The sequence below is a fragment of the Drosophila willistoni genome (genome assembly GCF_018902025.1).
Source record: "Drosophila willistoni isolate 14030-0811.24 chromosome XR unlocalized genomic scaffold, UCI_dwil_1.1 Seg41, whole genome shotgun sequence".
Lineage (NCBI taxonomy): Eukaryota > Metazoa > Arthropoda > Insecta > Diptera > Drosophilidae > Drosophila > Drosophila willistoni.
In genome coordinates, this window is record NW_025814058.1 from 450,843 (window position 1) to 731,306 (window position 280,464).

The 280,464-nt window shown below is 37.2% G+C and overlaps 26 protein-coding genes across 42 annotated transcripts; 10 read left to right on the forward strand and 16 right to left on the reverse strand.

Moving 5' to 3' along the window:
* The first annotated feature begins 5,552 nt into the window (after positions 1 to 5,552).
* LOC6643054 (protein trachealess) lies at positions 5,553 to 53,063 on the forward strand. 7 transcript variants are annotated; one of them, XM_047012261.1, is made up of 12 exons: positions 5,553 to 5,789; positions 33,449 to 33,481; positions 33,669 to 33,716; positions 45,694 to 45,929; positions 48,385 to 48,452; positions 48,612 to 48,930; positions 49,062 to 49,183; positions 49,555 to 49,632; positions 50,309 to 50,502; positions 50,668 to 50,774; positions 50,846 to 50,993; positions 51,056 to 53,063. In XM_047012261.1, the coding sequence occupies exons 3-12, from the start codon at positions 33,676 to 33,678 to the stop codon at positions 52,524 to 52,526; spliced, it is 2,784 nt and encodes a 927-aa protein (XP_046868217.1). In that variant the 5' UTR covers positions 5,553 to 5,789; positions 33,449 to 33,481; positions 33,669 to 33,675; the 3' UTR covers positions 52,527 to 53,063. The 7 variants fall into 7 exon arrangements, with proteins under 7 accessions (XP_046868217.1, XP_023031888.1, XP_023031889.1 ...); XM_023176120.2 differs by lacking the exon at positions 5,553 to 5,789 and adding an exon at positions 22,553 to 23,168 and having other exon boundaries at positions 48,612 to 48,912; XM_023176121.2 differs by lacking the exons at positions 5,553 to 5,789; positions 49,555 to 49,632 and adding an exon at positions 22,555 to 23,168.
* Positions 53,064 to 54,396: 1,333 nt separating this feature from the next.
* Positions 54,397 to 58,818, reverse strand: LOC6643086. The gene is made up of 5 exons (XM_002065715.4): positions 58,655 to 58,818; positions 58,022 to 58,571; positions 56,831 to 57,961; positions 55,293 to 56,722; positions 54,397 to 55,221 (listed from the first exon to the last, which is right to left on the reverse strand). Exons 1-5 carry the CDS (start codon positions 58,712 to 58,714, stop codon positions 54,898 to 54,900), a joined length of 3,495 nt encoding a protein of 1,164 aa, XP_002065751.2. The 5' UTR covers positions 58,715 to 58,818; the 3' UTR covers positions 54,397 to 54,897.
* Positions 58,819 to 59,636: 818 nt separating this feature from the next.
* LOC6643087 (nucleolar protein dao-5) lies at positions 59,637 to 63,291 on the forward strand. 4 transcript variants are annotated; one of them, XM_023176145.2, is made up of 5 exons: positions 59,638 to 59,833; positions 60,123 to 61,589; positions 61,773 to 61,940; positions 62,847 to 63,015; positions 63,061 to 63,291. In XM_023176145.2, exons 1-4 carry the CDS (start codon positions 59,735 to 59,737, stop codon positions 62,997 to 62,999), a joined length of 1,887 nt encoding a protein of 628 aa, XP_023031913.1. In that variant the 5' UTR covers positions 59,638 to 59,734; the 3' UTR covers positions 63,000 to 63,015; positions 63,061 to 63,291. The 4 variants fall into 4 exon arrangements, with proteins under 4 accessions (XP_002065752.1, XP_015033761.1, XP_023031913.1 ...); XM_002065716.4 differs by lacking the exon at positions 63,061 to 63,291 and having other exon boundaries at positions 59,637 to 59,833; positions 62,232 to 62,912; XM_015178274.3 differs by having other exon boundaries at positions 62,847 to 63,155.
* Positions 63,292 to 64,304: 1,013 nt separating this feature from the next.
* LOC6643090 (LHFPL tetraspan subfamily member 3 protein) lies at positions 64,305 to 83,289 on the forward strand. 3 transcript variants are annotated; one of them, XM_047012279.1, is made up of 6 exons: positions 64,305 to 64,319; positions 81,771 to 81,952; positions 82,097 to 82,230; positions 82,302 to 82,428; positions 82,509 to 82,751; positions 82,828 to 83,289. In XM_047012279.1, exons 2-6 carry the CDS (start codon positions 81,811 to 81,813, stop codon positions 82,977 to 82,979), a joined length of 798 nt encoding a protein of 265 aa, XP_046868235.1. In that variant the 5' UTR covers positions 64,305 to 64,319; positions 81,771 to 81,810; the 3' UTR covers positions 82,980 to 83,289. The 3 variants fall into 3 exon arrangements, with proteins under 3 accessions (XP_046868235.1, XP_023031936.1, XP_002065755.1); XM_023176168.2 differs by lacking the exon at positions 64,305 to 64,319 and adding an exon at positions 74,027 to 74,041; XM_002065719.4 differs by lacking the exon at positions 64,305 to 64,319 and adding an exon at positions 75,058 to 75,296.
* Positions 64,343 to 69,936, reverse strand: LOC6643088 (carbohydrate sulfotransferase 11). Of its 3 annotated transcripts, XM_002065717.4 has the most exons (8): positions 69,732 to 69,936; positions 66,256 to 66,426; positions 65,688 to 65,835; positions 65,551 to 65,617; positions 65,320 to 65,464; positions 65,099 to 65,254; positions 64,694 to 65,034; positions 64,343 to 64,621 (listed from the first exon to the last, which is right to left on the reverse strand). In XM_002065717.4, exons 1-8 carry the CDS (start codon positions 69,873 to 69,875, stop codon positions 64,534 to 64,536), a joined length of 1,260 nt encoding a protein of 419 aa, XP_002065753.1. In that variant the 5' UTR covers positions 69,876 to 69,936; the 3' UTR covers positions 64,343 to 64,533. The 3 variants fall into 3 exon arrangements, with proteins under 3 accessions (XP_002065753.1, XP_015033758.1, XP_023031935.1); XM_015178272.3 differs by lacking the exon at positions 66,256 to 66,426 and having other exon boundaries at positions 69,732 to 69,933; XM_023176167.2 differs by lacking the exons at positions 66,256 to 66,426; positions 69,732 to 69,936 and having other exon boundaries at positions 65,320 to 65,408; positions 65,688 to 65,755.
* On the reverse strand, positions 72,800 to 73,961 carry LOC6643089 (adenine phosphoribosyltransferase). The gene is made up of 3 exons (XM_002065718.4): positions 73,735 to 73,961; positions 73,332 to 73,569; positions 72,800 to 73,259 (listed from the first exon to the last, which is right to left on the reverse strand). The coding sequence occupies exons 1-3, from the start codon at positions 73,824 to 73,826 to the stop codon at positions 73,044 to 73,046; spliced, it is 546 nt and encodes a 181-aa protein (XP_002065754.1). The 5' UTR covers positions 73,827 to 73,961; the 3' UTR covers positions 72,800 to 73,043.
* Positions 83,290 to 86,962: 3,673 nt separating the features above from the next.
* On the reverse strand, positions 86,963 to 97,139 carry LOC6643091 (ubiquitin carboxyl-terminal hydrolase 32). 2 transcript variants are annotated; one of them, XM_002065720.3, is made up of 14 exons: positions 96,988 to 97,139; positions 94,737 to 94,971; positions 94,386 to 94,662; positions 94,091 to 94,319; positions 93,183 to 94,030; positions 91,972 to 93,118; positions 91,584 to 91,889; positions 91,285 to 91,529; positions 88,758 to 89,425; positions 88,528 to 88,694; positions 88,256 to 88,449; positions 87,987 to 88,172; positions 87,440 to 87,916; positions 86,963 to 87,382 (listed from the first exon to the last, which is right to left on the reverse strand). In XM_002065720.3, the coding sequence occupies exons 1-14, from the start codon at positions 97,043 to 97,045 to the stop codon at positions 87,104 to 87,106; spliced, it is 5,316 nt and encodes a 1,771-aa protein (XP_002065756.1). In that variant the 5' UTR covers positions 97,046 to 97,139; the 3' UTR covers positions 86,963 to 87,103. The 2 variants fall into 2 exon arrangements, with proteins under 2 accessions (XP_002065756.1, XP_023031962.1); XM_023176194.1 differs by having other exon boundaries at positions 91,228 to 91,529.
* Positions 97,140 to 97,903: 764 nt separating this feature from the next.
* LOC6643092 (ruvB-like helicase 2) lies at positions 97,904 to 99,591 on the forward strand. Its single transcript, XM_002065721.4, has one exon. The coding sequence runs from the start codon at positions 98,061 to 98,063 to the stop codon at positions 99,501 to 99,503; it is 1,443 nt and encodes a 480-aa protein (XP_002065757.1). The 5' UTR covers positions 97,904 to 98,060; the 3' UTR covers positions 99,504 to 99,591.
* Positions 99,592 to 99,645: 54 nt separating this feature from the next.
* LOC6643093 (lysophospholipid acyltransferase 5) lies at positions 99,646 to 102,792 on the reverse strand. Of its 2 annotated transcripts, none has more exons than XM_047012249.1 (4): positions 102,742 to 102,792; positions 101,744 to 101,868; positions 100,624 to 101,663; positions 99,646 to 100,564 (listed from the first exon to the last, which is right to left on the reverse strand). In XM_047012249.1, exons 2-4 carry the CDS (start codon positions 101,865 to 101,867, stop codon positions 100,184 to 100,186), a joined length of 1,545 nt encoding a protein of 514 aa, XP_046868205.1. In that variant the 5' UTR covers position 101,868; positions 102,742 to 102,792; the 3' UTR covers positions 99,646 to 100,183. The 2 variants fall into 2 exon arrangements, with proteins under 2 accessions (XP_046868205.1, XP_002065758.1); XM_002065722.4 differs by lacking the exon at positions 102,742 to 102,792 and adding an exon at positions 101,990 to 102,284.
* On the forward strand, positions 102,792 to 103,307 carry LOC6643094 (BET1 homolog). Its single transcript, XM_002065723.4, has 2 exons — positions 102,792 to 103,185; positions 103,252 to 103,307. The coding sequence occupies exon 1, from the start codon at positions 102,792 to 102,794 to the stop codon at positions 103,149 to 103,151; it is 360 nt and encodes a 119-aa protein (XP_002065759.1). The 3' UTR covers positions 103,152 to 103,185; positions 103,252 to 103,307.
* Positions 103,308 to 103,419: 112 nt separating this feature from the next.
* LOC6643095 (protein max) lies at positions 103,420 to 104,423 on the reverse strand. The gene is made up of 4 exons (XM_002065724.4): positions 104,232 to 104,423; positions 103,957 to 104,130; positions 103,778 to 103,901; positions 103,420 to 103,713 (listed from the first exon to the last, which is right to left on the reverse strand). The coding sequence occupies exons 1-4, from the start codon at positions 104,274 to 104,276 to the stop codon at positions 103,559 to 103,561; spliced, it is 498 nt and encodes a 165-aa protein (XP_002065760.1). The 5' UTR covers positions 104,277 to 104,423; the 3' UTR covers positions 103,420 to 103,558.
* Positions 104,424 to 104,937: 514 nt separating this feature from the next.
* LOC6643096 (SOSS complex subunit C homolog B) lies at positions 104,938 to 105,444 on the forward strand. The gene is made up of 2 exons (XM_002065725.4): positions 104,938 to 105,118; positions 105,193 to 105,444. Exons 1-2 carry the CDS (start codon positions 104,993 to 104,995, stop codon positions 105,442 to 105,444), a joined length of 378 nt encoding a protein of 125 aa, XP_002065761.1. The 5' UTR covers positions 104,938 to 104,992.
* Positions 105,445 to 105,446: 2 nt separating this feature from the next.
* LOC6643069 (rRNA N6-adenosine-methyltransferase Mettl5) lies at positions 105,447 to 106,430 on the forward strand. Of its 2 annotated transcripts, XM_023176097.2 has the most exons (3): positions 105,447 to 105,943; positions 106,015 to 106,182; positions 106,377 to 106,430. In XM_023176097.2, exons 1-2 carry the CDS (start codon positions 105,447 to 105,449, stop codon positions 106,172 to 106,174), a joined length of 657 nt encoding a protein of 218 aa, XP_023031865.1. In that variant the 3' UTR covers positions 106,175 to 106,182; positions 106,377 to 106,430. The 2 variants fall into 2 exon arrangements, with proteins under 2 accessions (XP_023031865.1, XP_002065762.1); XM_002065726.4 differs by lacking the exon at positions 106,377 to 106,430 and having other exon boundaries at positions 106,015 to 106,346.
* LOC6643070 (putative aldehyde dehydrogenase family 7 member A1 homolog) lies at positions 106,177 to 108,256 on the reverse strand. Its single transcript, XM_002065727.4, has 2 exons — positions 108,210 to 108,256; positions 106,177 to 108,019 (listed from the first exon to the last, which is right to left on the reverse strand). Exon 2 carries the CDS (start codon positions 108,003 to 108,005, stop codon positions 106,389 to 106,391), a length of 1,617 nt encoding a protein of 538 aa, XP_002065763.1. The 5' UTR covers positions 108,006 to 108,019; positions 108,210 to 108,256; the 3' UTR covers positions 106,177 to 106,388.
* An 871-nt stretch (positions 108,257 to 109,127) lies between these two features.
* LOC6643071 lies at positions 109,128 to 112,054 on the forward strand. Its single transcript, XM_002065728.1, has 6 exons — positions 109,128 to 109,202; positions 109,266 to 109,369; positions 109,433 to 109,514; positions 109,580 to 110,341; positions 110,404 to 110,818; positions 110,880 to 112,054. The coding sequence occupies exons 1-6, from the start codon at positions 109,128 to 109,130 to the stop codon at positions 112,052 to 112,054; spliced, it is 2,613 nt and encodes an 870-aa protein (XP_002065764.1).
* A 1,728-nt stretch (positions 112,055 to 113,782) lies between these two features.
* On the forward strand, positions 113,783 to 116,432 carry LOC6643073. Its single transcript, XM_023176223.2, has 5 exons — positions 113,783 to 113,912; positions 115,747 to 115,807; positions 115,879 to 115,962; positions 116,023 to 116,289; positions 116,348 to 116,432. Exons 1-5 carry the CDS (start codon positions 113,783 to 113,785, stop codon positions 116,430 to 116,432), a joined length of 627 nt encoding a protein of 208 aa, XP_023031991.2.
* Positions 116,433 to 116,592: 160 nt separating this feature from the next.
* On the reverse strand, positions 116,593 to 117,228 carry LOC6643072 (cuticle collagen 2C). Its single transcript, XM_002065729.2, has one exon. The coding sequence runs from the start codon at positions 117,226 to 117,228 to the stop codon at positions 116,593 to 116,595; it is 636 nt and encodes a 211-aa protein (XP_002065765.2).
* A 1,431-nt stretch (positions 117,229 to 118,659) lies between these two features.
* LOC6643074 (peroxiredoxin-2) lies at positions 118,660 to 119,399 on the reverse strand. Its single transcript, XM_002065731.3, has one exon. It carries the CDS (start codon positions 119,287 to 119,289, stop codon positions 118,699 to 118,701), a length of 591 nt encoding a protein of 196 aa, XP_002065767.1. The 5' UTR covers positions 119,290 to 119,399; the 3' UTR covers positions 118,660 to 118,698.
* Positions 119,400 to 121,291: 1,892 nt separating this feature from the next.
* LOC6643075 (glycogen-binding subunit 76A) lies at positions 121,292 to 126,423 on the reverse strand. The gene is made up of 3 exons (XM_002065732.4): positions 126,313 to 126,423; positions 123,742 to 123,953; positions 121,292 to 123,206 (listed from the first exon to the last, which is right to left on the reverse strand). Exons 2-3 carry the CDS (start codon positions 123,919 to 123,921, stop codon positions 121,461 to 121,463), a joined length of 1,926 nt encoding a protein of 641 aa, XP_002065768.1. The 5' UTR covers positions 123,922 to 123,953; positions 126,313 to 126,423; the 3' UTR covers positions 121,292 to 121,460.
* Positions 126,424 to 132,619: 6,196 nt separating this feature from the next.
* Positions 132,620 to 136,383, forward strand: LOC6643118 (deoxynucleoside triphosphate triphosphohydrolase SAMHD1 homolog). The gene is made up of 6 exons (XM_002065733.4): positions 132,620 to 132,805; positions 132,947 to 133,053; positions 135,021 to 135,184; positions 135,251 to 135,425; positions 135,485 to 136,191; positions 136,254 to 136,383. Exons 1-6 carry the CDS (start codon positions 132,796 to 132,798, stop codon positions 136,318 to 136,320), a joined length of 1,230 nt encoding a protein of 409 aa, XP_002065769.1. The 5' UTR covers positions 132,620 to 132,795; the 3' UTR covers positions 136,321 to 136,383.
* Positions 136,384 to 136,794: 411 nt separating this feature from the next.
* On the reverse strand, positions 136,795 to 177,021 carry LOC6643174 (heparan sulfate 2-O-sulfotransferase pipe). The gene is made up of 6 exons (XM_023176155.2): positions 176,832 to 177,021; positions 156,879 to 157,051; positions 151,414 to 151,472; positions 137,479 to 138,038; positions 137,257 to 137,411; positions 136,795 to 137,185 (listed from the first exon to the last, which is right to left on the reverse strand). The coding sequence occupies exons 1-6, from the start codon at positions 176,918 to 176,920 to the stop codon at positions 136,995 to 136,997; spliced, it is 1,227 nt and encodes a 408-aa protein (XP_023031923.1). The 5' UTR covers positions 176,921 to 177,021; the 3' UTR covers positions 136,795 to 136,994.
* On the reverse strand, positions 141,623 to 145,336 carry LOC6643122. Its single transcript, XM_047012285.1, has 7 exons — positions 145,033 to 145,336; positions 143,543 to 143,939; positions 143,304 to 143,458; positions 143,157 to 143,227; positions 142,184 to 142,746; positions 141,955 to 142,109; positions 141,623 to 141,851 (listed from the first exon to the last, which is right to left on the reverse strand). The coding sequence occupies exons 1-7, from the start codon at positions 145,334 to 145,336 to the stop codon at positions 141,661 to 141,663; spliced, it is 1,836 nt and encodes a 611-aa protein (XP_046868241.1). The 3' UTR covers positions 141,623 to 141,660.
* LOC124460743 (heparan sulfate 2-O-sulfotransferase pipe-like) lies at positions 145,558 to 146,028 on the reverse strand. Its single transcript, XM_047012264.1, has 2 exons — positions 145,830 to 146,028; positions 145,558 to 145,764 (listed from the first exon to the last, which is right to left on the reverse strand). Exons 1-2 carry the CDS (start codon positions 146,011 to 146,013, stop codon positions 145,589 to 145,591), a joined length of 360 nt encoding a protein of 119 aa, XP_046868220.1. The 5' UTR covers positions 146,014 to 146,028; the 3' UTR covers positions 145,558 to 145,588.
* Positions 146,889 to 148,398, reverse strand: LOC26529971 (heparan sulfate 2-O-sulfotransferase pipe; the record flags this gene model as incomplete). The annotated part of the gene is made up of 3 exons (XM_023176222.2): positions 146,889 to 147,127; positions 147,211 to 147,365; positions 147,440 to 148,398. Coding segments are annotated over 3 exons (1,350 nt in total), but the record flags the coding sequence as incomplete, so codon positions are not given.
* LOC124460748 (heparan sulfate 2-O-sulfotransferase pipe-like) lies at positions 148,608 to 150,321 on the reverse strand. Its single transcript, XM_047012286.1, has 2 exons — positions 149,684 to 150,321; positions 148,608 to 148,953 (listed from the first exon to the last, which is right to left on the reverse strand). The coding sequence occupies exons 1-2, from the start codon at positions 150,301 to 150,303 to the stop codon at positions 148,608 to 148,610; spliced, it is 966 nt and encodes a 321-aa protein (XP_046868242.1). The 5' UTR covers positions 150,304 to 150,321.
* Positions 177,022 to 184,359: 7,338 nt separating the features above from the next.
* Positions 184,360 to 238,416, reverse strand: LOC6643175. The gene is made up of 14 exons (XM_002065742.4): positions 238,391 to 238,416; positions 223,285 to 223,564; positions 223,034 to 223,170; positions 221,101 to 221,226; positions 215,884 to 215,988; positions 214,965 to 215,056; positions 213,313 to 213,549; positions 212,128 to 212,286; positions 206,491 to 206,669; positions 195,580 to 195,767; positions 190,254 to 190,919; positions 188,468 to 189,399; positions 186,466 to 186,851; positions 184,360 to 184,998 (listed from the first exon to the last, which is right to left on the reverse strand). Exons 2-14 carry the CDS (start codon positions 223,562 to 223,564, stop codon positions 184,670 to 184,672), a joined length of 3,816 nt encoding a protein of 1,271 aa, XP_002065778.3. The 5' UTR covers positions 238,391 to 238,416; the 3' UTR covers positions 184,360 to 184,669.
* Positions 238,417 to 280,464: the final 42,048 nt, after the last annotated feature.

Sequence of the window (280,464 nt, forward strand, 5' to 3'; positions counted from 1 at the left end):
ATATACTTTTGACTGTATCGATAAATCTATTTAAAATTGAACAAATTTTTAAATATTAACTCGTTTAAGTGATCTAGACTAGAGTTCATGATTTTTGAGTTGTTTATTTGTAATTCTCAACTAGTTTTAACATTGAAGTTTTTAATGTCATAAGTATACTGTTAATATAAAGATAAACTTATAATCTGCTAACATTTTTGAGCGTTTATCTTTAGCCTTTTTTTAAAGAAAGATTTGTTATTTAAATATTTGTAAGATTTTTTGGAGTTTTGTCGATCTTTTGGCATTTTATAAAACCTTTGATGTCTGCCCGTAGTTTGCGCCTTTGATTTGAAGCCTAATCAACCAAATTTCAATTGTTATGCAAATATAGCATGACATTTAAATCTTCAAATGAAATAAGGTTAATGATAGAGTCAAGACACTGTCTGCCTCTGGCATATATGCTTTAAATCTAAGACACTATGGGGAAAACTAAGCATATATTTTAACGCTGAAACTCCAAAAATGAGCATAGTCAGAGTTAAAAAAAAGCATCTTAGGCTCATTAGTCGCATGTGTCAACACTGCGAATGCGTGATTAAAGTTGCAACAATACTTAGATTTAGGGCAATAAATTAAAACTGTTTGAATTAAGTTGAAGCAACTTTTAGATGCAGTTCTGTTATTTTAAATTCTGTCCTTACCAATTGGCAGCGCTTAAATGCCAAGTGAGGAGAGTGAAGAATAAAGAGAACTTAAAAAACATCTGACACCTTAAGATGACCATAAAAAGGTCATGCGATTCGCTAATTAAACAGGAGTCAGAAAATCAAATGTTAAATGGTTTGCAACCAAAAAGGGTTTCTTCAACCCTTTATTTTTTTTTGTTTGGACTGAAAATTAGCATTAATTGGTCATTCCACAATGGCAAGTGGCAGCGGAGCCAGCAACTGTGCCCCTGGGAGATCTTCCAAGAGTTAAATAGCGCAGTAACTGCAAACCAAAAAAGAAATAGAAAACAGAGAAAACAAGAACATAGAGAAATGCTTTAAAGATGAGACACAAGTACAACATAATTTGACAAGTCATAATATTGAAACTAAGATTTATGGCCCACATCATGTGGCGGATATATTTTCCACTTTCTTTTTGAGCAAATGTGTCTTGGGTGGGTGGGTTGAGTGGGTTGGTTGGTTGAGTGGGGGAATGATTTCGAGTATTCGATTAGATGGGCTTGTAATCGAACAGATCGACAATGTTGGTCATAAATCTTTGTTGCTACATTTTTAAATCGAAATGGAAGATTTATTTCACAGCCACAACAAGTGTTCCATGTTGTGTGTGTGTGCGGGTGTGTGTGTTGGATGGTTGTCTAATGGGTGGAACCTTAACCCTTACCTAAAAACTCAAGTGGAACATATGTGTAAGCGGCTATGGTCGGAGGAAGGGAAGGGTTGCTTCATATTGGGCTGGATAGGGTTGGCTTGAGTTTTCCTCCATAGACCTTGTATTTTGCCACTTTCTTCTTTTAATATAACCTTTAGTTGAACTAATTTCACTCCTTTTTTTCGGGGTTTACTTTTTTTTTTTTTTTTTTTTTTTGCTCGTTGCCCGTTTACAGACGATAAATTTTATGCCATTTTTTAACCTTTAATTTCTTTCGTTTTTTTTTTACTTCTAAACTTTTGAAACGCCTTGGAATTTGTAGGAAAATGAAAAAAAAAAAGAGAAACGAATATGCAAATGTCCATGAAATTGTTGAGAAATTGGTAGAAAAAATGTTGAAAAAAAAAAAACCGAAACGGAACAGAACAGAAACGAAGAAAATTAACAAACATAAAATTAATGTTGGCACCCAACAAATTTTTCGCACCCCTCGCTGCCTCGCCGACTCACCGAGCTGGCCATGAGGGAGGAGAGGCCAGAAGGTCAGAGAGGAAGTTGTGTGTGTGTGTGTGTGTGTCCTGCACGTGTTTCCATTTTCGACTTTTCTTTTGTTGCTTGGCATTAGCTTGGAAATTGTTTTTCTTGAGCTTCGTGTTTTGTTTTCCTACTTCCTACTGCTGCTGCTTGGCTAAGAAGAAGGAAAAGTGTCAACGTCGATGGATTTTTGATAGAAATCGCTAGAACGACAACGGTGCAAAAAGTTGGAGACAGAGAGAGAAAAAAAAGTGCACATCAAAATGCAGAGATTGTTGCCAAAGTGCCAATAAGAGAGTCATCGAAATTGGAGAAAAGTGCAGATAAACTGAAAATGCACTAAAGAAAATCCTATAAGCAAGGGAATGAGTAATTTAGCAAACATTCTATACGAGGATTGTGATTGCGATTGTGATTGCCGATGAAATGTTTGATGACAACGATGTATTGAGGTATTTTGAAACAGAATGGGATCCGATACGATGTGATCCTACATATGATGGTCATTTATAGCGAATGAATGGAACAACTGAACTGGAAATGGAAATGATACACACTTCAATTAGAGGATTTCAGGGATTTTGTGGCAAACATTTTCACGCTACTCTGTTTCGTTGTTTTTTTTTTTTTTTTTTTGTGATTCTATAAACGTTTTCATTGTCATTTCATTTTCATTTCAAGCCAATCAATTTTCCCAACTGGTTAGGGTAATTGTAACCAATTCATAGGACAAACACACACGCACACACACACATGTGAATGAGACTCATTTAATCACACTCACACCACGCACAGATAATCACTGCAACCCTGCCGCCTCTTCCCCCAGACTGCCACGCCTACTACTATATATATGTATATGCGTGTGTGTGTGTGTGTGTGTGTGCATCATTTAAAAAGGCTTTTGTTGTGAAGACAATTTTCATGTATTATTCATTACACGGCCTCACGCATTTTTCCTCATTTTATGTTTTTACCGGGAAAAACGAAATTTCCTCGTCAGCAGCAGCAAGTGAAAATTTAATAAAGAGAAATTATCGTATTTTTCTCATGTGTAGGTTGTTGTTGTTGTTGTTGTTTCTGTTCTTACTGAAGCCAAGACTAACGAACTTCCTGCGATTTTGGCAATCATTTTCATTTGGCCGACGGCCCGGCCAAAGAACGGAAAGGGAAGGCAAAACTAGTTAAGCACTTTCCCGTTTATCCAAACCAATTAGTTTGTACACCTGCATGAAAAAGGGTCATAGACATAAATATACCTAAAGGCAAAAAAAAGTGTTTTCTTTTAATCATATATATTTAAGTTTTAGTCTGCTGATACTTGAGGTATTTTATTAGTCATTTAAAGTACTCTTAATCTGTATTTTGATGCCATTTTTTCCGTAAATCACTTATTCTTTAGTCTCAATTAAAGAAATTGAACTTTGAAAAAGTTCGACAGAGATACTTTTTAGATCTCCATATAGACCAAACAGAATAAAGTTTTATTTTCAGCTAATAACATGCAAATTGTTAGAGAAATTATTAAGTAAAGTTCCACTTCAATTTGATATTTCTATTTTGATCTTAAGCTAGGACAACAAAATTTCAGTCACACTTTTAATGAACAGATTTGTAGTGTATAGCAAATTGCATGTCCTTTATTCCGTTGTATCCTTAATTTGCCTCAATTAGCCACAGAGCAGGTTTCCGCTCATCAACTAAGCTTGTTCTGTTTACTCAAATTGATTGACACTGATGTTTCATCCACCTCCCGCCATCTCCCACTCATGCTCACTCCCACTGCTGGCACCTTCTCCCTTCGACACACACACACACATGCATACACACATCCACACTCCCACACTCAGTGTGACAGGAGCAAACTGACACCAGTCGAACTTCAGGCACATATCGGTCGTGCCCATGCTCTGGCCCTGTCATGTAATCTCCCTGCCACTTCTCTTGGCCATATGTGATGTAACATCAGGAGGACACGAGCGTGTGTGGAGGGGAGTGGAGGGGGCGTGGAGGACAGGACCATTCCTTATGCTTTATTAGTTTATACAGGGTTTTTGGGGGTTGGACGAAACGCGCACGCTAATATTAATTTATTGTCACTGTGGCTCCCCTGCCCCCTACTTCTCCTGGCCCTGACTGCTGATATGCATCGAAATGACAAAGGACAATTTAATTTCATTTACCGAGAAGTCAAAGAAGCAGGCATCAGGATGCCATTATTAACACTTGTGACCACAGAAATTCGGCCAAAAAAAAAGAGAAAAGTCAAGCAAAAAATACTCCAAAAACTTTGTGGTTTAACACACATGTGTGTGTTTAAGTGTGTGTGTGTGTGTAAAGCTGGCCTGACCAAAAAGCTGGCAGAGCAGATTGAAGTCTAATTATGAAATGATGAATCTTTCTACCCTCTGGGCTCCAAAACGCTTCTCTCTTCCACTTTAATAATTTATTTCTGAATATTTTTCCGCTTATCGCTGAGGGAAAGATTTATGGTCCTCAGGCCCACGTAACTCGATACCTGGCCTGAGTTTTAAGGTCTCCAGGCTCAACTCCTTATCCGTTTTTTCGGTGTAAAATGATTTAATGCTCACTTACAAGGACAAGTCGAAGCAGTGGCAGTGGCAGTGGCTCCGGTTCCGGCTCCTGGGCCAAAAAAGTGGAAGCTCTCCCAGTGGCGCCATTAAATCTCATTAAAAAGTTGACTCCTCCTTGCAAAGGAAGCCGAAAGCGAGATGCAAAAGGGGAAGGAATACATGACTGGCTGGTGGGGGTTATTGTACATGCAAATTATAAATGTGCCAACATTTCTTCCTGTCCGCATGGACCACAGAGTGCAACAAGGAAATACCCCAAAAAAATAACTAAATAAATGAAAAACGAAAAGAGAAACTATGTGAAAAGCTTAAAAAATGTGCAAAATTTAGTGTATAATAGTTGATTGAAGAGTTTTCTGTGTGTGTGTGTGTGTGTGTGTGTGTGTGTGTGTGTGTGTGTGTGTGTGTGTGTGTGTGTGTGTGGGAAGGGCCAGGGGGTTGAGTATGTGATTGAAATGTTGCTTCATTAGCTATGCATAGAATTGAAATGATGTGGAAAACGAAGGGGAATGAGAATGAGAGGCCAAAGGGAAGGCACTGCGATAGCCATCATTGATTTCAAGTGACGAATGTAAAGATATCAATTTACCCATAAGAATGTCAATTGAATCACAGTGGATATACGTCACTAAAGAACTCACGCAGTCATACCAACAATAACAGAATCAGATTTGAAAACTTTTTATCTAAAATTTGCATTAGATTTAAAAAACTGCCAACTTATTGTCAGCAAAATAAACCTGAATAAAAAAACATATGTATAATGCTATGTATCGATAATCGAATTAGTGTCCTTAACTACTATTGACGTTGGTCCTACTTCAGATTTTCCATTTACCGATTAAAGATTTCGAATTCTTAATCTAAGCTATCTATTTGGCAAACTTATCTAGATACTTAATTTGAAAATGGTGTCCACTGTGGGACTATGAGACATACTCATGGGTGTTTCTATATAAAATGCGTCATATCTGAGTCATGGCTTTAAGTTTTTTGCTGTGCTTTATTAATCATTAATGAATATATGACAGAAACAAAAAAAAAAATAAACTCAACATTATATATTTCTTTATTGTTTATTATGAAAAGCGACAACAAATAAAATCGGCATAATAAATCCACACATGACTCCTCTACCTTCTCCTATATACATACATACATAGAGGTTCCATGGCTTCATGTGGTGGGAGCCTTTGCCCATCTTCCTGTTGGGAACAGCGGAGGAAAAAAAAAAGAAAGAAAAAAAAAACATGGCCAAAAACTAAACATGGCTTATGGCTGAGAGTGAAAAAGGTAAGGCCAAAAACAAAATCCGATATATACATTCCTCCTATATATATGTACATATATGTATGCATGTATATATACAGACGGCAAACATTTTTCGGCATTAAAATTTCAGTCACATTTCAAAGCGAGGAAAAAGAAAAACGAGATATAGAAATAAACCAACAACATGGAAAACCAGACCAAAGTAAATACGAGTAAGTAAACAAGGAGCAGATACTAGATAAAGTGAGATAGACAAAAATAAAGAAGAAGAAAGAAGAAAAAAAAAATAGAGAGATAGAGATAGAATGCGAAGGGACTAGAGAGAGAGAGAGAGAGAGAGCTGTGAGTGCGGGAGAAGTTTTTGGTTTTACATAAGCAAATAAAATGAAAGAAAAGGACAGGAAAAAAAGGAACTCTCACATGGGGGGGGGCATCTGTCTCTTTCTCTATGTCTCTCCATCTCTCTATATACTTTTGGGATCGTATATGTACATATCTCTCTTATGTACATACACATATGTACATTTATATGTATGTATAAAGCTCAGTCACGTCCCGCCCATTCACTTGGAAAGTCGATGGTCGATGTGACTGATTACTGCGTCGGTAGCTGGAATTGTTTGTTGTTGTTGTTGTTGCTATTGCCGGGGGCTGTTGTTAATGACAAACAACGTCTGCCATTTTGGCCAAAAAGGAGATCGAAACAAAATGCTTTTCCCCAACTTTAACCAGGTATATACATACTTACTTATAAAGATGTATGTGAGGTCAGTTTGTGTAAGGGTCATGGGTTAAAGATTTGTTAAAAAGATACTTGAAATTGTTTAAGTGAATCAGTTAATAATGGTTGATGGCGAAATTGTTTGGAAAATTCTCTTTTGCAAATTTTCATATTATAAAAACAGGAAATTGATTGTAAACAATATATTTCTCTAATCCTGCAATTCATCTGCTTATCACTGCTGGCCCCCAAATTTTGTGTGTCATTGATTAGATAAGGTTTATTGCCTGCCCATTTTGGTCGTAAATACTAATAAGCTAAAACTATATTAAAAGAAGGCCAATACAGAAAAGAGACAGAAAAAAAAAAGATCTCACCAGCTTGTTATTTATTTAATTTCTAGACACTTTTTAGGAGTCCTGATTTTATTTACTTTATAAAGTCTCTTTTTTTTGCTAATTGATCTTATGTAAGGGTCGAGATTTATGGCGAAGTTTTTGAAATTTCACATAAAATTTAGAAAAATTAAATCTAAACTATTACTATGTCTTACATTGTGAAGCTCAAACTTTAATATTAAAACTAACTCAAATTGTACTCAATATTAGATAAGAAATGAAAAAGACTAAAATTGTAAATCTGTTTACATGAACTTTGATCTACAATTCAAGCAAGGATAATCTTTGGTCCTTTGCTTTTCGATGCGTCTTCAATTTGAATCCATATCTTATTTATTAACACTATACCTCAGAAATTTAGGATTACTAGATGCCTTTTGATCAAAAATGTATCCCATTTTAAGGGAAAACCAATTCTAGATGATGGTTATTGAATAATGCTTCAGCACACAATTTCTCATTTGTCAGTGCAATGAAATTTACATAAAACTTGCAATTTAATTAATACTTATGTATGTATGGATCATCATTATCATCATCATCTTGATGGTCATCATATTTATGCTCATGGCTTCTGCTCCTGCTGCTGCTGCTGCTCCACCTCGCTCTGGTGTCTTAGACTAGAGAAAAACTTTGACTCTACCGCCATGGCATTCCCATGCCGTAAATTTTCGAGCGAAAAGAGTCTTCTCTTCTATGCCGGAGACGAAACCGGAGATGGTGTCGGAGTCGGAGACGTAGACGGAGTTAGAGTTGGTGTTTGGAGCTTGGAGCTGGAGCTGGTGCTGGTGCTGGAGCTGGAGAATTGGAGTTGGAGTATGCATGCAGTAAGTACAAGAGTATGTTGTATGCCACTACTTCTTCGGTAGACTTTATGAAAAAATACGAAGTATTAAAATCATAAATCTAATTGGAAATGCGCGTCACGTGCGTGGAACGTTAGTCTCTGCCAAAGGAGCTGCCGCGCCGCCATCAGCGTCGTTGGTTGCCGATGACGACGATGACTACGATGATGATGATGATGATGACGATGATTATGATGTTGACTTCTCGCTCAGTTGCAGCAACTTTGAAATGCGTCTTATACTGTGAATATACCTATGTACATATGAGTGTGTACAACTCCCCTTCCACCTGCTGTTGCTACCACTTTAATTTCACTAAAGATTTTACTTCAAATTATTAACTTTTGCCTAGAAGAGAGATTGCCATTTCTTGGTTGTTTGTATGTCCTTTCGTTGGTCTCTCTGCCTGTCTGTCTGTCTTTTGTGGTGTTTTTATAGATTTCATTTGAAATATTCATGAATAATGTTGGTAGGCTTAAGCTCAAGCTAAAGCACTCTGACAATAAAACAATGAACTTGAAGTAGGCAAAAGGGCAATAAAAATATTTAATGCAAAAGAATTGTTTCCCGGATGACAATTGCTGCTCCGCTGTCGCTGCTCTATTCCGCTTCTATTTCTTGTGCCATACAGAAAAAAAGCAAATAAGTCTCCAAAGACATATGGGCGTTTGCCTGCCATAAATTCGTTGGCATCCTGGACTACTTGGCCGCCGCAGCCGCCGCCGCCGCGTTTTACCCACCTTGTGTACTCCTTGTGGTTGCTTTATGGATGCCACACAGCTCACACCCCGGGAAACTTCTTCAATTATGCAACGGAATGTTTTATGTTCAGGCTCTCCGCAACTTCATCCAACTTACAACTGCATAATTCCTTTTTGCCAAGGATGCGTGTCGCCGTCGCCGTTGCCATTGCCGTGCCAAGTTACTTTAGTTGATTAGTGTCGAGTGACTGACTGATGAATAAATAACCAACACATGAGTACATTTACAATTACAAGCTGCAATTTGGTTGGCTGCTCGCTCGTCTGCTCATCTCTATGCACACAACCCCCTCCCGTCCTCCGTCCTCCGTTTCTCCTTCCCCATCAATCATAGAATTTACATAAGAACCTTTAGCCGGTATTCGGCAATTGTTTGATCTGTAGACAAATTACCAAAGCACTGTAAATCGTAAGGGGGAAGCCCAAAATAATATAAACCTCAAATAGGTCCAACAAATAGCAAGAAGTATTCAAAAAAACACACGAAGTAGAATACACAAAACGACAACGTTTCGTCCATATTAAAAAGCTGGAAAAACACACATACCAAAACGAAAAGGGTTGAGGGTTTTCTCTCTATCTCTCTAAAGGGGTTCATTGGATTTACATGAACTTGGTATTTGAAGCCAACTAGACTTGAGATCTTGGCTAAGATCATTTGGCAATCAAATTTAGAACTGAAAGCCTGAAGCCTCTTTACATAGCCTTATATTAAATAAATATTAATATAATATATTCCATCTCAATTTGTTGTTTTGGGCATTTTAATTTATCAGCTGCATCTTATAGTCCTTAAACCAATCCAGTTTCTGGCATTTTTTAATCATAAACTATGATATTTACCAGAATAATAGCTCAATACTTAAATTCATATCCAATTCCAATTAATCAAATATCTACACAAGAATAATCGTGTCAAAGTAGACTTAATCCTTACTAAAATAGTGTAAAAGGAAAGCAATCTTTGAAATTAAAGAACTTAAAATATTACGAAACAATTTTTGGCCCACTTTTTGCCATATTTCATATCTAATCACTTTATTACAGATCGATAAAATCGATCTTATAATCACTTTATTACAGATTATAAGATCGATTTTATCGGAAATACTTAATCAAAAACGTCGATTGGGACTACGATCGGTTGGGTTACTGAACTGTTAAACATAGTGAGATTACTAGTTAGTTTAATTAAAGTATTCATTTACAAATTAACACTATAATCAAGTATAATTACATACATATGTATAAGAGACAGACCACAATGATTGTATGTACATAATTTATAAAGATAATTTATTTGAAATTTGCAATCCAATTAATATTGCCGTCTATAACAATTTAATAAACCAGCTACACACACACACACACACACACACACACACAGAGAATGAGGGGTTTATGGTTAAAAGGAGGGGGGGTAGAAGAGGGGACAGAGAGATGGCAATTTTAATTGAGTTATTAAAAGATTCTTTCAATTTTTCGTTAGCTTCGTTTCGGTTTTAATTCAATCAAAATAGACAGAGTGTCAGAGTGATTCTCAAACGGGTTTTGGTTTGTTGCTACAAAACAAAAGGGGTAGACAAAGGGGGCAGAACAGAAGAAGAAGGAGGAGTGGTGGGCGGGGAAATGGGGGGTAAGAAGTAGGCGCGGTGGTTTTGGTGGCTTGGGGTTTGATTTTGTGGGGGTTGGCGCCCGTGTGTTAATTAAAATGCAATCAACGTTACGAATACTAATGATACAAAATTTCTGTAGTTTCTCTCTATGTAGATGCGAATAACTCAATTTGTCATAAGTATGAAGAGAAAAAAAAAAACATTGACAGCCAAACAGCAAGTTGCTCTTGTAATAATATTATTAGTAAAGTCTGCTTTAACCACTCCAACCCCTGCTGCTGGCACCACCCAACCACCCAAAAAAATATTTATGCACTTCCACTTCATTAACTTTTGGCATACCTTGCCTTTGGGGCATAGGAAGCAAATTACCTCCACTTGTCCTGGATTGAACTGATGTTGCCAACACATATGAATACGGGACAGGTCAAGGGTCAATCAATTGGACTGGAAATCAAATCAAACTCTATAGATTTCGAGCCATAATCTCCGACAATGCCGCTAACTCTCTCTCTCTCTCTGTCCCTCTGGGAATAAGGAGCAAACCACCTGCCTGCCCCACCGTGTTACCTTCTAACTGTCACTCAGGAGTTGACTGAGTGAATGGAATGAACATTGTGAGTGCGCCTGAATTAGTGAGCGAGTGAGTGAGTGAGTGAGCGAGTTAGTCTTACCTCGTTATGCATTCATCAGGCGAAATCGAGGAAACAACTTCAAAGCGATCCGGGCTTGATTTGCTTGCTTTTGGGGGATTTTTGCAAACATATGCAAATTTTCATGTCTTAAATAATCTATAAAAAAGATTTCAAGTAAAATATTAGCTAAAAGTGGAAAACATACACAAAAATTTGTATGAAATATAAAGTTCCTTTCACACACACAATACAAATGCAAAGTACATATATCCAAAAAACCCAAGCAAGTTTTGAAGATTTTCTCTTAAAAGAATTCCCATGCCCATTGCCATCACGATTTCCATATTATGCGAACCATTTGGAAGAGGCTTTGGGAGGCCAATAAAACGTAATCTGCCATCTAAATGACCAATCTCCATGACATGGTTATGGTCGACTTGACTTCAGTTTGCTCACTATAGAAGGAAAACCGCAGAAACGGTAGCCACTGTAGCCATGACTCAACAATTGTACAATTATTATTTTTGCTTTTTTTTGGCAATTTGAATTCATTTCCTTTGCTCCAATGATTCCCCAAAAAAAAAAATTATCACACATACTCAGACAAAGTAGTTATTTATGCATACTTCATTGGTTTGGGGGTCTCCGACTCCCCGAATATATAATTTCATGGTCAATTCCTTTTTGGTTTTCCTCCCACACACACACACACACACACCCAAGGGGCATCTGAATTTCTTGGCATGACACGCATATCCTTGCGGTCCTTCCTGTTGACATTTTATGACGCTTGCAGAAGGACAAAAGAAAGTAAGTCGAAATGATTGTGGCTGTGTCTTTGTTTTGTGTTTGGTCCCTTTAGTGCTGAGTGTGCGCAAATTTCTAATTGAAAGGAAGGAACCATCATCACATGAGAACTTGCCATAATAAAACTTAGGAAAAGGTAAACAGAAAGTAGTTTACTTTCCATTAGACAAACAACTTGAAGTTCATGCATAGAGTTTAATGCATTTTTAATGGTTAATACTTATAATAGAAAATCCCAAAATTCTTTAAACTTTCAAAAAGCTGCAAAGAAAGAAAGAAATTTTATTACCATTTCATTTCCATTAGCCTAGCCTGGTTATAATATTAAAACTAATGTGACAAGACAAATCTACTCATATCCTTTTTTACTTTCTTTGTGAGTTTATAAGTTTTTTTAGGGTCTAAATGGTTTAAGCTTGATCTTGTTGTTGAGGTGAGAGATAGTTGAGATATTATTGTTAAAGCCAAGTTGAACGATTCTGTTTAATACCTACTAATACTTTCCTTCCCCTTGCCTACTTAACAGCAATAAGCCTCTAATGAAATGTAACCAAATTTATCATAAATTTTAAATTTACCCCCCACCACACCCCATCGATTCCAGCAAGTTGTCTCTGTCGTCCTTTGCCACTTGTCGTAACCCTTAGGGCTGATTTGCCCATCAATGACATATGCCTCGAACTATCTATCTATCTATATACATATATCTTTTTGAACAGAATATCTATCTATGTGTATGGAATCTTCATCCCCCAACCAAATGGTAATCCAACAGCCGTTGTGGGTTTCTAACAAGCCTAAAAAGACAAAAAAACAAAAAATAAAATAAAATCAAAAACCCTCGAGCGCTAAAAAAAAAATGGTGTGAAATATTATGCGAATTTTTGTTCCCTTTGTGTGTGTGTGTGTGTGTATGTTTCCTTTTGTTGGCCTATCTGTGATTTGGTTTTGTTTTCGTTTCCGTTGTACTTTTATTTTTTATGTTTTTGGAAAATTTTAAAATGTTTTCACGGTGGCTGCGGGCGTGTCAATAAACAACAACTGTCACCAAAAAAGAAAACCAGGAGAGAAAAGCGAAAAGCCAATGAACAAGAAGAGAGACAGACAGCAAGTGGCAGAGGAAAAACGCGAGTGTGCCAAATTGTTGCAGATTTATCAAGTTGCGAATTTCTTGGCAATTTCACGGCATATTATTCAAGTTTGCAATTTTACAGCGACAATTCATTTAAATAAAACTGCAATTTGTTCGCACCCCACCACCCTCTAAAAAAACTAAGTTAAAACAATCCCCCCACCTCCCCGCGCGCTCCACCATACAAACAAAAAAAGCAATGTTAATTTGATGTTGGCATTTGTGCCATTAGGTATATAAAAATTTATAGGTATATATCCTCGACTTGAGATAATTTCATGTCACATTTCGAAATGTGAGAAATCCATTTTGTAAGTATGTGTGTGTGACTTGGTAAGTACTTAAAAAATGTAATTATTTTGTTGTTGAAAATTACGTGAAATGTTGTTAAAAATATGTTTCGTTTTTTGTTTGTTTTTACTTTGCTCTTCGTTTACAGCAAAAGTTGTGCCATAAAAAATCTCAAAATGGATGGCAAAAGAGCTACGAAATCTCTGATTTGTAAAACAATAAAAACGCGGTAATGATTTCCCATTTGAGATAAGGTGCGCTCCATAACCTAGGTAGAAAAGTCCCCCCTTCTTCTTCTCACTCTCCATATCTCTCTGGACAACTGTGCTTCTGTATAGCACAACAACGACAACGGCAACAACAACAACAACAACGAAAAAAAGACCATAAAGACTGACAACGGACAACAACCAACAAAAAAACTGCTCTAATTTTGTTTAGATTTGGCCTGATTTTGTTACTTTGGTATGGAAAATTAACAAATTTTATAGCCCATTCAATGAGTAAAGCGGTGTTTATCGGGGGGGGGAAAGACATTTGGATTGAGTTGCTAGTTTTCAGTCGAGTTGAGGTTGACAAAAGATCATAAGATAGATTAGACTATGTAAGCTAGAAATTAAGAATCCAACATGTAGCTAATGCCAACTACTTAATATTCCAAATTGAACATTATTTTGGCCTAAGATGAAGAAATATTTCAAACTTCAAGTTTACTATTACAATTTAGTTTTATGCACATGTAAATATATGTGGGTTCAGTTGTAATTAGAATTCTAAAACTGTCTGTAGAAGTCTTGAGAACCTTATAAAATTTAAACTATTTAAAATATATAATAATATGTTTGTCTAGATTTCGACCTTATTGAAGTTAATCAAAACTGGGTTTCAGCTGGGCTTCAGGTCAATAAATCTTAATAATTTATAGGATTGAAAAGGTGAGCAGGTTTTTTGCTGTATAGCCACCAAGTTCTATCATCAGCAGACTTCGCTAAAGAATCCACAGTTGTAAAAGCCATACCATATCTTCAATGCTAAAATTAGTTGGGAATTCAAATTACATGAAGCGAGAAAAGAACGGTAAAGCTTGCAATTGCAGATTCCATATATATAATAATATAAAATCGAAGAATTTCAACTAATAGTAAAGTCCTTTGAAATAAGTAGATAAATTAAACTATCCTTATCCTTAATCTTGTTTAATATTTTTATATTTCTGTCTCTCTGCAGGTTATAAATTCGTTTGAATAATGAGTGGTAAGTGTTTTTTTGATCAATTTCTTGAAAATTATGTTAACAAAATCAAAAACATGTCTTTAGTTTACATAGTTTGTTTTTAGGTAGTTTTGAATTGGCAAGGAATGGAATGAGGGGGAAGGGGGTTAGAGGATGGAAAATTGTTCCATATGTCTCTTATGCAGTTGCAATCAACTGTTCTACTCAATAATTTCAACTCTTTTTTTGGTCTAACACACCAAAAACACAATCGACAGTTGATTAAGGGATGATGAGGATGATGATGATGAGCCCGCCGGCTAAAAAGTTATCTGCCAAGAAGTAAGAGGGTTTGTTTACTGTTATTGAGGGCACTGACAATTGCCTGTCCATACATACAAAGCGGTCTGTCTGTCTGTCGATATTGATGACCAACTGAAAGTGGACAACACAACACAACAAACAGCGACAACAGCAACAGCAAAAGTTCGAAATGTTCGAACTGGGAATTTCATCGATCATAAAAATAAAATGGAAATTGCTACTTCAATTTATTGTGCGGCATTGGCAGAAAACGAGTCAGCAGCCAAACCAAGAAAGAAAGAAAAATAAGAAAAAAAAAACAGAAAAACGCATAAAAATGTCATGAATTATTAACAGGTAATGAGAATGCGGTGTGTGTGTGGGTGTGGGTGAGTGGGTGGGTTGGTCCAAGATGGTTATGGTCAATGACCTAAACCGTTGAGATGTACTGCCAAAACAAAGCAAGCTGAGAAAATGCAATAACAAATATTTGTATTTGAAAATCTTATCCTAAATCCATCTTGACTTGACAATAGATGGCATTTTGATATCGATAAATAGTCGAAACGCCCCTATATAAATATACCTACATGAAACATGATTGTTCTCGCACACACACACACACAGACAATATTGTTGTGCAACATATTTGTGTTCAGGTGTTCCTTCTGACACTTTATGAAATTTATGACATTATTTGGGTCTATTGTTTTTCCCTAGAAAGTGAAATGAATTTTCGTCTAACTGTAAAAGACCTGCTTCAAGGACATGGCCAAGACAGGCCGGCCGGGCCAATGCCATTATCGATTATGTCTGCTGATAGGCGACACGACGACTTGTCCAAATATTTTTATCCTTCGAGTGATATATTTCTCTATTACAACCTTAGGGTTTGTTTTTTTTTTTCATTTTTCTGTAGCTATTTATAAACTTAAGATTTAGTTTTGAGTTCCCCCTCTCTCTCTCTCTCTCTCTCGGATCGCCGCAATCCTAATCTACAAGGCAAGAGTCTTTTTTTTCTGTTTTTGTTGGTCTTTAAGTCGCCGCCAAGATGTTAATCAACATAAAAAGCGCGCGCCCGGCTTTACGAGCATATGACAATCCTAAATCAAAAGCGCCGTCGGCAAACTTGACGACAGAAAGGAAACTCTGCTGAGACTCAGAAGTTGGCATAAATTATCAAGCGGCATGAATCTAAATTAAACAAAAACATTTGACATTGGCCAACAGCAGCAGGCAGCAGCAGCAGCAACAACTAACACCGGCAACATCAACAACAACAACAACAAGAGCGTCGTCAAATCCTTTTGAAAACACTCACACACACACACACACACAGACAATTTTCAATTTTGGCCGACGGTGTATTTGGCTCAAAAGATTTCCTTCTTACAAAATCTTACAAGGATTCGCCATTAAAAATGTTAATTAGTTCAGCAAACATTGCGATTGAGCCACAACTACATCTACTGCCTGCAAGAGCGCACTATGGGACAATACAAAGCTTTTGTTGCTCAAAAAATCACTTTTCCCATAGATGGATGCAGCAAAGATTTAAAGAGAATCGACACTAATAATGAGAATATTGTTTGCTTCTATTTATGACGCTAACTAAAATCCTGAATAGTTACAAAAACCTATAATGAAACTGTAAACCCAAAAAAGGATTTTGCCTTAATTTGATTACAATTTTACCATTTGCGACTAACTTTAAAGACCCTTTTACCCTTTATTGAAGCTTCTTAAGCTGATTGCCAAGTTCCTTAATGAATTTCAGTAAATTTTGAAAATAAAAAGATATGAACTTTACTTAATTCTAGAACTCTAACTTACAAGATTTTAAACCCAAAGTAAAGGCAATTTTCCAAAAAAAACTTTCGAATTCCGTTTATACATTAAAATTTCTTGAGGTAGTGTCAATTTTGTAATATATTGGGATACAAATGTGTTTAATTAAATGAATGTTAATGCATTTTCACTTATACATACAACAAATTATTCAACTATATTTGGAGTTATCTGTAGAGAGATTATCCCACAGTTCTCTGCATTGCAGAAGCCGAATGGAATGCAAGAACGTGGCTACCGAACATTTTGAGCATCGCGTGCATGCAAATCGAAGGCAGGCGGCCAGCAAAAGATTGAACGCCAATTAGGATGAATGTTTTTTTTTTTTTTTATATTTTTGGGGCGGCCTTCTTCGGATTGTGTGTGTGTTTTTTTTTAACACTGTTTCTTTTGGCGCATGCTGCTCCAAGTTAAAGTGGCAGACTGCATGACGCCGCGTGCCGCAGGAGACAACTGAGATGAAAAGAACGAGAGACAGAGAAAGACAGAGGAGAAAAACGCAGACAGACAAAGTCAGTGAGAGAGAGAGAAAGAGAGATAGAGATAGAGGAAGAACCAGCTTCCAGTTAATTGCTAAAAACTGTTCACACGTTCGTCCAGGTGCTACTTTTTGCATACAACAAACGTCTGAAGGAACTTTGAGTTTGAGTAAAAGGCTGACCACATCTCTTTACTTCTTTGCTTTTTGCTCATCTTGGCCACTTTCATATGCCAGTCACGTTTCCATCAGCGAGAGTGAGGGAGATGCAGCGCAACAGAGAGAGAGAGAGGGAGAAAGAGAGAAAGAGCTCGGAAAAATCAATATCATCAAAGTGAATCTTGGAGAACCTGCAATTTCCTTTACTTTTCGACTTCCGCCTCCCCCTTCCTCAACACACATTCAATTCTCAGCAGGCGAATTTCTTGATTCTTTGCGTTTCGATTCAATTTTTCGGGGGCGTCGAAAGTTTTTTTGATTTGTTCGTTGATTTTTTGGGAGAAATTAAAAATGTACAACTTGTAACCTTACAAAAAAACAAAAAAAGAGGAGACCTAGTTATGCAAATCTAAGAAATCACAACCCAAAGAAGACAAAACGACAATGAAAAAGTAAAAAAAAAAAAAGAAACAAAACTCATAAATATCGACAAATTCTACGAATTGGTAAAGTCAGAGAGTCAGAGTCAAAGTCTCAGGGTTGGTTGGTTAGGTTGGCAGGTGGACAGTCGCTTTAAATGCAAAACATCAACTACCAAAAACCAACATACAAAATTGTAGGCCCAACTGTAAGTAAGTAAGCAAAGTATGTGAATGTGAGTGTGTGAGTGAATATGGCCCAACCCTCGGAATCCAACAAAATGGACTGGCTGACTGACTGGCTGACTGACTGGAGAATGGTTGTGTATGATAGGCACGTCTTCCCCTGAACGGTTCGTTTGGATCGTTAAAGCCCTCCACCCCCCCGATACCCATACCGATACCGATACGGAGACCGAGACCAAGACCAAGACCGAATCCAAGTCCGAGTCTCGAACTTATTGCAAGTTATTTGTTTGTTTTGCGTTTTTCAATTTTAATTTCCATTCGACGACTTACAGTCGAATCAATCACCTTAGGAGAAGGTCCCGCTGCCTCAGTCTCTGCCTCTGCCTCTGCCGCTGCTACTGCTGCTGCTGTTGTTCACATTCTGATCCAAAGATAAAGCTGTCAAATGCCCACAATACCAGGTGCATAAATCAATCGGCGTATAACTACTTGCGAGTACATATATACATATTTATATATAGGTATATTCCAGATATATGTATTTAGTTTTGATGCCTTTTAAAGTTTTCGGTGGGACACAAATTACACGAAAAACTCTTAGGAAACGAAAAATTTCATTAAACTTAGCTAAAAGGGAAAATCAATAGTCATTGCATCTTTCCTCCTGGAAAATTGTAATCCTGACGTAAAGTTTTCCCACCCCCCACCCTCCGCATTCATGTATGCTTATCACGTACTACCAAAGACGTTGGCACTGTTGGCAGCAAATATTCTCCATCAAGTAGAAGTTTTGTGTACTTTTTAGCACATTTTTTTTTTTCTTCCTTTCTTTCTTTCTCCTCCACTAGCAGCAGCAGCAGGAAGATGAAGCTGAGGACGAACAGGAGGCAAAGTCATATCTTTTGCACTTGCATTTGATATGCCGGAGGGAAAAAGAGCGAGAGAGCATAAGCGTAGAGTCATCAGCCTAGACAGGCCAGTTGAGGGATCCTTTGTATTCCTTTGATAATATCATTTAGTATCTGAGAAATACACTTTTTGCTCTAGTTAATAGAAACTATTTGGACCATTTGTGTGACTGTCTAAGCTTTTATAGGTTCAACTAAGTAAACAATATGAATTTTAGTGTCGTAGATGTTGGCATATATATATTTTTTGTTTCCTTAAATAAGTTGATTAGTTATTGAAAAATGTATCTCATTTTTTTTTTTTTTTGATATTTTAATTATTTATCATTTCTGTCTCAATTTGGGAGAGAAAAAAAGGTAAATGACAATCATTTCTGATTATAAAATAAGATTCTTTAACTAAATATACTGAGAACCATAGTTTAAACTTTAAAGGGATCAATATAGATACATTTCTGTCGCCATTGATAGTCTCTAAAAAGGATTAGCATCGCTACGACCATGTGCTGGTTAATCGTGGATTCTAAAGGGTGTGGGGGTTATCATGAAGGTTCAGATCTAGTTATAAATTCAAAATTACTTACATGAAAAAAGAAAATAAATGAGGAACTCTACTTGAGTGAAATTGAGAAATGGTTGGGTTGGGTGTGAAGTAGAAATTTTCAATGCATATCAATGATCTGAAATATATAATCAATAAGTCCTGACTACATCTTATGCCATCGAAGTACCAGCTATGTCTATAGTGAGTAATCCTTTTTAGGATACCAAATCAAGCAAAAAATGCAAGCACCTTCCGTTCTCCTTCTCTTCATATATAGTTTAGATATCAATTTCATGCCAAATACTAAAAGGTCACCCAACTTGGGGGCAAGGCCTCAATTTTGTGCCATGAGGCATAAGCAGCACGCTCCAAGCACATTTGCCATGTTTAGAATTAAGACTTCAGCCAAAAGCAAAACCAAAACAGAATCATTCCAAGTAGCCTCAGGTCGTCGTCGACGACGATGACGACGGCAACAGCAACGGCAACGGCAACAACGAAGTCAACCAAAAGGCAACAACAGTCGACTTGAAGTCGAAGTCGCAGTCGAAGCCAACTCATGTTACTCACGTTCCAAACGAGCTTTTGTCAACTTGTCTAAATGATTTTTGCACACTGTAAACAAGCCAAGGCAGTGGGACAGGCACAGACAGACACAGAGACGGACAGACTGCCGGACTGAGGGACAGAGGGACAGAGGGACAAACAGGCGGACGACAGCATTCAGCAGTATTGACGTTGACCCTGCACGATTGCGACTGCGATTCAGAAGTTGCGAATCTTCGATGAGTGTATGTACTTCCCATACACTTTCTATGTGTATATGTGTGTCTGTGTGTGTGTGTGTGTGTGTGTGTGTGTAAGGATTCCTTTGGACCTCAACTGGAAGTTAAAGTCGTGTGCGAATAGCCCCCAAAGCAGTGGAGCTGCTGCTGCTGCCACCACCACCACCAACAAGATGAGACCGAGACTCTGGTTAAAGGCAGCAGCGGAGGTAGGTAAAGCGTTCCCCGTGGGAGTCTTTTGTTATTGTTGCGGTTGCTGATCTTCGATTTTTCGTTCGATATTGTGTCGTGTAATCACGAATTTATTTTTATTGAAAATCATTTGACAGGTGGCGCCTTATTTAACTAAGTTGTCAGCAAAAGAATTGGCTACGTCCACACGGCCACAGCCACAACCAAAGAAATTGTACAAAGAAAAATCTTGTGGGAACAATGTTCTTTTTGCAAATCCCAAACAAATTCTCTCTTCATAAAAGACAATATTCTTTTGCTTTATGGCAGAGTTAACTAAATGTCTTATATTAAAATATAAACAAAATACTTATTTGAAATACATTAGCATTCCAAAATTTATGATAGGATAAAATCTCTTAACAACTCACTTTAATGTAGATTGAAGCAAGGATCGAAATCGAATCGTTAAATGCTATTCGATCGGTTGGAATAGATCAATTTATTCTAAAAATGGCGGTACTGCTCTCTTTAATATACTCTGTCTTTGCCGTGTCTCTAGGTGCTCTATCTTCTTATAAGGTTAAGCTTTCGGAAATAGTAATGGCAAAAACCTACTTTGGGTTTTTTAAAGCATCGGAAATATCAATATATTGGAATATCGTTTCAATGATTAGGCCATTTATTGAAGCATATTGTCCTCCAATTGAGGAAGTTGACTACCAAATTCTCTTCATTAACTAATCTGTTAATGATATAGGCTCAAACTAGTTGGGAATTATATGTTTTCGTAGTTTTCTATACAAAGATATGCCAATTTTTGTGTAAATGAGAGGAGGTGTAAACACTCCAACAAATTTTGCCTAAAATAACCTGAAGCTGAGTGAGTTATGTATATATATTTTTCTAAAATTACTTTAGATCTTTAACAGTTTAAAATAGAAGTTTATAATTCTGCTATTAAAGCTTCTATCATATTGAACTATTTACCTATTGTCTCCTAAAACTTAAATTTGATCTTAAATTTATATGATCTCTAGTCATCTCTATAATGTTCATCTCAGAAATGATAATAAAAGTTGATATATAGATATATAATTTTAGCACTTATTTCAATGGAGCAATCTGTCAAAGGATGTTTATCATATAAATACGACATGTAACCGCAATAGGCAACAAATGGTATTGCCTCTGCCCCCAGTAGGTTTGCTTATCTTGCACCAAAAAAAAACAACAAAAAAAAAAACCAAACAAAACACACACAATTCAATGTTGAGAATTGAGAATTCTCTCGAGGATGTTCGGAAGAGGCATAATGTTGTTGTTGTTTTACCTGATGAGTGCCACTGCCGAAGAGCCGAAGAGACAAGCACAGGTGGTGCTACTGGCGGTGGTGGTGGTGGTGTTAGTGGTTGTGGTGGTGGAGACTTGAGAGACTGCAAATGTGTATGAGATGGCCATAAATGTGTGGCAAGTGTTGTTGTTTTTGTTGGTGCTATGGGGCTCGTTTCGTTTCGCCGCTTATTCGACTCTAGAGTGTGAGAGAGAGAGCGAGTGCCGATTTGTGCAACACTTTGGTCGATGGGCCAAAATCACACACACACACACACACTCAGAGACAGAGGCAGGCAAAAACAATAACTGGATGCTGTGCTTGTGTGTGGTGTGTGTGTATTTGTTGGATGTTGCTCTCGATTACTCTCCGAGGCTTCAGCTTTTGCCTCCGTTCAGTTGGAGGCCCCGAACTCACACACAACACAAAAACCTGCTCTACCACCATTTGCAGTTTGCACAGATGCAAGCCCCAGCCAGCGCAGCCAGCGCAACCGAGATGCGATGCGATGCCATGCGATGTGAGAGGAGTCGGAGTCGGAGCCAGAGCCACAACCAGAGCCAAAGCCAGAGACAGAGTCGGGGTCCGACACCAGGCAGCAGCCAGCAGCCAGCCAGCAGCCAACCAAGTCGGACCAACCGACCATGTTTCCTGATGCGAGGCGATAGTTTATCGCCAATTTTCGTGCCGTGCAGAGGTGAACGCGGACCAAAAACGTGCGAAAACCCCCATGAAAGAACGAAAAGAACGAAACAAGCCACAAAAACAAAAACAAAATAAGCACACACACAAAAATCGCCAAGCAAAGCAATCGCAATCGCAACCGTAAACCGTGAACGTAAACCTAAAAAAACCAAATCAACAAGGAAGCGAATAAGAAAAAAAAAAAAAATAGAAATAACAGAGAGCCACACAAACCAAACCAATCCGCCGAACCAACGAAAATTACGAAGACACAAAATCCATCCGTAGTGCTAAACACGGAACGTGTACGTTGGTTTCTGCGACTTGCTTCCTTCCTTCTTTTACGGAGTTTTCGTTCTTTTTGTTTTGTTTTTTTTTTTTGCCTGCTTTGGTGGTGTGGTGGTCTGTCCATTTGGTTCACAAAACACTTCATCGGTGGTGGTGTGCCGTGCCATCCGTCGGGGTACGAAGTACGTCCAAACTATATACATATAGTTCGCCGTCGGTGCCAACGCGCGAGCTCCTCTTCCTCCGTTGTTGTTGTTTTTTTTTTTGTTGGTTGGCTCCTTTGCTGTGGCCATGCGCGTTAACGGTAAATAATGGCCGCCATCTTGGATTGAATATGTGTGCGCCTGTGTGTGTGTGTTTGTGTGTGACATCAAATCAAAGATAAATAGCTAAGAGCTATAATATAGATATATATATATATAGATCGAGCGTTGGAGCAAAGCAAAAAAGTGTATGTGAGCAAGACAGCAAGATAGAGTGCCAAGTGTGAACAAGAAGAAGAAGAAGCAGCCGTCGAAGTCAAAGTCATCGGCGTCGTCGTCGTTAACATAAACAAAAATCCATTGCTTCATCCCAATCCCAATCCCATCAAATCATCATCAGCATGGAGCATCATGGCAGCGGGTTTGTTGCCTCACCCTGGGCTGCTGTCCTTGGTCATCATTCGATGGCTTCGGATGCCGGATTTGCTGCTGCTGCCGCTGCAGCGCATGTCCAGAATCATCCCATACATCCTATACACTCGCATCATCATCATCATCATCCACACCATTCCCATCATCATTCGCATCCACATCATTTGGCCGCTGCTGCCGCTGCCCAAGGTGGAATGCCCATGGATTTGCATGTACCGCAGGGATTTCCCTACTATAGGTAAATAACAAGGCAATGCCCAATAAAGGTGCATGCATTCGTCCTCGTCCTCCCTCTCTCACACACACACAATGTACATACAATATATGCATGTGTGTAGTATCTGTGTATATGCAAATGTGGTGGGCGTATCCAAAACCGAACTGAGAAAGTGTCATCGTTATGAACGTCCTGCCAATACGTACATACATACAGATATACTCATATACAAACTATACATAGGAAGTTATCTCTCACTTAACTCCAAACTCACCCGGTCTGAGTGTAAAGTGGTTTTCAAACAAATTGATGCACTATTAAGACCAAATATTTTATCATATAATGCCCAATGAGGCCCCCAATTAATGGGGCAGTACTCAACGACATAAATCTATATTTAATAATTTCTTAAGTACACTCTATTTAGCATTCATTTGAAGCTTCATTTATTATTATTTGTTGTCTGGACTACGCTAAGGATAGTATAATAAATGACTATTCATCATGATCAGTATCAATTACTCAAATTGGTAATACTTGTATTGATCACTAGAATTCATTGAAATTTGTTAGCAAAACTTAAACTTTTTATCCTAAATTTACAACAGCGATAGTTAGGGCAAATGCCCACGACGGAAATTTTTTAAGGGTTCTGAAATTCTCGAAATTTTGCAGTATTTTTTAAACCACCGAAAATGTAGATTACTTAGGGATTAGTGTCCTATCGTTCTGAAAAAAGTATTAAACTTTAACATTAATTTTATCAATAAAGTTAAACATAATTCGGAAAAGTTGAATTAAAATCGAATAACGAATAATTTCTGGTTACTGTTATAGTAGAACTTTATAAATCCATAAAAAGTATTTCTGATTCCAACGACAATCTTAGATGCAATCTTTTCCTGAGCACTATCAGAACTGCATTTTCAATGAATTAGTCCCTGTATACATATATCGGTATATATCGTTTCTTTGATCACGACAAACTCTTTTTCTTTAGTTTACTCGCTAGGTCGATGTCGCAAAGAAAAAGTTAGATAGCAATCAAAAAGGTCGCCAAAACAACCGTCTATATATTGTTTCTTTGATCATTTATATTTCACATTGTTAAATTCTTGATATACCATATTTACACTAAGTGGAATGAATTCTATAGAGAATGAGGGTCATAATTATACAACTTGTATAAAATATAAAAACACATACATATATAAATATAAGATCCGTTCTTTATCAAACAGATCGAGACTTCACCCTAAATTCCCCTAAAACGATTCGAATGATCTTCCCCTTAAAAAAGTCTTTTATACAGACCTTTTTTAGTATTCCAAAATTTATAATATTGGTAGAAATATTATTCGTACACTAAAATATTTTCATTGAATCAGAAAGTGTTGCATAGATTTTGTCGCCTTTAAGATACAGTTCGGATCAAAAAATGATAAAACTTAAGCTCATATGTTTTCCTATTGGGATATTTGGAAATATTTAAAAGAAAGCTGAGTTTAGGATAGATATGTAGCTGTGCCATAAATACTGCAATGATCGTTGCATGAATGAATAAAAAATATTTCAAAATGATGTCCCTCATTTTAAACAAATTGAAAGAATTTGCCATAAATATGATTGAGTTTATTGAACAAGTATTTTAGATCTGGACTATTTATTATGATTGTGATCACTTATTGGTTGGCATTTAATTCAATTGATTCTCTGTTTTTGGTCAATTCTATTGTGAATTATATTCAGCTTCCACTTTAGTTAGCCAATTTCAGCAAAAGGCAAGATTCGTGACTACAATTTACTACACCTTTTCCTCTTGAGACATGCCAAAAATGCCCCACCAACCTCCCCCCCCCGATTGCCACCCGCGCAATTATGTATCTATCCACATTGTTGCTTGGTGCAAAAAAGTAATTGCAAAATCTGCGATAAGCTTGCGCAATCCGATTTAATTTTAAAAACAAGAAGAGAAAAGCCAAAAAAAAAAAACAAAAAAAAGTATTACCAAAATAATATTTCTTTGTTGTTGTTGTTGCTGTTGTTGGCAGACTCTTAGCCAGAGGTGCCAACATCGATGAAACTCATAATTAAACTAATTGAATTTACGTGACAATAACACTTTCGACATGCCACACGAAACGAATGGAACGAATGAACGAACGAACGAACGGACGGACGGACGGACGGACAGATGGGCGGACAAACGGACGGACGGACGATGCGATGAACGCCTCACGGAGCTTCACCGATTGTCACGAGATAAGTTTTTCGAGTTGAGAAACTTTTCAACTTAAAGAACTTCTCTTCCCTTTTCTCTTTGCCACACTTCTTACCTTACGCTTATCATTTGGGCCATGTCTCCATTTATTCGCCTGATGAGTTGCACAGAGATTTTAGTTCACTTCAGTTTCAGTTTGGTTCGGTTCAGTTAAGTTGAATTTCATTCTCAGCCCTGGTATATAATGCATGGTTATTTTCAATATCGCAAAAATGAAATCGGCATCAAAGAACATTTTGCCGCATTAGCCATGATGTTGAAGACGACGACCAAGTCTTGTTTTCAAAATAAAAAAAAAGAAAACCAAAAACAATTCCCACAACAATATGGCGATGGCGTTGTAATTCATGAACTGTGATTGGTGATGGGCATCCCATCCAGCAACAGCCACAGCACCAGCCCATTAAGCTGAAGCTGCAGGATTGAGCCAAGTACATACAGCAGCCGGCAGTCAGTTAGAGTCACATCAATCTTTAGAGATGGCCAACCCATCCACAATCACGCACGACTCTAGATATATCTATTTTCAATCATACGATATGAATCTTTGGTTGAATTTTAGATAGATTATAACAAATAGATATCGGTTGACTTCTGTTGATTAGTTATTTCCTCATAAGAATTTCTAATAAGTAAAAATTAGGATTGTTATGACAGGAATACGTATCACCTCTAATATCGAAATCTCTTACGTTTTTTGTTTTTTTGACCATCAACTAGCTTGAACTGCCGACACCCAACAAAGTAATCCTTACCCCCTCTGACTCTGACTGTGACTCCGACTCCGACTTCGACTCTGACTGAGTCTGACTTTGATTCTCCTCAGAGTGCTCACACAATCAGCGTCTATCAGCATTTTTCAATTATATCGAAATAGCGTTATCCGTGGCTGGATCGCGTCAGAACGCATAATTACTATAATCACCTGAGTTATTACCTTGGCGAATATTGGCGAAGACATACGAATACATACACACACACATACATACATACAGCGCGGAGTGGAAGTAATATTAAAAGAGCAAGCAACCAAACAGAAAGACGAAGACGACGAAGTCGGAGAAGACGAAAGAAATCTAAACTGTGATTGTGTTGTGTTATGTTGGGGATATCCCCCTAACCCATACGCCTTTCCTCTTTGAATCTTCACTTGAATCTCCCCCAAAAACCCTACCATCACACACCATTTCAATGCCAGCTAGCCCCTCCCTTCTACCCCGTCACAATCTTTTGCCCCTTGATGATGTTGATGCATCAAGCACTTCTCCTCCTCATCTGCCTCCTGTGCCTCAATTTCATTTTGGTCTTTTTCCCATTATTTTCATTTTATTTTTATATAGCTACATTTTTTTTATTACTTTGTTGTTGGTTGTGTTGTTGTTTTTTTTTTGTTTTTTTTTTTGCCTCTGCCTCAATTCGTTAAAGTTGCATTTTGTCCATTACACTGAGAGAAATGGGTTTTTGACCTAACTGGAAAATTGTTGGGACGTTTGTTTTTCATTAAGTAGCCGACCCTAGAACCGCGCCAGAAGCACGATCAGCATTTTCATTCTACAAAGCGATCGACCACCACCACCGCCACCAGCACCACCGACACAACAGACAAATTTTCCATGGTCATAGACCACTCAACTCTTGCGGTTTTGATGACTTCAAACTTAGACTTGGACTTGGACTTGAAGTTGGACTCATCCTCCTCTGGACAACGGGAATACCGCAAAATGTGCAGTGAAAAAACCATCATTTCCACAATTTATATTTCGAACGTGATTGGTTGGAGTGTTGTTACTGCAAAAATCTGCACAAATGATGATGGTAGGGGAGGGGAGGGGCGGGGAGAGGAGGCCACACGGCCATTAAGAAATTGCAGTAAAGCATAAAGAGCAAAATGAAACTGAACTAAAGAAAGAAAGACAAAAAAAAAAAAAAACCGAAGACAGAAACATAACTTCAACGCGAGAAAATGAAATAAAATGCAGTAGATTATGATTACGATTATGCTGTGGATACGCTGTGAAGGGGCCCCCAAACACAAGGGAGGGGAAGGTCTGCACGGGATGGCATATAAAGTTGATGATCAAAATGTACATATACACAAACACACACACAAACACAAACATTTATACATGTATTTATGTATTCGCAAAAGTTTTCAAGCCAACAGAAAGTAGTCAAAGAAAATGGTCAAACAAAATGAATATTTGCTTCAATCTTTGTTAAAAATGGTTGCTAGGTCAGCAAATCGGTTGCAGAAAATATAGTCATCAATCGATATTTGCCATAATTAAAGAGATTTAAACCAAAAAAAGATGTTTCAACTATTAATTCGATATTTATATACTTTTATTTTTATATCCTCATTCAAAACACTAAAAGAAAACCAACTGAAATATTGAAGATCGCATAGAAATGCCACAAATTTAAAAACTGACAACCTTCGATAATGAACTAAGCTCTAATGCAAGGATGGCCACGTAGTGGCTCTTTTGGCTCCCGTGGCTCTTTACCGGCAGAGGCTGGGCAGAGAAAAAGGTCACTTTTGCGAGTCGACGCACACAAAAATTTGTGTGCCTCGAGTTTTATGACGGGTCATAAAACGACCTTTTTTGGGTCGAGCGAGCGATCGTCGTCGAACTTGTGGGCAGAGGGACGGACAAGTCCCGAATTTTACGGGGAGGGGGAAAAAGGTCGCGATCTCGAGCTCGCAACTTGTGGGCAGAGGGACGGACAAGTCCCGAATTTTACGGGGAGGGGGAAAAAGGAACGCGATCTCGAGCTCGCAACTTGTGGGCAGAAGGAGTGAGGGACAAGTAAAAATAAGGGTTGTTTTGATGAGTGCTCGAGATCGCGTTCCTTTTTCCCCCTCCCCGTAAAATTCGGGACTTGTCCGTCTCTCTGCCCACAAGTTGCGAGCTCGAGATCGCGACCTTTTTCCCCCTCCCCGTAAAATTCGGGACTTGTCCGTCCCTCTGCCCACAAGTTCGACGACGATCGCTCGCTCGACCCAAAAAAGGTCGTTTTATGACCCGTCATAAAACTCGAGGCACACAAATTTTTGTGTGCGTCGACTCGCAAAAGTGACCTTTTTCTCTGCCCAGCCTCTGCCGGTAAAGAGCCGGCTCCCAAGTTAAATTTCCGTGGCCACCCTTGCTCTAATGTGAAAGAGAATTTTTCAATTAAAATTGAAATGTTAAAGTTCTTGATTACAAAATCATAAAACTCTGCTAACTGAAATGTTCGGAGATATCCGTTACATATTTACCCATAAATTTTGTAAAGATTATGCCAAAAAAAAAAAAGCCAATTTGTTTATTCAATCTATGCTTAATCGATAGATATTTACATTTTCAATCTATAATCTTCAATATACTAAACTTCAACTTCCCACTTCCCACTCCCCACATTATTCCCGGTTGGCCGGCATCTTGTCTCAACCAATCCGTTCGATCGTTTGCCGCAAAAAGGTGTTACAAATGCCCCACCTCAAATGCATTACGAGCTACACTTGCACCCAGGGAAGAGGCGACCAAGGAGGCAAGGAGGTGCCCAACAGTCCGCATCTTTCGACCAGACCCAGCCACGTCACATTCAATTAAATTATGTAAATGAAGCGCAACACTCTGAGAAAACAGAAATGAAAAAAAAAAGACCAGGACGAAGAAAAAACACTGGAAATTGACTTTACCCACCCACTCCGCCAAGAGGCAAAAGAGTCTCCTCCAGTCTGAAGCTCAAGTTGCAGGTTGCAGGTTGTAGAGTAAATTACAACGTTGTTGTGGTTGGGATGGCTTGATGTTTTGCGGCTGCCGGTTTGGAGGAGCTCTTTTGATGAGCTTGATGTTCACACAGCCGCCAGGCATAAAGCTATTACAGCAGTAGAAGATGTGGATGTGGATGTAGATGTGTGGGATACATGTCCTTGCTGCCGGCAAATTCAAAGTGAGCCAACAATTTCATCAACGCCAAAGCGTTGAAGGGGCACTATCAGCAGCAGCACCACCACCACCAATCGGATGACTCCTGCCTGTTGTTGTTGTTGCTGCTGCTGCTCCTCTTTTTCCTTCCTCATTTTTCCTTCTCTTTTGCTGGTAGCGCGTAAAATTAATAATGAAATTCATGCCATGTTACAATAACAATGATTAAACGGCACACACATTGCAAGGGCCTGGCCCTAAGACTGAGACACTGTCCCCCCTTCCTGTCCCCTTTTCCACACACTTCTACCAATTGCACACATTTTTTTTTATTTTTTCTTACCTTTCCTTTACACCAAAGTGCAAAAGTACAAATCCCTGTTTGGAATAACAAAGAGTGGGAGTTCGTTTAACTAACTAATCGCTAGTTAGCTAGCTGTGATTCATAAATCTATCGGAATGGGTCAACAGTATATATTCTGTACATACATATATGTACATATGCGACAAACTTAACCAAGTAGAACCCACTTAGTTAGTTTGTCCTATATCGTTTATGGCGAGACGATCAAATAATTGAGATAAAAGTTGTGAGAGCCGAAAAGCCATCAACCGCAACTTATATTCTTAGTCTTTCGTCAAAACAAAACCAAAATATATATTGTATTCTATACTCTTAAACTAAATTCATAATTAAAACTCAACTGGCCGTCGTTTAAGTTTAGATTCTCTGGGTATTTGAGGGTCTATCAAGAGTCAAATTAGGATAGAAAATTTCAAAGTGTTTCGAATGCCTCAACATTCGTGTGTTACCCCATTCGGTAGAGCGTATATCAGGGAAAAAAAGTTGTAGGCAGAGCTTTACGCTTCTTTCTTTTTCGTTGTTCGCAAAACTTTGCCAAACTTATAAATATGTATGAGAAGTTTCAAAATTGTTGGAATCCCTGCCGACAACAACAACAAAGGCAGCAATACAAGGTCGGTAGGAAGACAGACAGTCAGACAGGGCGATCGATCGAGCGATCGATGATGATGATGATGATGATGATCAGTCCAAAAGAGTCCAAGTCGATCAGTTGAAGCAGCGGCAGTTCGTCAGTCAACGACTTGAACTTCAAAAAAAAAAACACACACACACAAACAGAACTGGACAGGACAGGCTAAAGGAGGAGAAGGAGGCAAAGACCCAAGGAAGCAGCCAAGATTCGCGGCATTCGATGTTGCAGGAAGAAGGCAAAAAGGCAATCATTGATCAGAGGAATTTAGAGCGAAAATTTGATATTAAGGCCAGCAGAAAGGCAGGGGGAGAGAGAGTGAGAGAGGGGAAGAAAGAAAAAAAATTGTTAAAAAATAAAATTTAAGCAGAAGTAAACGCCCCACAGCTGAGGCGACCCGGACCTAAACTTCAATAAGTTTGAACCCCCTCAAACCCTTCGTCATTCGACCACCAATTTATGATCCAGTCCCATTCGCTTCGTCCAATCATAGACCGCTTAATACAAATAATTGTTCAATAACCGAACGATCTTTTTTTAGGACCATAATCAGAGTAGCATGATAGACAAAGGTGCAGAGAGGCAACTGTCATTTAAAACGTGTGTGCGATCAATGTCCAATACCAATCACAAATCGCTTTGGGGCCTTTGACAGCATCATTCAAAAGCAGAAATCAAAAAATGCCATACCAAAACACCATGTTACAGTGGAACTTAATACGTTTCAGTCCATCAAAGTGGAAAAACTTTAAGATTTCAGTTTTGCCCAATTAAGCATAGGGAATGATGACAATTCAAGGCAGTGAAATAATTGAAATAATCTCAATAATTCAAACGTCGGGGTCACCCAATTCAAATTTACTGCTTTATGTAAAGAAAATGTTAACAAATTCAAAAGATTTTTAGAGAGAATGCTTTTTACTTCCACTTCATGTGGTGTCGGGGTCACCACAATACAGATTTTATATTGTTCTTTCAACTCTTGGGATTTTCCATCGATGTCAAACAATGTCATCATCTGCGATCTGGCTTTGCTTTCCTAGTTGGTATCGACACGTGTTCTCCCTCAACGATCAGTAGTAGTGAGCTGGTGCAGAGAAGGCGAATTACATCTCCTGTGGCTGCTATTTTTAAGTGTTGGCATAAAAGGTGGCCCCAGCTCCACTATAAAGGAGAAGGAGGACTCCTCTGAGTGCTGCAATGCTGCAGTAGCACAGCAACAGCAATGAGATGTCAACATTGCAACAACGAAAAACTCTTGATAATAACAGATAATTGTGTAGAACATAGCCCAACTATTTTGCCCACAAACTATGCTGCAAACCACAAATCAAAGCCCCAACAGAGTCGTCGATATAAAAGTTCAAGTGATCGAACAACGCTCAACTTGATCAAGCATCGGTGTTGTTTTTTTGTTTTTTGATTTTTTTTTTTTCTTTTTTTCTGGTGTGTTTTTGTCTCCCCCCTTGGCCGAAGTACCGCCAACATCCAGCATGGAGCAGCCAATACATCGTTTTGTTGTCGTCGTCGTCACTTTGATTGCGTTTCGTGCCCAATTAGTCTCAGAGCACTTGAGTGCGTAAAAACTTGTACCGCACCATAAATAAATTGGCATGAGGAAGACAGGAGTCGAAGCTCAGAGCTCAGCTCTCAGACCTCATCGTTGTCCAGACATTGCTGTCGCCAAGCCAAGAGACGACGACGACGACGGAGACGACGATGACGATGCCGCCACCACTTCTGTCAATATAAGGAGGTCTAGGGTTCGGTTATGTCCTGTGGTCTGGTATCTGGTCTTGAACGATGATGTGGGATTCGGATGGCGATGAAGATGATAGAGAGAAAGAATGGGAGAGTGAGAGAGAGCGGTGGAAGGCTGGGCAACAGTTAAAATTACATAAGGGCGAGACTCTTTGCCTTCTAAAAGTGGCCATAATTATGGAACATATTTCATAATAATAAGGTGTGTAATCTCCACATTTAACTAGGCCTACCCAATTAAGTGGAGGAGTTGGGTATGCAATTTTGTCCTCATATGGGATGCCAGCCGCCGGTCTAAGTCATTGTGGCAGTAAGGGCATTCTGTTGAAGTTGCTGGACAATGTGATTACTGTTTGTATATACTTAAAATGTGATTCGTAAAGTTGTCAGCGCATATGTATATGGTAGAATATTCTGCATATTGCAAGTGAAGATGAAGCGATGAATTAATCACAAATTGAAAATTTAGTTTCAGTTGGCATCTCTCTCCTTCTCTGTCTGACCTATGAGCTTAATGAACTCAATCAAAATGAAATAAATAAGAAAAAAGTGGATGATGTTGATGATGATGATGATGACGGAGGGTGAGGGGGAACGAAACTGAAAACGAAAAAGGAAAATGAAAACCTGATGAATATTACAATTTTGATAATTGCCATGAACAAGCCAAAAGAGGGAGACCAAGAGACAGCGAGAGAGAGAGAGAGAGAGGGAGAAGGAAAGACTGGGAATCATTTTCTACCCTTCGATTCGATCAGTTAGTGAACCTGAACGCTTTCGCTCAAGGATGACAAGGGCAAAGGAAAGGGAAGGGTCAGTGAGCAAAAATCGCGAGGGTCTTTGGCATACATTTTTGCTTCCTTTTTTTTTTTTCCTTCACTTCTTTGGTTTTTGGCCCAAATGATTTACGGTCTCGGTTTCTCAGAGAGTGTGTGTTTGATAAAAAAAAAAAGAAAGAAAGAAAAAAAAATTACCCTGGCGCTGTCTCAGGACTGAGAGACTAAGGTAGAGACTAAGAACGAAACTGAGACTGAGACGGGACAAATCAATAAATTTTGCTATATCGGTAGATGCACTTGATTATAAAGTTCTGGTTCAACCAAAAATGTTTTGCTTGCTATAATTTGTACAGCAGAAGATTATTGTTTATTAGATTTGATTTCAACTTCCTGTTGACCTTGCTCAAAAAAACATAAAACCACCAACTTTCAACACACATTAAGAGAAGGAGAACGACTGAGAAGAGAGAGGGAGACAGAGAGAGAGAGAGAGAGTGCGAGAGAAAGAGGAATGATAATGTAATCAATCGTATTGCTCATGTGTTTGACTTTTTCATCATTTCCATTGCAGATATCGGGAAGATGCACTTTGTTGGGGCGACAGGTGAGTTAAGAGCCGAGACATTTATCGGCTAATTTAATTTATTTAGAAAATGCCAACTTTTTTGTTGTGATTCCCCTTCCTAATCGAATTCAACAAGCCCGACTAAATGTGTTTTAACTTATTTATTTGAACTTTTTCTCTTCTCTTGCCTTTTCCTTCTCTCTTTCTCTCTTGCTGTGTCTTGCAGAAAGTCCATGGAGGAGATTGGAGCTGCTCAGTCATCGGTGAATGCGCGGTAAGTGTTAATGTTACCGTAAATGCTATGTGCTGCTGCTCCTTTGCCCCCTGTCCCCTCAAACCCCTCCCCATTCACCCCACTATCCTTCCCAATACCATTTCATCAGCGCCACTTGACAGCGACGCATTTGTTAGCATAAAATTATTGAATGCCAAGCTAAAGTCAAAGACGAAGTCCGAAGTCATCGCTGGCGACGACGTTTGAATCCCATCCAAGTCTGTTGTCATTGCCAATATTATTATTGTTGTTGTTGTTGTTGTTGTTGTCGCTGTCGTCATCGTCGGCGACAAGACGTCAAAGGCTCGCATGTTGCATCTATGAGATACTTGGTATCCCAGCATTCAGGCTTAGAGAGAAGAAACCGTTGTCAGACGGATTCTAAGTTAGCCCATCCAATTGAATTGGGTATATTTCCTATTGGTTTAAAGAAAACTAAAACAAATTCATAATTCTAATTATCCACATTATTTCATTTGGTATATTAATATTTGTTTGGGGCCTTCAATTAAACAGCTCCCCTTGGTAATACGTTAAGTTCTCTCTATTAATGATTTAGATTTAGATTCCAAAGTTCATATGAATCTTACTTGAGTTTTAAGACTTTTACTAATCGCTCAATATTAGTTAGTGTATGGCAAATATCGACTATCTATTAGAATTTATCTAAGGCGCTGGCTTCTTCTTCTGTTGGCCGCTGTTGTCTTGTTCTCGTTTTGTTATGACATTTTACATTTTTAATGAGAATTCTCACATAAAAAGTACAAATATCAGACTAATTGGATTTATCTCGAGGCTGTCGCGCGTTGTCACACTCTGTTTTCTTATGTTTTTTTGTTCTCCCTCTCTTTCTCTCTCTCTCTCTCTCTCTCTCGCTGTCTCTGTCCTTTGGTCTTGGTAAGTTGCCGGAAGATGCAAGCGAAAATCAAACGAACGAGAACACAATTCTTCTAGTCTATCTACTAGAGACAACGACAAGTTTTGCTAGAGTTTCTCAGAGTTTTGTCGGTTGTAGCAATTAGCCGGCTAAATACAACATAAAGGTAGTAGTAACCCAGCAGTCTCATTTCTCAGTCCCGAAACCCATTTCCAATGAATCGATCATCATGATCATCATTGTCATCATCATCATCGTCATCATCATTGTCATCAGCAACTTCACAAATAACAATGCAGCAATGAGGTAAAGTTGCATTGCTTAAATTGATTTCTGCAATTAATTGAACAACGCAAATGACAAACTGACAAAAACAACAACAAAAACAATATATATATAAAATAAAATGAACCAAAGGCAAAAAAGAAAATGAGAAAAAAACACAACCAAAACAAAAAAAAAAAAACCTCTAGAGCACATTCCCTCCAATCCAAGCCGAGTCCACTCATGTCCAGTCCAGCAACGTTAACCAACCTCAAGCCATGCGAGGAATGCATTTTGCTCCTGAACACGCTTCCAGCTCGCGATCTAAAGCCATGGTTTTTGCTCGATTTTCGATTCTTAAGAGGGTATATCAAAGGGTACAAAAAGGCTACCAAGCGAAGAAAGAATATGTCAATCTAAAGACAAAATTCTCCAGTAGAAGCTCGTATAAGTGGCCTATGATTAATTAAGGGATCACTTAACCCTAATAGCCTAGCTTAAAACAAGAACTGTGCATACACTAAGAGAGATTTTCCTTTTCCAAATCATTTCCAAATATGTACATAATTAAGATTTTAAACTCAACTCATTGGCATATTGATTATAATCAAGTTACTAAGTCTAAATGGCTAATTTCGATGATTTGCTGAGAATCTCTTTAGTCGATCATTATGTAATTTTGGGATGGTTTTGTTTTTGTCCTCATATTCCTCCTACTGTCCATGCCATTCCATGTGTTTTTTTTTTTCTCTTCTGTTTAGTTTGTTTTTGCTCGCCTTTTGCCAAGTTGTCACGGTCATGGCTGACTGCGGCGGACTGTGTTGACTGTTGGCGGCGGCGACCAACCAACCAAATAACCGCGCGCGCCTTCGATTCCACCTCGAACCAGGCTGACTGTGTGCACTAGTTTCTTGTATGTGTGTGTCTCTTCTCGACAATCTCGGCACAGTTTTGGGTAGGTGCAAGAATATTAATTAATAATTCCGATCACAACTGAACACTTTTGTGTTTGCCGCAGTTTAACGGCTACGGTTTGGCATGCGAATTCTGTTTTTTTTTTTTGTTTTCTTATTTTTTCATTCTGTTTCACTAAATACCAGAAAAGTGAACAAACAGCCGATCATAAGTGGCCACGGGTCACGGGTGAGGAGAGATGGGCAATTGTAATGATGAAGGAAGTGGGCAACAGACGGGGGGAAGGCAGAGAGATGAAGAAATCATTGATATTTGTCTAGTTGTCTATTGACAAGTTCAGGTTGTGTCTGAGTTTGAGATTTGTTATTTATGTATGTTGCAAATGTGCAATAACAAAAGCTAATTTATTGCTTTATAACGGTAAAAATGTCAACGATCGCTTTCAAATTGTTCAATCAATGGAATTGTAGACAAAATATATTGCATTATCTATCGTATACGATATCGTATCAATTGAAATTAAGCACTTAATATATCAAGTTGAACGAATTAACTGTGTGAAATACGAAAGTGTTAATTAAATTGGATTGACAACAAAAAAAGATGTTTATACTTTGTCTTAATAGAGGCAAATGTTTTAACAACAACATATATCCCTTTATTATTATTAAAGTTTATTTATGTATATTCTAAGGTAATATTAAGCTAAGCCTTCAATTGACTGTCTCCCAAATCTAAACCTCAAACCTATAGAAAATCGTTATAATCCAAACTATTTGTGGTTAACACTGAAGCCACTTTGTCCGCATTGTTGGCATCACCTGTTGGCGGTTTCATAAATATGTAGAAGCTGCAAGAAAAGAAGCATAATCATTTACCTTTAACTCATGTTTATTTCAGCAAAGAGTGTTGCAATTTTATTGCATTATTTGTCTTTAGTTTTCTTAGATTTCTGATTAGTATACTTTAAGTTAAATTGAACCAAATGAAAGAAGAATATATTCAACTTCCGCCTTGAGTAACTCTGAATGACAACTGAGGATAAAGATTAGATTAAGAAAATTATTAGTCAAAAATAAAATCCAACTCAATAGATTGATGGGCTAATTCTCTTTTCAAAATGGTCATTAAACCTAGTTAGATTTATTTTAAGCTAATTTCATTTAATAATTTTATAAGTTTAAAACTTGTAATGTTAACTCAATCTTTCAAACATTCAATATTTAAAGTTTAGTTATTTAAATTGTTATCCTTTTGTATAGAGGGTTAGATTGAATGCCAGTTAAGTTTGTGAGTTCCTAAAATATACTCATATATACAAATAGATATGTATACTTCTTTCCAAACCTCTCGAATCTCTCTCCATTATTTCTTACTAAAAAAACCAAAACGAAACTTCAACTTGGCTGCAGTTCATCATCATCTTGAGCCACATAAAATATTATGTTCCCCCATTGAGGGGACAGTTCTGCGCCACCTGGAGAGGTAGGGGGAAGACAAACAGAGAATCAAGAATCGAAATGATTGTCTTTTGTTTTTTGTTTTCAGCAGAAGCGCTCACGCACAATTACAGGCGATAAAGATCGTGCTCCCGAACTGCACTACTCCAATTTCATTGGCCTCATCCTCATACTTGTCCAGGTCTTCCATGGAGTGTTGTCACTCCTTTTGCTTTTTTATTGCTTAATTGTTTTGTGGTTTTTGAATTATGAACTTCTTTCGTGTGTGTGCGTGTGTGTGTGAGAGTGTTTTCGATTGTGTAACAGACAGAAAAACAGTTAAGTCCAAATCTTTCTCTGGTCATAAAAATCTCTCTCTCAGTTAAGATCTTACACCTTCGATAAGGTGAAATGCCTTTCTACCCAGCTACCACAGAAGATGAGAATAAGAATCAGAAAGTAGCAGAAGGAGAAAAAGAGAAATAATTTCGTTTTGTTATTTTATCACCTTGTCTGTCAGTTTTATTGCTTTCGCTTCTCTGGACCTCTTGGTAAGGGATCGTGACAGATCAGTGATCGTGGTTAGTTTATTGCTTCCTTTTTGTGGCCTGTGGAAAATACAATAAAATCGAGGATTGCCTCCTTCCTTGTTTTGCCTTAACGCGTTTATCAATTGATCGACCTTGCCGATCGATCGATCGATCGATCATATTCAAGTTGGCGCCTATAAAACTTGGCTGCCAAATCGGTTCTCTCTGCATTTTACATGTGTTTTTGTTTTTGTTCAAATTTATTTATTTGTTTTTTTTTTATATTTATTTAATTTTTCTGTATTTAGTTTTGTTGTTACTGTTGTTGTTGGCTTTATTTCATTTTTTTTTTTTTTGCAATCACGTCCCTATTTGAAATGGATGACTCGTGTGTCCGAGAAAACGTGATGGATAACTTGCTAAAGTTTTGTGTATTCTCTTGACCAATTGTTGGGGTTCCTCCTGATTCATAGTAGACGTGATATTCTCCGTATGAGTTGATTAGACCCAGAGAGTAAGAGTGTGTGTGTGTGAGACAATGGGATTGAGAGAGGTGGTGGCTCTCTGATGGGGGAGGTGGGAGCGATTGTGGGTCTCAGAAAAGGAACGTGCCGTCGCCCAGTAAGTCTTTGGATATTCTCATTCATAAAAGTCATGCAACAATTTCTGCTCCTGACTGGAATACAAGCAAATGATTTTGCTTTTTGAAAAACCAAAACCAAAAACAGCAAAACTAAAACTGAAACCGAAACCGAAAATGAAAATTCATGTCCAATGGGTTTTGTTGATTCCATCAACACCCGCAGCACGCACTCAAAAACCGGGAGACCCGGCGCACGCACCTTTATATGGCCATGGCATTGCCATTGGAGGCACCGCCACAGCCAGTGTCACCACCTCCCAACTCCTTTGCACGCATCGTTGCACGTCCATGGCCATTGTCCTCGAGGCATCAGCGTCATCGTCATCGTCATTGGCATCGGCATCGGCATCTCTTCAGCCCCAGAAACACATACAATCCGCACGCACATGCTCAATTTCCGACCTACAACCAACCATTGGATGGCTCCTCTCACACACACACTCACTCTCCCACTCTCTTTGTCTCTATCTCCCTTACCCAATTTCAATGCCTGGCGATGGCAATGACGATGATGATGATGATGATGTCTGCTCACTGTCTGGACGTGGACGTGGATGTGGGATGTATTTAGACGTGGTGGACGGCAATGCCAGCGGCGCAAACTGGAAACCGGAAACGCGCTCTCTCAGCGGCCGCGCCGCCACGTTCACGTTCGATTTTTATGGCGCGGCGTTGAATTTTAGTTCCTCATTCATTGTCTACACCTTCAGCTCACACACAGGCACAACAGCTCAGCTCAGCTCAACAGTGCCCACCCGCCTCCCCCCCTTCGCCTCCCTTCTAGCCAAGAGAGTTGTATGTGCTTTTTTTGTTGCCATTTCCACCTCCTGGCTGGCTGGCTGCTGGCTGCTTGCTGCTTGCTACTTACTCTGAGCTGGTCTGGTGTGGTCTGGTCTGGTCTGGTCCGGGTCCGGCACTTGGCACGTTTCCTTTTTAAAATTCACAATTGCCGCCGCGCGTAATTGTGGGAGAATTCGCTACGCCAACTTGTCTGTTGGTGGCGGTGGCTCAAGAAATCGATCACGTTTCAGTTTCTACACATGTTCCAGTTACGTTAACGTTTACGTAATTTCATGAGACTGTGTGAGATGTGAATGGATTGTGTGTGTGTGTGTGTGTGTGTGTATGTAGCGGGTGTGTGTGTGTGTGTGTGCGGTATTTACCGACAAAATTGCATGTGCAAAATCATGCCTGCTCTAGTTTTTGTGGGAAAATATTAAAGTAGCAACCGCGACCCCAAATCAGGTATTAGAAAATGAAAGTGAGCCTACATTTTCCTCTCTAGTTCAGGATTATAAATTTTAATCGATCGTAAGCCTAATATAAGATCTGAAATACGATCTACAGAGCTTTTAAAAGGCTTTGAAGTAAAATCCTTTCAAATGCCATCGTCCTAGCAAAGTCTTCTATTAACTTTTCAAAAACGAAAAGTTCAATTCAATTCATTCCAAATACATGTTTTTGTCATTTCTCAGGGCAAGGACTTGCTAGGATGTTTGCATAGATTATATAAGTGGCAATTTCGAAAACGATCAGTATGCTTAAAATATACAATTTTCATCATTTTGACTCTATCCATGGCCACAGAACTTTTTATGTTCGTCTTGATGGAAATTAAACAATTTCTCTTCCCGAAAATTGTTATAAACGCATAAAAAGGAAGCCAAGAGGAAGAAATAACAGCATAAAGGAGATAGAGTGTGAGAGAGAGACAGCTTCTGTCTGTGTATTCGTATACTCGTGTGGAATACTAAAACGCCCCCACTGTCCCCCACCCAACAAACACACTGCACATTTGCACCTTCCTTCAAATGATACACACATACAGAAAGCTACCTGACTGCCCGCCAAAGGCTAGTGCTCCCGCCCAGGTTCAGGATTCAGGAATTGCGCTCTATCAGTGCCTGACACCACCTCCACCAGCACCAGCACCAGCAGCACCACCATTTTGGTAGTATTTTGTCATTGGCATTTCGGTCACATACACAAACACACATAAAACAAAACCCAACACAACGGGCTAGAGCGAGAGCCAAAGATACAAGTCCCCACTCTTGGCTGAAAACAAATTCCCAAATGTGTGTGTGTGTGTGTGTGTAAAGAAGTAAACTAATTGCTGCGCGTGATGCAGCCCCAAACAAAGGCTCCATTTTATATAAATGAAAGAGATGGCATGTTGCGACTGCCAAGCAAGAGCGAATGAGATAAATGGCTGAGGGAGGGAAACCAGTTTGGTTCATAGCAATAGCTACATCTCAGTCGCACTTGCCCATTTTCACATTATATGCGATCTCTCTCTCTTTCTCTCTCGGCTCATTTGGTATGCGCACTATGTCGATTCCGATTCGACAGCACGTCACGTCCCGCCCATTTGCACGCACACACACACACACATGCATGCATACATATAAACGGGAGAGAGCGACAACAACGACGACGACGACGACGGCGAATTGGAGCGTGAGGCTGCTTAAAATGCTACTGGTGCAGCCAGTACATGACCAAGCGGCGTGTCAGGTGCGCTCACCCGCTGCTCTTAGGGCTGGCGCCGTGCGTTCTTCTCGTTCGTTGTGGCTTTCGTTTGGCTAAGGCTTCAGCTTTAGCGTTCGTGTCCGTGTCGAGTCAAAGATGTCACCCCCAAAATATCTTCGGTTTTGCCGTTGTTATTATTGTTGTTGTCGTTGTCGTTGTCGTTGCTTTTGCTGTTGTTCTCTAGTGTGCGTGACTGTCTCTTTGCTCACAATTGTGGGGGGCGATTTTTCGGGCAGCGAAAACTCTGCCGCTGCTCCGTTTGCTTCTGCTGCTGCTGCTGGCACTGCTGCTGCTGCCTTTTTTGTGCCTTACTTTGGTTTTGTTCGGTGACGTGAACGTGACTCTGAATTATTCTGCACGTACTCGTTGCCAGCAACGGACGTACTCAACGTAAACACACACAGAGAGTATAGTATTGTAGTATTCTTCTTCATCGCTTCAGTCGCTGTCGTCGTCGTCATCGTCATCAACTGCAGTTTTCACGTACGCCGGTTACGCCGTAGTATCATCATCTGTATGTGTGCCGTATTCCTTCCCCATTAAACGTTTGCCATTGCCCGGTTTGCCCTTCTACTTCGGCTTCTGTTCTGTTCTGTTCTGTTTCGGTGTGTCTGGTGCGTGGCCAATTACGGCAAAACACCCATACGTCCGAAGTTCAAGTCTCGTCTGATACCCAAAAAAAAAAAAAAAAAAAAAATTAACTGGACGCTTCGCGCTAAAATTTGAATGCCAATCGAAGGACTTGACGTTAGTTTTGTGTCGTTTCGTGCGTGCGTGATGCAAAGGATAATTGAAGACAGCCACTGACACGTACAAAACGTATGTTGGTGAATTTTTCCGTTTGTTTGTTTGTTTGTTTTTTTTACGGTGCATTATTAGAGTGTGTGTGTGTGTGAGTGAGTGTTTACGGATCGTCATTGACCTCCAAAGTGGACCAAAACAAAAAGCAAATCAGGCAATAGAAATAACCAAAATTTCCTTTTGCCCCCCCAAAAATATACCAAGTGCAATCAACCTACTTACAATCTAAATACATACATATATACTCGACGTCTACATAGGATCTATGGGAAAAAAATGTGCCAGTGTTAGCTAAATTCAATAACCTAGTGTTTAAGTGAAACAAACTACTTGAAATATTTGGCAATATCCTCAAAATGTTGCCCTATCAGGCTGCCGTGGCAATGGATTATGCCGGCTATCAGCGTCAACCAACGCCCGGACATCCTGGCAGTCATATGGCCGCCACCATGGGCTCATTGGGTATGCCAACGGTGCCCTTCACACACAGTTGGATGGTGCCCACACAGGATCTGTGCGCCATGCCGCCATACAACAAAATGCCCAATCAACATCAACCAGGCGGACCCGGAATGCATGCCCAACAGCAACCCATCGAACCTGGGTTAGTTATAATCTCAATATTGTATCTTCTCTACGTGTTTTTTCAATCGATTGAAGACGAATTTATCAACGCGAAAAGTCAAAGGATTCTATCGGAAAAGTTCGCTTTTGGAATGTGTTATATCTCAAAGAGCTTTGTCATAGAACTCATCGAACTCATCTAAATAAATTCCATTTAAAACTAGACTAATTCATCTAGTAGTTATCCTTAGAAGTCCTTCTTTCGAAAGAAGTTGAACTTATTGTTAGACTAATAGGAACTTTGCTCTAAAGGTTTTTTTGTTCCGAAATTTTAATAGAGCCTAATTCTGTTAGGTAAACTCCCAGAGATGGGATATCATTTGTATCTGTTTTATGACTTTACCAGGAAATTATGAACATAATAATTGAAATTTCATTTTTGACACTTTTGACCAATTCTGATTGGAAATGTTTCTTCCGAGAATCACAATTATATTGGTCAACTGGCAGAGTCCTTTGACTCATGCTGGTTTTTTTTTGCTGTTGTCGTTGTTTTCTTATAGTTATCGAAAACAACAAAAAACTGATAAAGCAATAACGGTACTTGTGTCAGGCCATAAACAATGTCCCTGTTGTCATGCTCCCTTATCCTTATGCTTATCCTTTGCTGTTGACAGTTGTTCTTGTGTGTTTGTGTGTGTGTTAAGAAAGGTTTCCATCGACCTCAAGAAGGGCAAACAAGAAAAAAGAAGCAAAAGAAAGGTGCTGCACTTTTTCTCCTTTATTTTCATTATGACTTCATGCAAGATTGGCGAAAATCGTTCGATTGAGATTGATAAAGAAAGAAAACCGCATGTAATCGGCTTAATGTCTACATAAAAGAGTTTTTAATTCCTTCATTAAGTAACTAAAATATTTGCCATTCCCAGGCATTCGAGTGGAAATAAGATGCATAAAAGAAGCTTTTCAGATTTCAGATCTTCAGGCCTGTAATTCTCTGATATAATATATCTTGGTGGTGTTTCATTAACAATTTGCTTCCTGTGTTACTGTTTTTGCATTTCTTAATTTTTTGGCAAAACATCAATTCTTCATATACGGTAATTTTTGCTAATGACATGCAATTTATACGCCTGTTAGTCGCTGTCCTGGCTATTTGTTTTTTAGGTTTGCGAAATTAAAAAGAGGGCAAACATCATTTATCAAGGCAACACCTTTTTTTTAATGTTTCTTTTTTTTTTTTTTTGATTTTGTTATTGTATTCTCATGTTGACAAATTACTTGAGGAGAGAGAGAGAGAGATTCACTTAGTGTATTCTGATCAAGAATTTTCCACATTTTGCTAGGCTAATTTGAATGACATTTGAGTTGATATTGATGATGCAAAGATTGATGTTCCTTTGTCTGTCATTTGTCGTCGTCGTCGGTCTTGTCAGGAAATTTAATTTGCACTACGTGTGGCAAATTGTTGAGCAAATTTATTTGCTTTTGCACATTTTACATGGGTTTTTTGAACCATATCAACATACATATGGATGTGTGTACTTTTTTTTTTGTTTTTTATTAGGAAATCATTTAAGACACAATTTCAAGACAACTAATTAAAAATTTGTTGTATGCTCGTTGTAAAAAACCAAAAAGCAAGTGGAAACTAGCTTGGCCCGTGGCAGACGCATGTTGTACGGGTTTCTTGTTGGCTTTTTTTTTCTTGTGTTTTTACGCCGGTTTCATTTTAATTATCAAAAATATTTTTATGGCCGACGGCCCCCAACAAGATTAAAATCTCACACACAGAGAGATGAGAGAGTCAAGCCAAAAGACTGTCCGTTCGTCAGGCAGTCCGTCACTCTTACAATTCACTTCTCGGCTAAGCTCAGTTCCCTACTATGAAGAAGCCGCCGCTGATCCCGCTTCAGTTGAATAAAGTTATACCAAAGACGAAAAAAAAAAACGTAGAATAGCTTGAAGATCGGTGTGATGAGCACATTTACCCAGATGCCCCTGTCCTGTAGAGACCATTAAAATAAATTTAAAAGACCACAAAATGTTGAAAATGAAGAAAGCAACAGCCAAAAGCAGAAGAAGAAAAAAACTGAAATGAAATGAAGAAGCCGTCTGAACAAATTGATAGCGTTAATGTGGGTTAACAAATGCCCTACATCTGTTCTAAGATGATCCAAAACTATCTAATACATATGATATAATGAGAAACCAGAATAAAGGAAACATTTTGTGGGATTTCTGATGGTATAAACTAGTCTTAGAACTTGGAAACTCATTCGAAGAAGTCTTAACTTGGGAATATTCAAGCATTAACTAAGATGTTGTACGTTGTCAAAGTAGCGAACAAAATTTCACTACCAACAACAAAATGCGATGACAACAAAGTTAAATTATGAAGGCCTTAAGCCGCAGTTTCTGGCGAAGATCATCGTCGACGACGATGACAACAACGTCTTCGTCTTTATATCCAACTCCATTGCCAACCAGATGACAACAATCTGATAGCAGCCAAATGTAAGGGAAAAAAGGTAAAGCCATAATGCCACTTATGCCGCCGACATTGCAGCAAGTTTTGTGAATGAAAAGTTTGTGCATTTAAGGGAAATAAAGCTGCGGCTACAACACTCTTAAGATGCGCATCAGTTAAAAAGGCAAAAGGCAAAGCCAAGAAAGGCAGGCGGCATTTTCATATAAAACCATTACAAACGAACTAAGAAACTGAGAAGCCAGTGGCACACACAGAGAACAGATACATAGATAGATGTAGATCTTTATTCATTCTTTCTTTCATTCTGTCTATCCAATGTCCGTCCTCCGTTTTGTGTGTGTGTGTGTGTGTCTTCTTAACAAATAATGAAAATATCAACTAAGACGAAACTTTATTCACGTCTTTTTTTTTTATTTGGAAAACTCGGCATACAAAGAAAAATCTTTTAAGTACGGCAATTTTTTTTTTTTTTTTTGTATATATTTGTTGTAAAAGAAAAACTGTCCAAAGATTGGAACAATTGGCTGAGCTGTTGAAAGACTTGACAAATGTTAAGCAATTAGTTAGCCTAACCTGACACCATTCCATCACAAAAGAGTAAAGAAGACACAGAGAGTGTGAGAAGAGGGGGGAGTTAGGCATGGTGGTGGTGGTGGTCATAGCGTGGGTACCATACCTTGAGATAGTTTCTTGTAAAACCTTTAAGGGACAGGTGAGAAGATCATCCTCCTCCTCGTCCTCCTTCTCCTCAAATGAAGCTCAATTCGTCAGTGTCTACTTATGTACATACATATTTATTGCTTTGACGCTTTTGTTTGGTAAATACCAAAAAAAAAAAAGAAAGAGGAGAATTACATACATTAATATCATAATATTTCAATACCATCTCTGATCTGTATTCTTGTTCTTCTTTCTTTTTAGCATCCTGGAGCTACGCAAAGAAAAGTCTAGGGATGCGGCTCGTTCAAGGCGTGGCAAAGAGAATTATGAATTCTATGAGCTGGCCAAAATGTTGCCATTGCCGGCTGCTATTACCAGCCAATTGGATAAGGCTTCCATAATAAGACTGACCATAAGCTATTTGAAATTGAGAGACTTTTCCGGACATGGTGATCCGCCATGGACCCGTGAGGCATCCAGTAGCAGTAAACTGAAAAGTAAGTTCAATAGAGAAAGTTTGTTAAATCACAAAAAAAAAAACAAAAAAAGTGCTAAACCCAAAGGCCTTGCGAAATTCCATTACCAATTTCAATTCCAATTCAATGACAATAAAATATTGTATATTGAAACCTTTTTTTTTTTATTTTTTATTTTTGTGACGCCAGACGAAATTCAAAATGGCTGCGCATGCGCAACAAATAAAAATAAATTGCTTTTAATAGTGACATTTTATGCAAATATGGGCCCCACCAAAAACCAAAAAAAACAAACAACAACCACACAAAATTATCATAAAAACCAATAAATTTGTTTTGGTTTTTTTTTTGTTTTTTCGTGGTTTTAGGTGTGTACGCATATTTATTTAATTTTTTTTGGCATACTTAGAAACAAATGTTTCTGATTTCACTTATTTTTTAAGTAGTTTAAAGAGGCCCCCCGAAAAAGGAATTCACAATCCGTTGATAGGGGAAAAATCTAGGCGAATGTGCGTTTCCTGCTTTCAGTTTTTGTAATTTTCCCCTTTTCCCCTCCAACATTTTATTGCTAACTGCGCATTCTGGATTGTCCCCCACCGCTTCGGTTCATAGAAATTTCCAGTTGTCTTGATGATGATATGGCCGCCAATATGGCGGCACTTCACTGACATGACAACTCTCAAGTACAGTCACACACACACACACACACACACGAAACAAAAATGCAAATTAGTAAATGAAAGTTTCAACCCAGACAATGCGACAAAATGGGTTTTCGAAATTAATTTCAATTAATTTTGTTATATAAAACAAGGCAAGGAATAAGATTGTCATCCTGAAATGACTTTTAATCCACAATTTTCCATAAATTAGATTATTCTATATATCAGAATTCCTGGAAAGTAACTTAATTTCAAAGCAAACTGTTCTCATTTGAAAATATATTTAAAAAACCGATTCACAAATTGATTGCATTCGCCTTCAGGTGCTTTAGTTAAACTATAAATTTCACTAGTTATGATGATTATATTGCTTAACCCCAAAAACAAAAAAAAAACAAAAATAAGTCATAAATGATGCATTCGGCCACTCGGCACACTCATCGAGCAACCCCAAGAATACGATGACCATTCCACATTTATCCCCTCATACCCATGCCCAATCCCAATCCTACGCCCACGCCCACAACCTCTCTCTTGGTCTCCGGCAAACAAAGACAATTGAAGGGAACCGCAATGTAAGCAATGTTCATAATAAATATAAGTAAGCATTCAATATTTTCTCAGCTGATGCGCCCATTTGACCATATTTATTTAATTCAATTATAGAATTTTACGATTATGGTTCTTCACTTTCCCGTTCTCGTTCCCGTTCGTTCGACTGACCAAAGAGTCATAATTCGCACAAGTGCAAATCGCTTTAGCCCGTCCACATATATATTTTTACTTTACTTTACCCACACGAACACCATCTCCTTCTCCATCTCCATCTCCTCTCACTTGGCCAGCGAAATCCCCAGCGATTTCTGAACGCGCTAAGTTGGCAAACAGTTTCCGGTTCCGTTCCACAGCCATATGTGGCTAGGTGGGTGGATGGGATGGAGAGCCAGTGGCTTTAATGACCTTCAAGTAATGCTCATATGTATGCTCCACCCCTAATTTTTGTGTTTTTTTTTTTTTATGCTGCTGCTGCTGCTTTTCCTTTTTTGTGGCTGTGGGTCAAATTGAAGTGCTTTTTATTGCCCGCAGCTTGTTGCTGGCTGTGGCTATCCATCCATCCGCCTTTGCCTCTTTTGGGCTTTAGGTATGTTGTGTTTATGCCTCCTTCCTTTCTGTTTTTTTTTTTTTTTTGTATAATAATCCAATTGAATGGAAGGCGTTACTTCCCTCTCTCTGACACACAGCACAACACTCTGTTCCACTCTCTCTCTCTCTCTCTCTCTCTTCCCTCTTACTGCATATATGTATACATAACGCCCCATTGATTTTGGATTATTTTTTTAGTGCCTTGACTACCTTCATTTTTGTATTTTCTGTTGCTTTGGCTCTGCCCTGTACATTTGGCTTTCAAAAAGGCAACACTGCCCCCGTCTCCGTCTCCGTCTCCACCAAGTACTTAAAGTCATTCTTGTCTTGCTTGGAATGCTTTTTGACGTGACACAATACAATTGTCGTAGTTGTCGTCGACCTTTGGAGCATGACGTGGCTTATGGATAGCGATAATAGGCCAGAGGAAGGCGGCCCTTCAACTGATAGAGCCGATAGAAGTTGCCTTGTTGCCATGAATTCAATTTTCAATCGACACACAAACATTTTAAAGTCTTACTTTTGGCCAAGTTCTTTGCAATCCTTGTGAGAGGCTAATAAGAGAAAGCTGTAAATTAAATTTCTTTCTTTCTTTCTGCTCATTTTCCATATGTTTATTCATTCATTAATTTTGTTTCTCTCTCTCTCTCTCTCCCGATCTTCATTTGCAGGTGCAGCCATTCGACGTAGTCCCGCCGTTGATTTGTTTGAACAACATCAGGGCACCCACATACTGCAGGTAAATGACAATGCCATAAGTGCGAAAGAGTGAGACGTAGTCAGAGAAGGAGTGGGAGCGGCGGACCTCTATGGAGAGAGGTGCAGCCCGCAGCCATCTTGTGCATATCATTAACATTTCATTTCATTTCATTTCGATTCTCTCTCCATTTTCTTAAAGTCACTCGATGGCTTCGCCTTGGCTGTGGCCGCTGATGGACGCTTCCTGTACATATCGGAAACGGTGTCCATCTATTTGGGCTTATCGCAAGTGGAGATGACTGGCAGCAGTATATTCGATTATATCCATCAGGCCGATCATTCAGAAATTGCCGAACAATTGGGTCTCAGTCTGACCAGTGGAACTGGTGGCGGTGGTGTTGCTGGTGGTGGCGGCGGCGGTGGTGGCAGCAGCGGCAGTGGTGCTGCAGGCATGGCCTCACCCACATCGGGAGCCTCAGATGATGGCAGTGGCACACACGGTACGAACAATCCCGACGGTGAGTCAAGTCCGAGTCCAATTTGAGATGGGAATGAAGGGGCAAACAAAGATCTGCACTCGGATTAACTGTCGGAGTACTAGCTATATACTCAGATGATTCTATAAATTCCAATTCTCCTTTCGTTGCAGTTGCCGCCTCAATGACACAGGCATCGACAGCTGGCTACAAGGGCTATGATCGTAGCTTTTGTGTCAGGATGAAATCCACATTGACCAAACGTGGTTGCCATTTCAAATCTTCTGGCTATCGGGTAAGCATCCAAAAAAGCCATTTAAAATTATTTGTAACTTAAGCCAAAGTGTCATAATTTCTAGTCGACGTTTTGTAGAAACGACCCCTCTTAAAAAAAAAAAAAAAAAAACCCAGACCTATTTTTATTTAATGTTAATTTTTGTTTCCTTTTTTTTTTTGTTTTGTAGTCTGAACTCTAACTATTTAGCTTGGTCTTTATTCTTCTCGAATTTCTGTCTGGGGTCGTAGGACTAACCTTTTGTGTGTGTGTGTGTGTGTTTTGGTTGGTTTTTTTTGTTGTTTTTTTGGTTTTTTTTTGGGTTTTGTCAATTAGCATTTAGTCTTCATTATGTATTACGTATTACCATCCCATCCACTGCTTATCTACAGGCCAACGATGCAACGAGCAATTGCAATGGTAACAATAACAATGCTAAAAATCTTAAGAATCCGGGCTCAAACTATTCGGTACGTATCAATTGAAATCAGTACAAAAAAAAAACAAAAAAAATGAACAACAACAAAATTTCAAATTTTTTTAAAAACAAAACCAAAAAAAAAAAAATGCAAAATTGTAAATCTCAAAACAAATTTGTGGATTTCATTTTATAATTTTGATGTTTAATTTTCTTTCAAACGATTTTGTTATTCGTTTAATTTCGATCTCGGCCATTAAAATTTTATATATGACAAAAAAAAAAACAAATGAAAAGAAATATCAAAAAAAAAAACTGATTTTAGATTGATCAGTATCGAATAAAAGTGCAAAAACATCAATCATCATTTTGAACAACATCAACAACACAACATCTGCATTATCCATTATCATTGTTCTTCATCATAATCAACCAACTTTTGTCCAATCCATCCACAAGGTTCGAGAGATTTTATTCCGCCCCCTTTTAGAACACTCAACTCCGATACCAATTTCCGCTGCAACGAAATATTTGTGACATGACATGAGCTGAGCTTTATTTATTTCTTTATTTTTGTTTTTGTTCTCTGTGAAATGTGTCTTTACGATCTTGATGGCAGAATATATATATATATATACATATGTGTCAGTCTTAGCCTTGTAAGCTGTAACCACTGTGTGGCCCACCGGCTTAACCATATACCCTTCGCCTATTTGGAACATTTACAGGTTGTCCTCCTGCTATGCAAACTACGGCCTCAATACACATTCTCCCACACACGAAAGTCACAACCTCCGCTGCTTGGTATGGTGGCATTGGCCATTGCCCTGCCACCGCCTTCGGTTCATGAGATACGTTTGGAGTGCGATATGTTTGTGACACGTGTCAATTTCGATTTACGTGTGGCGCACTGTGAGCCCAGGTGAGTTAGTCTAAAGAAATGTAGCAAACGCCCCCTAAAGTATGCAAAGAATACTCATTTTATGCTTTCTACTGCATATTGCATACTTTAGTGAGTGATTTCCACCCATTTTCTTTGTGTTTATATACTTTAAAGGCTAACTATATTGATTTCACCCTCTTTCAGAGTCTCTGATCTGCTGGATTATGCACCTGAGGATCTGGTTAACAAGAGCTTGTATTCACTGTGCCATGCCGAAGATGCCAATCGGTTACGTAAAAGTCACACAGATTGTAAGTAAATTTTGAAATACCAGAGGCGACTTTATTGAACTTATGAATGAAATCCCTCTTTGTTTTTGTAGTAATCGAAAAGGGTCAAGTTTTGACGGGCTACTATCGTCTGATGAACAAAAGTGGTGGCTACACTTGGCTACAAACCTGCGCCACTGTCGTCTGTAGTACCAAAAATGCCGATGAGCAGAACATAATATGCGTCAACTATGTGATTAGGTGAGAATTGCATTTGCACTAATCTCAAATTGAACAATTTATATAATTGTTGTTTATTGTAGTAATCGCGAAAACGAGAACCTCATTCTAGACTGTTGTCAACTGGAACCCAGTGTGGATAGCATTAAGCATGAAGAGGGCTTGGGTAATGACAAGAGCAGTGGCTCGCCCAGCGGTGATGCATCCGGCGAGGGTAATCCTCATCTCAGTGCCGGTGACATGAAATTAAGTTCACCCAAAACCGATCCCGAAGGCCATTCACATCGTGGTCGCGGACGTAGTGCAACGTCGGCCCATGGCAGTAGTCTGAATAATCTCTCGCTGATCAAGGACAGTCCAACGCCATTGGGCGTAGAGGTAGACACGGGAGTGGGAGTTCTACCAGCCACTGTGGCCACACCTGTGCCGGCACCAACACCAGCTAATACCTCCACAAGCTCCACAACAACGAAGCGGAAACGCAAGAGCAAGGCGGCCCAACAGGCCGAAGAGCAGACCGAGCAGATTAGTGCCGAGCAGCAGCCATTGACCAAGTTACCAGCCATGGAGCAACGTGATGGTGGGGCAACGCCACGAAGTCGTCTGCCATCGATTGTTGAGGAGCAAACGAATTCGGCGGCAGATTCTGCAGTCAAGGATCTGGAGCATGCAATGTCCAAGCATTTGCCATCGCCGGGATCAGTGACTGGTAATAATCCGCCAAGCACTGACTTTAGCGCCGATTCCCTGATTAAGCAACAACAGCAGCAGCAACAGCAGCAACAACAACAGCAGCAGCAGCAGCAGCAGCAACAACAACAACCACATGATCCCAATGAGAAGAGCAGCACAATACAATGGATAGGTACACCGTATCAACAACCTGCTCCAATGCCAGCAACGGCTCTACTCCGACAACTCTATGCCAATAGAGAGAGCGTCATTAGGGCCACAGCACGACAGACACCCACAGGCGTGGGCCCGGGAGTCTTCTATGGAGAACAGCAGACAGGTCCATTGCCGACACCACCAGGCAGTGAGTCATCCTATGAGAATCAATACCTACAATTGCATTCGGCTGCCGCCGCTGGACATCCCGGAAGCGGTGGGCAAAAGACCTCGGCGGATGCCTTCACCAATCTAGTATCCACCTATGGTGGCTATCACAGTTCGATTGACTATCACAATGCCATGACACCGCCATCCTCGGTGTCGCCACGCGATAGCAACAATGCGGCCAAAGTGGCTCCCTCGGCGGCTCCAGTGCTGACCACAAACGGCGGGGGCGGCGGTGGTGGCGGTGGCTATGAGTATGCCGATCCATTGAGGGGACAATATGCCACACCAACCGGAGATGTGGCTACCACATCGTTACCCCTGAAACCGCAAGCCTATACAGCAACAATGCATCCGCATGGCCATGCCACCACCACAACAGAGGGCGGTGTCACCTACAGCAATCTGGATCAACCGCAATACTTTGCCCCACACTCCAGTTTCCATTTGTATCACAAGGGTAGCCCGGCCAGCGGTTGGTATTCCACACCATCCTAGGTTTTGGAAGATGGCGCCACCGCCGATTGCCAAATGCAGGGAACATTGCCGCAGCAACTACCAAACTACCAAGCGCATCCATCGACGGATGTGCAAACGGAACGCTGGGATATTGTCGGGGCATTGGGCAAGGTGGCGCGTATGTTTTTCAGTGCACGCAAAGGAAGTGGCCAGTAGGATGATGAGATGGAGAAGTAGGAGGAGATGGAGGTATGTACTACTAGCAGTAGTTATTCGTCGACTCCGACTACCACTCACTCGCCCACCCACCCATCCAATCACTCAGAACTTTGCCTCGAATTTGAGTGATCCTTTGGCCCTCGGACTGTACATACGACACCACGACGACAAATAGAACAAAACAAAAACAAATAAAACAGAAAACAGAAAACAAAACGTTAAAACATTCAATGTTGTTAAATAATTCTTAAGCTTTGTAAATTTAAACATTAAAACTCACTCACACAGAACCCATTGAAATTATGCGAAGAATACAAAACTAAAAAAAAACAAAATACTCGGCAAATATGCAATTAAAAATAAAAACAAAACAAAAATCAAACAAAAAACTTAATCTTATATAAGACTTGCATAATGTGTGTGCCACCACAGAAACAAGATTAAAATATTTAAAATAAATATAATAAAAATTAATAACGAAAAAAGAAGAGAATGGCGAAGAGCAAACGCAAACTCAAATAAATAAATATTAGCAATTAAATGAAATTCAAATATAAAACCTAAAAAGAAAAGAAAAAAAAATCAAAAACCAACAACGGCAAACAACAATTCTTAACCAGTAAAAAATCTAATTGTTATTAATTATTTAAAAATTAAATGTAATCTTTTTTTTTTCTAACCATATAAATGAATATATATATATATATATATAAATAAATTTGCATATAAATATATATATATATAAATTTAACATTTTTACAACATATCAAATGCTTCCTCTTCTAGATTTTACCAATTAAATATATTATAAATACACACATATATATATATATATGTATATAAATCATATATATATATATATTTTCCCCTATCTCTAAGAGTTCTGCTAAATAAGAATATGTTTTTTTTTTTTTTTTTTGGTTTTATTTATTCTTGTTTTTCCAAATTTCGCTTAAAATTTTAAATTTAAACTCTTAAACAAAAAAAAAACAAGAAATAAAATAACTCTAAATGTATATTTAATGAGATGTAATTCTAACAAAACATATAGCTTTTCCTTTTTTTTTTTTTAATATATATAAAAATTATTTATTTATTAGGCCAAGATAAGCCTCTCGAATTTCGAGTCCAGTCTATTCTTGTGCATCGATGATGTTGATAAATAATATATTTACCAACAACACAATAATGGAAAAAAAAACATAATAAAAACAAAAAAAAAAACAAACAAACCAAAAAATGGAAAGAGTTACTTTTAACGTTTTGGCAAAGACAACGACGCAAATGAATAGCTAAAGAACAAATGAAATTATTAATTTTGTATAAACCCATTCACAAAACGTTTCCCTTAAATTAAAGGCTTACAACACACACACAACAATGAAATATGTCATAAAACAAAAACCAATAGTTGTTTCCCTGCATAATGACTAGAATTGGAGGCCACGAGGGATAAGTCCAAGCAAAAGGTAGGCCTCTTATGCATCGATATCAATTAAAAGCAATTACCTTCACCTTGAACTAAACGCAACTCGGACTTACCAGTATTAGAATCGATTTCAGAGTTATCCAAATTAAACGTTTAAAACTTTAAACTTTATTCTCCCACATATGAAAAACCTAAGACCATGTCATTTTTTTTAATCAAATGATTATTATTATTGTTTTTTTTTTTTGTTTTTTTTTTTTTTTGTTTTAATAACAACACCAACGTCGTATACATATGTACAATAACAAATAAGACAAGCCACAAATGACTTTTAATTCTAAATTAATCAAGAAAACAAAATATCTTCGATGCCAGCCGAAGCTTCAAAAGCTGCTTTAAAAAACATATTTTCATATGCTGATCCTCTTAGAGTTAAAATCTATTTACACTTGTATTTGAAAGAGGGGGAGGGGAAGGGGTTGGTTAGTACTATTTAGTTAGAAAAATATATAAAGGATATATGCGTATGTGTATATGGTGTAAAGTTTGAAGAGAAAACAAAAGAGAAAAAAAGCCTTAATCATTAACGTTAACATTGATTGGTTTTGGTATAAAATTTGATATATGTTTGTACATATATCTATATTTTTTTGTAAGTAAAAACTATGTTCTATGTCCATTGCAATGGACAGCACTTTGTGTTACGATATTTTCTTTTTTTTTTGTTTGTTTGTTTCTGTTGTTGCTTTTAGATGTATTAATTTAGGAAGTCGGCAAAGGATCCATTAAAGTTAGTCCATCAATTGCATCTGCCGACTGCTCCTTGGCATTTGTACTGGAATGTGCGAGCAGTAAACTGCTTTCCACTTTGATTTGCGATGGGATTGCTGCCACAGCTGATGATATGTGACCTGGTACTGATTTTCGATTATTAATTGTTGTTGGATTGTTGGATTGTTGATTGGCCTCATGCTTGGCCTGATGAACCAGCAGCAGGCCTTGATTAATGCTAGAGAAGCTGCACACATCGCATTTGTGTATAATTGATGACAATTCCTTCTCGGGATGACGTTTCTGAAGATGCAACTGAAAATAATGAATGATAAGATATTATTAGAGAGAGATAAGATAGATACATAGATAAGCAAATGACTTACCCGAAAAGCTGTGCTTTGTATAGCCCGAAAATCGCAGTGCGGACAGGCATAACGTTTGCGTTCCTTATGTGTGCCCAAATGCCGCCGAAAGGCATTATGATCGCTAGCCTCATATTCGCAGGACTCACACTTGAAGCGTTTTATCGACTGATGGCTACGCATATGGAGCTTTAGGCTGCTCTTGGAACTAAAGAGACGTTGGCAAGTCTGGCATTGCGGTTGCTCGTTACGCTCCTTGCAGAGATGTTCGCGCAGGGTCTTGCGCTGCTTGAAGGCAGCACCACAATCTTCGCAACGATGCAACAAGGTGGTAAGAGCTTGTTCTTGTGGATTGTTGGGACTCAAGTTGGGCGGCGGCGGAGGCGGTGCTGCCGTTAGTGGTTTGCCCATGCCCAAGCCCTGTGTCCGATGAAGTCGGCGATGATTTTTCAATTGTTTGGTGTTCTTGAATCCCTTGCCACATTGCTCGCACTTGTAGTTGCGCTCTTCGGAGTGGATTTTTGCATGGGTATTGACCAGACGCGAATAAATGGGCGTCTTAAAGCTGCACAACTGACAACAATAGAGCTCCATGTCAATTTGATGTGTCCGCCACAGATGGGTGTGCAAGCAATTCCAATTGCTAAACTCACTGGACTGACATTCGGGGCAAATCATGGGCTGGGCGGAGCCAAGCTGTCCATTATGACAGCGACCATGGTACTCGAGAGTGGAAGGCGATTTAAAGCGGAACATGCAACCCTCGACTTGACACTTACCGCCCTCTGGTATTTGTTGAGCACCTGGTGGTGGACGTCGCTTGGTTAAATTACCACCGGCCTGCTTGGCACCATACGGACGTCCTCGCACGGATGTGCCACCCGATGGCGGCTCGACGGCAGCGGGTAATAAATTATTAGCCACATAGATGCGGGCTGGCTTCTCTGATGTGATCGAAACTGTTGCCTCCGAGGCCAGGGGAACCAATGGTGGTACCGGCAAGCTGCTTAAATTTGAACTGGACGAGGTCATCACAGTTCCGCCAGAGGCTGTAACAGGCACAAGCGGAGGTACACCTCCTCCTCCATCTCCGATGCCGACTCCTACACCTCCTACGCCACATGACAATTGGTCGAGTGTTACTGCCGGTAACTGAACCGATGATGGTGGAGGAGGAGGAGCAGGAGGATTAGGTGCACCATTATATAATTGAGCAAAATCTTTAACCAGTAGATCTTCGGTTGATGGATCCAACTGTGTAGATGCAGGAGTTTCCTCATGGCTCTGGCCACCGGCCCCTGGCAATGGTTCCTCCATCCAACGCCAGCACTCCAAATCTTCAGCTAAATCATAGCCTTCTTCACTGGGCCAGCTGTTACTTAGCGAAGGCTGAAAATCACTCAAGGTCTGCCCAGCTACAGATGCCTCTTGAAGAGTCTGCTGCTGCTGGGAATGTTGTTGGTGGTGTTGTTGTTGATGCTGCTGTTGTTGTTGTTGTTGTTGGTGGTGATGATGATGCTGCTGCTGCTGTTGCTGCTGATGATGATGATGATGATGATGTGGTTGCTGCTGCTGCTGCTGATCAATTGGTAATTCCATTAGGGGTACCATTAGATGCTCAACTTCATTGCGATTCATCAGATTGAGCTCATCTACGGTACGAAGGTGAAGTGTGCCGCGCTGCGGTGCTTTAAGGATATCAACGTTCTTAATAAAAATCTTCTGCTTTGATTGGCTGTTGGTGGTGTTGGGAGCCGGCGGTATAAAGTTGCCCAACTCAACAGGCGGTGGCTCCAATGTGATGGGATGTGGAGGAGGCGGCGGAATCACTGATGGCGGTGGCGGCGTAGCCTCTGTCACCAATGGCGCCACTCCATGATCGAAATCTACAGCGAAATCCAAATCCAAGGCACTAAAACGACTGGTGTCCATTCCAGCAGCGGTGCCAGTTACACCTCCATTACAACCTAAGACCGTATCAAATGCAAACGCCTCATTGCACATATTAGCCAAAGGAGCCAAACTTGGTTCGAATCCCGGCAGCGGACCAGTTGGTGTTAGCAATGCATCCGTGTGGAATACATCTCCGGCAACTCCTCCATTTGTGCCAGGTGTGGTGGTCCCCGTTACACCTGTGCCATTGAAACCCATGCTCGGCAGAGCTGATGGTAGCACCATTGGCTCTTTTAATATGTCCACGTTTCTAATATAGATCTTAGGTTGACGTGGTTTCTCTGGTTCTACACCCACCACCTGCACATCTAGAAGATCATTGTCGGTGAGTAGCGCTGGCTCGGCTTGTTGCAATTGAAAATCAAAGGGCAACAGAGCTGGCTCTCTAAGGACATCGACGCTTTTAATAGAGATTTTCTGACTGGGTTTGGATGGAGCTGCTACTTGTTCTGTGACGTCATCGAGTAAATCCATTATATTGTTTCCAGCACCGACGTTTTCATTGTGTGGCATTAAGGGTAAAAAATCCGGAAGAGAATTCTGCTCCTGTGGTGGCGGAGGCGGCGCTGGGGGTGGCTCCTGTAGGCAAGCAACGTTCTTAATGAAAATGCGACTCTTGGTCTGCTCCCGGACCGATGACTTCTTGAGCAGGGCCGAAATCTCATGTTCCTCCAAATGATGATCAAGGCTGAGATGCATAATCAGAACTTCCTGGTTAAGAAAAATGTTCTGGCAGCCTGCAAAGATATGAATATATTTAGTTGCATCTTGGTGACATGTTATGGGCATCTACACACCTGGACACTGTTTACTGGGCTGTTCACCAAAGCAATTGGACATATGCGCCTGCATCTTCATTGGACACAGAGTCAAGTAAGGACAATTGTGACATCTGTGTAGGACTCGGTTATCCGAGGTGCTGCCATCCCCTACAACCACAGTTGACTTTCCTTCTACACTTGGGCAACTGGTGTTACGAGTGGGCGGCGTGGGCGTGGCATTAAGCCGCTCTTTAGCTGCTGCATCTGTTGCCTGCTCGGATTTTATAAGCTCGGCTTCTGATTTAATTTCGGCAGTTTTTCTCCGAAAATTGCGATAGCTCTTTCCCACTTGCGTCTCTAGCTGCAGATCCGTAGTATGAATTTGCACAAAGGGAACGGCTGCCGCTGCACTGGCTCCAACGGCTACTCCCGTCGCAGTGACTGCAGCAGCCACAGAGCTGCTCAACGCCGCTTGGTCATCGTCAAAGAAATTGGTGAAATTGGTATCTGACTCCAATGCATGAATAGGCGTTGATAGTGATAGCAACTCGGCAGCTGGCGGGTGCGGGTGGTGCGGTGGTAGCAACTGTTGGAAAACAATACACGGCATGGACGTGGAGAATCAAAACCTCTTGCTCTCTCTCTTTGAGCTTCTCTCTCGTCTCTCACCTGGTTGCCAATGACACTGTAGTAGCCTGGATATCCTGCATCGTTCATATTGCATTGCATTTGGTCAAGATTTAATGAAGCATTTTGGAATTCCGCATTTACAATTTTACACAATAAAAAAAAGTTGTGGCACAAAAAAAAACTGATAGCAAGAAACAGCTGATAAAGATGAAACAGCTGATTAGCTAGCAGGCTCAAAAATGCATTAACAGACTCAAAAACTCTGTTAACAGTTCTTCTCAAAAGAAGCTACGACTCTCCCTCTCTCTCTCCCACTCACATATACGTAAGGCAAATTTAAAATCGAGCAGCAGAGCAACAGTTTTCTTGGTCTCGCTCTTACATACTCAACATCATGCATGCGTGTGTGTGTATGTGTCTCGTTTTTCTGTTAATTTACAGAACATGTTAATTTACTCAAAACTACGTAGCCCTGGTTAATTTTCAGCTCGTAAACGGTAACACTGGAAAACTGCTTAACAGCATAGTGCGTTGCTAGCAGTGTTGCCAGAAATTTAGAGTCACCATAAGCTAGATTTAAGGAAAAAATAAGCTAGAATAAGCTAAATATTAAAAAAAAATAACATTTGCCCGCATCAGCTGCATTTAAAGTCAGCCAATCTTTAAATGCAGGGTCTTTACCACGCGGTTTTTGATTGTACATTTTTCGCATTTTCAACTTTTGCTCGCGGTTTAAAAATTGGGAAACATTTAGTAAACTTCACAGAAAAAGATAAGACTGAATACTCGTTTCGCTTATCGATGTTTTTTTGCCATTCAAATGAAAAAATACTATTCGTATGAAAATGTGGCATCATAGAGCATAAAAATACACGAAGTTACTAAATGTTTCAAAATATAGAGTAAAGCTAGTTTTTCTTGAAAAACAGCTATAATTTCCGCTAGCCGCTATTTCACAATTTATCCCACATTTCATTGTTGCAACCCACTAGATCTAGTGGGAAAATAGCTAAATTGGCAGCACTGGTTGCTAGTTAACATTTTTAAAAACACGTGTGTCAGACGAAGCAGCAATTTTTTACTGGGAAAAAAAGAATATAAGTTTATTAATTAAAAATAATGGCGGATCTGCTAAAACTTACCGATGCGGTAGTATTTGAGTATCTACAAGGCAAAGACAAAAACCTGGCTAAGGTTTTTCAACAAAAGACGAAAGCGGTAAGCAAATTGTACTGTAAATTCGTAAGTGTATGTATGTATTTGTATTTGTTGTGTTGTGCGGCAAATTGCAACTGCAAAGTATAACTGTATGCGAATGTCGCAGGCAATATGTCTGTGTGTGCGTATGTGTGAGTGATTAAGTATGCCGCCATGTGGGGGATGCAATCTATTGATATGGTCCCACATGATGGACGCCAAATGGTTAAGAAGGCATCAACGGGTTATGGCGACCACGTGTTTTTTTTTTGTGCACTAACCAAGCAATAATCATTTTTTTATTTTCCAGGCTAATGTTGCTAAGAATACACCAAAGTTGACAGATATTCTACAGTTCTTTCAAACAAAAAGTGCGACAAAGATTCCACAAATCAAGGCTGGAGCTAAGGATAGCGATAGTGACGACGATGACAGTGATTCCGACTCAGAAGAAACTCCGGCAGCAGCATCAGCCGCTGGCAAGAAGCCGAATTTGAGCAATGGCAAGGCAGCGAAAAAGGACGACACAAGTAGTGAGGAAAGCGATTCTGAAGAGGAGACGGCCAAACCCAATGCTAAGGTTGCTCCGGCGAAACCAGCTGCGACTAAGAAAGCAGACACCTCCAGTGAAGAATCCTCCTCAGAAGAAGAAACAGCGCCTAAAAAGGTAGCAGCCACACCTGCCAAAGCTGCTACACCAGCCAAGAAACCAGCTGCAGCCGCTTCTTCCTCCAGCGAAGATGACTCCTCCGAAGAAGAAAAGGCAGCAAAGCCAGCAGCTAAAAAACCAGTTGCTGCTGTAACACCAGCTAAGAAACCATCTGCAGCCGCCTCTTCCTCCAGCGAAGAGGACTCCTCCGAAGAAGAGCCAGCAAAGCCAGCGGCTAAGAAACCAGTTGCTGCTACGCCAGCCAAAAAGGCTGCAAAGTCATCTAGTGAGGATAGCTCTTCCGAAGAGGAGGCAGCTCCTAAAAAACCCGTGGCCGCAAAGTCACTTGCTGCTCCAGCAAAGGCCAAGAAAGATGACACCTCTAGTGAGGAAAGCTCTTCTGAAGATGAAAAGCCAGCAGTAGCAAAGAAGTCGCCAGCAAAGGCGGCGCCTGCCAAGAAAGCAGATGACTCAAGTGACTCGGACGATTCCTCAGAAGATGAAGCACCCAAAAAAACAGCAGTAGTCGCTCCAACAAAGGCAACCCCGGCCAAAAAGGCAGACACCTCCAGTGAGGATTCCTCCTCTGAAGATGAGAAACCAGCTGCCAAAAAGCCGGCGCCAGCGGCTGCTGCTAAGAAGCAAGCAGAATCCGAAGATTCTTCCGATGATAGCGATAGCTCCGAAGAAGAGAAGCCCAAGGCTAAGGTGGTGGTGGCCAAACCTGCACCAGTGGCAGCCAAGGCTGCTGCTAAGAGCAGCAGTGAAGAAGATTCCTCAAGCGACGACGACGATGCCCCTGCTGCTGTCAAGCCAGCTGTAAAGAAGCCAGCAGCCGCCACACCAGCCAAGAAGCAAGAATCCTCCAGTGATGATGACTCTTCCGATGATGATGAGCCGGCAAAGAAGAAACCCGCCGTGGCTGCTGCGCCTGCCAAGAAGAAGAAGGAGAGCAGCAGTTCGGATGACAGCGACGACTCTGAAGAATCCGGTGAGATTAAGCCCCAGCCAGCTGTGGCCAATGGCGGAGCTAAGAAACGCAAATTCAGCGGTGGTGATGCCGACGAGGAGGCCAAGGCTACTCCGAATAAGAAATACAACAACTTTGTCAAGTCCGGAGAGCAACAGGTGAGTTAAAATGAGGCTAAATCTTATATGGCGAAGATGTGGGAGAGAACTTGTCCTCTTTAGATTTTCTACTAGGATGTTAGGGACAACATTGGCGAAGATTAGTTGTAATTGTTTCGTATTGATTAACCCTAAAAAATTATGAAAATTTGTGCCTAAATTTGAAAATCAAACCATTGACAGAATGGTTACCAGAACTCCACGCCAAACAACTATGAGAACAACCGAAATAGGCAATTGAACAACAGTGGAGGAGGCAGTGCCGGGCGTCGTCGTTCTCCCTTCCGACGTGTACGCACCGAAGACATTGAAGTGGACAAACGCGTCCAAGATATGTCCTTTGAGGCCAAGGTGAGTGCCGCAAATGCATTTGAGTTGTTGTTGTTTTTGCTGCGTGTGGCATGTGTGACATGTGTGGTTGAGTGGTTTTAGAGGGACAGAGCTGGTCAGGGGCAGGGATTTGGTGTAGAAAGTTTAACGTACAGAGAGGGAATGCACACAAATTACATATGAAAAGAAACTCAAACGAAACTCAAATCCATTTGCGGCACCTTTATTTTGGGCCAATTCATTTGCAATTCCCTTTTGAACTATGATTTGTGTTTGACCCCTCTTTGGCGTTTCTCTTTCGCTACTCCACAGGATAACAATGGCGGTGGTTTCCAGAAACGTGGCGGCGGACGTGGACGTGGTGGTTCTGGTTTTGCTGGACGGCCAGATCGCAGCAAATGGGAGACGAATAAACAAAATGGAGGCGGCGGCGGCGATGGTGGCAATGATGCTGCAGGTGGTGAAGGCGGCGGCGGCGGTTTTAAGAAGTTCGGCGAACGCAAGAGTTTTGGCGGCTTTGATAGAAACAATCAGAGAGGAGGCGGAGGTGGACGTGGTGGCGGCGGCGGATTCGGTGGACGTGGCGGCGGTGGACGCGGCGGTGGCGGTGGCTTTGGCGATCGAGGACGTGGTGGCTTTGGCCGTGGAGGCGGTGGTGGCGGCGGCGGCGGCTTTGGCCGTGGAGGTGGTGGTGGTGGACGTGGACGCGGCGGTGGTGGCTTTGGTAACAAATCCTTTGATTCGGGGCCAAAGCAAAACAAGAAAATCACCTTTGATAATTAATTTTAGCTTAGTTCATAGCCCCTCTAAAACCACCCACCACATCCCCCACACACACACACACAGAAACAGAAAGATGCCACACGCACACACACACAGTCACATGCAACATGTTTCAATTTGCTAACTTAAATATTCGCATTATAGAAAAACGCAGCCGGTTCCTGGGGCGATCGTGCAAATAAGGATTTAAAGCATACCCGCGGTAAATCCTTTAAGCACGAGAAGACCAAGAAGAAGCGCGGTAGCTACCGGGGAGGCCAAATTGACGTTGGCGTCAATTCTATAAAATTTGACTAGATTTATATAGTTTTCTATATATAAATATATATATATGTGTATATTATGACAATATATACATATATATATATAATTAATCCATATATACTATAACATTATGTATGTAGTTTTAAGTAACACAGAAACGGAAATATGTTGAATATTTTTCTATCTGCATATTAATGTGTAAATTAAACATTTTTTTTTAATACCTATGTTCCGTTTGGCAACTTGTAAACGCCTCCTGAATGCAACTAAACGTGAAAAATTGTTGCAACTTATGTTTTAAATGTGAATTAATGCTGCAACTATATATCAGATAGCGAACTGGCCATTTATTGAAAGTGCAAATTTTGCAGTGAAAATGTGTATAGATGGGACGAAAGTCATAAGTCTAATCGAATTGAGTAAAATATGTAACTTTATCCTTTTACTATAAAAAGGATTTTATTTTTTTCTACATGAAATTCCATTCGTAATATGAAAAATTCAAAAAGAATCGACAAAATGTTGATGGTTTGCAGTATTTCATATTACGATTCGCATTTTATTTTCAATAATAATACTAAATATAAATGCAATCTTGTCTAGATCAACTAAATTTTCACTTTCAATGAATTTTCCACTTTTTTAGTTGTTTTTTTTTACAAGTTGATAACTTCAAACTTCAATATATGCTTAAAGAAAATATTTGTTTCCTTTAGTTGTCAACCGATTTCTTTAAGTAGATATATTTTGTACGAGAAATACGAAAAGAAAAAAATACAAATATATGTGTATATCTGATCTATTTTAATTCAAGAAAACTGTAAGATATACAGTTAAACAGGGGATAATCAATTTAAATGGTAATGGAATTAATTTTCTAAAACTCCGTTTTTTCTTTTATATATTTCAAACAATAAAATTTGGGGCTCTTAACCGATTTGTGTTCAAATTTCCATCACCATATGTTAATACACTGTTAAAAAAAAATGTTGGCTGGTATGTTAATTAACATTTTGTTAAATTAGTTAACACTGAATTTGCATGGCAGTAGTTTACAACACTAGTTTGTTTGGTCACCAGTGTGTACACAAAATACAGGGAAAACGGGAGCAAGCGCCAAATAATAAAGCGCTCTTAATATTTAAGGAACAAACCGCGATTTTGGTTATTCATCAATAATTGTACAAAATAGAAAACGGTCTATAATATATGTGGAATCGAAACAATCGGAAAGGGAATTAAACTTAAATCGGACAAGTTAATTACATGAAAACGGGATGCCATTTTATTTTTTTTTGGCGCGCTCGAACCAATACAATCAAAGGACTTTGCTTTATCTGGTGGCTTATACAGGTGAGATTTCAAAACAGTTTCAGTTTCTAATAAAATGAATAACATAATAGTACCTTTTATATGTTATTTAAGTTTATTATTGTTATCTTTCATTATTATCAACAATTGCAATTACGTACTGTGACGGCTAATATGTATTTTCATTTGGTTTTTCTATCTTTTTTGGTTTTTGCATTTTCCCTTTGAGTTCTATGAATTTCAAAGTTATATTTGGTTAGTTTCTAACATCTGTGGGGCCCTCATCAGGTCGGGCCACCTGCAGATATTCCTGGATATCATAGTCAAACAGTTCAAAATCATATCTGCGGAGGGAATACAAAAATATTGATAATTTAGCACGTATGTAAGTATACTATACTAAAGGAGAAACTTACTTGTAATACTCATAGAGCTCGAGCATCTCTTGTCGAGTTAATTGGGCATAGAATTGCTGCTGTAGCTCATGAGTTTTGCGGCCCCCTTTGCCCATATTGCGCCATACAGGAGCTATCACCCGCTTCAGGCCAGTCTTTTCGATTAGATATAATTGATCCTCGGTCAGTGACTCGAACTTCAATATCATGTCAAATTTAATAAGACATGGTGTGCAAAATGAAGTTGCCGCCACAAAGTGCATGTCTATGAAACTGCCACGTTTCACCTGATCCAACAGCCAGTTAACAAATTCCGGAAATGATGGATACTTTGTGTTTGACGAACGAGCCGCCAGCGAGGGCTAAAAGAGATTAATTTGTTAATCTATCGATTTATCCATGCCATTTTGTGTGTGTGGCATTTACCTTTTTGCGATAATTTCGCACTATACTGCGCCCCAGCTTGTCATGGAAGGAATATGGTAAAGCGAACACCATTTTATCACGATAGGCACTCAAGAGTCTCTCGAAGGGATTACGTGCTATGATAAATGTCAATGAGTCATTTTGTGCCTCACGAAGCTGCAAGAATCAATTGAATCGATTGAACATATTCCAATTAAAAGATATCTCGTTAAAGCACTTACCTCTTCTAGGCTCACACGCGGATAGCGTTCTCTGGCCAAGTTTAGAAGAATTTTCTTAGTTTTACGTAAATAACTGGGTGAGTAACCAGCTAAAACATTAAAATTAAACATCCATGAGGACGATGCTGCCTTAAATACATTGCACCTGGACAGGTGACAGACATGTTTGTTTTAGTATCGTTTTCTATTTCTCTGTTTCAGTCTCAAACTCTCTTGATATGCTAAACTCACCAGATAATATGATATTTTTTGTTAACCAAAAATTCCCAAGTATTTGGCGTATGCCAGGCATCGTGACCTGTAAATAGAGTTTCAGTTCGCGTTACACTTTCACTAGGCAACCGAATGTTCTTTCTATTTAAACTCACCCAATACATCTAGACCATAGGCTGAGCATTTATCCTTTAAACGTTCCCGCCTTTCGTCCATACGCTGTTCCACCTGCAACATTTCCTGCGGTGTGAGTGTTTGAACGGCATTTTCCGGTATAAGTGGTATATGCGTTTGATTGATGTCCTAGGCAAATATACGTATGTATAAATTGATAAATATCGGATAAATGATAAATTGGTAAAAAATACAATAACCAATTTAATGGGTACATATATATATAGCCTGAGGAAGACTATCAAACGAGCACGATAGAGAGATATAGAGCTACAGCATGGACGAGGTCAAGGATGGGTGCGGAACAGCAAGCGAGCGAGCAAGCGAGCGCACAGAAGGAACTTGACGTTCCTTTCATCAATTTAGCTTTTCTTTCAATTTCGGGGAAACTTGTTTACATCATTAATTATACGAGTGCCAGGCCATGGTATGTACAAGTGATGTATGTATGTATGTATGTATATGCAATTTGTGTGTTTGGTGTGTGTGTGTTGGGTGTGCTTGTGTGTTGTGTGTTTCGCTACTGTGAAGGTTCGTTTACATATTTACTTTATCAACATAGCGCCACTTGTTCTTTGTCTTGCCCGTTGCCACCACAGTCAGTTCCTTGTTCTTGTTTTTGTTCAGCAGCAGCACTGGATAGCGAAATGTTTGCCCCATTGGCTGCGCCTGTGCCTGCTGCGATTGCTGCTGCTGCTGCGGCTGCTGCATATTAAAGGCCTAAAAAAGCAGTGGCATTTTGGATTCATTCAACAACAGAGAGATAGAGAAATAGAAACAATTAAACAGAGAAAGAGAGAGAGAGTCAAAGTGGGGGAGATAGAGCGAAGCTAGCATGACGTGGCGTATGCGTAATTTACAAGCGTTTTTTTTTTGTTTTCTTTAATGGCGCAAGCTATAAGCATTGTCAAGGTCCCAGGCTAAGCATCTTAATTAAAATTTTGTTCAGACAGCTTTGTATTGTCTGTCAACTGGCATTTATTTATACATACAACTACATATATGTATAAACTAGCCAGCTAGAGCGGTCAAGTTGGCGTCACGGCTGCCAATTTGCATGTGACTAGCATATTATTCTATATTACTTAACATCCATTCGAATGGGTCTTATGAAATCCTTCAAAAATATAACAAGTCAATGGATGAAGTGTAAAAAAAATGGCATATATTCCAATAGTAGAAATCAAATCATCATTTTTTGATAATTATAACCATGACTTTTACAATTAATCTAACATGAATTTGACATACATACATATATGTATATTTATATTAAGGCATATTATTATATTAAGGCAGATATAATTTAATCGACTAGCAAGTATTACAAATTTAACTAAATCTACTTTTATATGTTACGTTTTGCTCTCGCAGTTGTATTCATAATTTACAAATTAATTTCCGTTTGAATCAAAACCCTGACCTACTTAATGCTTGATCGATATTTTATCAAAATTATGTCTGTGGAGAGCCACAACAAAGTCTGTTGATTCGCAATCAGTTTAGCAAGTCAATTAAATTGAGTTGCAATTAACTAATCAATAGTCAATTAAAACGATTAAAATGATATCAATTGCAAATGTTTTTGCACTCAGCAATTTTGACCCAATCCCTAACACCAAAAGGTGGACAACATGTCGAATACGTGATATGGGTGATTATCTCTTTGACTAATTAGTATCTAAATTGTAAGATCTATTTGCTACTAATTATATAAAGAATTGGACATCTATATATATGCATTCAATCACGCTCTAGACTGATTTACACCCATAAGTTACCGATTTATAAAAAAATCGATAGAGGGGATCTTTTTGATACCAATTTTGACAATATTTATAGAATTTCATGGATCTTTTGAATCAGTTTAGGGCATTTTCAAGGGGTCGGGATTAAAAAGAAAGAAATGCACTTGCTTAAAATAGTTTTTGTCCATTTGATTTTTTAAGCCAAAGTGGCGCTATATGCATGACGTGAATAGTTTTGGCGGATATATGTATGTTTAGATGTATGGGCAGCAGGACAGTGTGAGGAGAAGGCCCCTTGGGGCTCTAAGGCGTATCACAAAGCATGTGTATGTGTGTGAGTGTGTGTGTGTATGTATTTTTTGTGAAACGCTGTGCTTAATTATGCGTATGGTGTGGTTGGCAAAAAAACAAAACTAAAAGTGGAGCACATAGCTGGGCGTATGCGTGTTGTCTCCAAGTAATTTTATTTATTTATTTTTTTTTTGTGTGTGCGCGCTTCCCTTTAAGCATTAGTCATTTAAATAATGTAACACAAATTACCAGAAGTATTTTATTCTTTCCTACATACATATATATTGATCGCAAAGGGTTGAGGTGAATAAAGGGGGGGCGGGGCGGGTCGGGTGGTAGGCCTAAGGGGAATCGATATTTAATGGCCGCATTTGCTGACTTTTTTATGAAGCCAATTGCAATTAAATGTAATGTAATATTTGACGACCATTTGGCCAAGGTCGACATGAAAAGAAACGGGCGCCCAAGTGTCTCTGACGATAATAACAGACGAGTGGGTGGGGGAGAAAACTAAGGAAACGGAGACGATGAAGGAGGACCATTCAAAGGTAGAGTCAAGTGACGACCTAAGCGGCTTAAATAGTCGCTTGGGGGATGGGTTGGTTCAAAGGGTTGGTTGGTTATATGGGGAGGGCGTGTCTCCAAGTGGGCGTTTTGAGCCAGCTTATGAGATTATAAACCTAAAAATTCTTTGGCATATTCTTTCTCTATAGATATGCATTACATTCCCTTTCTATGTGTGTGTGTGGGTGTATTGTTATTTTTAAATTCAATACATCAGCAATACACAAGGAATATATATGTATGTATGTATGTGTGTGCATTTAAGACCAGCTAATACCTTTAGTTAATTTGGCATTAATTAGCACATAATTGATGTGCTATCTATCTAGATTCTAGAATAATATTCAATTCGACCTCCCCCGTGTGCTGGAATTCTCTGTTCATTGGGAAAAAATTGAAGCGCTAAACGTGCAATGAGGTGTGAAAGCAGCAGCAACCCGAAAAACAAATATACAAAAAGCGCTAACCAATTCCGAGATATTGTAAATACACATAATCTAACAATAAATGGTATATGTATATATAACAGTAGGCATCTATGTATAAGTATGTCTTATATTTAACAAAATTGTAATCTGATTTAGTTCAATAGAATTGCTTTAATGTATTTTTAACAAACAAACATATATAATCCACTTTTCCACTATGCCCTTCGCACACACACACACACACACACACATACCCTCATACAATGTTAAATCAGTCTCACATACTTACTACTATATACTATATACATATATAAAGATAGATAGATAGACAGATTGATAGGTAAATTGATTATATTACACATGTATATGAAATGTATCTGCATTGACTTCCTAATGAAATGCATCTAATAGATGGATTGATTACGGCACTATATACATATATATAGTTATATATTATACTATAATATATGCAGTGACATTATAATTATACTGAGTTGTCTCAATTTACAATGAATGAAATTGAAACTTATTAGTTACAAAATGACGACGAATTCTTTCATTTCTCGATATAAATCAATAAATATTTATGATTGATTCAAAGTGAATCTTCTGTGCAAATGGGGATGGTTAAAGTGTTTCAGTTTAGTTTGCAGCACATTTGAGTTAAGTAACAACAAAAAAAACAATCGATTCACTGCATTCTGCTTGTTCCCAGGCCTCGCACACTCGCAAAAATACACACCACAAACACACACACACGCACACATAGACAGAAGGCATATATTCATGGAGTACTCTTGAAGCATGTTTGCAGGGCCCTTGAGGGCTACCAACTGTATGGGTTGACAATGACATAAACTTGGATGCAAGTCTACATGGATGACTATTGCAACTACTTCTATAGACTATAGTTAGTACTACTACTACTACTACTACTACTACTACTAGAATAGATTAAGTATAGTATGGCCTTGGCCATACAGAGGAAACTCACCTCGAATCCACGGATCTTCTGCAGCTGCTCATTCCATACCAGATAGACCAAAGAGAGTGGCAGTAGCAGCAGCGAGATGGCCGTAAAGATGAGCAAATAACGCCGTATGGCGCGACAATTTGCCAAGCTCTTGCTCAATTTCATTTAAACACAAGGCTAAATGCATAGGAACTGATTTTTGTTTCGCTTTTTCTTCTTCTTGTGTTGCTTTTTCGTTTTTGGTTTTGCTTTTTCTCTTCAATTTTTTTTTTTTTTTTTGTTTGATTTTTGTTGTTGATTTATATTTTTATTTATTTTTGGTATATATGGGGGGGACTATTGATATTTATGAGACATGGTGTTTTTTTTTTTGTGTTGTTTTTTTTGGTTTTTCTCTGACTGCTACGCGGCGTGCAGTTGGCGACAATTTTTGTAAAAGTTTTTCATAGCTGCCGATGCTTGCTGGCTAAATTTAGTTTCTTGTGCTAAATTATATTTGTGGGTAAAGGAGAAAAAACATTAACAAAAAACACAAAAAAAGGCACCCACACACACATATACACTCAGAAATAAATCGAGAAAGGAAATGACATAGTTTAAGGTCCAATTGCAACTCATAAGAAATGCAAAATGTGTTTATTTTTATATCATTTTCTAGAAATATTTGTAATATTTTTCATTCGATATTTTTATTGACACTTTGAACCCTAATAAAATGCGAATGATTCTAGGAATAATCCATTAGAAATTATTCAAATACACTGTTAGACTTTAAATTGGTGAATCATTATGTTTAACAGACATTGTATATATTTTTATTTTATTAGTTAAAGCTTCCTCTTAATTATTTTTGTTATGCAAAAGGCTTGTTTTATTATGTTCGTGAACTTTGTAAGCCATTATCAACTTGAAAACTTGAAGAGAAAACAATTTTGACTCAATTTGCTGTTGAAAATTAGTTTCTTCAATTTTGAAAAGACAATTAGAGTTAGTTAGTTGAAGGTTTTGGCAAGCAAGTGTTTAACATACTTAACATATTTCTGTAACCCATTTTTCATGACTAATGTAACAATTGAATAACAAATGAACATTATTATGTTCCCAAAAACACAACAACATAAATGTGCTTAATGCTTCTGATCCGTCTTATCATCAAGTTGATCTATCAGGCTTTTAGCTATTCCCACTGTGGCAGTATTTATTGATATTCATTATTATTATGGTTGTTCTTGTTGTTGTTGTTTCTCGTTTGTGGGTTGCGTTTTTTGGTTTTTTGTTTGGTTGTGTTTTTGGGGGTGTGTTTTTTAGGCCAAACTGCAAGAGGCAGGAAGTCATGAGGCAAAGATTTCGTTTATTGATTTTTTTTCTCTTTTACTCCCCTCTCTCTCTCTCTGCCCGAGGAGCTTCATAACCGTGTGCCCTTTTTGTCGACAACTTCAATTGGAGTTGCAGGTTGAAGATGACTTTGAAATTTTTGTTGGTTTTCAGCTTCCTTGTGGCTTGCTGATGTTTTCTGTTTGGGTTTTTAATTGTTTCAACTGTTTAAACTCTTGCTGTCAGCACATTATCAAAAGTTTTGTTAATTTGTTTATCAATTCACACACAGATGTATGTATACACAAACAAAAAAATTTCAATACATTTAGATATATATATATATATGTATATATATTTCTCTGTTTTCTATTTCACTTTCGTCAGGAGCAGCATTTTGTTTGATTTTTCGTATTTGGTGAGGGGAGTCCGTATACGCCGCGTATACGTAATCAACTGCAACAATAAGACTAAACGAAACGAATACAACAAAAAAAAGAAAAAAAACAATTTCTTTTGTTATTCAATTGTTTGCCAATTGAGGTAAGAAAAACCCGCAATCAATATCACAATTGAAACAGAAGCGTGATGTGATTTCTGTCCGTAACCCAGAGATAGATCTAAAAGAAAGGTAGCCCCCCTTTGAAGAGATGAGAGTCGACAGATAGGATATAGGATGGAAGTGTTTGAAGCAGGTGCAAGTGTTTGGGGGAGGGATGTGTGGAATAGATGGACGGGGTCAGTCACCAAAAAACACACACACACACACACACACACACACAATAGAAAACAGATTCCAAACACAAACCGTCAACGTCATTGCCGAGCAACGCACATTTCACGAATGAAATCAAATGCGAAATGAGCACAGGCTACGGCTGCGGCTCTGTGCCACTGCCAGTGCCTCTGCCTCTGTCTCTGTTGCTGCCTCTGCCACTGCCACCGCCACTGAATCTGCCTCTTTGCCTACCCGGCTGGGTGCCAGTGCCCTGCTCTGTCACTCGGTTTGCCGCTGCTTTGCTCTGCCTATACTCTCTGTCTTTAGCTATATTGCCCAGTTTCTGTTCAGTTTAGTTTACTTTGCATGCCAAAAGACAGCGCAGCGCAGCGCAGCGCGACGCCAACGCCAACGCCGACGACCGCATCTCTCTGCCCAGCGCATGCGATTCCCATTTTCCCTACTCGAAACATTGTTTGTTGTTTACTTGGCCATTCTGTTTCACAAGGGTTTTTTTCGGTGGGTAGGGGGGTTCTTTGATTTTGTTTATAGCCCAGTAACATTCCTCTCACTCTCTCTCTCTCTCTCTAAATAATAATAAAACAAAATGTTGTTGTTTATAACTGAGCAAAGAGCCGGCAAAAAGGGACAATTTACAAGCATGGGTCAAAGAGAGACAAAGAGGTGAAACCAAACGGGGGAGTTGCGCAGTGAGAGGTTACCACATGTAACAGGGTTGTCATAGTAGCAAATTGGCGGGCACGGGGCAATCGAAAAGTTCTTTGCTTCTTCCTTTACTTAGATCATATGGAAAACAATTTCATACACCGAAAATGTCACGAAATTTGAAATAAACAAATTATTTCAAGCAACTTAGTGAATCGTAAACTTAAATAAAAATCTTTATAACGATGAAATAGTCCTCGCCTATGATAAATACAGAATTTATCAAGTCTATTTAGTCTATCTAACGAATTAAAATGCATAGATCGAAAAGCTAATCTAAGTATTTAAGCTCTTAGGATATTCGAATGCAAAGTTCTAAAACAACAAATTGTATTTTTATATAAAAATATGAATATTTCAGTTGTATTTTCCATAGAACAAACTATAAAACTGTTTTTAGAAAAATTCGATTAATTCGCTATATATGAGGTAAGAAAATATGTCTCTTGTTTTTGTTTTGTTTTTTTGCTAAATGCAAATTATGGAAGGCTCGTTTAACAACCACACAGATCCACTCCACTCCACTCCATTCCATTATCATGATCATGATTAAATCCGTTGCAATATCAGTGTCTTTAGTATTCGAAAAGGGAATGCACTTTTGAATCAATTTTGGCGCGTCCTTTCAGATCGCTCAGTTCCATGACAACTAGGCACTCCAGTATAACGCCACCGACTTTTCGGACCAATTGAGTGGCAGCCACTAGGGAACCTCCTGTGGCCAGAAGATCATCAACAATAACCACTTTTTGGCCAGGCTTAATGGCATTCAACTGGATCTCGAATGTGTCCTGAAGAGGAAGGAGAGGAATGTAAATTAAATACAATTACGAATAGTTTTCATTCAAAAGAGTCCAACTTACTGAACCGTATTCCAATTGATACTCAACAGAAGCCACTTCACCGGGCAATTTGCCTTTCTTGCGTATGGGAGCACATGAGATGCCCAATTCGGTGGCCAAGAGAAGATTGAATAGAAAGCCACGTGAGTCTAGGCCCACAATGATCTCAACATCCGGATGATTATGCTTGACATGTTCCACAAGTAAATCCCTTAGATAAACACAAGCCTTGGCATCGGTGAGTGCTCCAAATATATCGCTGATAAGAATTAAATTGCCTTGTTAAACACATGTAAATTATTTTGCTATGATAAGAGTCATGTTTTGACCCGATCATAACTATCTGTATACATATGTAGATAGGCCAACACACACACACACTAATACATAGTAATTTGAATGTGTGATAACCTTTTTGACCTACCGAAATAGAATGCCCTGTTTTGGAAAATCTGGATATTCGCCTATCTTTGATTTGACATAGGTCAGTTTGTCTTCCGCATTGATTTCACTCATTTTTATTTATTTATGCACTTGCTAATTCTGCGATTAATTCGATTTTTACAACAAAATTCTCTTTGTGCTTTTTAGTTAGCAAACTGCTCGGATCGGTGGCTACGTGAGTGCGTGCTAAAACCAACTGTTAGGTTGTCAGCTGATTGCAGCTCTCAGCTGATTGTCTCACTGAGCGGCTTGCTGATAAACTCAACACACTCAACGCTGTGGTGGAGGTGAGTGCGCTTGATTTGAAATCATTTCTGTTTGCATCATCTTTGAGCATAGAAAAAGACAGACAACTAGATAAGGATGATTGGTTTGATCTAATCTCTATGATTAATTCTCGCTACATACTTATAAGTATACATATATCTAAAATGTGAAGCAAGTGTTGGAGGCCATTAACCCTATAAAACTTTTTAAATCTGTTATGATAAAGAGTCATATTGAATTTTGTTCCTAATTCTTTTCTTGTTTTCGAATCGCTTTCAAACGATTCCAAACATATTGAAATTGGTGAACAGAAAATTGAAATATTTGAGCCCAAAAAAAGCAAACGAGGTGAAAAAATCTTGTTTCTGAATGAAACAGATATCAATTCCAATTCCAATTTATTGAGAATCGACAACGAACTCAGACCTTATAGTCAATATTATGGATTATCTTTATTTGGATTAATGTATTTCAAATCACTGGAAGTTTTTTTTTTTTACAATTTTTATATATTAATTGATCAGCATTATGGTGTCAACAATATGTTTGCCTGATATTTGCTTTTCCTTGCTATTTCTCTTTGTGAATGTGGTGGGATTCCTTGTCTGATGTTTACCTTGGCATTTCCTTGCACAAAGAAAGTATATAACATCCTGTGCAGGTAGAAAATTCTCTGTATTCTCTACCTCTTCTCTCTCTTTCTGGCCCCCCTCCGCTAGCTCATAAATTATGTTTTTCTGAAAGTCTGCGATAAGTGGGAGAAATTTGTAAAATAAATTCTTTCTTGCATTTATCATAAAGCAAAATAATTGAAAAGAAATTCAAATAATTTACGCTGCACTTATCGAAGGCGAGCCAAGATCGGTCAAGTATCGCGTATATTTCTTGATTATTCTTCTTTCTCTTTCCCATAACACCCTCTCACTCTTCCACTGCTCTCTGTCTCTCTCTCTCTCTCTCTCTGGTTGTCTGTGTTTCGGTTTGGGCCAGGTGAGTGTTAACATTTAAGCCGCATATTCAGTTCGTTTTCATATGCCAAACGCGACGGTTGGTTCAAGCGCTTCTTGGCCCATCTCGTAAACGGATCTTAAACAGTTTTGTTTTTTGTTTTTGTTTGCGTTCGCCTTTTAGTTGGAAACAAGAAATATTAATGCCAAACACATGTTTTAATCAATAGCAACAAATTATAATCAACAAATATATTTAAAGCTATTCAAAAAAAAGTTTACTAAAATCTAAAACCAAACCAGTTCCAGAATCTGCACCAAAAGAATTGTAAGATATTGACGACATGAAAAACAAAAACCAAAATAAAAAAAATAATGAATTTCAAACTTAACGGCAAAAAATTAAATGTCAGCAGAACTGCGCCCCGAATTGCCAATTTGACATTATAAGTAAAAAACCGCAATCAAAAGGCAAAAAGAAAAACAAACGGGCAACAAAGTTCAGGCAGCATTATAACGCGAAAACCTACAAATAACAAAACAACATTAGATACAGCAACAATATTGCAAACTGCAGGCAACATTCACATTTAAGCTCACACACACACACACACACAGGCAGTCATAGATGCAGATGCAGATACATATGCACACTCTCAGATACACACACACACACACACACATATGGGAGAGACCCCTTTGGAAGACGTGCGTACTGAAAACTGCAACTGCAACTGCAACAAAAACCGCGCTCCCGACCAACATGAAAAACCAGAAAGAGGCACAGTTTTTTTTTTTGTTTTGTTTTATCCATTTTATGTTGTGTGAGTGTGTGTGTGTTTTCGTTGTTGTTTTTGTTATTTAAGGCAAACGAGCATCCCAGTTGAAACTTCTGCCACTGGGCCCCACTCAGTGACGGCCTTTGCCGCCTGCCCATGTGATCTCAAAAGAAGGGCCAAAAGAGAGAAATGAGAAAAACTAAAATTGGGGCGTCAATCCCAGCAAAATAAACGCTAAAAATTCAGTGAAATCAGAGAAAGAGACAGAGAGAGAAAAGGGACTTACATTGTATATATATACATATATATGAATCGAAGGAGATTATTTAGTCTCGCCAAAAGATACTACAGACATTTGGGATCAAACTTTACCGATCTAAACTTAACATACGATCTATGCCCAAGAGATAGATGAGAATACAGAACAAGAGTAAAATCACATAATTTTGGAAAATAAATAATAATGATAAATATTCAAAGTGAAAATACGTTTCTGATCTTAAATATAAACTTAAAGAGACGAATTCATACATAGATTAAAAAATAGATGAGAATAAAATCTTTTAGATATATCGAAAAATTATTCTGATTCAAAATTAGTTTAATCAAAGAAATGGTTCCGAATTTATTCTTGTGTACCAAAATAACTTCTTGTCCAGAGTGAAACCCCAAAAAATATTGAATTCCAATTCAACTTTTCAAGCTTATCGAAAGGTGATTGAGCTTTGTCTTATATTAAAACTTATCTAGATTCAAGACCAAAAATTAGCAAATCTATTGTATATATATACGATTATGATTGGTTTTAAATACTTATATTTTATTTTTATTGATTACTGATTGACCTCTTCTCAATTAGCCGAATTCCCTTCCCTTTTGAAACTAGTCAAACCGCTCCTGTGTTTTCGAAGGTAAAAAATTGCTGAAGAATCTTGGTGTGAGTTATACTATTATGTATAAGGCCCATTGTTGTTGTTGTTGTTGTTGTTGTTGCTGCTGTTATTTGCTAGTTGACTTGGTCTTTGGTATGCGCGAATGTTTGCTAACATAAAAATCGTGATCTAATAAAAAAGAAAAGGAAGCAAAAACAGAGCCACAACTAACTCTGACTGACTGAGCCCCCGACTGACTGAGTAAACCGACTGAATGAGTGAGCGGACCAGCTTTGGAACGGAGGCTTAGAACGGCTGCCGCCAACTTTCGCAAAACCTAATGTAAAAGATTCGCTCATAAATTTTTGCGCGATTTGTGATGTCTTCTGCCAGCTGCCAGATCGGGCCAAATACAAAATGTTGTCAATAAAGACACTGAGGAGACTCTCTTTTTTTTTCTTGTTTTTTTTTTTTTTTTTTGCCGGCTCGATCAAGTTCTCTCCGCCATCCCATTCCCAACAACAGGAAAGAAAGAAAAAAGAAATCGCCTCTGTCCGTCATACAAAAAAACAAAAACAAAAACCTACATAATGTATGCAAAACTGATCACAAAAGGGGGTAGAAAACAAAAAGAAATGGGTAAAGGCGAAAACTGAAAACCGAAAAAAAAAACAATATATACATATATACATATGCATATAAAAAAAAAACATTCTACATGTTTTTACGCCTGGCCCAGACCAAAAACTAAACTGAGGGCCGGGGACTAACTCTAGTGACGACTTCTAAGCCGAACTTTCAATGCCCTAAAGTGATTCTCTCTTGTATTAACATTCAGTCATTTAGGTTCCCAAGAGTCAATCATTCCAAGTGACTTTAAACTTGTATCTCTCCTTAAGCTCAATGAGAATACAATAGGGACAAGAATAGGGACTTTTACTTGTCTAACCTCCCTATAGATGATGTACCCTTTTCGTAAGGGTATAAAACGACTTTTAAAGACATTTCCGCATAATTCTGAAATGTTGTGGTTGTTCGAAACAAGTTTGGTGGTTGAACAAAAAAAAAATTAAGCAAAAAAAATAAATATATAAGCAAAAGCCAGAAAAAAACCAACAAAAAGACAGCAAGACGGCTCTTAACTACATATAGCCGTGTTAATCAGGCCCATTTTTACAAGCGTCTCAACTTGTTTTAGGTTCCACTCGGTTGGTCCGAAAGGAAAGACATGAAAAAAGCAACAACAACTACTAAGTATAACAAGATACAAAACAAAACCCAACCAAATCGTAAGGCGTAACCATATCAAAATAAAAAGAAAAACTTTTTCCGCCATTAAAACAGTTTAATTAACTGAGAAAATAGCATTTTGAGAAAACTTAAATGTGAAAATTAATTGCAAGTGTGTGGCTTGCTGTGTGGGCACGACGGGCTGGGGGGTGGTGGGGGCCATCAAAGTCAAAAGCCGCTTTGGACTTGGACTTGTGGTGGTGAAAAGGGGGGAGTCTCCCCCACCACCATCAAGCAACTTATGTACATATGCCTAATGTGAAATTTATGTTTATGTAGAAAGTCATTAAGCCAAAGATGAATTGTTTGCCTAAACAGTCAACACTCCGTGATTGAATAGACGGAATTCAAAAGATATTTGATCAATTTCAAATTCCAAATCCGAACGATATAAGTTCATCGAACAAATATAAAAACGATCATCTGATGATTATCATTGGTTACCATGAAATATCATTTATATGGCGACATACTTTTGTCATCTATACACCTTTTTTTTTCTTGCAGTGTACAAATTGATTGACTAGGCATTTTGAGTGCTGAAAAGAAAGCCAGTTCCATGAGTTTGCAGCTAAAGTTGCATTTGGCTAATGCATTTTGCCACGTTTAAGGTAACGTGCACATTACCCAACCGACCTTATTTTGGTTTTTATTTTTTTGTTGGAAATACCTATATAGACAAATACATATACACATATGTATGTGTGGATACTTTGTCTGGTTAGCATTTTTAGGTTGCTTAATGGCATTGCAATTGCTGCAAATGATGCAAGGTTTTGCTTATATGTACTCAATTCTGGTTAATTCTTTTTGAAATCAAAGTTATTTCTGTGTTATTTCTCATGTTCCATCTTTTCGATCTTGACCACTGATCACTGGGGTCTCATCTGTTTGTGCAAGTGAAACTCGTCAACAAAACAACAACCATGATGATATGAGCGAATGAGTAAATATAGATACATATCGAAAAGGGAAGGGGTAGGGGTAGGGTAAGAGGGATACTAAGGGGGGGGCTAGGGAGTAACACTCTTTGGACGAAGGTGCCGCCGGCCGGTGAGCGAGCGGATGTAAGCCAAGTTTGGAAAGAAACGACCATATTATATGGCAAGTCATTCAAGTACGGGTATTGGTCATGTACTTCAAAGTTATATTGCTCGTCCGTGGGTCACTTTCTTTTTGGTCACGTCCGAAACTTGGATTTGTTGGAGTTGGAAATGAAGAATGCAAACATCATATAATAATAAAAAGAAAGAAAAAAAAAAAAAACAAAATAAAATCTTAACCAGTTTCTGTTGTTGGTGGTGGCTTCGAGTGCAATTACCAATTACACCACATCTCAGACAAATTTGATGGAAAAACGCAAAGTGGAGGGAAATTGTTATTGTGTCTGCGGTTTGTCTGCTTCCACTCGCTGAGTGTGTTTGTCCACTGACTATAATTTTCCAGAGACCAGATTTTCCAGCTTACTGACACTGTGACTCATAACCAGAGGGGGGACCAGTTGTCTAGCCTGGACTTTTGCAATTTTCATTTCCATTCGGCGGTTTCTTACACATATCTACTTATATGGGTTAAGGTAATGCCAGAGCTCTCTCTCTCTCTCTTTCTCTATTAACATTGTTATGCTAATCGATTTCGCTTTGCCTTGGACTTTAACTTGAAGATAATGGAATCTGTATATCTGTCTATATGATCTTTCTGTCTGTCTTTGTGTGTGTGTGTGAGTGTGGCTTAATTTACTTTAATGAACTAATCTTGGGCGAGACAAGGTTTAATTTTTCAGTTTTCTTTTATTTTATTTCTGTTGTTGTTGTTGTTGTTGTTTTTGGTCTTATTTCTCATAGATAGACTTTATGATTTTGATTTAATATATTTTGTTGCTTTTGTGTTATAATTTCCGTCCCAAAAATGAAATAAATTAAGCATACGCAATTCATTTCGTGAGTTCGTGACAAGACAATGCACTAAAACCAAAAATTCACTTGCATTTTTTCCTTCACATAGTGTTGCCCTTGTGTAAACGGGTATATCAACTAGGGAGAAGGAATGGGACTATCTCTTGCAACTTCTTCAACCTCAACTAAGTCTTAACCAGCTTAATCAATGTTCTTCTCAATAATAGTTGAGTTAAGCCCTTGTCTCAATCTTATCTCATCATCAATCTCATCTTGTCATCTCGTTAGAGTAAACATATTTCGGTTATTTAGCCCTTTTTGGTTTTTCTTCTCTTTCAATTTGAAAATACACACACTTTTTTGGTGATCATCATTAAGACTTTCAAAATTTACATATATTTTTTTTTATTCGTTTATTATTTGAAAATGAAAACAAGTTTATTGATAGGCCAGGCTAGCCAAAAAATCCAGTTAGTTGATTTGGCGGTTTTTGCAGCTTTTTGGCATGAATCACAGTTAAAATTAGACAACCGACGGTTGAAGATTTATTAAGTAAATTTCGAGATGGCAGCGTGACACACAACAGAAACAAAAGATCAAATCTTTAACTGAATAATTCATTCAAACATTCATTTAATATATAAATCGACCATGCTTTGGTCCACAATTGATACCGAATTGGTTCTATCTAGGTTCTTTATATAATAAATGAACAATTTTATCGATCCCAACTCTTTTCTGGCTAAATCTTAACATTTTCCTGAATAATTCCGAACAAAAACGATTCAAGTATGATAGTATTTATATGAATCTGGCTAAAAGAAAACACGTTGCCATCTTTAAAGCGAAATACAATTATTCCTTCTTTTTTGCATAATATTTTCTCTTTCACTGGGTTTTTGGGCATGTGATCTTTTGGCTTAATCATTAGCCATAGAATTAGTGAAGGAAAATGAAGCAATAGTCAAAACAGAGAAACAGAAAAAGGCAACAAACAATCCAAGTTGTTAACAATTATCTTTGGCTATGATTTACATAAGTTGTTGGCCAAAAAGAGTTGAATTGGCGAATGGCATTTGTTGAATGATTGAAGTGAAGGGGAAAATTTCATAAACAAAATAAAAAATAAAAATAAAACGTTGTTAATGATCATGATTTGAATGGTTCAAGATACATACATACACATATGTACATACATACACACATATGTACGTACGACAAATGCAGATAAACAATTAAATTGCATGAATTGACAAAGTAGGAAATAGTTCGAGAAAAAGGTGAATAGATAGAGAGAGAGAGAGAGACCGACCCATTTGTGGTAGCAATAGAAGAATGTCATTTATGATTATTACACTTTGCATCATTTAATGTCGCCTTCAAATTTCAAGCTCCAGTTCGAGATCTTAAGCTCATTACTGACTCCCAGAGCCAAACCAAACCAAACAAAAAAATGAAGACGAGATGAACAAAAACACAGAAAATTAAACGAGGTCATTAAACTAAAATCTGGGCAATTTAATAAGCTTAACCAAAGCCATTTATGACTGAAAACAAAAAAAAAAAAAAAAAAAAACGCAACTGTTTTCATACCCTGCATGCATATCAAAGTACTCGGGCATATTAATTATTTCAAAAATATATGTGAGATGAGCAGAATGAATACTTAAGTAGCAGATGGAGAATAACAATATAATTGTATCTAAATTGTTTCGCAATCTTTTTCAACTCCTCCAATAATTAAACTATAAATGTTTAATTGAAATTAATTTAATTGTAAAAACTGATTGTGGGTTGATATGACATAGATTCAATTGAAATCGTTTGTCTTTTGTCGAATTGTAGGGAATTCTTTTTGTGGTTTGTTTTGTTTGCTGTTTGTGTTTGGAGTTACTTCTGCTGGCCATTTATTATTACTCCAACATCATTATTAACTTTGGAATCACGCTTAACTCTCATTCCACAGAGCAACAACAACAACAAAGCGTGCTGGAAGTAAATACAAAATGGGAACAAAAATCGAGTACGTGGACACCACGCATTTGTACGCCTCCAAGTATATACGCAACTCGAAAGCGATTGGAGTACTCTGGGCCATCTTCACGATTTGCTATGCCATCATTGGCATTGTGGCATTTGTGACGCCAGGTGAGACGGCGACCACGATGAAAAAAGAGTCGAAACAAAGACGGATCTCGGGACTTATACTTATACTTATATATCTTTCTTTCTTTCTTATTCTTTCTCTTTCTCTATGTGCTTTTTTTGGTTTTTGTTTTGGTTGTTGCTCAGAGTGGATAGGCGATCCGGACAATGATGGAGCTGGCCGTTTGGGTCTGTGGCAGCAATGTCAACGTGACGAGATCTTTGACAATTGTCGTCGCCGTTGGGAGAATATCTTGGCAGTGCCAACATTTTCATTTCAGGTAAGTAACTTACTTATGCCTGACTAATTGACTATGATTGATACAAATCGAATTCGGGTCCACCCTTTCAGTTGGCCACATTCTTCATGCTGAGTGCCATTGGCCTGGCCTTGTTGACAATTTTCTTTTTGGTATGCTTGATGTTCATGAAGTCTACGCGTGTTTTCTATATTTGTGGCTGGATGCAAATAATCTCAGGTAATTATTCTATCCATACATATTTGAATGTTATCTAGCGCATTTAAGCACGTTTTGACATTTTTCTATAAATATTTTAGCTTTTTGCATGATTGTGGCTTGTGCGGCATTTCCATTTGGTTGGAATTCCGATGATTTCCGCAAGATTTGCGGACCGGAGGCTAATCGCTTTGAGTTGGGTCTCTGTGGCATACGTTGGGCCTATCCTTTGGCAATTATTGGTTGCATAGATGGTGTGGTATTAGCCACATTAGCATTTATTTTGGCCACACGACATGTGCGTCTCCAGCCAGATCCAATTTATCAGAATTCCCTTTATAAAGGTAAGTAACTTCTGTAACTTTTAAATCGAAAATGAAACCAAATGTCATTCTCTAATTGTCTTGCCATTTGTTGCAGGTGAAATCAATAATGCCTATCTGACGGATGCCATCAGTTTGGCAGGATCGAGGAAATCAAATCCACACATCACAGGATTGAATTTGCAGCCCATTTTGCTAGTGGCGCCGCCAAATGAAGATAGCATATCGCAATTTTCGCGCTATCATTGAGAGAATCTCAAAATTTGGAAAATGTAACAGCTAAAGCCAACGCAAAATTGAAAGATCAGCCGTTAGCCCCATATTTTTCGAATGTACTTTGTGCTTAACTCCTGTTTTGAATGAATTGAGTGAATCAAATTGTATGCTAGATGTATGCCCGACTGAATGCCAATTTTATAGTGTTAAGTTTTTGAACTAGTTTAACAATCTTGTGTATAGCTTGTGCCTTTAAAGATTATTTCATTATTATATTAAGCTCTGCCTGTAAATTATATTAATCTAATAAAAAAAAAAAAGAAATGTACAAATATTCAAATAACGTTTTTGTTTTATTATCAATTACAAAAATTCATATACATATGTATATATTTCCTTTTTCTCTCCTTTTTCTTATCCTAACTAGACAAAATATTTTTTCGAACATATTATTTTGTATTGTTTAGTTTTAAAAGGATATTCCAAGACTATTGAATACTAAAAGTCCTTCAGATTTCTGAACAAATAAGCAAGATCCTTGTGTCTGTGTAAGGGGACAAGTAGAATAAATTTCTTGAAAAAGTTTTTTTACTTCACCTTCTGAAAAAACCGGGCTCAAGGATAAGGGACCTGCAATTTTCTTGGAAGATCATTTTTCTCAGCTATCCAGGACCTATGCATGAGCAGTGGTTTCAAGCTGGCAGAAGGGCATCTAAATCGTCCTTGAAATGACCCAGTTATGAGCAGTTTTCTGTTTTTTGGACTTGTAATTTTTTTCAAGTCCCAAATTGAACCAAAAGACCAAAAAAACTTCAGAAAACTACAAAATCCTTGATATCTCGGCTCTCCGCAGGACTTTCGGGATGTCCTTTACACCCATTTTAGTCATTGCTCATTCAAATCTTTTGACATCACTTTCGTCGTGATCCTTCAAAGGACTCACGAGATATTTGCCATTTTTCCCTAAACAGAAAAGTCCTTTTATTTCAGCTTCCTGAAAGACAGTCCAGGATCTGATAGTGTCAGCCTAAAGGGGTCATCAATGACTATCATCTAACAAAAGAATATCCTGATCGTCTTCGAAATGGCCGAGTTATAAGGACATTTGTAGTTTTTTGGGACTTTTTTGCACATTTTTCTGACTAACCCCCTTACAAAAATTCAAGCAATATTTTTGGAAGGATACTGAAAATCCTTGAATGTAAACCGGTAGTCCTGGTCCTGGAGGACCAGAAAAAGTATGTCCTGACGAAACCGATCAATGTCCTGCGGAGATATGGCCTCGAGCAAATTATCATCCTTAAAATGACTCAATTATGAGCAATTTTCTGTTTTTTAGACTTGTAATTTGTAGCTGATGGAAGAAGAAAATTTATGTGGCATACTTTTAGGGTGTACAAAATTATGATTTTTTTAAAGTGTTGCATTCTTATTTGGGATAGAAGAGAAACACCAAATGTTACGCGTGGAGAAAATGTGAAATACCAGGCCAACAGAATTTCTTAGTAGGCGGCTGGTTTAAAATTATTTTTAAATGCGTAACGGACTTTTGGGCAATTGAATTTTTGAATTCAACTGCCATTTGGATTATTTGAATTTAGCGGGCAACGATATTTGAAGTTTAAACGATTTGAATTTAGCGGGCAACGAAATTTGAAGTTTAAACGACGAAATTTGCTCTGGAGCAAAATATGAAATACCAGGCCAACAGAATTACTTAGTAGGCGGCTGGTTTAAAATTATTTTTCAATGCGTAACGGACTTTTGGGCATTTGAATTTTTGAATTCAACTGCCAGTTGGATTTTTTGAATTCCGCGGGCAACGATATTTGAAGTTTAAACGACGAAATTTGCTCTAGAGAAAATATGAAATACCAGGCCAACAGAATTAGTTAGTTGGCGGCTGGTTTAAAATTATTTTTCAATGCGTAACGGACTTTTGGGCATTTGAATTTTTGAATTCAACTGCCAGTTGGATTATTTGAATTTAGCGGGTAACGATATTTGAAGTTTAAACGACGAAATTTGCCTTGGAGAAAATATGAAATACCAGGCCAACAGAATTACTTAGTAGGCGGCTGGTTTAAAATTATTTTTCAATGCGTAACGGACTTTTGGGCATTTGAATTTTTGAATTCAACTGGCAGTTGGATAATTTGAATTTAGCGGGCAACGAAACTTGAAGTTTTAACGTCAAAATTCGTACTAGTAAAATTATGAAATACCAGGCCAACAGAATTACTTAGTAGGCGGCTGGTTTAAAATTATTTTTCAATGCGTAACGGACTTTTGGGCATTTGAATTTAGCGGGTAATTAGGCAAAAATGTGTACATTGAAATGGGAAACTGTAAAATTTTGCATATCTGAGCTCTCAGCAGGATTTTTTAGATGTCCTTCTTACAGATTGTTGTCCTTGATGAAAGGATAAGCTTGACTCCACTTTCGTCCTTCGAACCTTCCAAGGACATGCGAAATTTTTTAACAATTCGTTTAACCCCTAATAAGTAGGCAACACTTTTTCAAAAATTCATTTTATTTACCCTAAAAGTATGCTTTACAATGTGTATTGACACATTGTAAAGTTAGCTTAAAAACAGAAAAGTGCTCATAACTTGGACATTATAGGCCTAATTGGTATGTCCTTTAGCCAGATGCAAGTCCCTGTTGATGCGCGTTGACCGACATCACCATATCCTGGAAAGTCCTTTGAATAGCACAATACCAGGCCAACAGAAATGTGTGGCATGTGGATTGTATTTAATTTCTGATTTGTGCAGCATACTTTAGGGGTTGGCGATTTTTTATATATATTTAATTTATATATAGTCCGCAGAATGTCTAAAAAATTTGAAGTGGTGTTTTTGAATTTAACAGGCTTAACGAGTTTTTCCAAACATACAAAATTAAGGGTTAAGAATTTTCGCCTACCTAGTTTCCCAAGGCTGTATATTGGCCCATTTCTAATACATTTCAATAAATTATGTAATTATTGAATAAAACGAAAATTGAAATAAATTACGATCCGATTTTTTTGCGAAACATCCGACATCTGAAGCATGGAATGCTATCAATGTTGAAAGCGATAAAACTGGTTTTATTTAGAACTTGTTCCTTCTTTAAATAATTCATCAAGTTGTTGTATTGTATAATTATATAAATTAGTTAAGTATGTTTGTATATATGTGTTTCTGTGTATGTATGTATGTAAGTATGTATATATGTATAATTTGTAAATATCAAATAAATAATCATTAGACATAATGAAGTCATTTGATAAGCGCAATACTAAATTTTAGAACCGAGTTGGTGCGTCACAAATACAAATACATCCAGTAAATACATATGAGTAGAGCCAATAAATACATATATATCGAAAATAAAAACACAAAAAATAAAGAGTTATTTGTTGGTGGAACAAAATTCGTAACAGTAACAGTATTGCTATTGCCTGACGATTAATCCAATAATATCGTTTCGAATTCGGTATACACTTGTTCTTCATCTTCATCTTGAATCTTGCTGTTATTTACATAAGTTACAAATTAAATGGAATATTTTATGTATCGCATATATCAAGCATAGGCATAAATTATAATAATTACAAATACGAAAAAGACGGCCTCTAGTTTGACCTAATACAATAAAAGTAACTATATATATATATATATATATTTTGTATATATATATATATATATATACGTATATCTATATAGATATATAATTTTACAATTTACACGCAACAGAAACAACTACCAACAAAAATTGAGAAGAAAAAAACAAATTATCAAATTAAACAAATTACAAACTAAATTGAAATTAGTCATATATATATATATATGTATGTATATATATATATATGTATAATCACATTGCCAACTTGAATGTGTGGGCACAACAACAATAATCATTTAGCAAAAATAGGGAAAAAAAGAGGAATTCGAACTTAATACTAACATTTAGGACTAACAGCATATCGAAAATTCAGCTTAGAATAGTAAATAACAAAACAGAAGAGTAAAATAAAAGGGAAACAGCAATGTAAATTGAAATATAAGCAATAATAGACAAATAAAGAATCAATTATAGGCATTTAAAAGGAAATCCCACAACTGTCATAGCCGCCAGTTGCTCCTGCTGCTGCTTCTGCTGCGGTTTCTTAGGAAATTGCACACATTTTCTTTAGCCCTTCCTCAGTCTCGTCCAAATCCATCTGCAGACTGGCTGCATTCGGCAGCGGCCGACCCTCAATGTTCGGCAAGTAGGGCTCATAATCGAGACCTTTGCGCTCATAGAAGAGCAGATAGGCGGCACTTGGATCAATGTTAGGCTGTTGGGATATCTCACGGCATGAGCTGTCGTTATAGCAATACCAGGAACCATTTGCATTTGATGCATAGGAAATGTAGTGACCACCATTGAGCATTCCAGAATGCGACTGTAACAAAAGGTCAGATAAGATTATGGCAACAAGACATTGAAGATTAATACTAACCACGACAGCATAGAGTTTGTACTTGGGATCAAATTCATCCACATCTGGCTTCAGTCTATGCTGATGATAATCTTCAAACTCCCCATCCACAATGGGCGTTTTGGTGAGGCTGGTCGAGATCAGGCGTTGTCGTCTGGCTGCATTGATCGATTTACTTTGGCGCAGGACATTCCCAGTGACAACCGAACGCTCCACCTCTGTCTGAATATTATTCATTTGATCACCATCATCATTCTTTTCATGTTGGGACTTGCTGCTAGTGCCGCCCAACGCTTCTATCTCGTCCAGTTCGCTAACAGTAGTTGTGGTCGTAGCATCTGCTTTTAATTCCAACAGCTCCTTATGTCTCAATATTGTCTCTTGAGGCACTGAGGCTAAGTAAGGTGCCGGATCGAAATCATCGAAAGGAAAATGTACAACCTTTTGCGACTTGACCCACTTGCCATTCACGCAATTGAATCGTTTTAAATGAACAATCTGAATAATATTTGAGAGATGATAAGTTAAATAAGTTACTGTTTTTCATTTTGTCCACAGGCTCACTCACAAGGATCGGTGGCAGCTTCCATATCTGCAGCTTCTTGGTGGCAGGTTTCTTGCCCTTACAGTGACTACAGTGATACCACTGTTCTAGTTTCTCTTCGGAGGTAAAGGCGCGCAGGCAATGATTCAAATCGACGGGTTCCACTTGCTCTCGCCTGCATATGGCAATTGTTTCGTGATCCACCCAAAGCTGCAGGAACATCAACACGATGCAAATTAGTCTTCCTCTAAAGTTTCCTCCTTCTATGTGTATTTGTGTGTGTGTGTACTTACCCGCTCCAGAGTACTTTGGTAGCGTAAATGCAATGCTGTTGGATCCCAATCTATGGCAATGGTAAAGTCTTCGAAATATTTTGTGGTGGCTGTATACGATAGCGATGCTGTATACTCTGGCGGTCGTTTTGCCTCCAAATTAGGTAACGATGGGAATTTCGCATTCATTTTTGGTGTGGGTGTGGGTGTGTTGCCTGTCAAAAGAGAAGAGATATTTTATTTCCAGAGCCACCAATTATTAGTGGGATTCTCCCCTCTTGATTTTCACTTACTGGCCATGGTAATAATGGGCGGCAATGCTCCCTGTAGCACATAGTCATTGTTGCAACGAATCTCACAGCCACGACAAAAACTTGACCACGGGCAAATGGCGCACGTCAGACCATCGGCACGCACAGCCCGTAACGTGAAGGGAAAATCATAGCCAAGGCTGTCATCACTGCAAAAGAAACGTGGTGGACTCAATAAAACAAAAGAGTTTGTGGGAGGAGCTCCTACTCACCAGTCGGCCGCATGATTCGCCTGATCTGTAGTTGCTGGCAAGGGGCTCAAGAGTCGGCTAACCTGAAGCCAAACGGCACAGTACAAATCCTTATGTGTTCCACCCTCGCTATTGGGTATAAGCAATGGCACTCCAAACAGGCTCGGACGCGTCTTGTGATAGGATAGGAAGTAACTGTCGTGACGTGTGATCTTACGATGCACAGCCACTAAATATTTGCCCACTTTGTGGGGTTGCGAGGAGCGACGCGAATAGACACCGCTGCTACTGGTTTCCGGTTGCGATGTGGTTATCTGCGGGTCTGGTTCATCTTCATCGTCAATCTCCTCCCCCACAGCCTGCTCATCGACATCCTCATTTTCAAGAGTATGTGCGGTGCTCAAGCCACTCGAATCGTTGGGAGTGGTTCGAAATGAGGAGCAATCATCGCCACTGCCACTGCCACTGCCATGTCTACTGCTATTACTATTGATGGGAGCCAAGTCAACAATCGGCATGGGTTCGGTCAGGGAGCTCTCCATTGAATTTTCACCTGAATGATTCGTATACGATGTGGAACTTGTATTGCTCTCCGTATGGAGCAGCTTGGCTGATGAGACTCGCTTCTGTTGGGCAGCAGGGCCATGCATGAAATTGTTTTCCGGACTGCAGCTCAGTATAAGCGACTCCTGGACCGAAATTTGTCATTAATGGGATTAGGTTTAGTTCATATAGGTTTCGGTGTAGGTGTGTGTGTGTGTGTTTGTGTGTGTGAAGGTGGGTGAGAAAATGTGTGTTTTTGGAATGTGAAAAAAAGCTCTTGGTTTAATATATAAAAGGAACCAACTTTAAAATCTACTTTTTAGGATAAACGCTCAAACGTTCAAATTCTACAATCAAAGTTAATAATTGGATTTGGGTTTTAGATTAAATTATTATTGCTCTTTGTGTAGTATATTTTGTATCTCCAACTCATAGTTAATTAATAAATTCGTTTTAAATTATTTTGTGGGCAACAATTCATTGATTGATTATTGTACAGCTTGATTACAGGTGATTCCAAGTGACGGAAAAACAAAAAATATTGATCGGAAATTATGTAAAATTCAAAATTATTCGCATATGGAATGGACTTTATACAACTATCAAGATATAAGGTAGTGAATAGCGATCGAACATGAAATTAAATCAAAATAATACGAATCAGGCAACTTTCGTTAAAGCCGAAAAAACGCAGCAAAGTGTTTTAAACAAATGGTAGACATGACTGAAAAAACGAAATGAATCGATCTTAAAGCTGAATTTTTATATGTATTTTATATCTCTCAGACAAAATCTCTCAATTTTGAAGTATCTTGTAGAGAAAAAATTGTAGCCAAAATGAAATGAAAAGATGTGGGCCATAAGACTCTGGTCAAAAGTCACCCAACACATCATGTAGGAGAATTTCAGGAAACTTTAATTAATTTTTAAAACTTATTAAATCGCATTAAATATATACAAATTTCTGTTTTTACTTTATGTACCTACAAAGTGGCAAAGTGTAATTATAATGTTCTATGGATCTAAAGGAAACTACAAATAAATAATAAAAATCTTTCAATAATTCAAAGAACCAGCAATATCGAGAAACAGACGGATAGAAGTAGAGAGAGAGAGAGAGAGAGAGATAGAAAGAAAGAAATAGCAAAAGGAGTAGCAAAAGGTGAGTCTAATAAATGTCGTTGTAAGCAAAAACAAATATACAATATTTTAAGTTAATTGAAGATTTTTATGTATATATATATATATACCTATATATACATACATATATAGTAAAATAAATGACAACGCGAACAACATATTAAATGTGATTAGTATCAAATATATATGTATATGTACATATATACAAATATATAACTTATATAGAAAGAGGCAGAAAGAAAGATAGAGAAATTACAACAAATTACAAATCGTTTTAACAAAGTGTGCGTAGGATATATAATTTATATAGATACAGAAGGATGTAGTAAGTTGAATTGAGTTTGAGTTTAGTTAAGAGTTAAGAGGGGAAGCCCACAAACCACGCAGCAGACGGCAACTGTTTTATTTAACATATTGGTATTTAATATATATATATATATCGCATCTATATTCGATTCGTTCAGTAGAGCTGTTGTATTAACTTTGGTTTTTACACACAGACAGAATCGGAGGATTAGGAAACGGAGATGGAATCAAGTCAAGTGCTTGCACAATGTATGATCGAACGTTTGTGCCCGTTTTTTTTTTTTTTTTTTTCAAATTTTTTTGATTTTGCTGAAGTAACGAGAGCAACGATTTATCCTAGGCAAAATGGGAAATTGATTCAGAAAATTGATCCACTCAATCGAATCGAATCGATTGATTGATTGATTGAGTGAGAGGAGCATATATATAATATAACATATATATGGTTATATATCGCTAAGATATTAAATACGTGTATGTTAATATAGTTTAGAAGCCATACCTTGAAGCAAAAAAGGCTGTGGGGCATGCACTCTCTTTTTCCAAAGCACCGGCTTACCTTTCCGGCATCATCTGGTAGCAGTTCGTGCATTTGGCCGCTGTTCGAGTGATTGTTATTGTTATTGCTGTTATTGTTGTTGTTGTTAATGTAGCGAGCCACCTCAATCTCGGCATCGACGACTTCATTATTATCCTGGCTATGATGTAGATGGCCATTGCACAGGATGCGCGACGAGTTACGCTGACTATTTGAAGTCTGCAGAGTACTCAGCGATGAGAGCGAATCCTGGCCAGTGATAAGAGCTGCAATGCAATTGAGTATATTATTGTTCCCAAGGAATTGATCACAAGACTAACCAGAACTTCGTTGAATATCCTTGAGCCCTTGCTCAATGTGCATGCTCAGAGCCGAATTCGAACGTGTTCTGGCACTGCTCTGCTCGGGCAATTGATAGACATACAGATCTTTGGCACTTTGCGTCCGCAACTTCTCCTCATCGTTCAGCACTTGACGAATTTGTGAATTCCAGAGCTCGCACACTAGCATCAAACTCGGCTGCAAGGCACAAAGAGTGGCCAGCTTTTGCTTCAGATCAATATACTTGCATTCCGAATTGAGACGCAGTCCATATTTGATGGGCACACTGCCGTCCAGTAGAATAACTGAAGATGAAGATTGAATGTTTAACGATGAGGATTGAATCCCAAAAACTTTGGTTTCTTTTTTTTCTCATTTTCTACCTACCCAGCACTTCCAAATAGACATAGTTCTCCACTGGCAACGGCAGACTGAGCAAACTAAATGGATCGAATCGCACGGATTCGTGGCCACAGCCCAGACAGCTTACTTTGGACTTCAATTGGCCATAGAATAGGTCAATAATAATTGACTGATTGCGTGCATGATGTTGGGACCAGGCCTCAGCGGCCACAATTTTATCTGGCCTGCCATTTGAGTCTTTGAGCTCGCTGTACGGTTTCTCTGTCACGCGATTAAGATCCTCATGGAGGGCATCCAGTAGCCATTCGAGCAGCTCTTGCGAATCATGCTGGCCCCCGCCAGCGAATTGAGGGGCATGTTTGTTCACACAAAAACGCAGCTTGAGCGGTGCCACCGAGCGCGTAGTCGCTGTCCACACCTCCTTGAGCAGCTCGGAATAGCGCATGGCCAATTGGCCGCGCGTTCCAAGTTTATTGGTCTGATTCAGTTCGAATCGATGCATCTGGCGCTGGAAGTACTGGGCCAGAGGTTGGGTATTAAAGAGAACCTGCAGAGCGGCATTCATAAAGCATGTGTTGCCCAGATTATGCAATCCCGTGGCTCCCGCAGCATGCACCGACATAATGGAACTGCGTGTCAGACGCCGACGATCAGCTGGTCCCCCGGCCACGCCTTGTCCGCTCTGTGCTGTGGCCAAAGAGCCCAGCTCTTCGGGCCACGTTAGATCCTTGTTACGAATCTCAAGCAGCAACTGGTCATTGTCCCGAATGACCAACTCCTTAAGGCTCATGGTATCCTCCTCTAGAAGAATAGGAAGATTCTCTAGCGGCGGGACATGCCACAGCCTAATGTCCTCTGCCTTCAGACGCAAATGTTCGCATAGAAAGTCGGCCACCTGGCGCACGGTTGCCAGACGGCTGAAGGCAGCCGTATAGGCCAAATATCGTTTAGGCGGTTGCAGCACGCTGCTCGCAGCAATGGCGGCATATCCTCCACCCGATGCCAGGACACCATAGCCTCCGCTTACGGTAGAGCCCCAACTGCTAAGTTGAGTGCCGCTGCCGCCGGAACCAGCTCCTCCAGACTGTCCTGGCTGTGCTTGGTGCAACAATATCCGCAAATTGAGTGGATACAGCTCCAGTTCCACCTCAGAATTGACTGGTTGTATGACCTAGAAGGAAAGGCAAGCAAACTAAATCACGAATTCCCGGATTTATTGAGCGATTTTGTCTTACCTGACGCGGCAGTGGCAGATTATCGCCATACCAACGATTCAAAGCTTTCCACAAGGATTTGGGCACCAGCTCAAAGTCATGACTTTGCACTAGGGGCGTATCCCGTTTTAGATGTCCACCTTCGCCGGTCAGAGTGCGCACATTACGATACGGATTGGTCGTTATCAGATTACCATTATCAATTGGCCCAGGACGCGCACAATGTCGTCCGGCTGAGATGCCGCTGCTCGCAGAGCCAGAACCGGATCCAGAGCCCGAGCCAAGTGAGTAGCTATCATGCTGCTCCAGACTATGGGTATTGAAACTCTCATCACAGACAAGTGCCTCATCGACGGTACTGCGTTGGCTGACGGTACGCTTGCAATAGTCACAGGTGTGCGACATGTGCTGGGTGTACTGCATCCAGTTTAGATACCAATCACGGCTAATCAAATACCAAAATTGGCCGACTCGATACGGACGTCGCTCCTCACGCCGCAGCCAACCCCGGACAATGTCGTTCTCCATGTGACGACACTGCGGCCAAAGGCCAAAAACAATATGGCATAACTCGAAGATTAGATCCAGCAGTGGCTGCATCAGGCGCAGGCCACATTGCACATTCCACAGCATAAAGTCCTCGGCCGTGAGGAGTACATTGTCCCGGGTCAGTGTACAGGGGACGCCATCAGGACTCTTTCGCTGGACAAACTCCAGCAGATCGCCAACAACCTGATCTTTGGTCAAGTCCTTAAATTGCTGGCAATCGCGATTCTCTTTGGCTACATTCAACAGGACATTAATCATTTGCAATGTCTCCTCGTGACTCAAGACACCATCCCGATCCACATCGAATATTTTGAAGCAGACTGAATCGATGGAATGGGCAATAAGTTTAATGTATATCTTAATTTTCAGCGATAACTTACAGCGGGTACGTTCTACTCCTGGTCCACGGCATGCGGCACTTACTCCGCAGCAGAGCTCCTTGAAATCAATGTGTCCATCGCGATTCTCATCGAAGGCATTAAACAGACCGGCCAGAGCATTCTTTGGTATGGGTGGACTAATTAACGGTCCAAGAAATTGCAAGTCAATTTGACCATTCTGTGAGGTGTTCTTCAAGCGCCAAAACTCTTTTTCCAAATCACCAATGTCCTGTGGAATGCAATATTAATTTTACTATGGATTTTTCTATATGTATATTGATCCAATTTGACCAACCTTTTCCTCGAGATGCGTAACACCGGCCAGACTCTGATAGAACGTTGGTGTCTCTAGTTCAGATGTGAGGCTCACACAATTATCGGCTAGCAGCCATTTGGATAGAACTGTCGCATTTCGATGTTTGACTATCCAATCCTGGAATTGCTCGAAATTAACCCGTTCGCCTTGAGCAAACAGGGATACACTTTCAAAGGGTGCCAAATTTACATTCCGTACATAATCGGACTTGACTATATACGTGCCAGCATCATTACAGTAAAGATTCCAAAGAAATCTACGAAATAAACGAAGAATTAATGAATCATTCATTTCTTGATATTAGAAAAACATTCCTGTTTGTTTACTCACTTGGTTTTCTCATCCTGACTGCCGCGTGTGATTAACACCAGGCCACAGAGCAGATCCTTAAAGGTTATGCCACGCTGAGTGCCACCGCAAGCGGCATATAGCATATCCGTAATCTTTGGCGGAACTCCCTCACAGAGTACATCTTGTTGGAATGCATTGCGACTGAGGTAGAGCCGGCCAACGCCGGCACATTTCTTGAAAGCATCCTTAAGACGTCTTAGCTCGACGTCGCTAACTTTAAATTACAGAAACAGAAAACAAAAATGTCAAATCATTATAATCATTTGTGGCCCACTCGCATTTTGGGTTTAACCCAAACTTATGCATGATGCATTTAATTAGAATCGTCTTCTACATAGGGGAACACCACTCGGATTATATGACTTTGTGGTTTCACACACGTTCCACGACCACAATAATAATAATCATTATCGTCAACATCACAACATGAAGACAATAATGATGAACAAACTTGGCTGTGACGTCAGATAAAGAAGGGGGAGGATCATTAAATGTGAATATACTCAAAAACTTATGGTCAGCCTCCCTTGAAAAATGTCACTGATTCATTTACAAATAAAATCAAGCCAAACACACATGTTTCATTTCTATATAAACCGATTATAGTAATTGTTTAAGTTATAAATCGCAAATTGCTAGATTGGTCATAGAAATAGAACAAGACTAAATTAAATCGAATGGTGTATACCCTCCTTTCTATATTTCACTAGAGATCGAAGGCCAATGCAAACTCCTTGACCAATTATATCATCATTTGGTCAAAGTTGTTCTAGTTACCACCCCCTCGTCTAATCAAATACATGATATTTTTATTTCTAAAGAAAAGAAATCACCATTTGATAATCACAACCCGAGCGTGATTGTGATTATAGCCCATGTATATGTACATACATATGTATTATTTTTGCAATTGTAGAGAATAGAAGTGGTCAGCAATGTGGTGGAGTCACGCGACACACGACAGACGGGACTGACTGGCCGGGTCCGGATGGTGAACGGCTGGAAAGATGATGAAAGTGGTCGAAAGGGAAACCAAACAGTCGTCTTGCTCTCAAACTGTTGTATGGGCTAATAAGAAACACACGCATCGCTCCACCTTAACGTAATGATGGGTGTCGAAATGGGTGCAGGCGGTGGGGTGAGGGGGGAGAGGACGAGTACGTAACGATCTAGTAACCAACGGCTTATCAGAGTAACATTCGTTTTTCTTTACTTTTGTTAACTGGCCATAAAATAGCAACACAAAACAGCATTTGGACGGGATCAGTAGCCAGATGAATTGGTCACCGACGTCACTGAGATTAGGATTTAAGATTTGTGGAAGCTGATGACGATAATAATAATAGTCATATTCATCTAAAGATTAATCAAAATTTCACATTCTATTCTCATTTTCAGGAATTTGCTACGTACATAAATTCCATAAAAACTGACACAGAGACATATATGTAATCTATCTTTTTTGTAAACAAATTATTATTATTATTGGCTTAAAATAAAATGTTAGGAATTTTTATTTCTAATGTAAACTTGCGATTTAAGTTTTGTACGAAAACAAAAGGAACACTGAGGTTTCTTTGTTTCCGAGACGGTCTTCTGTCTCTCTCTCTCTCTGTCTATCCTCCCTCTATAACAGAACCTGCACCACCCATGGAATGCTGCAACACAACAACAACAACAAAACAAAACGGCTGGCTGAAAGATTTTCTATTGTGACGTCACACGACGTGTGATGACGGCGACGTATGTAGATGCTAACACATGCACACACATACAAACATACAAACTGTGTGTGACTGTGGGACGGAAACACAGACACCCTCCAGCACACACACACACACACACACACACACACACAAGGCAATCAAAATTGCAAATGAAAATACAGCAAATCCAAATGCAAAACGAAAAGAAAGAGGAGAAAAAGAAATAGGGAAAAATGACCAGTCCAGGCAGAAAACACGCATGGAAATGGAAATAGATTGGGAATAAGAACACAATAGAATCGATAAAGCGCATTACACCTGTATTGGTATGCACACACACACACAGACAAACGCACGCGTGCACACATGTATAATTGTTTTTGTTGCTTTGCCCTGTGCTGCTGGTACTAGTGCCTTCTTGCTGCGGATTCTAGAACTCTGACGTCGTAGACGACGGCCGCAGAGAACCGTGATGACCCATTTTGTGACCAATGTAATGAAGGTTAACCCAAGTGGTTACTTACCACGTTTGACTGCATCCTCGTAACTTATGCAGGCGTGTTTAGACTCTTTTGTGCCCATTGCTAATTGCGGGGCAAGGTGGGGGTGCTCCCTCTGTCAATTTCACTCACTCTCTCTTTCGCTCCTGCAACCACACAACCACAACAACAACAACAACGTCGTCGTCGTTTTGTGACTACACTTTTCACATTTGTTTATGTTTTTTTTTGTGGACCATCAACAATTTCTGAAGACAAATTCTTGAGAAAATTCTGACCGAAACAGAATAACAATAACAATAAAAAAAAAACAAATAAGAATAAACTTTCAGTAAAATGGCAAAATCTGCTGTTACCGCTTACAGCCACCTTACGCTGTTAACTCATTACGAGACGTTAACATATTTCGAGTCTGTTGACTGACACATTGTCTGTTGTTAAGCAACACTGGATTGCCAGCTGCTATGCTAACAGTGCTGCTAATTGTTTCGGTCAATAATAACCGTTATTAACTCACGGTTTGAGGCAGGTGTCAGTTAGAAGTCTTTTATTGTTACTACAATTAAAATGTGAGGAAAGTTAGCCACATTTACCCAAAGGCGCATTAGCTAGTCCCACAAGATCTTTAGTGTTGGCTAATACTTTATTAAGTAATGATAATAATAAAGCTAGTCACATTCGTAAATTGATTGTTTTGTTCTTAAGCCAAATAAGCGGCAACAAAATAAGATAAAATATGTGTATTTTGTAGATAAATTTGTTTGGTTTTTCTTTTGTTTATCAATAATGTTTTGTATTTAGAATTTTGAAGTTCAACAGTTTCAATGTTCGCGCTCTTAAAAATGAGACGCGGTAGTTTGGTATTTATTCAAGCAAATTCTTTTCTTTGGTATTTTTTCTACTTCTGGTACTTTTAATCTTTTGTTTTACAAAATTTTCTAACACTAGCACAGTAGCCCGGTGTTTCGGCCTCAATTTTTTTTGCTAAGGCAACAAATAATTCCAACTGCGTTCAGTTGTTTATTAAACCCAAACAAGTTAGTAAGGAGAAAAATATTGTATTGAACAAATAATTCAAGACATCCAACAATATAATCATGGCCGAGGCGGAGAAGATTGAGGTACGCGACATAACTCGCATTGAGCGTATTGGAGCACATTCACATATTCGTGGTTTGGGACTGGACGATGTACTCGAAGCACGTGCCGTATCCCAGGGCATGGTGGGCCAGAAGGATGCCCGTCGTGCAGCTGGCGTGGTCACCCAAATGGTGCGCGAAGGCAAAATAGCTGGTCGTTGCATTTTGTTGGCCGGTGAGCCGAGTACTGGCAAAACGGCTATCGCAGTTGGCATGGCCCAGGCTCTGGGCACTGAGACTCCATTCACAAGCATGTCCGGATCTGAAATATATTCACTGGAGATGAGCAAAACCGAGGCTCTATCGCAAGCACTACGCAAAAGTATTGGTGTCCGCATCAAAGAGGAAACGGAAATCATCGAAGGCGAAGTTGTGGAAATACAAATTGAACGTCCGGCAACCGGAACGGGACAAAAGATGGGCAAGGTTACACTCAAAACAACGGAAATGGAGACAAATTATGATCTGGGCAATAAAATAATTGAATGTTTCATGAAGGAGAAAATCCATGCCGGCGATGTGATTACCATTGACAAGGCATCAGGCAAGGTAAATAAACTGGGACGCAGTTTCACTCGGGCCAGAGACTATGATGCCACTGGGGCACAGGCTCGCTTTGTCCAATGCCCCGAGGGTGAGCTACAGAAACGCAAAGAAGTTGTCCACACAGTGACCCTGCATGAGATCGATGTGATCAATAGTCGCACTCATGGTTTCTTGGCTCTCTTCTCGGGCGACACTGGTGAAATTAAGCAGGAAGTACGCGATCAGATCAACAATAAGGTCCTGGAATGGCGCGAAGAGGGCAAAGCTGAGATCAATCCCGGTGTCCTGTTCATTGATGAAGTCCATATGCTGGACATTGAGTGCTTCTCGTTTCTGAATCGCGCCTTGGAGTCGGATATGGCTCCGGTGGTGGTGATGGCCACTAATCGTGGCATCACACGTATACGCGGTACCAATTACCGCAGTCCACATGGCATTCCAATTGATCTGCTCGATCGCATGATCATCATTCGCACCGTTGCCTATTCCGAGAAGGAAGTCAAGGAGATTCTCAAAATACGCTGCGAGGAGGAGGATTGCGTCATGCATCCGGATGCCCTGACCATTCTAACACGCATTGCCACGGATACCAGCTTGCGGTATGCCATTCAATTGATAACCACCGCAAATTTGGTCTGCCGTCGTCGCAAGGCAGCCGAAGTGAATACGGAGGACGTTAAGAAGGTCTATTCCCTGTTCTTGGATGAAAATCGTTCAAGCAAAATTCTCAAAGAGTATCAGGATGATTACATGTTCAGTGAGATCACCGAGCACGATGGTGACGAATCGGTGGCGGGAGGCGGTGCAAAGCGTCGCATGGAATCCAGCGGAGATGCCCAGCCAATGGAGCACTAAGATTTGGTTTATATACAAAGAAAAAAACATAACAAAAAAAATTGTTCCCCAGTAAGCGATTATCGAATAAATGGATAAAAAAAAGTAACTTTCCCTTTTATTATAATTAAGCAAACGATTAATATATGTACATATATGTATGTATTGGTTCTTTTTACAATTTATTTATACAAATTTGCACTTTTCAAAGATATTGTTTGGATGTCTTTTCTGTTTGTTGACATTTAAATGAGCATATGAAAACATACTTATGTGTAAGTGTGTGTTTGTGTGTGTATGTATATGTCTAATTTCATCATCGTTGTATTGGTTATAAATATGTCAAAATAGTTAAGTCTCGAGGGATTTCCAGCCGTTTCTTACTCTTTGAATTAAAAAGATCTTATATAGAAAGTTTGGGTATCTCTTTTTGTTTCGCTTATAAAGCAAACATATTATTATTTACTAATTGAACTGAAGGGCTAGCATATTTCATATGATAATTTCATTAATTCCTTTCTCATCTTTTTTTTTTTTAACAAATGTCTGTCCCCATTATTCAAATAAGAACTTTTTGTGACTAGGCAAAACGGCAGAAAATAGTTTTTTTTAACAAATTTTGCTTCTCTTTCTCTCGCTTTCACTCTCTATCTCTGTCTTCTCTAATAATGTACATACATAGAAAATTGTATTTACAATTTCTATTTGTTCTTGGCATTCTCTTCTACTAGATTTTCATTTTCTTTGCTTTTACTTTCATTATCATCATTATTCCTCTTGGCCTCGTCTTCCAGTCTCCTTGCCCTCTTGGCCTGTTGCTGTCTTGGGCCTTCATAGAAATAGAAATAACCATGATAGAAGGCCGCCCAAATGAGCATATAAATGAATCCGAAATAGTTGACTGCACTATAAACACGAATCCAGCGCTCGTATTTAAGGAATACAAAAGATGATAGGCACCATCCCATATAGATGATGTTGTAGGATTTGAGAGCAAAGAAGTGGATCGCCTTATAGACGGCTTTGTCCTTGAAGTAGATCCCGTAGTTGGGCAAAATTTTCTTTTCATACATATTTGTAATCTGTAATAATCCACAAAATATTATAATGCAATTTTGTAATGTGTAGACTTTTGACTCACCTGTTTTTCGGTGCTCACAATCATATATTCCATCACGAAAGCCATATAATAGCCACTGTGGAAGCCATGCCAGATGGCCAAAAAGACTAGAGAGGCTCCATAGCTTATCATGCGATTGTTGAGGAATCTCAAGCGTTTATAGATATAACGGCCGACCCATTGATTGGTGTTCACATTAAAGGTCTGCACATAATGCTCCATGGTATTGCCCGTCTCCAAGTGCACGAGCTTGACATTACTGCAACCTGACCAGTCGGCGTTCCCATCTGGGCCAGTCTCGCTGGCCTTCTTGAAGGTGAAGCCAATGCATATGAGGGCACCCTCGGTGAAGAGCCAGCATGAGATGTACTTATATAAGGAAAATTTGGCCCAAAAGCCCAAGTAATACATTCGTCTAATAAGCGACAACTGAGTAAATTCCGGTGATAGGAAATACGAGTCGGGTAGATAATACAAGCCCACTTGAGATACGATCATATAGAGAACTCCTGCAGCAAGGCGATTCAAACCGGCCTCTAGTTGTCCCTTATGCTTACGGAATTCACCATCAATGAATCTCTGATAGCGTCTATACGGGAATTGTGGGCCAACGAGAAAGCCACCTGGGAAATAGGCAAAAGCCAGCAACTCCAAAAGCGATGGAAATTGCGGCAAATTCGTCTCTTTCTGATCCTCGGATAGCTCTGATTGCGGCTTAAGCCCATCGGTTAGATCAAAGCCGTAACCAATCATACGCAATACAAGAATACAATGCGGCATCGTCCATAATATATCATATTCATTACTGGCCGTATAATAATAGCCAAGCATCAAATAGGTCATATGGAATATGAAATTGATGGTTAAGAATATTGTTGGCTTGTGCCTGAGAAAAAGTCCAAGCAGATATGTGGTCAATATTCCCAAAAGTGAGTGATATACATCCAATCCATAGTTGAAATAGCATAGACTAGCTCCACAGATGGCAAAGTAGAGATGATGTAGACGTTTCGCTTGCGAATTTACAATATATTTGCAATAGACATACGCAATGGGGTAACCTAAAACGAAAGGTGATTTTGAAGGTGAACATTTATATCCATTGGGGTCTCCATGACTACTAAAAGTAAGTACTACTCACCTGCCAATAATGTGAGCAGTAAACGTAATGCCTCCACGGTGACATCTAAACGTTGCGCCACACCTCCCAATAGACCAGAGGATGGGGGCAAGTTGCTTCTGAATTCCGTATCCACGGATGCCATGCTATTAAAAAAATGTAAAAATTAAAGAAATTGTGTTATTTGTTATCAGTTTTGACCCGCGTGTTGAGCCGCTTATCAGCTCAGAAGGAGTTAACTGGTAGTAGTAGTAGTATTTCTATTACGTAGTCCAAAGCACAATATATGTATGTTTTGTGTTAGAAATTCCCCTCTGCCCCCTGTTGATCCAGGGCCAATGACATTTGCGTAGCGTTAAAATCAAAACAGAAAATTTACAATTCAATGTTTTTGGGTATTTTTTAAATTTAACACTGCCACCAAAATACACAAAAATACGTATTGAAATTGACGTAGAGTTATACTTATTGATTAAATTAGACTTTGATAGGCCAAATCTTTGGGTTTACTAAAGGGGGAAATTGAAATTGTGGAGCAACAAATTGTGCAGTGTGACCAAATAATATTGCCATCAAAATATTATGTTCAACAACAACAATAATAAAATCATTTGTTATGCTTAATTCAAAACCTACTTGGATTTGTTTACAAAATATATTGTCAATAGATTCGATTGGCAGTATGTATATATAGAGCTTACTAGATCTTTAAACATATTTTTGGCAGTGCCGTTGATGGTGATACGGCTTCGTAGTGTTTGGTCACACTAAAATTATTTATTTTTTTTTGTTTGCAAGTTTCATCAAATTTAAACAATCAACGTCATTACATACATATATCGGGGACTTGCGTTTGCTGATTCATACCCCAAATAAAGGGCGAATCATAGCTGATTAAGGAATACTGCAACATAGATGGACAGAGGTGGACTGGAACACATACGATACTGAGTGGAATTTGCTCAGTCTTACGTGGCACGTGGAACAATCCAGTTAAAAACTCCAAAACTCCGACTTACAGTTCTCTTTTTCTGCTCCACAGCTCAAGCTGGCGCACTCCAGCTCCAGTATGCGACGCAACAATTACCCCTACCAGCCGCTGAACCAACAGCCTCCTGGTTCATCCTCTTCCTCTCACCATCCAGATAGCTTGGAGGCTGAAAATGAACGCGCCGCCGAAGAACTGACACAGAAAATCGGCGCCCTCAAATCCCTAACCATCGATATTGGCAATGAAGTACGTTACCAGGACAAATTGCTCCGCGGCATTGACGATGACATGGATCGCACCGGTGGATTCCTAAGCAATACAATGACGCGAGTGGTACGGCTGGCCAAACAAGGTGGCGGAGCTAGACAAATGTGTTACATGTTCCTCTTTGTGCTCTTTGTCTTTCTCCTGCTTGCGTTGGTATTGAAATTTAAATAGCCAGCTGGATATAATTTCTAAATTTTGTATACATGTATGTATAGTCTTATGGGTTTATTTAAAAGAAAAAATGTTTAACAGATTTTTATCCCATGAGCAGCTAGTAAGTTAGACAACAGGGAAGTCGGAGAAGCGTACCCATTAAAATATAAGAAAGAAAAAAGAAACTAAATAAAATGAGAATCAGTTATGTCTGTAAATAAGATGAGAAATTCTTTCTGTCTCGACTGTCATTTTTATGAAAAAAAAGAATTTAACAAATTGTATCTGAATTTAATTTAAATTTTTGTATATTTTCAAAACACAGTTTTGAGCAACAGTTAATCAATTTTTAAGTGTCGCAGCAAGATAGATAAAAATAATGATCTCATTTATTCGACAATATCGAAGTATTATTCGGGTAAAGGCTAAGCGTGAAAGGTTTTCATCTTTTTATTGCGTCTACTGAAATCCTGTTGACCCAAACCCTCATCATCATCCACATCCTCGCTACCCACATCCTCTTCGCTGAAATATTCAACATAAGAATCCCCATTCGCCATTGGACTCTCTAGACTACGAACTGCAATAGAATGACAAGCAAAATTTAATTAAATTTTTTTTTTAGGGATTTGAGGCCTATTTACTTTGCTGTTCCAGTATGGCATTTTGTTTTTTGATTTCATCAATATCTTTTTGATTTTCGCTGATTTTTCGTCTCATCGTCTGTATGCATTCGGTGGTCTTCTTTAGGATCTGAGCGCGACTAGCCTAGATGTTGGATAAGAATTAGATATCGCACTATGTACAAAATGGTATTATTTACCTTTTCACCCTTTAGCGTGGGCACAGCTTCTCGCAGATTAGTGAAACTCTCTTTAATATGATCTCGTCGTCGCCGCTCCAAAGCATTGTGATGGGCTCGTTTCTCGGCTTGGGTAAAATTCGCTGTGCTGGTATGGCGTGAGGATCCCAATCCAGTATCGGAGTCAGCATCATCCTAGAGGGAAACCGAAAATATGTATCTTATACTTGCACGTGCACATACATACACACATATGTATGTATGTATATACACAGATAGATGTAAATATTGCTTACGTCGCTTTCAATGTCAATATCTCTGTCGTCGTCACTCATGCTCATTGCACTTAATACTTTATCTTAATGTATTTCAAATTCTGCAAAAGCATCTAGCGATTGCTTTGTTTATGTTTATTCACAAAAATTATTTAATATTTATCTCTTGTTTATTGTTGTGATTACGCTGAAATGCGTAATTACGTGTTTATCGTTAGTGATGACACCAAACTTATCGATATACGCACAGGGCCGCATTTCAGTAATTTTTTTAAGCGCCCCTTGACAGTCATTTACAAAAAGTAATATAAAAGAAATATTAAAAAAAATTCGTACGTCAATCAAAATGGAATTGAGCTGTTTGGATTAATTGATTGCATCAGTAAGAATTTGAATTAACTTAGTTTAAAACCCATCAAAATATTCTGTACTAATTTTCACAGGATTTGCACTCAAACCCCAGAAATAAATAATAAGGCTCGACAACCATGTAAGCTGATGTAGGCAGGCCAAGCGAAAACGTAACGAAACTTCGCTCCAAGTAGTAAAAGAATTCAGTAGTAAAACAGTTTAAACTGTAAGGAATTGCTGTCTATTTGCATTTAAAAGATGACTAGAAAGCGGAGGCCAAGCTGATTATATATAATTTTTTGTAAGCGGCTCCTGGGCTATGTTTTGCTTTGTTTATTTTCCATTAAACTGATCTGGTCACACTGGATGTCCACGCCATTTCCATTTTTCAGTTTTCATTTAATTCCCTTTTTTAATTTTTATATTAATTGATGGCTTTTCCCAACACAAGTGCCCAGCAAGCTGAAACGAACCGCAAAATTCTTGAGGAGATTCAGACAAAGAAACAACTCTTGGCTGGCGGCATAATCAATTTGGGTCTGAGCAACACAAATCAAGTGGGATCCTCGACGTGGATATATGCGGGATTGAATGTCAAAACTAAATCCATTGTTCTTGGCTTTGTTTTCAGATGCCTGCTCCCCAGTTGCTTGGCCAACCCACTACTACCACTGCAACTCCAGATCTGGTGTCCACAAATTCCACGCCGCCACGCGCTGCCTTTAATCCGACGAGCTCCACCACATTGGGCTTTTTCATACCGCAGGATTCGTATTTTGGCAATAGTTTAATACCCGTTCTACCGCGTCTTGAGCTTCCCGCCACACCATCGACAACGACTCCACCCATAACCCCGATAGCGAACGCTAATAATCCGAAATAATCATGGCCAGATTAAAGCTTAATAAACTGGAGGAGTATTTGTCAAGTGTTGATGGCTTTGAGAAACCAAAAATTCTCTTAGAACAATATCCAACTCCTCCACACATTGCCGCTTGCATGGTGCATCACATCCAGACCCAGCATGAGGATATTGAGGGCAAATTAGTAGGTGATTTGGGCTGTGGCTGCGGCATGTTAAGCATTGCCAGTCATTTACTGGGAGCAGACTTGACAATTGGCTTTGAGATCGATGGCGATGCCATAGATGTGTTTAGAGGCAACATCGATGACATGGAACTGCCCAATGTGGACTGTGTGCGCACAGATGTCCTACAATTGCAAACGGAAGGGATTGGTAGATGGGGCAAAGTATTCGATACAATCGTAATGAATCCGCCATTTGGAACCAAGCACAATGCCGGCATCGATATGCAATTCCTTGAGGTGGGCTTGGCTCTGGCTAGCGGAGCAGTCTATTCCCTGCACAAGACATCAACACGGTTAGCTGAGATTTGTTCCGCTCTCACAAAAGAAATATGTTCATAATAATATTCCATTTTCAAATTTTCAGTGACTACATTCAAAAAAGATGTCACAAATGGAATGTTAAAGGAAAAGTTGTTGCCGAACTTCGTTATAATCTCGATGCCAGTTACAAATTCCATAAACACAAGTCCAAGGACATTGAAGTCGACTTGTGGCGTTTTGTGCATGGCGATGAAACAATTTAAACATTTTGGTGACAATTTTATTAGATCTATGCTAGAAAAAACTATTGAGAAAATGCACTTGTTATTGCATTTTAACGTTTTGATCTTATTTTGTAGATTTTTTTTTTTATAAAATTTTATTATTAGTTTTGTTTATTTGTGTAATTATACTCTTCAACTTATTGATTTTAAATCTTTGTTTAACATTTATTTAAACTTTCAGCTCCCGTTCCCTCTATTCCACATTGAAGACAACACCCTGGGCACAGGCTAGCTGACCCGAATGATTAACTGTAATAGTGGCTCGCTTACAATATTGTTTCCAGGCATCGGAGCCAGATTCACGACCACCGCCGGTGGCTTTCTCTCCGCCAAAAGCACCACCAATTTCCGCACCATTGGTGGTTGTATTTATATTGACAATACCACAATCGGAACCCTGCGAACCGATCCATTTGAAGGCCTGATCAATTCTCTCAGTGAAAATGGCCGAAGAGAGTCCCTGCTCCACTTCGTTGTTCCATGCGATGGCCTCGTCCAAGGTCTTTGCCTTCAAAATGTATACAATGGGAGCAAATGTCTCGCGATGCACAACTGGTGAATTGTGTGCCAAGCCGGTGACAATTGTTGGCTCCACATAGTAACCCGGTCTGGACAAAACCTTGCCACCGAAGGCCAGAGAGCCGCCCTCTTTGATGGCATCCTGGATGGCGGTCTTAAAGTTTTCCACATTTTGCTGGGCGTGCACGGGACCCACTAGGGTATTCAATTCCAACTGGTGTCCAATTCTCGATACCAGTTGCTGATATTTCACAACCAGGGCATCCACAAACTGATCGTATAGCTTCTCATGGACAATAATTCTACGCGTAGTGGTGCATCGTTGTCCACTAGTGCCAATGCAGCCGAAGAGTGCAGCATCTAGGGCCATTTTCAGATTTGCCGATTCATCGATCAAGAGGGCATTGTTGCCTCCCAGTTCTAGAATGGATTTGCCAAAACGCTCCTGCACAGCGACACCCACTTGGCGACCAGTGTTACAGCTGCCAGTGAAGGACACAAGATTAACTCGCTTGTCGGCCACCAAAGATTGACCAACATCTGTGCCGCCCTGGCACATCGTGATCACAGGAGGCAAATGATTCCGTCTCAAGACTTCCGAAACAATTTTCGTGGTGGCCACCGAAACTAGGGGAGTGCTAGGTGCTCCTTTCCACAGGACAGTATTACCGGTGGTCAAGGCAATAGCCGCATTCCAACCAAATACAGCATTGGGGAAATTGTAAGCGGAGATCACGCCAACCAAGCCAAGGGGACGCCAAGCCTCCAAAATGGTATGATCCGCACGCTCCGAATTAATCACCTGACCAGCATAGATCCTGGACAAGCCGACCGCATAGTCACAGATGTCGATAAACTCTTGAACCTCTCCCTGACCCTCGCTGTGGATTTTTCCAACCTCCAAACTGACAAGTTTACCCAGCGGCTCTTTGTACTTTCGCAGCTCATCGCCAATTTGACGTACAATTTCGCCACGGACTGGGGCTGGCACCTGACGCCATTGCTTGTAGGCTTCAACGCCCAGACCGATGGTTTGTTCCAACTCCTGGACATTCGCCTGACGCACTGCGGCAATGGGCTGACCAGTACCCGGATCATGGCTGACAATTGTAGAGCCACGTCCTTGCCATTGGCCCGAATACACACCCGGATTCTCACGTTCCAGTCCCAAATCCTTGAGGAAACTGTACTCTGGCTGGTCAATCAAGTAACTGGGCGTGGTGGAGGCCAAACGGTGTAGGCATTGCGAACTCCGTGTTAGCCTCGGAACGTTTCTCAAATGTCTTAGCATGATTCTGCTGGTTGCTGGTAAAAACAAAAAAACAGAGAATTAAATTTATAACTTGCTGATGAAAAAATCCGATATGAAGCTTATCGAGTGATAAGAGCCACATAGACGACGATGCCTTGTTTCCAAGATGGAAACTTTTGTCGGGGTCCCCAGCAAAGCTGATTATACAGTATACCCCAATCAAAATAAATTATATATACTTACTGATTCTGGGTGTGTGTTTGCCGTCTGTGCACGTCTCCGGTCAATTATCAACTAAAACCAAGTGATTCGACTACAGTGCAATCAGGCTAAGCCACGACGACCTTATCTCCTCCCAGCGAGCACAAATCTCTCTATACACAACTGAAAGCAGTAAACATAATTCACTTTCAGGCCTTATCATCAGTTGGATGCCCAGAGTTAAAGAAAGAAACGAATACTTTTAGGTGGAGATTCAAAATATATCTACAACACTTGTCCATATCAATTGGTCATCTCCGTTTTCTGCATTTGATTGGGCTATATGTGTATATTAATTATATAATAAATATTTTTCATAAATTCTAATGTATTCACTTTCATTATCAAATTTGAAAGAGTTAATACAGATTTTGAGGGATTCAGAAATCGTTTGATTTTGTTAGGTTTGGAAATGAGACGACATTCTCAAAATTTATAATCGTGGATGGAATGAGAATTGTTAGCTTGGAAAAATTCCCCTTAATTAGATTTTACCAATCAGTTTTTTAGAGATATAATGCTAGTTTACATTTTAAAAGTCAAAAACTTAAGCCGTATCATTAATCTTCTAAGGATGCGTTGAAATTTGGTTTGAAAAATCAGCAGGAGATTCACTTTATTCTCTTGAGGACCACCTGCTGATTTGGAAAAGTAATCTTTTAGATTGAAGTTAGGTCAGTTAGTAATAATCTTATCACTTAAGTTTTTAGAAGAAGGAAAACCATCTTCCTATATAAAGTATCTACAATATATGTAAGTAGCAACCCTCGGGCATTTTTTTTTTTGGTTTCTCCTGCCTTAGCAACGTTTTAAGGCCAAGCTGTTTGTTCAATAAACTTGTTTTTGGTCTAGTTTAGTTTTTGTTTTGGAAATCACATCACTAAGAGATAAAAAACCAAAATGGAGGTGCTGGAAGAGGGAAATTTAATGGATCGTGTACCGATATTGCTACAGCGAGATTTGGAATTTTATCAGGTGCCCAACTGATAAAGGCCATTCCAGTTTACATAGTAATCCTTGTTTTTCTCCCCCTATTAGACCCATCAGCGAGTGCTCCAAGAGCCCATATGCAGTGGAGTTGTGGGTGGAAAATTAGATTTTCCCAGATATGCCTCATTTGCAGCTGTGAAATTAATAAGATGGTTAGTGTCCTTAGAGACAAAGGAGGAGTTAAGCCAATAAATGAAATTTTTGACTTTTTAAAGGTGGGAGGATGAATACTTTGCCTCTTATCGTAAGCCATCTGGTTTGCTGCACACTGAAAAGGAACTTGATGAAGGAGATTTTGTATGATTTGGCATAGAATTTCTGTAACCCAATTGAACTTTTTTCTTTCCGATTTCTTCTTGTAGAGCAGCGTCACGGTAAAGACATCAGATCCTGATAAGTTTGTGCAATTGGTTACCAAATCGGCCGATTTACTACTTGAGCATATACATCGGCTATCGCAGGAATCTTTGGATCATGCTGATCTATCCGTTTTGACAGCCACCATTGGAGCTGCCTCGGTGGTCAAGAACTCATTGGGTGTCTATATGCAGGCGGCAACGACAACAATTTGTCCCCCCAAAGGCGATGAGAATGGTGGTGCCTTGAAATTGAGTTTCAAGCAATATTCCCAAATGTCCGAGGCTTTGGCCGAACGTTTGCTTGATTTGCATTGTCGTCTATTGCTTTTGTATATCATTCAAGATGCTGATTGCTTGAATTGGGAGGATACTCAGCCATTTTTCGAATCCGAAAGAGGTTCGTATACGGTGCAAATGTGGTGGCATTATATGCTATTCTCGAAGAATGATCTCTGGAATTCAGTGCCACCGAAAATGGCTCAAAAGATTTTCGCTGGCATGCTAAATGAGACGCTCAGTGTCCTGACTGTGCGCTATACACAAATTGTGACCAGTGTGGCTCGATCCCAATTGCATTTGGTGGACATTTGTAATATGCTCCTCTGCATAGCAGAGCTCTTGCCCCACATTTGCGAGAGTGGTGAGGCCTATGTGGGCCTACAATTGAATCAGCATAGTGTTATCCTACGGGACATTCATGCCAAATGTCGTGATCTCTTCTATTGCCTACTGCTACGTGGTGCTCCTTTGGGGGTTCTATCAAAAGTAGGTATCCCCCACTCTCCATTGGTCAATGTCAACATTTTATTGACATTTGCTTCGTTTAGGTTTTTCGCAAGGGTCTGGATAACATGGAAATGTTTAGCTCTCGACATGGTTTGCCCAGTGCCTGGCTTATATTTGCATTGCCGCGTTATTTTCCCAAAGAGCAGTCCTGTCAATGGGTCACGGAATTCGCTGATCTGTCAACTCACACGGCCATATCTTTGGATTTGCGTGTATTATTGGCCTTTCCGGAGGCTGATTGGTCATATTTGTTAAACATTCTGCTAATGCGAGATGCCTATTTGACGGGCATCATAATGAGACATCTGATCCAGCATTTACCCTCGTCGGAGAACTTCAAGAATGTGGCCAAACATTCGTTCATCAGTGCCGTGGAGGGTGCCCCCCTGAAATGTGAAGCGTTCTTGTGTCGTGGCGAATGTTTCAATGTCACCGAGTCCATAGTGGGTGACATAGGTGACTATAGATCTATCTTCTCCTTGTAGAGAGTGAATATTTAAATGAACTTCTCTCTTAGATCCTGTGGGACAATCCAATTACCAGATAGTCCTCTCTCTCACCTATTTGATTGTGGCTGTGGGCAAGGCCATCGATATCAAATCCTGTCTAATTAAGTCTCTCGAAGAGAATGCCATAGGCGGTTGGAGTGATTGCTTGGACAAGCGTCAGGTATGGAATCAAAAGCGTACTCCCTGGCTGGAGGCAATCATGCATTTCGTATATCCCATGATGGATTGTGTGGTCGAAATGCTAATCAATGCGGTAGAGAATGGTGCCAGCATGTATCAGGCCATGTCCTTGGCCTTGACTTGCGTCTCGGAGATATGGGATTGCCTGCCCGAGGGCTTGTACAAGGTGACATCGTTGTTGCAGGACATCATTCCGGTGTCGACACGCCCACTGGGTGATTCAGTGCTCTTTCAAGTTGTCTTTGCTGCCCTCTATACGGAGTTGATAAAGACGGCCGAAAAGCCCGGACAGACAGCCGAAAAGGCATCCCATTGCTATGCCATATCCGAGGCCATTTGCTCCATTGATGAGGATGACAAGCATACGGATCAGATTGATCTGTTTCTTAAGCAGGCCAAGGAGAGCATTCATTTGGATACAGATCGTGGTAATTGTCGTGGTGGTGGCGCCGGTGGCGGAGGAGCCAGTGCCGTGAGTACCATTAAAATGGATGACCTCGTTGCCATCGATTCGGATCGTTTATCCCATAGTCCACCCAATAACTATGCCATGGAATTGGATGTGGGCGTGGCTGACTATATATCCAAAGTCCTGGTCAGTGACATTCTGACCACCAATATTGGTAAACAGGTCCTTAAAGTGGTATACAATTATCTGAAATTCAACAAGGATTGGCTATTGGAGCAATTGGGCATTGCCGATGAGCCCAGCCCCTTTCAGGGGGTACAGGGGCAGAAGATCAATGAGGCCAAAACTTCTGTATTGAAATCAATGTTCTTCATAGGCAATAATACACCATTTGATCAATTACTAACCGGTTCATTGAAAATCGATTACATCAGTTGGCTGCAAATGCCTCTGTCCCTTAATCCAGAGAGAGCCTGGTTGCATTTAACAAGACGCTGCGATTTCCAAGAAGATGCCAAATTGGCTCTCCCCGAATTGGCCATGGTGGCCGGCATCAATAAGATAATGAAACGTCGCAAAGAGTTTGGCAAGTGAACATTAATTTAAAATCTATTTCAACTTTAATAAAAGGTAAAGACCCCAAAAAAAAAAAGACAAACTAAAGCATTTTAATACATATGTTAAACTTAGCTACCCATAATTATAGAAGATCGCTTAGTTGGCTTCTATTTTCTATATATTGTTGGAATGTCATTAAGACTAGAAATGCAAACAGATAACTTATAGGATAAATTGCACACCCATCCAACCCATTTACCCATCCACCCACTCATCCACCATCAAGGCCACAGACAAAATTCAGCATTCTAAAAATACATAACGCAAATTTGTTTGCTTTTGTTTAAAAAGTGTATGTGGCAAAAAAAAAAAAAAAAAGAAAAAAAAAGTGAGAGGCAGGAAGGTCTGATGGCAGATGGTGGAAAATCATCCTTCTTTGGCGATGAAAATGTTTTTGTCGTTTTCAGCTTGGCAATTTCCCCCGTACCGCCGCCTTTTGAGCCGGTTATGAACATTACTGAAACGTAGCCAACGTAAAATCAAGATGAATAACAGCCATAAGGATATTTTGATTTATGCTCAAGCCGAAATTTGTATACCCTTTAGTCAGAGAGTCAATAAATTAAAGTAAACCTTCTGTAGTTGGCTTAATCTGAAAAGCTCTTAGACTAAGAGGCTACTTTTAGATTACCCATATAGAAAATATTCATTTTTTTTAAAATGAATACCTTTTAATACCCTACAAAGAAACAATGAGCCAAATGAAATCGAACTAGGCAAAGAGCAAGCTAAAGATGCTTGTTTAATATTCTAAAAATCTGAATCCTCTAAAATCGATGAGTATAATTTAAATATTCAAATTGATAAAGTAAGTAAAGTAAGTTTTTTTTTTTTTGTAAAATTTTGTTTCTTAGTTTTGAATATTATTTTGAATATTAACAAAATGCTTTGAATAAAGGTATATACTCCATTCAGACTCAGAATGTTTTAATCAACAATGGGCCTAAACTCAATGTGAAGTGGCTAAAAGCCAATATAAATATAGAGACTTTATTAAAGAACTTCTTAATACATTTATATTTACCAAATTAGTTTAGGAATTAATAACATTTGATATATATATTGAATACTTACCCCTCATGGGGTCTTTCCTTCTCATATATACTTTCTATTATCCTTAAAATTAAAGTCCTAGGCCTAGTAATTATCTTCCATATGACTTTCAACTAATTTATCTCAATGTAATTAAAGTTACATAAAATTAAAAGTGAAATAAATGAATTATCAACAGATATTTCCTCAAATTTCGTTTGTCCTAGTCACCTAGAAAAAGGATCTGCATTTTTTGTGAAACATTTGAGCAACTTTATTGGCTTTGTGGCCAATAGTAAAGCGCCGCATTGGCTTGGCTTGGCCTCAGATACGGAGACAGAGCATGAGCAGCCTCAGTGGCGACAACAAGATTAGTGTTTTGGCTACTCTAGGCTAGAGAGCCCTTCATTCACTCGACGTAGTTGGGAGCGTTCGGACGGTTTCTATTCCTTTTTGCCTTGGTCACAGACAAGTGACAAAAACATAAACATTATAGTAAATAAACGGAATTGAAGCACCTTAAGTGATTTGTATTTTGCATCAATTAAATTTAGCAAACACCTAGAAAAACAAAGAGTGAGATAGAGAGAGAGGGAGAGACAGAGAAAAGTGTAAAAAGTGCTCATTGAATATGTATGAAACTGAAAGAGTTTATTAACGAAATGCAAATGTATGTTATTCAAAATGCAATTGCAACAACAACAACAACAACATCATCGTCATATTGGCCTTCATCAACATGGCGATCCTTGCGCTTGTTTACGTCCTGTGATAAGAGTTTTTGGTCTACTGACTTCATTCGGTAAGCACAAAGTGTGGAAATTCAAGTGGAAGAAAATTGTATACAAATATTTTTCTTTCCTGTGTGAGAGTGTGTTGGTTTTTTTTTTTTTTTTTTTTAACAAAATTATTATGCAAAAGTGTGTCAGGCATCAAAAAAATGCCCAAATTTAACGAAACTTAACAAAAATGTGGCTAAAATATTTTACAATGGCCAAAAGATGAGTTTCCTTTTGCTTAGAAATGCAAGTTAGGAGTTCCCCTAGAAAAATGTTAAATATTATTTCTAAAACACTTCATTTTAGATTTAAAGTAAGTAAGTATTTACTACAGGCATTTAGTAGATTACTTTATTGTTAATAAAGTAAAAAATATTTGAAAATTTATATTTTGATATTTAAGAATTCTCACATAAAGATTCTTGGGTAAAGTTAGAAGATTTGTTTTAGTATCAAAAACTAAAATGGAAATTGAAATCTGATGTAGAATCCTTATAATAGCTAACTATTTAATATATTGAACTAAACTTGTCGATAAAAATAGCATAATTTATTTCATTTCAATATTTAAAGATTCTTTAATTTTTTAACACTTTGACTACAAAAAATTGCAATATCCAAGACCGATTTTCTTTGCCAATATAAAGATCCATCGCTGCCAATCACTATTAAATTTATATTCGATTTCTTGCCCTAATAAAGACATTAACTGATTTATTTAATTTGAATAATTTGAACAAAACAAACTCATAAATATTTATAATTTTCACCCATTCATCAACGTAGCGAGAAAATGAAACAAAAATTTGTTGAGTTTTTAAACGCTTTGCTATTTGTTTTTAGGGTACATGAACTTCAGCAGAGTTTCAATCTGCTCTCAGGACTATTAAGAAGTCATTGAACTTTTTTTTTTTTTAGCATCCTTTGCCAAAGTGAAAGACTTTCTGCATTTCTCCTTGGCGTTTACTAAACTTTTCCATACGTCCTATGTCTGGCGCCAGGCGCCAAAATCTATTTTGCCCAACGTTTTACGTTTGCCAATTATTTAATTTTTATACCCTGTATGCGGTTTACGCTAAGAGTCAACCAAATCAGAATGAAATCATGTTGAAACAGTGAAAAATTTAATCTATAAAATGCAAAATGGAAATATTTTATAACTTTTTATTGACAGAGTCAATTCAACATCAGTTGAAGTTGTGTTTTTATTGTCTTTGGTACAGGGTATCTTCACGTCGTTGACATTGGTCTTTGAAAAACATTTAATGTAATTGCTTTTGTTTTCCACATTTTCCATTGATTAATCAGATTTGCTTGTTTCGCATAGGGAAAATTACTTAATTAGATTAAATTTTCGTCTAGGCAAATTCAAGTCAAGAATTTTCTTTATTTTATTGTTAGTCATATTTTAGACATCGAAATAGATAACAGATGACATAACTAAAGCGAGCAAATAAAGTGGTTATAATATGAAAATTAATTGAGAGGGTTGGCTAAAAAGTTACAAGATGTAAAGCTAAAAACTTGATTACATTTCAAAGACCGAAATGAGAGAGTGAAAGAATAACAAATAAATGAAGTTTAAGTCGACCTTTTGGACTAAAATTTGTTAGCAAAATTTAAAAAGGTCAAAGATTAGCTAAATATTTCTGCAATATTGGGTAAACTTCTTAATCGCCCCTCTGCGGTTGGCTTCTGCCCTCTCATATATTTTATGGATTATGCTTAGCCAACAGAAAACAGCCACCAAATAAAATATATAAATTTTCTTTTCCATAAAGGCATTTGTCGCAATCATTTATTTATTTGTTTATGGATTTTAATATCGCGATTGTTGTTCCTCTGTTGGTTTTCCAGTCATCTGCGGAGTGGGTGTTGATATCTACATACATGGCTATCAGGCTGGACTCTATGTGCTGTAAGGCTAAAAAGGAAACTTGCAAAAGATTTCTCTTAATTTTCTAATATTTATTTGATTTGTTGGTCAAGTTTTGCAGCTTTCTTGGTGCTCATAATCGAAATCAAATGGCTGATAAACATGTTCCTACAACTCCAGGGATCAGAATGTAGAGAGTAAGTGGCCAAATAATCATAATTAATCATAGTTTTCCATATGAAATCTTTTGTTGGCAGTGTTAATTACCGCAGAAGTAACCAGAGCAGATGTCTAGCCTGTTGGATTTTTGCCTCTTGGTTAGCTGGAGGCTGGCGACCAACACCCGTATATGTGGCAATGGCTATATCTCTGATACTATATCCTCATAATTTATGGCTTAGTCAAGTGGCGGGTATATTCTTGTTGCTGTTGGGTCTATTTCGTCTCACCACACTCTTGAGATTCATTCCATTGGCCAAATTGTCATGCGATGAGAGTCTATTGCCGCATTATGATTTTGAGAAGTAAGTTGAAATCACTTGGAATCTTAATGAATCTCTCTATTCAACATCCCATTTCCAGAGTATCTAATGAAGATTTCACAGAACTTCGAACCGAGGAGGATGACAAGGAGCAGGAGCTACGTTTGGATGATGATGTTTGCTAACACAGAAACTCCAATAATAATAATTAGTCTTCTTATTCAATTAGCAATAATTTTACTTACCATATTTAATTGACTAACAATGAATTCTTTTCCATTACTAACAATATTTAAATACTCAATTAAAGGCAATATTTGGTCAATCAATTATTTATTATTCACATCATTCAAAAGGATTTCGGAGTGGAGTAATTGCTAAATAGATTTTCGATTTGTTTGACTTTTTGCGAGATTTACTTAAGGATCTTTCATTGTTGTCATCGTAGAGATCATTGTCGTGGTCATAATAATTGTTGCGATAATAGTCGACATTTGGATATAGTCTGTAGTCGTGATGTCCTGGTGGGGGATGTGGAGGATTGTGGGGTGGGGGATATTGTCCACCAGGATAGCCAGGATAGCCTGGTGGTCCAGGTGGTCCCACTGGGCCGGGTCTGCCCGGATAGCCTGTGTCGCCCTTTTGTCCCTTATCGCCCTTGGATCCTTTGGAGCCTGCATTACCTGGCTTTCCCGGAGGACCTGGTGGTCCCGGCGGACCAGGCGGACATTGACACTGTTGATGATGATGATGACTTGGATAGGATGGTGGTGGCGGTGGTGGATAATAATAGCTGGGCTCTGCTTCCTCCTGAACAATCACTTGCTGAACGGGAGGAGCTGGCGCCGGACTCGCCTGGGTTTGTAGTGTCAGCAAACGCGGCTCATCCGTAGAGGATGCAGTTTTCTCTACCGCTTGGACACTGTTTGTGCCAATGGCGAGAATAGCTAAAATTATACCGACTTGTATCAGTGACTTCATTTCGAGAACTGACATCTCTCGGCCAACGAATCTTCTCTAAATACATATGTCTATATGGGGGACAAGAATTTTGATTTGCAAACTGTTACAAATACCCGTTAAATGGGCTCCATTTGAATATAGATATCTGCATTTATTTGCAAAAACACATTTGTATATGCTTCTTTTTGTTAAATCATTGGAATAGATTCATTTGAATAAAAATCAATGAATGACTCGACTCGACCGAGCATAGTCAATCGCAAGAACTTTCACACTGGTTTTACAACCATATTCAGATCTTCGACTCTGGCCCCGCTTCACTTGGCTCTTTGTCTAACTTTGAAAAGTGAATTCTCTTGATACCAATATGGTTGGAGACTATTTTTAGCCAAAAACTAAATGACAAATCACCAAAACAAAAAGGGGTAGGGAAACAACTTAATTATGCTAATGAGAACAATAACAATAATCTTGTAACTTCTAATCTTTTAGCCTATTATTGATCTGCAACTCGGCACCGATTTCAGCACTGTCCTCTAGATCCTTTAGTGCTATGGCAGTGGAACGTATTCTGTTTGTTTCGTGGTGAAAATAGATCTGTAGCCGGGATCGATTTCTTTTGCATGACAAAGTGATTCTTATGAAGTTTGAAAACTTTATATTTGCCCAGCCCTTTGAGCAACTCGACTTCACCCATATTAAAGCAGACGTATTTTTTGGCTTCAACATTCATATTTATTATATTTAAATGAGTAACATTTCATTTTTGCCTTAAAAATGATCAAAAGATTTGAAAAGGAATCTTAGGAATTGTACAATCCGCTAAACTCAAAAACTTTTTAAATCTGTAGTTCTTTATTAAACCCTAACCTTTTGTTTTCTTTTAAGATCTCAAAAACTTATATTTTGGTTAATTTTCGCAACAAATTTTGGACACGATATTTTGAGTAAATTTTTTTCTTTCACTATTTTAATGTTAATCACGTTAAAAAGTAAATATTTAAAAAATCTTTAGGAAATTGCCTAAAATTAAGCTTAAAAAACAAAAGAATCCAAGATTTGATCAAAATTATATTAGAAAATTTGTTAAAATGTCTCAAAATCGTTAATTCGCACAACTTACAGCTTATTTCGCTGCTTTGGAATATAATCGGTTTATAATCAGGAATTTATCAGTTTTGAAAGTGAGCTATAAGCAAAATTGAATTTGGCGATTGATATTTTTAAAATTAATCAACATCGATTTGATTTGATTTGATAAGAAAACAACCTAAAAAAGCCACGCGGTGACCCACCCAGTGGCCGAGATTTATCCAATTTTCCTTACCAAAATGAGACGAGCTAGCCAGCAACTACTCTGGAGATGAAAATTGGTTAATACTGACCACCATTGATAACTTTACCGTAGACCTCAAGTTATTAAACCAATGAACAAATGCATTTTCAATATTTATGATTGCTTGCACTCCATGGGAAATGTGATTTCATTTATTGAGCATTTTTAAAGTATTCATCCTTGCCGCTTGTATTCGGTTTCATGGTCGGGGAGCCGGGCCTCCAATTGACTGGACACACTTCACCGAACTCATCGCTGAACTGGAACGCCTGGACCAGACGCAGAGCCTCATCCACATTGCGACCAACGCCAACATCGTTGATTGTAATCTGGCGTACCATTCCCTCACGATCGATAATGAAGAGTCCCCTCATGGCCAGGCCCGTCAACTCATCCAGCACGCCGTAGTCCTTCGATATCTTCATGGATTTGTCGGCCAGCAGTGGTATATCCATTTCCCCGAGGCCTCCATGTTTGCGTGACTGTTGCATCCAGGCGCAGTGCACATAATGACTGTCGGTCGAACAGGCAATGATGTCGCAACCAACATTCCGGAACTCCTGTGCCCGATCGCTGAACGCATGCAGTTCGGTGGGGCAAACAAATGAAAAGTCCGCCGGATAGAAAAGCAACACCACATAACGACCACGAAATTCGGTTAGAGTTAAGGGCCGAAAACCGCCAGTAACTGCAGCAATCGAATTGAATTCTGGCGCCAATTGGCGCAAATTAAGCATCTTCATCTTGTGTAAAAATTTGTTTTACTTTTTGCTTTTCAAACAGTTTCAAAATTATAAATGTACAACTGTATCGAATAAGTTTTCACTAGCAAGTGACTAGAGTCTATACTAAATATTGGACTCTAAATCAATATTTTGTTAAAAATCTATCAAAGTCATGGCCATCTGGATACAGAAACTTAGTCTAAGAAACTCAGAAAAATCCAACTTGGGCTTGAGCTTGATCTTCTTCTGGGCTGAAAATCTTGACCAAATGATATTTCACCTTGTTTAAGTCATCAGAACTAATATATTTAATACTTGAACTAGGATGAGAAACACCTTTAGCTAAGGCTATTTCTATATGGTATCCTTTAGAGGCATCCGGAATAGAGTTTTAGATTAACAACTTGGTTTTTGGTTGGTTTTTTGTTAACATTCAAAATAATATTTAAGAGTCTTTGGCAAATTTGATAAGGATCGTTTGGGGAAAATAGTATAGGTAGCCGAAAGTTCCTATAAAATAAGGGTATAAGCATCTTAAAATTTGATATTTCCTCTTTTTTTTGTACTTACACTTAAAAACCAGTTGAAAAATGTGAAAATTTCGTTTAATCAACTTTTATTTTTAACTTTAAAAGTTTTTCTTTTTTTATTATTATTATTAGATAGTAATCTTTCATTTTTGTTTTGGGTTTTTTGTTTTTTCTGTTTTACACGTTTTGCTATGCAATACAACAATAGTTTTTTGTTTTTTTTTGTTTTTTGTAATTTGTATTAATGAGGTAGCTACGTTTTAGCGTTTGCATTTGCTTTTCGTTTGTTTGTTTTTATCAACTTTTCAACTTAGTTAATTTTCACTTTTCTTTCATTTCATTTCTCCCTGATATATTGTATAGAGTTAGCTACACATTGTAAGTATTATTTATATATGTATGTAAGTGGGTTAATCCTTTAGTGGTTAATTCTCTTTTCTGGTGATAACTTTCGTTTCACTTGGTGTTCCAATCCCCGATACAAACTTAATATAATGTGTACTTTAAAAGGATGGAGGGGAGGAAAAAAAAACATAATCCATACAAAAAAAATTAAATCAAATTTATTATTAAATATTTTGTTTATTATATAAAATATATATATAATTATATAGATTATAGGCATCAAAATATACAGAAAAAAAAAAAAAATAAAAACAACGACACGCTCACACACACATACATAAAAGTCGAACAAAAGTAGAAAAAAAAATTAATTGAAATGGAAAAAACAACGAGTTATACTTAAGGGTTAAGGGTTGGGAAAAGAATTTACAATCAAGTATATTTTGAGTTTTTGGCGACTTGAATTGTCTATTGTCTTGAGAGGTTAACTTGATTTGACTAGAAGATATAGTAGATATTGTTCGCTTTTTGACTTTGGTAGAACAAAAACAAAAAAAAAAAATAAGAAACACACATTGAAAATTCTTTATAAGCCCTTAACTCTCTCTCTCTCTCTCTCTCTCTCTTACTTCATCATAAAAAAAAAAAAAAAACAAAATAATAAACTAATAATAATAATAAAATAAAATATAAAAAAAAAAACAACAACGAAAGACCTCTCTTTTACAACGATTGGATTGAGGTGATTCTTAATGTCTCGAGCATCATCAAACTAATAGATCAAACTAGTTTAGAAATTTAGAAATCGACACATTAAATAAATTTATCAATCGTTATATTTTTTTCTCTTTCTTTTTTTCTTCTTTTTTTTTGGTTATCACTTTCCCTCCTTATTAAATAGATTTAACAACTATCTTTGGGATTCATACGCTTTGAAATTTTTTTTTTTTTGATCGCACACCTTTTCTAGTTCTTTTTTTTTATGAATTTTTGCTTTCTTTTGCATTCTCTTTCTTGTCCTTTCTCTTTCTCTTTTTCGCTCCTCCTCAATTCTGTTCTATAAAAATAGCAAAAAAAAAAAAAATTTTTGTTGTTTGTTTTTTTTTTCTCAGATTTTGACCACGTTTCTTTTTGGTTTTTTTTCTTTTTGGTTTCGAATTTTGTGTTTTTTTTTTGTTTTGTTTTGGGGGTGGGGGGGAAACTAAGCCTTGCCATCGTACTACTGCCTCCATGGGAGTCCTTGCGCTGCTCTGTTTTGTTTTAGTTTTGTTTCTTGATCTGCTTTTGATCCTATGTAACTCTTTCTATCATATCCTAGTAGAACGAACTGCACCAGGCATCGCCAGCCGTGGGGCTTAGCATACCGACCAAACTGCTCGCATGAGATGAGTTGGATACGGCACCAGTCGCCACTGACGCGGACGTTGTCACAGTGCAGCTCGAGGAGTTTGAGTTCGAGCTGTTGGTGTTGCTCGAATTGTTTGTTGAGCTTGGCAAGCATTGGAAGCAGTAGTTGGCGCCATAGTTATTATCCCAAAACTGTTGTCCCTTGCATTGAAATCTACATGCGAATTCCAAACGTTGGCCCACATGCAATGAGTTGCCGAATAAAACAAAAGTGAATTTATCAGAAAAACCATCGCAAGAGTTCTCAACGTAATTGGCCTGAAGATCGGCATAGCTACGCCAACCGTCAAGGGAGTATCGTATGTGAACCGATTTATGGAAGTCCAAATTTCGGACGCGTACAGATCCAGAGATTGTCTGATTGATATTATCCGTGACTGCGGCATTCTCAAGCGATACTTGCTTCTCGCGCACTGCATCAAGGAATGTGGGCAGGCCGCCCGGCTGTTGGAATAATGGCATCAATAGCCTATCCGGCTTGGGTCCCAACAGCAATTGCAGTGGTGGCTCAGACTCCAAAATTTCGAGATCCTCGAAGGCGGATTTGGGTATGGTGGGTATTTCATCTAGGAAGGTTTTCACATCGGCCAAATCGAGGCCCAAAACGTCGGCAAATCGTACAATCTTTTTCCGTCCAGGCGTTCCCGGTGGAGTTTTGCCTGTCTTGAGGGAAGAACAGCGACGCACACGCTGCGGTCGGCAATCATCTTCATCGTCTGTGGTGTCCATGTGGCTATGCTTGTCGCCGGATGTCGTTGATTTGGCCGCCACATCAGCCACATCCTGTTTAGCCTGCTCCAACTGAGCGATTTCCACATCAACACAGAGTGGCCTGCCATCTGTTAATGTTGGAGATTCTCGGATTTTCTCTTTGTCCGTCTCATCGACACCACTGTCAGGGGATATATCTGGCGAGGATTGGAGAACTATTTCTGTAGGAGGTTCAGTTGCAGGTACTATTATATCGATACTATCAATATCGGTGTCAACTTTGGCTTCTGGTATATGTCCATTACTATTAGTTAGGCGATCCTCAACTGACGTCAATTCTATTATATCGTTCGCCAAGTTATTACTTTGATGATGCAGCTCACTGAGTATTTGGGACTGCAAAAGTGCCTCATCATCATCATTATTCGCCACTGTCTCCTCGACTTTAATCTCATCAGCCAAGATCTCTTTGTCGCTGCCATTGCCGTTCATTAGGCCATTCAGTTGACTTTGAGGCTGTGTTGTTGTTACCATCACCAGATCGTTTACCATGCCCAATCCGGCAGAGCCATTGCCCACGCCTCCGGCACCAGCTGCATCGAAATATGGACCATCGGTGCTGCTGCTGTGACTGCTTGCTGCCGACGCACAGGCATAACCCGACTCGGCTGTTGAATTGTGAGGTGTATTTGAGGCGGTCTCTATTAGCCGCAGGTATTCGCATTCGTCCACCGGACTACCAGGTGATTCCAATTCACAATCAAAGTCGAAAAATGAATCCGACTCATGACGCAATGGCTGCAAATCGGTGACAGTTTGTTCGGACTCATGGGCATTCACCCAAGTGTTGTTAGCGGAGGGATCAAGGCTTCCATTTATGATGGGCTCTGCCTCAGCATTACCAGCGCCGCCGACTCCTCCGCTGCCGTCCACCTCGTTGTTCTGATAATTAAAAGAAAAAAAGATTCAACAAATTTAGTCATAAAAGAAATTATAAATACATGATAAGAGATACTAGTAAAAGTAACTCATATTTCTTGATGGATATTCATATTCCAATTCATTAAATACTTGCTAAGTTATATAAGCTTCCTATTTATGTCTATTTCCATATCGAAAATGGCCTTGCCAGAGAATCTCCCTATACTATAAGATCTTAATGCTCATTTATTATTCAATAAAATTGGACATGGACACGGCATGTGGCAAAATGTGTAGTTTAAAAGTATAGTAAGTACAAAAACACAAATAACGACAAAAAGTGCTGCCAAAAAAAAACCCACAATAATAATATTAATTTATCTCAATTTCTAAAGAATAAATCAAAAAGAAAGAGAAAGCCTTAAAATAAGAATTTGACAATGCAGCGTTTGCTTTCCTTGACGTGACTTTCAAAAGGTCCTTAGGAACTCTCATTCAGTAAGAGTCAAAAGCTCATTGACTTACTTCGACACTAATTTCATAAGATTTGCCTCACCTGTGATCCCAAGGTGCGCAGTTTGGAGGACAAACTTCGCGCAAATGCCTCGGCACGTCCACGGCATGAGGACATCCCTATTGTCGGTATAATGGATATAATGCTGCAGGGCGGCCGGTTGTCCGGGTCCGGCGGCGTGTTACTTGTCTGTGTTAATGGTATATCGCCGGGATCGTTCATTTACTTTGTTTCACTGCAATAGAGCGAAATATCTGCAAAGACAACAGGAAGGGAGTCATTATATATTAAAATCGAATATATATATTACATTCAACTATTATATTCAAGTTTATCTTGTCAAAGTATTCAAATGGTTTTCTATTGATTGGTTTGAATAATGTTTTAGAAACGGTTTGATCTGATTAAAGACGACAAACTAAACCCAAATGGTTAAGGATTTGAATAAACATAAACATCTTTAAGTTCACTTAATCTAGTTAAACTAAAAAAGATTTCAATTTAATTGACAATTGTCGTGGAGTATGAAAATTAGATTAGTTATTATTATTAATATTATTGTGAATTTTTTGTTTACTTTTTTCCCATTTGGTTGAGCAAAATTTAAGTTCAATTTGGTTGCTCAGACTTTCTGTTAGACTGTTTTTTTGTTTTGTTTGTATTTTGTTTTGATTTTGGCAATGTTGGTGTTTCAAAAGGCGTGTGGGCACGCCCACAAAGCTATAGATTTAGAAATGGTAAGCCGATTGGCCAATTAATACAGATAATTTATTCTATTTGTTTGTTGATTTTGTTCTTCAAATTTTTAAATACGCCAATCGAAACGAAGTAAATTGGCCTTGAACTTTTGAAAAACGGCATTTTCTTTTTTATTTTATACACTTCTCTATATACATATCTATTTTGGCAGACCGAACAGGAAATTTAATTAAAGACCAAATTTTTACTTTGTCATCTGACAATCAAGTGATTAAAGAGGTCAAATCGAAACTTTTTGGAGATGTAAAAACTTGGTTGCAATTTAATTGCATTAACAGTCCGCATGTGTGTGTGTGTATTATATCTTTAAGATATATCTTCATATTCGTACTTATACAATACATAAAAAAAAAACCAAAAAAAATTCATCTGGCTTAAGGCCAAGTGATTAATTGCGTTTCAGGCCAGACAGATGACGTTGAAGAGAAAAGTGAAAAGCAACAGAAAGATAGAGAGATAAAGATAGAGATAGGGAGAAAGAGAGCCAAAGCAGAAGCAAAAGAAAATAATGAATCCTTTGAAATGCAACTTGAAATTTCTTTGATTTTCCATTGATTTAGAGATCTTAAGGTACGAATGAGTTTTCTTTGGAATAATTTATGTGCAAAATGTTAAGGAACATATTAAATTCTAAAAATAAGTTTGTAAAAGTTCGCAAACACATACACCCATAAACACACACACACACACACGTACACTGAGATGACTTTAATAGTAAAATTTCACTTTCTTTTTCATTTTTGCCAATGGGCAGAGGGCGAGAGAGAGAGAGAGAGACAGCAGCAGCAGGCAAACAATCGACTTCTATTCCATCTGGCAAAGACACTTGAAAGAAATGTGTACCCATATATAGTATATAGTATATGGAAGTAAGTATGTACATACATTTATCATATGTGCGTACAGACATAATTTCTTAATTGAATTAAATTGTCCCAAATGGGTGTCAGTACTTAAGTCAAAATGTACTTTCAATTGATATTAAAGTGAGCAGCAGACGCAATGCAAATCAAAACAGTTGAGGCAATTTTTTTCCTTCTCGTTTTCTAAACATATTTATTTCTATAGATATATCTTTCTTTAGATAGATAAATTCAGATCATCTAGTTTTCCATTTTCCACTAAATAAATATTATATGAATTCCCCTAAACCGCAAGAATTTTCATTTAGTTTTATAGGCGCCACAATAAATAATGATGCGATTATATTGTATTATATACTATATACATATATCAGAGTATATATATATATACTGTTTCTTAACTTTAGTCATTAATTCTTAGTGCACAGTGGATAAATAATGTTTATGAGACTTTTCTTCACTCTTAACTAAAACAAGAAGGAAATTCTTTTTGACCATTTCGAATCACTTTTTTAATATAATGAATATATTCATGTAAAACAAAAAAAAAAAAAAAAAAAATAGAAGCAATCAAAGTACAAGACTTGAAAGCATTCACAATTGAACTAAGATGAATTTTCAAAATTCCTTATCACACATTTTGTTACACTGTCCATCTGATGATGTTTTAGGTGAGTTCTCAGACACATGTAAATAATATATTTACAATATTGGATTGGATTATGGCAACTGATCTACACGTGATTATCGGCACGTAAGTGGGTGGTTGCCTTTTGGAGGCGATGCACTTAATCATTAGAGAGATGTCTATTGATAACATAAAGACTTTGCAATTTTATTTTTAGACCATTGGAATCATTCAGTTTTGTGACCCCCAACTTAACCTCCACACTCCCGCCCACCCACTTAGCCACTTAGCCCCTTCTTCTCCCCAACTTTCTATCTTTTTCTAGGTCTAGGTATATCTTTTTTTTTTTGTTTTTGCACTTACACTGTACGGTGTGGTTTTGGACTAACAAAATTCCGCTTTTGAATATATTTTTACTTTCTACTTTGGCTGCACTGCGTCGGCTAAATGATCCGTATACGGTTTATACTCGTACATGGACTGCACCACGTCTGCAGCGTCACGGTGGCAAAAATACACTGAAAGTGGCATTATTATTATTTTTTTTTTTTGTTGTGTGTGTTTTCTTTTTTTTTTTTTTCCTTTCTTTCTTTCTGTTTTTATTTTGCTTTTTTCTTTTTTGGCATTGATAAGAAGGCAACGATCGAAATCGAAGCACCAAAAACGCAAATTACAGCCAAACACTAGGCACAGCCACTGGGCGGCATCAGTGAGTCTGTGTGTAATCTCGTAGTGCATCCCGAAAGGTAACTGCAGCGACGCGTCGTCGTCGTCGTCGCCAGGCAGTCGCATCTATATAGCATTCGATTCTCGTGATCGGCGTCGTCGACGTCGTCGTTAATTTTAATCTAACTTAGCTCGTACTTCTGTTTCTGTCTTACTGCAAAAAAAAGTGACCTAACAACACACACACACACACACACACACACACACACACACACACACACACACCCTTGAAATCGGATTAACATATATTTATTCCTTAAAAATATAATTAAAATAGAATATTTATAGAAATAATCCAAAAACCAAACAATTTTTCACAAAATTTTTATTCAAAACTAAAATCTATATCCCTTGTTTTAGTTTTAGTAGATTAATACACTTTTCTAACGATTCTTATTAACTATATCGTATATAGATTAACATACATAGATTAAATTTGATTAGATTACAACATTCCAATCACTAAAATGAATCATATGCTAATATAGGGCAGTTTATTGTGAGTAGAACGAATGTTTTCACTTCCTATTAGTTTTCTTATCTAAAACTACATCAAATCGAAGGATCATGCTGACTATGAAAGTATCAAACTATATACCATATAACATTGCAGTTTTGGAAATGAGAAAAACATGATTTTCTTTTTCAAAATATATATTTATTGAATTATAAATGTTTAAATTTTGTTAACAACAACAAAGCTAATGAATCAATTCTGTTTATTTCCATGAAGAATTTTTTTTGTTTTTATTTTCTCTAACTCATTGGAAAATCAATCAGTATTATCTTCTGTCTAAATATCTCATGATTTTGGTTGATGCCAAATATTGCCAAGATCAGCATGAAAGGCCCATCAACAATTGGCTGACTGACAGACTGACAGACCCTCAGATAGATTAATGATCTGTCTAATTATAATTCATTAATATAATTATAAAATGAAAAATAATTTTAATTCCTACAATACTATATAACAATTGAAGTATATAAATCAACATTTATGTTAGAACTAATTTTGTTTTATTGTTGACATTTCTACAATTAGTTAACAAATTAATATTATGTTAGCAGAATCTTCATTAACGGTTTGATAAGTTGCTGATTAGTAATTGGTAGACAATTAGTTTGAGCCATGTGCGTCATAAGTTAGTTGTTAGTTAGTTCGTTGATTTGATTTGAAAATTTATGTTTTTTAATTCTAGATTTCATAAATGATATTAATGCTAAATCTACTTTATTATGTATTCGAATCAGGCATTTTAAGTAGTTTTATCCTATGCTTTTGTTTTTGTAGTTACCAACTAGTTGTCTTGCGAGAGAAATTAAAAACCAAAAGTATATTTGAATTGAAAATGTTTCATCTTTATATAGTTATGTTCAACTTCAAAAACGTCCAAAACCATTTTCCACATTAGTATTCTAGTTTTTTTTGTGGTTTTTTTTTGGGCTTTATTTGTTGTAGCTTTGTCTGCTTTTGACATTTCGCTGGGTAGCAATGTCATAGAAATATATAAAGAATAAAAAAAAAAAAAATAAATACACGCGCTATCCGAAAAAGCACCACCCACACCAGCACACCACACACACACACACACACCATGGTACTCTATCGGCGTATCTGTTAGATAGAAATTAGCCTGCGTGACGCGATGCCTCAAAAAACAAACAACAAAAGCCGCCTATATGTACATAATATTTGTATATATGTATATATATATGTAGGTACATACATATATATATATTTATTTCAAGTCAAGCTCAACATTTATATTGATTGATTGGTCTTTGCATGGGAAATACTCTCAATTGATTAATACAAAGACCTTTGAGTTCAATTTTTTGTCTTTAAAGAAAAGTTTTTAATATGTTTCTTTTTTTGTATAAATAAATATGTAGATTTATAATGCTATATTTTGGTTTATTTTTAAAAACAGTCAGCTTGCCAGCTGTTGTCGCTTGTATAATTTTGCGTGAGCGTCACTTGTCGGGACTAAAAATCGTAGAGATATACTATATAAACAAATTTATGGAATATTACTTTATGTTATCTACATATACCGACAAATAAACATATATATGGAAAAAAATATCTGATGCTAAGGGATTGTCATTCAGTTGGCAAAAAGTCAAACTTGACTAAAGTCTTAGTCAGGATTTCTTAGGCTTTAAAGCGGTTTAAACTAAAAAATTATCCTCACAAGTTGAACTTAACTGATTATGTGGATCAAATTCTTGTTTATTATGGTTTTAAGGATCATTTTACTTTAAAAACATTATGTAATATAGAAATAATGTCTAATATTTTTTGTGGTAGATTGTAATTTTCTTAATTTTAATACAAGTTTTGTTGCCAGGGCTCTTTAAAAGTTTGAATAATTTTCAAAAAAGACAATTTACCTTTGGTTTTGCACATTCTCAGAAGGCGAAAAGAAAAGTGAATTTGTTCCTATTTCTGGTCGTTTTAGGGGTGGGGCCCCTACCACATCCTGACATTTACCTAAATGCCACCCTCTGTGGCAATTTGCTCTTAGAAGTTGCTTAACATTGTATTGATTTTGACTAAATTAACTAACTAATTGAAACTTATTGTTAGAAAGTTTTCCCCAAGATGGAAAAATTTATATAACATTGTATCAATTGAACATTTTTCCAATCAAGTTAAATGAATAATATTATTACAGACACTTGACACGTACATATAGAGAGCTCTCAATATATATTAATATATCATTTGTATATATGTATGTGTAGAGTAAATAAAGGTATAGCTTGGCAAATGATTTGCCTCCCGCAGCAGTTGCTAACAACTTTTGATGCATCAACAAATTTCTATGCCAAAAATATGTAGGTATATACATACATACATATATATATGTACCTAATGACTTTACATTTTTAGATCAGGTGATAAATTGGAAAACAAGAAATACACCAAAAATTTTTGAATTTGTCACACTTTTTATTATATCCCCTTACCGCCCCCTCTGATAGGTCTATGTACATATGTGTGTGTGTGTTTGTATATAGGACACCAATCACACGCATTTTTCATTTACACTCTTAAGTTTAGATTGTTACAACATTTTACTAACCTGATACAAAGAATATATATGTATATATATAAATATATATACTAGGTCTGTATATATATTAAAGTAATTCCAAAAGAAAATGGTTGTCAGAATTGCCACATTAATTTTTGAATATATATACACCGAAATATATAACCACCACACATAATCGTTGAAATACTTTGTGTATAAGTATTATGTGCGTGTCTTGCCACCGTTATTTTGCAGAAGAAACAACAACAACAATAAAAAAAAACAAGAAGAAAAATGAAAAAAAAAAAGCACACACACTCGCACTCACACGCACACACACACACAGAGACACAATTTGACCCGGTGGGTGGGAAAGGTCACTGTTACTAGGTTACTTTCACTTTTACACGCAGTTTTCACCCAGTTGCCTAGTAGATAACACTTTTTGCCTTCAAATTCTCCTTTTGGCATGGATTTATTCTTTTTTTTGTTGCTTTTGTTTTTGCACTTTTCCACCTTTTCTTCAATATGTATTCCTCCTGATCAGGAAGCAGATTGGGTCACACGCGTTCGCACGGCCACGCACCCACAGACGATTTGCAGACGAATTCAATTGAATTTCATTTCAAAAAATTTGTTTTTTTTTTTTTGCTTTTTTCTTTCTTTGGTATCTTCAATTATATGTGTGTATAGTAATTTTTGTTTTTATTTTTTGTATTATTATTAACATTTTTTGTTTTTGGGCTAGCCAGAGCACTGGTCATCTCTTGGTGGCGAGATGAGTGAGTGCTCAGCTTGGCTCGACTTGGAGGATAATTTGTTCCGATGCAAGCAGCGTTTCATTTACTCAGATACAACAGAAACCTCAAATACACTTGGAGGGCATTGCAAGGTCGCAGCACATTTCAGATACACAGACACAAAAATATATACTACGAAGCGAGAGATGAGAATGTTGTCGTTGTGTGCCGCTGTTGTTGTTATATTTTCTTGTTGTGTTTCATTTTTTTTTCGCAAAAGAGCATAAAAGAATGGCAGAGAGTCTCTATTATTAAATCTCTCTGTATGTTTTCCTACTAATTAGTATAAATAAATTATCCAACGTTTTATTAACAACTTTAGTTTCTTTGAGTGAAACTGGGTTAACGTTGTCGGGTCGCCCGTTTGGCTGTCCTGTTTGTCCTGTCGTGTGGCAACTGAGGTAAAAAGTCGGCAAATTTTGTAAGTTCTCTCTCTCGCTCTCCTTTTCTCTCTCTCTCTCTTTTTGTCTCTTGGCGGGTGTCTTTTGTTTTGGGTGGTTGTGGAGCCAGAGATTTGGCATACCAGAGAGTGAGAACTAGGCAGAGAGACAGATAGACAGAGAGAGAGAGAGAGATTCCGAGAGAGAGGGCTAGGGCTAAATTATTTAACTATCGAGCAGTGGAACAATGTATCGAATAAAACCTAATTTGCATATGTTAAAGATTAAATTTCGTACTCCATTGAAGGAGATTTCTATTGAACGGACAATTTCCTTTTACTACCAAATTGTTGTTTGGCATTATCTTTGGCAATTAAATATTTTGTCCTAACAACAAATAAGAAGAATAAAAACAACTAAGCTTCTAATTTAAAGATTAAGTTGATTTATTTTAAATTTAAGTTTGTTTTTATTTTAGATCTGAACTTGTCAAAAACAAAGTTCTTGATAAAATTCAAATATGAAATATCGACAAAAATTAATAACAGAAGATATAAAATATAAAATTGGCAACTATTTTAACAAGAAACGGCTTAGTGTCCTTAGATTAAAAGGCAATTATCCTGATTAATTAAAGAAAACATTTCTAAGCATTCTACATTTACTAAACGTTTATATATTTTCCTCATACAAATTTAATTCGTTTATTTGAATTTCTATTTTGAATCAATAAATTAAAGTTTGTTAAATTTTAAAGTAATTTTAAATTAACATGAAGGCATCTAAAAAAACCTTTTAAAATAAACCGTCCAAATATTTGAAACATATCTCTATGTTTATTTCCCCCAAACTGCATATATTTGTCCCACGGTTTGTGCCCGCTTTGCCCTCTCTCACTCTCTTGTACATACACTCTCTTTCACCTCACTTTCAATTGCTGTGAACCGGCATTTTATGCCTAATATTCCGATTAGGATTCATTGTTTATATTTCTAAGCGCCGATAATTGTTTGCACAACAATTTGGATAGTTTCTTTTGCAGATTCATTTAACCTGTTCTTATCTTTGCCATGTGTTTTATCTATGAACAATTTAATTGTTAAGCTGAATTGACTTTGCGGCTAAATGTTAATACTATAAATTCTCAATATAGTCATACATTGCTTACCTGGGGGGGTATATACATATGTACATACATATATACATTTAATTTATGCATATGCTAAATTTATAAACATTTATTTGCTCTGTGTTTAAATTCTCTTATTCGCTTTGCTTTAAATGATTTCTCTCTCTTAATTGTGTTGTTCCACTTTCGCTTTCGTTTTGCTTTTGCGACGGCGCGTTCTCTGGAAAATCATTTTCAACTCATTTATGACCATATATGTATGTATGTACATACATATGTAAGTATCTATGTACTCCACCTGCCACACATGAGTTAGATAAAATAGATAAAATTGCTTTTAAGCGGCTTTGTTTAGTGTATTATTAATAAATTGAATTAGCTTTAATTATTTTAGAAATTTGTCGCCTTTGGTTAGTGTTATACTAATAAATTGGAGTCTGGTACGAATCAAAATTTAAATTCAAATTCAAATTGATAACATTTTTGCGCCGATAACATTTCGTCTTGAGCTATGTTCGATAGTCATTTATTTGTGTTATGTTGGCATTTTGATTCTATGGTCAGCCCTGGTATTTTTCCGTTTCCTAGCAACTCTAAATATATTATCATATTGTATTTGTTGTCACTTTGTAAACATTCGGTTAGATTTTTTATTGTTCAATTAAATTAAGTGCTTAAATACGTCATTATTGTTGTTGCAGGCGTGCAACTGCTTGCGTAGTGGGCGTGTCATTCTTTTAGGCGGCAACAATTCGATTTCCTCGAGAATGGCCGAACGTGAGTTTTTGTGTGGTTATAGTTGGACACAAAGTCAAGTTTTTGGCCATGGATTTTTAAACAACTTAACAAAAATAAAACAAAGCCGATTTTAAACCAGTTGACGACATTATACCAAAACATTTCATATTTATTTTTCAGTATGTCTCACAAGCGGTGGAGCTCGTCAGATTCCATTAAGCCCCCATGAACCCCCTCTACTGCATCAGCAGCAAGCCAAAGATGTTGCTAATACCAGTTCAACTACAGTAAGTAAACTATTTATAATCTGCAACGTCTATCTTTTGTTTCTAACAAGGTTTTTCTGCGAACGCTTTTGCTAATTGTTATCGCATCTGAAAAAAAATAACAAAAAAAGCTTTTGATTAATTTAAAGCATTTGAATTTGAAAAAAATACACCATATATGTGCATATATGCATTAGTATATGTAGATGCACTTTTGTTGATGCAGAATTACCTTGGTTACTTCATATAGAATTAGAAAATAAAACTTGAATGATGACATACATACATAAATATTTGTATATATGTATGTACATAAATGCGTGCATAACATAGAGGGGGTGTCTCTCTCTTTCTCTCTCTCTCGCAATTTCTTTATTTTATGCTGTCTCCCTTGCTCTCGTGTTGTGGAATGTCAAGTGTTTTAAATATAACGGCAGTTCATGGCTAAAAAAGCGTTGCATCCCAAAAAGTATGCCACACTTTTTGATCAAGTTGCGTGTGTGTACGAGTGTATGTCTATCTGCATACATATGTCATATGCTTGTTAATCATCTTCAGTGTTAAATAATATATTCTATTTTATATGACCATTAATTTTTATAAAGTTTTCAAAATTTTCAAAATTTTGGACCATAGTACAGAGAATGAAAATATATTTATGGGAATCGTTAATACTTTGGTTTTGAACAAACTTGTGGCATATAGAATCGTTTTAGTTTCTTTAAATTCTTATATACAAAGGCGGATCTACAGACGGCGAAATCAGGGAAATTTGTTCCTAAAAGCTTTAAAGACATATAAATGTTCAAGTTCAGGTTCGAAAAGTGATAAATTTCTTGCAAATAATGCATTTTTTTCCAGCGTATTACATTAAAAAGTTCCCCCATTTTACAGTCCTAGATCCGCCAATGTTATATGTATATACCTGTTTGTTATGAAATATATGACAAGCGACGATTGCCGACTTTAAAACTGGAGAAGGAGTTATTTAAGGGCCGTTAATCCGTCATTGATGCCATTTAATCTTTTCATACCCTTGCTAAAAAGGGTATATTCATTTTGGTCAGAATTGTGCAACGCAGCGGGTGGGATATTTCGAATTCAGCTGGATTGTACCAGTATATCACATATGTAGCTCCCATAGAAACGGTACTCTTATCAATTACTTTGTTACTTTTGCCGCGATTGTCCTAAAATGAATAATATATTTGTCAGTTTAGTATTTCTATCCATCAAAATCGGATAACTACAACAGATTTGCAGAGTAATTACTCGTGTAACAACAAACCTTGCAAGAGTATATAAACATCGGCACAGCATCCAATCAGAAAGTAAAAGTAATAAATTATTGTCATTATTTTATGCAAATGAATAAAGATTAGCGATTGGTAGGCATCCAGTCATAATTGAGTCATTACATTTGTGTAAATGGGAAAGTTTACACTGAAAAAAAGGGGGGACGATTAAAATGTATTAAAAATTGCTGACCCCCTTAATTTGTATTCTGACTACGCCCTTGATACATGTTGACATTAAGTAGAAAGAAGGCTTTGGCAACATAGTCGCAAGAAACTTAAAAAAACAGTTTGCTTTAATTGTCTTTGGCGAACGGACAACTCCTTGTTGAGATTCAAAAACTGAAAATAATTTTTTACAAATCAACTCCCCAGCATAATTAGTCTCGAGAATATTTATTTCACAATGTGAGTATTATTAGAGCACTTGAATCTAATTACGCGACGCTCAAATATTGATTGCAAGCTGAGGATACATTTTCAATGGCTCAAGAACTATTCCGATCGCTACTCCAGCAAGATGTATTCGATCCGCAGTATCCAAACAAGAGTCGAACTGAATGGTTGCGAGACAAAAATATAAAAAATTAATATATTTCAATGTAAAAAGAGTTTTTCTGTTTAAATACAAAAGGTCTTTTTATTTTTTTTGTTTTCGGCTATTTCTCATGTGGATTTTTTTGAAATTTACAGATGTTTATTGAGGATGAGGTTCATGGTGTAATATGCCTGCCCGATCATATAAATGAAATTGTGGAACATCCATTATTTCAACGTTTGAAAAATGTCAATCAACTGGGATTAATACCATCATTACGACCAGATGCCAATCACAAACGTTACGATCATTGTTTGGGGTAAGAATCTAATAGGAAATATTATAAAAGGATAAAGAGAAGATTGATATTTTGTTACCTTTTCAGAACCTACAATAGTGCCAAGGAACATTTGAATGCTTTGGAATATAACTCGAAAAACTTTCAGCCAAAGTTACCCAATTGGTGTCGTAATGCTGTAGAAATAGCCGCACTTTTACATGACATAGGACATGGAGCATTTTCGCATGTCTGGGAATGTGTGTGCCAGGGTCAATTTGATGTAAGTATAGAATAGAAAGCGAACCAATCAATTTCATAAATTAATTTCCTTTCGTATAGCATGAATCAAATTCGGTTGCCTGTGTGGATATAATTTTTGCAGATGTCCAGAGTCCTGAGCTACTTAAATTGCGTGAAGATCAGAATGGACGAGGGGTACAATTGATCAAGGCTTTGATTCTGGGCTGCAAGGAAATGCTAACTTTTCCCATGCTGGGACATACATATATATTTGATATTGTGCACAATCGTCGCTGTGGCCTGGATGTCGATAAATGGGACTATCTGAGGCGTGACAATAAACGTTTGGGCATTCTCAATGATAAGGAAATGGATTTCAATCAGATTTTTTTAAAATCACGCATTGGTCCAGATGGCCAGTATATTGAATATCGTTATGAGGACTATCATCGTATATATCGTCTATTTATGGCCAGATGGCGACTTCATTCGGATGTCTATCAAACACCCAAAGTATTGGCTATGGATCAAATTTTGAAGAGCTTAATCCAACACATACAACCCGAACTGAAGGCAGTGCGTGCCCAGGATGGGAATGCCTGGTTGGAATTGTATGATCAACGTGTCTTTGAATTGATTGCCAAGCATCCAAAGTCGATATATCTAAGGCAAACACAACGTCTCAGGGAATGCTCCGAGGAAGATGCTGGGGCTAGTGAGAATATTATTAGAGTACAAACGCAAATCCATGGTCCGGGCAAAGTTATGATGCCCGATGAATCATATCCCCTCTATGGAGATAAATGGTAAGTTTAGCCTAAACTTAGCTTCTGAATAAACCAGTCTAATTCTTATTCTTTCCTTATAGTAAAAAACGTCAAATTGTTCGCTACTTGATGTCGACAAAAATCAACAAAGTATTTCAAATGGATTAGACAAAGATTAGCAATAGTTGTCATTTCGTCTCTCTCTCTCGCTCTCTTTGTATCTCTTCTATCGATTTGTTAATTAAAAAATACTTTTGTTTGTTTATATTTTTGATATACATATTTGTTTTTTTAATTTGTTTTGTTTTGTTATATAACCACCCACAGTTATTTATAAATACAAAAAGGAATACCTCAATTGTCTTACAATTAATTTCAAATTTTGTTTGTTTATACACATTTTGTGAGCTTAGTTCCTAATTTACATTAAATAACTACTATAAAATACTAAAACAAAAATTTCAACAATTCACTTAAAGACATCACAATTCGAATGCATATTTCTTTTTTTTTTTTCATTTAAATTCTAAATTAAATATAAATATTTTGTTTTCATTTCTTTCGTTTTTAACCACATAATATCATCTAGAAGAAACAAAAAATATATTTTTGATAAACAAATTTTTTTTCAAATATACACAACAGAAAACATTTTTATCCAAATGACTAACGGGTCGGTCGGTTAGAGCGCAACACAAAGAACAAAAAAAAAAATCATAAATGTTTTATCATATTTACTTCCTTCTCTCTGCGCCTCTCTCTCTCTCTCGCTCTTGCCTAGGGTAAATTGATATAGATACACAAGTGGGGAAAAAGATTCATCCATGATATATATATATATACTAATTTAAGGATCCGGTCATAATACGTTGAGGCAAATGAGCTGCCAAATATTGTTTGTGCAATCGCTGGCGACAGAATTGATAGAACTCAATTTCATTTGTAAAATTTCGTCGCACAATATCCTTGACGTGTTCACTGACTGGAGGTTTAAAGTTGTTTTTGTTGATCTTTGTTAGATATTCGGCACTGGCTATAAAAGAGATAGAGAAATTATTTCATAGAATTTTGAGCTCAGTCTTTTAGTCTATGTCGGCGACTTACTAGCATATATATTACGCACACCCTCAAAGAAACGTGGCACATATTTCTCCAGCACCGAAAGTGTCGTATTGAGATCCTCAAGGACACCAACAACGGCGTATTGTTGTTCTACGGCAAATTTGGCACGTTCCAGAGCACCCACTGTGTTGAAGGGTCTAGAATTGAAATTGGAAATTGTCAATTAGATCTTTAGATGATATTTTAGTAAAAATTTCCACTTACGTGCACTCGTAGTCATGGCCACAGAAGAACAAACTCTGACGACGATGATCGCCAATGCCCTCGACGGTAACACCTTGAGTGTAAGTGCACTCCTGATCGCCACTTAGCACGCATGTCTCAAAGTCCTTTTTCAGCCATCCTGGATGCGGTAGCGGCAGATCGGGAAAGGCTGCCTTGCGCTCAACAAAATACCATGGGGCACGTACATAATAGAACCAACTGATCACACGTTCCACAGGATCTCTCACAACATTCAAATAGATGGGCGTGGGCAAATTAAACTTGGTGAAATTCGTAAAGCACACATGCTTAATGAACACAGATGGTTCGGGCAGCTCGCTAATCACTTCAGCCATTTCCTGTTGCTGATCCTCGGCCAGACGTATGGTCTCTACCTTTTGGACAGCATCGCGATGAAATTGAAAGTTATTACGCTCCGAAAGACGTCGCAAAAGTTCCATAAACGTTTGGCTACCAACTTTGGGTACACGATTAAAGAAAACTAAATCCATTTGGGCCTTGCGTGTATTGTTAAGATCACGTTCATTCAACGAAGACATCTAATATTTGGTTAGATAATAGAAATTGATTAGATTTACAACTCATTAGGGATTTGGCGAAAAAGTTAAGGCAAATTTTAAAAGTTAACTCAGTTAAGATAGAGTTTACCTTGGTCCTTGGTGTTTGATAGCATTTCTGGCTTGAAAGGAAAAGTATTTACAAATAAAACATACACAAGAAGACAAATTTATTTTCATTTCAATTTATTTGGCACATGAAACAATATAAAAATTCATTTGAGATTATCCTCGAATTGTAGGGCCAAATATTGTTTATACAAACGTTGTTTACAAAAATTATAAAACTCATATTCATATGTAAAATTTCGTCGCACCATCTCTCTAACATCGGCATCCACTTTGGGTTTACGATTATTGCGATTTCGATTCTTGATGCTTGTTTTGTTTACTGCAAAAGAGATTAGATAGATTGCCCATACCCCGAACCCCCAATTAATATGGCATTAGATATTAGGATTCACACTTGAACACTTTGATTAACCGCATTGGCTACCTACACTTGTATATGAAACGTGCATGATTGAAATATTTTGGCACATATTTCTCTAGGACAGTGAGTGTTATATTCTTCTCCTCCCAAGTGCCTACCACTGCGTACTCCTTTTCCACATTACGTTTGGCCATTTGCACAGCGAATGGTGAGTTAAAGGGTCTACAAGGATTCATGACAGACAATGGAGAATGGAGAATATTACGACGACTACTCACAAACAGTTAATATGATTTCCGCAAAAGAACAATGATTGCCGTTTAAAGTCTTCGACATAATCTATTATAGATCCTGGCAAATATTGGCATTCTGGATCACCGCTACGGACACACTCATTGAAACTCTGACGATACCAATTATCGGTTCTTTGCGGTCTTCCTGGATAGATATGTCTATAAATGGCACGTCTTATCGTCGAACGTCGCTCATAGTAATCTTCTATTATACGATCTATGGGATCTCTAACCATTGATATGTACACGGGCTTCTTTTGGCCAAATTCTGTGAAATCAGACCATGGGGCATGGATCATATATAGAGTGCCACCTTCCAGGTCGGATACCCAATCGGCTTCGATCATTTGTTGGCTTGGCGTACGAGTACGATTCATTGAACGTATCGGACCATTAAGGACCACATTGATGTCGTTCAGTTTCGAGAGTTCTTGTATCAGAGGGATTAACTGTTCGCTATCCACTCGAGTTGGTCGATTGAATATGGCCACATCGAGGACAGCAAAACGTGTGACATTCAGATGAATTTGTTGAACACGTTGGAGCTAAGAACATTGGAACATTTGCACAACAAGGACAGACAACAACTCAAAAGACAACACACGCACACAGAAGGACAAAACAGGATAAACAGATAAATGTGTTTAGAGAGTGTGTGTGTGTGTGTGTGTGTGTGTGTATGTATGTGCATAGTCTTCTCAAAGTGTTCAAGTTTTTGGTATTGGTATTCTGTGGAACCTACATTCAAAAACCTTCCTGATATCCTTAAAGAACCGCGGTATATATGCCTCGAGAACGGTTAAGGTGACATTTGTATCCTCCCAACTGCCAACCACTGCATAATCTCTTTCCACATTCATTTTGGCCAATTGCACAGAACGCGGTGAATTGAAGGGCAAACACTGCCTTTCATTGCCGCAAAAGAATAACGTTTGCCTCATATAATTACCCGTTCGCTCGTTTGTAGTATTTGGAATATATTGACATTCCGGATCACCAGTTCGCACACAATCGTTGAAGTTCTTCTTGAAAAAGGCTTCCGGTTTGATGGGATGATCACGGAATCGTCGATAGAAAATGGCATTTCGATAGCCACCTCTTATATAGTAATACCAACTGATAACACGATCGACAGGATCCCGTACTAGATTTATATATATGGGTTTGGGTAGCTTAAATCCAGGAAAATCCAACCAATTGCCATGCTCAATGAATATGCTGCCAGGATCAAGATCTGCTATCCATACGCTTTTGATCATTTGTTGTTTTTGTGGCAATAAACGACTCCTTGACTCGAATGGTCCCTTTGTGATAACGGTCACATTATTGGGTGATCCTTTATGCATGGTCTCCAGTAGTTCCATCATGGCTTCGCTACCAACTTTGGCAGCACGATTAAAGTAGACGACATCCAGTCGAGCATATTGGGTATTATTCAATTTTTTGCTGGACAACGATTTCAACTGTGTGTAAGTGTGTGTGTGTGTGGTGTGAGTGTGTGTGTGTATGTGTGTAGAGTGATTGGGTAAATAACTTAACTCTCTTTGACAAATTTCGACCAAACAATTAGTTACAATTTATTATTTAAAACTCAACTAACTACTATACCAACTAACTAAAAAAAAAGGAAATTTTTTGTAATTAACAAAGAAATTAAAAGTTAAATAAGTCCTTGATGTTTCAGTGCTATATACTGGGTATATAAACGTTGTTTACAAAAATAATAGAAATCATATTCATGAGTGAAATTACGTCTCATCATATCCCTCACATCGGTGGCCACACGGGGTTTGCGATTATTACGATTACGATTCTTCAAGCTCTCCTGATAAACTGCCGATGAATGGTATGGGTAGAGGGAGGGAGGAAAAAAAACAGGGTGAGTGGGTTGGGGGGGCCAGATGAATGAAGAGAAATGCCATCTTACTTGGATATATAATGGTGGCACGGGCAAAATATCGGGGTACATAATGCTCTAGTACGGTTAATGTTATATTCGTTTCCTCCCAAGTGCCAACAACGGCATATTCCTCATCCACTCTACGTTTCGCCATCTGCACAGCCAGCGGAGAGTTAAAGGGCCTGTTAAGAGATTCACGGATTCAAATTTCAATTCATATCGCATGACGCATGAGTTGGGATCTCACTCACAAACAGTCCTGATGATGGCCGCAAAAGAATAACGATTGACGTTTAAAATTACCCTCCGTATCGTGGACGGTCATCGGGATATATTGGCATTCCAGATCGCCACTTCGTACACAATCGTTGAAACTTTTCTTAAACCAAGCCACCGGTTTAAGTGGTGCCAGTGGATTCTTACGAAAATATATCGCATTGCGATATGAATTGCGTACATAATAATACCAACTGATCATACGTTCAACCGGATCGCGTACCAAATTGATGTAGATAGGTTTGGGTAAATTATATTGATTGAAATCGATCCAGGGTAAATGCTCAACATATACAGAACCTTCGCCCTGATTGTATATATGTGCCGCTGTCTGGGCCTGAGCCATGGGCCTTAGTTGTCGCTGCGATGCCTTACGTAGTCCTGTATGATCGATTTGAAAACTATTCAGATCCTTCAGATGATGCATAAATTCAATTAACGCTTCGCTGCCAACTTTGGCGCAACGTGTGAAAAACATGCGATCCATTTCGGCTTTAGCTGTATTGTTATAACGTTGTGGTGTAAGGACATCTAACTAGGAGATGGTTTTTCGATTGAGCTTTAGATTAACAACACACACACACACACACACACACACACACACAGACAGAACAATTAGACACAAGATGGTAAACGAAACTGTATTGTGGGTATTTTATTTATTTATTTGTTTATTCTGCTTTAACTAACTAAACACCATAACTAAGTTAATAGATTATGCTTTTCCAATTCATGTAGATTAAGGGCCAAATACTGTTTGTATAAGCGTTGCTTACAAAAATGATAAAACTCATATTCATGGGTGAAATTACGACGAATTAGATCCTTAACTTCCGGCTCTATAAATGGTTTGCGTTTATTTTTATTCCGATTCGTTATCTGTTTATTATTCACTGCAAAAATGAACGAAACGAAACCAAGTGAGGTGAGTGATTTAAGTGAGTAAGTGGGTGGGTGGGGGAAGGGTGGTTAAAAGGTGGTAAAGGTGGAACCTACTTTCATACATCAGCTTGGCGCCACGGAAAAATCTTGGTATATATTGCTCAAGGACAGTCAATGTGATATTCGTATCCTCCCAGCTACCCACAACAGCATAATCACGTTCCACATGCTCCTTGGCCATTTGTATGGCAGTTGGCGAATTGAAGGGACTTTTTGATACACGAAGATCATAAATCATCAATTATCTATATATATAGATATTCATCAAGTTATTCCTACTTACATGCAATCGTCATGATGTCCGCAATAGAAAAGCGATTGCCTCTTGAAATTGCTAAACTCATCTTTAACCGTATGCGGTATATATTGACATTCCGGATCACCGTTACGTACACAATCATTGAAATTCTTTTTATACCATGTTGCTGGCTTAATTTTACGATTCGGAAATTTACGATATTCGATGGCATTCTTGTAGGAGCTGCGTACATAGTAGAACCAACTGATGACACGTTCAACTGGATCACGAACCATATTGATATAGATCGGTTTGGGTAAATCGAACTCATCGAAATCAAGCCAATTGATATGCTCAATATACATGGTGCCCTCATCTAATTCGGCCACAAAATTGGCAGCATCACGTTGTCTTGACTTATTCAATTGCCTCACTGCATTCTGATGTAAGCCCGATCGTTCTAATGTCAGATCATCGTTAAATTTTTCCAATGCAATAAATAGCTCAAGCATTGCCTCACTTCCAACTTTTGCGGCACGATTGAAGAATAGAATTTCGATATCGGCATTACGTGTATTATTCAAACGTTTGGCGCTCAGACTTTTGAGCTGCGTGTGGTGCGTGGAGGGGTGAAGGGGGTGGATATGCTCATTTAAATTTTTAATTCAAAAACATAAGCAAAATCTTAGAGCAACCGTAAGAGAAAACAAGCATCCCATAGAGATAGAGAAATATTTTTGAACCCTAAATTCAATTAGTTCAGCGAGTAGAAATAAAGACAGACAGAGTAAAAAGAGGGAGAGAGAGACAGCAAGTTAGTTTTAGTATTTAGCATTTAGCATTTTATTTAAATATATCTATTCTAGTTCCTTATCGCCATGCTTCTGGCCTCATTCAGCCTCACAAGACTCTTATCCACACGCATTAATTCATTCAATTTCAAGGCTAAATACTGCTTATGCAAACGCTGGCGACAGAATTGATAGAATTCGATTTCTCTGGTAAAATTTCGCCTGACCATATCGATAATATCCTGCGATATATGTGGCTTCATGGGATTATTATTAATATTTTCACCACTCAGGCCAGCTGAAAAGAATTATTCATCATCATCATCATCATCATCATCAACATCATCTCTCTCTCTCTCTCAGTTTCCACTTACAGTAATACATTTTGGTGGCATCGGCAAAGTAACGTGGCACATAGGCCTCCAATACGGCTAAAGTTTCATTGGTATGCTCCCAGGTGCCGACCACAGCGTATTCACGCTCCACATTCATTTTGGCCACCTGCAATGCCAGTCGCGTATTGAAGGGACTAATCGTGGGGAGGGAGGGGTGAAAGAAAGGATTTTTTTTTGGGGGGGACTTCTTTTACTCAGAGAGAACAATTTCCACTCACATGCACTTGTGTTCATTGTGACCGCAAAAGAATAAGGTTTGCCTACGATGATCGCCCACACGTTCAAGTGGCGAACCCTCAATATAGGTGCAGACTTTCTCGCCATTCAAGACACACTGATCGAATTCGGTATTAACCCATTTGGGATTGGGCATTTCGCGATTCGAACGACGACGTCCTGGCACAAAGATCCATGGGGCTCGTATGAAATAATACCAACTGATCACACGTTCCACCGGATCACGTACCATATTTATATAAATGGGTCGCGGCTGATCATTCTTGCTAAAGTTCAAATAGTTGACATGACTGACAAATACACTACCATCCTCTAAATTGGATATATTCTCAGTCCAATCAGACTCTTCGACCGCCTCAAGTATCGGTATAATTCCACCTGTTTGTGGATCAACCTCGACATCATAATCATGGACTTTACCTAGTTGTCTCATCAATTCAATCATTTGCATGCTACCCGTTTTTGGTACACGATTAAAAAAGAGCACATCAATATCAGCTTTTGGTGTATTATTCAATTCCTGAGCGTTCAGCTGAAAGATCTAGCAAGAAAAAAAAAAAACGGAAGGATATGTATCCATCTTATTTTTGTGGGAAAGAGAAGAGAGGATGTTAACTGATATGCCCTGTGCCAAAGATGAGGCCAGTCAATGGATTATTAGTAGAGTGGAGAGAAACAGAGAAGAAAAACAAACAAAACCAAGGGAAAGAAATTGAAAAATCTCTACATAAATAGTTTTATAATTTATTTCAATTGATAGCTTTTATTTTCGTATTCCTGTTGCATTTTCTGTTTGTTAATGGCTATATATTGTTTATATAGACGTTGCTTTATAAACTGATATAACTCTATCTCAAAATGAAAACTTCTCTGAAGATATTCCTCGACCTCTTCATCCAGATGAGTGTCATGTGGTGTTGTATTTACAGTAAATTCTGGAGTTTGCTCTACAAAAAGAATAAACAAAAGGGAATTGAAATGAACTCGAGAACTAACTACCAACAAGGGCAAAACCTACTATAATAAACTTTTTTGGCATCCTTAAAGAAACGTGGTATATAGGCCTCCAGTACTGCCAGCGTTATATTTGTATCCTCCCAGCTACCAATTACCGCATATTCTCTTTCCACATTGTCTTTGGCTTTTTGTGTGGCGATTTCCGAATTGAAATACCTTTAAGGTTTTTTGTTTTGGTACATTTTGTTAGAATTATTTGAGATAGATTTAGAGAGAGAGAGAGACAGAATGTTTACGTACGTGCAAATTTCCTCATTTCCGCACAAATGTAATGAGAAACGACGCCAATCATTATTAAATTCATTATGCGAATCAAAAACACAAAATGGGGCCACTCTCTGTTTCACACAGTCATTGAATGTTCTATCGAAATAGATTTTATCCTTTTTTTTGTTCTTATTTCTTAGCAATGTATTCGCATAGATAACCGGATGACGTTGATAATAATACGCACTGATCACCTTTTGTATGGGATGACGTACGAGATTGATATAGATCGGTTTTGGCGTATCATGTTGGGTGAAATTCATATAATTTGCATGCTCCACATAGGCAGATGGTCGCTCCAGTTCCATAAGTTGTTCAATAAATTCGGTTTCCTCTTCAAATGTTTCGATCGGGCTTGTCTTTGGTACTATCACATTCCGATAGGTTCCAAAATTGTTTCTTTTGCCCAATGCATTGATGAGGCGTGTCATCGATTGACTACCGGTCTTTTCCAGACGATTATAGAATATGAAATCTAATTCAGCTTTCATGGTATTATTCAATTGTTTGGCCTCCAGGCTAGACAGCTTGAAAGTAAATGTTTGTGAATTGAATCAATGAATCAAATCAATACCAAAAAAACCCAACAAAAAAGTGTTTCTTCTTGCTAAATTCTCGATTTTTGGTTTATTACATACATGACTAACAGAAACAGTGAAAAGTGCAATAAAAATAAGTTAATTGAAAGTATTTCTTTTTTTGTTTTTTTTTTACTGATGGTCGACTAAGACTAATTAGACTAATCATAATTCCAGATGATGATTTATTGCGAAATACTGACGATACAAACGTTGTTTGCAAAAATAATAAAAATCATATTCCTGGGTGAAATTTGGTCTCATCATATTTTTGATTTTCTCACTAATATGCGGTTTCCAGTGGTTTGTATTACGCGGCAAATAGGCCAAACCTTTTGGCTCTGTAGAAGGGAGTAGAATTGAGAGTTGGAGAAAATCTCTAAAATTGTGTTGTTGTTGTTATTACCATAATATAGATCTGTGACACCACGAAAGAAACGCGGTATATAATGCTCTAAAACGGCAAGGGTTACATTCACATCCTCCCAAGAGCCGACGACAGCAAAGTCACGTTCCACATTCTGTTTGGCACGCTGGATGGCTCCAGGTGTATTAAAGGGTCTTAAAGAAATGGCATTGACGATTAACATTATTGATTGGGATCAGGATTGAGAAACCTACTCGCAAATTGGGGCATGTCCACAAAAGAATAAACTCTGACGCCTATGATCACCGGCATCGCCATCAAAACCATGACCATATTCATAATTACATTCTGGATCGCCAGTCATGATGCAACTCTCAAAACTTTTCCTATAGAATGCACGACTTTGAAATTTTTTATAGCCATCGAACATTAATAGAGCATGCCAGGGTGTACGTTTATAATAATACCAACTCAAGACCTTTTCGACTGGATCACGCACCTGAATGGGACAGATATTCAATTCAATCAGTCGTTCAATCGAAATCACATTCTGATCGTTTACCATATTTATGTAGATCGGTTGCGGCAAATGGAATTGACGAAAATCAAAATAATTAACATGCTCAACATAGGCAAATGGATCGCCATCAGCCATTTCGATAAACTTTTCGGCCTCTTGCCTCTGACGTTCCAATGGCCAACGCATTCCGATTGGCGATTTAAATGGTGCACGATCGAAACGAAAGCCATTTATCGGGCCCAGTTTGCGCATCAGTTCGTTAAGGGTTTCGCTGCCAGTTTTTGGTACACGATTAAAGAAGAGCATCTCGCGTGTTATAAATTTGGTGTTGTTTAGAAATTTTGGATTCAGACGCCACAACTGCAAGAAGTCAATCAATGACACACATACAAAGAGGACATACACACACACACACACACACACACACACACACAGACACACGAGGACAGACAGGGAGACAAACAAACAAAGCTCAACAGAAACAGAGACAGAGAGACACAGAGAGAGAGAACGAGAGAGAGTTATGTAATTTGTTTTTTTTATATATTCTTAATTCTATAATTATTTTTGTTCTTAATTCTCTAATAATCATCATCATCGTTATATTCATTACGCTGCTCTGCCACTAGTAGATAATCATCCTCTTCAAATTTTTTACCATGACTTAGGGCCGCATATTGTAGATATAAACGTTGCTTACAGAACTCATAGAATTCAATTTCATTTGTCAAATTGTGTCGCAAAATCTGACGAGTTTCATCGCTTACGATACGTGTGACATTATTGCGATTAACACGCGACAAACGCTCCTTACCCACTGCAAAAATGCAAACGAAATTGGAAATTGGAAATTGGTATTGGAATTTGAACTTTCAACAAGATATATAGGTTTGCTCTTACAATAGTAAGCAACTTTGGCATTGCGAAAATATCGTGGTATATAGGCCTCCAGAACGGCCAAAGTGATATTTGTATCCTCCCAGGTGCCTACAACAGCATAATCGGCTTCCACAGTGCGTTTGGCCTTCTGCATGGCCGCCTCTGAATTGAATGGCCTAATGATGGTTTTTGATTTGGTTTAACATTCTACATATGTATGTATGCAATCCTTTAGGGGTTTTCTACTTACATGCACAACTTTTGATTCATGCCACAAAAGAAAAGCGTCTGACGACGATGATCGCCTACGCCATTTTTCATTTGCATTTGTGTAAATGTGCAATGTGGATCATGATTGCGTACACAGGTGTCTAGATCTAGATTAAGGAACTCATCCGATGGCATGGGCAGTGCACTGTCACCCAATTTGGCTTTCATATCATGATAATACCATGGAGCGCGTATATAATAATGCCAACTGATAATACGTTCAATTGGATCGCGTACCAAATTGATATAGATCGGTCGTGGCAGATGGAAACGTGTAAAATTTATATATGCAATATGCTGGCTATAAATGTGCGGCTTGGGGCGTGTTAACAAATCGGCCACAAGATTCTTTTGACCAATCTTGTTCGTTAATATTGTCTCATGGGCACTGCCCTTATTCCGAGCATGAATGAAACCATTGATTTTGCCCAAACGTGTCATTAGCTCCATTAGCGATTGACTGCCAACTTTGGGTACACGATTGAAGAACACAAAATCGACTTCAGCGTTTTTTGTATTATTCAAAGCGTCTGCCTCGAAATTGAATCCATCTAATTCCTCTTGCATCTTTTCCTTGTCCGCTTCCTCATCATCATCATCATCATCATCATCATTGTCATTATCATTGTTAATGCCAACTTTTTCATTTCCCTCCTCATTGTCATCATCATTATTATCATTGTCTCCATAATGGATTTCATCTTCTTTAGATTTTTTATTCACAGGCATGGCCAACTGTTTGTCCATTGTGGCCTTGTGCAAATGATGTCCATGTCCATTATCAGTATGATCATGATCGTGATGATGATGATGATGGTGATCATAATGGTGTGCATGTCCTTGTTGTTCCTGCTCCTCATCACTGCGTGGCCCATGGACATTATAAACACGTCGCTGCACATAGATTGATGTAGACCAAATTAACCTCGCATCAGGTAATACAATTTCGGTTAGTTGTAAAAATTTTCTTTACGACACCGAGAGAGACAGAGAGAGAGAGAGATAGAGCGAGAAAAAGTATGCAAAAAGAGAAATAGACAGATTGAAAGAGAGACAAGCAATAGTCCGAAAAGTTAGGAAATAACTACTTGATATATTTTATTTGAATTAATTAATTGGAATTTGAATTTGAACTTATTCTATTATTGCTAATTAAATTCTCTCAATGCTGGATCTCTATCCATTTTCAAGGCTATATACTGCTTATACAAACGATGCCTGCAAAACTGATAGAACTCGATCTCCCTGGTCAGATTTTGGCTGAGTATCGCACGCGTTTTATCATTCAGTGTGGGCCTAAATGCATTCCGATTGAAATTTCCCAATTTCCGGCGCATGGCATAATACTCGTCGAAGGCTCCCTTAAAGAATCGTGGCACATAGCCCTCCAGTACGGTTAGCGTAACATTCGTATCCTCCCATGTCCCAACGACAGCATAACGTTCCTCCACATTCTGTTTGGCACGCTGCATAGCCTCATGGGAATTGAAGGGCCTGCGGAAGTGGCCGAAAATGTTTTGGTTTGTTTTGTGTGTGTTTTCCATCAATCAATTTCATGAATCAACAACAATAACAGAAATATTATTAAGACAAAATTGTTTCGACAAGCACATTTAGCACGAAAAGATCCCGTATTTTCAAAGTCGTATTGTCCGACTTTTTATTTAGTTCTTAAATTGTTTAATCAATTCTTTGTGCAATTCAAACCCTTAACAAACATTACATTTCTCTTTTTGAAAAAAGTGTTTAATTTCGAAATTGTTTGTATTGATAAATTGTAGGCCCATCATTTGGCCAAATATAACGTATACGCACAGTATGATGGGCTAAGTAATCAAAATTGGTTAAATATTCAAATGATTATTTTTAATTGTTGTAAAAGACAATGAAAGTTACAAATTTTATATTTAAAAATTTAAGTTTTGTATATTCCAACAACAGTGAGACGCAAAATTTGTGTATTTTGGCCCATACTAAGTCATTTTCTGCCTTAGTTAAAACTTGTATAAGTAGATATACTTGACTGTCAGACAGACTGATAATTCTTGAGACATTTTACTATCAAACAGATAAAAAGGATTTAGATGGCACTAGAATTGCAATAGAACCTTTTAAGAATACTTTGCGATTGTAATGATCGCAAAGTAGAGTTCAACAATAATCAATTCATTTGAAATAATTTGTTTTGTTTTTGCGTGAACATTATACACATCACTCTACTCACATGCACACTTTGTTCTCTTGACCGCAAAAGTATAACGATTGCCTTCTATGATCACCCAGATTTCCCATTTCCATTTGCTCATATATACATTCCGGATCGTGTTCGTTAATGCAACGATTGAAATCCTTACGCACCCAATGTATATCGGGCATTTGATAGGCAGCTCCAAATGTTTGATAACGATCGGCAATATACCATGCGGCACGTGCATAATAGAACCAACTGACCAAACGTTCAATTGGATCTCTAACCAAATTGATATAAATTGGCCAAGGCTCATCTAATGCATCGAAATCAAGAAATGCCACATGTTTGGTATACGAATTCGGTCGCGAGCTATTCAATACATCGGTGTATAGGAAATTTTTGGCATAAACTGGATCCATTATGACAACCTCATAGAGTGCCTCGGCATCGCGGCGGGCAACAAAATCATTGCGCTTCGCTAGGATTTTAAGTAGCTCCATCATCTTTTCGCTGCCGGTTTTGGTCACACGATTGAAGAATATTGTTTCCAGTTGAGCGCGCGGTGTGTTGTTTAGTTGGCTGCTGGTCAAGTGTTGTAGCTGGCGGATTGCAAAAGTAGGATGCAGTATGGATTGGGACGGCGACACGTACATACACACACACACACACACATGGACACATGACACAAACCTACACACACACACACACACACACAGAGAGGCGAAGTAAAGTAATACAAGTTGAGGAGTTTATTAATTGGGACACAAACGCGTTTCTTTTGGGCACCTGGGGCACAATTTCCCATCATCTTATTTCACAAATCATATATTTCGCAAAAGCATATTTCGCAAAAGAAAAAAGAAACAGAGAAGAAACATATATAATCCTCATCTCCCATAGAGTTGAGACTTACCTTTTTTTATTTTTATTTATTTTGTATTTGGCAACGTTTTTTTTTTTTTTGGTAAATCTTTATTAATCGAATTTCTATCTTTTCTATGTCGCAACTGACTAACCAACTAAAAAAAAAAAAAAATGCCAACAGTAAATAAAAACGAAACGAAAACTCCTGCGCTCTGACTAAAAATTTTTCAAGAGGGGTCAGAAAGGGTCAAAGAAGTTGTTTGTATTCTGTGTTAGTAGTCTTCAGGATAGACGGCGAGATATAGAGACTGAGACAGCGCCAGAGACAGAGAGACAGTGAGAGAGAGAGAGAGAGAGAGAGAGGACAGCAGAGTGCGTGAAAGGGCATAGTTAAAATCTAGATCTAAAATGAGACAGTTTGAGCGAGAGAGAGAGAGAGAGAGCTAGCTAGTGATATTGATTTGAGAAAGAACTACTGATAAAATATTGTTTGTGTTGTTTATATTGTTTGTGTTGTATGAATATATGTGTGAGAATTCTCTGAGAGAGTATGCGGGCGAGCAAATGAACGAGGCGGGCGACAGCGACTCAGAGACAGAGATAGCGAGTGAGACAGTATGAGCGAGACAGACAGAGAGAGAGAGATTGTAATGAGCTGCAAAATCTATAAAATAAAATACATTACATGTAATGGAAAGCAGCAGGCAGAATGAAGAGATCAGCAGGCACATACACATACATATGCATCAAACACCAAGGAGCCGTATGAATAATCCATCGATAATTGCCACCAAATAATGGATTTTTGATTTTTGATATATTTTTATGGATAATGTCTTTAAATGGGCCAAATGCATATTACATAATCGAAATTAAGAAAAACAAAAGTCAACGCTTACCTGGCCAGTGCTTTTTAAATATTGATAGGTACCATGCAGTGTATTGATATCATCGTGTTCTGAAAATATTCCAATCGATATACATATATGTAAGTTATTTATATTATATGAATGAAATGCTTATAAAGTCATCTTAGTTTAAAAATTTAAGCATTTCAAGATGGTTTACTTAAACTGAATTCCTTTTTTTTTAATATTTAATTGGTAGTAAAACTTTACTTTCTCCTACAAAGAAGTTAATTTTGACATTTAATGATTATCATATTCAAATCGCCATTGAAAGTATCTCAAAATTTCATTTCCGTTTTATGAGAAGCATTTCTGCAACAAGAGAATACACCATTTGCTTTGACATTTTTATTTAATGACATTTTGTGATTCTAAAACTGAAATTTCGGTTCTTTAACTTCTAGTATTTATCTTTTATTTATGATCTTGTTTATTTTTGTATCTTTCAGCCCACTGTGCATTCTGGCAAGTGCATGTTTTATTGTCATTTCAATAGAAGAAATATGAAACTTGGTTTACCAGTCCCAAGACCAAACATAACCTCACTTTTTAATTGGGTCGAGTGTGTTTTGATGACCCAAAAACGAAACAATAAAATAAGAGCTCCCCATCTCCCAATCAGACTTTTACTTTTCTAAGACGTTTATGCAATATTTTGTCTTTGGCTAAACGTGGAAGTAATAAATATGTATGTACATAATATATGCAAGCTCATCGTGTTGATGATTCCTTTCACTTTCCTTTCCAGATTGAATATTCGATAGGGATCATTACGTCGATGGAACGGGAACGGGAACGGATGAGACGGGACGGGACCTGCCTGTTTAAGGAGTTTTTTTTTTTTCTGTGCGTTGATGACTCTGAAATCAATCCACTTCACTTCACAACATTTCACTGTGGGCTTTTGTGTATGTAATTAAAGTGTTATTGCCATGGCATTTATCTAGTTATACACCCCTCATATCCGTACGTACGTATGTAAGTACGTATGTATTGTAAAAAGTCAAATGACTGCAATTGAGCATCTAAACAGGTCCAAATGCGGAAAAATGTCTTGATTTTCTTTTTTCAGTCGCATTCGAATGCGTCTTGGCCAGTTTGAAGTTGGTGGCAGCAGTGTAGGTCGATCGAACCACTTTCGGCTCTTATTTGAGTACACCCATTTGGCCTCACGGTGAACAAGGAAGTCGGTATCCACTAAAATGTCCCAGACCAAAAATTCGAAATAACCAAATTCGCTTTTTTTCTTTTCGCTTTGGCTTTTATTGGGCAGTTTCTCTGTTCAAGTAGATGAAAGTCGCCAGTCAACTGGTTTATTTTTGGGTTTTCAGTTTGTTTGCGGTAAACCTCAAAAACCTTAAGAAGTTTGCTTGGCTTGTTCCCATTCCAAATACAGTTACATTGTATTACAATGCAACACACACACACACACACACACACACACACACACACACTTGAACCATGGATCGTGTTCTAAGACAACCTTCAATCAGCTTTTAGCTCCGGTTATTGGCCGCATAAGCGTTTTTTATCAACGAAGGCAAACCAGGTGAACTAATTTGTTAGAGAATAGAAAAAACTGCAGAGGTGGCGACGTTCAAAATGTAAACCAAGTGATAAATTTCTTCAACATTCATTGCCATAATAAAATGTGCATGAATTATGATCTAATAAAAAATGACTGTTGTTGTTTTTTTTTTTTCACTTTTTTCATTAGTTAATTCAACAACAACAGTTCTGAGTGCCCTACGCCCCTGAATGTTCCACCAATACGAACATATGAGTGTTATATAAATGAAAGGTTGGTCTTTGCTTGCTTAACGCAACCAACTAACTGGTTGTCTATGCACTTTTTTTTGTGTTTTTTTGTTTTTGTTTTTGGCCGGGGCTAAAGTTGACATTGCTAATATTTGTACGCTGTTTGAAGGAATGTGTACTCATTTTTGCAAAAAATGACCAGTTAAACTATTCTTCTGTTTGCTTCGTTGTACATATTATTCCATGACTCCATAAAACCACAACCCCAAAATGAGAAAAAAAAGTGTAGTTGGCAAGTTTAATAACTTTTTAACTACCATTTAAGAGAACAGTAGGTTAGGTACTTGTCTTTTTTTTAACGACTACATACATAACTTGACTTACAGTATTTATGACTAGTAGTAGTTTTTTTTAACATAGGATTGTAAATTTCAATATAAAACATTTAATTTGTCAATTATGAACAGTAAACTTAAATATCTTAATAATATTGTAATTTTAACAATTTATATTATTTGTTTAGTTTAAGGAGATTTTAAAAGACCATAAACCTTTATGAACTTGATTTATTTGAACGTGTGCTTAAAGTCTCACAATCAGTAAAAAGACTTTAATTTTTTGTTGTTGTTAGATATTCGGACATCCCACACTAAAATGTTAAAATGTCAGTTAACTGAAATTACTGCATTAAGCTGCATGATGATGATAATAATGAAGATCTTGCAGTAGCAGCAGCTGGCGTTGGGTTTTCTTTAGCCACTTTTCTCAAATTACAAGTTCAATTGTATGAAAGAAAACTTCCGTCAGGGAAATTAGAGACATTTTTTTTGATTTTATTTAAAGATTTCGCTTCGCTTTGTATCTTAATGCCATTTAGTTTGGTATCTCTCACACGGTAAGAATTTGCTCGTTTCTCTTGGCTAACCAAATGTATGTCAAGTGATAGTTAGTCGTGTGAACCAACTAAATACTTCAAGATAGAGGCCACTCTAATAACGTGTTTTTTCTAAGATTATAAATTGCTTTGAAGTTGAGTTGATTGAAATTACAAAAATTTGCGTAAATATTTGGCATGGCATTCTTTAAATTTTGCTGTTTTGAAATTTTAATCATTTTTTAACATTCACAGGAGTTCTTTGTATCCCACATAGTGAAACATTTTCATAATTTCTGGGCACAATTTTTGTATTAGATCGATGTCGTTGGGGTTTTAATCATAAATCGATCAAATTGGGCTAAAATGCATCAATTTTTATCCGATAGTTTTAATAAAAAAGGAATTTTCTGAACTAAAACTAGTTTTTAGCACTTTTGCTTTCATAATAGTCTTAAAAGTTAAACATAAATATATAAAATATTCAAAAAGAAAGTGCACTTGCAATCTTGGCCTAATTTTCAGGCTAGACTTTGCAGAACCAGGAACCTATTTACTCAATCTGGGCTTAGTCTACTTTCCTTTCTTTATCAAACCATTTTTGTTGGCATTTTAAAAGAAATGTGTTTAATTATAATTACAACTTAATGAGAGTTTAAAAAGGTTATTTAAAGACAATTTAAAATAATATATAACACGAAATTTGATTAGTGATGAAAATAACGAAACAAAAACATCGAGTAACATCACCAAAAAAACAAAAAAGCACACTAGTCTGTATTATTTTCAGATTTTAATGACTACTAAGAATTGCATTGAATGATTTTTCTATGGAGTAAAACTAGAAATATCTTTTTTCTTTTTCCAATTATTATCACCTTAATTATTAAAAATGAATTCGATTTCCAAATACCCTTAAAATGGGCAAAGAAATTATAATTTTTTTTTATCTATGTGTTTTTGTATTATTCATATCGACTTAATCAAGTCCAAGGGCTAAAGAATGAGATGGTATATAGAGAGCATTACCGCCCTTAGGTCAGCCACCAGTCAGCAAAGAGCTAAATAATAATTTATTAATGCCACTAAAGCATTGCAAACATGTCCATACATATTGTAATTAAAAACTATCTATAAAACACATAAAAGTACATACACATTTGTATCTGTAACTATATCTGTATAGGTACACATATTCTATATATTGTGTGTGTGTGTGTGTGTGTATATGTTTTATATATTATGTTGATTTTAATTTATCAGTTTATTAGTGTAATGTCTGCGGCGTTCCCCCCAAATAAAATATGCCATAATTTATTCATGCATAAAGCAATGGCGCACTAATTTAGCTCCAAAACGGACAACTAATTTATGGTGAAAAGGCATTGCAAAAATATAAGCCCTGGCCAAAACAACAAAAAACAAAAAAAAAAAACAAAAAGAGTTGGTACAGGAAACGCAATGCAAGGTTGAGGGTTCGGGTCACTACGGTAATTAAAAATCAATTGGGCGTTGCTATTTACTTGTTGTTCTTTTTGTTGTTGTTTTTTGTTTTTTTTTTGTGTGTGTGTGTGTGTGTGCTGCTAAAAGGGCATATTAGCTTGGGTCACAAGTTCCTAATCAACATGAAAGAGTTGAGTTCATTTTGCAAGCAATCGTTTTAATAGTGTTTATTAAATAATTAAATAATTATTTGTAAATAAACTCATAAACCTATAATTTTGAGTTTAGAAGTAATAATTTTTATCCTATTACTTATTATTATCATCTATTTTTAATACACTTTTAACATGATCTCAGCCTATATACTAAGTGACGATTATATCCGTTTTAATTAAGAAAAATTTCTTATTTGTTGGGAAATTTCAATTTACTTGCTTTCCTGGTTCAAGAAAACAATATTTTGAAATTATTTGGTGAAGTAAAAAGTTGCATACAAAATTTAGAATTTCAATTGGCCCCAAATTGATTTCTAGGGTAAATTTAAAATTTTTGGTATACAGTTTCTCTTATTTTGACTAAATCAACAACTTTGGCAAAGAATCCAAAATAGATTTTTGGACTCTCTACAAAAATTTTTGAAAAGTTTTTCAAAATTTTTTTAGAATATGTGTCTTTTTTGCCGATATTAAATTTGCGGCCTTGCATTATAACTGACTTCTAAAACTATGTTGACTAAATTTTGGGTATATCTTCTTAATGCGATGACCAAGTCAAAGCTTTAAATTTCCAACCTAAAACTCTTTACTAACATTATTTAAAAATCGTAAAAATTCAGGATTTAAGATCGAAAACGTGTTTGATGGGATTTCGTGGATTCAGATGAGGTCTCAACTATTGAATCAAGAGACTTGGGTTCTGAAACGTAATGGATTCAAAATGAACTTAGTTTTCATTACATTTTTTAGACTACTTTTATTTTTTTTTTATTTTAGTTTTTTGGTTTCAAGTCTCTGAATTTATTATGACGATTTCAATGTGACTCTCTTCAAATATTTCTGAATATTCTGTCTAGCAACTATGAAACTAATTAGATATAAGAAAGTGTATTTAATAGTCAACTATTGCTTGTACTTTTTATTGTTTTTTTGCAAATATTGTTCTGGTATTTTTTGTCCGTTCACTTCCTGTATCTTCGCATAATACGCAACGTGATATGCAATCGAGCGAGACAAGAATCGGTTAGCATTTGGCTTTTTGTTTTTCATCTCTCTAATTTTTCCTTCTTCTTCTTCTTCTTCTTCTTCTTTTAGATATGCATCTCTATTTTTCCTGTTTTTTTTGTGTGTGTGTGAGTGTTGTTTTTTTTCTTAGGGTTACTTACTGCCCGCATCATGGCCGCTGATGTGATTGTTGCCTCCAGTTAGACCCAATGCTGAGAACTCGGATGGCTGCAGCTTCACTTCCATTTCCTTGAGACGACTGTTTAATTTATTTGTATGCATGAACAGAAAGAAGGTGCACGATATGGCCAGCAAAGCAATCAACTCCACCGAACTGCAAAAGAAGGAACGAGAAGAGATGAGAAATTGAGAAAATGAGCAAAGTGGTCCCACTTTGTTTAGTCAAAAGGTTTGTCGTCGTCTATTAAGCTTTTTATGATTTACGCAAAATTCGAGCTTATTTTTGTTTCTTTTCCTAACAGCTATTATTTCATTTACACTTTAAATTGCTGTCATAAGCAGCAAAATGGCCAACAACCAAGAACAACAACAACCAACAACAACAAATACATACATATAACCAAGTACCCCAAAAGGGGAACAACAATCTAAAAAAGGTAGCTTTGTGCACTATGTCAACATTTAATTAAGTTGCAAGAACCTTGGGGGACAAAAGCGACAACTAAAAAACAATAACAAAAAGAACACCAACAGCAACAACAACAACAACAACTATGTAGCCAAAGTAACGAAAAAAGAAAGAAGAAAGAAAATTAAAAAAATAAAAAAGCTTTAGCCATACCAAAGAACGGATAATCCACAATTTCCATAATTGAGATATTTCTTTTGTTTCTTTTTGAATTTTCATTATTTAACTTATAAATGCAATTTTCAAGAACCAAAGATATAGTTATTGGCAGTGAAAGAGTTTGGAAATATTTCTAAATATGACCTAAAAAATGTTTGCTTTGTTAGCCCACTTTGTTACTTATGACTCTTAAAGTTCAACTATGAACAAATAGAATACTACAAATGGTCGCTGAATTCATTTGCTTTTGTCTGCCATCCAAAAGGTTTTTAGTTGTATTTCATGAATTTTAAATTATACCTTTTGTTAGCTATACTTATATAGAGTATTCAAGAACTCGTTGTAACATTCTGCCTGGAATACGTTTTGTTTTATTTTTATGACGGACTTGACCGGTTCCAACAGACCGGAATATCTTTTGTGTGTTTGTGGCCTGCATTTAGGGTCTGGTCACTTTTGATATACTTACTTTCAGTCTATATCTGTGTTTTTTTTTTTTTTTTGCGTATTTTGTTTTGATAACAAAAGACAAAATGGAGAGGAAAACGAGGCAAAAATTCCAATGCAAACGTTTTCCTTTGGCAATTTTTGTTGTTATTTTACCCTATAAAAAGGGTAAAGTAAACAAGTCAACGAAAGTTATAGAAAAGAGTATAAAGAAAAGGTAAAAATTATGGACTAGGTAAGACTTGGAGCACAAGTTTCATCAGGCATTCTCTAGTCATTATATTAGAAACTGAGATGGAATTTTCAAAGTGATAAATATAAAGGTCAACTGTTAGTCGGTGCTCTGATTTAATTCTGGAATTTGTTTTGCTGCAGCTTTCCGCTCACCGGACAACAAGAAAATATGTGGAAAACGAAAGAGCTGAAAATTTTTTCTTTCTGTATATTTCTTGTTTGCTTTTGTTTGGCATAAATCTACCGGCGATAGCAGAGAGATAGAGACTTAAAAAATAAAAGAGAGTAAAAGAAAAGCGCTATCAAAATAATAATAACAAATTATTCAATACATTTTTTGAAGTGATTATGAGAAACAAAATATGATTCTTCAATCTTCAGTTTGGAAAAGGAAAACAAATAGCATTTTAGTTGTCATTTCCATTTCAGATAAAAAGAAGCATATCTTTTTTATTTATGTTAAGAATTATAAAAATCGGGATACAGATTTTCAAATTATAACAAAGAATTGACATAATTCACTTCTAACAAGGATATTGGGTGGATATGGGTGGCTAATAAGGATTGGGAATAAGATTGAGAAATGAGTAGGAGGAAGAAGAAAGATGTGGATTGTAGTTAGCCCTAAAACATTCTTATTTCAATACTGTTATATACATATGTAAGTATATAAGATTTATCTTCTAGAAAGTCAATCTTCCAAATTTTCTTGACTCTTTCAGTTGCCCATGTCCTCCAGTGCTCTGTCACACTGGTCCTAAAATGGACATTCTCATATATATTCTATAAACTATAGTCAGGACATCATTAAATATGAAAGACTTTATCTGTAAAATCTTAAATTATGTTTTCTTGCCATAATCCAAGTCCAAGTGTTTATTTAAGATAAATTCTGCTATTGCTATTGAAATTTTTTGCAACTTTAAACAATTGAAATTGAATATTAAAAGAAACAAATGTTGCTCTGCTCTTTATATGCAGATAAGAATATGAGACAACTTGAGCCAAGTCGTTTTCTCTTTTTAAGGATATCAAATGCTTACATTATATGTACCTATTCTTGCAAATGGTTTTTGATATGATTTTTGGTATACATTTCAGCTGCCTTTGGAGATGGTTTTGAGAAAGTAAAGTTGCAAATAAAGTGTAATTTAATACCCAAACCTGAGGTAAGAAACGCTAAAAGCGAAAGGCAAAGGCTCTCTGGCTTTGGCTCAAGCTGAGATTTGACTTTCAGTTCCTATGCAAGAAGAAAGAAAGAAAAGCTAACAATATCAACAACAACAACAACAATAACAAGGTCTATGACAGAAAGTGTCCAGGGTTGACCATAAGAAGGTTTTAAGTTTTCTAAAGTATTTGCGTTTTTTTTTTTGTTTTTCAGCCTTTTAGGCCCACCACCTGCTGTGTGGACACGTTTTAAGATCTGAACTAGAGATGAGTTGAGGAGTTAAGCTTAATTTTCTTTTTTGTTTTGTTGCTCGTGACTCACGCCAAAAGTTGCATTTCAGTTTTGTTTCTTTTCTTTGTTTTTTTTTTTTTTTTTGTTTTGCCAACTTATTGTTTAAGTTGACACTAAAGTGCCCCACAAATCCCATTTAAGCGCTGGCCTGGCCACATACCAAAAGTTCTACTACAATACAACTTTCGGTTGAAGCATAAAAATCCACCAGGCAAGTTGCAAGTAACGACTTTGAAGATACCTTGTAGTAGGAGTCCTGCGAGTTCCAATACCCTTGAATGCGAAGCATTGGGCAAACTGATTACTCATATGATTTGTTTTGTGATGATGAGTGAAAAATCTCTCAAAAGACACAACACCTAGTCCAATGGGTTTCGGGGGGGGGGTTTAACTATTACAAAAAGGGTATCTCAAGGTCGTTGAACATATGTACTAGTTGTTACAAGAATTGGTCCTTTTTTGCCATTTTTATGTTTGTTTTCTTTACCATTGCGTTCGACTGGCGGTATATATGCCGAAAGTTATGTGATTATTAAAATAAGTTTACGTGACGGCGTCGATTTCTTTTGGACATTTGTTAGAGAGAACATGTATCACCAGAGCGTGTGGCAAGTGGGTGGCTATTTGGGTGGGTCCGATTGCAGTTCGTTTGCTGCCACGTAGCACATGTGCAGGCCATTAGGGACACCGTACCCGCCCCAGCCCCACCCCCCACCCCACCATCATCATCAACATCATAGCCATCGCCAACAACATGAAAGACCACATTTGGTTCGTTAGCGCTTTTATACTCAGTACCCTCCATAGGATCCATACACACACACACACACACACACACACAAAAAAGGGTATACTAAAGTCTCCAAAAAGTATGCAATAGCTAAATAATTGTCAGCTTCTTTCTATTCTTTAAGGATAGAAATTTTTTTTCTTTTGAGTTTAAATGAAAATCTAAATATTTTCAATTTGTTCAACATTTTGCTTTTCTCTCTCTCGATTCCTTCCATGGGAAAGGGGTACTTGGTAGTCGACTTTTCTCCACTTGCTTATTGGTTTTTTTCTTCTTCGTTTTTTTCCTCGTGTATTGCCTTTTCTCAAGGGATCGCTGAAGTTAAGGGATGATTCTAGCTTTCAGCAGCCAAATATTTATATATATATATATATATATAGAAAATACGTGTATACGAGTATGGACCAATTCTAGTGGTTAGAGTTCATCAAGATTATGGTTACAGTTCATCAAGCATGTGTGATCGTAGATGAAATAAAATTATAGCTTAGGGATTTGGACAGAACTCTCCTCTAATGGAGAAAATAACTAAACTCTTGCTTTGACTACTTGAATTAGAGTTATGTATGTGTATGAGAAGTCCATTACAGGATCAATTATTTGCCTAACGAAGACTCTTGAAGCAAAAAGAAAAAAGTGCTTAATCAAACAGAAATCGATGTATATGTAGTCATGTGGCAAAGTTTCTTGACCTCTTCATGCTTTTGCATATTATTAAATCAGCCGAATCATTTGCTAACCCCGCGGGGCAAACTAGTTATAAAAAGAACTGCCGAAAGAAAGAAAAAAGAAAAACAAAATTAATGTCGATGAACGCGTTGTCCGATCGTGTTATGTCATATACATATGTATATGTATGTATATGGACAACGAAATGCTAATGACCACAAAAGAAAAGGAATATTCATGGACCCATCTACATATACATATGTATCTAGAAAATATTCTACGATATTCAATGATTTCATAATTGCTGTACCTTCATGTTCACATTCTTTTAACCTGTTTTTTCTATTTTTTTTTTTTTTGGCCACTTACCCCGAGGGCTAAAAGTCAAAGAGAGTTCAAACACCTTTTTCGTTAAATTTTTGCTTTGAATAGAAACCTGAAGTGCGGCTTTAAAAAATTTTGTTTTCTTGCAAACGCGATTGCGTAAATAACCAAATAAGCATAGAAATAAAATGTCTTTCAATCTTAAGTCATTTCGTTGGCCGTTTGTAGTTTGATTAGCTGGAAAATTTGCCATCGTTTAATTAAATTATGCTGCAGTTTGTAGTCATTTGGAGTTGGAATCTGTGCTGAAGTTGGTAATGGAGTTACGCTTACGTATGAACATCTATGCACACACACAGACACACATAAATGAGTATGAGCGGAAATGGCAAGCAATTTGCATGCAACGTTTGTGCACTGACTCTCTTTCCCTCTCTCTAATTTTTATTTTTTTTTTTATGTGGAAGTGAAAGGCAGGCACGAGTTCAGTCAGCAGTAAGAAGAAAGAAAGAAAGAAAGAGAAGCAAAAAGGTGTGTGGTGGGGCGGGATGGGGAATGAGGTGAGGCCTGTCTATGCTCACGCGACGGTTAGAGTTGTCAGAAGAACTAGAGAAATAAGTGGCTACGGTTAAATGCCATAACAGTTATTTTTGCTGGTCAAATTCAGTAATTTCTTTATGCAAGAGACAGAGATACATAGAGGTAGAGCTCAGGTGTGCTTAAAACAACTGCTCTTTGAACCCAAACGATCTGTAGTTGCTGTACTTAAATGATAGGCTACTCCCTACAATCCTTCAGTAGCTTTGATTTTGGCCTACAGAGTCATGTTCTCAATCAAATTTCAATCACACCGGATAAAACATAGCGGCAATGAATGGAACGTTAGCTATGCACCTTGCACCTGCCTATCTATCTGCCTACCTGCCTACCTACCGGATGACGCCAGATTGTTGATGTGGTAATAAGAGTGAGTTACATGCCAGCCGTTTGCTATTGAAAACTAAAGTGCGAAATCGTGTGTAGTCTGTTTGTGTGTGTGTGTGTGTGTGTGTGTGTGTGTCTAAGAGTGTTATGTTCGATGTCAAATTAGCAGAATACTAAGATGAGGAATCTCATGTTTCATAACACTGACCTAGTACCTTAAGAATGGCTTTGCCCTAAGCCCAACTAAAGCTCTATCAAGGCAAGTGAAAATAGATAACTTTTTGGGTAACTACAGGGTCTCTTTTAATTTGGGCAATTGTTTCTTGTGTAAGTGGATTTTGTCGTTGTTGACTTCAAATTTATTACAATTACTTATTACACGCAAAAACTAACAAAAAAGGGAAATTAAATTTGAAAACGGTTTGTTGATGCGTTTTTAAATGCTTACCAAAAAGACTCTTGTTATTACAGAAAGTAACAACAACAAATATAGTCACAGAGTTAAGGCAACACTACACAATATATAACAACAACAACAACAATAATAATAATTTAGTGACAAACCAGAGGGCCTTAAATCATTTCTCTAGTGACGAAATCTCTATACTCTGCCATAAATATGTTTCTCCTACGATTAATGGGAATCTCTGTTAATCGATAAGAAACTCACTTTCTCAAAAAACTGAAAGAGTGTGTGTGTGACCTTTATTTTATATATGTATCTAGTTTGCGTTGATCCAGATATGGGCATAAAGCACTCAACACTCAACAAGAGACTTGAGCAAAAGATTTGATGTACCTTTTTCTTTTTTTGTTTGGTTTGTTTTTTGTTTTGTTGTTTTGTTGTTGTTTTTTTTTTGCAGGGCTATTAAAATGCCATATCATTTGTAAAATTAAAATAAACACCCAACAATTGCAATCTCAGTGACTCGTCAACCGTTAGTCTATCGCACCGACCACCCCGCCCACCCCGCCTCAAGCCGTCAGCCGCTTGTGCCCGCCCACCCATCGGTGGGTGCCTTCAATTAAATCATATGGCGGAGGGTTTATTAAATTCATACCAGCATAAAATTGTTGTATTTGTAATTCATATTGTTATTGTGGCTACTTATACAATATTGTTGCAGTACGTGCAAAAAAAAAGAAGGCAAAACAAAAAACCAAATAAATAAACAACAAAACAAAACCAACAGCAAACAAAACAAAAAAGAAGAAAAAACAGAGCAAGAGAAATAATTGCATAAAAAATTCACATGGGCCAAAAAAAAAAAAAAGTGGTTCCCGACCCAACCACCCAGCACTGCCACCGACGCCCCCCCTCCACCCCTCCACTCCCACTTTACACAGGTTATACAACTTTCTAATCAAAATATTACTTTATTATTTGTCATTATTCCCAATTTAGATTTGTTTATGTATTATCTTTTCTTCACTTTAGTTTACTTTATTGTAACTTCATTTTTTTTTTTGGGGCTTTTTTATTTTTGTGGCGTCACGCCGTCAAAATTATTCAATTGGTTCAATCAAATCGGCTCTTGGAACACATTCAATTGGACTTTTCATCATATTTTTTTTCCCCAAAATTTTCCTCTCTTTGTGGCAAAACAGCTTACATTTTTTATCCACCCCCCCTTGCCGCGTCCCTTCCCTTCCCACTGATCTATCTAACACGCACTTTCAGTTTATAAAATGCCTCGGAAATTCGGTCAGCCAACAACAACACAAACATTGAGACAACGGTGGACGGAAAAAAAAGAAACAAAAATTAAGCCGAAAACCAAGAGAGGCACGTAGAACGTTTTAATTACAATTGCCCCAGTTTCATCGCCCAGAGGCTAGAGCTGGGCTGACAGAGTTTACTGGAGCCGATGCCGATGCTGATGTTGAGATTTTTGTTTAATAGCTTCTGGCGATTCGTCAGCTGATGCAGACAGTTGATAGTTACCCTTGGCTTCGAGTTAATAGTTTAATTGGAACTTCAAGCCGTTGGGCTAGTAGAGACAAGACCAAATCGGATTGCAAAGAGACCAGAGACCAGAGACCTGTCGATTGCTGATTAGAATGATTGGTATGAAGGAGGAGCTCCATGGAGGATTGTGGGTTTGGTTTCGGCACTGCTGCATTGTTTTGCTACTGGCAAGCATTATCGGGATCTCAAAATTACTTACTGTAGTGGTGATGGATAAAGTTTTAAATTAGATTATTGATTGGTGGGCCAAGTTACTCAGTAAACTAGGTCCCTCCCAGCAAGAAAGCCAGCTTGTGGTCAGTTCTAAACTGATCTCCGATCTCTCTGGCAACGATTAAGAATTTTTGATGGAAAACTTTCATTTCATAATGATAATGAGCATTGTTTGCTCTGCGGGATCATCAATTTACCTAAGCCAAAATTCACTTTCGGATCATTAAGTTCCATTTAGATAGCTCAAGTCATAATTGATTTGCTTGAATGCACCCGAAGGGGAGAAATACTACACTAAAGTCGCCAAAATGTAGAGGAGTGTTCCGATTCCATAAAATATATATATGTATGTATATATATTGTTCCGATTCGATATTCGATATGTAGACTTATGTAGTATCTGAGTAAGACAAATTTATTTTGCTACGCCCCCTTGGGAAAGGCAATATCTAAGCTATCCTATAAGAGTGAGCGAGATAGTCTAATTTTTGTATTTCACTTTTCTTGCAAAAAAGTTAACAAAAAATCGACACAAATTGAATTTCTTTGAAATTTTGTCGGTTATTTCTTTTTAATCTTCTATGTAATATATCTAATTTGCGAATATTTTTGTACGTCTTTTTTTTTTTTAACATACATATTTTAAAAATACATTTATTGTACATTAAAAAATAAAACACAACATTCATTAGCCACTGTGCATTTGTTTTTTGTTTTTTGTTTTTTGGTCAAATATATTCATCTTGCTAACCAAAATGAAGCAGCCAAAATGTAGTTGTCTATATATAATTATGGCTATTATTACGGTTATTATTATTATTTATTCGATAGGCCAATAGCACGCTCAAATGCAATAATACGTAAGTACATGAAGAAAAAGTTAATGACTTTGGCGTTCAAGCATAACGGAAAAACCAAAATGGATATATACGTAAACATTGAATGCCTAAAATCGGGTAAAAAAAAAATAACGAAAACCAAAAACAGCAGCTCCAGTCGCCACCATCTTTGAGCAGTTTTTTTTTTGTTTTACCCATTTCACGCCTATGAATTTTGCCAAAACAACAACAACAACAACAGTATATAGACTGATGTTGTTGACCATAACGCAGCGTTGAGCACTCATTTGAATCCAGTTGTTGTGGAATGGTTGGAAGATTGAAACCAGCTTATAGACTCAATACTTTTAGCAATTATAAACAATGGCTCATTGAAGACCACCTGCCCCAGTTGCCTCTGCCCCTGCCCCTGCTCCTGCCCACGAGTCTAGTCTCTGCAATTTTCCTTTTTGCTTAGAATGAAATATTCAATTGCCATTTTTTCACGTAGTCAGAAGGAACGTGATCTAAGGCAAGAAATAAGATAAATGAAGACCGAAACCGAATTCAAGCTATGGGAAAGTCTTCGTTGTCGTCTTCGTTTTCGTTTTCGACTTTGAAAATCGATCAATAGTTGGAATAGTTTTTTTTCTTCTCTATTTTTTTTTTTTTGTTGTTTTTTGGTTTTCTTCTTGTAACTTCCCCCTCACTTCCTTCATCGCAACTTCATCTAGTTTGTTGGAGCAAAACTTTCAATTGCAAATTGTGCTGTTGCATTTCGAAGAACGTGTAACTGCAACGCTCCGTTGCGAGTTCACCGCATCTTTTTCCCCCACCCCCCTACCCCACACACACACACACACACACATACACAGTGTAGATTTGCGACAAATTGTTTGTTGCTGCTTTCGTTTTGTCTCTCAATAGAGAGAAAAAGATACAGATGCCACACAGCTCACCGTTGTTGCCACCGACTCTGCCTCTGCCTCTGCCTCAGCTGCAGCCTTGTTGGAGTCAAAGTCAGAGTCAGAGTCAGGGAGTTGGCAACGATAGAGTCATGCTTGTTGAATAAAAGTGTCAATCTTGAAGCGAATGAACGAATGAACAGACGAACAAACGAACAAACGAACAAACGAATGAATGTCGTTAGCAGCTTGTAACATCGTCATCATCATCATTATCAGTGGAAAGAAGACAATCTAGTTTTTTGTTCGGCAAAGTGAATGAAAGTAACTCACAAAACTTTTGACAGTTGTCTTAAAATGATTAAGCAAACTACAAAAATAACTCCATTTGAAAAATAACCAAAAAAAGTCAAACAAATTACTCATTAAAAGAAAACAAAACATCATATTGGCCTTGCCAATATTCATAATCAATGAAAATTTCAAAATTTTGAGATTGATATTGCCAAAATGGTAATCTAGGGTAGCTTATTTTAAGTCTTTCAATGAAAAATCTCTCTTAAATTGCTTTTATCTTTTAATTAGCTTCTTAAAAACAAATTTCGAGTGCATTCCCGTCAAGAGAAGTTGTAAACTTTTGGCCCAAAAATTTCTAAATGAAGTGGCTACACGATGTGTGTGTGTGTGAGCGTGTACAATTTCACAATTCTTGTGCTCTAATTGTCTGTTTTCAGGTTAGACTCGAGGATTTAATGGGCCTCGGTCGACAGATGCGGATTCATCACAATTAACAAATTTTATATCGCTGCCATAAATCAGTTGACAAGGAGTTTAAATGTGTAGTAAACGCTTATGTGGATCACCACTAATTGTTACATATATAGCCAACATAATGAGAGCTGAACCGATTACCCATTGACATTCATTGTGTGTTTTTGAAATTATAACGCATTATTCTTTGCTCTAGATCTGAATAGAATAGAGTCAGAGAATGTAAAACTCTCATATGGTAATTTGATCGTTAATAGTAGTTATCGTTTTAGTTTGAAACAGGAAACGGCTAAATTAAATTCTCTCTAACTTCAAGCTCCAACCACACTAATTATCGATATCAATCGGTAATCAATGTAACAATGTTAGTCTTCATAACCTCAACCCACACAAAATGGATTATTATGGACATGTTTCCTTTAGATAGCAGCCACTGTTTGAAATTTGTATTGAATTTGAGCCTTTCATAAATAATGTACATACATGTATAAATACATACATATATAAACTTGTCTGATGTAAATTGTTAATAAGAACAACAATGTTTGGGCCTTATCATCAGCACAACAGCTGAGCCAGCAGGCATTATTCCCCTAATCCTCTCCATTGCTCCCACCACTCACGCACCACCATATGCTCTCTTTCCCCACTCTCCTCCACACTTATATCTTTATTCTCCACCGCTCTATACGTACTCACATGCATACATATGTACATACGTCTACACTTTGTCTCTCCCTCTCTTCATCTGATAAGTTGAGCGAGTCCATGCAGGCGTTAAATGAGAAGCGTTTGGCAATGAGCAAAGGTTGTTGTTCTTGTTGTCGCTGCTGCTGCTGCTACTGTTCTTGTTGTTACGGAGATCAGAATCAGAAATGTGTCAACTTGCCTGCTACAACATGCAGTTCGTCGGTCACGCCCACACAGAGCAAAAATTAATTGCAATACCGCAAATGGCAGCGTCAAGTAGTTAAAAGTAAGCAGAAGGAGATGTAGACAGCGTAGCCACTTTTTGGATGCAATTTGGATTGTGGGCGTGGCGGTGTGTGGGTGGTTGCGGGAGGAGGGCCAGACTAGTGACTGGTTGCAACAAGGATGAGCTCGTTAAAGAAAACGACAACAACAGTTAAGTCCCCACAAAAGGTACGCGAAATAATTGCAATACATATTTGCATTCATAAATGTAAGTGTTACAATAAATAAGTATTTGCAAACATTTTTCTTCAGAGAAAGTTAACAAACAAATTTAATGTGAGGTGCCCACTAGAAAAAGAAACTAGACTAACTAAAATTAAACAAAAATGAAATTCATATTTGCACATGAAATTTTAAACACTGCAAAATATCTAAATAGAGGGAGAGCAAGTCACAGTTACAGTTACAGTTGTTTTATGTATATACATAATTATGTCGCACAACTTTTAGTTGAGAGTTTTGTTCGTTGTTGCCGTCGAGTTGAGTGCGTAAATTTCTACTTGTAGTCGTTCGGTCGTTTTGGCAGAAAATGTTATTAACATTCACTGCAAGCATCACGTGGCCACACCAACTCAAATAAGAGAGTGATGATGTCTAGCTTTTGCCTTGCCGCTCTCCGCTCTCACCCCCTACAAGTTAATGTTCCCTCTACCAGTAACCACATACTTTTTCAACCACTATTCTCATACTTATTTCTTATGCTGCTCGTGCGTGAAACCTCCATGCAATAATTTATCCGAATTTCAAACGAATCCTTTTTTTTTCATTTTGCCACTTTTAATTGCCAGACACAGTAAATTATTTATTTAGGCAAATAATTTGTAAAGAGAAAACATCAGAAGGGGGTATTTTTTTTTCTTTTGACTCATTACATTTTGTCAAATGCAGGACCGAATTTACTAAAAAAAAATGCCTCCATATACATATTTTCTAACTAAAAGCATTTTCTATAGATATGGTCATTCGATTTGGATCTTTACTCTAATTAACAGTAAATTAAATGAAATTTTGTAGCTCTTTTGCCCATTTTGCTCCGACTTGGATTGGTTTTTAAATAAATCCAGGGCTGGTCCAAAGGTTTGGTCAAAGGTTTGTCGTTCCTTTAATTTGTCATAGGTTAGGTAAGAGACTGACTCCATAGAATATGTTTTTTGTTGCCACATTGATGACTGACTTCCTTGGCCTTGACAATGATGAATGAGCTGTTGCTGTCTTTTGTGTTAGCCACATACGTTTAATGTCTACTTTACAATCTTTTGTTTGACGATCGGAGGGCGGAAAAAACAATGCTGCAAATACATTATTTACAACAATAACAAGCGGTCATCTAAAAACCATTTTACGGTCAAATTTTAAACTAAATTTTTTAACTAGAAAAACGGTCGATCCTCCTCTTTTTCTTTTTTCATGATGTCATAAAGGACAACTAAATATAAATATGTTGTTTGAGAGACGTTTTTCAAATTAAAAAAAAAAAAAAATAACACATTTCTTTAATGCACAAAACACTTAAATGTTTGGCAACATTAGTTTATAGCGGCCTTGACACTCAATTAAAATGAAACTAAAAAACGCTTACAGTCAGAAGACAAAGAGACAGAGAGACAGAGAGAGAGAGAGAGAGAGAGAGAGAGAGAGATAGAGGGAGACATAAAACTTTGTTCATGTTTCTAACAATTAAACTAAAAAAGTTCGAGTCATTAAATTTTATATAGCCTCATTTAGTTTGAAAGTAAATCGAATGTATGTACTTAACAATTTCGCGCTAAAAACCATTCATTACAATTTAAACATGGTCTGTTTGAAATTGATTTTAAACGTATACGTTATTTTTGCGTAAAAGTGAAAGATCAACAATAATCCCTTTGCGGATGCTTGCCTTCATTTCACTTTCAGTTGCATTTACTCTAAATACAAATCTGCGGCTCATTTTGGTTTTGTTGATTTTTTCTTTCCTTTTTTTTTTGTTGCCATGCCAATTGATGTCAACCTGCTATTTCCAGCAGCTCACGAAAGAAAGTGACGCCAAATTCCAAGTGAACAGTGCGATGGCAACGGACAGACAGACAGACAGACAGACGGATGGACGAACAGACAGACAGACGGAAAGACGGACAGATATAAAGACCATACACTGGAAGCTGGAGATGCCACCGCCCAGGCACACATAGACCCCAAGCCACCAAAGTAGGTCGAAGTCTCCATCTCGTTTCTTAACTTGTTTAACCGGCAGCTGGTTGGGTGGTACAGGGTAGAGAGGCTAGAGGGGGGGAAGGATACAAAAAAAAAAAGAACAACAACTTGCTTAGCAACAAATGTTCGCCCCATAAAAATATCAAACGAAATGTGCATCCTGGGGGACCGGGACCGAGATCGGGACTGGGACTGAAACTGGGACTCCTCTCTGTTATGTTGGCTAAACCGGTCAGAACTCTAAACTCTGCTAAAAATGCAATTTTATGCGCAATTTCATTTTGTCTTCCCCTAAACCCCCAAACCCCCAAGCCCCCAATCCCATCACCATCAACATTTCATACCAGCTGCGTTCAAATTTGTCGATTTTCCTGATGGAAATTAATTGAGAAATTCAATTTCCCCTTCAGCACAGGTTTTGCTGCATTTATGTTAATTGGCTAAGGGCGGCACAAAAGTTTTAAAACTAAGTACCAATCTATCTTTACCTTTTGCAAAATCTTGAGAAGGTTTAATCATTTAATTGAGCAATTAATAAAGGCAGCGAGAATGAGTGAGAGAGAGAGAGAGATTGATAATAAGCTGTATAGATTACATTTTTCAAACTCTACACTTAAAGATAAGTCTTGTTAATAAAATATCCATTTCAGGATCATATCGACAACGCTATCATTGACAGCTTTGTAAAACTTTCAATTTTATGATCAAAATAATTACTATGGCAACTATGTAAAGCCTCTCTGTACAAAGACGGAAAATGGAAATTTCAGTTGATTAGAGGAGTCGTTATTTAACCTCATCAACCATAACAAATGATGTTCAAACAACACTAAAACTCACTTTATGCTATTGATTTTTGGCTAAATTAAGTGAAAGGCAGCTATGTCTGTATGTCTCTAGCTTGTTTTGGACGAGGGTCAGCGAATGCTGCTACTCATCCTATACCGCCCTCTGTACATTCTCCTTAATCTCTCAAGACAGCGCACAGCTTGTGACCATCCACGTGAATATATGGCAAATTAGGCGTGGGTGACGACCATTAAAATACCCATCATTAAATGTATATCAAAAAACAGTTACTAAAACAGCTTAAACAGCTTATCATACTTTAGTAAGTTGCATCTGCAGAAATAACATTTTTTTTGAAGCATTTTTAAGGCCAATCAATATGCTCATATAGCTAAATGGATTACAGGGTATTTAAACACCTGGCAACCATTGTTCATCTAATAGAAATATGTGTGTTAATAAAAGAAAAACAACAAAAAACCAAAAAAAAAAACAAATTTGAAATGTTGCCTTAAATCTACTTTGGAAGATTATTGCAAGATTTATAAGCAATATTGATCGATTTACAGCAGGCAGTGCATCATTAAAGTGAATTTACAATCTCCTTTAATTTGATTTAAGTGCCTAGTTAGTTAACTCTTACTATTGATATATGGCCCTTAAATAAGGAAGAAAGGGAACATGTTGTTAGTATTGTAGCTTATATGTACTTATGAATGGATATTAGATAACAAGCACTCAATTATTGTCATAACCTTTAACTCTCTTACGAGTTCTTGGAAAATATCTGCTACAATTTACTGAAAAATGTATAAAAACTGCTTTAAGAATGGCATAGAAATTGGCATAAACCAGTTTGAGTTTGCAAAGACCAAAAAAAGGCTAAAATACTTTCAAATGCTACCGAAACAGAAAACAAAAAAAAAAAAAAAGAAAAAAAATATGAAACCAGATCAAACCGAAATTGAATTGAAAATTCACATAGGCAAGCATCGACTTTGCGTATAACCTATAGGTAATCAATTAGTTAATCACACAGGGTAAAAGTCAGGTGTTAGTCGTGAACTAAAATGATACATTGCCAACCCACAGAGGTTGTGCCCGGGTTCAACGTTCATTATTAGCTCCAAGTCACAAAGAGAAGTAAAAGTAACAGATACAGATGTACATTAATTGCTGTCCAATACTTTGACTGGGGCATTTATATATACCTATTAGTTTAGTCTATCCTATCCCAACGTACAGGGTATTATCGAATGCAAGAGAACAACTATAAAGCGCAGTGAAGCCAATGCCAGAGCTACGCCTCGACAACAATTCGATTCGAGAGTCAATGGACATAGAGACATAGGAGGAGAGAACTAGCCGGATTTGGAGACAAAAATGGAGTCGGCCACGGACACGGGGGTAAGGAGACGAAGACAAAAGACGGCGACCCCCAACAATGAAAATGGACTAAGAAATAGACAATTTTAGTTTTTTTTGTTTTTTTGTTTTTCTTTGGAGTCAGGCAGGCAACCAAATTGAAATTGTAACAAAATGCTCACGACAAATATGCGGTTGTTTTTTTTTTGTGTTTTTGGATGCAGTTGTTGTTGTTGCTGTTGTTACAAGTTTTCCCATTCTGGTTTTGTTTTGTTGCCGCGTGACGTAATGACCATATGAACTAACCAAGACCAAGTCATGTGGGCCGCCCCAAAGTTGGCCACAAACGGGAAAGACATGAGACTATAGGATAGTCCAAGCCAACCAGGCACAAGGCAAGGCCCAAGCCCGTTTTTTTAAAGCTCAATTATAATTAAATATTTACTCATTGTTTTTGTTTTGGTTTTTGTGATTTTTTTGTTTTTTGGTGCATTTTTCTCTGTAAGCAGTTGTTCGTCTGTAATTGCAAAGAGCGAACTCGACCAACTGGATTAGGCCACTTTATTGTTGATTTTCCACAAAAAACGCTGAAAACGCCAAATGCCTGGCAATCGTTTGGCACTCACTGAAATTCAACAACAAATGGGAAAAGCAAAAAACAAAAACACAAACCAACAGAAACACTGATTCCAAAGTGCTAATTGAACTTCACTTTGCCCAACCAGCCAAATTGTAAACTTTGCTGTTAGTTTAGTTCTTTCGCACTTTTTAACAGGCTCTCGCTTTGTTTGTGTCCAAAAACTTTTGCTTTTCGTTTGGACCCGATCATTCCAAATGAGAGCTACAGCTTAGCCCTCCAGGGGCTGATCAAATTTTGCCCAAATATGTAGTGGAAAGTGAGAGATAGAGATTCGAAAAAAACAGACACAAAAAAAAAAAAAAAAACAATATGTTGGCTGAAATCACAAAAACAACAATGCTTGTGAATTCTCTACTGAATTCTCTTAACTAGTGTTTATTCAACATCAGGATGACTGTCATTAAAAGATTATTGGTACTATAAGGAGAGGTTACTGTAGATGCTTTGGGATTGAAAACACTTTATCATATCATTTCCCTTATTTTTTTTTCCAACTTTATTGAAATGTAAAACTAAGGCGTCATTATAATATGATTTCCTATATAGAAGAATATAAGATTTGATCTACTTAAGAAAAGTAACTAAACTAATTTATTTACCTCTTTCTTTTTAGCTCTTAATTTGGACTACTAAATAGCATAATCTCCATATGTAAATGGCATAGTCGCTATAAGGAAACTATATTTAAGAGGTAATTAATGGAATTGAGATACAACTTTGCTTTTATTTTAGAATTTAAAACTATATTTATAAGTTCAAATAGGTAAAACATCTGCTAAATCAAGCTAAATAATGATCTTTAGTTTAAATGTTGATTCTGCAATGCCATATAAAGTTCGCCATGGTCTAATTCTTACAATTATGTAGTTCTTAAGTCACAGGGTATGCGGTAGTCGGCGTCAAGTGTTAATTTTAACACTTTTAACCTTTTTGTTATTGTTGTTGTTGTTGATATTTTCTATAGCAAATAGTGAAAGCCTACAATTGTTTACAATGTTTATGACCGCAACCGTTTAGCACTTTTCAATCAAAGGTGTGTGCAAGAGAGATGCCGCTCTCTGAATTACCACACAGAGGAGACAATTTTTCCCCGCTGGTATTAAAAAAAATTAATCAAGATTGTATTTTTTTCCTTATTTTTTTGGGGTTAACATTTGACCCTGCCGCTTCGGGTAGATTATGTAAAAGATCATGTAATAACTGTGTATTTGAATAAGTGTGTGTGTGCTCCCGTTTGATGGAAAAATGTTTAACAAAAACACAAAAAAACAACAACCGAAAAAAAAACAAAAACAGCAAACACTATTTAACACAATCATGTGAAAAATTTGCAAAACTTTTATTTTTTGCCCAAAAATATCAAAACAGTAACTAAAAAAGAAGATAGCTTTCACTTGATTAAAAAAAACAGAAGGTGGGCGCATGTCAGGCGTATCTGTTTTAAGGGGTGGAGTTGTTGTGGCCATGGCTGGTCTCAAATGGGCTAAGGGAGATGGATGGGGATGCTATTGGGGTTGACTCTTCGTTACCATTTGCGAGAAATGATGGTGCATAATAGTAAATATTGATTGCTATGCGGGAATGTATTTTTATGGTAATGGTGTTGAGTGGGCCAAGTGTGTAATCTACATGGTGTTGCTTGTTGGTTGCTGGGCAACCGCATGTTGCCAAATTAGCGACTAGGACTATTGTCCAAATTTCCATAATTTGCCGGCAAAGAAAGCTGACAAAAAAAAAAGCAAAGAAAAAAAGTGTTACAAATGCCCCCCCGTTCGCATCACTTCCCATCATCATCATCATAATCATCATCATCGAAGTGTGTGTTAGTCATACATGAGAAGATCTTTCACCTTGACTCACCGTAAATTAAGGTAAAAGCGAAATCATGGGCTAGAGCAGTTCCCCACTCTTCTTTTTCTAACCACTACGTAATCTGTTGAAATCTTTTATGAGTTTAATTTTCAGTCACGCTTCCCAATTTCGATTTAACCAATTTAATGCTTGTGCTAATTAAGGTGAGAGAATCCAGAGCAATTATATCTTATCTAATTTGATCTTGAGCATTGAGCAAAAGTGAAACAAAAAGTTCGTTTATCGTTTCAAAAGTATTGTCTATGGAATTCAATTGGTTCAATGTTTGCTTCTTCATTGCCCCAGTAATCACATATTCTCAATTTATATTGCATTATCGTTGGGAGGTTTGTGTGCCTTTAGCGTTAATTAATTACTTAATTAATATCAATTTGATAATTTAAATAAAACAGAGACATGTGCAAATAGCATGCAATGTGTAATCCAATGCATCAATATTGCTTAAAATTAATTTCTATTATTATTATTATAATTTTTGCACATTATTTTATTATTATTTATATAATAATCAGTAGCCGTGAGGCATTGATAGGCCATAATGGATAATGGAAAGGGGCAAATTCGATTGGACATGGGACATATTTTAATTTATGCCTATGTATTATCATAGGGTATATTGTAGTCGATATTCTGGTTTATCTACACGTTGTTGTTTTTTGTTGTGTTTTCGTTATTATTTGGTATACATCATGTTGGCATATTAATTGAAAAATACATATATACATATTCATATGTATGTAGAGCGGAGTATATATGGCAATTAAATTGCAATTAAATTTCGCACTGATTGAGAGTGGAAGTTGTCGGTCGGGGTTCTGGGATATGAATGGAAAAAAATAAGAGTTTTCTATTAAATTGTGAGAGTGAGTGACGACAAGTTGCCTAAAGATTTGTTTCCCACGACCCCAGCCCAGCCTATGTGGAGCACCTCACCTCAGTATCAACGCCTTTTTTTTTGTCTCGAAAAATGAACCCAGGCCAGCCAATTAGTCCATGACATGTGTTTATTCAGTCTATCATTAGTTTACATCTGGCAAATGAATTCTTGTTGCAACATTTTGGTTTTGTTTCGCTCAAAATGCGAGCATTGCCCAATAACGGACGGATCTGAGCCAAGTTGGTGGTGCTCTTGGTAGTGGTGGTGGTGGGCTCAGATCTTTTGGCCTAAACACCTTTTAATGGCTAAAATTGTTTTGAGGCAACCCGCAGACCACCATCAACTAATGAGCAGCGGTCAGGCAGTCAGTCAGTCAGTTATTCAGTCATTCACTCAGCCAGCAACCGAGTTCCAAGCTCCAAAAGGCCAGAACAAAACAGTAAAAACTGCGGATAAAAAAAAAAAAAAACCCAAGACAATTGAGAGCGAGGGGAAAACAAATGAAAAGAAGCATTTAGCTCGTTTAGCTAGTCGAAATAGTTAAAGTTGAGGCCGTTTTTCTCCATAATTTTCTTTGGAAAGCCGCAAAAGTTCCTAAGATATAAGTTTTGGATTGACTTTATAATTTTAATATTCAACTGGGCAAATAAGGAATTCCTCTCTATTCACAGTCTCTTGCCAAAAGTATCAAAAAGGACCTAGTATTAAATAAATCTATGAATTTAGTATAAAATTGAGTTTCAAGTAATTAAAGTCTTAATCTTAGACATCAATTTTAAATGCTCTTTAATGGATTATCTTAATTTGGGTAATATTTCACGCAGATATCATTTGCTGAGTTGGTTTTTCTCTAAACTCTTTTGCATGAGATTCAAAGAATTTTTTGGAGAAGTAAGAAAAGTAAGATTGAGTATACGAAATACGTCGACAAAGTGCAAGTAATTGTTAATAAATTATATAGAGAAATGTAACTTAAGATCTGGCAATTGCATTTCCTCTGGACCAGATCAAGAGGCTGATGAAATTTGAACCATTTGTGGTAAATAATTTGTTTAATGTGCTCACTTACCGCTTGGGATACGGGATACGCCGATACTTGAATGCATTTTCCACATCGCGTAGTTTCATTTTGTATGAACGATCGTTGTTTAAAGACATAAAAGCACTAAAAACACACAAATACCGAGCGACCTTATTTTTGTTGTTGTTGTTATTCGATATTGGTATATTAATTAAGAACTTAAAAAAAAAGAAATGTTTTAAAAATATGTTCTTTGCACTTGTTTTTCTTTTATTACATATATATTTGGCGCTGTGTGATTGTTTTTAAACTGTTTTTCTTTTGCTAACGGGGGAGGTGGAAAAAAAAAGTATAAAAAATTAGCTGAGCTTGAGGCTGAGACGTCTGGAGCTCACAACGTTCGCGTCTTGACTGAATGTTCCTGGCATCATTTGGCCCCCTTTTTGGCCGACTTGAAGTTAACCAAGTCAACGGCGGCTGCGCACGAAGCCACCAGCACCAGCAGCAGCAGCAGCAACAGCAGCAGCAGCGACAGCAGAGTCCAAGACGAAGAACAAGTCGGCTGGCGGCTGCTTGAAGCCAACTCAGTTGCTTGTTACGTTTTCAGTTACCGCTGTATTATTTGCTTTCTACCTTTTCTTTTTGCTCTCCATCGTAAACACACACACACACACAGACCACACATTTTCTCTCTCTCTCTTTCTCTCTCTCTGGTGTGTTTGTGTCTCACCTGTATTGTGTTCAGCGGTTTTGGACGCGACTGTAGTTGTATAGGATTTGCTTTTGGTAACATTAATCCACTTTTTTCATATTTATTTAGGTCGCCGATGTTTGAACATATTGTGTCTTTGAAATATCGAAAAAAGATATAGCCAGTGTCTATATATGTTTCAGTTTGTTGGGTATTAGACAGCTGATTAAATACATTCAAAATTGAATGACAATCGAATATTTTAGGCTTATTGAAACAGTTGGTAACTGTTCTAGGTCGATAATACGTTCTTCAACCACGTTGACAAGTTCCTGTCTGACTTACATAAGCCAAAAGAAAAAAAAAAAAATTCAATAATAATTATAATAATAACAATAACAACTCAAATTTAAAATTTAAAATTTCCAACCAAGTCCAAGAGAAACAGGTTTACCTTTGACCAAAACTTGACCTTACCGGCTTCTTCTTCTTATCAAATCCATTCGACTCCATCAATTAGGTAGTAAGCCGGCCGTGCATAAATTATAGAAATCTATACATACATACATACATACATATATACATCGTTTTTTGTTTCTGGTTTCTCTAATGTTGGATTAAGAGGTTGAAAGTTCTTTTCGAAAAGCTGGTTTTCAGATTTCTATGGCATCGGTATTGATGTTGAGATTGTTGAGTGGAGTAAGCTCTATTGCCAAAAAGCACATTGACCCTCAGATGATTGTACTGATGACCATCAACTTGGTGGCAACGTGAGCCATAAAAGTCTACGGCGTACACAATGCGGCCCGGCATTTAGTTAGTTGGTGTAGTTTCCTCCCTCCGCCGACCGCCCTCAGCCCTCATGGTTTGACACACACATTATATGGCGTCTGACGGCTGTGCCAAAACAATAATACTTTCACACCACACTCTTTCTACCTAGGTCCATAAAAAAAAAATCGCTGATTTTTTATATAAATACATATATATTGTCTTTAAATACATTTCTTTTTTTGTCTTCTTTTGCAACAAGCTGAAAATTCGTGTAAATTTCTTGATAAAAAAAACTGCAAAAATGTCAACGTCAACGAAAAAAATTGCAGAGAAAAGGTGGCGGCATGTCATGTGCCGATTGTTTGAGTACGTAAAACACGGTGATAATAATCATTTTCAGCACCACCCGTCATATATTTTGAAAAGTACACTAAAAGAAAATTCGAACAAATAGCTACGACTAAACAGCCGATTTGAGGAAAGGTTCCACTGAAAATTTCAAAAGATATATTAAACTTTCAAAAGGAATGATGAAATTAGTCTTAAAATTTTAATAGGATTGATAAAGGAATGCTTAAAAATTGTACAAATTAATAAAAGAACTGAAATTTAGTACTTTTGGGATGAATCAAAAAAGACCTTTGACCAAAATTTTTGATTTTGACAAAAACTGAGACATTTATTAATAACGAATCCTTTAAAAGAGACTTAAAAAGTTAAAATTTCGTCTGTTTTTGCACGTTTTTTACGCATACTGAAAAGTGATTCCATTTATGCATTACAAAATTTAATATATAACTCTTTATTAGGGTATATTGAAAACCAGTAAATTGCAATTACTTTAAATTATTTCTCCAAGTGCACATAAACGAAAGAAAAATAATGAGCGGTTTGCATAAGAAATAGAAAAATATGCTGTATTTGCATATTGCATATTTCAAATTGCCTGATTAATGATGATTATGAGTTTTGATATCGATTTCATTTCTTTCATGGCTGCAAGTAACAAGGAACTATCTGTGTGTGTGTCTGTTTAAGTTTGCCTTTCTTTTTTTTTTAAACGCAATTCGTTTTAAAATTAATTAAGTAGACCTAAATGTTGCTTTTGAATAACATAGATACGAGTACTTGTTGGCATGTCGATAATTTTCACTATAAAATAATGAAAACCATTTACCATAGAGTACTTTAATGTCTGCTTTATCATAGGACAACCTATTGTTTTGGAATATTGGGACAATGTCAGTATATTTTGCTTGCTTAATGTTGTTGTTAGCGTTGCTGTTGCAATTCCAGTTGCCGTTTGTTGTTATTATTCTTCAGTGAACTGGCAACTTAATGGTAAACAATATCAATTGGCTCTAGGTGCAAAAACATACATATATACATATATACGTATGTGCACATACATACATACATATAGAGCACCCTTTTGAGCAAATTTTGGGTAATGTCCACACGAATTGCCAGCTGAACGGTGCGGAATATAGTTTGGCTAAAATATTGATTAAAATTTGGTATAATTTAAAAAAAACTGTCTCAAATTGAAATGTGAAATAATGTATGTATATTTAGTATTAAAATTAAGAAGAAATCTCTTAGTCGATGCATTGCCAATGCAGACACTCGAATTGGCAAAAATAAGCAATGTGGCAGCTTCATACAATCCTGTGGGGCATTAACTACTTTCGTGTGAAGGCAACAGGCCATGAAAGAGAAGGCCCAATATAAAGCGGCCCTTCATATTCGGCTCAATGGCAAGAGCGACCCCAACCAAACCCAAAATGGAGCTTACTGACGTTCCCCGAACAAAACATTGAAGAGGACCGCAAACACTTTGCCGAGTAGCCGCAACTGTGGGTGTGGAGGAGATACATAGTGAGAGGGTGCCAAACTGGAAGTATTCAAGAGAACCCGCATTCTGTTTGAATGCCCGAAGGCGCACAACAAGACAGGTACTTACGATGCACCACTAAGGCTACTGATTGGCAAATGTTCCAATGCCCTGAGTCTCGTTCTGTAAATCAACAAGATGGCCGAAGGGACCAAACAAACGTTTCTTCTTTTAAATTCAAACATAAAAGAAATATAGGTACATACAACTGAGAGAGTAATTATTATTTAAATTGTTTTCTTTCAATGTTTCATTTATTTAAATTTGTGGATAACCCCAATGTAGATTTCATTCCTAGAGGACATTATGAGTTCTAATGTTGCCGTTAGAGGGAAGGTCTTAGATTGTTCTGTTCTGTCGATTTAAAGACTTTTAACCCAAAGATAGTTAAATACAAACCTCATAGAAGAAGACTACGATTTATGCTTCATCTCTTCATCTTTGTTTTCTGCTATATAGTTTAGCCAATCCAACACAGAGTTCACACCGTTCAGGATATGCTAAAATGTGTGAAGTTGTCTTATGAATGAAAGAATAGAATAAATACAAGTGGACTTTGTATCTACTTGTTTTGGGTTTTGCCCCCATCTACAGGGGGTTAAAGTGTTAATTCCATCCCCCGAAAAAAATTCCAGAAAACCAACTTGGCACCGAATTCCAATTAAACACATTAGAGACACATTCTTTTTTTTGTTTAATTTTTAAATTTTTGCTTAAAGTTCTTTTTGCTTTTCTTATTATTTTATTTGTTTTTTTTTGGTTTTTTGTTTGTTGTTGTTTTAATTGTCTTGTATTTCAATACATACTCGTTTCATCTATTTGATTCAGTGCGTCATTATTTAAAGTTTGGTTTTTTCCATATATATATATATATGTACTTATACATATATACATATAAATGTATATATATGTATAATAATACCTCTGTATAAATATTTCTGTGTATGCTGCTCTTTTGTTCTTTCTTTCTTTCATTCTTTCTTTCATTCTTTTCTTTCATTCCATCTTGCCTCTTTTTCCCAATTTAATATTTGTTTTTGGTTTTTTTTTTGCTTGTTGTTGTTTTTTATATCTCATATACAAGTGAAACTTACTTAACTATAAAAGAAACTCAAAATTTATGAGCAAAAGAACAGAATTTGGAGTTTTTGTTATGTTTTTTAAGTTTTTTTCTTTTTGGTTTTTCTTGTCTTCTTATTTGTTTTTAATATGCGTAAACTGTACGCAGTTTCGCTATTTACACAGCTGCCCGTATTTTATGATTATTTATTAACTCTCACACACTTTTTGTATTTTTCCAAAAAAAAAAAAAAAAAGTATTTCAAATAAATTACATGCAGTGTTTTATGATCTGTCATAATTCAATTTTATTTTTGGGTTTCATTTTCTTTTTTTTTTTTGTTCACTCTCTTATACACAAGCACACAACATTTCATATACATACACACATACAGTACACACAGTTGGGTTACAATTTTCCCCATTTTCCATTTCCGAACTTTCCGATGGTTCGCTATGTGAGTTCGACAACTCGTGGGAAAAAATAACAGAAACGCATTTGAAATATTGCTCGATTCGATTCCTACGTTTTATATCTATAGCTGACTTAATAGGTCAGCCTAGAAGAAAGCAAATTAAAGTCGATCTATCTATGTATCTACATTTAAATCGTATGTATGTATGTATGTATCTGTATGTCTGTCATATGTATGTCGAAATCAGGCCAAATCGGCCTTAGTAATTTTGAGTAAAAAACTATTTGATTGTTTTTCCATTTTGGCAAATATTTACTAAAAAAAAAACATTTTTTTTATTCCCATCGGACAACAAATAAGTAACTCTTAGAAATGAGTGAAAATTCGTTTTGTGGAGATCTCTCTTTTTGGAAATTAGTGACAGTGATGCAATTATTATTGGCCATCTTCATGGCCTTTTTGAAGTGATTTTTTTTCCATATATATTATGGATTTTATTAATTTTATCTCATATATATATCATCATATTATATATGCATGTGTATGGGTACCTATGTAAAATATTATCTTCTATATATATATATAAAGTTCTTTTGCTTCATATTCCTAGGGGGAGAGCGAAAGAGATTTTTAAATATGTCCTGGCAAGTTTAAAATCAAACAGAGTCAGTTTTATTTTCGAATCGGACCACTACAATTGTAATACAGCTTCGAAAAACATATTGAAATGAGCTTTATTTAAAAAAATATATGTTCTACATCAAAAAACGCCTTAATTGGTCTAAAACTTTGCAAGGACATATTAACTTTGTTGCTACAAAGTTACTTAATCTTATTCTCATTGGAAAAAAAAAAATGTTTACAAAGTGCACCTAATCTTATTTTGGCTATGAGATTATTTTTGCTATCAAAAATGCAACAAAAATTGTTTCATTGAATTTTCTATATTTTTTTTAATGTGTTTACATATGTATGTATATGTGTACATACATATATACATAACTACATTTTTGTTGTTGTTTCATATATATTACATTTCCCTACTGTTCCAATGGTTTATAGGTAATCTCATAAGGTTCTTCAAGAGGCGGTTAACCAAGCTGACTTCCCCCCTTCTTGTTCATTTAGTTAACCGAGTCTCAAGAGATATCATTGGAGATTTCAAGTTGATTTCAAAATTGTTTTATTTCTTTCTAATTATTAGAGCCTATCAAAAAAAAATGTATGTTTAGTTATACTTTTCTTAGCTTTTTTAATTTTGGTTTCTTATTTATTTATTTTGTTTTTGTCTGTATCGTAATGCTAAAAACATTTGATTGTTTATATGTTTGGGGGGTTAGTTTATGGGCTATGGCTTATCGATCGAGGCATACTTTTGATCTTTCTTAATTTTTGTGTTTTTTTTTTGTTTTCTTACTTTTTTTCTTTACAATTACTTTTGAAATAACATTGGGAACTGCTGTTTGATTGATTGGATAATCGTTTTGTTTTTCTTTTTCTTTTGTGGTTTTACGATTTTGCTACTTAAGAAATTCTAATTGTGTTATAAAAAATGAAAATTTAAACAGTTTGCAATGAATATATTTACAAATAAATAACAACCGAAGACATTTTATGGCAGTTTTCCTTATTTTTTCCCCTTTTATTTAATGTTTTCGTTTCTTCTTTTTCTTTTTTCTTTTGTATGCACTTTAGTAAAAAGTATTCTTTGGTTTTTTTTGTTTTATGTTTTTTAGTTGGTTTTAGTTTGAATGGATAATGGGAAAATTCAAAAGTTTTTTGTGTGTGTATGTGTGTGTGTGTGTATGTGTGTTGAAATCTACTTAGTTCCTGTTAAGTTGTATATGTATAACTATATATGAATTAATAACAATTGTTGTTGTGTTTTTTTATAATAAACCACTATGTGATGTTGTTGTTTTTTGGTTGTTGTTGCTGCAAATGTGTGTGTGTGTGTTTGTGTGTGTTTGTGTGTGTGTGCAAAGTGCTTAAACTAGACTAGATTAGATACTTATTGGCTAAAATGTTCAGTTTAAATGCTTAGACCTCATCTCTATAGTGTTCAACATTTAAATTCAGTATGTGCTTGTCAATATAGATCACAACACTGTCGAGATTTTTAACTTGCCTCATGCGTTTCATTTCCGTTTGCTTCTTGAAAAGAGAAATCGCAGCTTTTGTCCTGTTTTTTAATAAGATTTTTTCTTCTCTTACATTTCTTATTTTTTGTTTGTTCTTTTGATTGTTATATTTGAATAACCTTATAAGATAATGCCAAACTGCCTTTTGCCCTCTCATTCTGTGCTCGTTTCATTTAATTTTTTTTGGATTTTTTGCTTTTTTTTTTTATACAATTCAATTGTAATTTATGATTTTATAGTTGTTGCAATCAATTGCCTAACGTATGTAACTGAATTCTGGGTGCGAATTATGTGTGCTATATACCATTTGTTGTTGTTTTGTTGTTGTTGTTTGTTTGTTTATCGATCAATCTATGTATGTATGTTATGTATGTATGTATTTAGTATTAAAGGTACCTAATTTACAATAGTTTTTGCCGCTTCATTTTGAAGATAACTTTTTGAAAAGAAAGAAAACTTTTAATTGAATGTAAAAGAATTTACCGAAAATATATATATACAGAGTCTAGCCAGTTTTTTTTAAGTATAAATAATCCAAATTTTGGATTAAACTCTTTGGGGAGTACTTTTTATTTTCTTTGATTTTGTTGTTGTTGTCGTTTAAAACCCAATTGTTTACACGTACATACATACATGTATATGTATATAACTACTTTTGTTCTATCTTACCTTTTGCTGGCGTTTCTCACATCTAATCATTACTCATATCAATTTAGTTCTCTTTTTCTGTTTAGTCCCAGCATAAGCGTTTACAAAAAATTCCACTCCACTTATTAATTAGTTCATCAAGTCCTTCAAAATCTCCAGTTTAGTTGCAATCCCTGCTCTTGATCTAACCCACAGCCGGCTTCAACATATCACACAGTGGTCTCTCGATCCACATGTATGTACTCGACCGGCTGTAGTCCGTGTCAGGAGGCTGGATCGATGAATAATGCATCCTTCTTGAAGTCACCCTTCTTGAGAGTGCCAATACTGGCAGCGGACACATTGCCATTGCTGGCACCATTTATAAAGCCGACACCAACACCGCCCATTCCGCCGCCTCCACCGCCCTTTTGCACCACCGACTTTTTTCTCTTACGCATTAGACCAAACATACAGAATATGAGGCATGCTGTCAAAGCGGCAGCAATGCATCCAAGGGCGGCAAATACGCCGCCAGGTAATTCAAGTAACTTTCGAGCAGTGCCACATTCCTCTTCCGATTCATCAAAGCCGCTGGGGCAGTTGTGATGACCTATAAACAGAAATAGAGAGAGAGAGATTGATAGAGAGATGGAATGAAAACCCATTGAGAGTAGGAGAAATAGCAAAACAGAAAGGAGATCAGAACATTGATTGAAAAATTGTGATGCAGATGCAGATGCAGTGGCCAGCCGCCGCTGCATCAAATTGAAAGCTCTTCCAGGCAAAGCATAGCCACAGTGTGACACTTCAGTGGCCCCAAAAGCTTGTTTAATGCCCTGACTCTTGCGGTTAACCATCTAAAGCGCCCAGATGCAGACGCGACTGGTTGCACATAAATAATTTCAGCTCTAAGAGCCAAAGTCCAGTCCAGCATTTATATATTTCCCCATAGAGCAGCATTGGGGTACATTGCATTACTTAGCCCGTTTACCATATTATAAAAAAGTTCAACTATAAACTTTAATCGAAATCACTTTGAAAAGTCCAAAAAGAGACTTCAAATCGCGTATCAAAGTTATTTTGAAGAGTGTCACATCATTTGTTTTGTTTGTTACTTACAAAGTAAGTTTCCTTTTGAGTCTTTAAGGACCCCCATTTGTCAATTAGCTAATTACGTACAAATTCCATTAATTTTATTCATATACTACATGAATGTTGAATGTAAACTAAACTAGTTTGTGTCACTAGTTTCTAAAAGTATGCAAAAAGCAACTAACTGAATGCGTAATTACAGTTAATTCACTGTTGACATATCGACCCTTAGTAATCAGGCCATGTTTATTTTTTTCTTATCTTTGCCATTTTGGTTTTTTGTTTTGCAAATGAAGAGAGTATTTCAAGAGTCGCTTTTCTATACTCCGAGTCCAGGGACTGTCGTTTGTTGCAAGTGTCCTAAGTTCTTTTATTTTTTTTTTGCCCGGTTTTCCTTTCGCTTTACCCCTTGGTGGGTACCCTTTTGCTTTTGCAATCAAGTGCAGCTCAAATAAGTTTGGCAGCATCTGTTGCGGCTGTTTTGGAACTGAAACTGGAAGAGAATGCCGGCGACTGGGACAAACTTTTTTGTGCAAGACATTCTGGGGTTTTGCAGATGTGGGTTTGTCCACCGGGCAAGCAACTAACCAGCAAAAGCAACAGCAACAGCAACAGCAACGGCAACAGCTACAGCTTTCTGCAGATGTCAGAGAAACTTTGCCTGATTATAAAAACGTGCCCAGCTTGCATTGAAATTAACAGACAAGCGAGCAACCGCAATAAATAATCTGTTGCCTACTGCTAGGCGCAAGGAGCGTAACGAGTAGAGTGGGGAGCTAGATAGTATGTATGGATGTGTGTATGTTGTAGACGAAGGGCCGGAAAAGAAGCGCCAACATCACGTACAGAGATGGGGTAAAAAAAAAAAAAAATAATGCAAAACAGTTGTAACAGTCCAAATGTAACAAGACGAATGATTGGTTGGCTGATAAAAACGTCAGTAGGCCTTAATCAGCTATCAGACCTTGGAGCCTGGCCAACTTACCATCACACCAAAGACTGGCCGCAATGCATGCATCAATTTCAGGACATTTGTATTCGCAATCCGATTCCTTGGGATAAAAACCAAATTCGTTCAGAGTTTCGTTAGCCATTGCATTGGGCTGAGACGGTCCTTGGGCCTGCCCACTGGCACCAGCCACTCCGGCACTTCCAGTGCCCACAACTCCACCGCCACTGCCTCCCCCACTGGAGCTCGTTTTCGTTCCCGTTCCCGTTCCAGTGCCAATGCCCAGGCTTGTGGTTACGCTTGTATTAACATGCAGGTCCAACTGCTGCAGCAGGGCATTCTGAGTGCGATGTATCTCTAGCCATGTGAAGGCTATATCGCCGGGCTCCTTGAGTATGGGCTCTAATACCAGGCTGATGGGTCTAGAACGAGATGATAGAAAGAGGCACAATGATAGTAAGTAAACATGCATTTTTACATAGAGTTGATAGGACCTTAGATAACTAACTAATACGTATGCAGTTGGTCCTGATTAGCCAATGTGCAAGAGCCCAAAGAGGTTTAAGGGTAGATGATGTGCCCCATCTGCAAACTTTACTCTCACAGTTTTCATAGTCCACAGGGGGTCCACAGGGTTTTAAATGCCTATTGCAACTGTAGGTACTTTGTTTACTAAAACACTCTCCACTTGAAGTGAGCAATGGGATTTGTCTGTTGAATATGGTTTAAACCAAGATATTTATTCATCTCATAGCTTAGGGCCTACAACCAGTCTGGGCTTAGTTCTGGACTTTTTACCACTGTGGAAAGTTCTGCCATCTGTTTGTAGCTAAATTTAGAAAATCGACATGAAATTACCGTGTAAATGAAAGTACTTTAAATGGAATTACAGCTTCAGTACTCAATGATTTCTACAGTCAGTACCAAGTATTATTAAAAAGAAATACAACTTAGCACAAAGTTCAGTTTAAAGTTAAACTGTGGACCGATATATCGCTTATATATATAAACAAATGTACAAAAGTTGCTCATCAAATTGAATGGCATTCAGACAGAGAGAAAGCTTAAGACAACTGGCCATTGAGGATTCGTTTTCGTGGCACGCACCTTACACATAAATTCCCGTAATGTACCTACATACATAGTGCTTTACGTTATTTCCCACTACTGATGGCTTTTCCTCCTAAGCACTCACATGCACACACACACACACACACACACACACAATGTTAATTTGCACATGTATGTATGTAGGTAGGTACTTGTATAGCTTATATCCGTTTCGCATGGCATTTAAATGTCTGATGGCCATGTTTGCGTGTGTGCTTCTGTGTTTCTGGTCAGGACTTTGAGTTTTTGTATTCACCTTGGCTCAAAGGGTATGTTAGAATTATCCTAGAATAAGAATAACAGATAGACAGTGGAATTTTCTGTATTCCAGTTTATCTTTCTCTGAAAATAGCTCGTTGCCCTTAGTTTTGGTTTATGGAAAAAACTGTTTGCTGATCTCTGAAGTATAACCTAATAAGTTCCATCCAAAGTTCTATCTAGTATTGACTCAAGCTACTCTTTCATTTTGTACGGGGTATCTTGTGGTTCGGCGTTAAACTTTATGTAAACATTGATTTATGTATGTATATACAGGTGTGTGTGTGTGTGTGTGTGTATATATTCTTTTTGTTTGAGGCACAAGTTCTTCGCGCTCAATTTCCTGTACGTTTTGTGTTGTAATGTTGCTGTAGTCATTTCCTGTTATTGCATTTTAAAACAGAAGTTAATATTTTTTGTTTTTGCCTCACACAAGAGGAGAGGTATTTTGGAAGCTATACAATGATTGAAATACTGAAAAATTCGCCAGAAACTATTCAAGTATTCAAATGAAATGATGACGTCAAAATGTTGGGAATAGAAACCTTTATTTTCCCATTAAGAGAAAATTAGAAACGGTCTGTAAAGTATTTATACAATTGAATGGTTTCCCAGAACTATTATGAATACTCTCAAAGAGAATGGATAGTTAAGCATGACTTTGACTTACTTATTCATGAATAGCGGCTGTCCATTGGTCCAGTCTTCGGAGAATATATGCAATGATGTGGGCCTCGGCCCACTCTGGGCGGGACACACAACTCGCATGGGCTTAAGTGGTCGGCCCGAGTAGATTATAAAGCGGTTTTTGGTATGACAGCGCATGGCATCTTCCGAAGTGGGATCAACTGGCAGATAGGCGCCCCACGTCTGCACAAACAACGAACGCTCCGAGGATTGTGCTTCAATGTACCACGCTAATCCCTCACAGCTTGCGTCCTGGGTCTTTAATGGATATTTCAGATCATCTTCGCCGCCGGCTCCTTTAAGTTTTAACTGCTTGCGACAATCCGGTTGACGTTTAAACTCATACGATGCCGAGAAGAAGACATCGGCAAAATCTTCGGATATATTTAATCGACTCACGGTAAACGTGAGCTCCATGACACGTGAGTGCGATTGGAAGGTCAATGGGGCATTGCTATACAAAGTGCTTGAATTATCGCAAAAGCAGCCGAGTTGGATTTTCACATCCCTAAATGGCACATCGTACAAACGCAGCTCGGTTATGCGTCCCTCGGGATCCAGTTGATTGCAACGCGGTCGACCCGTATGCAAATCCGAATCCGTATTACAGGTAGTACCCTCACCAAAGGATACATTGTGCAGAACTAGCTTAACCCGCTCAGAGGTTCCAGCCTCGAAGCGATACAGACAGGTTATATTCTTTGCTCCGCCTCTGCCATAGAGAAAGACATTCCGTGGCACTTGTATGTTGCCTTTGCGTTTACGGAAGACACGCGAACAGAGTGGTGGAACTGGATCTTCTCCGCGACGACCTGGCCACGATTCGCCGCCTTGTTCCGTATCAACGAATTCATAGTTTAAAGCAAACTGTGCGGGAAACAGGGCGGTACCCGTATGCGTATGGAACTCCAATTTCTATGCGGGAAAAGAGAGATAGAGAGAGAGAGAGAGAGAGAGAGAGAGAGAGAGAGAAGAAAATAATAGAGAAGGCTTAGACTTTAATTTGGCATCAAAATATTTGCAGTTCATATTTGTCAACGACGTCGAAATGGTTAAGCTAGCTTATTGCGGTTGTCTGCCCCTGTGCCTGCCATATGTCCCTGTACTCTCTGTTGCCTGCTGCCTGCTGCCTGCTATCGTCCTTTTGCTCCTCGTCTCTTGACTCTATTTGCCTTTACAAATTTGAATTTGGCGCTCGCCTTTGGGGCAAACTGCTCCATCTCTTCGTTATTTGTGCACGTCTGGCGAAGCAGTCGAGTGTTTAATTTGATTAATTTTGTCAAGTCTAGAGTAAATACGAAATTCACTGCATTCTGTTGGCTGTTGTTGGAGCCTTCAGGGCTGCCAAATTGGGAACTCAGGTAACTTCAGAACAGAAAGAAGCTAAACACAGAAAATTTCCGACAAACGATTTTCGTTTTTATCTTTTTTGTTTTTTTTTTTGTTTTTTTGTTTGGCCTTTAACCAAAGAGGCCAGATTTTTTTTCATGGCAGATACAATATCTTTTAAAGTCTTTTGAATTTAAGCATTCAGTTGGAATTCAATTAAAAACTAAATTTCTGTATGCCTTTAAAGTTTCCCCTATATTTGTTGATAATAGAAATTGGTTAAATCGATATTCTATATTTTCTAAAAACTATTTAACTCCTAATTTAAAGCCTTAGATCATTCTTAGTTAGTAAATTGGAAACTCAGAAACTGCTTATAGACATCACAGGTATCTCAATCGATCTAAAAGTATGGATTATAATGGAGTTTGTTTACTTACCAAATCTCTACCAGTGCTCACATAACTTTCCAATGGACTACATGGCCTCTGTTTATTGCCACCAATCAAGGCACTGCCACCCATTGCACTGCTACCAATGGCCGTGTGATCGCACAATTTTGGTGTCTCGTAATCGTAAATCTCAAGCATAAGACGCCTTTTGCCCTTGGAGCTTATCAATGCGACAGCATTATTCCTATCTGAACTGACAACGGCAGCTGCCGACGCACCATTTGTGTCCTTTGATGATTTTCCCGATGATATAAAGTTAAGACTGTCCTTTACGCTATTTAATTGTTTATTACTGCCGCCTCCGCCGCCGCCGCCACCACCACCGCTGCCACCTCCTCCCTGATAGCCGCTGTATTTATTCTCTTGATTGAAGACACTCGACTGGGTCGGTCCATAGATATATGTGTCCACTGGATTCCAGGCATTATCAATATTGACGCGCAAATTGCGATTCAATTTCGGATTACTGGCACTATAGTAATAACTGCCATAATTACTTTGATTGAGTAGTGTTGGCTTGCCCCCATCCGCTGAGGAGGCAACAGGAGGCGGTGGTGGGGGTTGTCCAGTGGTGGAGCTTGTCGATTTTATTGGTACATATGTGCCATAGCTGTCCCAAATACGTAGACGGGTTATCCAAGGAGGAAGATCGCTCTAAACAACAAGAAAGAGAAAGAGAGAGATGAAACTTTATTTAATTCCCTTATTGATGATTTTTTTTTTGTTTTCTTTGCTTTCTTTCAATTTTTATGCTCATTTTACGCGTTTTTCTATATGTATGTATGTATATATGCACAAATGTGTGTGTTTGTGTGTGTGTAGTTTGTTTTGCTTTGTTTGTTCTATCAACTTTGTTAGTTTACATGTGCCCGTACCCCCCTATTTTCCCCTATTCCCTGGCCAACATATATATGTTCTTGTTCCTCGTTGCATGTCATATTCAAATAGTTCCAAGTGTGAGTTATTTGTCTTTTCACGTTGTTCTTGTCACATTGTCTACATGTTCCTTTGCTTTTTCTTCGGGTTGTTTTGTTATTTGCAGGCATTAAATATTTTCACTAGACGCCTCCTGTTTATCCTTTTATTTTTCTGTTATTGTTGTCTCTTTTTCGCTTTCCCTAGGCTCTCTCTGATTATTGTTGGCTGTGTTAATAATGGAAAAAGACAGCTGCAAACAGATGTGACCCAAAGGCACCAAGTCACATGTACAGTCATCACACATCACAGCTGTGCCATAGGAGAGATGCTTAAAGATTGCCTTAGCTTTGCTATTTTGGTCGTGGTTTAGTGAATCTGTGGGAATCTCCTTTGTTTTACCTCTTTAAGAATTAATATACATACATATGTATGTATATATAGCAAAGCTCTTTAGTGGGTATCTCCCTGACAAAATTAGAATGTATAAGAAAAGAAATTCCAAGTTCCTTAACCTTTTCAACATATCATAACACATTATTAGGGTAGCTCAAATATTTCAGTTAAACACGTTGCTCTCGAGCACCTGTCGGACAGGACACTGAAAGGTTCCTCTCAAGTGTTTGCTTTCTAAGCGTATTCAAGTATCTTTTAGGGTGGCAATCTGAGGTCGTTGCTTTTCATTTGCAGGGAATACATTTTCCCGTATAGCTTATAGGGAAAAAGCATATATGTACTTATAAGTTTTTTCGGTCAGCTTTCAGTCAGGTAGATCATTTGATCTCAAGATTTGGCAAAGAGTTTCTCAGAACGGTCTCAAATGCTTGATTTTGAATTGAATTGATGTTTTAGGTGAAGAAAACTTTGTAAAATTGAAAGATTAAAATATGGTAGAGTAACTGGAAGTCTGTATGATTTTGGACATCCTTTGGTTACTTCATTTTACTCATGGTTAACTTTTCATAGAATTCTCTTTTGTTTGCTTAGTGTCTTTTATTCGATGTATGCATAAGAACTCAACTTTGAGCTTGTTGAAATTTTCTCACCTGATACTTGAGAAGATACATTTTTCAATATTTTTCTTTGCATCAAGGTCATTCGCTGTCTAGACATAATCACACCCACTCACATCTTCCTATACAAGCATATATATATATATATATATATATATGTGTATACATCAAGTCATCTAATTTATTTTTAAACAAGCAACTTGCATGTTAGTCTCAGTCTCCACATCCACTTGAAGAAATTGTTGTGCCAATTAATTTTGTGTTTTTGTTTCTTTTTTTTTTTTGGGAGGGAAGAAGATTGCAAAGACAAAGTCAAAGAAGAAGAGTTAAAGAACTCCTCCAGGACAGAGCCATCAACCCTTGCTCCATCACACCGGCACACACACACACACACATACAAACACAATTGCTATTTCCTCTTTTAGCCAAACCGACACCCTACAGACCCCGTCCACCGTCACCACCCGAACTCACTCCTGTTGTCGACCTACTCGGGCATTCTGTCTCCGTGTCAATTGCAGTTGCCTCACCTACACTTTTAAATTGCGAAAAATGAAAAGCTACCAGCAGAGCAATGCAAAAAAGAGAAGAAGCGAGAAAAAACAACTTAACTGTAGCACCAAGCCCCACCGTTGCCCCACCACCCATACTCCTGCCACTTTGGGCACCTCGCTCTCTCTCCCTGTCCCTCTCTCTCTCTCTCTATCTCTCTCTTTCACGCTTTCTGTACAAACAGGGGGAGCACAATAAAAAGTGACAGAATAAAAATATGTGTAAAATAAAACAGAACAACGAGAGAAAAGCGGCGGGGGCGGCATAGGACAGAGAGCGGCAAATGCGGAGAGTGGTTTGAGGTGTGAGATGCTACCGTGTTGGGAGGGGTAGAGTAAGCGAGGTAAGCGGAAAGCAGAGCAAAAACAGTTCATGAATTTTGTAACAGCAGCAGAAGCGAGAACAAAAAACCAACAAGAACAAGAAAAAACATATTTGACTAAAAAGTCCTGGCGCGACATTGAGACACCCTATTTTCAAATAGACCCCTAAAGTATGCAATAGCGGTACGAAATTGTGGACTTATAAAGAAATTTTTAAAAGTTCTGTGGTCAGAAAATTCTCAAAAACTTTAGGGCATACGAAAAGTTAGAAATTTCTCAAAGACAATTAATACTTTTACAGCCTATGGCATACTTTACGGAGCAAAGTTTTCACATCGGCCTATGACTTTATACTTTCATTTCCGAGTGTAATGTGGTCTAGCTCTATGACTATTCCTTATGCCAATTGTTATCTGAATATTCTCCCGCATTACATTTCGAGTACAGGGTATAAAAAACAACAGCGATTCGCATCGGCGGCAGGTATATACATACATATGTATGTACATACATACATCTGGGTTAAGGAGCAGACGGAACGGGCGGCTATTGTAGGGTGGGGTGGAGAATTGAAACGTGGGCAATACAATTTTTTGTTTTTTTTTTTGCTTACCAAAAAACAAGCATTACAAACAAGTGAATGGAAATTCTTTTTTAACAAACTTTTTAAATTAAGAAGCAAATATAAAAAAAACTCCTATACAAACCATGAATGCTGCTGAATAATGCTGAGTGAGTGTGGCCGGACGGCAGCTCCGTGACCAGGAGGAGTATCAAGAAGTGGAGTATGTGGATGATGGTTTCAAATTACTGGGTCGTGCGATGACATTTATGGTCTCAAATACTTATGACTTATGAAATTTGGGTAGTTTAATCTTTTGAAATCAAAGATCGACAAGACAATTGAAATTTGAAACGAATGCAGAATAGAGACGAAAAAAAAAAAAAAAAACACTTTGAAAGGGTTATTCTTTTTCAGAATGCCTTCGAATGAAGAACTTTCAAAGTTGCCAAGTAACTGGAAATGACACAATGGCACACCAGAGTCCAAGCAGAAGTTGAAGTAGCGGCGAATCGATACACAAAATGTGCCAAGGTGGGCCAAGATGATGACGTTGATGTACAAAGTGCACTCACTACATTCAAGTGGCGAAAACCAGGCAGAAAAAATGCTGAACACCTGCTGCTAACAAACCGTCCAAGTGGCTTAACTGCATAAAGTGTACAAACGATAGACTGATCGTTCCCTTATGACTGATTAGTCAAAAAGGAACACTGAAGACTGGCTGACTCTTTTCTCTCCGTTTCGTGTTGGCCAATTCATATCGGCATATATACTAGTTTGGACATTCAACGAAAGACTTAGGAATTATTTCGCTTTTCCTTGCAAATGTTTGCATTGTTCAACAATAAAGTACCTTTCCCATTGATATTGAGGGAAGTGTGCATAGATGGAATTAAGTGCCGGCTTCTGGCACTACATGGGCTAGTGTGGGGTTTCGGTTTGTCAGTGTCACCAGGGACACTTTAAAAGAGGCAACTTGAAAGCCTTAATGTATTGTTGAGATAAAAGTTAAAATCCTCCACTGACCAGAATTCCATTTAGTGTGTGCTGAGTGCTCACTGACCTAAACATCTGCTATAGTCGAGCTCCCTCCACCCCTCCAACCGCTCCTTCATCTTTTTCGCTATATCCCCAGTAATCCCCAGCCACCGACCAACCGACCGAGTCACCGACCCACCAACCCACCGAACGACTGAGTCACTACCTTGACACATAATTTACAGGCCGTTGGGCAGGCGTCGGTGTTGGCATCGGTAGCGGCAGCGGCAGCGGCAACGGCTCAGCATCAGTGTTAGCAACGCACATTAAGAATGCACCAGAATGACGATGACTAGAACAGAGACAGAGATACAGAGAGAGAGAGAGAAAGACTAGGACAGATGTATGGATATAAAGATGCAGGCATCCATCTCTAGCTCTATTGTTTGGACACATTTCAAGCATTATTATTGCCAGTGTCGCATTCTGACGCAGTTTCTTAGCATCTAAAATTGCCCTTTGTGTCACACATTCCATTTCATTCCATTCCTTAGGCTCGAGAAGTGAGCCAACAGTTTCACTTAATTGTATAAATTGTATTGTATTGTATTTCTATGGCTTTTTGCGACATTTTTAATTGGCATTCATAGAGTTATATATGTGTATAACAAATGCAAAAATAAAAGTCATGCCGATGGCATAGACGCATAGCATTTAAAAGACACACACACACACACAAAGGCAGCCTCCCACACACACACACACTTACACACACACATACACTCAATTGCATAACGACTTCTTCTTCCCATCAACGATTACTAAGTGCATCATCTTCTTCTCCTTCTCCTTCACCTCCACCTAAATACATACATAAATTTTATGCAAACTATAAACGATTGTTGTTACTATGGTAGAGAGAAAGAGAGAGAGAGGGGAGACTACGCCCCTCCCTTTCGTTTACTCACCCTGCCCAATGTATTGTTGTCGTGTATCGCCTGCTGCAGTATCTGCAGATTGTAGCTGGTGAACGATAACCAAATCAGGTCACCAGGATATCCGTGAAAGTGGTACGTGCATGTTGTATTTGGCGGAAGCGTGTGACGCGGACTCACAATGCGTCCCATACGGCCGCGGCGAGAGAATAGCACATCATCTGTAATATAAATACAACAACGACAGAGAGAAAAAAAGAGAGAGAAAAAAGAGAAAAAAAAATAGAGATAGTGTGAAAAAGAGACTGAGATTAAATGCAGTTAACAACAGTTATATAAAGTTACTATTTTACTTTTCCGCCTCGTCTCGCCTGGCTCGACAGACTGCCATCCTGACAGTCTGCCTTCCTGCCTTCCTGCTCAACGCGTTTTTTTTTTTAATATGCTTTGAGAGAATGTTGTATAACAAATGGCTTACATGCGATTTAGGTTCATTTACAAATATATATTGAGATCCTTTTTTTGTGTTCTGTTTTGTTCTTTTTTACATATACCGTGAATTCATTTCAATCAACTGGCCGTTCATCTCTTTTTATGTTTATCACTAAATTTGGTAATTTAAATCCAATTACCATATATATATAGGCCAATTATATATTCCAAATTGAACTAAAGTGCTCTAAGCGGAGAATGTTCATTATCACAATAAAAACTACTAATCTACTGTCCAAGAAATTTCCCAAAAAGATGGAAAACTCTTGTGGAAAAGATCCTTCATAACTACCTCCTGCGGCTCGTGGCAATATTTCAGACAAGTGAGAAAGAACAGTCAAGTTAAAGCACCCACTTATCGAAAGCGAACTTCCTAAAATGCTGTCAACAAGGCTATACAGTACAGACTCCATTAAATTTACTGAAAGTCTGCTTTATTAGAAAACCGCAAATATATATATGTATATATTAAATTCCCTCTAAGAATCTGTTGAAAATTTGCAGCTCACCCGCTGCTTAGCTTGAATTAAAGTTGTCAAAAAAGGCCTAGAGGGAAGGAACCGAAATAAAAGGCAGGCACAACCAACATGTTTGGAAACTTTTACTTCAAGTGACAAATTAAAAAAAGGCAAAACGAGGGGAGACGAACAGAGAGTGGTAGAAAGGGAAAGAGAGAGAGAGAGAGAAAGCGAAACCCGATGAGGAATGAGAAACAGCAACAAACAACAAACATTTGGTGTTTCAAAAATCATTGGCATGGTGGGGGTAGGTGGTGGGGAACTTCACAAGTAAGAGGCAATGCGGAGTCACTTTGAAGTGCTGCTGCTGGTGCTGATCGATACAAAGGCAACAATCGTTAACGGTATCAATGCTGACACCTGAGTTTTTGAGATGCCTGAAGCAAGAATCGGGCATTTTCGACCCATTGAAAGAGCGAGAGCGAGAGCGAGAGAGTGATATGATAAATAAGATTGTGGCACCATTTACTTTTACACTAAAAAAGTGACCAAACTTGTTACTACTCAATCTAGCCCACAATGTGAGTGAGTGAGTGACAGGAGATTTGAATTTAATTGAGAATTCGTGAGTGTTTAAGCATTCATAATTTATTTAGATACAGGGCATTCTGAAAGTCGGCACCCAAAAGTGTCTTACATGCCTTGCTTGCTTGCTTTTCTAACTGTTGCGACAGTTTTTGAAGTTGCCAAGTTGCTGTGAGTTTTGATGTGGCACATCGAGTGGTAGACGACAACTAAAAGTTCCAGCTGCGCCACCGGACAAAAGTTGCCAACTGACTGAGCGGGTTGATTTTAGTTGCGTTGGGTTTGCGTTAAGTTGAATTGAGTTGAGGTGGAGAATGTTGAGCCTCTCTGCCTTAATATCTGCCTCTTGCTGTAGGAAACAAAAGTTGAATCATTGTGTGTTTGTGTGTGTGTACACATGTAGTATATGAGCATTATGAGTTCGTTTTTCTTTTACTATTCTACTTCTATGCTTCTCCTTCCTTCCATTTCATTCAGATTCTCCCTTTATGTCTATACTATGTACCGGCTAATACATTTTTATGAGCTTTTTATTGTCACATTGCGCTGGTTGTGCCACATAAATGACATATATGAGTAGACAGAGATGGAGACGACGACGACGACGACAAGATGAAGCAAATACCTCACAGAGTGCTCGCACTTAACGACTTAACTTAAATATAGAAATGGGCCAAAACCAAAACATTGTCTACAATTTGCGGCCAAAAACTTTACCCACTTACCACATTTAGTCAGTCACACGTACTCAATCAAGATAGGGAAACGATTGCCGCCCACTCTAACCACAAAAATATTGTACCAAAAAAGGGTCTGGCATAAAATGATTTTTCGTTATTTGATATTCAATTGAATTTCCATTTCGCTTTTAATTTACTTGAGAGGGCAATAGCTACATATATGGATCGCTGGTTGGGTCCCTTGTGGACATAATTGTGGGGGTCAAATACCAACACACACACACACACACACACATACAAACACATATTCACATGTGCATAAATTGAATTAGCATTGAATGCCACAGCATTTATTTAAATAAAAGCATTTCTAAACTAAAATAAATATCAACAGAACAGATTTCAAAATTCAACGCTAAATTGTAAATGCAAATGCCACCTAAAATGCACATAGACAAACACACACACACAAATATTCTTGCATCTAAAATTCATTGACTCAATTCGGAATACCAAACAAATATTTTCGGTCAATAAAATCAGTGTGCATAACGTCTCATTAAGTCATCATGCTCGAGTCTCAAAAAAAAAAAAACAATTAAGTCGTATCGTATGTTATTTGTTTTTAAATTTTCTTCTAAATATAAGATGCTTCTGCATTTCTTTTATTGCCGACTAATTAAATAGCTTATCTTGTAATGACATGCATCACATTTTAAATGATGTGCGCTAAATATTGGTTAAAACTGATTGAAATCAAAAATATTTTAAATCACTGTCAACAAGTCAAAAAAAAATCTCCCGAAGCAAAGGATTGTTCCAAAGGTTGCAAGCTTACAAAATTGACAGGCATAAACCAATATTTATTTATTATAGACAATAAATATATGGTTATATATTATAATCCATGTCATTCTTGATATTGGACAAAATTTTTGGGATTTGTGCGCTGTAATGGCCAGTTCTCTGCAGTGGATCAGGCATGGGTGTCTATCTACGTTTAGTTCTAAATGTAGCAAAATATTGCTAATTGTTTAAATGCGTTAAATTTAATGTAGCATGAAATGAGAATAAACAAACAGTCAAATAGGGCGAACGAGAATGAATCGGAGAAGGGGGTGGGGTAGGACGAACAGGAGCAAGGAGGAGGAGAAGGACAAAGTATTTTCTCCCCTCTTGCTGTAGGCCAATTTCAATTTAATTTGCACGGCCTGGCAAATCGAAAACAACAGCATAAACAAAACCGTGAGAGCCGTGAAAAGGTAGTCAGTGGGGGGAGAGGTGAGGTGGGGGGTTGGGGGGGACGAGTTGAAGGACACTAATCAGCTCTCAACCGCCCCCAACTTTGCTGGGCAATCAATAAAAATAACACCCCATAATTTAATGTCCGAATTGAGTTGCGCACACAATTGCCGGACTACATTTTGTGGTTCTCGATGCTCGATGCTACGCTCGATGGTTGGTTTTTCCCCTCTATAACAAAAGCCGTTCCATCTGTACTCTAATACTCGTAATAAATTGCAAAAATAACAATTTTATTGCCAGCCTTGCGGTTTGGCTATATATATGTATGTGTGTGTGTGTGTGTGTGAGTGTGTATGTACTTTCAGCCCACCTGCCACCCATTTCATCACTATCCAGCTACCATTTCCCTTTAGGGTCCACGCACTTTCTGCTCAGCCAACCATACACAAACACACACGAAAATTCTATTGCTGCGGTTCTCTCGATAGTCACACTTTATGGCCAACTGATAAGCATATTATTATTCTTGCAGCTATTACAGGTTCGCTTCGAATCGCCGTCTCATTTCGTTCTCTCTGGCTCTAACTCCCATACTTTTTGAATTATTTCCGCCGTCATCGAACCAAAATTTATTACAGCCAACTCAGAGTCAGGTGGTGGCAAGTGGCAGGTTCCACCTATTTTGGGCACTGATTTTGGTTAACTAATTCGCAGGCTGTGATTACATTACGAACGTACACACACATACACACACACACACCGAAAATTTCGATGGATATTTTACTACGTAATGCCAAAGTCACACAAGCACTTGACTGGCCTTTAATATGAAACATTTCGCCTGACCCTTTTTCCACTAAGGTTATAATTAAACGATGTGCTCGAATTTGGATGGAAATTCTGTAGGAATTCTGCAGGAAAAACCCATACAACCCACATTGTCGATTGGTGTTTCGGGTTTCGGGTTCATTTGAATACAATATCCATGAGTTGGAACCTTTTGTTTCCATTTCATTGCACTAATCGACGTGTTAAATTGTGGGGAATCAATAAATTCAAGGGGGCAAAAGTTATGTACATACATACATATGTATTCCTCGGTCTTTCGATGGGTTCGACTTGACTCGATGAAGACAGATATTCAAATTGAAATGTGAAATTGTGAAATAGAAATGTCAGCTTGCTGACTTGTAATATCCGAATCAGACACAGAGAGAGAGAGAGAGAGAGAGAGAGAGAAATGACATCAAAATGCAATTCATTTGGTTAAATAAGTACACTTGGATCTTGTGTCATGTAAATAACACAACAGAAATGTGCGCAATAGGGGACAAAATATAAAATACCAATGCACAGTTTATAGTATAAACATCCGTTGACCCTCAAAAAGAATTGTCAGAATAGTGAATAAGTGTAATGTGATGCGTAAGCAATCAATAGCCCATGCACTCAATACCGATCGACACTTGAAAAACGCTTTCTCTTTCTCTCCTTTACAATGATGTTGTGATTTTATTTACATAAAATTTTCTAGTTCAAGTATTTGACATATATGGATAAACAAATGAAAATTGATTTCAAATGCCTGTGTTTACAATGTAAGTTAGGTAAAACAATAAAAAGTAGAGGCACTACAATCTACTTGAAATAACTTTCTGCTCGAAATGTTTTGAAATTGCCTAAAACACCAACAATAAGAACATTAGTTAATTGAATACAAAACCTAACTTAAACAATAACGTAAGATATCCCTTTGTGAAGAAAATAATCTCTAATCGATTTGTTACTCTTTGTTACTTCGTTATGCGTGATAATCGCAAGCAAAATGTAAATAATCTTCTGATTCTCTTGTTTCCCATGTACTTTACGAAATGGTAAATTGAAGTAAGCGTCGATAAGTCATTGGATACTTTGTTCTCCCGATATGGCCAAAGCCATTTATACCTTTGCCAACGGTTGTCGTATTAAACTTCACAATGGAATGAAGATGTGAAGAGAGAACAAAGAGTCCTTCTTTTCCATTTTCTTTCCTCTTGCACCTTTGGCCCCAATCAATTTACCCCCATCTGTAGTCATCCTCTTATTGCTATTGTAGTGGTTATTGCTTCCTTCTTGCACCCTTTTCCTTCCCCTCCTCCTACTCCAATTGGGCTCGCTGTCCTCTAGTTGAGGGTAAACAAAGGTGCAACTGAATAGACAGAGCCAAATAGTAAATATGCAGAGAGGCACCCACATAATCTCACAAATCAACCGAATACTAATCTTATATCAATAGTCGGTGGTTGCCAAAATTATGCGGGAATATGCAAGTATGGTCTATATATAACCAATTTTTAATTCGTATCAATGTAAAGTAGATTAGTACTCTCAAGAATAAAATATAATAGTTATAATTAATTAAATTGCACTCTCTGGAATTTAGCTAGGGTATACACAATTCTAAAGCGTTTAATGCTGGTTTAACCATTTGATATTGGTTCTGTTGACTTTATGAAATCAAAAATTCTGGATTATGAGTAACATAAAAAAAACAGGCAAAGAAGAAAGCAATGAAAACTCGTATAATTTTTTTAAAGTTTGCCGAAAAACTTTGCCTGTGAGAACAACAGCTAACGAAAGGATGCTCGGCAAAGTCTTCGAAAACTTTTGGTACGACCTTTCACCGTTTCCTTCCTCTAATGCCAGGACCACCAACACCAAGTCAAGTCAAGTAATAATCCGTAAATCAATAAAATTCGTAGCTACTTCCGCTAAAATGTCAAATGTTGAAAATTGTATCTATTATAAAAAGATTTGAGTTGAAAGCCATTTCAATGTTTGAGTATAAATTAGTCTCTAACTAGAGAATGGTCAAAGTTAGCTTCCGGAATCTCTTATGGCTTTTTAAACTATTCACATTATCTATTCAATGGTGGGAGGAATCTCTTCATATATGTAGTTTCATTAATATAAGTATATATTTAGGTTATTTCACATAATAATTTATTTAATTCATTCGTCATCGATGTGAGATGAGGCATGGCAACTCTACGAATAGAATGGAAAATGACAGTTTCTGCAGAGGATGTTGGCTGGAGGGGGGAGTGAGGTGGGCAGGACTAGCTCTGATTAGCGGTAATTGGAGAAGGTATCTGACAGGAAGCTTGACAACGGCTAATTACCAAGATTGAGATTACGTGGAAGTTGCTTTAATTGCGAGAGGGTCGCAATAAGCGTTTACTTTTCTTTTCGCCTTCCTCTTCTGTCTGTGAAGGGAAGATACTTTTCCTCAAGCAAAAAATAGGGAGATCTTTGACAGATTTCCGATAAAAGCTGAGAGGGCTAAACAAATTTTCAGAAATACTTTAGCACAGTAACAAAATAATCAATAATTTCCACAATTTGGTTAATTAAGATGACTGTGTTTTTTCCCCCTTTTTTGTATTGAGGCTAGGTACCTATTAATTGTTTTTACCACTGCCTGGTAACCTGTTATCGCTATATAGAGATGTTACATTGTCTATAAATATGAAAATTGCATGGACACGGCAAAAGAGAAAAAAAAAAAAAAATACTTGTAATTAAATTTTAATTTTGAGCGCTCGCACAAAGTTTGTGTTAAAGTAAATTTAATTGAATTGAAGGGTATATCCTTTTGCAAGGGTATAACTAGCCACTCTGACTGCCACCACCTCCCACTGCTATTCATAGCCATTTTCACGCCCACACTATTCTGCTCGTCCTTCATTGAACTGAAAGTTATACATTTAATTAAACTTAATTGAAAAAGTTATGGCAAAATCAAACGAAATTAAATATGCAACAGATTTTGTGTATGGACGTAATCAATCAAATGAAAACCAATGCTTTGGCTTGAGCTCACCCTTTAACAGCTCTTTGTTTCTTGCTGCCCTTAGTTCCCACACACACACACACACACACACTCACACACACACACACAATTGAATTCATATTTTCTGCACATGATTATACAAACTTATGCATACTCGTTCGAGTGTGTGTGTGTGTGTGTGTGTGTGTGTTGGTGAGTGGGTGAGTAACGGTATAAGTTTTGAGTGAGTGTTTTGCTCTTGTTGTTCATAATAAATTTGTTCAGTCTATTTGAATTTTTCGTGTGTTTTGCTTAATGATGTTGTTTCTTCTTGCTTTCTGTCTATATGTATGCAAGTTTGTATATATATGTATATATATGTGTGTGTGTGTGTGGTGTAATCGATGGTAAAAGGCGGGTGGAGACCAGGCAGGAGGTGTGGCGAGAACAAATGAAAGCAAAATTGAAACGATAAATATTTGGTTTTCGTTAAAACTTTAATTAAAATCATGTTGCAAACCGTCGCAATAATTTATTTGCAGCGCTCCAGGTAAATGTGTGTATGTATGTGTGTGTGAGTGTGTGTGTGTGTCTATATGTATGTTTCGGTGTGCCTGTTAGGTGCGGTGTGTGTGTGTGTGTGTTTGTGTGTGTGCGTCGATAACAAAACAATTATAGCGCTTTATTTGTATTGTTTGTTGCCCACCGCATTCAGCAAACCTCACAGCAGCCCAACTTTTGGTCCTTCACCCATTCCAGGAGCAGCCCCTTGGCCATGCCGATATGTTAATTCAGCAGCGAGAAAAAGCGATTGGAACGCGTTTTTAATTGAAATAGCCGCAGAAATGTTAGACCTCTTTACCCTCTCACACTTTGTTCATGCCCCTTGCCGTTGATTCTCTGAAAGTTATTGCAAAATTTTTGCCAAGCACACTCGCACTCACACATATGCTTATATATATACGAATGAATGCATAACGTATACGCAATGTTGCCCCTCTGGCATAGTTTTAGTTGTACGAGTATATTTTTTTTTTTTTTGCTGTACACATTTTTCTCTCCCCGCTCATAAGAAATGCAGCAAGCCATTAAAAACTAATTCCTGAAATAATTCCCCCAGCCATACATACATACATACGAGGGTTGTTATTTTTATAATGAGTTCTTCCCGATCAATTCTTAATTTTTCTACCGTTTGCTTTAAATAATCCCAATGTCAATTAAACATTAGCTAGATGGGTTCACAGAAAGTTCGAAAACTGCCCTCGAGTGAGCTAAACAGAAATTGTTATGGACGCTAGATAGAGTCCACTTGAAAGCTTTTTGCCATTTAAATATTTTGATTAATAAGTTGACACATTCTGATTTTTTTTTTTAATTTTAATTAAAAATGCTTTCTACTAAATTGTATAAGCTACCAAGAGGAACATCTAGACTATTTGAATCTTGGCTAAATATTTTGTTGGACTTTAAAATCGTTTCCACTAGTTAGATAAATAATGAAACGGATGATAAGTAGTTTGTGGATTAAATTGAAGCATAGAGTGAAATGTATTTAGATCCGCTTCATGCTTTTTATTAAAGGGAAAAAAAAAACAAAAAACTTTTAACAGCTTTGCCTAACAATAAGTAATTCCAACTTTCGACATAATTAAAGTTTTCCTTTGAATTTATTTCCATCTGGACAGATTAAAACTATGATAGATATGAGCAAAAGACCCCTGCTAATACTTATCCCTCCTTCATTTCCTTTACCTTCCTCTTCCTTTTTCAATTCTCTCATTATCCTAGCAAGACAACAGCAGGCGGGCACATCTGGGCAATTTCCCAAAGCATTAAGTCAGGGTAAAGCTAAAGTTAAACGGTCAAAAATTAAGCAGAAACAACAACATTAGCGCAAAAGCAAAAGGCAAGGCAAAGCGAAAAGAAAAAAAATAAATAAATACGCACCCAAGTTAATGAGCACAACAACAACAACAACGACAACATTAAAACCAACAATAATACGGCATAGAAAATGTAGATCGAGTGAGTTGATGCTGCCGAAATTGCCTTCTCAACCAAAACACTAATTTGAAATTTGCAAATAACGTTGACGGTGACGGTGATGGTGATGGGGGTAGGTGGTGTGGGTTGTGGGGAGCATAGATGATGAAAAGAAAAACGGCCAAAGCCAGAAAATAAAATCTACTCACAAAAGTTATTAAGTGCAAATTAATGAACATTAGCGGCTGTGGCCAGAGAACGAAACTTCCGTTGCCTACTCTTGGGCGCGCACTACTCATCAGTTGGTAGCAGCAACTTGCTCAAATTTCATTTAATAAATTTTCAATTAAATGCAGCTGGCTGACGCTGCTTGACCACCCGAAAAAACCCCAAGAAAACCAAGAAGATTGGTAAGCAGTAAAAAACAAAAAAAAAAAAACGAAAAAAAGTATGAAATGCTCTCATAATTTGCCGCAATTATACAATGTGTGTGTGTGTGTGTGTGGGATGATTAAGGGACAGCTCTCGGGCGGGAGGAGGAGACACTTACTCACTTAGTTAGCTCACTTACCAGATTGGCTACTTTAATATTCAGAGAAGTGCCTACGAGTTGTAAGTTAAGACCCAATGAGAGAATGAAGGATTCATTTTATTTTTTCATTTTGCGGCAATCTTATCCTTGGCATTTAGCAAATTTCTCATTTTATAATTGCTTGATTTAAGTAAAAGCAAGTCAAGCCTGAAATAACCTTCTCATAATGTATTTTCTAGTTATTACCCCTACTGTCACTGTCTGGCCTTGAATTTCATTAAAATCTAATTTAGTCCATCTCACCTTATGGCTAGGCTAATGAAACACCTGGTTCTTGGTTACCCCTTACCCATACCCCATTTCAGATTCATTCTGGCCCTGTTACTGCTAGGAAACGTCAAAAGTATTGCCACTTTTTGTGGTTGTTGTTATTCCAATTAAGTTTTAAGGCGACGGAGTTTTTGCCCCTTCCCAAATTGAAAGCAAGGAATATCAGCTAGAGGCTGTTTCCTCAAGTAGCATTAATGTGTAGGCAATTTAAATAATAATTTTAAAAAATATTCACAACTTTTGACGACATTTGTACACTCTTGCAAATTCTTATTGATCGAAGAGTTTTATTATCGTTTGAACAGAATGATTATGATTGAATAATATCAAAACTTGGATTCAAAGTTTTTTTTACGTCCAAGAGAGTGTCTCGAGTCATTCAATTACAATCAATTCTTATCGGAAGCTTTATGGTTTCCTTTTTTTCCGGTGCATTTGTAATCTGTTGGAAACAGCAGAGCGGGTTAAGGAAACAAGGGGAGAAACCACAGAAACCGCTTTTAAATTGGATGAACTGACCTAGTTGAATTTTTCGTTATTGAAGAAACCTACTTAACTGTCTTACATTGTTGAAAATATTTAAATTCCCTGTTGGAAGAGAGTGTAAAATGGCAAATGTGACCCCGTTTTAAGTGTGAACATTGGCCCAATGGCCGTGCACACACTCTTATTGGGGATTCCCAGCAGATGAAATGGTTTTCCACGCACCTGTACAGGCAGTAAGCCAACAACATGATGAATTCCCATGGCCCCCCAGAGGCGGGTTGGCTTAATCATATGGATTGTGATTTTCATTATGTATCAGACATTTCGTAGATTACTTACCCGGATTGGAGGCATTGATGTGAAATTCGCAGAGATTCTTTGTGCCCTGGGCAAAATCATATGAATCGGAATCGGTAAAAAGTATATCCACATCCAGTTCAAAGCCACGATTCGGTATACCCTGCTGTAGAGGTGCCGAGAAGGGGCTTGAATGAAAAGCCACCAGCATTTCAGGACCACTTGAAATAGAAGAAAACATATAATATAAGAAACAATCGATAATCTAACTAGTTAAACTTATGTAATGTAAAATATGTAGCATTGCCTTCATTTAGACATTTTTCGACATAATTGCTAAGAAGAAATCTGTTGAAAATTTCTCTAGTTTACCCTTGCCGGCAACTCTTGCACTGTCGCTGCCTGTTTCATTTCCATCTTCTGTCTGTTGTTTGAGTCCCTGACCAGGCAACTGCCACTCCAATTAGAGGCGTGAAAAAACTTGTTTCACATAAATTTAATTTGCACAATTTTCGGGCAAACAAGAAGAAAAGTCGTAAAGTTTTTGGCCAACAACAAACAAACAAACAAACAACAACACCAACAGCCATAGAGAGCGGGCGGCTTGCCAAAAATGTTTATGAGCGAGTGTTGTAGGGGTAATGGGTATGACTATGGGAATGGGAATGGGTACAGCTAGAGAGGGAACAACCACGCCTAAAAGTATGACGCAGTATTTTGCTTTGCTTTGTTTTGCTTTCCCACCCCACCCAAAAACTGTGTTCCACCCGCTCAAACCCAAAACCCAAAACCCTTACCCATCCCAGCGGTTCAGTCATGGTTCTGGTCTTGCTATTTAAAGTGTCCCGCGTTGCGTTTGTCGTCTGGTTGTTTGCATTTTTGCTGCCAAATTAACTTTTTTCGCTATTGTCTAGGGGATGATGCAGAAAGTTGAGCGCAAGTTTTTTCTATTTTTTTTTTTTTTTTGGCAAGCCCACTCGATAGATGGAGAAGTTTGAGCAGGAGGTAGCTAACAAAATGTTCATTTACTTTTGCCCACCCGTTTGTCTTTCGCTCTCTCTCGCTCTGTCTTTCCTTCTTTCTATTTGTGATTTTCAGCCTAAAACTATGGCAAATGACAATCAGTTGTGGGTTGTGGGTGTAGTGCAGCGAAAACTAACACCCAGCTTAGGGCAGGCCAGACCAGTTCAGTTCAGTTCAGCTCAGACGAGACCAACTGGCGCCAGCTTAGGCGGGCGAAAAAGTTTTCAAGTTTCGGTAAGAGATTACTTTACAACTGAATCAATATTACCAATATCAGGACATGCATAAAAACAATATCCATTTAATAAGTCTGCCAAAAACAATGTAAATGTCAATGTTATCCATGTCTATATGTATGTATATGATTAAATTTTGAACAATTGCTTTCTATATTCTTTGCAGGTCATTTAAACAATGTTTGCTTTATTCCTCTCGAGTTTATTTACCTTTGTCCTTACTGGATTATGGTCTCTTCTAAATGACATAACAATGTTTCAAAAATGCATTGCTAAGAAAATCCCACAACAATAGTTGGCAAATTGTGTGAAATATCCCAATCAAGCTTAAGGGTAAGTCTTAAAAGCTTTAAAAACGTTCTAGACAAGCAACAAATATTCTGTATGTCAAGTAGTTTTAACTATTCTTTGAAAAATACCTAATCTTTGCATTTATACGAATATATATAGCAGATTTAATTTTGATTCCCAATTATTATGCAGGTACTAAAACCAATTTTTGTATATATACTTTTGTCAGAAGTTTTAATTTATAATTGTGTAGATGAAAGGTAATATGATGAAAATTGGGAAAGGTCTTTATAAGCTCGCTTTACCCGGTAATTTTAACGATTTTTCCTATATATCTGGCTAGATTATTATCTTTTTCCCATGCCTCTTCATTCAATTTCAATACTATGTTTTTGTTTCATGTCCATCTCTATTAGTTTGGCTATTCTTTGGTGGCAAAAGCTTGTCATAGTTTTTTTGCCCATGAATCCCAATGAGCTGCTTACCTTACCCAAAGCCACAGCATAAATGTCTCGTCAAGCTTTTCAATTTAAATTTCAAATTGAATTTTTATTACTCAACGACAACATGGGTTTTCCACATAAAACCAAAAAAAGAAAAAGCACAAAAAAAAGAAAGAAGCAAAAAAAAACGAGAATAACATAAAAATTGCGTAGGCAAGTTGTCAGATCGACTTTTAGAATACCCTGTGGCAAAAAGTTGTTAACCATATCGAAGGGAATCGAATAATAACTTGTAGACTCCAAAATACCCTAACACTCACTGGATTGTGCATGGGGGATAAAAACGAATATGCCAAGTACTTGTATTTAGATCCGTAACACGGAGAGCCACTGAGCCGATGTCAAAAGCCATCAAATATGGCCCACATAAATGGCTTTTTAATACGTTGAAGTTGTGTTGTTTTGAGGTGGAAGTGGAAGTGGAAGTGGGTGTGGTAGAGAGAGTCGGAGGAATATAAAAAGAAAGACACACACAAGTTCTTATTATTAAAACGGTACGTGTCCTGACTAAGGTGAATGGTGCTGGTTCAGGGGGTTGGGAATGATGATGGCAGCAGCTGCAGCAGCCAAGTGCAATAAACTGCAAATGAAAAGTAAATTAATTTTTAATATAGCTCGCAAATATTCTACATCTACTCCCCCCCATCCTCTAGCAGCAGCTGCTCCATCTTTGAATTCATGCAGTGCGTTCTTCCTGATGGGTGCGTGGCATATTGGGTGACTTTATGGGTAGCCTGCGGCATTCTTGATGGCAAAATCAAAGGTAAACACAGAATACACTATACACACATACATACATACATGTGCGTAGAAGAAGGGTCAGAGTATTCTGACCATACATATTACCACTGACCTCTTATCAGGTCAGAGGCATAAAGAAAATTTCCAGTGATATGAAAATTATTGTGTTTGATTCCCTTTTTTTTTTCTTTGATAACCAGCAACGACCTATGCTGGGTCATTATATAAATGAATTGAATTTCAATAGTGCCCACCTGCTGATGCAATAAAAAACAACAAAGTAAAGTAGAAAGGAAAACCAATAAAAGGAGAAAAAAAATGAAAAAAAATAAAAAGCCATCGCCCATCAACTTCTTTTGGCACCTTTATTATGTTGCAATTTGAAGTTGCTTGAGGGGGGAAATGAATAATTTTTATGCGGCATTTGCCCCATTTTACACTACCCAACCTCTCACTCGCTCTTTCTCTCCCTCTCGATTGCTTTTGTTGCCCCTTTCACCCGTTCACTCTCTGTCTTTCTCTTACCGTATGCATTTGCGATTTTCGCATAAAGTCAAGGTAAAAGGAGCAAAAGGTACCTATCAAATTGTACAGCTCTGTCGCTCTCTCTCTCCCTTGTTGGTATGGGGTATGGATGAGTTTGTGTGGGTCTTAAGGAGAAAGGCGGGAGTGGACCTGTGTGTGCATTTATAATTCGTCATCTCGGAAAGACGATCCTGACTGGATGCCTGACTACACGGTTGCTTGCCTGGGTGCCTGACTGCTGCTAAGTGCTGGTTGATGATGTTGGGGGGGCAAAGTAGGTCGAGAAGGGGCCCATGATGGAGCCCTAGCTTAATGCCCTGCATTTTACCCTTTATGCATTTTTGATGCGTTTGCTTATAAGATTTCTGCCTCTCTTTGCTCTTCCTCGATCAGGAAGACCTCAATATATGCAAAAGTGCAACTCATTAAGAGATTAGAGTCAAGCTCAACCGCAGTCAAAGCAGCATTTCATTTGTCTAACCCCTTTAAAACAGCGGAAACCAATTCGTTTCGTTAGAAAAAAAAAAACACGTACACCCAAGTGTTCATGTGTCTAGATAAATGACTAACAGAAAGAAATTTTTGTTGTTGTTTAAAAACTGTCGTTCAATTGAACATAATTTATTATTGCTAAACCATGAATGATTTCATTCAACACTAATTCGGGGAAAAGAGAAAAACCAAAGACACATCAAATAATAGAATTTACCAGCTATTTAATTGTTGTTTCGACAACCAAACTACATTATTTCACTTTTTCACATAATCGCCATTGAATTTTGCAGCATTCTTTGCACCGTCGCACACTGCGAGACGCACACAAACGAGCAATTCACAGCCACCGACGAAGGCAACGTCTGTGGCAGTCATTGTTGTCTATTGAATCGATGCAACAACTGCAGTAAATATATATGTATGTATACCTACTATATATGATATTTTCTGTGTGTTATCGAAACGAGGAATCTAATTGTATTGATTTTCATTCATCACTAACAAAAGATTTCAAATGGTTTTAAAAATGGGAAGGTATTTAATGTTGTTTAAGTCTTGCACAATGTAAATAGATACATATGTTTTAACGATGGAGCCAATTACAAGGAAGTTATTTCAGAATTTAATAAAATCGTGGAATTTCCTCCAACTTTAAGCAATTTTGAAGTGATTATAGAATATATATGCTCTTTGAGCTACTTTTTTCTTTTGTAGGGTGTAATGAACTAGTGTTTTAACTATGTTAAATCCAAAGGGTGGAATATAGAATGTATTCTATAATAGCTTCTAAGGCAAAGGCACTTGAGCCAGTTCACTCACTTATGTGCACACATATATGCACAGTGTGTGTGTGTGTGTGTGTGCGAATGTGTATGTGGGTGTAATTTCTCTTACCCTTGTCAAGGTTTCCTCTAACCCTTTTAGGATGAATATTGGCGTGCCAATCTCTCTATAAGCAACTTTTGGGGGCAACTAATGAGGAAAATTGTATTATTGCATAAATCACATGCAATAATGTTTTCAATAGGGAGACAAGATGAGAATAAGGGTAAGGAGTTCGAACCTAAAATGGAGGAAAGCGGAAAAGTAAGAGAAGGATGCACAGACCGAAAGAGGGAGAGGAAGGAGGCAAAGCAAAGCCAAAGTTGCAAACGGCAACATAAATCTATTTCAATGAATGAGAAATTCTCTGAAAGAGATGCAAAGAAAGAGTGTCCAAAGAGTGAGAGAGAAAAAGACACAAACAGGGTGGTGGGATGAAGGAGGGTTAGGTAGAGGGAGAGAGAAGGAAGCGGCGTTCATTGCTGTCTGCACAGCAACCCAATTTCCGGTTTTTGCTTAAGCATTGACTATGTCTCCTTCCATCTCTGTCTCTGCAATGTGTATGGGTATTTTATTCTATTTTTTTTCTTTTTACTCCATGTGTGAGTGTGTGTGGATGTGTGTGCATGTGTGTTTGTGTATATGCTTGGGTATGTGTATGCGTGAGCGTCTTTGTATCTATGAATTGGAACACATACGCCTCCAGGTCAAAACTGCATTGCAGTGCAGTGCACTAGTCGGTCGGCTGCGGACTTCTCACATAGCATCACACACATACACACACACACACTCACACATGCTCATTAAAATATCTGTCCCGCATCCTTTGCATTGTAAATGTGTTATGAGTTTGCTGTGGCTTATATTTAATTTTTTTCATCCTTTTTTTCTTGTTTTTTTTTTCTCTCACAAAAGCGAAATGGCGTTAAATAAATGCGTCTGTCTGCCTGTCTGTCTGTGTTTCTCTGTAAGCCATTTGAAAGCAAAGTCTTTATATGTATGTATGTACATAGTACATTCATCTTTTGTACAGTATAACTTACCGTGATACAACCCGTGGTAGCCAGTCACCGCCGCAATACTTGGCCAAAACGGGATCATTTGTTGAGCTGCCATCATAAAATATTAAATGATCGCGTTCGCCCGTGCAATCCGACCAAGCCCGTATGGAGCGCGATGTCTTATTAAAACTGGCAATGGAACTGTGGGAATTAAAGAGATAAAAGAAATGAAAATGATACATATATATTTTATATAGTTGCAGTTGTGTGTTGAGTGAGGTTTTATTGTTTTCTTTATTGACTAATTTGAATTGCTGCAAACTTTTATTTTGCATGCGAATAATTGAATGATTCCTATGCAAATTATTGCTGAAATTCATTATAAATATATATTTTTTATTAAAATCGTTTAGACGAACAATTTTTGATGTTGCCAATTGTAAACGTTTCGATGTGAACAAACAATGTTGCCTACTTTTTTGGGCAGTTGAATAAATAACTTAACTAGCACATGTCGTATACGTGATATTTTATTGAGTGAGTAACTGAAACAAATTGATGTTTTCTTTTTACATATGTTGTAAATATATATTCACTACAAGGTGTGAAATATATATATTATTTGATGTTCTTCGTAAACAATATTAAGACGCTTGAATTGAATTCTAAGATAATCTTTCTAAACAATTTGGAATCTTTTTGCATTAAATTTATACATATTCAAATAAGTGGAAACAAAATCCAGTTAGTTGTCGAGCATTTTGTCAGCGAATTGCATGTGCATTGTATGTAAATGTTAATTGGATATATGTATGCATCCGTTGATACAAATACATACATATATATATATGTACGTACGTATATAGATACAAAATGTACTATATGAAAGCAGCAGGAGCAGCAAGTGCTTAACAATTTGCATTCGGTTTGAAATCGAGCACTGCGACTAGTGAGGGGGAGGGAGGGGAGAGAGTGAGAAATAAAAGGATTGGGAAAGGATGGGGAAAGCGGAGTTTTGCTATGGCCAACGTAAAACCTTTCGTTTAGCAATTTGCCAAATGGAAATTTCTCATACAAATGCAATAGTCGTACGTAATGCTTATTTAATGCCCAGCCCCTGCTCTAATTTTGGTCGCATTTGGTGGGCGGGGTCGAGTGTGTGTATCTCTCTAAAGGATAGTTATTCACCCCGCCGCCTGTTTGTCACCCAGTTGCATGCATACTCACCGCTTTACTAAGGCCTTGTGTTGATTCTCTTGGCTAACAGCAATCATGGCATGTTTGCTTGTAGGAACTTCTTTTTGTCGTATGGTCCAATAGCAAGTAACATTCCTTGGATACATACCAGGATAATTTGGACTCTGCAGACGACACTTGTTACGATAGCATTCATCGAATTGCCGTGTACAATAGGTGCCAGGTGTGACACGTCCCAATTCAAGAGGTTTATCAGGCAGTCCATACCTGTGGAAAGCAATAAAGAATGTTTGTGTGTAAGCGTATTACTCTCTGTGTGTGTGTGTGTGTGTGAATGAGTTTATTTTACAACTATCGGTATTAAGGTTTGGCAATTTGCATAAAATTTCGTTTATTTTACTAATCCTTTCTCTTTTATGCATACTTTTATCAAACTATTTCTCTCTCTCTATCTATCTAACTATCTATCTCAATATCTATAGTTCATTTTAGTACAAGATTCGAAATAAGTTGCATAGTTTTTGTTGTTCTTTTGAAAATGTTGTACAGTAAATTGCATGAAATTTGTTCGGGGGTAAAATACATTTCAATTACTCTTTCTCTCTCTCTGTGTCTCTCGCGACACATATAAAGGACAAATTTGACATATGGCCAGGTACAAATGGTTGAAAATTCTATTGAACGAACATACATATACACACACACACACACACACACATTTACACACACTCACTTGAACAACACTTGCACACACTCACACAAAAAAGTTGGAGTTGAAGCCAGCTCATGTTTTATGCATTCCCCCAAGGAACTGGAACAGAAACCAAGTGGCTTTTTTGTTCTGCCATTACCAACCCCGCGCCTCATCCTACATACATACATATATCCCCTAACTATACTTTGCCCCAATACCTGAGCACCACCATCAGGTGGCTCAGATTTAAATTCTAGCATTTAAATTGAGAGAGAAAGCCACTCACAGAAGCACACAAACAAAGAGCAAAAGGAAAGAGCGTTTTGCGAAAAAGCAGAAAACAAAAACCCATTGCAGAGTCCTCAAGAGTTGTATGATAAATTGTTAGCGCCAGATATCATGGCGGGGAATGCTGGATAAGATTTGAAATTTGAAATATTTTGAGTAAGTGAACAAGTTGCTGAAGCTATCGCACTTTGGCCACAATTCTAAAGTTTGCAAAATCGGCTTATCACATGATTCTTTTGACTATGTGTACACATATATATATAACAAAAATATCACAAGTCACATGAATTTGATTTCAACAATATCCTTAAACCCATTCAAAGGAGTTTATGGCACAAAAAGTATGAAAATGTAGCAAATAAATTTAATTCAAAATGATATTTTATGATTTTCTTTAAATGCATTGCATAAGATCTTTTTAACGCATTATTTTACCTTCTTGCGTTTTGGTGTTGACTCTTATTTTCGGAGTTTTCTATCGGACCTAACTTATATGTACATATACCATAAAGGGTGTTAATAAACCTGCCACAAACACTTTTCGCCCAGACAATATTCTATATACTTGGAATTTTCCTCGCGTCAGCTGCACATTTTCTTAAAGCCAACCTAGATGTATTTTTTTTTTGGCGCTAGATTTGTTTTCCTAAATGCGACAGAGTGCTGCTTGTAGAACGTTTGTCGTGTTGCCAACTCTTACCTCACAACTGCATCGGACTGGCTTATAAATTTATATCTGATGCTGAACTCAAAAGGCTTCTCATCCCGTATATTGCGTGGCGGATGGAATACCTGTGAAATTGAAAGACGAACAAATATATATATATATAAGTATATATGTTTTTGTATTTGTATATATGCATAGATATGTATGTTGCGTGAAAAGATACAACATAATAATTTTAAAAATCAATACTGTGTGTGTGTGTAGGCGGGTGGGTGGGGTGTTATGGGCTGTGATTGAAGTGTGAAATATTTATCTGTGTCATAGAAAACAATTGGAATTCGCCGTTGCCTCACCACTTGTCGTGTCATTGCAAAAACAAAAAATGGCAAATTGTCATCTGCACACTATAATTTCGTATTAATTATGCAGTCTTCAATCTGGGCAGCCATGTCAACTGTTCATCAACGACAGTCTTCTGAAGAAGAAACAGTCTTTCGCTGCATGGGCGATGAATGTTTTTTAATTTACATAATTTATACTCTTGCCGTTGAGGCAATGGCAAACGGCAACCAGCAAACCAGCAACTGGAAGGACTGGGGAACTGGTAAACTGGGAAACGGGAAACGGCAACCGGGAAGTGGCAATGTCAACGTGGCATGGCAGCTGAAACTGGACACTGCTGTCCTAGCATCATGGAAATCGCTGAATCTCTGTCGTTTGCCTTCGTCTTGTTCATTTTGGCGTTTTTATGGCTGTGCGTTTATTTAAAAATTAATCAAAAAGTGGCAAGTAAACATTACGCCTGTTGAACTAAGGGAGGAGATGAGGTAAAAATATTAACAACACGGGGTTGTGTGTATCAATGGTCTCTCAGTCTCTCTCTCTCTACCCTCTCCCAAGGCACACACACACACACACACACACACCTAACCTATCATTCATTACCACTCACCTTTACTGAAGCTGTCACCGTGGATGTTTCGCTGAAATACAATTGCGGTCCAGTGGCCTTGCCACACCAGGAGCCACCAGTGAATGGTCTTCCCAATTCGCTGAGCTGCCAAGTAAATAAATATATAAAGAAATTTAATTAATGAAATATTAACCACATTGCCACGCATCGACATGAGGGAAAGTACAAAACTTAAAGCTGTGCAAGTAAATGAAAGTAGGTTAAGTTAACCCTTGTCCGTGTCCGTGTCCTCTTGGCCATGGCATAAATGATGAAATATGATGTGCTGGTTGGTTGGTTGCTTGGTCGTTTATTCGGTTGCCTGAGTTGAGTGAGTCAATTGCCAACTTTTTGGCATTTAATATTTTATCGTTCTACTCCTACAAAAAGGTTAAACAAATTGTTCATCTAAAGTTTCAAATGCACAGCAGGAAGCAGGAACCAAATAAAAGTGGATCTAGATGTTCTCCTATATATGTATATACATATTTGTGTCTATATGTAATTATGTTTTATATTAACTCTTAATGATACAATATGGTTGATTATCATCAAACTAGAAACTTACAATCGATACAACTTAATCGAAGCAACTAACTAGGCTGTCGATTTAAATATGCATTTAGGTATATGTATTGACCATAGACTTATTTTCAAAGAATCCATCTATGGTTTATTGGTTGGGTGGTTTCAGTCATAAATTCGATGTCATGTATTTTGCAGTTTCTTGCCACCGCAGCCCGGTTCAATTGACATTCATTTGAGCATAGCTAATGCCAACCAAGAAAGCAGTTAGTCCTCTATATAGAGAGAAGAGTGAGAGAGAGAGAGAGGGAGAGAACGACGGAGGAGAAAAGTACCCCGTCTCTTTGGCCAGCATGTCGGCATCTGCATCTGCCTGTGGCCTAGGTCAGGTTCATTTACACTTTGCCAATTCCCTTGCCAGTGCATGTGGTTCCAATTGATTAAGTTTTTTACGTAATGGGTTATTTGAACTGCAGCATGAAGATAATGTTGATAACCATGATGATGATGATGATGTCCATGATGATAACGATAATGATGATGACGATGATGGTCGTTGGTCATTGGTAAATGGTCGGTGGTCGATGTCCAATGGTCGATAGTCCATAGTCTATAGTCTATATCTATGCCCATGTCCTGCGGCTCCTGCAGCTGGTCCAACTCAAACAACAATTTTTGCTGTAATTGCAAAGTTGCCGTCGTTGTTGGCCAGTCGATGTCGTTAAATATTTGTGACTGGTTAGAGTTGCAGTTTAGTTCAGTCAAGACCAGAGAGGCACGACATGAACATGGGCATGGGCATGGGCATGGACAGTGGCATAGGCATGGGCATAATGGTAATTTTCTGATTTCGTTTTTGTGTAAATTCATTACAAACTCCGGCTGACTAGTCACATCCATTTTTCATCTGCTCTCCTCATAGGCATCCTCTTTTTGTAGCCGTTTTCAACTTTTTCTGTGTGCATTCGAGCATTATTAGCATTGACTTCATAACGAATTATTATACTTTTCTCTGCCGTTGTCATTGTGTTTATCTTTCACTTCTCCTTCTCCTCCTCCTACTTCTCTCTGTCTAATCTTCTTTGTTTTGCGCCTTTGCCTCATTCTCTTTGACTTTGCTTAAGCCAAAATGCAACAAAATGTTGACATAGAAATGATGGTGTATTATTAATTAAAAATAAATTAAACTTGTTAAAATTGTTAGTTACTGTTTTAATGGCTAGCCTTGCGGGAAACGTGCAATTTATTTATTAAAATAATGTTTCAACATGCAATACATAATATGCATTTAGTGTCCTAGGAGAATAGATAGCAAATTACTCTGCGGGTCATGGAAAAGTATGTAACAGACAGAAAACGCTAAAACGTTTTCAATTCTTTTTACACTTTCTATTCCATTTTTTTTGCTAGGGGCGGTTGACAACAACAATAAATGTCCTTCGTTTGATGTATTCGCCAGCAAATAAACATATGCCTAAAAGTATGCCACAATTTTGGTCAATCCAAACGCACTATGGAGAAAAATGAAGTTTTTATTGGCGTTTTCTTTAGTTGAAAAGCTAAAAATATTTTTCAATTTCGCTATGATTCAACTAAGCAAGACTCTTAAGTTAAAAAAAAAGAAAATCTAAATTAAAAATCCAATTCCATCTTTAACTAATTTGCATTGATCAGGGTCTAGTTCTTTATATTGTATAGAGTATAGGATAAACACAATAGACCGAAAAAAACAACACAAGAAGACTTCATAGTGAGCATCTTTTATAGTGTTTGAGTGTCCTTGTCTGTTTGGGCTTTTACTCTCTCTCTCTCACACATTCTCTCTCTCTTCCTCTATATTTGTATCTATCTGTCTCTTTTGTGCAAACATCTGCCTTGATTGTCAAAAATTGAGTCATTTACTCAAAATTGAGGATGGTGGCCTTCACAAGGCTCTACTGCCAATGATCCTTGTTGTTGTTGTTGTGTGGATACGGTATTAACATACATAAACTTTGTTATTTATGTGTACAAAGTTAAGTCGAGACGAATTTTCAAAGCCTTACAGAGTTAGTTAGTATGAATTATTTAGAAAAAACCAAACAAAATTCACTTAATAAATTAGAGACAAATAGTAAAGTATTTTCGACTAATGTTGTTTTATTTCTAAACTACCCTATGGATTTAGAATTTTGATATTTACTTGTGCTAAAAGTAAATTAAATATCAATTAAAATAGGAAATTTTTTGAAATTTTAGCTGAACTTGAAGAAGTTTTTTAATATGATAAAAATACACAGTTAAAGAAATGAAAAAATGCAATTTGAAACCCAGAAAATATAAAAAACTATGCTATAAAAATCCAAAGTTCTATTTAATGGTTGTTTAGTAAACTCAAAAGCCAAGCTTCTGCTGTGTGTTTATTGTAATAGACTTTGACTTATTATCTTAAAAGGGCTAAAAGTTTTGAAGTAAGTTGAATTTTTATTCTGTTTTTCAAATTGATTTTTGTTCCTCCTCTTAAGTGACTCTCTTTCGCCACTGATAATAATTTAAAATATATATAAATTTGCATTCATACCATAAATATCTCTCTTATAATGGAAAAGGACTCTCAATTAATACATAAGAACATATGTACATTTGGCACCAAAGTGTATTCGAAAAGCTTGCTAATTTATGAAAAATATTTGAGAAAAGGTCAGACTAAGGTCGGACGCAAGCACACATACACATACACACACGCACGCTAAGAAAGCCTTGAAGAACTCAAAGGACTATGAGGCCCTTTTGCCCTGTTACAAAATGCATGAGATAAAATAATGTTCAAAACAAAATTGAATAAATGATTAAACTGACACTCGGCGAGCTCTCCACACACACACATACACATACAAACATATACAGGATTCTACGTGAATTCATGTATGTATGTATGTATGTGTGGAGGTATAGAGAGGTAGTCAAGCAGGAGTCGATGGTTATAAATTTTCTATGCGTTTCGGTCAAGAATTTATGTGACGTAACGAATAATTTATAAGAGTTTCACCACGGGAGCAAAAACCGCGTCAGCAGTTAAAATTGTTTGCCTTAAAAAACATATAAAAAACAAACACCAAAAGACAAAAAAACGAAAAGAAAAAAAATGATTTTTTAAATAAAAACGTTTCAGAAGAGAACACAAACCTGCGGTTAGTTACGAGTTTATATAAAACTACAATGACAACAACCACAAGCGAACAAAAAAAATGGCAAAATTTTTAACTGCATTTTAAAAGCGAAAGAAAAAACGACAGGGGAAATTGGAAACCAGAGAACCAGGAGTTGAGGGGAGGGTGGAGGGGATAAACCTATGGGCAAGGATGAATACGGGAATGAATACCTCCGTACACATGTCAAGCGCCAAATGCAGCTCCAACAGACAGACAGGAGCACCAAATGGGACAGACATATAGCGAACAGCAGGAAGATCTGTTGTGGATAGCCAGTACACTTTAATTTTTTTTGTTGTTTATATATGTACAAGCACCAACATACGCCCCACGGTTCTTAAAATTTATTGTTGCAACATGGGGCAGATGGATGGATGCGACAGTGTGGAGCGATGGTGGGGGAGGGTCAACTACAACAGCATCGGTAAACTAATAGAGGTTTATGGTTTTCCCAAGCTCTCCCATGTCCATCCCTCTGCCTTGAAAGAGCGGGCGGGCTCGACTAGTTAGTTACCAAACCATGAAACCCCAAAACCGAAACGAAACAAAACAAAACAAAAATTAAAGGCACAAGGCGGGAGGAGGCGAGAGTCAAGTTAGTTAAGGGCCGATGAAATATTTCCTACCGATTTAGCCCTATTGCCGAGATTTGTATATCCCTTTGGATTATTTCAATAGATCTCATACAAAGTGCTTTAACTGTATCCTACGAAATGCTTTTCTAAGACAAAATAAGGCCTTGCAAGTGTGTACAATCGTCGTATGTATATACATATGAGGTTTTATTTTTATTTTTCTTTTTTTTGTCGATTGCGTATATTTTATTTAGCCAGAGATTTAGTTCTGTGATAAAAACCTATGTACATATGGGTACAAGAGAGGGTTGATCGATAAATAGTTATTCTTACATAGGCTAAGACAGGACATATATGTATATGTATCTCCCTCTCGTCTTCATGCTAACTTTGAAGTCGACCCTCGTAAATAGTTTTCTTTTCTGTCCAAAAGGAGGGACAACCAACAAACCAACCAACCAACCAACCAATCAACAGCAACAACAACGATAACCTTCAGGACTTAAGCTTCAATCTGGACGTAATTCAATTTGCTGGGCTAATGTGATGTTTGCCAACAGGGCAAGAGGAGCCAGAATGAGAGGAGCAGACTGTAAGACAGACATGGAGTATGCGTGCAAAAGAGATAGATAGTTGGAGTTGTATAAGAGCGATAGAAAGGGAAAGAAATACGGGGAAAATTACAGAATTACTCGGACATTGATTGAATCGAACGACATCAACATCGACATCGACATCGACATCGAGTGATGTCCCTTTTTTCGCTTTCACCCAATACAGTCGGGTTAAAGCATTAAATTACCAACCAACACAACCAAATGGAGTGTAAAACTCCAATACACAACTTCGTATTTGTTTTTATGGGCTTACATAATATCAATTTCAATTCAATTTCAATAGTCGTAAATTCAATTCTTGCATATTACCTGCATAAAGCCTTCAGGACAACCAGGCAGCTCACCGGTGGGGCTTAGACTCGTTTCATAACCATCCACATCTGTATCGACCATGCCCTCATCAAAGCGGCCCACAGTAAAACCATCAAATATGATCTGTAAAATAGAAAAGCAGACGCAAATATATAAATATGCATCATCATCATCATCATTACCCTCATCATCATCATCGTCATCGTCATTCTTTCGAATTAATCAAATTATGAAATAGAAGCAGGAAACAGAAACAGGCAAGACCAAAACATATGAAATGAAAATGCATAATTCACGAATAATTAAGAATTTAGAAAGTCACCCATCGCCCACCCTCCCCCCTCCTCCTTTCGCTTGTCACATTTTGGTGTTTGACAAACTTTTTGTAACGCAAAAGTTGTGCAAAAGGAAATCTAATTCGGAGAGGGGAAAAAAATGCAACCATGACCAATTTTTGAATATTTAATTGGCCATCAGCAAACAGAAAACAAAAAGCTCTAAATCAGCATACAAAAATTTATCCTTATTCTCTAATTTAAAGTCAATTTATCTTTTAAACATTAAAACGCAAACGAAAAAAGCAATAAAGCTTTTAAATGAAGAGAAATCCATGTAATAATTATAATCGAATATGAACTAAAACTTTAAACTATGACAATGGTAATTCGCTCTATTTGCAACAAGATCTTCTTCATTTTACAAACAATAAATTGCATTGAAAATTCCTTTGGATTGTTTGGAAATGTTGAAAATGTGAACATTTATGTATATATACTAGAATTTGGTCCTTGCCCAAATTCCTCATCTCTCGAAATGTTTTTCTTTTTTGTTGTTGGTCTAACAATATTATTCCAATCAATTTACCGCAACAGGGCGACGTTGAAATAGATAAATGGAAGCCAACCGCGTGATTTATACGTTGCGAAAATCAACAAAAAAAAACTATATACATATATATAAATATACCTTTTGGCATGACATATTTTTCGTGCAAGGTGCAAAAATGACATTGAGAGGGAATGGAAAAACTATTTTTTATTTACCCCGCTTTCCCTCCGCTTGTTTGACAGAATATATATACCTCTGGCTTGGCATTTAATAATATGATATAATGCAAATTGAACGGAAGAGAAATCAATTATATTGACGTTTTTCTAGGAAGAAACTTAAATTGAAAGGGAAATTCAGCCGTGAAGGAAAGATTTGGCCATTTCTCTTTCTTTCTGGGAGTAGATAAATTTTCCGTGAACTTAATTTCCTTGTTTTATCTGGATAGTTTTTGGTCTAAACAGACTTCATGGCCTTCTAAGAGACAGTCAACAAATATATAATTATAAATTAAATTTTTAATAATAAATTATAAGACTGTATTGTTATTGCCAACATTTATAAACAAATGTAGATATAAAATATACAAATGGTGGCAATAAATATGATAAATTTGCTGAATTTTTAGATTTTTGCTGGTGTTTAAATTTTTAACAATTATTAAATTGCGCATTCTGGGAAAACTCTAACTAACAAACGATGGGAACGTACAAACAAAGAACCAGACACGCACGGGTCATATATGAAAATGCGAGTAGAACGCATCCACATGGATATATGTATGTACATATGTACATATGTATGTATGTATGTATGTGCAGACATCCTGGCTTATATGTGATGGTTGCTGTTATCCGGCTCCCGCTGTGTCATGCACACAAACATACATACATGTGGGGATGTATGTTTATATCTGTGCATGCATTGTGGACTTATGTCGCTGAGGTACGTTTGCGTAATCTTTGGCCTACAGGGCACTAAAACTCAAGCCTTTAACTGAGAGCCGGCAATGGAGAACAACAAACACACCTACGCATCCACTCATCCACTTCACCGAACCCTTTACCGTTGCCCCATTCTCAAAATTCTCAATTGAGCTTACCTGGACAATGTCGCCTTGATCATGACCGGACGCTGTGAATGTCAAGTGACACAGGAAGGGCATTTTATTCCACTGTGGTGTTGGCACTTTTATGGAATAGGTGCGTCCAATGTCGCCGTAATATGTACGATTGCACACTGTCAACGAAAGATTTGTATATATGTAGATGCATGTATAGAAAAATGTAAATGTGTGTATGTGTGTGTGTGTGTGTGGATTGTGTAGATGGCATCTCGTTCACTACTACTTACCAGAGCAATGTTTGGGCTCATCACTGCCATCCGCACAATCGGTTCGTCCATCGCAATACTTGTCGAGGGGTACGCAAATGTTACCACTATTACCGCTGCCCTTGCATGAAAACTCCGAGACACGACAGGCAAGGCCCAAAGTGGTCAGCAACAGCAGAAGGAGAAGCTGCAGCTGAAGTTGGCGTAGCAGCAGTAAATGCTGCTGCTGATGGCAGTGTTTGTGACGGGCGCCACCTCCCCCTGTGGTTTTTGTGGCATCGGTAGGTTTCGGAGGCAGCATCTGTGTGTGTGTATTAAAAGAGTTAAAGTGCGATTAGTTAAGTCAACACAACCCACCCTGACAGGTGTGTAGTTGATGAAACACAAAGCAAAGTAAACTGCCCTACTCGACTAACTGACACTGGACCTTTGCTTTCTCTTTGTCAAAAATTTCACTACTGAATTTTGTTTTAAATCGAATTGTTTATGTGCTTCTTCGTTTCCTAATCAACAATTCATTATTTATACATATATGAGTGACAAAGGTTATTATGAATCTTTTTGTCTAAATCATTTACCTGTAACCTGATTTCAATTGTCAATAAATAAATCAAAATATTAATTGGCAAGTCAGAACGTTATTAGTTTACATTAGTTATTTGCAGTTAGTTAGTACATGGCATATAAAATGTAACGAAGTATGTATTTATATTGTACATATAAATTCTATATATACATATGTATATTTATGTGCATACATACATATATTTTGGACAGTGGCACAAAGAGAACAAAGTGCTTCAACATTCAAAGTAAAACTTACGACATACTTGTAAACGGCCCTTCAACTTCTTTTTCCTTTCGACCTCTTCAACTTTTGGGTTTTCCTGTTGTCGGGGCCTTGGCTAAGACCGTGCAGACACATTTCGGCCCTAACTACTTCAAGTTTTATACGCCCCCCGTCCATTCTTTTTACATACATACATATACATACATTTCTCTTCGCTTTTTTTTTTTTTTTTGTCAGGATAACTTTATGGCTCAGACGTGCCCCTTTTGCGTATATTGAAAACTCTGCATTGTTATGGCAGGTGCAAAAATAAGAAAAAGAAATAAAAAAAAAAAACCAAATACAAAAGAGAGAAAAAAGAAAAAGAAAACTGTTATTGGATTCGGCCTGTTTAAAGACGCACTTGATTGCTCAAATCTTTTGTGTATCCTTTTAAGCCTTTTGTTTTCCATTATATGCCGGAAGTGTTGTAAACACTTCAACACAGGACAGCAGCAATGGCAGTAGCAACAGCAACAGCAGCAACTGAACTGAGTTGTAGTGGAAGCCAGCAAAGAAAAGGCTAAAGCACAAACAAGTCCAAGACAGAACATGCCGAGACAAGCGTCTCAACGGGGACTCCATTCTATATGTAAATTTGACGGCGACTTTGAGTAAAATTTTCAACAAAAACCGACAACGAAATGCTCTCTACTACACCACAAATTCCTATGAACGAGCGAGACATACACTAACTCCAGTTCCCTTAGTAAAGTAATTTTTCAAAATGGGTCTAATGAGACTAGTAAATAAAAAAGGTTCGGATGATGAATACCAACTAGCCCATTAAAGAGAGATATTCTTTATAAGTCCATAGTCCAAGTCCAACTTATTATACCCCATTTTCATTTGATAGATACACAGGGTATGCAAAAATATAAGTGAGAAAAAGGCACAGGAAATAAAGCATAATAATGTGGCGTGACAATCAAAAGGCAGAGGACCGCTTAACTTGGCAAGAGAGCGGGCACGAAGGAGAGGCACGTGTCAAACGGGAAACACTCATAACGCTTTGTTTCACTCCCTCTCAAAGGGTTTTCCTACTGTCAATATGTTTGCCATCGCTCAAGTTGCGCTATAATTGCGTATACTCGTATGTTGCATGTTGGGATTGAGGTTGGATCTGGGCTGTGGATGTGGATGACGGGGGGTATTGAAAAACGGGAGCGACAAAGGGCGATGGAGTTATTCCCAACCGGAATATACATACTCATACTTTTAAGAAAGCTGCAAATTTTGATGCCTTGGGAATGATAGCGGCAAGGGACGACTAATGCTTCCTCATGCTGAGTTGGGTCACAGGCTGCAAGTGGCCATGGGAAATGTGTTTCATAAGATGATTAACTCCAGTCAAAGGAATTGGAGCAAGTGGCGGATAATAGAACGAAAAAAAAAAACCCAAAATGAGAAACTTGTTTCCATGGTAAATATTGACAACGAGTGGCTAAAAAGAACTGTAGTTAAGCACAGAATAGAATTATTCTAACCAATGTTTAAAGAATATTCGCTTAACCTTTCAACACCAAATTGAATGGAATGTAAATATCGCAACGGAATAAGCCGAATGAGTCTGTCTATGTGAATATATTTGACACATATGAGGATAGAGAGGCTTAGATATAGCAAAGGCATAGGAAACGAATCCTCTGGCCAACTGCCTTGTCATTGCTTTGCTTAACCAATAGAACGACAAGAAGGGGATTAGTAACAGCAAAAAAAAAAAAAAAAAAAAACACCGATAAAAGAGAAGGTCATCGTTAGACCTGTCCCAATCAGCTGTTTTATTTTTTAGAGCAATCAATGCACTCTCTCTCTCTCATACCACAACACACAATCAATTTCTAGTTACAATTCTAAATCTTGACCCAAGTAAAGCAAAGTGAAGTGAAGCAGTGAGAGAGAGGGAGAGAGAGAGAGGGAGAGAGAGAAAAAAAAAAGAAATATGGATAGGACAACGTTTGCCACAATTGACAAAGAATTTATGTGATGCTTATGAAAGGCTTAACTGAGGTAAGCTCCTGTTCAATTTGCCCAGAGTTAACCTGAATGAAGACGTCGTGCAGACACAGGGCAACGATTAGGATATAAGTAAATAAAACGAAACTGAGGCAAACTGGACATGTAACGATGTTCAAGTTAGAAATAATAAATAAATTGCTTTCATACATATGTATGGCTAAACTCAGAATGTATGCATAAATTTCAAATTACATTAAATGGAAATCCATTTAAATTTATTTGACTAATAGAAATCAATCAAACAATGGAATTCTAAAACTAATTTTGGACCAGTTGTTTGTTTTATAATCAATAGGACAAAGCTTAAAATCGAAACTTGGAAAATGCTTGCTTTCAAATCGTTTGTAATAAATTGCAAACATTCTGGCATAGCTGTAATCTATTCAATTTTGTTCAAGATCATTGCAAGGCCAAGGGCGACTTTAAGTGGCCAAAAGGCGTCAGAAAACGAAATGAGGAAAAAAATTAGCATAGCATAATCATTTTGACAAGGAACAGGCGGCAGTTTTGCGATTTCAAAGGCAAAATCTTAACACCATCCGTGGGCGATGACAAGATGGCCCGACAACACACAGAAAACATCAAGCAGAGGCGTGAAACCAAAGTAGCGGGCAAATAATTTGTAAATCCATAGCAACTTTGAGATACCCTTTACCAAATTGAATAATTTCACTTTCAAATATTATTATTATTATATTCAGAATGTTTGGAATTGAATACTTTTGTGTTATCTGCTTGCCTTTAATAGTCTTTAGGATGGCCAATGCAATTTTGTTGGTTATAACATACCCTAAATATATCCTATAGTTACAGGACTTGCAAAAAGGAGGAAAGAAAGAAAATGTCTATCCAAGTTTTACCCTGCCGGCTACGTGAGCAGCTACTTTTAGAGAAATGGCCAGAGATTATATTTCGATGGTTGTGATGGTAAAGGCAAGGCACAACGAGCCGAGGCTTGAGGTCCGTCGTTATGTCTGTCCCATCTGTCTGTCTGTCGGTCTGTCCGTCTGTCTGCCTGTCTGTATGCCGCTCGCCTTTGCACAATTTAAAGCTGGTGTCACGCATCACGCATCCGTCTAATGAGTGTCGTTTTCGTTTCTCATCGTTCTCATCTTGTTGAGCGTCGTCTGTGGCAATTGCAACGTGCCACAGCGGGGCAACATTATTTTGGTTAGACCAGAAGAGATACATGGTTCATCTCTTTCTAGCTGAATATGATGGAATTTCAAATGGCTTTCTTGCGGTTTGACATTTTTCTATTTTTGATGCACTAATATTCAGGTGATCTAGTTATTGTTTTTTTTCAGGGTGCTATGAATTTGATGTGTTGGGATAGGTGATAGACAAAGACTTTGCCGTCTGATTAGGTATTAGTATGAAAATATGTCCATACATTTTTGTTGCCTACTTATTTGGGACTTCTAATAAGGCTTTTGTACTAAAAACTTACTTGACAGAAAATATAATTGCATAGAAAGTGTAAATAACTTTGAGTCAAAGCAATCATTTGTTTAGGTCTAGTATTCAGATTTTATCTAAATATATATTTCGGACTTCTTAAAAAGAAAGTCAACCAAACAGATGGCAAGCAATTTTCAAAGCAAGTCACAATAATATTTCAATACGATTTGATTTAGAGTTGACAAAATTGTACGACTTTTCGTAGCACTTGGTCTAGTATTGATCTTCAAATAACTGATTTGTTGCTTAGAGCTTTAAACGTCGTATAAAACTGAAAAAGTCTACGAACTAAAAGTGGTTTCGTGTTGCACTTTGTATAGACGGAAATCCTTTTCTTTTCAGCTATGCATTTGCATCCCAAAATAATATACGGGTTTTCCAAAAGAAAGGCATTAAGCACGAAAGGGAAATAGAGAGAAAAATCATGGCAGGGGTTTGAAAACGAAAATCGTCTGAATCTTTGAACACGCTTTGGCACTTTTCACACACACACACACACACATTCCAGTCTAAAGGCCAAGACAGAATGAAAACCTATTGACAGATGAGAGGGGTAAAGAGAGAGAGAGGGTGAGATGCAGACATGCCACACTTGCAGTCTTTGAAAGAAGCAGCATTTGTGGGTGACTGAACTTTTATGAATACACACAAATGTTTCTACATATTTACGAGGGAACAAACAAAAGTTCATCCAGTCGCTTTGAGGTTAAACATTTCACTCAATACTAGGTACATATGTATGTATGTATGTATGTATGTATGTATTCATAGGTAGCAACCAACACGACCTTAGGACACAAAATTCATATGCATTAGAATGCCTTGACAAAAGAGTTGGCCAAAAATGAGTAGAAGTAAAATGTATGTAGCTCTGCCTATGCTCCCACAAAAAGGTAAGATTAAAAATCTGCTTAATAAGCTTTATGAGTTTCTATTACACTCAAAGCAAAGAATTTTATTGCAGATTGCTAAAGTCAAAGTTTCACAATGAAAACAATAGATTTTCCATCAGTTGGCAAAGCAAAACAGACATTTACATATTTTTTTTTAAGGTTTAATATTTCTAAAAATTTTATTCACCTCGTTTAACCTAAGCTCTAAGTGCAATTGTTTCCTTTATTCAATAGATATACACATAAGATCGATCTGGCTCAAAATGCGACAGAATTGCCTATATATCAAATAAACTAGAGCTGGTTGCAAACGATTTATTTTTGAAATAAAAATATCAGCTTTAAATAGAAAAATAACTATTTTTGCCGCAACTCGTTTCACATTGCGTTGTCAGGTGAAGTTTTAGTTTCTGTTTTATTGCATGCATTTTTTATTTATTTACAATTTTTGTTTTGTTTATTCATTTATTTTGTATTTTCTTGTTGGCAGCAGCGCAGCTAAATAGGAAATGAAAATTTTATAGAAATTCAAATGCGATGCCCAACCTCAGCGTAAAGCTGGCTTAAAGAAACTAGTGGAATGGGAATGGGAATGGAAATGGAAGGCGGGATGCTGGCTGGTCGGTCGCTTTGTTGGTTGGTTGGTTGTTTTTTTTTTTTCTTCTTTCGACTGAGAGCTATCAATGGCAGCAATTGCTACAAAATGCCAAATTTGCATATATAGTAAAATTGAAAATGCTATTGCGAAGGCAAAAGAAAAAGAAAAAAGAGAACAAGCAAAGGAAGAGAGATAGCAAGAGACAGGAGAGATGGAGAGGAAGAGAAAGGAAAACCTCAAAAGCCGACAAGCGCAGTTCTTGACTTCGCCCTGCAATGGTACGACGACATATCCTCTATCCGCCTCGATGGCTTTAACCTCGTTTTTCCTTAAAAATATTTACATTGATTTGGGTTTTTGGCTTTGGTATGCCTTTCTTCTCTTTTGTTGAAATATAAATTGCAGGCACTTTAAATTTTGATAGGCCCCGAGAAATGGCGGCGGAAATGCGCGTCACGTACACGAGATACATGGGATAGGGATTGCAGGAACTTGCCTGAAAAAAGGACGCGAAACGAGTGCCTAGGGAAGATAGTCGGAAAACCAACATAGACCACAAATCAGTATTCACTCTAGTGAGAAGAGGGTTGGGCACTCACACACACACTCACACACACAGTTAGAGAAACAGGGAGAGGGAGAGGAAGAGAGAGAGAGAGGTGGGGCATTATTTTTGGGCGTTAGAGATGAACGATGAGATGGCAAAAGTTGTGTTAAACATTAGGACTTCACGTGATTATATGCTTAGTTTCGCCATAGTGTTTTGGGTTAACTAAAAGTTTTGGCCATGGTGTTCATCAAATTTAACTTTACACATGTCTTGCACAGAGTTTACAAGAATCGTCAAGTTACCATCACTAGCTTACGCAACTTGACGATAAAACCTTTACCACTATATCGCCACTTGGCTTCTTTCTTCCTTGTTTTCTTTTTTTGCACTAGATAACTGATACAAATTTGTTACATGTGCTAGACACACACTCTCTCACACACACACACATATCTTTATACATTTGTGTTGGGTAGGAGAAAACGTGTGTTCGTTAGCCTAAAATCCGCGTTGGTTATAAGCCTCTGCCCAGTCACCTTTCCCCATTGTTGTAGTTGTAGTTGTTGGAAGCGAAGGGTAAAAACTAATTCGAAATTCATGGGCTCGATTTGCATTTTTGATTACTTGAATACTATATACACACACACACACACACACACAAATACACACACATCTATATCTATATAGTTATATACAACACTATCCCAAAGTTGGCAAAGCTCAGGAGCTCTGAAAAAAGAAGAACAAGAGGAAGATGGAGAAGGAAATGGAGGAGAGGCCGAGTTGGTTGGTATTGTCTTGGGCACGAAAAACTATGCAAAAGGTGTGATATTTATATTTATGAAAAGCAAAAATCGGTGGAACTATATATGTATATATATGTGTATACTATGCCCGGGGAAATTTTTCGGTTAGTTTTAAGTAATTGGGCGCCATTTTTATGGCAAACACACACACACACACACAGCTGCATACATATGCGGCAGGTATCTCTATGTGTGTGTGTGTGTGTGAGTTTGTCCTCTCATGGGGTGCCGCATGGCAAAAACACATAAATATTAAAATAAAAATAAAATTATAATGTATGCGTTATGGTTTAATTGGTTGCAGTAAAACGAGTAGGAACACCCCTCGCTGCCCCTTCCCAGGTATATAGGTATGTCTCTGTGTGTGTGTGTGTGTGTGTGTTGCATTTTTGTGGCTTTAATTAAAAGTGGAGTGAGAGAAGGTGAGTCAAATTAATATACGTGTGTATATAAAATACACAAAAAACCAAAAAAAAAAAAAAACGAGAGAAACTTTTTCCTGTAGTCACTCGTATTCTGTTTTTATGGAAAGTCTAGGGAATATACTCGACCGTAAAGTGATGGACCATAAACCAAACAAACTAACATGACTGAATATAACCAAACATACATACATACATATATAAATAAATGTACACAAGCCATTGGGGAATAGTCGTAACTTGAATGTGTGCTCATATAAATATGTATATATTTGGTAAATTAAAGTCACACATAACTTAAATATCTTTTGGCGTATATTAACTAATTATTGCAATATGAGTTTGTTGACTTTTATTTATCTACCTATACCCACACCTACACCTACTTGTGTGTTAATTTTATCGATTGAACAACACATTATGCATAACTGCCACTAATAGTAGTAGTAGTAGTAGTAGTAGTAGTAGTAGAAGTCGTAAGTGCGACAAAACTTTCAAATATGCGAAACCTGCCCCACCCCCTCCTCACCTTTAGTCTTTCTATTCTACTGCCTATCAGCAGTGTCTTTATGATGATTGCGTGCCTTTGCGTGTTGCCAGAACATTAAGGGACAAATGAGTGAGAAATGTGGGGCTAGGTGTGACACTCAGACAGAGAGATCGACAGAGAGACCGACCGACAGAGAGACAGACAGGTAGGCATTCAAAATGGCTTAATTAGTCAAAAATGTCATCAATGTTTCAGGTTGCCCCCACACACATCCATTCTAAGGAATTTTGTCAAGCAAGAGTATCCACTTTCACATCACTTTGTCTGAGATTGTTTATATATTCCCTAAGCAAAATATGTGCTAAAGCGCTTCAATGAATTCAATTATCACCCTTGTCATTGCGGCTGTCGGCTATAATTAAAGTTGTAAAGCGAAAATGGCATGAGCGGCGTATACGTAATATTTTAAACTTGACTTTTGGCATACTTTTCGACTTTTATTAATCGAATTTTTGGCATCTTTCAGTCAGTGAATCTGACTAAATCATTAAGCTTTTATGGCATTAGGAAATAATAAATATGTAAAAACATGAAGTAAATTAACAAAACGATTTTGTCAAATTTTATATGATTACATAATATGCACATAGTTCCGGGGATTTTAGTCTTCCTGCCCTCAATTCTATTGTATGATTTTAGCTTTTGTTTGGGCTCTATTCAGGCATCATTCATATGAATATTCAGTTAGGCACTTGTGACGTTCTCACATGTCTGTCTGTCTGTTTTTTTAGTTAATATATATTTAATGGCATTTTGTTTATTCATAAAATGCGCTTCGATTGCAGTTTTATGCTCATATTACGTCATTGTTAAATCAACAAAATGAATAGAAAAACTAAAGCGATTTATTTAGTTTTTATACAAATCAAATTACATGACTTATTTTTATTTTTCAATATGATACCCTGTAGCCCTAAAAGTAAAGAAGGAGGCATATGAGTTCTATTAAATCGAATGATTGTTGTTTTTAAAATGTTAATGGACTCATATCTTGTATGAGGTATCATGAAATTCGCACACCTGTCGTTGAAAGCTTTTTGAATTGTATCTGTTGGCAAAACATCAATAAACCATTTTTTTTGCAGTAGGTTTCTTTTTTGTTTTGGGTGTTTTTTTTTTGGAGTGTTTGAAATGGTATTTTTTTGCTTAATTAATTGATTGCATTTTTGACAGCCCTGCAAAAAACAATTTAAATATTATTGATATGCAAAGGTTTTACTTTTTATATACATATATTCCAAGTATCGTGCTACCAAATCGATTCGTTGCTCAGAATTTAAAGTTAGTGCAATGAAATAATCGATATTCGCTCCTCAATTCTCGTTCTATTAATAGCATGTTGCCAAGTTCCGCATTAATGGAAAGTCGTTATTGAAAGTCAATAAACTAAACTAGAGCAAAAAGAGGGACCAAATCATATTGTCTGTAAATTATCCAACGAAGTGCAAATAGTTGAAAAGCAGAAAGTTATTGGCAATTGTGTTTCCATGTCAGCGATTTCATTATTTGGAAGTGCCTCACAGTAAAAGTGGTATATAAACCTAGAAAATAAATGCTGGTGACAGCCCTCCACGTGCTCAATTGTCACAAGAGTTAAACTGCAATCATACATTCGATTACAGAGCGAGACAGAGATAGAAAGTGAGAGAGAGAGGGAGTAGTTAGACTATATATGTACATATGTATGAGTGTATAAAAGAGAAACTTTTCAGTCAATTAAACATTGGTTAAAGGGTATTAAAAATATTGTCATGTGACATATAAATAAAACTGTCCTATTATTCACTTAAAGAGTAAAATTTATTAAGTGGAGTATTTGTAATTATCGTACCAAAAAGAAAAAGTAGAATAAAAATCCAATTGGATATATCCTGTCCCATTTTGTTCATCATGGAAGAGACATGCTAATGGATTGTCACTGTCTTTTTGCATTTTCTAATTTGCAATTTGGCTAAATTGCACGAGAAATCATTCAATTATTGACTTCAGACTCGAGAAGAGTCTAAATGAGACTTTTCAGTCAAACTTGTGCATTGCTTACGCTGGAAAAATACGAAAAGTTTGCTTCGTCTCTAATAAAAGAGAAAAAAAAAAGGAAAATAACCCAAAGAAAAACAAACACATACGAATTTTCTTTATGCAGTTTTCTTTCATCTTTTTTGTGTTCTTTCATTTTTCGTTTTTGTTAAATGCGACAAATTTGCAAATTGAGACATTCAAAGCTGGTTTTTCATTTCTATTTTCGAAGAAATACGAATACCTCGTTGCATATTCTATCCAAACATAATATTTTCGCATGAATATCCAAAGACGTCGAAACGAAGTCGATGAATAGAAAAACAAAAGCATATTAGAGTCTGGCGCCAAGTTGATCAAAATTGATGTTCGGCTTTTGGGACAGTGTCCAAGTGAAAGCAAGAAAACGCCACCTCACCCCCGCCCGCCAATCAATGAGAGACAAATGCTGCAAAATTTAAAACTTTTCACAAGAAATAAGAGCAGAGCACGAGCAGAGCAAGTGCACTCTGGAAAATCCATGTGAGTCAGGCATAGACATGGAGGACGGATGGACGGATGGACGGATGGACGGACGGACAGAAAAATTGTTATTGGACGACGGCGAGAAGGTCCAGTTGTCCCTTCACGCAAACAGAGCACGTTTCAAGATGGCTGAATTAAGTGGCAAGGGAGCGGCAGACTGGGCAGAAAGGGGAAAGGCATCAAGATGGTTTATTCCAACAGCTCTCTTGGGTCTGACATGCCACAGTTCAATTTCAGTTTGGTTCGAAAAAATAAATAAAAATAAAAACAATATGTGCAAAAATAGATTTGAACATCTGTGTAATTGGGACAACGAGTTTTATATACACTTTGCTTGAATACACTATGATAAAATCAAATTAAAACTGATAGTCAAAGGTTAGTGTAAACTTGTTCATATTGGTATTTTCAGGGGCGTGGAAGGGGGTGGAAAAAATGTTATTTAAATGCTAAATAGAAATGGCCGCAAGGCCAAATGTATTTGGGCATTGAGAAAGTCAAATATAAACTTAATTGGCAGACAGCATGTTGCCGTGCTCGATGACATAGGAAACTACTTAGGATTTTGGTGGTTTTATCCACAAATGACAAAAGATATCATGCTCCCAATCGGACCATTGTTTACCCAAAAACGGAAATGCCTTCAAATAAACGTTGGCCATATACACAAATACATATAGAAGGCAAAAATTTAATTATTTACGAAAAACCATGAAAGTTAGCTCGAAACATTTTTTCATTACTGACTGGCTGGCTGACTGACTGACTGACGGGAACCAGCACACCCGGAACACCCGCCACAACCATCACTCTAGGCCCCTGACCCCCTTATGCCAATCTTTCATTCGCTTACCCTTTTTCCTTTCCCTTGGCTTCGCTTCGCCATCGTGGCCAGCCAACCTTTTTTTTGTTCCCTTTCTGTATTTTACAATATAATTGCGAAACATTCAAGTCCAAAGCTAACCCAAATGACCGCGGTAGGCACTGCGGCCTTGAGCTCCTTATACACACTCGTATGTAATTTGTTTTTAGCCCAGTTCCAGTTCCCAGCTCTTTTGTTAGCTCATTTCCAACATGCAAGGGAAACATTTCACACAGACACACACACACACACACACAGAGGATAATATATGTACATTGTACATATACATATATGAAACTTGTACACGCAAAAGCCCAGAACCAAGAGCAGGGCCACAGTCATAGTCCTAGTAAGAGTCAGAGTCAGGGGGTGGGGGAGGGTGGTAAACATATTACATATGATATTTATAATACCCATCATTGATATATTCGTGTATCCATAAAGTAATTTGATTGCCAAAAATGTCTAAAAATGTCTCTCAAGTTATTCACTTTATATTTACATATGTAATCTGTTTCAGAGAGTCAGTCCTCTTTTCTTTCGCTCACACAACCATTTCAAGCTAATGCCATATGCACATTTCAATCTCACGACAAAAACTAACAACAACAGCAAAAAAAAACTCCATATATATGTATGTACATATATATGAAATATAAAAAAGGAAAGGAAAACAGGAAAACTCAACTCTCACTGATTTATGTGCTAGTTTTTTTTTTTCCTAGTTTCTCGACAGTCATACAGCAGCAACATTTTTACTCCAATTAAATTTGCATGGCGTATGAGCAACAACAACAACAGCAACTACTAAACGAAAGAAAGGGTATGTGAGAACTTTATCGATTGTGACGAATTTAAAGTACTCTAATCTATGCCTATCTGGAAATTCTATACGTTTCCCATTTTAAATTTAAATTTTATTCAAGTTTCATGTTATTTTTCGATTAGGAAATGGGCTATAGATGAAATATCTCTATAAAGTCAACGATAAAGTCTACGATATAAATGTGCCCTCTGCTTGCAATTTTGAAAACCTTTTCTGACTGACAGTTTAAGTCAAAATGGCCTTTTATTGAGATTTAAGCATTTTGCTTTTTGGGTCACTTTGGAATTGTGTTTGTGTAACAGAGGGAAACGCAGCAAGAAAAAGTTCTATGCCAATGATGGAGCCAAAGGAGCCTCGGAAAAGGGGAAGAGAGGTGGGGGTCTGTGTGTTTAAATATTAAAAAACTAACGGAAAAATCAATAACAGGGGGCAACCAGGGGCTAAGGCAACCAACACGCTTGTGCTTCAACAAAAATAGAAAATGTGAAATAAAAAGAAAAAAAAATAAATAAAACTACCAAAATGGACAAAAAGGATAAAACGAATATATGTGCATTTGTAGGTATGTGTGTGTGTTTGTGTGTGTGTGTGTGTTCCTGGGTGTGGGTGGGCATATATCCCAACTTGTTTTTTGTAAATGGCTTTTAGACAAGCGCATGTTATTGTAGTGGAAATTGTTGAGGGATAACAGCAACAAGAACAAAGCAATTGGTGTTTACAATGAATTTATATAGTGTCATTGCAAACAGAATTCAATGGCGATGCCAAATGATGATTAACATTGCAACGAAATTCATATACCCTTTGCTAATTTCCTTCTCTATTGTATGTATATTCAGATATAATCAAGCTTATTGCTTAACATTTCTCTTCTCTTTTCTATAACATAATCAATATTTAAATTTTATTGAAGATGATCACATACATTTGACAGTTTTCAGGTCATATTAAAGAAGCATTTTGTATCATTGAATTGTATCTATTATCAGCATTTCTGCTCAGTTTTCTTTATATTCAAGATATTCATATTGGATATACCAAAGATTCAACAGCATTAATATGTGACAAAAAATAAAAATGAGGTCGAGCAGAAAATATAGATAAATTTTATAGAATATATAGATAAACTAAACTTTACCCGACTGACAGTTATTCAAAATGCGGGCTTGGGTATTCTAAGAAAGTAATCTGCATTGCGTGAGTTTTCTTTTGTAAAAGCCTGTCAAAGGCAAGAAGTTTTTCCAAACACTTTATAAGTTAGTTGAACAAGAACAAGAACATTAAAGCTTTAACCCAAACATGTTTGAGTACCAAGACCCCAAAGTTAGCCACTAAAGAATTTTATAGGCATCATAAATAAATTTATGATGCAATTGCAACAAAGTGAAGCTGCTCTAGTTGACTCATATTCCTACACTCATTCCTTTTGCGTCATGTTTGAAATAAACACTTGATTTACACCATAGTTAATTTGTATGCACCCAAGTGCATTGCTGATAAATCATGGACCCAAAAACTCTTTGACGCTACATCTATGTATATATATATATTTGATATACATAAGTATATATACGATATGATAGGTGGTACCTCACCTTTCCGTATACACTCTTGTGTCTCTTGTGTGCCTTAAGGCTGGTAGAAGTAGCAGTAAAGGGGGGAAGGGGAAAGGGAAATGTTACGTGCTTACAATTTTGTGCTGACATCAGCTGGTTGGAAGAAGCTTACGTTTACGGCTTAGATTTGGTTTCGGTTTCGGTTTTGGTTTGCCATTCTTCTGACCTCATTCAAATCCAAACTGAGCCAAACCCCAAAAAACAAAAAACAAAAACAAAAACACAAGAACAGAATAGAAAACGGAAAGATAAGTAAGTACACAGACATACAACCTAAGAGAATATGTTGTCCATTGCGCAAATATTTGCCGTAATGCGTTAGAAGTAGGCAAACAACAACTACAACTACAAATCTGAGCAACATAATGCATAGCTCATAGCGCCATGTGGGCGTGGCATCTATTATAAGATAGATGGTAAGAAGAACAAACTACTTTTTGGGGTAATCATTAATCTCAGAGATAAAAGTTTTGCAAGAAATTATGAATTGCCGACAAAAGTCAACAACCAGAACCAAACTCATATTGAGTTTTCGTGTCGTCATCCTTAAACACGTACATATGTATGCATACATGTGTATTTGTGTATTAACTGTTTGCCATTGTAGTAGTTTTCATAATTATGCACTTTAGGAATTCATTGCAAAATATCAATTAGAAATTTCATAGAGCCAACTCAATTGGCTTGCTCCACATGAATCCTGGGTGTTTGCTCCTTCTCGCATTGGCCAAACAGTTATATAATTGCATGCCAAAGTTATTATTAACTGATCACCCCAACTCCCCAACTGGGCCAACTTGCTTGCATATCCTTGCAGTCGTGTGATCAGTTCTCTTATATGTGTGTAATTATCCTCATAATTCACTCTGATTGATATCACATCATTTGTCATTAAGCACGGCGGAGAGACAAAGTAATTTATAATATCCAAGATGCTGATGCTGCGACTTTTAAAAAAAAAAATCTTCTATCCTTTTGGGGGGAGGGGTGGGGGTTGGCCAAGAGTGAAATAATAATCAGAGCGTGCATAATAAAAACGCAAGGACAATTCGATTTTGTTTTTCTGCTGACTCGGTGCGTTTGTTAGTTTGCGCTTTTGTTTTTGTTTGTTTTTTTTATTATTTATTTTTAAGTTATCCCTGGTTTATGCTTACTTTAACTTATTGTTGATGACGACGACGAAGACGACAACGACAACGACGACGACGGCAACGGCAACGGCGACAACGACGACGACGACAGTTTGTCCACTTTTATATCCTTTCTTTATTTTTTTTTTTTGTTTGCTTTTGTATCTTGTTGGGTTTTCAAATATTTTTCTAGATTTTTGTCTGTGACATTTTGTCGAGGGGGGCGGGGGATAGCAAAGAGAAAACGACCTTGACTTTCTGCTCTTTTAATTTAAATGTAATTCACACACACGTTTTCGAAGGCATTCACTGGGTTATTTGTATTTTGCCTTTGACTTTTTATTTCGGTTGTTGATGTTGTTGTTGTTTTCTTTGCGTAATCAATAAAAACAAAAACAAAAAAAAAACAACAAAAAGTGACAACAACAATAATCACGCTGCGTATACGCAAATCAGCAAAATAAATATTTATATTGTTTTAGCTGATTTTCCTTTATTTGCCCATATATACATATATATTTGTATATATAATTATTTATTTTATAATTTTTGTAATTTTCTGCTCGTTGAGAGACTTGAGATTGCAGGAAGGGCTTTAATGCGAAACGATTTATTCCTTTCTTTCTATCTTTTTTTTTTTTGCTTTATTTTATTTTTCTTTTGGGTTTTTTGCGCGTTCAAGTTTTTGTACGTAACGCGTCCTTGTTCCAACTACGTTCGAATATCAAATCACACGAAATCCTGGACGTCCCCGAGAGGCAGCAGCAGCAGCAGCTAAACTAAGCTTTTACTCTCTTTTTTCCCTCTCTTTGCTTTTCACTCGCTGGGTGTCTCACTCTCTCTCTCTCTTTCCATTCAGCGGAATTTGTAGCGCGTGCTTAATATTGCAATATTGCTCAGTTGCTCATTCTCTCCTTGTCACTATGTCTTACTCAATTTGGCAATGTTGTCCCAGGCTCTCATTTTCTCTGAAGCTCTCTGGCTTTGCGTTTCCATAAGTTATAATCTCTCTCTCTCTCTCTCTCTCTCTGTGTGTGTCTCTCTGAGTATGTTCCTTGAGTTTTTGTTTTGTTTTCTTCATTTGTTTGGGCAAGGTTAACAACTGGGCGCCAAAAATGGCAAAACATCTGATTGCTGTCAAAAATGGTCGAGAGAGCACAACAGGATGTCTCTGTTCATGCGTGGGTAGGATATGACGAAGACGATTTATGAAAGGTCAAAAGTAACAATTTCGACAGGTTGATCAAACATCTAAAACTTAATTGCTCAATGTCAAAATGTTTAATAGTTCCGTTGAATGTGTGTATGTCTATAAGCTTAAGATGCTGCTAAAAAAAAAAAGAAAAGTTTGCCACAGATTAAGTGGTAATAAAATTATTTCAAATCTTATTCAGTAGTGACTAAATTCACTCAAGTTCTTAGAAACCGGAGAAAAAAGAGAAATCATTAAGTGCATATTTCAAGAAAACATTTAATTTAAATAGATTAAAATTTAATCAAGTAGATACATACTTTACTTTTACCAGCCAAGCGACTAACTAAGCGTCTATGACTTGTATAATATTCGCTTAACTTTAAGTCACTGCATCAGACAATTAAACTAATAGCCCTAGTAGCTTGCTCTGGTCCTACTAAATGGTGCCTTAACGCATATGGCTCTAAAATCTCTAAAATGCTGTGGCAAATTCCGAAGGTCAGATTAACTAGCATACAGGTCCATAGCGAAGGGAACCGCAAAAGAAAATGAGATAAGCAACGAGCACCTGGTGTGGCCCGGGCCAAATCCTGTTAACCCTGAGTTACAGCTGCGATGGGTTTGCATGCAACTCGGTTTTTTTTTTGCCTTCTTTTGCATAATTTTTGAGGAAGGACCAAAATACTGTGTAGCGACATAGCCGACGCGTTAAAATCCGAGAGGCGACACTTGTCCAAATTATCTTGCAGGATAAACAAGGCGCACTTAACGTGTTATCAGGATGTGGATGAGGATGGGTATGTGGATGGGGATGAGAGAGCGTGGACAAGGACGAGGATGATATAGCAGCCATTGTAATCAAAAGCAGGCAGAAGACAACGAGAACCAACAAAACTGACATGTAGTTGACTCCAAAAAAGAGTTGAAGAATTGAAGAGGATGGGAACCAGGCAAAGCTGAAAGCAGAGGGCTAGGGTGACAGAGTCGTGCAACGGACGCTTGAGTGTGTGACCGACATGTGTGTGTGTGTGTGTATACCTCTTGTTGGCTTTCAGTGTGTCAGTTGTCCACACACACACACATAGAGAGAGCCGGCCTCGAGCCAAGTTAAAAATGTTAAACACGAAAAGGAGTTATCACGCTGACAGGCTAACAGCAGGATTAAAGACGAGAAGGGCTAAATCATGATGAGGGAAGTGAATGGCGACGTGTCCCGCTTCAAAATTATAACAAATTGTGTAGGGGGCAAGAAATAATATTATACAAAGCAGCAGCGCTACTCGTACCAGCTGTACTTAAATGTCTCTATACCCTAACCATTTTGGGGAGAGAGAGAGAAAGAGAAAGAAAGTCACTATTGACACTAGGGATCGGTCTTTACTGTTTACTTGTCCTGCAAATAGTTTCACAATTGTCAACGTTGGTCAACATTTTTGCTTTAATTTCTCTAGACCCTAGAGCATTCAAGCAACTGTTGAATCGCTGAAGCTTCAATAACTGACCAAATGAAATTGTAAATATAAAAATGATTTTCTTTTGCATACATCAGTCAACATACTATTCCCCTCGACATTTGTGTGAAATCGATAAACCGATTAATTAATCGTTTACAACTCTAAACCGATTAATTAATCGTTTACAACTCTAAACCGATTAATTAATCGTTAACAACTCTAAACCAAGCAGGCTCTTTACTTTCACCAGCTAACTGACAGTATATAAGGAGGCCAGACAATCCATTTAAGTTTAGTTGCTGTTCGGCTCGTGTCCGGACTAGTAAATCAATTCTCCTTCCATAATTATTTTGGTTACTTCATTTTATGCGATTTTAAATGTGGTAACTTAAATACATAAGTTTAACTTATAATTTTCCTTATTTCAATCGGTAAATAGCCTTGTTTCCCGGACTGAGGTTTTATAAGTTTAAAATTAATTTTCCTTCCATTTTTGTTGTTTCCTTCTTGTGCCATTTTATGAGTAACTGAAATACATTAGTTTCAATTGCTTGGGATTTTCCTTATTATTTATATTTCCATTTGTATTGAGTTTCAATATTTTTCATCCACTCAATTCGGTTTCTCTGTCTAACTTCACCTGTTAAAGCCTTGCGATTTTCCTTATTATTTATATTTCCATTTGTATTGAGTTTCAATATTTTTCATCCACTCGATCCGCGTTTTCTGACCGATTTCAGTCTAAGCTATTAAGTTTAAAATTAATTGCTGTTTTCTTCCGTTTCTTTGGTTAACTGGAATAGCTTCCATTTACTTGGTATTTTCCTTATTATTTATATTTCCATTTGTATTGAGTTTTAAAGTTTTTTATCCACTCAATTCGCGTTTTCCGACTGATTTCACTTGTTACAGAACTCATGGCCTTGTGAAAGAGGTCACATATTAATTTTGGTTTCTGAATTTTTGGCAGTCTATTACAAATTTCACCTCAGAGTGGAGAGTCTAAACTATTAAGTTTAAAATAAATTTTCGTTTTGTTTTTGTTATTGCTTTCTTGTTCCGTTTTTTGGATAACTGGAATTGCTTTCATTTACTTGGGATTTTCATTCCTTGGATGGCTTTCAATCCACTCAATTCGCGTTTTCTGACTGTTTTCAGTTGTTACAAGGCTTTATTGCCTGGCGAAAGGGTTCACATATTCTATTTAATCAATTTTGGTTTCTGGATATTTGACGGGGTGTCAGTTCGCTCCAGTCTGTCTATGAACCTAATCGGTTTTTCTAAATGTTTTTTTTTTTTTATAAATACAAAGATTTTGTTATTAGTAACTCATATTGTTTTCTTTGTGATTAGTGATGGCCCATATTCGATTTCTCAAAATATCGATAAGAGTCGCCAAAATAATTAAGCGGTTAAATCAGAATGCATCATTATATTTGTATGTGTATGCATTAAGTTACCCATTTAACATTTGTTTTAACTATTTTTGCTAAAATGCTAGTAAAACGTTTAGATTCTTATCAAATCAATAGATTGATGTGAAACACAGTTTTAAAATTTTCTTATATGATATATTTGATGTTAAAAGATTGTTAAGGTTATTATAAGTATCTTACGGCTAACTTTGGCAACATCTGAAAATACTCTTTAGCTAGATCTGTCAAGATTATTCCAATGAATTACTAAAACTAATTTCAAAATAAAAAAATGTTTTTCTTTTTACTTCATATCGGATTTTTCTTATATGATATATTTGATGTTAAAAGATTGTTAAGGGTATTATAAGTATCTTACGGCTAACTTTGGCAACATCTGAAAATACTCTTTAGCTAGATCTGTCAAGATTATTCCAATGAATTACTAAAAATGATTTAAAAATAAAAAAAATGTTTTTCCTTTTACTTCATATCGTCATCGATAGTTTGCAAGTGCAAAATGCCAAATTTATCGATAGTTTATCGATAACACAATCGAAAAACATCTTTGATCCCAGTTGAAATCGATAAACCGATTAATTAATCGTTAACAGCTCTAAACCGATTAATTAATCGTTAACAACTCTAAACCAAGCAGGCTCTTTACTTTCACCAGCTAACTGACAGTATATAAGGAGGCCAGACAATCCATTTAATTTTAGTTGCTGTTCGGCTCGTGTCCGGACTAGTAACTCAATTCTCCTTCCATAATTATTTTGGTTACTTCATTTTATGCGATTTTAAATGTGGTAACTTAAATAAGTTTAACTTATAATTTTCCTTATTTCAATCGGTGAATAGCCTTGTTTCCCGGACTGCGGTTTTATAAGTTTAAAATTAATTTTCCTTCCATTTTTGTTGTTTCCTTCTTGTGCCATTTTATGAGTAACTGAAATACATTAGTTTCATTTACTTGGGATTTTCCTTATTATTTATATTTCCATTTGTATTGAGTTTCAATATTTTTCATCCACTCAATTCGGTTTCTCTGTCTAACTTCACCTGTTAAAGCCTTGGGATTTTCCTTATTTATATTTCCATTTGTATTGAGTTTCAATATTTTTCATCCACTCGATCCGCGTTTTCTGACCGATTTCAGTCTAAGCTATTAAGTTTAAAATTAATTGCTGTTTTCTTCCGTTTCTTTGGTTAACTGGAATAGCTTCCATTTACTTGGTATTTTCCTTATTATTTATATTTCCATTTGTATTGAGTTTTAAAGTTTTTTATCCACTCAATTCGCGTTTTCCGACTGATTTCACTTGTTACAGAACTCATGGCCTTGTGAAAGAGGTCACATATTAATTTTGGTTTCTGAATTTTTGGCAGTCTATTACAAATTTCACCTCAGAGTGAAGAGTCTAAACTATTAAGTTTAAAATAAATTTTCGTTTTGTTTTTGTTATTGCTTTCTTGTTCCGTTTTTTGGATAACTGGAAGTGCTTTCATTTACTTGGGATTTTCCTTATTATTTATATATACAGCCCTCATTACCTTGCGAATCAATGCCTTCCATTTAATCATTTGTGTTATCTGCTTATTTGGCTGTCTATTACAAATTTCCCTTCAGAGTAAGTCTAAACTATGAAGTTTAAAACGAATTTTCCTTTGTTTTTGTTTTTTGTTTTTGTTAGTGATTTCTTGTTCCGTTTTTTGTATAACTGGAATAGCTTTCATTTACTTGGGATTTTCCTTCCTTGGATGGCTTTCAATCCACTCAATTCGCGTTTTCTGACTGTTTTCAGTTGTTACAAGGCTTTATTGCCTGGCGAAAGGGTTCACATATTCTATTTAATCAATTTTGGTTTCTGGATATTTGACGGGGTGTCAGTTCGCTCCAGTCTTTCTATGAACCTAATCGGTTTTTCTAAATGTTTTTTTTTATAAACACAAAGATTTTGTTATTAGTAACTCATATTGTTTTCTTTGTGATTAGTGATGGCCCATATTCGATTTCTCAAAATATCGATAAGAGTCGCCAAAATAATTTAGCGGTTAAATCAGAATGCATCATTATATTTGTATGTGTATGCATTAAGTTACCCATTTAACATTTGTTTTAACTATTTTTGCTAAAATGCTAGTAAAACGTTTAGATTCTTATCAAATCAATAGATTGATGTGAAACACATAGTTTTAAATTTTTCTTATATGATATATTTGATGTTAAAAGATTAAGGTTAATATAAGTATCTTACGGCTAACTTTGGCAACATCTGAAAATACTCTTTAGCTAGATCTGTCAAGATTATTCCAATGAATTACTAAAACTGATTTAAAAATAAAAAAATGTTTCTTTTTTTACTTCATATTGTATTTTTCTTATATGATATATTTGATGTTAAAAGATCGTTAAGGTTATTATAAGTATCTTACGGCTAACTTTGGCAACATCTGAAAATACTCTTTAGCTAGATCTGTCAAGATTATTCCAATGAATTACTAAAAATGATTTAAAAATAAAAAAAAATGTTTTTCTCTTTACTTCATATCGTCATCGATAGTTTGCAAGTGCAAAATGCCAAATTTATCGATGGTTTATCGATAACACAATCGAAAAACAACTTTGATCCCAGTTGAAATCGATAAACCGATTGATTAATCGTTTACAACTCTAAACCGATTAATTAATCGTTAACAACTCAAAACCGATTAATTAATCGTTAACAACTCTAAACCGATTAATTAATCGTTAACGGCTCTAAACCAAGTAGGCTCTTTACTTTCACCAGCTAACTGACAGTATATAAGGAGGCCAGACAATCCATTTAATTTTAGTTGCTGTTCGGCTCGTGTCCGGACTAGTAACTCAATTCTCCTTCCATAATTATTTTGGTTACTTCATTTTATACGATTTTAAATGTGGTAACTTAAATAAGTTTAACTTATAATTTTCCTTATTTCAATCGGTAAATAGCCTTGTTTCCCGGACTGAGGTTTTATAAGTTTAAAATTAATTTTCCTTCCATTTTTGTTGTTTCCTTCTTGTGCCATTTTATGAGTAACTGAAATACATTAGTTTCAATTGCTTGGGATTTTCCTTATTATTTATATTTCCATTCGTATTGAGTTTCAATATATTTCATCCACTCAATTCGGTTTCTCTGTCTAACTTCACCTGTTAAAGCCTTGGGATTTTCCTTATTATTTATATTTCCATTTGTATTGAGTTTCAATATTTTTCATCCACTCAATTCGGTTTCTCTGTCGAACTCCACCTGTTTCAATTTCAATTTCAATTTTGGTTTCTGGATATTTGACGGGGTGTCAGTTCGCTTCTGTCTGAACCTAATCGGTTTTTCTAAATGTTTTTTTTTTTTATAAACACAAAGATTTTGTTATTAGTAACTCATATTGTTTTCTTTGTGATTAGTGATGGCCCATATTCGATTTCTCAAAATATCGATAAGACCAGCCAAAATAATTTAGCTTTCACTTAAGCTGATTTTTCGTCGTTTTTTTTTTCAATGTTTAAATATTTACCACATAAATATTACCCAAATGTGTCGAATTTTAAAATACCTTTTTTTTTTTAGTATTGTCTTGCTTAGCTATAAACTTCGTTGATATGACCATATACTGGGCAACTCCAACACTGGCAATTCAATCCTGTCGTGTAAGCGAGTCGGCGTCGGCCACTTCACATCCTGCCGTTGTGATCGTTTTGGGTTAGTTTACAATTACAAGTGTTTTTCCCACAACGCGTGTGGCTGATTGTAATTCTAGTCATATGCTATGTTAGTTGTTTGTGACACAAGTACATTTGTATTACATTTTCCTTAATGCATCTGATTTGGTGAAGCCGCTTCAGATGGACACGATGTTTATTCTTAAACAACGGTAATTGGGCCTTTTTCAATTCTGTACGATGCCTTGATTTTAAGGCTTTTTTGTTAACGATTGTCTTGTGATTGTCTTACTTTCAACTTTAGTAAATGCTTTTTGATTTTAGGTTTTTTTTTCGAATTACGACTGATACGCTTGGACGTTGAAAATCGCGCTCATCTTCTTTGATTTCTTTGTTATAGCGGACGTTGACGATACTATGCGCAGTACGTTCAAGTGGTCCCTACGACACCAGGACAAAGCCTGTTACGCGCGAGCCCAAGCTGATAACTGCCCACCTCCCACCCGACCGACCGAGGGGTGCAGCAGTATAACGCACGGCATGAATCGCGTGGACAAAATACACAATAGAAAAGACAGACAAACACATAATACTATAGCTATCTATTAACTAAATGGGATAGGATAGATGTTTTAAGCATATTAATAGAAAACTCTGAGCCGATTACAGGGGATAGAAGATTGTAATCAGAGCAGAGGACCCGAAAAAGGTTCATGCATAGCATAGTTAGAAGAACAACGACTAAGGGATAAAGGTATTAAAGGATGTCTACTCCGTCTACATGGTACCGACAGATTCACCTGAGCTAATAACTCAGGCGAGTCGATATCACCAATTAGGAGCTTGTGCATAAAAATGACACCAAGCATAATTCTACGGTTAGTTAGGGACGGAAGGTTAATCAAGAGAAGTCTACTAGAATACAAGGGCAAATTGACATTGCGATCCCAGCTTAAGCCACGAAGAGCAAATAGCAAGAACTGCTTTTGAACGGATTCTAGTCTAATCTGGTGCGACTCATATTGAGGTGACCAAATGCAAGATCCATACTCTAAAATAGGACGGACAAGCGAAGTAAAAAGAACTTTAGTTGTATAGGGGTCATCAAATTCTTTTGACCATCTTTTAATGAAACCCAGGACACTCATGGCCTTTGCGACCGTGTTTGAAATATGGGTGTTAAAATTTAACTTATGGTCCATAAGTACGCCCAAATCATTCCTATTATTTAGACGTTCTAAAGGGCTGTTGCTTAGAAAATAAGTGACCAGTTGAGGAGAGTTACGAAAAAAAGTCATTACCTTACATTTGGTAGTGTTAAGATTTAGTAGATTAAACTGGCACCAGGATTGAAAGTTTTTAAGATCAGCTTGTAGCCGACAAAATGAATCTGTATCTTTATAAGTAAGACAAAGCTTGACATCGTCAGCATACCGTCTGGCCCCGGAGAATAAACAGGTTATACTAATTTAAGTTCGCTAAGAATAGAACTTTTATCAATCACTCGATTGAAAATGCAATTAGCCTTTTTTAAATGATAAGGATACGGACTTGCTCGATATTCCGTTGAGGAATAAGTTGTTTTGAAAAAACTCGCAAACATATCGGCAATTGCCTGATCAGTGCTCGCTTTTTTATTTTGAAAAGACAAAAAAGATGGGAGCACAGAGGTCTTACGTTTAGAATTAACAAAATTATAAAATTGTTTAGGGTCAGAAGAAAACTGAAGCTTACACCGCTGAAGATAATTCTTATAGCATTGTGTATTAAGCATCATGAATTTTGAACGAGCGACTGTATACAGAGCATAATCTGATGAACGACGTGTTTTTTGAAACTTCTTATAATATCGTGCCTTCACATTTTTCAAATTGGATAGCTCGCGAGAGAACCAGGGAGGTTTGTTAAGCCGCTCCAGCCTACCAAGAGGCACACAAATATCAAAGAGTGAATTCAGAGTATCATAGAAAAAACGAACAGCCGAGTTCATATCACTACAATTGTACAGATAAGACCAATCGGTAGTAGCAATGTTTTCATTAAGGATGGCAAAGTCAGTCTTACGAAAGCACCTAGTTAGTGGTAACTCATTTGAACCAAGTAATGGTGAAAGCAAGGGCAAATCAATTTTTAAATTTAATGTAGGATGAAATTTGTCTTCTGGAAGAACAAATGGTTCGATCCTAGAAACCTCACAATAAGAAGAATCCAATACAAAAATAAGATCTAACGATTTTCCATTAGAATTTAAGACAGGATTGACTTGGGATAAAGATAAGCCTAGAAGGCCATCAATAAAGTCATGTGACAAAGAGGGCAGCAACGTGATAGATTCATCTGTTAGTGACCATGCTAAAGCGGGTAAATTAATATCACCTACAACTATGAGCATGTCTTGACTCGAAACTAAAGAGGAGACAAACTGAATTGCCTCTAAATGATTTAAATATACCACCATGTCTGACAATGGTGGAATATAGGAACAAGTAATGTAAGCATTAAAAGATTTAAAATTTACTTTAACACCGACAAACTCAATCTCCTGGGTACTAGAAAATTGAATCATTTCAGATGATAAAGCAGCATCAACAGCTATCAGAACGCCACCACCTATGCGAGAATTCCGGTGACGTCTGAAAATAGAAAAGTTTGAGGAAAAAACCGATGCATCAGCAATATCAGGTTTTGTATCGATAACATAATCGAAAAACAACTTTGATCCCAGTTGAAATCGATAAACCGATTGATTAATCGTTTACAACTCTAAACCGATTAATTAATCGTTAACAACTCTAAACCGATTAATTAATCGTTAACAGCTCTAAACCAAGTAGGCTCTTTACTTTCACCAGCTAACTGACAGTACATAAGGAGGCCAGACAATCCATTTAATTTTAGTTGCTGTTCGGCTCGTGTCCGGACTAGTAACTCAATTCTCCTTCCATAATTATTTTGGTTACTTCATTTTATACGATTTTAAATGTGGTAACTTAAATAAGTTTAACTTATAATTTTCCTTATTTCAATCGGTAAATAGCCTTGTTTCCCGGACTGAGGTTTTATAAGTTTAAAATTAATTTTCCTTCCATTTTTGTTGTTTCCTTCTTGTGCCATTTTATGAGTAACTGAAATACATTAGTTTCAATTGCTTGGGATTTTCCTTATTATTTATATTTCCATTCGTATTGAGTTTCAATATATTTCATCCACTCAATTCGGTTTCTCTGTCTAACTTCACCTGTTAAAGCCTTGGGATTTTCCTTATTATTTATATTTCCATTTGTATTGAGTTTCAATATTTTTCATCCACTCAATTCGGTTTCTCTGTCGAACTCCACCTGTTTCAATTTCAATTTCAATTTTGGTTTCTGGATATTTGACGGGGTGTCAGTTCGCTTCTGTCTGAACCTAATCGGTTTTTCTAAATGTTTTTTTTTTTTATAAACACAAAGATTTTGTTATTAGTAACTCATATTGTTTTCTTTGTGATTAGTGATGGCATATATTCGATTTCTCAAAATATCGATAAGACCAGCCAAAATAATTTAGCTTTCACTTTAGCTGATTTTTCGTCGTTTTTTTTTTTTCAATGTTTAAATATTTACCAAATAAATATTACCCAAATGTGTCGAATTTTAAAATACCTTTTTTTTTTAGTATTGTCTTGCTTAGCTATAAACTTCGTTGATATGACCATATACTGTGCAACTCCAACACTGGCAATTCAATCCTGTCGTGTAAGCGAGTCAGCGTCGGCCACTTGACATCCTGCCGTTGTGATCGTTTTGGGTTAGTTTACAATTACAAGTGTTTTTCCCACAACGCGTGTGGCTGATTGTAATTCTAGTCATATGCTATGTTAGTTGTTTGTGACACAAGTACATTTGTATTACATTTTCCTTAATGCATTTGATTTGGTGAAGCCGCTTCAGATGAACACGATGTTTATTCTTAAACAAAAAGAGAACATTTTTGTACTTCCAAATGGAAGCTGGCCAGCAGCAGCACCACCGCCACCAATTGAAGTGGCATTATTTTGATTACTAGCCGAACGAGTCGGAGCATTAATTCTGATTTTTTTTTTTTTTTTTGCTCTTGTTGTTTTTGTTGTTGTTGTAGTATTTGATGCTGTTCTTTAATCCAGCGACATACTAAGTGTCTAGCCACAGCTTCAGACACTTAGGTGGCAGTTGAGGAGGTTGCACTCTGCTCAGTTTGCTAGACAATGCGCACCTAGGGTAAGGCAAGGGTCCTTTTTCAAGTGACGCGATAAATTTAAGTTCAGCTGGCAAGGAGCAGTCTGGGCATGAACATTGATTTGTGACTACTTTAAAAACTGCGGTTTTCGTTACAACAAATTGCTCCACAATCATAAAAGTACCGCAAGATTAATTACACATGACCCCAAATCTGCACTAACCGCGTTTTCACACGAGTTCCCCTCGCTACCCGCTGCCAAGTTCTTGTTATTTTAGGCTAACAACAAAAACAAAGGGCAACTTAACCCGCTAACGTGTTAAAGAGCAAACCGAGTGGTTAAAAACTATGCCGAGAGCAGAGAGCGCATACTGATGATGATGATGATGATGATGACGACGACGATGACGATGGCTATGGCTGCGTCTGTTGGTTAACCCGTTAGTTGGCCCGACTTGCTTTGGATGGCTTGGGCAAGTCAAAGACTTTTTAAGTGGAGGACTGCAGGAGGTGACTGCAGCCAGCCAACCACCAGCAACACCACCACAACAACAACAACTTAAACAAATGGAAAAGGACCTGTGCTAGGGAAAGCATATGTCTTGAAAATGATTTAAAGCTCATACATATATACGGGCAGGAGTCTTAATACATTTTATTATTCCATGATTAAAGAATATTCCAAAATCTATAGAAGAACGAGATAGAAACATAAATAGACAAACAAGAGAAATCTCAAATCGATAACTACTTTTTGCTCTACTAACTAGAGAAAGAAAATTACTTCGACATCGAGAACATATTTCAATTTTTATTCCAACAAAATCAATTGGTATTAGTAGCTAATTAAGTCACAGAGTGATGAAATAACTGTTTATTCCTCCATTTATATGAACATATGTATGTTAACACATTGTCCGACATGAAAGCCTTATTAGATTCTTATTGTCGTTGTTGTTGCTGCTGTTGGAAGGATACATTTAGTGGAAATTTTGTGAGACACAGTTTCAGTTTAGCTGAGCATGGGCTAACTTTGGAGTGGCCACTTTGAGCACTGCGTGTAACATTATGCCAGACGACGTCGACGACGACGACGACGACATCAAGGATGTCTTTCTCGAAGCGTGAAATGTGATCAAAAGTGTTATGACTTCATGCATGATGAAATGACATCTCTCTGACAGTTGCATGACTTTGCGAACAGCACAACGTTGATAAATAACATTCGACACAATGTTGCAATGTTCAAATTGTTGCAACACAAAAGAGGGGGGCGCGCAAAAAAAAAAAAAAACAGAAGTTGTGTGGTTAAAGTAGGCAGTAATATTTCTCGATTTATAACTGAATTAATTTTCCCATTTAAAGGCATTAAAATTCACTCTCTCACGCTATGCACAAGCCCAACCATTCTAACTACCCCTCTTGTAACCCCAACCCCCCCCCGATAGCCCAGCCTCTAACACCCAAAGCAGCTTCTGCACAAAAGCCTTAAAACTAAACCGAAACTACACTCAGCTTAACCTCAAAAAACAAAAAAAAAAAATAGGGGTGGGTGAGGGGGGTGGAAAAAAAAACTAGCAAACCAACAAACCTTATTAAAATGAGAGGCGCCCACCCACCCAGCCAGCTAACCCTTTGAAAGCCCCTATAAAGCCCACCACCCGCAGTCGCCTTAACCAACCCCCAGCTCCAAATCCAACGCACGTAAGGAAGCGTATAATTTAATTAAATTATCTGGGGCAAGCTGCTGCTGCCGCTGCTACTGCCGTTGCCGCTGCCGCTGCCACTGCCACTGCCACTGCTGTTGCAAGTAGCAACGAAAAATGTGCATCAAAGTGCACTTAAATCATCAGCGAGGCAAGGCGACACACAGTGGTGAGGCGGCGACGGCGACGGTGTCGGCGGCGGCAGAGTGATGGGCATGGAGTCATAAGAGATATTCAGAGCCATCTTTTCTCCTCCTTCTCCTCCACCATCTCCGGCACCATTTACTCTCAGTCAAAAATGGCGTTGGCTAAGTGCCGCATCCAGGAGAAGAAAACGAACAAATGAACGAACCGACGAACGAACAAACGAAAAGTAGTCAGCCAAGCCAACTTTGTACTTTTTGACTTGTATTAGTTGACCGGAAATGCAGCTGCAGCAGGAGTTGCTTTTTCTCTAAAAGAACTCAGCTCAGGAGTTGCCAAAGAAACTGACGAGAGAAGAAATCAAAGGGAGCTGAGAATTGTCGGCAGTTGGGTGCAAGGAGTGACAGGACATGCCGCTAGATGCTACATGATGGGGCGCTGCAAACATTGACAAATGCTTTTTATATACATTTTCATTTTCTCTTGTTTTTTTCCCCCGCCCTCCTTTTGGGATGGAAGAAGGGAGTGGGGGAAACATTTCGTTCGTTGAACATTTCTATTTGTGGAGCATTTTATGAGCAAAGCGTTTGCATTTGAATGACAACTAACAATAGTGTGAGAAACAGAAGCTGAAAGAGGGAATCAACTGTGGAAAAGCACAAACTTTGTTCTCTAAACAAGGCGAACAATTTGTAATACTTATATTGAAACTTCAATTATTTAAGAGAAAATCGTTTCAAGTATAAAAACTGTGTAGAAAGATCTTAGCAGATCGTTCATGAATATTGTTAGACCCGAAAAGTAGTAAAGTGCGTTTTTCCATTCTAAATGTTCGTTTATAAGCCATTTCCACATGTCACTTTAAGTTACATTTATTTCCCGTTCTCACATGTTACATTCGATACTTTTTAATGCGGGTTCAATTGAATCGATACAATTGTAACTTCTTAAATATAAATTAGCTAAAGGAATCTAGTATATCTAAACCGTCTTGAAGATTCTTGAAGTTTATGTCTTTTGATATTTGGCAAGTCTTTTGAGAAGATTGGTTTAGTGGATAATGGGAAACCTTCCACTGGAGTTGACATTTATGTCGAGGGTTTTAAGGCTCAGCTGACATTCAAAATGAGTTAATGGCATTGGGAGATACGAAAAACGAAAGCGAAAGCCAAGGGGCGGGGGTGTAAAAGAAATGGAGAAAAACTGTGGAAGTCCCCAAAGGATTTGTCGACCCCCTTGTTTTTGCTGTCGCACTTGAAACTCCTGTTTTTTTTTTTTCTTCTTCCTCTTCTGTTATGGATGATAATGAAGGGGTTAATTGTTTGCTCACTTAAGAGCGCCAAGTGGATGTTGGGTAAGATAATGGATGGGGTGGACTAAATTAAACTTATATTCATGTTGCACTTAAAGTTACTATTTTGTATCATTCAAGTGTCCATTTTGAATGCTCATTTGTTGTTGTTCCTGTTGTTGTTCTAAAATATCAACATTTGTGGCCACCGCCGCAATCAGTACTGGGTGTCTGTCGGCCAGCCTGCCTGCCTGCCAGCCTCCAACTCATTTCACTGGATTCTATTACAACAATCATGAAAACTTAATTAGAAGCTTATTTGGTGCTTTGCAAAAACGTCAACATTTGCATACCGAATTTCATTTGGCTTTGCCACAGACAATGCGCATTGTAGCCTACATTCATTCCACAGCCATGGCCATTGCCATAGCCATAGCTATGATTGTGAAATACTAAAATGAAATGAGCTAAAATTAACATAAACAATAAAACGATAAGCACGAATTTTGCTAGCAATGGCAACAGCAGCCACCACAATTATATAACTAAATTTGATACTCGATTTTACATGACCCCCGGCCTCCCATATTCATACATATCCTTTGAATAAACCCCAGTTAGATGGGTTAAAGACAATTGAGGGACGTGGCGGAGAGTTTAACTGTTTGATTATGATGATGAAAAAATATCTTAATTAAATATAATTTATATAATAATTATCTACAACATTTATTTGCGAAATTGAAAACTCAAAATGTAATAAACGCAGATTTGAGTCGGGAAAAATTATCTGTTTGGCCAAGGAAAATACGAAGGAAAAGAGGAGAATATATGTGTGTGTGTGTGTGTGTGTGTGTGTATGTAGGGGTATGTCAAGGTAAAGTGTTAAGTCCATACCAGCGTTGGAAAGCTGGAAAATGTCTGTGTTTAAAAGTGTAACTATGTAAATGAGTTGTTAATTAATTTTGGAAACGTCGTCATTGTAGTCGCCTCAAATTGTCGTTTCCATAGCCTGCGGCTGTTGATATTTTGCCGGGGTTGCTTGTCGTTAAAGTTTAATAAACTTTTGTGACTTAATTAATGTGAAATGAACTCTCTCGCATTTTCTGATGAAAACTTTAAGGGTTTTGTCCCTCATATTGCATACATTCGCCAGCACGGTCACGCAAGGCGTATGCGTAATTTAACCATAGCCAAGTCTTTCCATACCGCATAGTGTCTTTGTGCATTAATTTTTATCACAACAGAAAAAAGAAAAAAAAAAAAAACCAAAACAAGAAATTGGAAAGAAGTTAAAGGCTTTGGCCAAAACCTGGTTGACTAACCGAAGCTCTTATACTCTAACGAAAATGCTTCCGCCATATAAATATTTAAAGACTTTAATATTTTGGGTAATATACATATATTTATTTTCTATATTTGTTCAAGCCCGAAACTATCTTTTAGTTATAAAGGGTATATTAAATTTGTAATTTTATACGCTGCTCTTTGGCTTTTTTCTGAGCTCTCTTTTTTGGTTGGTATTATTTTTTTGTTTTTTGTAAAGTTGCCAAAGTTTGCTGTGCGCGTCTTTCATTTCTTTTGTTGGCCAGCTTTGCTTCTAATTAAAAAACAAAAGTTTTTTTTCTGAAATCTGCTTTATGGCATAAGCAAATAATTATTCAGAATTAACTTAGTAAACACGCACACACACACACACACCACCACCACCAGCAACACACACACACACACAAACCATATTTATATACAGACAGGGACAGAAACAGAAAGACGAAATTCGCCACAGGGCAATGGGCAATTAGTTTTTCTTTAGAAAATTGCATTAAAGCATGAAAACATTTTTTTTTTGTTTTTTTAATCATTTTTAGTAATTCATTGCAATAATCCTGACTGTCGCACGGACAGATCTGGCTAAAGAGTATTTTCAGATGTTGCCAAAGTTTACCGTAATATAAATATATTAACATTAACAATCTTTTAACATCAAATATATGAAGTAAGGAAAATTTAAACCTATATGTTGATTTAACCGCTAAATCAATTTGGCGAGTCTTATCGATATTTTGAGAAATCGAATATATGCCATCACTAATCACAAAGAATTTAATATGAGTTACTAATAACAAAATCTTTGTATTTATAAAAAAAAAAAACATTTAGAAAAACCGATTAGGTTCATAGACAGACTGGAGCGAACTGACACCCCGTCAAATATCCAGAAACCAAAATTGATTAAATAGAATATGTGAACCCTTTCGCCAGGCAATAAAGCCTTGTAACAACTGAAAACAGTCAGAAAACGCGAATTGAGTGGATTGAAAGCCATCCAAGGAATGAAAATCCCAAGTAAATGAAAGCTATTCCAGTTATACATAAAACGGAACAAGGAAGCAATAACGAAAACAAAAAACCAAAACAAAGGAAAATTCATTTTAAACTTAATAGTTTAGACTCCTCACTCTGAAGGGAAATTTGTAATAGACAGCCAAATAAGCAGAAACCACAAATGATTAAATGGAAGGCATTGATTCGCAAGGTAATGAGGGCTGTAACAAGTGAAATCAGTCGGAAAACGCGAATTGAGTGGATAAAAAACTTTAAAACTCAATACAAATGGAAATATAAATAATAAGGAAAATCCCAAGTAAATGAAAGCACTTCCAGTTATCCAAAAAACGGAACAAGAAAGCAATAACAAAAACAAAACGAAAATTTATTTTAAACTTAATAGTTTAGACTCTTCACTCTGAGGTGAAATTTGTAATAGACTGCCAAAAATTCAAAAACCAAAATTAATATGTGACCTCTTTCACAAGGCCATGAGTTCTGTAACAAGTGAAATCAGTCGGAAAACGCGAATTGAGTGGATAAAAAACTTTAAAACTCAATACAAATGGAAATATAAATAATAAGGAAAATACCAAGTAAATGGAAGCTATTCCAGTTAACCAAAGAAACGGAAGAAAACAGCAATTAATTTTAAACTTAATAGCTTAGACTGAAATCGGTCAGAAAACGCGGATCGAGTGGATGAAAAATATTGAAACTCAATACAAATGGAAATATAAATAATAAGGAAAATCGCAAGGCTTTAACAGGTGAAGTTAGACAGAGAAACCGAATTGAGTGGATCAAAAATATTGAAACTCAATACAAATAGAAATATAAATAATAAGGAAAATCTCAAGGCTTTAACAGGTGAAGTTAGACAGAGAAACCGAATTGAGTGGATGAAAAATATTGAAACTCAATAGAAATGGAAATATAAATAATAAGGAAAATACCAAGCAATTGAAACTAATGTATTTCAGTTACTCATAAAATGGCACAAGAAGGAAACAACAAAAATGGAAGGAAAATTAATTTTAAACTTATAAAACCTCAGTCCGGGAAACAAGGCTATTTACCGATTGAAATAAGGAGAATTATAAGTTAAACTTATTTAAGTTACCACATTTAAATCGCATAAAATGAAGTAACCAAAATAATTATGGAAGGAGAATTGAGTTACTAGTCCGGACACGAGCCGAACAGCAACTAAAATTAAATGGATTGTCTGGCCTCCTTATATACTGTCAGTTAGCTGGTGAAAGTAAAGAGCCTGCTTGGTTTAGAGTTGTTAACGATTAATTAATCGGTTTAGAGTTGTTAACGATTAATTAATCGGTTTTGAGTTGTTAACGATTAATTAATCGGTTTAGAGTTGTAAACGATTAATCAATCGGTTTATCGATTTCAACTGGGATCAAAGTTGTTTTTCGATTGTGTTATCGATAAACCATCGATAAATTTGGCATTTTGCACTTGCAAACTATCGATGACGATATGAAGTAAAGAGAAAAACATTTTTTTTATTTTTAAATCATTTTTAGTAATTCATTGGAATAATCTTGACAGATCTAGCTAAAGAGTATTTTCAGATGTTGCCAAAGTTAGCCGTAAGATACTTATAATAACCTTAACGATCTTTTAACATCAAATATATCATATAAGAAAAATACGATATGAAGTAAAAAAAGAAACATTTTTTTATTTTTAAATCAGTTTTAGTAATTCATTGGAATAATCTTGACAGATCTAGCTAAAGAGTATTTTCAGATGTTGCCAAAGTTAGCCGTAAGATACTTATATTAACCTTAATCTTTTAACATCAAATATATCATATAAGAAAAATTTAAAACTATGTGTTTCACATCAATCTATTGATTTGATAAGAATCTAAACGTTTTACTAGCATTTTAGCAAAAATAGTTAAAACAAATGTTAAATGGGTAACTTAATGCATACACATACAAATATAATGATGCATTCTGATTTAACCGCTAAATTATTTTGGCGACTCTTATCGATATTTTGAGAAATCGAATATGGGCCATCACTAATCACAAAGAAAACAATATGAGTTACTAATAACAAAATCTTTGTGTTTATAAAAAAAAAAACATTTAGAAAAACCGATTAGGTTCATAGAAAGACTGGAGCGAACTGACACCCCGTCAAATATCCAGAAACCAAAATTGATTAAATAGAATATGTGAACCCTTTCGCCAGGCAATAAAGCCTTGTAACAACTGAAAACAGTCAGAAAACGCGAATTGAGTGGATTGAAAGCCATCCAAGGAATGAAAATCCCAAGTAAATGAAAGCTATTTCAGTTACGGAACAAGAAATCACTAACAAAAACAAAAAAAACAAAAACAAAGGAAAATTCATTTTAAACTTCATAGTTTAGACTTACTCTGAAGGGAAATTTGTAATAGACAGCCAAATAAGCAGATAACACAAATGATTAAATGGAAGGCATTGATTCGCAAGGTAATGAGGGCTGTAACAAGTGATATCAGTCGGAAAACGCGAATTGAGTGGATAAAGATATTGAAACTCAATACAAACGGATATATAAATAATAAGGAAAATCCCAAGTAAATGAAAGCTATTCCAGTTATCCAAAAAACGGAACAAGAAAGCAATAACAAAAACAAAACGAAAATTTATTTTAAACTTAATAGTTTAGACTCTTCACTCTGAGGTGAAATTTGTAATAGACTGCCAAAAATTCAGAAACCAAAATTAATATGTGACCTCTTTCACAAGGCCATGAGTTCTGTAACAATTGAAATCAGTCGGAAAACGCAAATTGAGTGGATAAAAAACTTTAAAACTCAATACAAATGGAAATATAAATAATAAGGAAAATCCCAAGTAAATGAAAGCTATTCCAGTTATCCAAAAAACGGAACAAGAAAGCAATAACAAAAACAAAACGAAAATTTATTTTAAACTTAATAGTTTAGACTCTTCACTCTGAGGTGAAATTTGTAATAGACTGCCAAAAATTCAGAAACCAAAATTAATATGTGACCTCTTTCACAAGGCCATGAGTTCTGTAACAAGTGAAATCAGTCGGAAAACGCGAATTGAGTGGATAAAAAACTTTAAAACTCAATACAAATGGAAATATAAATAATAAGGAAAATACCAAGTAAATGGAAGCTATTCCAGTTAACCAAAGAAACGGAAGAAAACAGCAATTAATTTTAAACTTAATAGCTTAGACTGAAATCGGTCAGAAAACGCGGATCGAGTGGATGAAAAATATTGAAACTCAATACAAATGGAAATATAAATAATAAGGAAAATCGCAAGGCTTTAACAGGTGAAGTTAGACAGAGAAACCGAATTGAGTGGATGAAAAATATTGAAACTCAATAGAAATGGAAATATAAATAATAAGGAAAATACCAAGCAATTGAAACTAATGTATTTCAGTTACTCATAAAATGGCACAAGAAGGAAACAACAAAAATGGAAGGAAAATTAATTTTAAACTTATAAAACCTCAGTCCGGGAAACAAGGCTATTCACCGATTGAAATAAGGAAAATTATAAGTTAAACTTATTTAAGTTACCACATTTAAAATCGCATAAAATGAAGTAACCAAAATAATTATGGAAGGAGAATTGAGTTACTAGTCCGGACACGAGCCGAACAGCAACTAAAATTAAATGGATTGTCTGGCCTCCTTATGTACTGTCAGTTAGCTGGTGAAAGTAAAGAGCCTACTTGGTTTAGAGCTGTTAACGATTAATTAATCGGTTTAGAGTTGTTAACGATTAATTAATCGGTTTTGAGTTGTTAACGATTAATTAATCGGTTTTGAGTTGTTAACGATTAATTAATCGGTTTAGAGTTGTAAACGATTAATCAATCGGTTTATCGAGTTCAGCTGGGATCGAAGTTGTTTTTCGATTGTGTTATCGATAAACTATCGATAGATTTGGCATTTTGCACTTGCAAACTATCGATGACGATATGAAGTAAAAAGACAAAAAATTTTTTTATTTTTAAATCATTTTTAGTAATTCATTGGAATAATCTTGACAGATTTAGCTAAAGAGTATTTGCAGATGTTGCCAAAGTTAGCCGTAAGATACTTATATTAACCTTAATCTTTTAACATCAAATATATCATATAAGAAAAATTTAAAACTATGTGTTTCACATCAATCTATTGACTTGATAAGAATCTAAACGTTTTACTAGCATTTTAGCAAAAATAGTTAAAACAAATGTTAAATGGGTAACTTAATGCATACACATACAAATATAATGATGCATTCTGATTTAACCGCTAAATTATTTTGGCGAGTCTTATCGATATTTTGAGAAATCGAATATGGGCCATCACTAATCACAAAGAAAACAATATGAGTTACTAATAACAAAATCTTTGTGTTTATAAAAAAAAAAAACATTTAGAAAAACCGATTAGGTTCATAGAAAGACTGGAGCGAACTGACACCCCGTCAAATATCCAGAAACCAAAATTGATTAAATAGAATATGTGAACCCTTTCGCCAGGCAATAAAGCCTTGTAACAACTGAAAACAGTCAGAAAACGCGAATTGAGTGGATTGAAAGCCATCCAAGGAATGAAAATCCCAAGTAAATGAAAGCTATTTCAGTTACGGAACAAGAAATCACTAACAAAAACAAAAAAAACAAAAACAAAGGAAAATTCATTTTAAACTTCATAGTTTAGACTTACTCTGAAGGGAAATTTGTAATAGACAGCCAAATAAGCAGATAACACAAATGATTAAATGGAAGGCATTGATTCGCAAGGTAATGAGGGCTGTAACAAGTGATATCAGTCGGAAAACGCGAATTGAGTGGATAAAGATATTGAAACTCAATACAAACGGATATATAAATAATAAGGAAAATCCCAAGTAAATGAAAGCTATTCCAGTTATCCAAAAAACGGAACAAGAAAGCAATAACAAAAACAAAACGAAAATTTATTTTAAACTTAATAGTTTAGACTCTTCACTCTGAGGTGAAATTTGTAATAGACTGCCAAAAATTCAGAAACCAAAATTAATATGTGACCTCTTTCACAAGGCCATGAGTTCTGTAACAAGTGAAATCAGTCGGAAAACGCGAATTGAGTGGATAAAAAACTTTAAAACTCAATACAAATGGAAATATAAATAATAAGGAAAATACCAAGTAAATGGAAGCTATTCCAGTTAACCAAAGAAACGGAAGAAAACAGCAATTAATTTTAAACTTAATAGCTTAGACTGAAATCGGTCAGAAAACGCGGATCGAGTGGATGAAAAATATTGAAACTCAATACAAATGGAAATATAAATAATAAGGAAAATCGCAAGGCTTTAACAGGTGAAGTTAGACAGAGAAACCGAATTGAGTGGATGAAAAATATTGAAACTCAATAGAAATGGAAATATAAATAATAAGGAAAATACCAAGCAATTGAAACTAATGTATTTCAGTTACTCATAAAATGGCACAAGAAGGAAACAACAAAAATGGAAGGAAAATTAATTTTAAACTTATAAAACCTCAGTCCGGGAAACAAGGCTATTCACCGATTGAAATAAGGAAAATTATAAGTTAAACTTATTTAAGTTACCACATTTAAAATCGCATAAAATGAAGTAACCAAAATAATTATGGAAGGAGAATTGAGTTACTAGTCCGGACACGAGCCGAACAGCAACTAAAATTAAATGGATTGTCTGGCCTCCTTATATACTGTCAGTTAGCTGGTGAAAGTAAAGAGCCTACTTGGTTTAGAGCTGTTAACGATTAATTAATCGGTTTAGAGTTGTTAACGATTAATTAATCGGTTTAGAGTTGTAAACGATTAATCAATCGGTTTATCGATTTCAACTGGGATCAAAGTTGTTTTTCGATTATGTTATCGATACAAAACCTGATATTGCTGATGCATCGGTTTTTTCCTCAAACTTTTCTATTTTTAGACGTCACCGGAATTCTCGCATAGGTGGTGGCGTTCTGATAGCTGTTGATGCTGCTTTATCATCTGAAATGATTCAATTTTCTAGTACCCAGGAGATTGAGTTTGTCGGTGTTAAAGTAAATTTTAAATCTTTTAATGCTTACATTACTTGTTCCTATATTCCACCATTGTCAGACATGGTGGTATATTTAAATCATTTAGAGGCAATTCAGTTTGTCTCCTCTTTAGTTTCGAGTCAAGACATGCTCATAGTTGTAGGTGATTTTAATTTACCCGCTTTAGCATGCTCACTAACAGATGAATCTACCACGTTGCTGCCCTCTTTGTCACATGACTTTATTGATGGCCTTCTAGGCTTATCTTTATCCCAAGTCAATCCTGTCTTAAATTCTAATGGAAAATCGTTAGATCTTATTTTTGTATTGGATTCTTCTCTCGCGAGCTATCCAATTTGAAAAATGTGAAGGCACGATATTATAAGAAGTTTCAAAAAACACGTCGTTCATCAGATTATGCTCTGTATACAGTCGCTCGTTCAAAATTCATGATGCTTAATACACAATGCTATAAGAATTATCTTCAGCGGTGTAAGCTTCAGTTTTCTTCTGATCCTAAACAATTTTATAATTTTGTTAATTCTAAACGTAAGACCTCTGTGCTCCCATCTTTTTTGTCTTTTCGAAAAAAAAAAGCAAGCACTGATCAGGCAATTGCCGATATGTTTGCGAGTTTTTTCAAAACAACTTATTCCTCAACGGAATATCGAGCAAGTCCGTATCCTTATCATTTAAAAAAGGCTAATTGCATTTTCAATCGAGTGATTGATAAAAGTTCTATTCTTAGCGAACTTAAATTAGTATAACCTGTTTATTCTCCGGGGCCAGACGGTATGCTGACGATGTCAAGCTTTGTCTTACTTATAAAGATACAGATTCATTTTGTCGGCTACAAGCTGATCTTAAAAACTTTCAATCCTGGTGCCAGTTTAATCTACTAAATCTTAACACTACCAAATGTAAGGTAATGACTTTTTTTCGTAACTCTCATCAACTGGTCACTTATTTTCTAAGCAACAGCCCTTTAGAACGTCTAAATAATAGGAATGATTTGGGCGTACTTATGGACCATAAGTTAAATTTTAACACCCATATTTCCAACACGGTCGCAAAGGCCATGAGTGTCCTGGGTTTCATTAAAAGATGGTCAAAAGAATTTGATGACCCCTATACAACTAAAGTTCTTTTTACTTCGCTTGTCCGTCCTATTTTAGAGTATGGATCTTGCATTTGGTCACCTCAATATGAGTCGCACCAGATTAGACTAGAATCCGTTCAAAAGCAGTTCTTGCTATTTGCTCTTCGTGGCTTAAGCTGGGATCGCAATGTCAATTTGCCCTTGTATTCTAGTAGACTTCTCTTGATTAACCTTCCGTCCCTAACTAACCGTAGAATTATGCTTGGTGTCATTTTTATGCACAAGCTCCTAATTGGTGATATCGACTCGCCTGAGTTATTAGCTCAGGTGAATCTGTCGGTACCATGTAGACGGAGTAGACATCCTTTAATACCTTTATCCCTTAGTCGTTGTTCTTCTAACTATGCTATGCATGAACCTTTTTCGGGTCCTCTGCTCTGATTACAATCTTCTATCCCCTGTAATCGGCTCAGAGTTTTCTATTAATATGCTTAAAACATCTATCCTATCCCATTTAGTTAATAGATAGCTATAGTATTATGTGTTTGTCTGTCTTTTCTATTGTGTATTTTGTCCACGCGATTCATGCCGTGCGTTATACTGCTGCACCCCTCGGTCGGTCGGGTGGGAGGTGGGCAGTTATCAGCTTGGGCTCGCGCGTAACAGGCTTTGTCCTGGTGTCGTAGGGACCACTTGAACGTACTGCGCATAGTATCGTCAACGTCCGCTATAACAAAGAAATCAAAGAAGATGAGCGCGATTTTCAACGTCCAAGCGTATCAGTCGTAATTCGAAAAAAAAACCTAAAATCAAAAAGCATTTACTAAAGTTGAAAGTAAGACAATCACAAGACAATCGTTAACAAAAATGCCTTAAAATGAAGGCATCGTACAGAATTGAAAAAGGCCCAATTACCGTTGTTTAAGAATAAACATCGTGTCCATCTGAAGCGGCTTCACCTAAGATTTCCTATATAAACTCCGTACTTTTGTAAATGAAATCAGTTCATATTTTGTATTCAACGAATGAAGATTGGGTTATTTTCCTTCTCTCCGGGAATCCCTATTTAACCGTCAAGAACTAAAGTCGTACAATCAAAGCTCTAGAATGGATCAGTCGTCAACCCACCAGCGAAATGGTAAAGGCACCCGTGCTGAGTTAGAGAAGGCAGCGGCAGATTTGGAAAAGGAAAAACTAATTGCAGAGATCCAAATAGAACGAATGGTTCTTCTTGCTCGTCACAATCAGGAATTGGACAAGGCCAATTTTGTATTTGCCGCTTTCAATCATTTTGTATATGAAAACAACATTCCGGAAAGATGTCCACTTATAGTACATTAATCAATCCGGGTGAGTTATGCTTAGGGCAAGCTTTTAAGGCCATGCATCATTCGAACATAGAGCGAATAGAGATATTATAAAATACAAAGAAAACAATATGAGTTACTAATAACAAAATCTTTGTAAGACTGGAGCGAACTGACACCCCGTCAAATATCCAGAAACCAAAATTGATTGAATAGAATATGTGAAGGCAACAAGGCTTTAACAGGTGAAGTTAGACAGAGAAACCGAATTGAGTGGATGAAAAATATTGAAACTCAATACAAATGGAAATATAAATATTAAGGAAAATACCAAGCAATTGAAACTAATGTATTTCAGTTACTTATAAAACGGCACAAGAAGGAAACAACAAAAATGGAAGGAAAATTAATTTTAAACTTATAAAACCTCAGTCCGGGAAACAAGGCTATTCACCGATTGAAATAAGGAAAATTATAAGTTAAACTTATTTAAGTTACCACACTTAAAATCGCATCAAATGAAGTAACCAAAATAAATATGGAAGGAGAATTGAGTTACTAGTCCGGACACGAGCCGAACAGCAACTAAAATTAAATGGATTGTCTGGCCTCCTTATATACTGTCAGTTAGCTGGTGAAAGTAAAGAGCCTGCTTGGTTTAGAGCTGTTAACGATTAATTAATCGGTTTAGAGTTGTTAACGATTAATTAATCGGTTTTGAGTTGTTAACGATTAATTAATCGGTTTAGAGTTGTAAACGATTAATCAATCGGTTTATCGATTTCAACTGGGATCAAAGTTGTTTTTCGATTATGTTATCGATACAATATCGATAAATTTGGCATTTTGCTTTTGGAAACTCTCGATGACGATATGAAATAAAACGGACTCTGCAGTTTGTTACTAACTATTTTTGACATCTGTAATTGAGTTGTACTTACATACATATACTAGGGTCTGAACGGGATCCAACCGTACGAAGCGGCTGATTCAAAAAAGATGAGTTTTTTTTTTGATTAGATCAAAATTGGTTGTTTTTTTTATTCTTATTTATAGAACTTCTTTTGAAAATGTCTTTATTTTACTACTATTTAAAAATAAAAGTATGACATCTATTTCAACCTTATGCATACCCATCACAAATATGGTTACGGGGCTATAAAATGAAATCATTTCTATGAATTTTTAATAATAGACAAATTATTGAAAATTAAATTATTTGCCATGTCATTGTGCTGCCCCAATGCTGCCCACACTCACACAAAAAGTAGCTCTGAATTTCTGAATAACTATAGTTATTCACTGGACTGGTTTGGATATCGAATATGTACATTTGTATGTTAGTGTGTGTGTGTGTGTGTATAGACTGTCTTACAATCTCCAATACGGACCACTTTACCAGTTTCTTGTCTACCTCATCCCTTTCATCTCTACTCTCTTCCTTTATGCCTGTGTCTTTCTCACTGATCCTTGGATATGTAAACAATCCATTAACCAGAAACTTAATCAATTGGAACTAGTTTGGAATTGCAAATGCATTTTGCCTAGCACAGCAGGAGCAAGCGAAATGCCAAATGTAAACCGAATTGATGGAAAATTCGAAGAAGTTTCTCTGCCCAAAATCAACCTTCATATGTATGTATGTATGTATGTATGTATGTATCTGCCAGTGTTTGCCTAACAAAGGGGCAAAGTGCGTTAAGTCTTCTCCAAGCTCAACCGACCCGAGACTTGTGAATTTTGACTATGAATTCTCAATATGAATGTGAATGTGAATTTGAGTGTTAGTATGAGTGTGTGAGTATGAGTGTGAGTGTTCAGTCTACCTTATTCGCATATCGCACATCATTTGACCAAAAATTGAACAGCAACTTTTGCTATGCCGACAAAAGTGGACAAAAGGGCTGAGAGGTCTAAAGTCTAAAGTCTGTGTAAAGGGAAATGTAACTGATAAGTCTTTCTGATTTAACTTTCATTTCAAATTGGCTTTTAATTGTATTTCAGCTTTCGAAAGTCTGTGCAAATTTGCAAAGTGCCAAAAATAGATAATGGTTAAAGGGGTAACGAGGGGATGCCGAGGACGGGGGTGGTGTGCAGTGGTAAATGAATATTCAAATTGTTGATTTTGGGTCAACTGGGGCAAAATGAATTGGGCAATGCGAGAACATGTGGCTAGCTTTGAGGCAGATTATATAAACTATTTGACAATTTGTACTTTAAAGATTTAACCTTAATTTGGTATGAAAATTTACAATGTTATTAAAGAAACCAAAAGGTAAATTGGAAATGCGATCAAAAGATGCACAACAGCATATTGAAATGATATATAGAGAGAGAGAGAGAAACACTGGAGTATCATAAATTAATGATTATAGTATATGTATGGATGTACTCACATATATATAGTATAAATTTTGGAAATGGACTCTCATTACTACAGAGCGAATAGGGATAAGAGTGAGAGTGTGGTAGAGGAAGAATGGAGGGGAAAAGCAACGACAACAGCAGCAGTTGTCGCCTAGCACATTAAAATATTACAACATGAACTGGAAACATGAACACCCAATGAGAAGATGAAGGCGAAGGATTTGCAGAGGAGTAAAGTGAAGTGGAGCTATGGAGCTGGATAGCAGGAGGAAGGCAGCAGGCAGGCAACAGGAGTAGCAGCCGAAGGACAGCAAACACACACGCAAAATTATGATGTGTCAGCATGTACATGCAAATGTATTGCCATCTCGTTTGCACTTCACAAAACTTTGCGAAAAACAAACGCTCATATTTTGGTAGAGCTATAAATAAACTAAATTGCCGGATATGTAGGAGAAATAGCAGGAATAGGAGGCATAAGGCTAGAGTAACTGCAAACTTGGCTTAACGGCAGATTAAACAGAATATGTGAGTTTTTAAAGCGGGTGGGCGGGGGAGGATGGATGTGTGGGGTGGGGGCCGCCCACAGAGATGTGTTAAGTGCGTGACTCACGGCACGGGGACTGAAAATATTAACTCACCCCTCCCCTGGCCCTTTGCCCTACGCCCTGTGTCAGTAGCTCGAGGGAATTGATTTTGAGTTGACTCCCCCAACCTCAAAGACACATTATTGTTATTATATTTTTAAGTTGTTTCACAAAAGAGTATATTAAAGCATATCAACCTAAAAATACTTATGTACCTACATACATACACATATATGCATACATATTTGATTCTTTAAGACCCCCAAGATCGGTATAACTGACTTCCGCATAACAAAAACAAGTTCATTTCACATTTACAAAGGAAAAATGATTAATTTAATTGATTTTCACTTGAGGGAAGGGAAAAGCATCTCCGGGTCGGCGTTCCAACTAAGAGTACAGTGTTTTTTTTTTTTTTGTTTTTCGTTTATAAAGATAAAAGCCGCCCTCACTTTATATTGTGCGCTGACTGTGAAAGGCAAATGAGCAAAGAGAGGACCTCCAAACCCACCAAAGGGATCTACCATATGCAAATAATTGCTGTGAACTTTTGGCACAGAAAGCCAAAAACAGGCGAACAGGGATTGAAACAGGAGGGAGATCATGGCAAACTGTGAATGGGGGATGGGGAGAGGTAGAGGTAGGAGGTCAGTCAGTTAGGAGGCAGTTGGAAGTAAATGCAATAGAGTGCTCAGTTAGCTATCAAAATAAGAGCGCCCAAAAATCATGTCAAGCTGCAAAATTTGTCGTCTATTGGACAAATAAAAAAAAAAGAAAAAATGGACTAAAAAAAGGAAAACGAAAAAAATGTTAATTGGGCTCATGACACTGCCTGCACACAAGACGAGGCGGCAGGCAGCAGGCAGCAGGACCAAGGCATAAATCATAAAAATGTAACAGCAACACCACGACAAAAGGTGACATGGCAGAGGACAGGGGGACAGGGGGACAGGGGACAGAGGACAGCAAAAGCAAGCAAGCAAGCAAACAAACTCTGGACAGGGGGCAGGGGCCACATGGCCAGAGAGACGTAACAGAGACAAAAAGGAGACGCAAAACTGAAAATGGTAAAAATGAGAAAAATGTAAAAAGAACTTGTGCCGGCTAACGAAACGTAACGACTGAGCGCCAAACTTAACAAGTCCAAAGAGAATTGGCTAGCAATATGAACGAAAAATGTATCCTGTAAGAAAATAATTTTCTCACATAAATTTAATTTTACACCGTAAAAGGAAAAAGCGAAATGAGAAAAGCAGAGCCGAAAACTTAAAGCAGACAGAGCAAAGACTTAACATTAGAGAACTATTTAATTTCAATGAAAATTGAGAACATTTTCTATATTGAGGTTCACAAATGAACAAATATATAGTAATTCGCATTGCTAATAGGCCAGTTTGTTTAAGAGTTAGTCGTTGGCTAACTAATCTACCCAGCGGTAATAAATTAGTTTTCCATTTTCCGAGCGTAAAAATGAGTTTTTGCTTGCCTGACTTCTTGGCTTTTTAGACAAACCCACATAACAGAGAAATGGGAGAGAAATAAAGAGAGAGAAAGAGGGAGAGAGAGAGAGAGACAGTATGAAAAAGTTATACCGGTCCATGAAGTAAAGTGTAAGTACAACGTAACTTAAGCAGTTTAACATTTCCAAGCATCGTGAAATTGATTGATGGTGCACAATTCTTTTGCCTAGACCAAGTGAAAAATGAAAAATGATTTGTGCTGATTATGAATTTCCAAGTCTTGAGAAGTGATGCCTTGCTTGCTTGCCCCTTCCCCGCTCACTACTCTACTCTTTACCTAGCTGGTTACTCTATTTTCTATTTTGTAACCTTGCCGAGCTTACACGATGGCTGGCATTGACTGCCCGTCCATCCGTTTTGTCCTTACACCCCGCCCTCTCTGCCTGTCCAAGCAACCGTTTGTTCCTTCTCTTCCGCCTGTCACCAAAGTCAAAGTTAAGTAGGCATTAGCCGGCCAGCGACAGTTTAAGATAGTGACGGAAACGTGAAAGGGCAAATGCGGCTAAAGGGTTTTGGTGGCTTTCTCATACTATCAACAGCCTGTAGAATAAAGAAAGAGCCAGTTGATTGGAGGTTTTTGCTTATGTCTCAACAACTTTGAGCTTCATAACCCTTAGAAGGTTCAACATCTTATTTAAATATGAGTGTAAAGAATGACTATTTAATTAATGGTATCTTTTACTTCAAATTTCAAGGATGAACTTAACCAACTATTCCTCAAAAGGAATCAACAATCAGTCATTCAAGAAATGTCTTCTTCTTGAAGTTCTATTAAAGCTTATTTAAATTTAAATTGTCATATCTGAGTACCAATTGGTCCTACTAATTAGAATTTAATATGCCACAAGGCTGAAAAATGTTATCCAAACATACGGGTCTTTTGAAGTGCAGTGAAAATCTTGACAAGCGAATGCAACTAAGTGAACCGATGTGTGTGTTCGTGTGTGTGTGTGTATATGGTCAAAGGGATTTCTATGTAAAGAATCTCTCTCATTCGTTTTGCATTTATCAAACTAGTTCCCCTTTCTCTAGCTCGCTCTTATGTTGGATTCCCCTGTCTCGAAATGAAAATGTTAATGGCTAAGTTCAAGGTTAAGGTTTCGTTTTTTATTTGCCTGGCGATTCGCAGCGAGAGGTAGCATAATTAATTTCCATTTAATTGCCAGGCACTAGTTAAGCTAACAAGCAGAATACACAGTCACCCATACAGCCAGCTATTCAGGCAGTTTCCCTTCTCCCGCCTCTTTAGAGTCTTTCAGGGTGATTCTGTATGTTTGCATAATTACACACACACACACACACACATACACACACACGTACACATGCATACTTGGGTATGCTATATAGATTTATAAACACACTCTGTGTGTGTGTGTGTGTGTAGTGGTAGTGCCGGTAGCATTTCAATTAATTAATGTGCCAACATTATGAGCGCCGTGGGGTGCGGGGCAACTCTGTGTGACAGCCGTAAACACAAGTTAGCCTACATATAAAGCGGGAAATCGAACATGGCAGTCAGCCTTCTGACCAAAATGCGGCGTAAAGTAGACGACCAACCGATTTCTGGGCTTTCATTAATGAGAAGGCGTCAGCATTTGGCAGGAGGCGATGTGATTGCTGCTGATGCTTCTGAAGAAATATCAAACAGAGGGCAGGGCTAACTTTTAGGTATAATCTAGGAAAGGTTACAATTTCTAAGGTAATAGAATATTTTGCCGTTGCTTGATTTCAATACTTTGTGATGTGAAGGAAAGTGAGAAATCCTGATACTTGGTTGTTCGTGGCGACGACTTCGAGAATTTGCCTCTGGGGGTAAATTCCGCATGGGTGACACAGGTCGAACGAAGGAAATCTCTTTACCAAGTTTGTGTGCGTGGTTAATTAAACTGTGGCCGATGGAAAGTCGGGCAAATATAACGAACAACATGGCACTTGAGTAATACGCTTGTTCAGTTTTAGCACGGTTAGTTTTTCTTCTTAACTTCTTCATATTCCGCCAGCTGAGACTCTTAACTTGATGCAATTTTTAAGTGTTGTATAATTACTTACAATTCGAAAGAGAAGAAAACTAGTGTCAATTAGTGTTTTCCTTTTTTCGTCTCAACTTTTATTTTAATTAATGGAATGAAGGCTTAAAGCAATTGGTCACAATCACAAAGGTGAACAAATTTTGCTGCAATCGTCAAGAGCCAAAGACATCAAACTTTGTAATCAGCTGAGTCATGTCATTTGCCGTAAGGGCTTAAAATAAAATGAACTAAACTTCTGTACATACAGAAATATGAAATATGAGTAGATGATGGCATATTCAGTGTGTGGCACCCCTTTTGAACATGAGTGCAAGGTATTTTAAAGTCGGCACCCCCACTGGGTAAAAGTCTAGACTCCGCACACACACACACACATGTAAGCTTATATTTATCTACATAACTACATGGCAGGTAAGTCCTCAAAGTAAAAGTTGAGTGAACTCAGTCAAAGCAAAAAGTAGCTTGGTGGATTGCAGTAAAATAAATATTATTCTAATCATATTAGAAGCTATGAAAATTTACACATACAAACACACACGTACTCACACACACACACACAAACAGAAAGTGGCGAAATTCTTATTTGTATGGCAAGCTCAGTCTTCAGCAAATTTACTCAGTTTTGGGACATGCCAGAGCTCTAGGCTTTTAGTCAGAGAGGGCAAACACGACTCAAATTATAAGACACATTTGGAAAAAAAAAAAAATAGAAGAAAAAAAGCCTGTCTATTTATATTTTGTTAGTTGCTCGAGGAAAAAACACTGTAAAATCCTATTGCCAGGTCTCAAGTCTACTTTGATTCAGAAAACGGTTTAGGAATATTCTTAGAATTTATTGGCATTGGTTGTAACGATTAGAACCAAGCAAAATAAAAACCTGATAATATTCTTCATCATCACTTTTGCATCACTTTTGGCATCACTCGTCCTTTTAATGCCAATCAGGATACCAATTTCTGTTTAAATTCGTCCAACTGTTTTTCCTCCAAGACTAAGAAAAACAAAAGATTATCCACTCACCACAAAGCTGTTTTATTTGACAATTTCAATTGTTTATTATATGGAATGAGTAACCAGTCTTTGGTGCTTAGTGGCATTTAATACTCTGTATTTATTGGTGTGAGGGAATACATTAAATTTGACGGCATTTGTGACTCAATGTGTTTTGTCATATAATTTGGTTTGCATTTTCTGTATATGAGAGCATTACACATTGGGTAAGAGCATCTTCAAGTCGTGAAAGCATTTCATGGCCAGCCTCTCTTCCCCCATATATTTACACTTCGTTAACTGTCAAACGACATGGAGCAGCGGGAGACGTTTCAAAGTATAAAAGTTACCCTCTGCCATTTGTCAAGCATTTAAAAATCGCACCGTCTACATTTATTTTTCTTTTTGTTTTATGCAAATGTCTTGCAATCAGAAATAAGGAATATACAATTTCGGACCAGTGTACCATTAAAACATAATAAACACAAACCGAATCGCCGACAGAAAGATACCCTCTAAATGTAGAAAAAGTTGATAAGAGTTAAAATTAAATGAATTTATAGTTCAATTAACAGAGTTTAATTCATTTAAATTAAAATTAAATTTAATTACAAATAGTTTGACAACTTTCCATATGTAAATAGCAACAAATTTAAGTGAAAAGATGACTTTTCTATACACAAATGTTTATCAATTAATCGCTTTGTATTACATATTAAGACTATTGAATTTATTCATTCAGCATATAAAAGTGCCAGGGTATTTGTAATGGGATATGAAATTGATCTGAACGAGGGTGAACGAAAAGAGATGGAACATTTGACCCACAAATCATGCCATTAAAATCCATTTTCAATTAGCTTAAAATAAACGTGTGAAACAATAAGCGGGCCACAATTTTCTCAACACAATGGCTTAAACGGTCGCTAAACCCTTTCTTGCTTTCTCTTGTTTGTCCCCCAACCTAAACATCATCGCCGCCCACTGTTTCCCCCACCCACATTCATCGCCTTTCTCTTTCTACTGATAGAACAAACCGCAAACACCTGCTGGAAATTCTTTTAATTAGCGCCGAACAAAAGCAGACGAAAGTTAAGGCGATGCGAAGAGGAGAAGTGGAGAAGTGCTGGCAACTGGAAAGAAGAAGCCCAAATAATGAGCATTAAATTCTATTTAATGGCAAAAACTGAAAGCAAAGCAAATAATTAAAGTAGTTTGGACCAAAGAAAGCAGAACAGAAAGCGGAACATAACAGAGAAAGGAAAAAGAAAACATTAATGAGCTACTCGGGATGGTATTATTCAAAGTGGATTGGAGGAGCATGAATGGGGTCGGCGGAGATGAAATTGAAGGAAGATGGGAAGATGAGATGATTGCCGGCAACATTGAATAGCTGTCCACAATGTCGCCACTCTTTGTAAGTTGATTTATTTGTGGATTTGACAGGTATTGATTAGAACTTTCAAGATACCAATTACATACATATACAATTTTGTTGTTGTTCAAAATATAAATTGGAATTAAATGGAACACATATATTGAATACATCTTGCTACAAAAGGATCAAAATAAAGACCAAGTATACATGGATGTAAGAACAAATTGAACAATATGGCACCTTGCCTGATATTGCAATCCATGCACTGCTGAGCAATTTCATTTCATAATAAATTTATTATTCGAAATCGGCTACGAAACACTTCTGCACTCGCTGACAAAGGCTCGCCAGAAATGTGGAGCAAACGTTCAACAGAAATGGAAATGGAAAAAAAGCACGAAACAACTGGAAAGCAACTACACAGATATTCCATTCAGCTAAAGCTTCACGAAACCATTCGGATGGAGGCGTTGAGAGAGTCGGAAAGTGAGCTTTTGGTGCACGACGCAAGCACGTGTTTTCTGTGCGTAAAATCCAAATGTAAAACGAAGACCAAATATCCAACTCCGGCAGCATGGACAAAGGAATGTGGATGAACTATTCCATGCCAAAAGGTTGAAAATATTCAGACCATGCCATAGCTTTATATACCCTGAGCCGAATCTCCAGTCAATCTTCAGCCATCAGTCAAACGAAGCCAATTGGGTATATGTTATATACCCGGCAGAACTGAATATGCTATGCATACCATCAGACTTGTGTCTGAACTATATTCTGGCCACTTGTCGAGACTTGATCGACAATACATACGAAACTGTTTCCGTTTTCCTTTTTGTCCGATGCCAAAGTCAATGGGAATTGCGTATATCCGTTTTTGGGAAGGGCATTAAAATGTGACGTATAAGTACACACATACATATGTAGACGCTGTATGTGTGTGTGTGTGTGTGTGTGTCTGTGTGTATCGCAATGGCATCGTACATATGACAGCTGTCATGTTACAGTCTCTTTAGAAATGAAAGTTGGGTTAGGTTGTGGAATTGTAACAATGAACAATCGGAAGTGGATGGCTGAGAGGGAATGCTCACACCCACAGAGCCAGAGACACAGACACAGACAGACTCAAATCATACGCATATATGTATGTGTATGTATGTGTGTGTATGTATGAAAAGTGAAATGGGATTATCAGTTGCAAGTTGGGACTACCAGGTTGTCAATGAATAAAATGAAAACGAAATGAACAGAAAGATATGAAATGAATGAAAAGATTAAAACAAATTTCATTCAATTGAAATCTACTTAAAGGGGCAGCATGGAAAATTACATTTTTCCGTAGTTAAAGAATTTTCATATTACACTTGTTAATAATTGTGCAAAAATAAATCTGACCACATTCAGATTCACATTCGTAATCGATACATATGTATATCGGAAATAATTCATTTACTAAACCCAAAATCATTGATCCGTTAATATTTGAAAGGAAACAATTATTAATTGGAAACTTTAATTCAATTTTTATTAGCAACAAATACAAATGGATCCATAGAAAGCCTAGTGGATTAATGTCTATTGATTTAGCAGCTAGACATTTCCTTCCATATGTGTGTGTATGGGTACATATATGTATGTATCTGTGTGCATGGTTTTATTTCGACAGATTCAGGTCGAGTTATTTAAGGCTCCTCTCCCCAATGCCCCATCCATTTGGTGCCAAGGTATTTTCGCATTGCATTGATAAGTGATATATTCTAACTTTCGTTTCGATGTAAAAAGTGGAGGCAAATGGAAATTAAATTAACTTGCCAATCTATAGCCAGACTACAGGAATTAACTGGAATCTGGGTTAAGGAGGTCTTACTGCAACACCTTTCAGATTATAGAGAACAAGGAGAAGAGGAAGAAGAAGAGACAAGTGGTCTTTGAGGTATTGTAAAAGCATTTAATACATAGTTAATGACAAAATAGTGCAGCACAATTCCTGGTTTTAAATTGAATACTTTTAAAAAGAATTCTCATGTTCGGCTTGATTCAAATAAAATTTAAAATCACACAAAACATAAATATACATATTGTATATTATATATTCCAGGGTCGTCTCACTGTAGAAAAAAAACAACCACTGATACATTTTTTACCCCATTTAATTTTAACTATGTATAAAGTTCTCCTTATCCATCTAATACCCTGTACCCTAACGGGGTATATTAATGAGACTAAATATTATGATTCAAAGAGGAGCTTTAAATTTTTAAAGCTATATTTTATTTGCCAATGATCAGCTGCTAACTGAAGTAGTTTATAATAAAATAATTACTTTATTAATTGTGTAATCATTTAAAATTCAAGAAAATTCCTTTCATTTTTCCATTCGTTTTTTTGAAAAGGGTATTTGCTAGGTCGTTAGCGTAACTTGCTTTTAGTTTATTTTGTTTTTGTTTACTTTAATTAAGTTATAAAATATTAATTTGCCGTGCTTTTATGGTTGTTTTCCCGTTGCCGCCACTGCGGTTGACATGCATTTTGTGGTTGCAATCCCAATCCTTTTCCTGTCGTACGACAATGTGCTTGCGGCAGGTAAAAGTACTTGCAGGCCGCTTGCGGATTCCACTTTATGCTCTCCACCAACGCTACGTGGCATTTTACACTCCATTTAATCCGTTCTATTTCAATTCCATGCCCCCTCATTGTCAGCTCCATCAGTATCATCATTATCATCATTCGCATGGTAAAGTTTCACAGATCTTTCTCAGGCAGGTCAAACTTCTTTGGATTGACAGCTGATGCCAAGTGATGAAGCGGCTGCCGTTCATAAGCAACTGGCTTGTCTGTACTTTTTACCCTTATTCTATGTACATTACCTGTTTAATCGATTGTATGAGGTCTAAGTCGTAAAGAGAATGCAAGTGTTTTTGACCTTCGTTAGTAGTCGGTGTTCGCCACGAAATTAAAAACCTGTATTTACTACTCAACATACTCTATTCTGATTTCTCTTTTGATTATTTTGGTATTTGCATAAAAGTTATTTTTCGTTAAATTTCATATGTAGAATTATTTCGCCCATATAAGTATGCTTACATTATATTGGTGGAATTCTCATAACGCATACGCAGCGTGTGCAAGCAAGGCCAATATGTATATGTATCACAAAAATTATTTTTCTGATAATATAAACACTTGAAATTTTTTTTAATTCCGCTTGAATGGTTTCTTTAAAGTAAAATGTATAAAAACCATTTTTTCGCTGTTCTTTTTAATAAGTTTTCACATATAAAAATGGTTCGACCCGATAAGTATGCTACAATATACTCGTCGCTTTGTCATAAAGCATAGTTGTGCGAGCTATGCCAACAGATTAAGGGAGGTTTCTACCTTGTGGTATAAAATCAATTTTTTTGCATTTTCGGATAGATATAGGTTTTAAGAATACTGTGTAAAAATTTCAAGTTGAAATCTGTAAAATTACGAAAGTTGTCGGCCGTTAAGTGGAGCGATGTCAAGCGCGCTGGGCGACAACGCAAATTTTCAAACGCGTTTTTATCAAAACAACGCTTTTTGGAGCTCATGGAAGTCCTACAGGGCGCAAAAATTAACCAATCGCTATGAAATTTTTTACACATATTCTTTAGGATATTGTTCAGCGCTGGTAGTAGAATTGGCGAAATGTTAAAAATTGTTAATTTAAAAAATTAATTAGTAACGAAAAATTGGCAAAAAATAAATTTTTTTCTAAAAAAGCTCATAGTTTTTCCATTTTTCATACTTTTTTCCCAATTCTACTACCAGCGCTGCGGAAAAGTGTCTAGATTATGAAAAAATTGTCATTTTTGAACTCAGACTTCATTTGCAAACGGTAGGACTTCATAACGACAAAAAGGGGATGCCATTTTAAAATTCCTCCCCCATTCCCCTTTTCACGGATCGCCGAAACATAATTTTTATACATAGAATAAAGTTTATCCAACTGTGGAAAATTTCATTCCTTGATCTATTATACTTTTCTCAAAAAAAAATTCTTACTAAAAAGCGCCTTTTCGGCCCAACAAGGTAGAAACCCCCCTTAAGCAATAATTTTTAGGCTGGACAATTTCTCCAACACGGTAAAATGATTTCAAAATACTAAAAAAACCGTTTCCTTTCCGATTTCAAGTGATTTTACTAAATTAGGCGGATTGAAATTGATTCCGACATGTTTACTTTCTTTACTCTTCGCTAGATATTTTTCCTTTTGTTCCATTTAACCCATTTTAGTCTGTTCTAAAACAAAATGTTCGATTTCAATATGCGAAGTGGGATTTTTAAATGTGACAAAGATTAAGTGTGACCAGACCTCACATGAGTTTTGCCATTATTCAAACTGAATAACTGCCACACTGTTTACGATGACAACTCTGTCAAACTGAATAACTGCCACACTGTTTACGATGACAACTCTGTCAAACTGAATAACTGCCACACTGTTTACGATTACAACTCTGTCAAACTGAACAACTGCCACACTGTTTACGATTACAACTCTGTCAATCGAGTAGGCCTTGCCTGAAACTTGTCTATAAATAGTCGCTTTATTTCTCAGAAATTTCATTAGGTGCTTGCCACTCCGACAAGGCAACATCTAATCGTTTCATCCTTCTTAACATTTTAAACATTTAAAGCTTTAAAACCAGGAAATGCATTTAAGCGGTGCTAGTAGGCTTAAAGTGACCAAATAAACTTTTTAAACGTTTTGGTCTATAACTTATCGGCCTATTGTGAATTAATAGTTACCGAAAGTCCCCATTTAGTGGGATAGGCACAGCTCAGTGCCTATTATTTTCCTTAGTTTTTATAATAAATATTTCACTCTTCTTCTGAAGATAATCCGCAACTATTGCCATCCAACCATCCTTTTTTTACCATTTTGCTTTTTCCTTGTTAAGTTTCTGACTTCTCAAGGGTCGTCATTTACATTAAATTCGACAGACGAATGCCATTTGGACCATGAATGGACCAAATTTGCACTGTTTACAATCCTATTGACTAAGTAGGTCTCGCCTGGAAAGCTTTAAAACCCGGAAATGAGTTTGGCCGGTGCTATTAGTGCCAATTAGTGGAATAGGCACAGCTCAGTGGTTATTATTTTCCTTAGTCTTTATTATGAATATTTCATTCTTCTTCTGAAGATAATCCGCTTCTATTGCCTTGATCCATTCTTTTTTTTTCCTTTTTTTTCCCCTTTTTTCCGTTTTTTTTCCGTTATTCTTTTTGCGTTTTTAAGTTTCTGACTTCTCAAGGGTCGTCATTTCCCTTTTTCAAATTTTTTGAGAACTGAACCACATTCCCTTTAAATTTATAGTTTAAATCGATTTGATTTTTATTATTTTCCTTAGTCTTTAATATTTCATGAATATTTCACTCTCATAATGTACGATGTCCCATTATTTGACTTTTTTGCTAAATAAAATCCGCAGTGTTGCTAAATACGACAAACGAATTCCATCTCTGCCATGAATGGACTGTTACAACACCATTCACTGAGTAGGTCTCGCCTGGAAAGCTTTAAAACCCGGAAATGAGTTTGGCCGGTGCTATTAGTCCGAATTAGTGGAATAGGCACAGCTCAGTGGTTATTATTTTCCTTAGTCTTTATTATGAATATTTCATTCTTCTTCTGAAGATAATCCGCTTCTATTGCCTTGATCCATTCTTTTTTTCTCCTTTTTTTTTCCCTTTTTTCCGTTTTTTTTCCGTTATTCTTTTTGCGTTTTTAAGTTTCTGACTTCTCAAGGGTCGTCATTTCCCTTTTTCAAATTTTTTGAGAACTGAACCACATTCCCTTTAAATTTATAGTTTAAATCGATTTGATTTTTATTATTTTCCTTAGTCTTTAATATTTCATCAATATTTCACTCTCATAATGTACGAAGTCCCATTATTTGACTTTTTTGCTAAATAAAATCCGCAGTGTTGCTAAATACGACAAACGAATTCCATCTCTGCCATGAATGGACTGTTACAACACCATTCACTGAGTAGGTCTCGCCCGGAAGGCTTTTAAACCCGGAAATGCGTTTGACCGGTGCTTTTTGATGAGTTTCTTTGGACATATTTTTTAATACTAAAAATTTTGGTAAACTCAATAATTTTGTATGTAGAAAAATTTATAATAAATATTTCATTATTCTTCTTGAAAAAATCCCCCTATATTGCCTTGATACATCCTTTTTTTTCCTTTTTTTTTCTTTTATTTCTTTTCTTTCTTTTTTCCTTTTTAAGTTTCTGACTTCTCAAGGGTCGTCATTTCGCTCTTTCAAATTTGTTTAAACTGAACCACATTCCCTTTAAATTTAAAGTTTAAATCGATTTGATTTTTATTATAAATCTTTAACTCTTCTAATGTAATGTCCAATTCTTCCTAAAGTTGCCTTCCTTTTCCCTATTGTCTATTGTCTTTTTTTCTGTAAAGATAATATTTACTTTGAACAAGGACCATTTAAACATTTTTATACTGTTTTTTTTTTTTCCAACCGAATTACGTGATAGTTGTACTATCAAGCATGCAAAAGAAAAAGTTTTCCGAAAATAGGCGTCAAAGGGAATGAAAATAACAGTACTACTATCCCACATTTTTAAGCAATAATTTTTAGGCTGAACAATTTCTCCAACACTGGGTAAAATGATTTCAAAATACTAAAAAACCGTTTCCTTTCCGATTTCAAATGATTTTACTAAATTAGGCGGATTGAAATTGATTACGACATGTTTACTTTCTTTACTCTTCGCTAGATATTTTCTTCTTCTTTCTTTCCTTTTGTTCCATTTAACCCATTTTAGTCTGTTCTAAAACAAAATGTTCGATTTTAATATGCGAAGTGGGATTTTTAAATGTGACAAAGATTAAGTGTGACCAGACTTCACATGAGTTTTGCCATTATTCAAACTGAATAACTGCCACACTGTTTACGATGACAACTCTGTCAAACTGAATAACTGCCACACTGTTTACGATGACAACTCTGTCAAACTGAATAACTGCCACACTGTTTACGATTACAACTCTGTCAAACTGAACAACTGCCACACTGTTTACGATTACAACTCTGTCAAACTGAACAACTGCCACACTGTTTACGATTACAACTCTGTCAATCGAGTAGGCCTTGCCTGAAACTTGTCTATAAATAGTCGCTTTATTTCTCAGAAATTTCATTAGGTGCTTGCCACTCCGACAAGGCAACATCTAATCGTTTCATCCTTCTTAACATTTTAAACATTTAAAGCTTTAAAACCAGGAAATGCATTTAAGCGGTGCTAGTAGGCTTAAACTGACCAAATAAACTTTTTAAACGTTTTGGTCTATAA

What these genes read in the sequence shown, in the direction of transcription:
- LOC6643054 (XM_023176120.2), top strand. Translation starts at nt 22,900, where the DNA reads ATGGAGCATCATGGCAGCGGGTTTGTTGCCTCACCCTGGGCTGCTGTC. An exon ending in GCACTTTGTTGGGGCGACAG is followed by an intron (nt 33,482 to 33,668) that starts GTGAGTTAAGAG and finishes TGTGTCTTGCAG; the next exon opens with AAAGTCCATGGAGGAGATTG. An exon ending in ACGTAAAAGTCACACAGATT is followed by an intron (nt 50,775 to 50,845) that starts GTAAGTAAATTT and finishes TTGTTTTTGTAG; the next exon opens with TAATCGAAAAGGGTCAAGTT.
- LOC6643086 (XM_002065715.4), bottom strand. Translation starts at nt 58,714, where the DNA reads ATGCAATGCAATATGAACGATGCAGGATATCCAGGCTACTACAGTGTC. An exon ending in GCCCAGTAAACAGTGTCCAG is followed by an intron (nt 57,962 to 58,021) that starts GTGTGTAGATGC and finishes ATATCTTTGCAG; the next exon opens with GCTGCCAGAACATTTTTCTT. An exon ending in GCAGCAGCAGCAGCAACCAC is followed by an intron (nt 56,723 to 56,830) that starts ATCATCATCATC and finishes ACCAACAACATT; the next exon opens with CCCAGCAGCAGCAGACTCTT.
- LOC6643087 (XM_002065716.4), top strand. Translation starts at nt 59,735, where the DNA reads ATGGCGGATCTGCTAAAACTTACCGATGCGGTAGTATTTGAGTATCTA. An exon ending in TTCAACAAAAGACGAAAGCG is followed by an intron (nt 59,834 to 60,122) that starts GTAAGCAAATTG and finishes TTTATTTTCCAG; the next exon opens with GCTAATGTTGCTAAGAATAC. An exon ending in ATATGTCCTTTGAGGCCAAG is followed by an intron (nt 61,941 to 62,231) that starts GTGAGTGCCGCA and finishes GCTACTCCACAG; the next exon opens with GATAACAATGGCGGTGGTTT.
- LOC6643088 (XM_002065717.4), bottom strand. Translation starts at nt 69,875, where the DNA reads ATGAAATTGAGCAAGAGCTTGGCAAATTGTCGCGCCATACGGCGTTAT. An exon ending in AGAAGATCCGTGGATTCGAG is followed by an intron (nt 66,427 to 69,731) that starts GTGAGTTTCCTC and finishes CTGCTTTTTTAG; the next exon opens with GCCTTTAATATGCAGCAGCC. An exon ending in AAAAAATATCATATTATCTG is followed by an intron (nt 65,465 to 65,550) that starts GTGAGTTTAGCA and finishes TCACCTGTCCAG; the next exon opens with GTGCAATGTATTTAAGGCAG.
- LOC6643089 (XM_002065718.4), bottom strand. Translation starts at nt 73,826, where the DNA reads ATGAGTGAAATCAATGCGGAAGACAAACTGACCTATGTCAAATCAAAG. An exon ending in AAACAGGGCATTCTATTTCG is followed by an intron (nt 73,570 to 73,734) that starts GTAGGTCAAAAA and finishes AATTCTTATCAG; the next exon opens with CGATATATTTGGAGCACTCA. An exon ending in ATCAATTGGAATACGGTTCA is followed by an intron (nt 73,260 to 73,331) that starts GTAAGTTGGACT and finishes CTTCCTCTTCAG; the next exon opens with GACACATTCGAGATCCAGTT.
- LOC6643090 (XM_047012279.1), top strand. Translation starts at nt 81,811, where the DNA reads ATGGGAACAAAAATCGAGTACGTGGACACCACGCATTTGTACGCCTCC. An exon ending in TGTGGCATTTGTGACGCCAG is followed by an intron (nt 81,953 to 82,096) that starts GTGAGACGGCGA and finishes GTTGTTGCTCAG; the next exon opens with AGTGGATAGGCGATCCGGAC. An exon ending in TCAGAATTCCCTTTATAAAG is followed by an intron (nt 82,752 to 82,827) that starts GTAAGTAACTTC and finishes CATTTGTTGCAG; the next exon opens with GTGAAATCAATAATGCCTAT.
- LOC6643091 (XM_023176194.1), bottom strand. Translation starts at nt 97,045, where the DNA reads ATGGGCACAAAAGAGTCTAAACACGCCTGCATAAGTTACGAGGATGCA. An exon ending in GCCCATTATTACCATGGCCA is followed by an intron (nt 88,450 to 88,527) that starts GTAAGTGAAAAT and finishes CTCTTTTGACAG; the next exon opens with GCAACACACCCACACCCACA. An exon ending in ACCAAAGTACTCTGGAGCGG is followed by an intron (nt 88,173 to 88,255) that starts GTAAGTACACAC and finishes ATGTTCCTGCAG; the next exon opens with CTTTGGGTGGATCACGAAAC.
- LOC6643092 (XM_002065721.4), top strand. Translation starts at nt 98,061, where the DNA reads ATGGCCGAGGCGGAGAAGATTGAGGTACGCGACATAACTCGCATTGAG.
- LOC6643093 (XM_047012249.1), bottom strand. Translation starts at nt 101,867, where the DNA reads ATGGCATCCGTGGATACGGAATTCAGAAGCAACTTGCCCCCATCCTCT. An exon ending in ACTGCTCACATTATTGGCAG is followed by an intron (nt 101,664 to 101,743) that starts GTGAGTAGTACT and finishes CTTTCGTTTTAG; the next exon opens with GTTACCCCATTGCGTATGTC. An exon ending in TTGTGAGCACCGAAAAACAG is followed by an intron (nt 100,565 to 100,623) that starts GTGAGTCAAAAG and finishes GGATTATTACAG; the next exon opens with ATTACAAATATGTATGAAAA.
- LOC6643094 (XM_002065723.4), top strand. Translation starts at nt 102,792, where the DNA reads ATGCGACGCAACAATTACCCCTACCAGCCGCTGAACCAACAGCCTCCT.
- LOC6643095 (XM_002065724.4), bottom strand. Translation starts at nt 104,276, where the DNA reads ATGAGCATGAGTGACGACGACAGAGATATTGACATTGAAAGCGAC. An exon ending in ATATTGACATTGAAAGCGAC is followed by an intron (nt 104,131 to 104,231) that starts GTAAGCAATATT and finishes GTTTCCCTCTAG; the next exon opens with GATGATGCTGACTCCGATAC. An exon ending in TGCCATACTGGAACAGCAAA is followed by an intron (nt 103,714 to 103,777) that starts GTAAATAGGCCT and finishes ATTCTATTGCAG; the next exon opens with TTCGTAGTCTAGAGAGTCCA.
- LOC6643096 (XM_002065725.4), top strand. Translation starts at nt 104,993, where the DNA reads ATGGCTTTTCCCAACACAAGTGCCCAGCAAGCTGAAACGAACCGCAAA. An exon ending in GTCTGAGCAACACAAATCAA is followed by an intron (nt 105,119 to 105,192) that starts GTGGGATCCTCG and finishes CTTTGTTTTCAG; the next exon opens with ATGCCTGCTCCCCAGTTGCT.
- LOC6643069 (XM_023176097.2), top strand. Translation starts at nt 105,447, where the DNA reads ATGGCCAGATTAAAGCTTAATAAACTGGAGGAGTATTTGTCAAGTGTT. An exon ending in CTGCACAAGACATCAACACG is followed by an intron (nt 105,944 to 106,014) that starts GTTAGCTGAGAT and finishes TCAAATTTTCAG; the next exon opens with TGACTACATTCAAAAAAGAT.
- LOC6643070 (XM_002065727.4), bottom strand. Translation starts at nt 108,005, where the DNA reads ATGCTAAGACATTTGAGAAACGTTCCGAGGCTAACACGGAGTTCGCAA.
- LOC6643071 (XM_002065728.1), top strand. Translation starts at nt 109,128, where the DNA reads ATGGAGGTGCTGGAAGAGGGAAATTTAATGGATCGTGTACCGATATTG. An exon ending in GCTGTGAAATTAATAAGATG is followed by an intron (nt 109,370 to 109,432) that starts GTTAGTGTCCTT and finishes GACTTTTTAAAG; the next exon opens with GTGGGAGGATGAATACTTTG. An exon ending in AACTTGATGAAGGAGATTTT is followed by an intron (nt 109,515 to 109,579) that starts GTATGATTTGGC and finishes TTCTTCTTGTAG; the next exon opens with AGCAGCGTCACGGTAAAGAC.
- LOC6643073 (XM_023176223.2), top strand. Translation starts at nt 113,783, where the DNA reads ATGTTATTCAAAATGCAATTGCAACAACAACAACAACAACATCATCGT. An exon ending in TGGTCTACTGACTTCATTCG is followed by an intron (nt 113,913 to 115,746) that starts GTAAGCACAAAG and finishes TTGGTTTTCCAG; the next exon opens with TCATCTGCGGAGTGGGTGTT. An exon ending in CAGGGATCAGAATGTAGAGA is followed by an intron (nt 115,963 to 116,022) that starts GTAAGTGGCCAA and finishes TTTTGTTGGCAG; the next exon opens with TGTTAATTACCGCAGAAGTA.
- LOC6643072 (XM_002065729.2), bottom strand. Translation starts at nt 117,228, where the DNA reads ATGAAGTCACTGATACAAGTCGGTATAATTTTAGCTATTCTCGCCATT.
- LOC6643074 (XM_002065731.3), bottom strand. Translation starts at nt 119,289, where the DNA reads ATGAAGATGCTTAATTTGCGCCAATTGGCGCCAGAATTCAATTCGATT.
- LOC6643075 (XM_002065732.4), bottom strand. Translation starts at nt 123,921, where the DNA reads ATGAACGATCCCGGCGATATACCATTAACACAGACAAGTAACACGCCG. An exon ending in TGCGCACCTTGGGATCACAG is followed by an intron (nt 123,207 to 123,741) that starts GTGAGGCAAATC and finishes TTTAATTATCAG; the next exon opens with AACAACGAGGTGGACGGCAG.
- LOC6643118 (XM_002065733.4), top strand. An exon ending in CGTTACGATCATTGTTTGGG is followed by an intron (nt 135,185 to 135,250) that starts GTAAGAATCTAA and finishes TTACCTTTTCAG; the next exon opens with AACCTACAATAGTGCCAAGG. An exon ending in CCCCTCTATGGAGATAAATG is followed by an intron (nt 136,192 to 136,253) that starts GTAAGTTTAGCC and finishes CTTTCCTTATAG; the next exon opens with TAAAAAACGTCAAATTGTTC.
- LOC6643122 (XM_047012285.1), bottom strand. Translation starts at nt 145,336, where the DNA reads ATGAAAGCTGAATTAGATTTCATATTCTATAATCGTCTGGAAAAGACC. An exon ending in CACAATGAACACAAGTGCAT is followed by an intron (nt 143,459 to 143,542) that starts GTGAGTGGAAAT and finishes CCCCACGATTAG; the next exon opens with TCCCTTCAATACGCGACTGG. An exon ending in CGCAGGATATTATCGATATG is followed by an intron (nt 142,747 to 143,156) that starts GTCAGGCGAAAT and finishes CACCACACGCAG; the next exon opens with CTCAAAAGTCTGAGCGCCAA.
- LOC124460743 (XM_047012264.1), bottom strand. Translation starts at nt 146,013, where the DNA reads ATGTTAATCGTCAATGCCATTTCTTTAAGACCCTTTAATACACCTGGA. An exon ending in TGTCACAGATCTATATTATG is followed by an intron (nt 145,765 to 145,829) that starts GTAATAACAACA and finishes TCCCTTCTACAG; the next exon opens with AGCCAAAAGGTTTGGCCTAT.
- LOC124460748 (XM_047012286.1), bottom strand. Translation starts at nt 150,303, where the DNA reads ATGTACGTGTCGCCGTCCCAATCCATACTGCATCCTACTTTTGCAATC. An exon ending in CAAGAGAACAAAGTGTGCAT is followed by an intron (nt 148,954 to 149,683) that starts GTGAGTAGAGTG and finishes CCACTTCCGCAG; the next exon opens with GCCCTTCAATTCCCATGAGG.
- LOC6643174 (XM_023176155.2), bottom strand. Translation starts at nt 176,920, where the DNA reads ATGTCTTTAAACAACGATCGTTCATACAAAATGAAACTACGCGATGTG. An exon ending in CGTATCCCGTATCCCAAGCG is followed by an intron (nt 157,052 to 176,831) that starts GTAAGTGAGCAC and finishes CTTCTTTTGCAG; the next exon opens with TTCGGTGGAGTTGATTGCTT. An exon ending in GGCCATGACTACGAGTGCAC is followed by an intron (nt 137,412 to 137,478) that starts GTAAGTGGAAAT and finishes TTTCAATTCTAG; the next exon opens with ACCCTTCAACACAGTGGGTG.
- LOC6643175 (XM_002065742.4), bottom strand. Translation starts at nt 223,564, where the DNA reads ATGCTGCCTCCGAAACCTACCGATGCCACAAAAACCACAGGGGGAGGT. An exon ending in TGAGCCCAAACATTGCTCTG is followed by an intron (nt 223,171 to 223,284) that starts GTAAGTAGTAGT and finishes TTTCGTTGACAG; the next exon opens with TGTGCAATCGTACATATTAC. An exon ending in CACAAGGCCTTAGTAAAGCG is followed by an intron (nt 212,287 to 213,312) that starts GTGAGTATGCAT and finishes TAATTCCCACAG; the next exon opens with TTCCATTGCCAGTTTTAATA.